At 44.1% G+C, this 288,358-nt stretch overlaps 3 protein-coding genes and 1 non-coding gene across 9 annotated transcripts in view; 2 read left to right on the plus strand and 2 right to left on the minus strand.

Annotated features, from left to right (window-relative positions):
• Positions 1 to 9,607: 9,607 nt before the first annotated feature.
• On the minus strand, positions 9,608 to 11,189 carry FJX1 (four-jointed box kinase 1). Its single transcript, XM_057553634.1, has one exon. The coding sequence runs from the start codon at positions 10,919 to 10,921 to the stop codon at positions 9,608 to 9,610; it is 1,314 nt and encodes a 437-aa protein (XP_057409617.1). The 5' UTR covers positions 10,922 to 11,189.
• Positions 10,528 to 180,809, plus strand: PAMR1 (peptidase domain containing associated with muscle regeneration 1). Of its 5 annotated transcripts, none has more exons than XM_057553630.1 (12): positions 10,528 to 10,667; positions 12,369 to 12,472; positions 131,230 to 131,406; positions 138,086 to 138,214; positions 148,332 to 148,446; positions 152,286 to 152,503; positions 154,870 to 154,977; positions 171,441 to 171,653; positions 173,424 to 173,490; positions 176,508 to 176,740; positions 178,059 to 178,351; positions 179,733 to 180,809. In XM_057553630.1, the coding sequence occupies exons 3-12, from the start codon at positions 131,277 to 131,279 to the stop codon at positions 180,267 to 180,269; spliced, it is 2,043 nt and encodes a 680-aa protein (XP_057409613.1). In that variant the 5' UTR covers positions 10,528 to 10,667; positions 12,369 to 12,472; positions 131,230 to 131,276; the 3' UTR covers positions 180,270 to 180,809. The 5 variants fall into 5 exon arrangements, with proteins under 5 accessions (XP_057409613.1, XP_057409614.1, XP_057409615.1 ...); XM_057553631.1 differs by lacking the exon at positions 10,528 to 10,667 and adding an exon at positions 11,317 to 11,716; XM_057553632.1 differs by lacking the exon at positions 10,528 to 10,667 and adding an exon at positions 11,360 to 11,380.
• Positions 180,810 to 190,464: 9,655 nt separating this feature from the next.
• Positions 190,465 to 190,571, minus strand: LOC114237855 (U6 spliceosomal RNA). Its single transcript, XR_003623328.1, has one exon. It is a non-coding gene; the product is annotated as a U6 spliceosomal RNA (small nuclear RNA).
• A 6,022-nt stretch (positions 190,572 to 196,593) lies between these two features.
• SLC1A2 (solute carrier family 1 member 2) overlaps positions 196,594 to 288,358 on the plus strand; it is a 156,097-nt gene continuing 64,332 nt past the window's right edge. The window contains exon 1 of one of the 2 annotated variants that reach the window (XM_007181078.3): positions 196,594 to 196,663. In XM_007181078.3, coding sequence (XP_007181140.1) covers positions 196,647 to 196,663 — 17 coding nt within the window. In that variant the 5' untranslated portion in view covers positions 196,594 to 196,646. Of the gene's footprint in view, positions 196,664 to 248,134; positions 248,189 to 288,358 lie in introns of those variants that run through there. The other variant, XM_007181079.2, reaches the window with a different exon arrangement.

Here is a 288,358-nt window from a genome sequence, read left to right on the forward strand (position 1 = left end):
GAAAGGTATAACCTTCCAAGACTGAACCAGGAAGAAATAGAAAATATTAACAGACAAATCACAAGTAATGAAATTGAAACTGTGATTAAAAATCTTCCAACAAACAAAAGTCCAGGACCAGATGGCTTCACAGGCGAATTCTATCAAACATTTAGAGAAGAGCTAACAGCCATCCTTCTCAAACTCTTCCAAAGAATTGCAGAGGGAGGAACACTCCCAAACTCATTCTATGAGGCCACCATCACCCTGATACCAAAACCAGACAAAGATACTACAAAAAAAGAAAATTACAGACCAATATCACCGATGAATATAAATGCAAAAATCCTCAACAAAATACTAGCAAACAGAATCCAAGAACACATTAAAAGGATCATACACCATGATCAAGTGGGATTTATCCCAGGGATGCAAGAATTCTTCAATATATGCAAATCAATCAATGTGATACACCATATTAACAAATTGAAGAAGGAAAACCATATGATCATCTCAATAGATACAGAAAAAGCTTTTGACAAATTTCAACACCCATTTATGATAAAAACTTATGATAAATTTATGATAAAAAAGAAAGTGGGCATAGAGGGAACCTACCTCAACATAATAAAGACCATATATGACAAACCCACAGCAAACATCATTCTCAATGGTGAAAAACTGAAAGCATTTCCTCTAAGATCAGGAATGAGACAAGGATGTCCACTCCCACCACTATTATTCAACATAGTTTTGGAAGTCCTAGCTACAGCAATCAGAGAAGAAAAAGAAATAAAAGGAATACAAATTGGAAAAGAAGAAGTAAAACTGTCACTGTTTGCAGATGACATGATACTATACATAGAGAATCCTAAAGATGCCACCAGAAAACTACTAGAGCTAATCAATGAATTTGGTAAAGTTGCAGGATACAAAATTAATGCACAGAAATCTCTTGCATTCCTATACACTAATGATGAAAAATCTGAAAGAGAAATTAAGGAAACACTCCCATTTACCATTGCAACAAAAAGAATAAAATACCTAGGAATATACCTACCTAGGGAGACAAAAGAACTGTATGCAGAAAACTATGACACTGATAAAAGAAATTAAAGATGATACCAACAGATGGAGAGATATACCATATTCTTGTATTGGAAGAATCAATATTGTGAAAATGACTGTACTACCCAAAGCAATCTACAGATTCAATGCAATTCCTATCAAATTACCAATGGCATTTTTTATGGCACTAGAACAAAAAATCTTAAAATTCGTATGGTGACCCAAAGACCCCGAAGAGCCAAAGCAGTCTTGAGGGAAAAAAAACGGAGCTGGAGGAATCAGACTCCCTGACTTCAGACTATACTATAAAGCTACAGTAATCAAGACAATATGGTACTGGCACAAAAACAGAAACATAGATCAATGGAACAAGATAGAAAGCCCAGAGATAAACCCACACACCTATGGTCAGCTAATCTATGACAAAGGAGGCAAAGATATACAATGGAGAAAAGACAGTCTCTTCAATAAGTGGTGCTGGGAAAACTGGATGTAAAAGAATGAAATTAGAACACTCCCTAACACCATACACAAAAATAAACTCAAAATGGATTGGAGACCTAAATGTAAGACTGGACACTATAAAACTCTTAGAGGAAAACATAGGAAGAACACTCTTTGACATAAATCACAGCAAGATCTTTTTTGATCCACCTCCTAGAGTAATGGAAATAAAAACAAAAATAAACAAATGGGACCTAATGAAACTTCAAAGCTTTTGCACAGCAAAGGAAACCATAAATAAGCTGAAAAAACAACCCTCAGAATGGGAGAAGATATTTGCAAACGAATCAACGGACAAAGGATTAATCTCCAAAATATATAAACAGCTCATGCTTCTCAATATTAAAAAAACAAACAACCCAATCAAAAAATGGGCAGAAGACCTAAATAGACATTTCTCCAAAGAAGACATACAGACGGCCATGAAGGACATGAAAAGCTGCTCGACATAACTAATTATTAGAGAAATGTACATGAAAAGCTGCTCAACATAACTAATTATTAGAGAAATGCACATGAAAACTACAATGAGGTATCACCTCACACCAGTTAGAATGGGCATCATCAGAAAAGCTACAAACAGCAAATGCTGGAGAGGGTGTGGAGAAAAGGGAACCCTCTTGCACTGTTGATGGGAATGTAAATTGATAGAGCCACTATGGAGAACAGTATGGAGGGTCCTTAAAAAACTAAAAATAGAATTACCATATGATCCAGCAATCCCACTACTGGGCATATACCCAGAGAAAACCATAATTCAAAAAGACACATGCACCCCAATGTTCATTGCAGCACTATTTACAAGAGCCAGGTCGTGGAAGCAACCTAAATGCCCATCAACAGACGAATGGCTAAAGAAGATGTGGTACATATATACAATGGAATATTACTCAGCCATAAAAAGGAACAAAATTGGGTCATTTGTTGAGACGTGGATGGATCTAGAGACTGTCATACAGAGTGAAGTAAGTCAGAAAGAGAAAAACAAATATCGTATATTAATGCATATATGTGGAACCTAGAAAAATGGTACAGATGAACCAGTTTGCAGGGCAGAAATTGAGGCACAGATGTAGAGAACAAACGTATGGACACCAAGTGGGAAAAGCAACGGAGTGGTGGTGGTGGTGTGATGAATTGAGCGATTGGGATTGACATGTATACACTGATGTGTGTAAAATTGATGACTAATGAGAACCTGCTGTATAAAGAAATAAACAAAATAAAATTTAAAAAAAAGAAGTAATTTCCCCATGACATGAATTTCTATAGCATATGATATGAATTTCTACCTTTGCATGAACACAATGTTAGGATGACTAATATTTAAATGTATGTCATATTGCAGAAAGAAGGTGGCATCCCTGTTGCAAAAAAGCTTAAACCACCATCACGGGACTCCCTCAACCCTCCAAGACAAACTATAGAGATCAAGCCTCCCTGCAGTCTTGTCAGCAGGACGTCTTCAGGAATACTATGAAAATCCCTCTTTTTGTAGTTTCCTTTTCTTTGAGACTTCCCTAAAATTCAAAGATAAACACAAGGGCAACTTGTAAGACTTCTTTGACTTCCCCACCTTCAGACCAGTTTACAAAGTCTGCTGTGTGGCCCCGTAGCACTTTCCTCTCTTATACCATTGATTTTGGTATAAAACAAAAACATTTTGTTTCTGCTAGATTATTTTCCATCTTCCCCACTAAACTCTAAGCTCCTTGAAGGCAGGTACCTTACATATCTTGCTCGCCATTGACTCCACATGACCTAGCATATGACCTGAGACTTTTTAAGGAGGCACCGAAAAAGTTACTGAGTCTTCAGGTAGAGAAAAGCGACTGGAAGTTAGGGATGAAATTCATTTGCAGGGTTGCTCTACATAAGAACATGGCATTTTTCTAGAGTTGAAAGGGATTCTAGAGAACATCTAGTCCTCCCATTGTTTTTCCAGATGAGGAAAATGAGGAGTTCATCAATTGGTATGAAAATCCAGGGCTATTAAATGGTGGAAATCAGACCCAAACCCAGTTTTACCAGTTCCCAAATGATACTGCTTACATTCTATCATGTTGCCCCCAGGACGAGGATCACGGTTGTGTAAGTGAAAGAAGACAGGCAAAAAAGGGCAAATATTGTATGATTCCATTTATATGAAATATTGAGACTAGGCAAGTTCATAGAGATAGAAAGTAGGTTAGCAGTTATCAGAGGCTGGGGGAAGGGAGGAATGGGGATATATGGCTTAATGATGACAGAGCCTGTTTGGACCGATGAAGAAATTTTGGAAATAGATAGTGGTATGGTTGCACCACATTCATATCACTGAACTGTACACTTAACGATGGTTAAAATGGCAAATTTTGTGATGTGTATATTTTATCACAACTAAAAAGAAAAAGAAAAAAAGATCATGGCTATGGTCATTCCCTACTCTCCTTGCTTCTTCAGGCCATTTGTAAGATGGGGACAAAGACTTTAACAAGCATTTAAAAAATTACTAAGGGGAAGGTGTAAACAGGCAGAGACAAATGCATGATGTAGGACCATCAAATTAAAAGTGACACTTTTCTATTATTAACCCACAATTTCTCAGCAAAGTAAAATCTGTGGGCTGATACTGGAAAAAGTCCAGTTCCATAAGCTATTTAACTTTTTCTGGATAGGGTGTAATATAACTGTTAAAGCCATAAAAGATACCATATGGCATCAAAGAAAGGGAAAAAAAGAGCTCTTTTTTTGTTGTTGTTATTCAGTGAACAATCAGTTCTCTATTCTCCTAAGAAAAATTAAGGTACCATTAAGAGAAAAAATTCAGAAGTGTCAAGAAGACATATCCAGAATGGAAAGAAAGTTGAATAGATAAATAAAATGAGCATTCCTTTAGCTATATTTGATGGAGTCCTGCAGAGAAAAAAATTCCAGCTAGGCAGCACTGAGACATAGTTTATTAATGCAGTTTCTCCCACAGCAGGACACAGAAAGAGAAATTGGTAAAACAGTCACATTAAAAAATTATGACTCCTACATCTGATCTTTATGAATACACAGAAAAGAAACTGTCCCCTTGAGTCGTCCTTGGGCCATGTTGAGGCAGAGATGCAAAGAATTTTTTTTTTCCTCCCAAAGCCACGCAACAATACTGTTTGCTCCCACATGGTAGGAACAGACGGAAAGTTATGTCCCACCCACATTTAGGGGCTCTCGAAGGTGTTTATAAAAAGACCCTAGGTGAGATTTTGAGCAGTTCTTCCAATTACGTTTTGAAATATACGTCAGTCTTTTGTTTTTAAAGAGCGTAGAAAATTGAAATCTGCTTGTATTCCCTTCGGGGAAAAAATTATAGCAGTGGTGAGCTGGTTATAAATGGAATTTCCCTAGAATTTTAGAGCTGGAAAGGAGCTTACCAATCACCTAATCCAGTATTTTGCGTAGTGTAGACTATGCCGCACTGATGAGTTATTAAATCAGTTTAGAGGGTCACGACTAGCATTGGGAAGTAGAGGAAGATGAGGAATAGAATAAAATTGAATTGAATATAAAAGTGTGTCGTACAGACTGTTTTGTGGAACTTGTTTCAGTTGAGTAGAGTGTGTGTGTGTGTGTGTGTGTGTGTGTGTGTGTGTGTGCCTGTGCATGCATGGGCGCACGCGCATGCTGGGTCACAATGTAAAGTGTGTGTCTTACTATGAGTTCTGGTGACAAAAATAGTAAACTTACCAGTCTAATCAAACACCCCCTGTTCCAGGTAAGATACCTGGAGCCAGAGAGGGAAATGACTTTCCCAAGTCACATGACTCAGAAGTAGCCTGAATCTCTTGACTCGCAGTATCCTTTCCACTTGACTCTAATGATCAAAGTATGCTTGGAGGTGGGTGTCAACTCTTGCCCTGTGATTTCCATCCACCTCGGCAGCTGACATTCTATTTCCTTCTGGAGCAATTCCTGTGCTTCTGGGTCAACCGGAGTCCCCACTCTTTCTTTAATACTCCTGCCAACCTTACACCACAGGGATCAGTGGCTCTGTGGGAGGGGGCAGATGTGTGGAGGGACAAATAATCAGTGACCAGGCTTGGATGATCCATGGCAGCTGGGGAGCTCAGAAGGTGCACAATTCCACAGCTTACTGCTCCCTGGAGCTGATGAGCCATATGAGAAATAGAATCACAGCCTCCCTGTGAAAAAGAGGGGGCTGCATGTGACAACTCACACAGAGGGCAATCTCAGAAAGGAGACAACCAGCTGACAACTGTGGGCTTTAGGTAATTCCTGCCAGACTCATGCACTCTGGCTGGTTTTCCTGAGCCAAAATAGAAGCATGTAGAAGGTGTTCTATGATTGCAGAGATACAGCAGGATTATGAAAGAGGAGCCTTCCCGGGACTCAAAATGCCTCTGGTTTTGACTTAAGAGAAGTAAATGATCTACCCCGCAAATAAACAAACACTCCGTATTGCATTTATCCTGTGCCAGGCACTGTTCTGAGAACGTTACAAATAGTTACTCATTTAATCCACATAATCAACCTCTACGCCTTAAGGGGACTCTCCTAGCTGCAGTGGTAGGCAGAAGGTAGAGTGTTGAGAGGTGTTAAAATAATTTGTTTTTCTCCCTGATTCGAAGACAGGAGGGCAAGTACTCTTAATAGAGTTTAGAACTATGTCATTGACAAAGTGAATTAATCAACAGTCAAATCCAGGGAATAAAGGTCAACTGCCTACTTTCTCTTGGCAGAAGGAAATTGGAGGAGGATTGTTCTTCTTGCAAAGATTCATCACTTTTTGATGCTTTCCAGAAGTGGTGATGGATTTGCAATGAGCCATCTACTTTAAAAAAAATCACCCTCGTATATTTGTAGTATAGCTGCCTGTGGTACAAGGGGTCTGCTTGGGTCCTGAAACCACCCACTCGAGCCCACATAGAGATCAAGCCTGTGCCCCTGGCCATATGATCCAGTGCTTTGCATAGGATCATATGCTAGAATAGGGTTCTCAAGCACTTAAAAATTAGTTTATTACTAATTTCAAAAACTGGACCTCATCTTGGACATTTTTAGATTTGGCTTTGATAATGAAAATTAGTAGAAATTTACTGAAGTGTAAGAAAGGCAAGAGTTTTTTTTTTGTTTAAGAGCAATAGGAAGTGAGTTTTTTTAAAGTACCTATGTGTGTCCTTATGTTTTATATGTTAACATTTAAATCCCACAATACTCTGATTGAATCTCCATTTCATAGATGAGGGAACTAAATTAAATGACTTGCTGAAAGCAAATAGGTGAGGGACAGAATTCAGAATATAGTCTGCCTGCAGAACCTCTTACTCTTTTACATCATGCTGCAGCCTGAAAGTTCTTTTTCTTTTTCTTCATCTGAAAAATGATTTGGTCCTAGCAGCATTCACTGACCATGGCAAAACGTTAATTGATCTTTCCATGCCACAGACTACCGATTATCCACAAGGAATAGCAACAGTTAAAACCTCTTCTCTGTAATTAAGTCTTGGTTCCCTTAACAACTCCACCGTGTAATTAAACTTATTTCTCGAACAGGCAGATATGGTTCACTAAAGAATCTGAGAAGAGCCATTTAAATTATGCCTCGTTTCTTGCTCTGGGTTAACCATGGTCAAGTCTGGGCCTGAAACTGAAGTTTAGGAGGAATGTGGAGAATGCAGCTGGCCCAGAATTTACCAGTGCAGAAGTTATATGGGAGTCAGGGTATATTTCCTGTGCATCTGTGAAACTTCTAACTTAGCTCTGCCCATGGTTTTCCTCCATGAACATGTCGGGTAAGCATGCACATTGCTGAATATTTATCCTTTTCTTGGAGCAGCCTCTGCTGATTTGGGCAGGAAATCTCATATAGTTATCAATCATCAGAAATGGAAAATGTTTCTTTTTGAAAGATGTAACTATCAGAGGTTTCACATTAACAATGTCTTGAAAAAGATGTATTTGCCATTATCACCACCCTGTATCACGAAAATATTTGGCTTACACTACAAACTTTATGGACTCTTTTTTGAGCTGGCTTAGCAGAGGCACTGAAACATAAGGATGGTGTTAAATCGTTAAATTACACGCTGTGTTGTAATGCACAGTGAGAAGGGAAACCCACAGAGATTTAATACCATCACGAGTCTATAAAACCCTAGGTTTACAAATGCAAGTCAAATAAAAATCTATTAAAGTAGCCAAAAGTTGCTGTGAGTTAAAGGTCATTAAATAAAAAGAAGATAACAGGCAAGATCCTTTGGACCCACAGATCAAATAAAATGCCAAGATAAAACACCAATGGGTCATAAAAAAAAAAAAAAAGACACACACTGACTGCCTCTCCTCTCCCCTATGGGTCAAAAAGAAGCTTAAGAAAATACAAAGACATTTCCTGTTTGAAGTCACCAAGAAGTAAGGGTCCAAATGCCATATACAAAGTACTACACACATTCCTGGTCTCACAATGGCTGCTCTGAGGGGACCATGCAATTAGTACTTGGGGGTGAGGTGGGGAACAGTACAATCTCTTAAGAGAGCTGGATGAGTCCAGATGTTGGAGATTATCATCTCCTGGATGCAATGGAATTTATGCTGGGAGATTAAAGAGAAGAATTAATTTATGACTTTCTCTACCTGTATGCAGTATGTGCTCAGCTTATCATCTATACACATCGTGATGCATGGTACTTACAATGCTGAAAATCAGGTGCAACACATGACCAGAGCAGTTAAGTTTAAAGGGGGGGGGGCATTTGTCATATTTTAGTCTATACATCTGGTTCTATCATATTTGACAAATGATTAATATAGGACTGAATTACAGTGAAATCCTTTTATATCACAGTTTTATTTGCCAGGTAATAGAATACTTTCCGTCCATGTCTCTCTCCACCATCCCGCATGTTCTATGCTGAACTCTGAAATTTCCAGCACTAGGGTTCATTTGAGTGAGCAGGACAGGGAATCTGCTCTTGTCTTTGTTCAATTCTGTAAGTTCCATGGTCACAGCTGGGATATACATGCGTCCTTTGTTTTAAAAGCACATCCACAAGGGAGAAACCCTAGAGCTTATTCTAAAACCAGGCAGGGCATCAGATACCTCAAACAGTTAAAACCACAGGAATTAAATTCTAAATTTTAAACTCCCTTTTATTGAAATATAAGTTTGTTTAGTATATTTACACCACACTTTATGCACATATATACACATAGAAGGCAAATTTTGTCAAATAAAAAAAGTTTTTCTTCATAAAAAATTAAAATAAAAACAAAGTAAAGTGCATGAAACTTTTTTTTTTTTTTTCCTTCTGGTGAACATCATCATTGTCAAAATTATGGACGGTTGGGAAGGGGGAGGAAGAAGAAATTCATTATTTGAATCAATGCATACAGCCGGTCCTGCATTTGTAGCCTTCAGGCCGAAATGACAAGCTGTAAGGAACAAGTCAGACAAATTGCCAGCGTCTGCAGGACTCCCTCCATTCTGCAGGTCCTGCTCCCTTTGTCCTATCGGGAGCGGTTCCCCAGCTCTTAACAGTGATCTCACCATCACGGAGCCGGAACAAAGGGAGAACACAGGAAGGGGGCTCCACCAGCCAATGTCATAGCCCTGCTCCGGGGCCACCAGCGCTGCGTTTGGTAGGAAACTGCAGAATTAGCTCAATGGCTCAAATAGAAGTTTTCCTTTTTCGGAAGGGGAATGAGGGGGCCAAGAAATAGGATGTATCTCCCACAGAGACGGCCACCCGGGGGCCAAACTCCGGCAGCAGCCAGTTTCTTTGGATGCAAACTCCGCGCTGGCACAGGGAAGAATCCTTTTATAGGCTGGGTGGAGGAAATGTTACACTTCTCGCCTCGGTGAGTTCGTCCTCCCAGAACTTTGAAAGGACACAGCTTGGGACTGAGAGAAAGGGGCAGGTGGGTAAAGCTGAAGTTTTCAGCCGCCTTCGCGCTCGGGTCTCCGGCTGGGCGTTGGCCGGCTGGTCCCGGGCGGTGGCTGAGGCGACGGCCCTTCCCCCATCATCCATTCCCCAGCCAGGGGTCTCTCTCTCTCCTCCTCCTCCGGGGGATGCTAAGTCCCCGGTCGGCGGCCGTACTTAGCCTTACAGTGCAAAATGTGCTTGGCGAGGAAGTCGAGGCGGCGCTGCAGCAGCTGAGCGTGGGGGTCGGCGAGGGCGGCCAGCTCCGGGAAGCGAGGCTCGTGGTGCTGGTAGAGGCGCAGCAGCCGGGCGGCCGCGTCCTGGCCGCGGTGCAGCTCCAGGACGCGCCGCGCAGTCCGCTCGCGGAACACGCACACTGACTGCAGCAGCGGCTCGTTATACTTGTCCCACATGCCCGCCACCCGGTAGCCGTGCACCAAGCCCGCCTCATTGTCCAGAAAGACCAGCGCCCCGCCGGGGCCGCGGTGCAGGTTGCTCGTGGCGCGCTGCATGACCCGCGGGTCCCACTGCAGGCTGAAGAGGTTGCTGACAAGCCGGTCAAAGTTGGCCGTCAGGTAGTCGAAGAGGATCAAGTCGGTCCATTGCACCAGGTCTACCAGCTCCGCCCGGCTGCGGTTGGCCAGCTCACCCCCGGTGGCGCGCAGGGGCCGCAGATGGCCGTCCTCAGAGCGCCAGGGCGCGGGCACCACCACGTCCGTGAGGTTGGGCAGCCAGCGAGTCAGGCTCACCACGCTGCCCTCGGTCCAGTGAGCGGCACGAAGCTCCTCCTGCACCTGAGCCCACTGCGCGCCCCGAGCCTCCACCCGGGCCAGTGCCAGCGGCGGCACGTGGCGCTGGAGGCCCAGCAAGCGCGCCAGGTAGTAGGACAGGGCCTCGCCCTGTATCTGCTCGGGGTTGATGCCATAGCGCACGCAGGCGCGGGTGCCGTCGGCGAAGCGGGCCAGCCGGTTGGAGCTGCGCCCGCAGCCCCCGCGCTCCAGGGCCACCACCCGGGCGCCGCGCGCCGCCTCCAGCCAAGACGCCGCCTGGGCCTCCGAGAAGCCCCGGGGCACCTGCTCCTCCAGGCCGCGGCTCCAGAAGACGCCCCCGTGCACCGCGGCGCGTTCCTCAGGCCAGGGCCGTCCGGTTGGCACGTGTCGCCTGCGCTCACCCGGGGGCTGCCCAGGCGGGCCATCTGCGCCCGCCGCCAAGGTGAGCAGCGCTCGGAAAGTTTTCAGGGAGCCGCCGCGGGCGTCCCGCGCTAGGGGCGGGGGCAGAGGGAAGCGAGGCGCGGGCTCCCGGCCGCCGCTCCGGGCCGGGCGCCGCGGGAGTCGGTCTTCCGGCGGCCGGGAGGCGGGCAGCTCGGTCCGCGGCGGCAGGAGCCCGCCCCACAGCGCCAGCAGCGAGCCCAGCGCCAGCAGCCAGAGCCCCGCGGTGGCGGAGGCGCCCCGCATCCTCCTGCCCATGCTCCCCCGGCCGCGCCGGTGCCGCCGCCGCTTCAAGCCGAGCCCAGGAGCCCGGGTCCCGGCGGCGACGCGGGCTCGGCAGCTCGTCGGCTCCGGGGCTCCGGGCGCCTCAGCTCCATCGCTGCCGCGGGGCGCTGCGGGGCTCTGCCCGGCACTGAGAACTCGCCTCGCTGCCGCTTCCCAGCTGCTTTTGTATTTCGCTGTGAGACCCTCCGGCGGGCGCGATTCACAGGCGCCCGGACCACGTGGGAGCGACGGAGGATTCCCCCTCCCCCTCCTCCGCCGCCTCTCCCCGCCCCCTTCCCCTCCTCTTCCCTTTAAAGCGGCGATGGCTCCCTCCAGACGGGAGAAGTGGCTTCACGCTCAGTCGGGGACTTAGGGGCCGGGAGCAGGAAGCCAGGCAGGCGGCGCCCGCGCGGGGGCGTCGGAGCGGGCGGCACAGAGCTGGAGTCGCGCTGGGTGGGTGAGACGCGCCGCTGGCTCTCGCGGGGGTTGGAGTGGTCGTGGAGTCCCTTTGCCTGGGCGGCTTCTGGCCTCCAGCAAAGTTCAGACTAACCCCCAGCACGCTCCCGGCGCCGCCCGGGGTGGATTGGGGCAGGTACCATTGCCTTCTCCGTTTCCGACGGTGGGTGTGATTCACCCTGCCTTATGTAAACCCCTCGGGAGCTCTCCGAGCCACTGAGGAGGTGACTCTAGCCGGGTTAGAAGAACCATCTGCAGCAAACAACTTTGAACCGACACCTCCTTTCCGGAGCACGCTCACCACACTGGTCACTGAGGGCTGTGCGCTTTGAGGTTGGTCGCTCCGCCTTTCCCGAGGGACTCACCGGGAATTCAGCCTCACTGTGCAAGAACCCCTAGGCAGGTTCCATTCAACAAACTGTCCTCGGTTCTGGTCACAGAGCATGAAAATCCACAGATGAGGTCCCGTGCTCACGGAGCTCACGTTCTAGGGAGATGTTCAGGTTGCCAGGAGAGCCTTACAACCCAGGACCCGACTTAGTGCGGAGGAGGGGGCCTTAGAGACCGTTTCTCTATGAAACGATACTATTTTGCCCATGAGGAAACTGAGGCACAGAGATGGGATGGGGCTTGCTCAAGATCCCAGAAGTAACAAGTGGAGAAACTAAAATTCAAATTGGGGTCTCTGGGCAGCATGCCACTTGATTTTCCTTCTATCAAGAAAGTTCACTATTTTTATCAAGTTACCAGCATTCTCGTTTTTTATCACTGTCACTTTATGCCCCAAATGTGATTTTCAATTCAACGAATGAAAAACAAAAAAACAAAAAACAAAAAAGAACAAACCCATATTGCATTTGACTTACTGGTTTAATGGTTTAAGGGAAGAAGTGGTTGGGGGAGGGGTGGAGGAGCAAAATAAATAAATAAATAAATAAAAATAATGAAAAAGAAAAAGTAAACAGCAAACCACATTGTCTTCCAGCCACTTTTGGGTTCAATCCACCAGGAAGGCTCTTGGCTAAGAATCGGCTCTCCCTCTTACCTCTGCGTGAGACCCTCTCCCAGATCTAAACCAAGATTTCCCAGGTGAGACACAAGACGAGGGGTGGGGGGTGGACTCCATCTCTGAAAGCAGGAGTTTGAAATTTGTTTCCTTTCATGTGTTTCTTTTGTCTTCCCCCCCCCCCCGCCCCCATCAAATGCAACTGGGGGTTTTCAACTTCATCAGCTCATTACCTGGCACTGATTATATTTTTTTCTCCAAAGAATGAATATTTTAAGAAATCCTAAGGTTTGTGACTAAGCAGCGGCATCCAGAGAGCACATCTGGGGACTTCCAGAGCTGACCCAGTGTGCCCTCAAGTGTTTTCATATTGGCTGAAGTGTGGGGTCTTTGTTGAATCTCTTCTGCACCCCATGGTGGCTGCCTCATGCCTTTTAATAGATCTTATCTGATGATGAAATTACTATTACTATACTACCTTAATTCATTAAAAGGTACCGTCTTCCTGCTCTGTGCAAGCTCCTTACCCCCATCTTTCCCTACAAGGCAGGGACTATATCTTAACAACTTTCTATTTGTCTTACCACCTAATATAGGATATTGCACTAAAAAGGTGCTCAATAAATTGAGTTTAATTTTTTGTCTTTTGGTTTAACTTCTGAGAATTTTTTTTTTTTTTGATTGCATTGCTTTCAGCTTGGGTAAACTGTAAGCAAGATCTCCACCTTGTGGGCATTAAGTAGAATATCATCTAACTAGAAAGAAGTATACATTTTCAGCAGGTCGGTTAATTGTTTAAGTTAAAGTCTGAGACTATTACTTGGCTACCATGGCCCATGCCATGTCCTGGGGGATATGCGGAAATCCAGAGTAGTTGGTGTCTCTGTCTTTGTAGCTGTTAAAAAAACTATAAGTAACTATAAGGTATAGTTCTGTAAACTTTGTGAGGAGTCTGCCTTGTCTGTTGTTTTACGGCTGCCTGGCACAATACCTGGTACTTAGTGGGTGTTCAGTAACAATTTGCTCAATAAATATTGGAATGTTAATAAGCTAAAGCTCTGCAAGTAGCATGTATCAAGGTATTTTTAAAAAAACTGCTTACCCCTAAAAGATACAAAATAAGAGCTTTCATACATAAAAGGAAAAAAAGATTGGTGACAGATCCACATAATGTAAGAGAAGGAAGCACATGATTTTCAGTCTGGGAGGGATGACTTCAACTCAGATACCTCAAATCCCAGAATCTTCCAATCACATTACCAGCATTGACAAAGAAACTAAAGCCTTAAAGCAGTCAGCTAGGATCTTACACCTCGGAAGATGGACTGACTCTATTGTAGCTCTTAGCCTGTAGCCACAGGACTGAATGCACTGGGTACCAGAACAGGATGCACTGATAGAAACTTGAACAAATGCATTGAAATGCAGAATTACAGAAAACCGCAGAAATAAAAGAGAAACAAAAAACAAACCCAAAGTAGAATGCAGTTTAAATGCATTATATAAGAGATTTTTTTTAGGCAGTGTTTAAAAACACTCCTCTGTTTACCCGTAAGATGAAGACACTCCCATTCTTCTTTACTTCCTGGCCTGAGGACACCCCCCACCTACTGCCATCCCCCTGGGGCTCCTTGGGAGGGCACAGGACACAGTTCTTCACAATGTGTGACCTCAGGCCGGCCCCTCTGGCAGTTGCTTGGGGATGAGGGGAGGTGCTATTCATCTTTCCCTACATAGGAACCTATTTTCACCTGGAGAACTTTCTTCACAGTCCTCAGAACTTCTCCCTGAGCCTCAGCTTCCAATTGCTTCACACTCATCCACAGTCCTGTTTGAAGGATAATCTGCTTCCTTAGAACAGTGCCTCCTGGGGAAGAGAGAGGAGGTGGAGTTGAGGGTTGGGCGCAGGGCAGCAGGCTGGGAGTTGGGAGATTTTCTAAGTCTGGTATTTCCTCTTGCTGGCTGTTTTCCTTTCTGGCTAGTTATTTCCCTTCTATGAGTTCCAGTTTCCACATCTGAGAAACAAGGATAATAAATCCTACCTCCCTCACAGGATTGTTGTGAAGTTCCTGTGAGACGTTGATAATAACCACAACATTAGTAGCAAATGCTTACTGAGTGCTTATTATGGGCTTGCCACAGGACTGAGCCCTGCACATGTGTTCTCCTTTCGCCCTCCCGACCAGTAGTCTTGTCCCCACTGTACAGATGGGAAAACCGAAACTTAGCCAGTAACTGGCCTGAAGTCACACAGCAAGTAAATGGCCGGGCTAAGATTCCAGAATGATGGAGGCCAAACTCTTTGCAAATTGTAGACTACTAGGAAGATGTCAGATATAAAAATTATTGAATTAAATCAAAGTAGATTCAACTCAGATTAAATTTTGCTTTGAAATGTTCTCTGTGGTTGCTATCAAGTGAAATGGTTAAGAGTGTGAACCCCTCAAGCCAGATTATCCAGATTTAAAACTTACCAAGTGTGTGACTCTGAGTAAGTTACTTGACCTCTCTGTGCCTCAGTGTCCTCATCTATAAAACACAGTAATAATAGTGCTGTTGGTATTATTGATACTAATTACAATAATATAATATCTGATGATTAACAGTAATTAATTAATAGTGAAAAACCTTACAGCTTATTGTGGTGATTAAATTAGTTCCTGTATTTAAAACTCTTGAAAGACTATCCAAGAGTCCACTATTTTTATAGTTTTTTTAAAAAATTGAAGTATAGTTAATTTACAATTTGTTAGTTTCAAGTGTATAGCAAAGTGATTCAGTTATACATGTATATATCTTCTTTTTTAGATTCTTTTCCATTATAGCTTATTACAAGATACTGAATAGAGTTCCCTGTGCTATACAGTAGGTCCTGCTTGTTTATCTATTTTATACATAGTAACGTGTATCTGTTAATCCCAAACTCCTAGTTTTTATCATTCCCTCTCCTTCCTGTTTCTCTGCTTCGTTGCCCAGATGGGGGTCTCCTTCTTTTCCTGTTGCTCTCCTCCACCAAGCCTCACTTGGGTCTTGAGAGGCATGATACAGGTGGCGACCCTGACCAGTGCACCCTCTTTATGCCCCAGATGAGCATCTTCCCTGAAAATTTTGCTCCCTTCCTTCCCAGCTGGACCATAGCAGGGTTCCCAGTGCAGCTCTTGTTGAAATCCCAGAGCCTCCAGCCAGCCTTGGGCAGCTGCTTTCCTCTCACTACTCTGCCTCATTCAATCCTAACCTTTCCTGGGTCTTCTGAGTTACAAGCGCCTCCCAAAGACAGAGGCCCCCAAATTCACCCTCTAGATGCTTCTACAAAAGGGAAGAGTGGGAAAGACCATGTCAGGGAGAGGAGTACAATATTCCTTGAAACTGGGTATGACTCCTGCTTTAGCTGTTACTAGCTGTGTGACTTCAGGTAGCTTTCGAGTCTCTCTGGGCTGCAGTTTCATTATTTGTGTTTCCTTCTTCTCTACTCTGTCTTTGCCTAGGGTACATTATTTTTCTGCTTGGGGATCTTTTTCCTTTTCTTGGCATCTCTCTATTTTTCCATGATCCGGGTCTCCCAAGAATTGCGTAACTGTCTCATCTTTACACACCTGGTTGTCAGGGGCAGGTAATATATACACCTGGCTCTAGGTAAATCTTGCTGGATAGCTAGAAGGAGGTCTGGAAACATACAGTCTTTGCAATCAACCTGTCTGCCTGAATGAGTCCCAGTTTTAAGAACACACTGTGTTTCTGGAAAGAAAGTCTCACCCTTAATTTATGGTGAGACTAATAGTTATATGATTCTCTTTATTCCATGTAGCTCTCTTTTTGACCTGCTTTTGGAAAAGATTCCTGTAGCCACTGGTGTTGGAGACCAGAATCTAAAGGTTGGAACACTGGTGAATTAATTTAGTAAATTTTAGAGCAGTTGCTGACACAATCTCTCAGTAATATATCATCATATCCTAGTTACAGGGTATGATGGTAAAAATTCTGGACTGGGCATTTGGGGACATGAATTTCTTTCTCTACTATAACTTAGTTCAACTGACATTTATCGTTCACGTGCCAAAGGCCAAAGAATTGGACGAAAGTGATGGCATCCGATTTCCTCTTGTCCTTCACACCTGCATCAGGAAACATTGGTTGTCTTTTCTTCACCCTTCCCTTTCCCTTCCTTCTTCTTGGCAGGTCTCCATCCTTCTCCCTGTGCCTGGTGCTGGAGGGGTGGCTGAATCCTCTTTGGGCTAAATCAGTCACAGTGCCTTCAACTCCCTTGCCAGTGTTGGGTTTAGGCATAGGCATATGACACCATTCTGGCTGGTGACACCTGAAGGGAAGTCCACAGGGAGGTTTCTGGAAAAGATGTCTGTGCTGTTACAATAAGACACAGAAAAATATGGCACTTTTCTCCATGGCTCAGGTCTAGATTTGAGGCCTGGAACTGGGGCCGTCATCATATAACTGCAAGGAGAGCTAAGTGGACACATTGAGGGTGGCAGAGCCGAAAGAGGGAAGGAACCTGGGTCCTTGGCGATGTCACCAAGCTCCTGAATTAATCCGCTCTGGAGCCACCCTGCCTCTGGAGTTCCCTGGTGGTTTAACGCACTCTGAGTTGGGGTTTTTATTCTTTGCAGCCAAAAGATTCCTAAATGATATACCTCTCACATGGGAGCTTGCAAACCGGAAAGAAGGCAAACATATAAACAGAACTCTTCCATCACACCTGTGCTGCTGGGAAGGCAGTGTGTTGTCATCTTTTGGTACATGTGCTCGGCAGCCAGGCTGAGTCATGCACTTACCAGCTGTGCTGTCTTGGGAAAGTCACTTAACCTGTTAACTCATCCGATAAATGGATGGTGATAACTGCACCTCCCTCGTAATATTATTGTGTGGATGAAATGCACATTAAGCACTTAGTAAGTGCTCAATAAATATTATCGCTTGCTCTAGCTATTATGGAAATGGAAACCACACAAGAGCCCAGAGGAGGGAGCAACTAATTCTACTAGAGAACATCAGGAAGGCTTCACCAGGGAGGCAGATGTGAAGCTGGTCTTGAAGGGTAACTGGGTGTTTGCAGGTCAGGGTCTGGGGAGGAAGAACATTGGGGCAAGCAGAGAGAGCAGCACCTGAGCTCATTTCTTCATCTTTCAGGAGCTCAATTTCCTCATCCTTAAAAGCACTTGAGTGTGCTGGATTAGCTTAATCCTCTTTTGATAAAAGAAACAAATCTCAGGCCCCCTCCCTAGATTGAGAAACACCAGATGGGAGGGTCTCCATGGCCCCTTTATCACTCACCTATCATGTTTCAACCACCCTGGAGAAATTCACTCGACAAACATTTGCCACTGAAGAAAGTGACTCTCCCTGGCTTTGTTGATTTCTTTGTTCATTGCAGCCCAGAGCCTTACCTGCTGCGTAATTAGCAATGCTACGCTTCCTCAGCTTCCCCAGGCTCTGTGCATCTCATCAGTCAGATAGATGCTGAAGCTTAGTTAAGCTTGTAAAGCTTTCTGATTTCCTTAGATGAAAGGTGGCCCATAAGTACCAGGTTTTATTGTGGTGGCTTCTGCCAAGGGTTATTATAAATAGGACTTAGTGCCACGCGGCTGAGCTCTTAGTGTGATAATGTGTCAAGACCAATCAAGGTTGCCGAGAGCAGAGATATTTTCATAATGGTTCCATCATAGGCGGTGGGTGTTCATGGAAGTGGCTGTGAAAAAAAAAGTATTGCAGGCAGTGAAGCCAGACTAGAGGTGGCTGCAAGTGAAATATCGGCAGCTCCTAGGATCTCCATCATAATCATTAGCTGTGTTAGCCTTGGAGCCATTCTTCTGCCATCTCTTCTAGACCGGGCTCAAAGTCGAATAAAAAAATGACGCTTTAACTCCAAATGAAAATATATTCCTTTGCTGCTTTTTAAAATCCATTTACATTAAAATGGTGGCCAGCAGGGAAGTAATTTATAACTGGGGGCTCACTGCAGCATAGATGGGTGTTGTCAGAATAGGGAGCAGCCTAAATGGGAGACAGAGGCACTTCCAGGCCTGGGAAGAGTCACCACTGTTGGACTGAAGATGGGCTGGAGGAATATGCAAAAACAAAGGGTAACTTAGGGGCACTTGCTGGTGGGGAATAGTGAATGGAGAGGTAGCTTCGTATTTCAACAGTGAGGTGGGTGAAAAACCAGGTAGAAGTTCTTCAGTAATGCAGCCCTCGTTAAGAATGTGCTAGCGTCCTGGACTCCGGGTTTCATTGCCCCAAATCAGTTTTTGGCATCCCACAGGCAGACAGTCGATAATACCTGATGATGATGATGGTAATGGTATAACCCCGTTGTTAGCTGAACTTTCCCTGCTCTTTTGAGATCCAGTTAATCTTGACCCAAATTCCTATTCCATGGCCTGGGAGGGTCCAGAAACTTCCCCTCCATTTCTGAGGGTCCCTGGGCCTTTGTTCCTCAAGCATGTCTCTCTGTGTCCACCTCCTGCTTCCATACTTTTTGCTTTGACTTCAACACACAGTAGCATGGATGTGAAGTTCAATGCCTTATCCACAGCACCCTCCCGCCCCGTCCCGGAATCCACTTGGGCCAAAGATATGAGTTTAGTGACTTTACTGAAGATCTGGGGAGGGGGGGGTTCCCGGGGATGTGTGTGGGTCACGTAATTGCACAAGGCCTTCGTCCATCTACCTCTCCTTTCCCTCCTTTCCCTCTCCCCTTTGTGGAGAAACAGGCAAAATTTCCCTCTTCCTTCATGTAACACAGTGCTGCTTCTATTCAGGCCTCTGTAGGATCCCAGCTTCTTCCTTCAGTCCACAGACTGTCAAGGTTTTTCTTGTGATAAAGTCGGGAACAGAATTCTGGTGGACAACACTGAATGATTCTGAGGTACTTTCTACATGCAGTGCAGTGTGTGAGAGCTTTTCACGCACTCGGTCTAGAAGACCTTCCTCCAACCCCCCTCCCCCACCCCCGGAGGTATTACTCCTCCATTTCATTGATGGGAAAACCAGAGCATCATGAGAAGTAAGACTTCTCATTGGCCTGGGAAACTTCTGCTAAGTAACAGAAGAGGAATTCCAACTCTGGTCTGTCCAAAGACAGAAGTTATGTTAACTACAGTGCCATGTGACCTCTGGGGCTGGGAAACACCCTGGCCAGTTAACCAAGGGGGCCTCTTACAAGGGACTCGTCTCTTCCTTTGTACTGGCAGATTGTCTTACACCAGGCATGTTGGAAACAGGTACTTACATCTCTCCTCATCTCTGCTGTGTGACTGAGCCCAGCCCATCTCCTGGGAGACCTGTCATAGCCCAGAAAGCTCCCCGTGGTAAATATCTTATGTAGGGGGATGAGAGGGATTGGAAAAGAAGTAGGCTGGGCTGGCTGACCTGATAGTCCTGAGGACAGCACTCTCTCTGTCTCAGGACCAGAAAAGTCTGAGTTAAGGTTGACAGTGCAAGAACACTCATTACCTGCTATAATTTCTCCTCTGGTTTCACCTCTCCTGAGAACCGACTCAGAGATTGCCACAGGGAATCAGAGAATTGCCTCTCTGGGACTGGGCGTGTTTGTTATGCACCAGGCACTGAGACTCGATCCCTGGTTCCTTTTCACTTCACCAGATGAAAAAGGAAGGAAAAACCCTCAGAGGCCATTTCTTGCCTGCTTGAGTTTAAAGAATGGCTGCATTTTAGTGACAATGTGGGCCTGAGGAGTAGCAGGAGAAGGGCTGAGGAATAATGATGGTGATATATTCCTATAGCTCCTTGCAGTTTTGCTGAGTTCTTTCCCGTGCCAGTCTGGTCGGATTTTTACAACAACCTGCTAGGGAGGGGTAGTTGGGCAGGTGTTAGTGACTGTTCCTATTTTATGAAGGAGAAAACTGAGTTTCAGAGGGTGTGTGATGAGCCCAAGATGCACAGCTAGTTCCTGGCAGACCTGGAACTTGAAAGCACTTTACCTGACTTCCACATAAGAGCTCTTCCATGGCATTCATACCCTGTTTGCTGAGTTTAATCCACATCTGCAGACTCTGTCACTACCTCCGGTTTTCCACATGGTTACATGTCCATGTTGAATGTATGTTACAATGACCATTAAAACTCCAGTCAGGATGGCAGAAAAAGGAACCCAGGGGCAATTCCCCAAAAGTTGGAAAATTTAAAAGCCCCTCTCCCCTTTAATGGTGCTTTCTATTTCTCTTATTAGCTGCTATGACAGAAAGGAGGAGGAAAAGAAAAACCAGAAGGGTTGGGGAAAAAAGAGATTATTTTGAAATCATTTTCTTTGCTTGCCTGGTTCTGTTAATAAACGGAGGATTTAATCAGTAGGAGTCAGAGAGAGAAAGAGGCAGGTAATCACCGATCATTGGATTATTTGCGGGGCGGGGGGGAAATGATCATAAAAAACTCTGAGATGGCAAAGAGGAAATGGTGAGAAACAGAAAGTTTTCTCTTGCTTCTCTGCTCCTATGCATGATACCCTTGCTCACACTGGGCAAAACCAAGCCAAGAGACCAGAGTAGGGTGCTTGACCTTGTTGCCTTTCCCCACTGAGAGGGTCATTTAGTTGGGGATGATGTTAGATCTACACTGCTGTTTAGGCTCAGAGAGGGTAGCTAGAGTACATTCCTCAGGCCCACATTGTCGCTAAAAGTTAAGAAGTCTTCCTGCCTTTCTCTTTCGTAAGAAGGGATATTAGTGCTTGCCTCACAGGAATATTGTAAGAATTAAATGAGAGTATGGGATTAAATAAATATAGCAGGTGAGAAGTTCCAGTACAGTTTCTGGCATATAGTAGGCACTCAATAAGGATTAAAAACCACACATTCAGCTACACAGAAACATGTCTGGGAGGACATACGAAGTGATTAACAACATTACTCTTTAAGAAAAGGTCTGTGGGTGGGACGCACTTTTACTTTTTATCGTATACATTTTTACTTTATCCTCCCTAGAGCATTTGGGGAAAGTATGCTGTGTACGTATGAATGGGTGTGTGTGGAGGCTTAAGTTAAAAGTTAAGCTCAGACATAGAGTAATAAAGATTGTGAGATTTTGATACCCCTGTCTTTGTGTGATTGTAAAATCTGTGCTCACTATACTTGAACCAGTTGAGGTGGCTTTTGTGGCAAGCGACAGAAATGGACTGGCCAAGTCAAGAAACAGAAATGGGATTCGATAGAAGGATGCTGGAGTAGTTCCCAGCATCAATGGAGGACCTGAAAATTGGGCATTGGAAAGCACCAGAACTCAGAAACACCAGGTAGGTAAGCAGGAGGGCCTTCTCTCAAAGGTGCACGTATACAGTGTCTCAGCTCCAGTCACCTCCCATTCGAGTGTTTACATTCCAGGGAGAGGAAATCTGATTGGTCCGTTTGGAGACAGCTGTTTCCACCATTGGCTCACTGGGCCTTTGCCACGTGACAGGGCAGGGAGTATATAAGGGAGCAGTTCTGTGCTGGACCATAATTCTATAGGTACCTACCTCAATAGTCTGTGCTGTTTAATTTTTGAAAAATTATAATCTTGTGTTACTTTTAAAGTAATATTGAGAAACCTCTAACAATTCATAAAATAAGTAGAGCTATACTGTAAGATCCCAACAGAATGTATTTTATGCATCTTTTATAAGGAGCCAATACAAAGCAAAACCAAGCAGCATCATGTGCCTAGTGATACATCACAGAGTGACACATCGGCTTTGGGTCTGAATAAATGTTGATTATGATGGCAAACACCCACGCAACAAAAACAATACTTATCTTTTTGACTCCAACCGTTAGCAGATCCAAAATTTCCATAAATTCGTCTAGCGCAGTCTAGCTTAGGAAGGGAGTTTGAGACCTTTATCAGGGTAAAGAAAAGTAATAGGGCATTTCTGATTTTTTTTTTATCACTAGCTGTTATTTTATGGTGTTTGGGAGGCAGGGAATACAAAGTACACAGAAGGTATGCAGGGTCTACTCCTTGTGTGCGTGTGTGTGTGTGTGTGTGTGTGTGTGTGTGTGAGAGAGAGAGAGAGAGAGAGAGAGAGAGAGAGAGGTAGTATTTCATTGCCCTGGGGCATAATGATTTAGCCAGTCCTGTATAAGGCAAGCTCAAATCCAGACTACATTTTCTATGCTGACCATCTGTGTATCCCAGGAAAGAGGAGCCCAGCTGTGGGCCCCAAGAGGTGGAGGAAAAAGTGAGAAGCAGGGTGTGTGGCCAGTCCCGGAGGGTCTGGGGGGGATGCTCTGTGTCCTTGTAGTGCCTTCTGGCAACATCAGCCCCACAGAGGCAGGCTTGGCTCTCTCCCCTCCTGACAGCCCCATAAGCATCCTTCCCAGTGTCAATAAGTCTTCTCTGGCCACTCTTCCCTTCCTTGTGATTTTTTTCTTTTCTGAGGGTGTTGCTGGGGGAGATCATCAGAAACTACTTATTTGAAGGCAGAAGCCTCATCTCTAACAAACGGGGATTGACTGATAACGCATACCATTTACCAAGTCTTGCTAATAAGCCCGGTAGCTCACATATCCTCACCAACCCTTTCAGGTGGGTTTTTATAGACGAGGAAACCACGGTTCAGAGAGTTTGAGTGTGTTGCTCAACTGGCACAGCTCTTAGATGGTGGAGCCAGATGCACACCTGGCTAGTGTGTCTCCAGGTCACCTGGTCCTAACGCCTCCTCCATGTTGGAAAGCCAGCTCAGAAGGGCCCAAGACCTGGCAGCTCTGTCACCCATCACTGGCTACTCTAGGACCAGTCACAGAACTGTTGAGCAGTCTCAGTCTTAACTACAACAAATTGGGAATTATGATATAATATTACTCCCAAAGCCAGCACTATAATAACATAATTTTAAGCCAAGGCTTTGAGTTTGCCCTTTTGGGCATGTTTGGGAGACCAAGGCCCCAGGACCTGCCAGGACTGCAAACCCAACTGTGGGGGCCCTCCGAGCAGTGCTCTTTCTAAGATGCCCAGGGAAAGCTTTTCTTCTCTCTTCAGCTTCAGACGCTGGGTGTTCTAACCTCTGAAGTTCCTGGAACAGGACCATTAGGCTTGATAGTTTTATTGGAATTAAAAATATTGTGAATTCACAATGGCCTCTGGCCATAACGGGAATAAAAATGGTATTGCTTTAGACGATACCATTCACTAATTAAACTAGTAGAGAATGAAGCAACAGAAATACAACAGCGACAAAAATGGGAGTTGTGGGCTTCAGAATACTCCCCCAGCAGGCAGTTGAATTTAAATTTCCATTATTTTGAGTGAATGTGGCCCTAAGGAACCATGTAGGGATGGATTTTTATGTGATTTCAGGGCATTCCGTCTCTTGTAGGGCAGTAACTTTGATAAAGCTATAGCATGCTTTCTTGAAAAAAAGTATAAAATATATGTATAACTAGGAAAGAATCCAGGAGGACACAGCTAACTGTTAGCAATGGGTTACCTTGGGGAAAGGAAATTTGGAGAGAAAGGACTTTCTTCTTTTTCTTTTAAAATAATTCTGTGTATTTCTGGTGTGTTTAAATTCATGATACTCAACACATATTTTTTGAACAGACTAGAATGATCAAGGGAATGCTTTAGAGTGAATGATTCATGCTTCATGGCATCAGATTATCAAAAGACAGATTAGATAGGTTACCATTAAGAAGCTGCTCCAAATGGGCCAGGAGTTAAGATGGGAACTGTCTGAGCTTAGATGGTAGCTGTGGAGATGGAAAGGAAGGGAGAGGGACTTGAGAAGCCAGAAGCCGGGATGTGATGGTTAATTTTATGTGTCAACCTGATTGGACTAAGGCGCGCCCGCTGATTGGGCTAAGGTGCGCCCCAGATGGTTGGTGAAACATTATTTCTGGGTGTGTCTCTGAGGCTGTTTCTGGAAGAGATTAGCATTTGAATCGGTAGACTGAGTAAAGAAGATCACCCTCACCAATGCAGGTGGGAGAACTTGCTTGCTTGAGCTGGGGCATCCTTCTTCTCCTGCCCTTGGACATTGGTGCTCCTGGTTCTTGGACCTTTGGACTCAGATTAAGACTTACACCATTGGCCCCCCTGATTCTCAGGCCTTTGGAGTCAGACTGAATTATACCACTGGATTTCCTGGTTCTCCAGTTTGCAGATGGCAGATCATGGGACTTCTTGGCCTGCATAACTGTATGAGCTAATTCCTATAATAATAATATCTTCCTAGAGTAATTTTATATTATATATATATGTAATTTTATAAATTATATATATATAATTATATCTATCTATCTATCTCTTATTGGTTCTGTTTCTCTGGAGAACACAGGGGTGTTACCTGAATTGGCTAAAAGCTTGCAAGGTAGTACTGTTTGGATGAAGATGGAGCCTAGATATTGGTGCTGAGCTATGGAGGGACCTAAAGGAGCTAGAATCCTAGTTCTCAGTGCATGGGTGGATGGGTGGATGGATGGACAAATGAATGAGTTCCCTCATAGAAGCTCTTTGCTTTCAGGTTTAGGCCAAACTTCTTTAAAAGCCTACTTAGGTCCTGAGGTTAGGTGGTGATTTCTCATACTCTTCCCCTGACCTCAGCTATTCTTCCCCAAACTAGGGAGGGTTAAGGCCTTTCTAAGATCTGGACCATTTCTGGATGCCTCATGGGGTCAGTTAGGTCTTTTATGTTCTAACTATGAGAACCCGTTCCCCGCCCCCCCCAACCAATGGCTTAGACAATAAAGGAGATTAATTTAAAGCCAAGTAATTAGGAGGTCTTCTGGCTGGTTTGATTTGGGGGCTCACCAGTGTCATCAAGCACCTGGTCTAGTCTTTCAAGCTTTTTGTTCTGCTGTTTGTACAACATCAGCCTGGCTTCCTCTTGGTGGCAAAATGGATACAACAGTTCCAGGCTTTACCCTCACATTATACAGGAGATAGAAAAAACTTGCTTTCCCCTAGAAGTTCCTTGAAAAATCTCTCTAGTCTCACGGACTCAAATTGGGTCTTTACTGAGTCCCTTAGGCTAGAGAATGCTGATTGGCTGATTGGCTTAAGTTACCTGAGTCAATCACAGTTATAAGGGTGGTGGTGTCAATCCATCTTCCCCTCTTTCCCCCATGGCCATGGCACAATGGGGGAGGGATGGAAGCGATGTTAGGGGGTCATCAAGTTCTAGTTTGGGATAATGGAGCAGGAATGGCCTGTGTTTGTCAGTGTGTGGTGAGTGGTGGATGGAGTTAAAAGAGGAAAATGGCCAGAGGAGGGTGGTGGGTTTTCCACATTGGGAAGCAGGACATTTTCCACTGAGAAGCAGGACAGTGAGTGTGGATGTTTGGGTCCAGTCAAGAGCAGTGCCTCTAGAGCTATGGGTAGGGGCTGTAGAGGAGAATGATTATGAGGGTGCCTGAGAAAACTGGGCACGGAGAACTTAGGGTCTAGGGTGCTAGACAAGGGGCTTCCTGGGCTTTGCTTGGCTCTAAGGGAGTGGGTCAGCCGAGGAGATGCCCACTTCCAAAGGCTATGTTGGCATGAGCAGGAAGCTGGTGGATGGCACCCATGGTGGCGTGGAGCGGCGTTACCAGGCAGCATGTGGAGGGACGCGGACCCAGAGCAGCTCTAGGGGCACCGAACAAGTCTATGTAGAGCGCTTGGAGTGTATGGCAAGGAGGACACGCTCCATCACTGTTACAGTGAGTATTTTTACTTTTAATTGTTTAAACTGGTGAGAAGCAGTAGCAGAAATGGAAACAGGAGACTGAGTGATTCAGGACTTCTTCCTGCTTGAAAGTGACAGTTTGGTGAACCTTCTTTTTGGACTCTCTCATCTTAGGGCTGGGAAGGCTCAGGAGTGTGATGGCTGGGATTCCTTCCAATCTGGTGTATGGGAGCTTAAGCAGGATCCAATCTGTCTGAGAAATAAAGACCTATGGCATTACTTGTGTGGCACGAGCGAGCCTGGAGCTGCTCATACAGACAGAACTATAAAATCACATGCACACGTACTTTACATACATGATCCCATTTGAGCCTCACAATACCCTACAAGGTAGTCATTGTTATCACTGTCTGACAGGAGAGGAAAGCCCAGCTTGGAGGCATTCGGTCCACAGCCCAAGCTCCAGAGCTACGATATGGTAGAGATGGTCTTTGGACCCAGCATCCAGCCCCACCAGCTCCCCAACCCCATCTACCTTCCTTACAGAGCTTAAGTTGGCAAGCTATCCCCTCCTCCCCCATGAAGCCATGTGATTCAGGGATATGACCTCACCCTCACCTCTAGCGGAGAGGCTGCTTTTTCCCCTTGACCTAGTTCTGACCATTGATATCCTCCTGATGGGATTTTGAGAGAAGTTTTCTTACTTCCAGAGGAGAGCTATAGGAATAGTTTCCCTCTTCTTCCTCCAGATATTATCACATCTGGATGAGACATTCGGAAGTGCTGCAGAGCCTCTTGCTACCCACCTCAGGACTAGGCCAGTACTCAAGATGGCAGAGCCAAGATGGAGAGAATCTGGGTCCCTGATGGTGGGGGGAGTCACTAAATAACCCATCGTAGACGCCTCCAGATACTGCTAGTTGCCTTCCTAGGGTCCATTCTGCTCGTCTTCCTTAGTCACAGAAAATCTATATTGATGGATGTAGCAATGTACCCAGATATAAAGCCACATTTTCCAGACTCCCTTATCAATGCAAGTAGCTGATAAACTGTTAAGTGGCCCTTTGCCCTGCCCCTCTTTATCTTCCTACTTCCTGGGATGTGGACATGAGGGCTAGAGTGTAGTAGCCATTACGTAATCATGAAGCTAACTTGAGGATGGAAGCCATGTGCTAAAGATGGCAGCACAGAAAGTGTGGGGCCCTGCTGACTGTGGAGCTGCCATACCAGCTTTTGACTGTTTATATCTGGGCTGCTTTTCTGTGGGAGAAATATAAACTTCTGTTTTATATAAGCCACTGTTACTTGTGTTTTCTGTTATATACAGCTGAGTCTAATCCCAGCTGAGAAAACTATATAGTTCTGAATTTCCTGCTGGGTGAGAATTAATTTCCTTAATACCTAAACCGTTTGGAGTTGGGGTTGCTTTTGTGTGCAGTCAATAGCTTCCGAATTGTTTCCTCTTCGAAACCTATACTGTTCACATCTGCGCTACATAGCCACCTATAACATAGGGCTGTGTTCTTCAATTCTCCATTATTCTTGGGGTGAGGGGTCCTCACGTTAGGATACCCACCACTTTCTATGATGTTTCCTGCCTCTGAGTCCCATCTTTGGGTAATAAATAAGTTCCAGAAAGCCCAAACAAAAAGCAAATGTTCTGGCTAGCTGCTACAGGGGTGGTACAGCACTGGTGGGGAACCCAAGTGGTTTCTTTGGCACTGACCTCAGACTCTCAGAGTAATACCTCCCACCTGAGCAGGGTCTGGCTTTCAATAGCCTCCTGTCTATTCCATCACTTTCCCCACTGCCTGTCCCTCCTCGGTTCCTCTGCCCAGACCATGTGGTCTGCCTCCCACACAAATCCTCAGGGAGAGGAGCTTTTAATAACTGGGGAGGCAACTATTGACTCAGGTTTTGTTTGTCTGCCACTAAGTTCACATTTAATAAATGCAGGATTCTTGGCTTAATAGGCTGGTCATCATCAAAATGGCAAATTAATTATTCAAAGCTGTGCTTGAGATAGACCAGAGATGTAGCCGAGGTGGCCTCTCTTGTTCCTAATTCACAGTGAACTTTGCATTTCTGGCCAGTCAGTATTTATTTAAAGTATAATAGCTATCTTGTTAAACTCAAGTCTATTAAATCTAAGTGAAGGTCAGGGATTCGTACTGGAGGGTGGGGCAGCTTTTAGTCAGTCTGTGCTGAGAGCGTCCCAAACCACCCGCTTCATTGCTCCCATCTTGCTGTGTGGTTGCCAAAGCCAGCTCATAAAGTATGGCTAGATTAATCATTGTTCATTATCCAGGGGCAGAACCACCTACCATCCTTAGCCCAAGAAACCTTCCCTTGGATATAAACCTGTAATGTAATGATAATAATGACAACTACCACTTAGCAAGGCCTATTGTATGCCAAGTGCTTTAGATCCATAATCTCCAGTTCTCACAGCAATCCCAATCTACAGATGAGGAAATTGAGGCCTAGAGGGGTTAAATAATCTGCCCAAGGTCACACCTTTGTTAAATGGCAGAGCTAATTGACAAAGAGTTATTTTTGTTAATTAGCTCCAGAGTTTGGGGGTTCAAACACAGGTTGTTAGGGTTCTAACACCCATGCTTCTCTTGCTGCAGAGACTCTGACGCCTTGAACATGTTTTTTTGTGTCCCAGCAGAAGGGTTCTGTCCCTTGCCTCTTGGCTCAGAGCCTGATTACCTGAGCAGTCTGTTTGACCTTCCACCTACTCTCATTCCCCATTGAAGCCCCCTAGACTTGCTCCACCTTTACATGGCATGTGCATTGCCCTCCTCTGCTCTCTCGGTGCCTCTCTGAGGCTGATGTGAGAGGAGGTCATCCTGACCTACCTTTGGGCATCCCTCCTGTTTCCAACCCTATGTGCAGGGCTGCAAGATTTGTCACCACATTCTAATGAGAAGGAACAAAATTCCCAAGGAGAAAAAAAAATTTTAATGTATCTGAGCCACTTTTCTAGATTCTCTGTTTGAGTTTTCCCCACCCTGCCTTGTGAGCCCATCTGAGCTCTTTCAATGTGGGCCTTTGGCTTACAGCTGAGACCCAGCAACCCTCAGTGGAGGGAACATAAGGCACGAACAGCCAACTTCCTGGGGACTTCAGTACAGCTCACAACTTAGGATCCAAGATTCCTTGTTTGGACCCATGGCATGATGTTTTTGAGCAACCAGGCCACATGGTTCAAACCAAGGACCTGGGCTTCCCTGGTGGCGCAGTGGTTGAGAGTCTGCCTGCTAATGCAGGGGACACGGGTTCGAGCCCTGGTCTGGGAAGATCCCACATGCTGCGGAGCGGCTGGGCCCGTGAGCCACAACTACTGAGCCTGCGCGTCTGGAGCCTGGGCTCCGCAAGAAGAGAGGCTGCGACAATGAGAGGCCCGCGCACCGCGATGAAGAGTGGCCCCCGCTCGCCGCAACTGGAGAAAGCCCTCGCACAGAAACGAAGACCCAACACAGCCAAAAATAAATAAATAAAAATTAAAAAAAAAAAAAAAAAACCAAGGACCTAATAAAAGGATACTCTGTTCAGCTTCTACTGAAGACAGCCACTTGTTTTATTCATCCATTCACTCCACACATATGTGTTGTATGTCTCTCTTGTATCAGGCACTGATGTAAAGCCTGAGGTCTTTGACTTCATGTGAGATAGTCCTGGAATCCCAAGGGTAGGAGAGAGGAAGGAGCACTGACTGGACAGAGAATTGGTAGACCTGGGTTTGACCAACTCTCCCGGTTTGTCTGGAACTTCCCCAGTTTTAGTACTGCATCCTGGACGCCCCTCAGCATCCACGGATGGTTGGTTGCCCTAGTTTGAGTGCCAGTTCTGCCATCTACTAGTCAGTCAGCAAAGGTATACTTCTTGAGGGCCGACTGTGTGCCAGGCAGTGTTCCACTGCTGTGAGAACAGCGGTGAACAAAGTGGAGTCTGTACTCAAGGGGCCCCCTTTCAGTGCCAGTAAATAATACAAGCAAGGGGCTTCCCTGGTGGCGCAGTGGTTGAGAATATGCCTGCCAATGCAGGGGAGAGGGGTTCGAGCCCTGGTCTGGGAAGATCCCACATGCCATGGAGCAACTGGGCCTGTGAGCCACAATTACTGAGCCTGCGCGTCTGGAGCCTGTGCTCTGCAACAAGAGAGGCCGCGATAGTGAGAGGCCCGCGCACCGCGATGAAGAGTGGCCCCCGCTTGCCACAACTAGAGAAAGCCCTTGCAGAGAAACGAAGACCCAACACAGCCATAAATAAAATAAATAAATTAATTAAAAAAAATAATACAAGCAAGATTGCTTTTGGTATTCGAGGTCTTTTGTGTTTCCATACAAATTGTAAAATTTTTTGTTCTAGTTCTGTGAAAAATGCCAAAATGGAGCTGGAAGAATCAGGCTCTCTGACTTCAGACTATACTACAGGGCTACAGTAATCAAGACAGTATGGTACTGGCACAAAAACAGAAATATATATCAATGGAACAGGATAGAAAGCCCAGAGGTAAACCCACGCATCTATGGTCACCTAATCTATGACAAAGGAGGCCAGAATATACAATGGAGCAAAGACAGCCTCTTCAATAAGTGGTGCTGGGAAAACTGGACAGCTACATGTAAAAGAATGAAATTAGAACACTCCCTTAACACCATACACAAAAATAAACTCAAAATGAATTAAAGACCTAAATGTAAGGCCAGACACTGTAAAACTCTTAGAGGAAAACATAGGCAGAACACTCTGACATAAATTGCAGCAAGATCGTGTTTGACCCACTTCCTAGAGTAATGAGAATAAAAACAAAAATAAACAAATGGGACCTAATTAAACTTAAAAGCTTTTGCACAACAAAGGAAACCATAAACAAGACGAAAAGACAACCCTCATAATGGGAGAAAATATTTGCAAATGAAGGAACTGACAAAGGATTAACCTCCAAAATATACAAACAGCTTATGCAGCTCAATATCAAAAAAACCGAACAACCCAATCAAAAAATGGGCCAAAGATGTAAATAGACATTTCTCCAAAGAAGACATACGGATGGCCAACAAACACATGAAAAAATGTTTAACATCACTAATTATTAGAGAAATGCAAACCAAAACTGCAATGAGGTATCACCTCACACGGGTCAGAATGGCCATCATCACAAAATCTACAAACAATAAATGCTGGAGAGGGTGTGGAGAAAAGGGAACCCTCTTGCACTGTTGGTGGAACAGCTATAAACTGATATAGCTCCTATGAAGAACCATATGGAGGTTCCTTAAAACACTAAAAATAAAACTACCATGTGACCCAGCAATCCCACCACTGGGCATATACCCAGAGAAAACCATAATTCAGAAAGACACATGCACCCCAATGTTCATTGCAGCACTATTTACAATAGCCAGGACATGGAAACAACCTAAATGTCCATCAACAGAAGAATAGTTAAAGAAGATGTGGTACATATATACAATGGAATATTATTCAGCCATAAAAAAGAATGAAATTTGGTCATTTATAGAGACGTGGATGGACCTAGAGACTGTCATACAGAATGAAGTAAGTCAGAAAGAAAAAAACAAATATTGTATATTAATGCATATATGTGGAATCTGAAAAAATTGGTAAAGATGATCTTATTTACAAAGCAGAAATAGGGACACAGACGTAGAGAACAAACATATGGATACCAAGGGGGAAAGGGGGAGTAGGATGAATTGGGAGATTGAGGTTGACATATATACACTACTGATACTATGTATAAAATAGATAACTAATGAGAACCTACTGTATAGCACAGGCAACTCTACTCATTGCTCTGTGGTGACCTAAATGGGAAGGAAATCCAAAAAAGAGGATATATGTGTACGTATAGCTGATTCACTTTGCTGTACAGTAGCAACTAATGCAACATTGTAAAGCAACTATACTCCAATAAAAACTTTTAAAAAATACAAGTAAGAGCAAATAAGATAAGGTATGTCTAAAAAGATAAAACAGATACTGTCATGTAGGTTGACTGCTTGGTGGGCGGGGCCGTTTTAGATAGGAAGGTCAGAGAAAGCCTCAGTGGCGGGTGACAATGAACAGACACAGGTAGCCATGTACAGATCTCGTGGGGGAAGATTTCCAAGCAGAAGGATCATCAAGGGCAAAGGCCCTGAGATGGGAACAAATCTGGCCAGGTTTGAGATCAGAAGGATGGTCAGAGTGGATGGGTACAGGGGAGGCGGGAGAGGGAAGGAGGAGGATGTTGGAGGATTAGACTGGGGTCAGGTGATAGAAGGCCGTGGGCTCTGCACTAGGTATGTGCCCTGGGGGAAATCACTGTCAGAGGAGCAATCAAACGTTCAGAGAGGTCAGGTGGAGCTAGAAAACACAGTTCATAGGGTTGAGGTTACGTTTCCTAGCTTCCCCCACAAACCTGCTTTCTATGTTGGGTTTTCTATCTTGGTAAGAATATCACCATTCACAGAGTTGTCTGGGCTCAGAACTTTAGTGTCATCTGGGTTCCTGCTTTCCCTTCCACCTCTTTCCACATTCAGTTAGTCTCCCAGTCTTGTCAGTTCTATCTTCCCCTCAACCTCACATCTATTTCCATTTCTCCATCCTCCCTGACCTGCTCGGCTAAAATGTCTCATCACCCCTTATCTGCAGCAGTTTCCTGACTGATCTTCTTGCCCTTAATTTCTTCCCCGTTATGGTATGTGTTGCCAAAGCTCTTTTTCTAAAACATAAATCCTTGCACTCCATGACCTTGCTTAAGACAATAGTACTCAGCATATTTTCCCAAGCTGCAAACTTTCCCAGAAGCAGACTCTGAGGTGAAGATTTGTATACAGGAAGTTTACTGGAGAGTTTTTTGGGGTGTTTTGATATGGTGAATTACATTAACTAATCTTGTAGTGTTGAACTAACCTTGCATTCTTGAGATAAAATCTACTTGGTCATGATGTATTTAGTATATTATATTTATATTTTATTAGTATTATAGTATATATTATATTTATAATTATAGTCTATTATCCTATTCTGTTATATCATATATATTATATTTTATATAGTACTAAATTCAATTTGCTATTGTTTTGTTAAGGATTTTTCCATCTATGTTCACGGTTTTTATATTTTGTAATGTGTTTGCCTGGTTTTGGTAAGAATATATAACAGTGGTCTCCTAAAATGAGGAGAGACTGGATTAGGGATAGAAGTGATACGGCAAGGGACTCCTGTTTTTCATTATAAGACTTTTAGCACTGTCTGATTTTTAATTATTTTGCTTTAGTACATGAAAATCAATTTTTTTAAACACTAAAAAACAAAACCAAACCAAAATTCAAACCTATAATTTTCCATGACTTGATACTGGTGTGGGGTTTTTTGTTTGTTTTATTTTTATTTCTGTTTCGGAGTGAGTGGTAGAGAAAGGCCTTAGGTGGTTGCGGTTGGGCTGGGTAACAGTTGAAAAGTAGGAGTAGGTAGTCCTGGACTTGAGGCAAGGTAATCATTGCCACATGTAAAGCCACTTTCTGTGCCAGGAACTGTGTTGGCCCTGTGCATTACCTGATCTAATCCTGACAAGAGCCTGTATCAGTTAACTATGGTTAACATAACAAACCGTCCCCAAACTTAGCGGTTTAAAACAACAAGTGTTTATTTTGCAATAAACAGTAATGCAGCAGTCTCCCTTGCCAGAAGCCAGAGGAGATGGATGGATTAAAGAATGCAGAACTTTTGTGCCTGCGTGGCCCTTCCCTTCCTATAACTGAATGCTAAAAGGATGGTTTAAAAGAGGACAATTTGTACTAAGTAGGTGCATGGGCTCATCTTATCTGTTGATGGTACAAGATACAAAAGGTCATCTCTACAAATGTGATCGGCGTTCTACCATTTGAACTGGGCAGTTATTCTTTGGTTTCACTTGGGGTCACTCGTGTGACTGAAGTCATCTGCCTGTGTGGTTCAACCAGGATAGAATGGCCCAAGATGGTGACCATCTGGTGGTCACAACATATATGGTGATTAGCTGGGGCTGCTGGCTGGGGTATCTCTGTTCTCCTCCGTGTGGCCTTCGCAGCAAGATATCTTAGGTTTCGGGGCTTCCCTGGTGGCGCAGTGGTTAGGAATCCGCCTGCCAATGCAGGGGACACGGGTTCGTGCCCCGGTCCGGGAAGATCCCACATGCCACGGAGCGACTAGGCCCGTGAGCCACAACTACTGAGCCTGCGCGTCTGGAGCCTGTGCTCCGCAACGGGAGAGGCCGCGACAGTGAGAGGCCCGCGCACCGCGATGAAGAGTGGCCCCCGCTCGCCGCAACTGGAGAAAGCCCTCGCATAGAAACGAAGACCCAACACATCCAAAAATAAACAAATAAATAAATTTATAAAAAAAAAAAAAGATATCTTAGGTTTCTTAGATGGTGGTAGCAGTACTACAAGGGCAAGCCCCAGTAGTGCAAACACTGAGGTTCCATTGGCATCCCATTTGATGATATTCCATCCGTCAAAGTAAATCACATGGCAAAGTCTAGTGTCAATATGAGAGGAGGATATGCATGGGCATGGGTACTGGGAGGAGGAATTCATTGGGGGCATTCGATGTAACAATTTGCTGCAGAATGCTTTGAAGCGAGCATTTATTATTATCCTTATTTTATAATGAGGAAACCAAGTTAAATAGCTTGCCCAAGGTCCTCACTCATGTCTGGCAGGGAACTCTTCTCTCTTCAACTCCAAAGCCCACACCTTAACCATTGTAGTGTCTCTGGTGCCCTGTCTTGACATTGACTTCTTTTGCATGGTCCATTGTCAGATTACTGATTGACATGGTGTTGAGTCTTCTAGTCTCAGGTCTGCTGCTGGTCTCTTGTGTGTCTGCCCTCGACCTCAGTGGTCCTCCAAGAACACACACACACACACACACACTCACATGCACTCAAAAGAACAGTATAAACATGATTGACTCATGTTCTCCCTTTGCACATATTCCCTTAAAGGTACTACATCGTACTTCCCACTCTCACTTCCTTTATGTATGAGGCCTGGAGAGAATGAATGCCTCATTACATTTGCAGAGATAACCCTTTGTATCTTGTACCATCAACAGATGAGATGAATCCATGTACCTACTTGGTACAAATTGTCCTCTTTTTAATCATCCTTTTGGCATTCAATTACAAGAAGAATATGGCCAAGCAGGCAGAAAAGTTCTGCATTCTTTTTTTTTTTTTTAAATGAAATCTGCAGTTTTTTTTTTTTAATTAATTAATTAATTTATTTATGGCTGTGTTGGGTCTTTGTTTCTGTGCTAGGGCTTCCTCTAGTTGTGGCAAGCAGGGGCCACTCTTCATCGCGGTGTGCGGGCCTCTCACTATCGCGGCCTCTCTTGTTGCGAAGCACAGGCTCCAGACGCGCAGGCTCAGTAATTGTGGCTCACGGGCCCAGTTGCTCCGCGGCATGTGGGATCTTCCCAGGCCAGGGCTCGAACCCGTGTCCCCTGCATTGGCAGGCAGATTCTCAACCACTGCGCCACCAGGGAAGCCCAGTTCTGCATTCTTAAACCATCCATCCCCTTCTCTGGCTTCTGGCAAGGGAGACTGCTGTGATAACTTCTCTCCCACCACTTCGCAGACTGATGGAAACAGGGGAAGTTGAGTCCTCTCACCGTCATTGCCATCAGAAATCTTATAGCATCTGACAGACCGAGACAGATGGCCTCTTACTCAGGGAGGCCTGTTTTGTTGACAGCATCCAGCCTGAAGGCCCCGAGCACTATTTCAGAGTTGTTAATGACAACGTGATTGAGAGGGAAAAGGGGTGGTTTGTCAACTTGGCCTTCACAGGTCTATTAAAGTGAAGCAGGAGATAAAGTGTATTTTGTTTTCAACAAGGTTTCCTTTCTGTCCTACGTGATGAACTCCAAAACATGTCATAGAAATATGGCTTCTTATTATTCCTCCTTTTAGGGCACTTTGAAACGTCAGGAGAGGTGCAGGCAAAGAGCTGAGTGTTAATCCTTACTGACGAGCGTGATGCTGCTCTTTCTGAGATTATTGTTTGTGGTTGACAGAATAATGCCCACTCCTCCCCCCTCTCCCGCTCCTCCCCCCTCTCCCGCTCCTCCCCCCTCTCCCACTCCTCCCCCCCTCTCCCACTCCTCCCCCCTCTCCCACTCCTCTCCCAGCCCCACAAAGATGTCTGTGTCCTAATCCCTGGAATTTGTGAATATGTTACATTGCATGGCAAAGGGAAATTAAGGTAGCAGATGGAAGTAAGTTTGCTAATCAGCTGATTTTAAAACAGGAAGAGTCTCCTAGATTATCCAGGTGGGCCCAGTGTACTCCAAAGGGTTATTAAGTGTGGAAGAAGGAGGTCAAAAGTCATTCATTGCGAAAGTCTCAACTGGCCATTGCTGGCTTTGAATGTGAAAGGGGAGCATAAGCCAAGGAGTGTGGACAGCCTCTAGTAGGCGGAAAACACAGGAAAAGAATTCTTCCCTATAGCATCCAGAAGGAATGCAGCCCTGCTGACACCTTGCTTTTAGCCCAGTGAGACCCATTTTGGGCTTCTGACCACTAGAAGTGTCAGATAATCAACTGGTGTCATTTTAGGCCACCAAGTTTTTGTTAATTTGTTACAGCAGCAATAGGAAACAAATACATACTTTTCATTAGCTCCTTGAATAATAGTCAGTGTTTAAAGAGCATCCTGGTTGCATTTATGGAAGACTTCAGCATACATGATAGGAACAGAATACATAACTCATGGTGGGGATATTACCCCACTTCTCATGTTTCTGTAGAAAAACTATGGGAGCCACACTACCTTAATACCAGAGAGACTTATCTGGTTGGTGAGGCTGAATAGCAATTACCAAGCATGCTCTGATCAAGTTTAAGTTTATTTGCTCAAGATTTTGTGGGCTGGCAGTTTGGGCAGAACTCGGTTGAGACTGCTCATCTCCGTTCTATGTGGTATTTGTTGGGTTCGCTCCTGTGTTTGTGGTCACTTGGCATGTTGACTGGGTGCTGGCTGATGCTAGCTGATGTCATTCACAGGTCTAGCATTTGTCTCAGGTTTCAACTGGGCCATGGTTTTCATCCACATGGCCTTTCCACTGGTGTAGCTAGCGTGGGTTTCCCTCCTTAGCGGCTGGGTTCCAAGAAGGAAAATGCAGAACTCTCTATAGGTCTTGGCTCAGAAATCGCATAGTGTCATTCTGTTACTTTCTATTGGCCAAAAGAAGTCACAGGAGCAGTTCAGGTTTAAAAGAGAGCAGAGAAATAGATTGCGCTTCTTGATGGGAGCCGGGCCAACCCCACAGTGCAAAGTAGCATGCGTGCAGGGATGGGAAGAATTTGTAGCTGTATTTTTCAGCCTTCTATACTCTCTACTGTTCCTTTCCTGGGCTAGGATACCTGAAGGTAGAATGTGTTCTTCCTTCTGCTTCTGCCTCTTCCATGCAGTGAGCATACCAGGGCAAGCTCTGCCCTTGAGGGGAGTGGCCTGCTGTTGTCCAGCTGCTGCGACCATGGCTAAGTGCAATTTGGAGAAGAAGGAGCAGAGAACTCACTCAGGCTCAGGGTCAATCCCTAGGAACCAGTTTGGCTAGCCAGCAGGACAACTATTATTAGGACATCTGTCTGACTCCTTTGTATATTTCTCAATTGCTTTAGAACTTGGGGTGGGAAGAAGGCATGATTAACTAATAACTCAAGAACTTTGCAATAACCGAGACTTCCCTGGTGGCACAGTGGTTAAGAATCCGCCTGCCAACGCAAGGGACGCAGGTTCGATCCCTGGTCTGGGAAGATCCCACATGCCACAGGGCAACTAAGCCCATGCACCACAACTACTGAGCCTGCACTCTAGAGCCCGCGAGCCACAACTACTGGGCCCCCGTGCCACAACTACTGAAGCCCGCGCACCTAGAACCCATGCTGTGCAACAAGAGAAGCCACTGCAATGAGAAGCCCCGCGCACTGCAACAAAGAGTAGCCCCTGCTCGGCGCAACTAGAGAAAGCCCGCGCACAGCCAAAAATAAAATAAATAAATTAATTAATTAAAAATAATCTTGTTTAGGAAAAAAAAAAGAACTTAGCAATAACCACCTGAAGGAGATAGAGAAATAACCAATGACAAGCAGGGGAAAGTTCAGTAAGGACAAAACCAGGCCATTGTTCTAAAAGAGAAGGTACAAACAAACACTATCAGTATAAGTGGTAGAGGCACAATGGGAAAGGCTTTCACCATCCTTGTGGACTAACTATAAAATGTCCAACATTTAGGATGTTTAAAAAACACTGACAGAATTCTGGAAAGCATTTGCTGGTTTTGTGTTTCCATTCTGGTTAAGTCGTTTTTGCAGGATAGTTGCTATATGGACAGGTCTCTTGAGACAGCAGTGGAGTATGATATAAACTGACAGATAGACATTCAAACATTTCCATTCTCTCTAGTTCATCTTCTTCATAGAAAACCCACAGGAGTATATATTGAACATACTCATACACAGACACATTTTCACTCTTGTTGTTGATACAATTTATAATGGGACACATGAAATGAAGGGTCTCTGGGCGTGGGTGAGACTTTTTCAATTAGCACTGCATCCAGAAGTCGTTCTCTTCCTACAAAAATGGCAGTGAAAAATCAGAGCGTTACATAGACGCTCTTGTTCTGTAGCAGTGGCAGCAGGATGGAGAGAAGGCATTGGTGTGCGGCTGCAGGCAGCTTTCTGGTTAGAGCAGATGTAAAGAATTAGTGCACCGTGGTGGAATGAACACGTGCTTTGATTAAAGATGGGCCTGGGTTTTCTACTCCTGGATTTACAGATCACTCAGTCTGAAACCTTGGGAAGGTAATTTCATCTTCTTCCATCTCCATTTCTTCTATAAAATGAGGCTCATGATACTCAAATTCACATGACTGTTGCAAGGATTAAATAAGATGCATTTATAACGTCTACTCTTATGCTTAGGGCATTGTATTGTTACTTGTGCCATAGTGACAGCCACTTGAGAACCAAATTTGCAGGATTGATGGAAGGAGTCATGATTCAGGCCCTGGCACGGATCTGTGCAGTAGCTCGCAGGAACCCAGATAGCTAGGGTGGTAGAGATGTGCTTGAAGAAAGCTTGAAGAATTCCAGGCTTTATGGAATGCATTTTTAGCAACTACATAGCAGGAGACAACTTTAGAACTAACATATCACTTTCAGAGAACTCTCAATTAATGGGTCTGGTCTGAAAAGCATGGACCAGTGTGACCGGGCTAAGGGGATAAGAGGTTGATATAGAATAAGACAACAGCAGACTGAGCAGAGCTGAGCACACGTGTATAGTCAGCTCTCTGGGCTGGTTTTGAGCTGTGCCATGTCCATTGCAGAGGCACAATTTTGCTTCCCACTGGCTACCCTCCAATCGTTCTTCTCATTGACTTGGCAAGGCTGGTTCCTATTCTATAAACCTCAGCTCTAACAGCTCTTGGAATGTTCTAGTGTAACAGGTAAATAAGCTGACAAAAATGGGAGCAAGGGCACATTCTCCCACTTGAGCCCCTCAGCTGGTCTCTCATCTACTGGGAAAGACCACTTCCTGGCTCAGCTCTTTCACCCATAAACTGGATTCCTGGTGCCTCTCCCAGCTCTTCTTTCTGCAACCTGCAGTAGTAGCAGGAGGAGGGAGAGATTGAAACCATCTTTCTAAAAACCAACCCTCATATTTCTGGCTGCCTTGTTATTATAGTGATGGCTCCTTGGGGAGAGTGACTTGTATGCTGAAAGTAACTGCTGTCCTGTGAACTGTCTTGACTTTCTCTCTCCCAACAGGAGGGGAAGAGCACCTCTCCTTCCAGGGTATGGAGGCAAGAAAGGCTTCTCTCCTCCTGATCCTCTGTTGCGGCTGTAGTGGGGCCAGACTTTACATACTAGACCTCAGGTGCGCAAAACCAGAAGGGAACTTCCTTTATTTTAGTAATTGATCTCTTTCTACTCTGAAGCCCCCGTAAGAATAGGGGGAAAAGCACAAAAAAACAAACAGATGTGTCAATGAAGAGATCTCAATATCTTCCAGTTCAAAACCGTCCCTAAAAAAATAAAATAAAATAAAAAAAAAAAAAAAAAAAAAAAACCGTCCCTGTCGGGTAAATATTCTGATGTTCTGTTTCCTGTCAGGTCTGTTTTTCTCTTTTCAAGAAGTTGCTCTCTGCTCTTTCCCAAGGTGGCATCTGAGGTGGAGGGCAGAGAAGCCGTAGCCATCCTCATGGGGTAAGGGAGGAGCCCTTTGTCTGCATGTGGTCCTCTGGGCCACTGTTCCCTGAGCCTCTGGCCTCACAGCCTTACTGCTTCAGAACAAAGTCTGGTGTATTTTCTCTCAGCCCATGGAATGCAAGCTCAGCCATCTCCCTGCTGCTATCTCCAACCCTCCTGGGATTTCACTGCTTCTGCTGGTTCTAAGACTTGGTCACATCCACCGTCAGGCCCCCAGACCTGGCCAGACCTCCCTGTGACCTCTGCTACAGGATTTCCCCATTTTATGTCTCAGTGAACCCCTGTGGGCAGGCTTCTTAGTTCTTAACTCTCAGCTACATTCACCATCCCTCTCACTGGCTCCTGAGAATGTTCCAGATCTTTTGTGTGCTCTGCTGAAGCTAAGAGAGACTTGGGCCCTGTGTATATAGTCACTCACTTCTGCCTGATGGTACTCACCCCTCGATGCACAGAGCACCCTTTGGAAATGCCAGGTTTCTCTCACAGGCTTGTGGCTCTCTCAGGTGGTACCTGGGGAAGCAGAGCACCAACGATGGCCTTTCTAGGTTTCTCCAAACCTGCCTCGATATCCCACTGCATGCTCACACACAACCCAGCCTGGCGGTTTTGATCTGGGTATGGTGGGGAGTCAGGACTCCATGTCTCACTTGCCCATCCTTCTCTCTTCACCCCTCTTCTCAGCTCCTCCCCCCACTGGAAGTGCTTTCTACTCCTCCTTCTGTCGGACTGGAACTTTCTCCACATCATCCTTTGTTCCTTCTCTTTGGCCCTTGCCCTCCCCTCTCCAGGTCCAAAATGGCAGAAAAGACTATAGGGAAAGAAACAAGACTTGCAACAAGGGGAAATACAGAAAAAAAGGGGACTGCCATCCGAAGCTACATGTCTCCAGGCTCAGCGAAGGGCAACAGAATGGGTGGTAACTCACCCTTCACTGAGCTGCTACAGCACCTTTCGTGGATTTTGAAACTAGGAAGACCGTTAGGAATTTTCTACTGTGATCTAGGAGGAAACCCAGAGAAGTGAAGTGACTTGCCCAAGACTATACCACTAACTAGTTGAACTGGGTCTAGTTTTCATTCTGTTTTGCGACACCACCTCCCTATCACTAGTTAATATCAATGCTAAGATATTACAAATAAACACAGGAAGGAAGTAGCAATAATAATAGCCAGAGGTCCACGTCTATGGATAAGGAGGGATGTATTAGTATAAGCATTCTCCAGAAGAAACAGAAGTAAAAGAATGTGTGAAAAATATTTTCACACATTTTAATACATATATATATAGTATACATACATATACATATATACATATATGTATACATATATGGGGGGAGGGGAGAGAGAGATTTACATTAAAGAGCCGGGTCATGTGAACGTGGAACCTTGGGGAATCCGAAATCTGATGGGATAACCTGGCAGGTTGGAGACCCAAGGAAGAGTTGCAGTTTGAGTTCAAAGGCAGTCTGCTGGCCGAATTTCTTCTTGCTTGGGGGAAGGGGCAGTCTGTTTTATTCAGGCCTTCAATTGACTGGATGAGTCCCACCCCCACTGCGAAGGGAAATCAGCTTTACTCAGAGTCCACTGATTTAAATGCTTTTTTTTTTTTTTTTAGTATTTATTTATTTAGGCTGCACCAGGTCTTAGTTGCAGCACGCGGGATCTTTAGTTGCGGCATGCGGGATCTTTTAGTTGTGGATGCGGACTTCTTAGTTGCAGCATGCATGAGGGATCTAGTTCCCCAACCAGAAATCGAACCCGGGCCCCCTGCCTTGGGAGCATGGAGTCTTACCCACTGGACCACCAGGGAAGTCCCAAACACCTTCACAGAAACATCCAGACCCAAAACACCTTCACAGAAACACCCAGGATCATGTTTAATCAAGTATCTCAGTACTGTGGCCCAGCCAAGTGGACTCATAAAATTAACAGTCACAAGGGAGTTATGCTTTTCATCATGAACTAGAGAGATATTGACAAAACCCCATCTCAGTGGGTGACGTTTCCAGAGAGTTAGAGATTACATTGGATTTCAGTTTTTTTTTTTTTTTATAATTTATTTATTTATTTTTGGCTGTGTTGGGTCTTCGTTTCTGTGCGAGGGCTCTCTCTAGTTGCGGCAAGCGGGGGCCACTCCTCATCGCGATGCGCGGGCCTCTCACTATCGCGGCCTCTCTCGTTGCAGAGCACAGGTTCCAGACGCGCAGGCTCAGTCGCTGTGGCTCACGGGCCTAGTCGCTCCGCGGCATGTGGGATCTTCCCAGACCAGGGCTCGAACCCGTGTCCCCCGCATTGGCAGGCAGATTCTCAACCACTGCGCCACCAGGGAAGCCCGGATTTCAGTTTTAAGTGACTGATGTGGGCAGCACATCGAGAAAGAGGGGAGGTAAATGATGTTGAGGAAGGTGTGTGCCTCCACCTGCTTTACTTAGGTCATGTTTATAAGCAGAAAAAACCAGTTCAAGCGCCCTTTGCCTAAAGGGGGAGTTTTTTGGAGTGTCTTTGAAGCCAGCCACAGCAACAAAATGGGACCTTGGGAAACGTCTAAGATCAGGAACCAGAACACAAGCCAGACTTTTCCTGAGTCCCTTGCCTCTGATCTCCTCTTCTCCATTCTTCTTATTCCCTGGAGACTTGCTTCCTCTGCTTCTTGATTCATGTGGCAGCTGGGACATGTTCAACACACAGGTCCAGTTATCCAAGTGAAGTCATACTTCCTTTTTCTAATTCCTGGGGGAGCTTTGATCAACTCAACTTGGGTGAGTTGCCCAACTCTGATTCAACCAATCATGGTAGAGGACTGAGGGGATGGCTCAGTGACTGCCAGAGGCTCACTGCTGTGGACGAGGAGGGAGTTGAGGGTTTCAACCTGAACTGGGGAGATATTGCCAAAAATGATCCACTCCCCCCATCTCAGTGGGTAAGGATTCCAGGGAGTTGAAGATCACATCCATGAGAACTGGGGTGGGGCTGCCTACCTCTCTCTGGCACTCTGCCCACCCTCCCTTTGAAGGATGCTGGCCTCTGTGACACTTCTCAGTAGCTTGTCAGTAGCAAAGAGAGCCTGTGAGGAACAGCAGCCTCCCTCCTGCCTTTAGTTGAGGACACGTTAGGGCTTGTAGCTGCTAACACCTGTGAGAAACTGAGTTATGCCAGTGCATTGCCTGAAACAGAATCTCATTCACTATTCAGTTCATGGTCCAAGAAACAAAAATAATATTTAATGAGGAAAATCTTCTTTGCTTAATTATGGTGAATGTCCAGCTCGAATCCAAGTGCTTTGCTTAAGATCAACTGCTCAGGGCTATCCAAAAGCATTTAACCAGAGTGGATGGGCTATTAAAACGCAGACTAGTTAAAATGAGGCACCACCCTCTTTCAGTGATTTATTTCCCCATTGGAAGCGGTAATGTTGGAGCCAGAATAATCCTCTTGTGTTTTGCTCTTCTCTGACATTCTCTTTAGGCTGATGAGGGATCCCCTAATGAAATCAATACTCCAAGTCTCCCAAAGAGTTACCCACAAGTCTCAGGAATCCCGTTTCCATTTGACCAGTGGTTTAGGGAGATGCTGATGTCCAGACTTCACTCTCAGAGCTTTTTATTTGATTGATCTGGGTGAGACCTGGGCACTGGTATTTTCTTAAGGCTCCCCAGTGAAGCGTTTCTAGTATGCAGTAGGGTTTAGAACAACTGGCTTAAATGCTGAACTTAGTCAAAATGCCAAAAGCCGATGCTCTGGGTGCCCTGAGCTTTCCGCCATGTTGCACTGTTCTTTCTCATAGTTTTCGTTGAATCCAAATTTATATTCTTCCCCGCTGCCTCTTATTCTCAGAGCCCAGAGCTGCCTCCTAAGAGACAGCATGTGCTGTCAAGCTCCAGAAAGGGCAAAGTTGCAATACCGTGCTCCCCTTGTACTTGGCAGTGAATGAAATGGGAACTATCCCGCAAATGTCCCTAGCTCCCCACCACGTGCGTTAGCAAAGATCAGTTTCGAAGGCTCAAGAAAGAGATGAGAATTCAGACCCTGGCGTTCAGACCTTTATCCTGTAGGTAAACAAAGGTGCCAGTAAATCATGGACAGAACACAAGTCAGTGGGAGAACAGTTGATTAAACGTCTCTGTAACTTATATAACACCTCTCATCCCAGAGGATCTACAAGCACCAGATAGACTGATGTATGTGCCACTACCCAGCCCCTATATATGTCATTTTCTACTCCGTTGCCTCAGGGGGTGTGGAATGTTTATTGCCTTTGTCATATAGTTACTTTGAAACTGCAGTCATGGTTTAGAAGGGAGGCAAAGAAAGGAACTTTTCGCTTTCTTGTCCTTTCAGGGAGGAGAAATCAACTACCCACCAGGAACTCAGCAGCAGTCAGAGTAATCTCCCTGCCCTTTAGGGCAAAATTTCTTTGGTTCGTGAAGTGCTGCCAGTATTAGAGAATTCCCTGCTTATTCTTCTAAAGTTGGCAACAGTAGGGCAGGCATTGAGATTGAGGGGTGAGCTAGGACAAGATCTAAAGTAAGGGTTACCAGAGCAGAAATGTTTTAGGATCTGCTAGAATCATTGTCTAGGAGAGAATCACTTGAAGGGAGGATTACTTACAAGACTTTAGAACTATTCATGATAACTCTGCTCTTTAAACTTTAGTAATACATGGGCCCCTTTGAAAGCAGAAAATAATTTCCACTTCCCTCCCAGGGTATCCTACAATTATAGTGCTTTCAAACTTATTGGTACAGCTCTGATATATGTATAAAACCAAAAACCAAGTTATATTCAAGCAAGTTAAATTCAGTTCAGTAAAATTCAGTTCAATACAAGCTAAAACCAAAAAGCCAACGTGATTCAATTTAACAACATTGATTTAATGGGAAGGATGATGTTTTGCTGAAACCAAATTACCTCTCAGATGAGAACATGATATTGACTGCTGCCTCATTAGTTCTTTTAAGTTTCATATAATTATCCTACAAGGTGCCATGACCCAATTTTCCACCATTTCTCTCTACTTGAATGGCAATGGAAACTCCCTTTGTGCAGTACACTATTAATTTATTTGGCTTTAATTTGGGGTGAGCACAAAGTTTCTGTGCTAAGTCTACATATGTGCCACTGGAACAAACAAGGCGGATGGGACCCTATGGCATGACTGATAATGTCGAGTCTTTAGAATGATGCAGAAGATGGTAAAACTAAATTTTAATACTATGATCAAAAGGAAAGCCCCCAATTAAAAAGTCCTCATAAAAATTTTTAAAGACTCTTTTCGGGGTCTGTGGGAACCACGGACCCCATATTAAAAGACATGCGTCCAAAGTCATTAGGTTTAGGCCAATATTGGGTTTAAAGCTGGAATCAGTGAAAAATTCTGGGAGAAAAGCAAAAGAAAATTAAAAGACAGCATGACAGTAAAATTCATTCCTAGTTGGAATCATGGACTTGAGTATGGAATCTTGTCATAGGCATGGCAGAGACTGCTGAATGTCCAAGTGTGTCTGCTGTCTCCTTTTCCCTTTTAGTAAGAGGCTCCCCCTTGACCCCATTCCACAGGTGCTCTCAGGGAACTTGGCTAATCAGCTAGAGGCCACATTTCCCAGCCTCCCTTGAAGTTCCTCATGGTCATGTGAGCAGATTCTTGCTAACAGAAATGGGAGCAGAGGGGTGCAACTTCCACATCACTCCTTTACAGGGAAATTGCTTGCTTTCCGCTCTCTTTGCCCCTTCACTTCGGCAGGTGCTTGGATGTGACACTGCTGGATCAAAACCAGCCAGGCAGCATCACCCTAAGAGGATCCAGAGGAAGAAAGTAGAAGAACCTGGGTCCCAGGATAACCTCATAGAGCACAGTTTTCCATATTCCCTGCTTACTGCTATTCTGCTATATCAGAGAGACATACACCTCTTTGTTGTTTATGCCGCTGTATTTTGGGATCTCTTTGTTAAAGCCTCTGAATCTATACTCTAGCTGATACAGAAAGTGATAGCTTAAGATCCTGTTTCATTCACTCAGCAATATATATTATGCACTTATTATGTGCCAGGAATCAGAGAGGAAAGGATTTATTTGAGGCTGTGTATTTAGTTCGTGGTAGAGCTGGGGCAAAAATCAGGTCTTCTGACTTTCAGCCCAGAACTCTTGCCATTTCATGCTTCCTCCTCATCTGGCTCTGTGGCTAACGCTCCAACCATTACGATTGATTAGGGGAGGGCCAGTGTTCCCAGAACTGAGTGTGACCTGGTAGGCTTTATTCTCGCATGGCTTGTTTGATTCTTGTTTGTTTGGAGTTTATTTTTTTAAAGGGAAAAATAAGGATAGTCCAAAACAAATTAGAGGAGTTACTAACCCAGAAGAAATGTGTATTCATCACTGCGGGACCAACCCCACCCCCTGTGTATAGAGGGATGTACAGGGAAGCTCACAGTATTCCAGGGATATGACTTGCCAGCAATAACATTGTTAGAGAAAGGCAGAAGCTGGAGTGAATAGAACTAGCCCATGTTTATGCCGGGGAAGAAAACAAACGGCAGTTGGGTTCAATGCCCCACTTCAGTGTTTCAAAATAGAGTCTGAGGGATGAAAAAAGAAAGGATCAGAAAACATGATCGAACACGATGGCTTCTCTTCTCCCTCCCCTTAAAAATCCTTCTTTATTGCATCATCCCGTTTTGTTTTCCTCAAGGTATGATCATGATCAGAAACTTTCATCTTCATTTTTTCATTCACAATTTTATGGTCCATCTTCTTTAAAACAAGATATTTCCATGGCTGACTTGTTTACCATTGATTCTCTAGTGACCAGAACAGTTAGGCTCTCAAAAGCATTGCTGAGTCAATAAAAGAAGGAATGAATAAATGAATGAATGAGTGAGTGAAGAGGAAATGTGACCACACAGAAAATGAGCTATGTAAATCATGAAACATACACAGTTCTGCTTCTTTGGTGACAGTATAAAGATCATATTTTTTCAATAAAGACAAATTGAGTGTTACCTCTTAGAGAAGTGCTATTATTCCAGAATAACCTTCCTGCCTTACTGATCTCAGAATTTTCATTGTTAAATGCCCCTGTGGTGACCATGAGACTGCTCCTTGCAGACCTCTCCTACAGGGAGGTTGTGTGCTGACGCCACACTTCCTATTCCCAGCCAACGACTGGCAGGGCAGGGATACTCGGGCAGACACGTTCCTGGGAGACCCGGGACTCCACTGACAGCTGACTTTGGCTTGGAGACTCCCTGACAGCTTTGAAGAATCCTCCTTGGACTGCATGGTGGTCTAGGATGTTCCCACCCAACTTTCCTTCTCTCGTTCACTCAGGGATGGACTCACATTGCAATTGATGGCTCTCCCAGCCTTTTTGGACCCTGTTTCCCCCAACAAATCCTTGCATATTTAATCTCATGTTGGAGCCTGATTCTCAAAGGACTCGGGCTAACACAGGCTCTGAGAATAGCTCTGGGGCCTCTGGTGGTGCGGAGGCTGCCTAACCCCAAACACCATCCAATTTTGAATCCAATGCCCTCTCTCACAGAGCCACCATCCAATTTTGCCTGCCAGAGCCAGAACCAGCTTAAATCTGGAAACCCTAATGGAAAAGCAGAGGTATAAGGCAAACACTACTTATGAGTCCATACTCTAGATTCAGGCACTGACAAGAAGAGCAAATATCAGAAGACGGCTAGGAAGTTTAATAGGGAAAACAAAGACATAAAAATCTCTTATGAGTTCAGAGCCTTCCTCACCATGGGGGACGATGTCAACTTCGACAAGCAGTAGCATGGTTACTGAATTTTTGGAGGCAAAAGAAGAGAGATTGGACAATTCAAATGAGAGTAGCAGCTCTTGGAATGAAGGCACTTAAACATACATATCTGTTGACTTTGTTTAATTACAGAAGTGGGAGGAAATTGGACAGGGCATGTTAAAAACTAAATTTCATAGTATGCCTTGGAGAAAGACAATGGATGTGAACATTTGTTCCTGAGGAATGGATTTTCCACTTCCAACCTGCCGCATCCTCTGGAACACTATTAGCCTGGCAAGGCCCTGAAATTTTTTCTCTTTTACTAAAGGTAAAGGAAAGTTTTATCAATTTGTAATATAACAAAAGAAAATGTATTCATTATCTATGGCTGCATAACAAATGATCCCCAAACGTAGTGATGTAACAATATGTTTTATATCCCAGTTTCTGTGGGTCAGGAATATGGCAAAGCTTAGCTGGTTCTCTGGCTCAAGGTTGGTCATAAATTGCAATCAAGGTATCATCTGGGATGCTGCCGTTTTATTTTTAACATCTTTATTGGAGTATAATTGCTTTACATTGTTGTGTTAGTTTCTGCTATATAACAAAGTGAATCAGCTATACATGTACGTATATCCCCATATCCCCTCCCTCTTGGGTCTCCCTCCCACCCTCCCTATCCCACCCCTCTAGGTGGACACAAAGCACCCAGCTGATCTCCCTGTGCTATGTGGCTGCTTCCCACTAGCTATCTATTTTACATTTGGTAGTGTATATATGTCCATGTCACTCTCTCACTTCGTCCCAACTTACCCTTCCCTCTCCCCGTGTCCTCAAGTTCATTCTCTATGTCTGCATCTTTATTCCTGTCCTGCCCCTAGGTTCTTCAGAACCTTTTTTTCCCTTTAGATTCCATATATATGTGTTAGCATACAGTATTTGTTTTTCTCTTTCTGACTTACTTCACTCTGTATGACAGACTCTAGGTCCATCCACCTCACTGCAAATAACTCAGTTTAGTTTCTTTTTAGGGCTGAGTAATATTCCATTGTATATATGTGCCACATCTTCTTTATCCATTCATCTGTGGATGGACACTTAGGTTGCTTCCATGCCCCGTCTATTGTAAATAGTGCTGCAATGAACATTGTGGTACATGACTTTTTTTGAATTATGGTTTTCTCAGGGTATATGCCCAGTAGTGGGATTGCTGGGTCATATGGTAATTCTATTTTCAGTTTTTTAAGGAACCTCCATACTGTTCTCCATAGTGGCTGTATCAATTTACATTCCCACCAACAGTGCAATAGGGTTCCCTTTTCTCCACACCCTCTCCAGCATTTATTGTTTGTAGATTTTTTAATGATGGCCATTCTGACTGGTGTGAGGTGATACCTCACTGTAGTTTTGATTTGCATTTCTCTTATGATTAGTGATGTTGAGCATCCTTTCATGTGTTTCTTGGCAATCTGTATATCTTCTTTGGAGAAATGTCTATTTAGGTTTTCTTCCCATTTTTGGATTGGGTTGTTTGTTTTTTTGATATTGAGCTGCATGAGCTGCTTGTATATTTTGGAGATTAATCCTTTGTCAGTTGCTTCATTTGCAAATATTTTCTCCCATTCTGAGGGTTGTTTTTTCGTCTTGTTTATGGTTTCCTTTGCTGTGCAAAAGCTTTTAAGTTTCATTAGGTCCCATTTGTTTATTCTTGTTTTTTTATTTCCATTTCTCTAGGAGGTGGGTCAAAAACGGTCTTGCTGTGATTTATGTCATAGAGTGTTCTGCCTATGTTTACCTCTAAGAGGTTTAAAGTGTCTGGCCTTACATTTAGGTCTTTAATCCATTTTGAGTTTATTTTTGTGTATAGTGTCAGGGAGTGTTCTAATTTCATTCTTTATTTTTTCTTTTTTTTTTTTTAGAGAGAATGTTTTGCTTATCTCTTTTTTAAAATTTTATTTTTTATTTACTTATGGCTGTGTTGGGTCTTCGTTTCTGTGCGAGGGCTTTCTCCAGTTGTGGCAAGTGGGGGCCACTCTTAATCGCAGAGCACGGGCCTCTCACTATCGTGGCCTCTCTTGTTGCAGAGCACAGGCTCCAGACGTGCAGGCTCAGTAACTGTGGCTCACGGGCCCAGCTGCTCCACGGCATGTGGGATCTTCCGGGACCAGGGCTCGAACCCGTGTCCCCTGCATTGGCAGGCGGATTCTTAACCACTGCGCCACCAGGGAAGCCCTAATTTCATTCTTTTACATGTAGCTGTCCAGTTTTCCCAGCACCACTTATTGAAGAGGTTATCTTTTCTCCATTGTATATTCTTGCCTCCTTAATCAAAGATAAGGTGACCATATGTGTGTGGGTTTATCTCTGGGCTTTCTATCCTGTTCCATTGATCTATATGTCTGTTTTTGTGCCAGTACCATACTGTCTTGATTACTGTAACTTTGTAGTATAGTCTTAAGTCAGGGAGCTTGATTCTTCGACCTCCGTTTTTCTTTCTCAAGATTGCTTTGACTATTTGGGGTCTTTTGTGTTTCCATACAAATTGTGAAATTTTTTGTTCTAGTTCTGTGAACAATGCCATTGGTAGTTTGATAGGGATTGCATTGAATCTGTAGATTGCTTTGGGTAGTATAGTCATTCTGACAATGTTGATTCTTCAAGTCCAGGAACATGATATGTCTCTCCATCAGTCTGTATCATCTTTAATTTCTTTCATCAGTGTCTTATAGTTTTCTGCATACAGGTCTTTTGTCTCTTTAGGTAGGTTTATTCCTAGGTATTTTATTCTTTTTGTTGCAATGGTAAATGGGAGTGTTTCCTTACTTTCTCTTTCATATTTTTCATCATTAGTGTATAGGAATGCAAGAGATTTCTGTGCATTAATTTTGTATCCTGCAACTCTACCAAATTCATTGATTAACTCTAGTAGTTTTCTGGTAGCATCTTTAGGATTCTCTATGTATAGTATCATGTCATTTGCAAACAGTGACAGTTTTACTTCTTCTTTTCTGATTTAGATTCCTTTTATTTCTTTTTTTTCTCCAATTGCTGTGGCTAAAACTTCCAAAAGTATGTTGAATAATAGTGGTGAGAGTGGGCAACCTTGTCTTGTTCCTGATCTTAGTGGAAATGGTTTCAGTTTTTGACCATTGAGAACGATGTTGGCTGTGGGTTTGTCATATATGGCCTTTATTATGTTGAGGTAAGGTCCCTCTGTGCCTACTTTCTGGAGAGTTTTTATTATAAATGGGTGTTGAATTTTGTCAAAAGATTTTTCTGCATCTATTGAGATGATCATATGGTTTTTCTCCTTCAATTTGTTAATATGGTGTATCACATTGATTGATTTGCGTATGTTGAAGAATCCTTGCATTCCTGGGATAAACCCCACTTGATCGTGGTGTATGATCCTTTTAATGTGCTGTTGGATTCTGTTTGCTAGTATTTTGTTGAGGATTTTTGCATCTATGTTCATCAGCGATATTGACCTCTAGTTTTCTTTTTTGTGACATCTTTTTCTGGTTTTGGTATCAGGGTGATGGTGGCCTCGTAGAATGAGTTTGGGAGTCTTCCTCCCTCTGCTATATTTTGGAAGAGTTTGAGAAGGATAGGTGATAGTTCTTCTCTAAATGTTTGTTAGAATTCACTGTGAATCCTTCTGGTCCTGAGCTTTTGTTTGTTGGAAGATTTTTAATCACAGTTTCAATTTCAGTGCTTGTGATTGGTCTGTTTATATTTTCTATTTCTTCCCTGGTTCAGTCTCAGAACTTTGTGCTCTTCTAAGAATTTGTCCATTTCTTTCACGTTGTCCATTTTATTGGCATATATTTGCTTGTAGTAATCTCTCATGATCCTTTGTATTTCTGCAGTGTCAGTTGTTACTTCTCCTTTTTCATTTTTAATTCTGTTGATTTGAGTCTTCTCCCTTTCTTTCTTGGTGAGTCTGGCTAATGGTGTACCAATTTTGTTTTTCTTCTCAAAGAACCAGCTTTTAGTTTTATTGATCTTTGCTATCGTTTCCTTCATTTCTTTTTCATTTATTTCTGGTCTGATTTTTATGATTTCTTTCCTTCTGCTCACTTTGGGGTTTTTTGGTTCTTCTTCTCTAATTGCTTTAGGTGTAAGGTTAGGTTGTTTATTTGATATTTTTCTTATTTCTTGAAGTAGGATTGTATTGCTATAAAGTTCCCTCTTAAACTGCTTTTGCTGCATCCCATAGGTTTTGGGCCATCGTGTTTTCATTGCATTTGTTTCTAGGTATTTTTTGATTTCCTCAGTGATCTGTTGATGATTTAGTAGTGTATTGTTTAGCCAGATGTGTTTGTATTTTTTACAGATTTTTTCCTGTAATTGATATCTAGTCTCATAGCATTATGGTCAGAAAAAATACTTGATATGATTTCAATTTTCTTAAATTTACCAAGGCTTGATTTGTGACCCAATATATGATCTATCCTGGAGAATGTTCCATGACCACTTGAGAAGAAAGTGTATTCTGTTGTTTTTGGATGGAATGTCCTATAAATGTCAATTAAGTCCATCTTGTTTAATGTTTTATTTAAAGCTTATGTTCCCTTATTTATTTTCATTTTGGTTGATCTGTCCATTGGTGAAAGTGGGGTGTTAAAGTCCCCTACTATGATTGTGTTATTGTTGATTTCCCCTTTTATGGCTGTTAGCATTTGCCTTATGTATTGAGGTGCTCCTATGTTGGGTGCATAAATATTTACAATTGTCATATCTTCTTCTTGGATCGATCGCTTGATCATTATGTAGTGTCCTTCTTTGTCTCTTGTAATCATCTTTATTTTAAAGTCTATTTTATCTGATATGAGAATTGCTACTCCAGCTTTCTTTTGATTTCCATTTGCCTGGAATATCTTTTTCCATCCCCTCACTTTCAGTCTGTATGTGTCCCTAGTTCTGAAGTGGGTCTCTTGTAGACAGCATATATATGGGTCTTGTTTTTGTATCCATTCAGCCAGTCTCTGTCTTTTGGTGGGAACATTTAATCCATTTACATTTAAGGTACTTATTGATATGTATGTTCCTATTACCATTTTCTTTCTTTTTGTTATTGTAGGTCTTTTCGTTCTCTTGTGTTTCCTGCCTGGAGAAGTTCCTTTAGCATTTCTTGTAGAGCTGGTTTGGTGGTACTGAATTCTCTTAGCTTTTGCTTTTCTGTAAATGTTTTAATTTCTCCATCAAATCTGAATGAGGGAGATTGGTTCAAGATGGCAGAGTAGAAGGACGTGCGCTCACTCCCTCTTGGGAGAGCACCAGAATCACAACTAACTGCTGAACAATCATCAACAGGAAGACAGTGGAACTCACCAAAAAAGGTACCCCACATCCAAAGACAAAGGAGAAGCCAGAATGAGACGGTAGGAGGGGCACAATCACAATAAAATCAAGTCCCATAACTGCTGGGTGGGTGACTCACAAACTGGAGAACACTTATACCACAGAAGCCCACCCAATGGAGTGAAGGTTCTGAGCCCCATGTCAGGCTTCCCAACCCGGGGGTCTGGCAACGGGAGGAGGAATTCCTCAAGAATCAGAATTTGAAGGTTAGTGGGATTTGATTGCAGGACTTCGACAGGACTGGGGGAAACAGAAAATCCACTCTTGGAGGACACACACAAAGTAGTGTGCGCATCGGGACCCAGGGGAAGGAGCAGTGACCCCATAGGAGGCTGAACCAGACCTACCTGCTAGTGTTGGAGGGTCTCCTGCAAAGGCAGGGGATGGCTGTGACTCACTGTGAGGACAAGGACACTGGCAGCAGAAGTTCTGGGAAGTGCTCCTTGGTGTGAGCCCTCCAAGAGTCTGCCACTGGCCCCACCAGAGAGCCGGGTAAGCTTGTGTTGAGTCGCCTCAGGCCAAGCAACCAACAGGGAGGGAACCCAGCCCCACCCATCAGCAGACAAATGGATTAAAGTTTTACTGAGCTCTGCCAACCAGGGCAACACCCAACTCTACCCCAGTCCTTCCAATCAGGAAACTTGCACAAGCCTCTTAGATAGCCTCATCCACCAGAGGGCAGAGAGCAGAAGCAAGAAGAACTACAACCCTGCAGCCTGTGGAATAAAAACCACATTCACAGAAAGATAGACAAGATGAAAAGGCAGAAGCCTATGTACCAGATGAAGAAACAAGATAAAACCCAAGAAAAACAACTAAATGAAGTGGAGATAGGAAACCTTCCAGAAAAAGGATTCAGAATAATGATAGTGAAGATGATCCAGGACCTCGGAAAAAGAATGGAAACAAAGATCAAGAAGATGCAAGAAGTGTTTAATGAAGACCTAGAAGAACTAAAGAACAAACAAAGAGAGATGAACAATAAAATAACTGAAATGAAAAATACACTAGAAGGAATCAATAGCAGAATAACTGAGGCAGAAGAACGGATAAGTGACCTGGAAGGCAGAATGGTGGAATTTACTGCCACGGAACAGAATAAAGAAAAAAGAATGAAAAGAAATGAAGACAGCCTAAGAGACCTCTGGGACAACATTAAATGCAACAACATTCGCATTATAGGGGCCCCAGCAGGAAAAGAGAGAGAGAAAGGACCTGAGAAAATATTTGAAGAGATTATAGTCAAAAACTTCCCTAACATGAGAAAGGAAATAGCCCCCCAAGTCCAGGAAGCACAGAGAGTCCCAGGCAGGATAAACCCAAGAAGAAACATGCTGAGACACATAGTAATCAAATTGACAAAAATTAAAGGCAAAGAAAAATTATTGAAAGCAACAAGGGAAAAATGACAAATAACATAAAAGGGAATTCCCATAATGTTAACAGCTGATTTCTCAGAACAAACTCTACAAGCCAGAAGGGAGTGGCATGATATATTTAAAGTGGTGAAAGGGAAGAACCTACAACCAATATTACTCTACCCAGCAAGGATCTCATTCAGATTCAACGGAGAAATCAAAAGCATTACAGACAAGCAAAACCTAAGATAATTCAGCACCACCAAACCAGCTCTACAACAAATGCTAAAGGACCTTCTCTAAGTAGGAAACACAAGAGAAGAAAAGGACCTACAAAAATAAACCCATAACAATTAAGAAAATGGTAGTAGGAACATGCATATCGATAAGTACCTTAAATGTGAATGGATTAAATGCTCCAACCAAAAGACACAGGCTTGCTGAAGGGATACAAACACAAGACCCATATATATGCTGTCTACAAGAGACCCATTTCAGACCTAGGGACACATACAGACTGAAAGTGAGGGGATGGAAAAAGATATTCCATGCAAATGGAAATCAAAAGAAAGCTGGGGGCTTCCCTGGTGGCGCAGTGGTTGAGAGTCTGCCTGCTAATGCAGGGGACACGGGTTCGAGCCCTGGTCTGGGAAGATCCCACATGCCGCGGAGCAACTAGGCCCATGAGCCACAACTACTGAGCCTGCGCGTCTGGAGCCTGTGCTCTGCAACAAGAGAGGCCGCGATAGTGAGAGGCCCGCGCACCGCGATGAAGAGTGGACCCCGCTTGCCGCAACTAAAGGAAGCCCTCGCGCAGAAACGAAGACCCAACACAACCAAATAAATAAATAAATAAATAAATAAATAATAATTAAAGGTGCTAATAATTAAAAAAAAAATAGACTTTAAAATAAAGAATGTTACAAGAGACAAGTAAGGACACTACATAATGATCAAGGGATCAATCCAAGGAGAAGATATAATGATTATAAATATATATGCACCCAACATAGGAGCACCTCAATACATAAGGCAACTGCTAACAGCTATAAAAGAGGAAATTGACAAAAACACAGTAATAGTGGGGGACTTTAACACCTCACTTACAACAATGGACAGATCATCCAAACAGGAGATTAATAAGGAAATACAAGCTTTAAATGACATAATAGACCAGATAGATTTAATTGGTATTTATAGGACATTCCATCCAAACACAGCAGATTACACTTTCCTCTAAAGTGCGCATGGAACATTCTCCAGGATAGGTCACATCTTAGGTCACAAACGAAGCCTCAGTAAATTTAAGAAAATTGAAATCATATCAAGCCTCTTTTCTGACCACAATGCTATGAGGTTAGAAATCAATTACAGGGAAAAAAACATAAAAAACACAAACACATGGAGGCTAAACAATACGTTACTAAATAACCAAGGAATCACTGAAGAAATCAAAGAGGAAATGAAAAAATACCTAGAGACAAATGACAACGAAAACACGATGATCCAAAACCTATGGGATGCAGCAAAAGCAGTTTTGAGGGAAGTTTATAGCAATACAAGCCTACCTCAAGACACAAGAAAAATCTCAAATAAACAATCTAACCTTACACCTAAAGGGACTAGAGAAAGAAGAACAAACAAAACCCAAAGTTAGCAGAAGGAAAGAAACCATAAAGATCAGAGTAGAAATAAATGAAATAGAAACAAAGAAAATTATAGCAAAGATGAATAAAACTAAAAGCTGGTTCTTTGAGAAGATAAACCAAATTGATAAACCATTAGCCAGACTCATCAAGAAAAACTCAAATCATTAAAATTAGAAATGAAAAAGGAGAAGTTACAACAGACACCACAGAAATACAAAGCATCCTAAGAGACTACTACAAGCAACTCTATGCCACTAAAATGGACAACCTGGAAGAAATGGACAAATTCTTTGAAAGGTATAAACTTCCAAGACTGAACCAGGAAGAAACAGAAAATATGAACAGACCAATCACAAGTAATGAAATTGAAACTGTGATTCAGAATCTTCCAACAAACGAAAGTCCAGGACCAGAGGGCTTCACAGGTGAATTCTAACAAACATTTAGAGAAGACCTAACACCCATCCTTCTCAAACTCTTCCAACGAATTGCAGAGGAAGGAACACTCCCAAACTCATTCTATGAGGCCATCATCACCCTGATACCAAAACCAGACAAAGATACTGCAAAAAAAGAAAATTACAGACCAATATCACTGAAGAATATAGATGCAAAAATCCTCAACAAAATACTAGCAAACAGAATCCAAGAACACATTAAAAGGATCATACACCATGATTAAGTGAGATTTATCCTAGGGATGCAAGGACTCTTCAATATAGGCAAATCAATCAATGTGATACACATATTAACGAAGTGAGGAATAAAAACCATATGATCATCTCAATAGATACAGAAAAAGCTTTTGACAAAATTCAACACCGATTTATGACAAAAACTCTCCAGAAAGTGGGCATAGAGGGAACCTATCTCAACATAATAAAGGCCATATACATCAAACCCACAGCAAACATCATTCTCAATGGTGAAAAACTGAAAGCATTTCCTCTAAGGTCAGGAACAAGACAAGGATGTCCGCTCTCACCACAGTTATTCAACATAGTTTTGGAAGTCCTAGCCACGGCAATCAGAGAAGAAAAAGAAATAAAAGGAATCCAAATCGGAAAAGAAGAAGTAAAACTGTCACTGTTTGCAAATGACATGATACTATACATAGAGAATCCTAAAGATGCTACCAGAAAACTACTAGAGTTAATCAATGAATTTGGTAAAGTTGCAGGATACAAAATTAATGCACAGAAATCTCTTACATTCCTGTACACTAATGATGAAAAATCTGAAAGAGAAATTAAGGAAACATTCCCATTTACCATTGAAACACAAAAAATGAAATACCTAGGAATAAACCTACCTAAGGAGACAAAAGACCTGTATGCAGAAAACTATAAGACACTGATGAAAGAAATTAAAGATGATACCAACAGATGGAGAGATATATCATGTTCTTGGATTGGAAGAATCAATATTGTGAAAATGACTGTACTACCGAAAGCAATCTACAGATTCAATGCAATCCCTATCAAATTACCAATGACCTTTTTTACAGAACTAGAACAAAAAGTCTTAAAATTCATATGGAGACACAAAAGACCCCAAATAGCCAAAGCAGTCTTGAGGGAAATAAACAGATCTGGAGGAATCAGACTCCCTGATTTCAAACTATACTACAAAGCTACGGTAATCAAGCCAGTATGGTACTGGCACAAAAACAGAAATATAGATCAATGGAACAGGATAGAAAGCCCAGAGATAAACCCACGCACCTATGATCAAGTAATCTATGACAAAGGAGGCAAGGATATACAACGGGGAAAGACAGGTTCTTCAATAAGTGGTGCTGGGAAAACTGGACAGCTACATGTAAAAGAATGAAATTAAAACACTCCCTAACACCATACACAAAAATAAACTCAAAATGGATTGGAGACCTAAATGTAAGACCAGACACTATAAAACTCTTATAGGAAAACATAGGAAGAACACTCTTTGACATAAATCACAGCAAGGTCTTTTTTGATCCACCTCCTAGAGTAATGGAAATAAAAACAAAAATAAACAAATAGGACCTAATGAAACTTAAAAGCTTTTGCAGAGCAAAGGAAACCATAAAGAAGATGAAAAGACAACCCTCAGAATGGGAGAAAATATTTGCAAATGAAGCAACTAACAAAGGATTAATCTCCAAAATATACAAGCAGCTCATGCAGCTCAATATCAAAAAAACAAACAACCCAATCCAAAAATGGGAAGAAGACCTAAATAAACATTTCTCCAAAGAAGCTATACAGATTGCCAAGAAACACATGAAAGGATGCTCAACATCACTAAATATTAGAGAAATGCAAATTAAAGCTACAATGAGGTATCACCTCACACCAGTTAGAATGGGCATCATCAGAAAATCTACAAACAACAAATGCTGGAGAGGGTGTGGAGAAAAGGGAACCCTCTTGCACTGTTGGTGGGAATGTAAATTGATACAGCCACTATGGAGAACAGTATGGAGGTTCCTTAAAAATCTAAAAATAGAATGACCATATGACCCAGCAATCCCACTACTGGGCATATACCCAGAGAAAAGCACAATTCAACAAAGACATATGCACCCCAATGTTCATTGCAGCAGTATTTACAATAGCCGAGTCATGGAAGTAACCTAAATGCCCATCAACAGATGAATGGATAAAGAAGTCGTGGTACATATATACAATGGAATATTATTCAGCTGTAAAAAGGAACGAAATTAGGTCATTTGTAGAGATGTGGATGGATCTAGAGACTGTCATACATAGTGAAGCAAGTCAGAAAGAGAAAAACAAATATCGTATATTAATGTATATATGTGGAACCTAGAAAAATGTTACAGATGAACCGGTTTCCAGGGCAGAAATAGAGACACAGATGTAGAGAACAAATGTATGGATACCAAGGGGTGAAAGTAGCAGCGTTGTGGTGGTGGTGTGATGAATTGGGAGACTGGAATTGACATATATACAGTAATATGTATAAAATGGATAACTAATAAGAACCTGCTGTATAAAAAAGTAAATAAAATAAAATTCCAAAGATCAAAAAAAAAATTCTGAATGAGATCCTTGCCAGGTAGAGTAATCTTTGTTGTAGGTTTTTCCCTTTCATCACTTTCAATATGTCCTGCCACTCCCTTCTGGCTTGCATAGTTTCTGCTGAAAGATCAGCTCTTAACCTTTTGGGGATTCCCTTGTATGTTATTTGTTGCTTTTCCCTTGCTGGTTTTAATATTTTTTCTTTTCTTTGTACTTAATTTTTGATAGTTTGATTAATACGTGTCTTACCGTGTTTCTCCTTGGATTTATCCTATATGGGACTTTCTGTGCTTCCTGGACTTGATTGACTGTTTCCTTTCCCATATTAGGGGAGTTTTCAACTATAAGCTCTTCAAATATTTTCTCAGTTCCTTTCTTTTTCTCTTCTTCTGGGACCCCTATAATTCGAATGTTGGTGTGTTTAATGTTGTCCCAGATGTCTCTGAGACTGTCCTCAATTCTTTCATTCTTTTTTCTTTATTCTGCCCTGTGGTAGTTATTTCCACTATTTATCTTCTAGGTCACTTATCCGTTCTTCTGCCTCAGTTATTCTGCTATTGATTCCTTCTAGAGAATTTTTAATTTCATTTATTGTGTTGTTCATCATTGTTTGTTTGCTCTTTAGTTCTTCTAGGTCCTTGTTAAATGTTTCTTGTATTTTCTCCATTATATTTCCAAGATTTTGGATCATCTTTACTATCATTACTCTGAATTCTTTTTCAGGTAGGCTGCCTATTTCCTCTTCATTTGTTTGGTCTGGTGGGTTTTTACCTTGCTCCTTCATCTGCTGTGTATTTCTCTGTCTTCTCATTTTGCTTAACTTATTGTGTTTGGGAATCTTCTTTTTGCAGGCTGCAAATTCATAGTTCCCATTGTTTTTGGTGTCTGCCCCCAGTGGCTAAGGTTGGTTCAGTGGATTGTGTAGGCTTCCTGGTGGAGGGGACTGATGCCTGTGTTCTGTTGGTTGAGGCTGGATCTTGTCTTTCTGGTGGGCAGGACCACATCTGGTGGTGTGTTTGCAGGTGTCTGTGAACTTATTATGATTTTAGGCAGCCTGCGATGCTACCATTTTGAAACTCAACTGGGGAAGAATCCACTTCCGTGTGGTTGTTGAGAAGAGTCAGTTCTTTGCGGGCTGCTGCTCTGAGGGTCTCGGTTTCTCAGTGGTTGTTGGCTGGAGGACACTTGTCCTGAGTTCCTTGCCAGGTGAGCCTCTCCATGGGGACGCTCACAGTGGGTGACATTGGAGTCCATCAGAGTGATCAAGTGATTGGGCCTGAGAGAGGCTACGAGCAAGAAAGGAGTCAGAGTCTTTTGTAACCTAATCTTGGAAGTGGCATTTCACCTCCTGCCATATCCTATTCATTAGAAGCAAGTTATTAGGTGCAGCTCACACTCAAGGGGAGGAAATTACACAAGGGTGTGAATACCAAGGGGAAGGGATCTTTGGAAGCCATTTCAGAAGCTGTCTACCACACAAAACACAACTGAAGCCTAAATAAAAATAAACTTGACTTGAGGGCATAATGGAAGAACGACATGGAAGAAGGAGAAGAAACCACACCTCCAAGGGTATGATTCTTTGTAGGGTTTTATTGATTTCTGCAGAGGATGAATGGTTGGTTGGCATTCAAATAGTACTGGGCAAACTTCTCCACCAAAGTATTAATAATAATGGAAGGTTAGAAATGTACCCATGAGTCCCAAGTCTGTCAGTTTGAAACGGAAAATGACCTTAAGTTTTATGCTTTGTTGCTAAAGTTCACATGAATTGTGTATACTAAGCTATAATATATGGGTTTGTTTGAATATAAAAGTATAAGAACTACTTACCAGGAGCAGAGTTAATTTTCCAAGGCAAGGCACCATGTGGATTTAGTTTGAAGAGCCTGACTAAAATCTCATAGCACCAATTTCTTTTCCGTGGGTCATCTCTGCTGAGTCACAGAGGCCCATTTCCTCCGTGACATGGAGAAGTTAACTACTATCATCTGCTGATAGGAGAAACATGAGAGATTTTGCAATGTCTCTTTATTTTCTGTTTTGTTAGGCATCCAGCCTTTCTGCTTGCTAATCCTTGTGTGGTCTACACACCAGCCATGTTAAACACCACTTTTTCTTCCTTGAGTATCGCAGCTCTTTCTCACCTTGGGTTATGTGAACGTGTAATTCTCTCAGCCTGGACTGTCTTTTCCTGCCTTGTCTCCCTGTGTGATTCCTCCTTACCCTTTTATATTCCCCTTAGGGAGTCAGGGGGTGGTCTTGGAGAAAGAGTGACACTTCATCTGAGTTAAGGGCTGCACCTGCCCTGTGTTCCCGGAGCCATCCTTGTGCACCCTCATTTGATTGTTCAGACAAATAAATCTGTAGTGACTATCTAATATTCAACATTTCCTCCTCTTGATGTAAGCTGCTTAAGGACAGACTCTGACTTTTCTCCTTTATACCCCAGCTGTTGGTAGAAAGTATCCACTGTTTGACATATAGTAGATGTTAAAAAAAATGGCTGTAGACTAAATCAATGGTTCTCAAACTTTTTTGTCTTAAGACCTCTTTATACTCTTAAAATTTATTGAGATCTCTGAAAAGCTTTTGTTTATATAGATTATAGCTATTGCTATTTACCAAATTAGAAACTATAACTAAATAATAAAATATATTAAAATTTTTATTAATTCATTTAAAAATAACCACAAACCTATTACATGTTAACTAAATAACAGAATTTCCCCCTGGCTCTTATATGTTAAAAGCCTGGGCCTTTGGAGGAACCTCAGTATCTCAAGGCAGAGATAAAAGATTTGGGAGAAAATGTTATGAGGGAATGTTTCCTCCAGGAGAAATTCTTCTTGTCCAGGAATAGTTGACCTGGGATTAGGGGGTGTGGGTTGAGAAGAAGTGAAAAGATTGTTGATGTTGGTGGAGCCCTAGGTAGGAGCTAAGCCCAGAGATAGGAAAGAGTGGTTACACACACCAAAGGGACCAAGCTCCATTCACTGGTACCATCTAAGAGAGTCCTCCAGACTCACCGAGAGAGAGGAGGAGAGAGAGGCTATGTGTGATGGGTCTCACCAGGTGGCACCTTAGATGGCATACTCCAGTGGGCCTGGGAGCAGGAGAATGACTGCAGGCACCCAAATGTGTCGAGCAAGTTGTGGCGAGAGCCCCAGACAAGAGGGAAGGTTGCATCCGGTGTGGGTCTGAGTTGCTGACTGCTGTGGCTACCAGCCTGGACTATGAAAAAGACCAAAGCCTGGACATTTTCGTAGATTTCTTTATGGTTATATGGTAGGGGTGAGATAAGCCCTCCAGAGCTTAGCACTTTATAACCCCTTCAGAACCAGGTCACAACCACGGGGAAAAGGGCAGAAGATGTTGAGTTGATGGAGATAAATATCTGCCATTCAGATCCAAACGGAGCTCAAGATAAAAATTAAGCTGGAAAAAAAAAAAAAAAAAAAAAAATTAAGCTGGGTTATAGAAAGTAAAATTATATTTCTTCATTATATGAATTTCTGGACAGAGATTTGTCCTTGCTACCACCATTTTACTGATGAGGAAACTGAAACTTCAAGACAGCAAGGCACTCGCCCAAGGATTAAAGCTAAGTGGCTTGGCTGGGATTCAAACACCAGAGTCCTGGTTCCTAAACATGTGTTGTTTTGTCTCTCGGAGGACTAAACTCAAGGCTGGAGGTATTCGGTGTCCAAGACCACATGACCATTTGGGGTGGACTTAGACATGGAACCAATCTGTTGGCTTCTCAGCCTGTGCCCTTTTCTAAGACAATAGGATTTTGTATTTCGGAGGAATGTGGTGAATTCCTACAGTGAGTTCTGTTATATGTGAATTTCTGTTGACTTCTCTAAAGGTCATGAGAAAAATCTGTTGATCAAGCCTGGGTATTTTAATCCTTTCTTTGCAGACTACTAACTTTGAAATCTTAGAAAAGTGATTTAACCTTTCAACTACTTTTTTTTCGGTGAATGGGACTCACAGTATTTGTCTCCCCACTCCTTAAGTGTGTGCTGTGCATAGTGACTTGCTTCCAAAGATTACAGTATGGAAAGGGGAATTTTACAGTGGAGAAACCTCACAAACACTACCTCATCCAGGTGATCAAGGTCAACATCATCAGTGATAAGTCAAGTTGAGAAAGGAACCCTATGTTGTGCTGACTTGACTTCTGTGGTTTCTTCCCCCAAACTCATAGCCCCAGTTATAATCATGATAAAAGTGCCAGAAAAATCTCAATTTTGGTCTATAGACTACCAGACCAGTTTTCCTCAGGGTCATCAAAAACAAGGAAAGTATGAGAAACTTTCATAGCCAAGAGGAGCCTAAGGAGAAATGATGACTAAAAGTAACATCCCTGGATGGGATCCTAGAACAAAAGAAGGACATTAGGGAAAAACTCAGGAAGTCTGAATAAAGTATGGATTTTAGTTAATAATAACATATGCATACTAAGTCATTAACTATAATAAATGTACCATACTGATGTAAGATGTCAATAATGAGAAATTGGGTGTGGGGCATATAGGAACTCTCTACACTCTCTTTGCAACTTTCTGCAAATCTAAAACTAATCTAAAATTTAAAAGGGTTTATGTAAAAAAAAAGGAAAAAAGGTAGGATATTGGTAAATGAGAAAATAACATTGGCAGTAACACGGAGGTATCCTTGAATATGCTTTATTTTATTAAAAGGAAACTAATTCTCAAACTGAAATTTTTATTGTGGTTAAAATACGTGTAACATAAAATTTACCATCTTAACCATTTTTAAGTGTACAGTTCAGTGGAATTAAATACATTCAAAATGTTTGGCAACCATCACCACCATCCATCTCCAGAACTCTTTTCATCTTGTAAAGCTAAAACACTACACCCATTAAACAGGAACTCCCCATTCCTTCCTCCTCCAGCTCCTGGCAACCACCATCCTACTTTCTGTCTCTATGATTTTGACTAGTCTAAGTATCTTATATAAGTGTACTCATATGGTATTTGTCTTTTTACATCTGATTTATTTCACTTAGTATTATGTCCTCAAAGTTCATCCCTGTTGTAGTATATGTCAGAATTTCCTTCCTTTTTAAGGCTGAATAATACTCCATTGTATGTATAATTGGCCCTCCATATCCACGTGTTTCGCATCCACAGATTCAACTAACCACGGATCAAAAATATTTAAGAAAAAATTCCAGAAATTTCCAAAAAACAAAACTTAAATTGCTGCATGCTGACACCTATTTATGTAGCCTTTACATTGTATTAGGTATTATAGGTAATCTTGATATGTCTTAAGGTATGTGGGAGGATGTGTGTAGGTTATATGCAAATATATTTTTGTATATTCAAACTTATTTGTGGGCTTCCCTGGTGGCACAGTGGTTGAGAATCTGCCTGCCAATGCAGGGGACACGGGTTCGAGCCCTGGTCTGGGAGGATCCCACATGCCGCGGAGCAGCTGGGCCCGTGAGCCACAATTACTGAGCCTGCGCGTCTGGAGCCTGTGCTCCGCAACAAGAGAGGCCGCGACAGTGAGAGGCCCGCGCACCGCGATGAAGAGTGGCCCCCGCTTGCCGCAACTGGAGAAAGCCCTCGCGCAGAAACGAAGACCCAACACAGCCATAAATAAATAAATAAATAAATAGATAGATAGATAAATAAATAAATAAATAAAGTCTTTCCAAATTTGAAAAAAAAAAAAACTTATTTGTAATTATTTTTAGAAACAAAGCACTAGTGACATACCTGTGGGTCAAGAAACCTGAGTTTCAACTGCTGAGGTAGATGGTGTCTATAAAATGCTTTTTGGCAACTCAGCCTTCTAGATTCAGATTGTCAGATGGTGCCTGAGGTTCTTGCCTGAATTCAGTCATTACTTAGTACTCAGTGGGACTTGTAGCTGGACTTAGCTGATCATTAGCACCACAGGAAAACATATAATTTTTAAAAATGTATTTTGATTAACCCAACATATCCAAACTATTATAATTTCAACATGTAACCAATAGAAAAATACTCATGAGGTCTTTTAATTTTTTTAAATATTAAGTCTGAAATCGGTGTGTATTTTGCACTCACAGCACATCTCACTTTGCAGAGGCCACATTTCAAGTGCTCAATAGCCACCATGTGCAGTTCTGTACTATCATTTAGCAAAAGAAAGGGCACTATCACACACACACACACGCACAAACACACACGATCATGATCTCTGAATTTTTAAAATGAAATTTAGGTGAATAAAGGAACGAATTACCTGTCCTTGTTTTCCTCGGCCTTCGTTGTGAGCATCTTGGAGGACCATGCCAGTTCACATACGCTGTTTCCCAGTTAGACACTGTGGGGTGGGTGGAGTTGCACCATGGTGTCTGGGACAGCCATGCCCCGACCTGAGTTGACGCCTTCCTTCATTGAGCAGATATCATTGAGGACCTACCTTGTGCTAAGCCCTGCTAGATGCTGGGGATACAATGGTGAGAGTAAAAACCAGATGGGTCCCCTGCAGCTTCCAGTCTACACAAATGAAAGGTTAATTACAAAGGAGCTGAGTGCTCTGTGGTGTGTGCTAAGGGTGGGGCAGGTGCAGGCAATGAGGGAGTGTGTTGTCTGTAGAGAATTTAAAAACAGTAATAAAACTGATGGAAAGTTGGTGTGTTTTTTATTATCACCATGAGCCTGCAATTCTAAACAATATTAGTGATAAAACGCTCCTCACAGGAAGACTTTTAAGCACCCAGATTCCCATGCCCCCCTCTAGCCCACTAAATCAGGATTTCCGGGGGGTGGCTCAGGCCTCTGAATGTTGAAGGAGCTCCCCAGATGCTATGGACTGAATAATGTTCTCCCCAATTCCATATGTTGAAGCCTTCATCCGCCCCCCAGTGTGTTGGTGTTTGGAGATGGAACCTCTGAGTGAGAATTAGGTTTAGATGAGGGCCTGAGGGTGAGGCCCTCATGATGGGATTAGTGCCCTTACAGGAAGGGACACCAGAGAGCTTGCAAGATTGTAGCCACCTATGAGCTAAGAGGAGAAGCCTCAGAATGAAACCCACCTTGCTGGCACCTTGACCTTGGACCTCCCAGCCTCCAGGATTGTGAGGAAATAAACGTATGTTGGTTTAAGCCCATTAGTCTATGGTATTTTGTCATGGCAGTCTGAGGTGAAGAAGACACCAGGTGAGTCTGAAGTTCATCCAGATTTGGGAGCTCTTAAACTAGACCAGGAATAACCTGGGTTAGAGTAGGGTTCTTCTGCCATGCTGTCTGGGAAGGACTTTGAGCCCTTAAAGGGAATAAGTGCTCTATCTCACAGAATAGTGATGTTTACCAAGAATGGCAAGGTGGTGGCATGGAGTGAGGGGATTGGGGAAAGTATTTGCCACAAGTGCCATGTATTTGCCATCCTCTAATTCTTTAAAGTTTTAGCAGCTTCTTTTCTTACTTCCTTGAGTCCTCTTTTTTCCTTCCTGGCATTGTAGTTTTGATAACAATGTTAACAAATCCTCAGAAAACTTTACACCCTTCCCCTTGACTCACTCACGCTCCTTGGATTTCAAAAACAGATACTGAAGAGCCAAGAGTCACTGTCTACATTTGGGCTTTTCCTTTTGGTGTATCTTGTTTTTTTTCCATTTCTTCTCTTCAGAGTTCTGGAATAAGCTTGGGAGTGATTCATCAGTCAAATGTTCTAACTTAAAAACAAAAGAATCTCTGGCATTAGAAATAACAGAAGACAATTAAAATGTAATGTCGAATTCCTTATCTTTTTCATTCATTCAGCTATCATTTTTTTATAACTATTAATAATTTTATTTACGTAGGAATCTGTTCATAACAATTGATGTAAAAATATGCAATATTTTATTCAGCTATCATTTTTGAGCACCTTCTGGGGGTTGGTCTCCATGTTACTGAGCCTTTGGGAGACAGATAAATAGAAGGTAAAATCTCTGCCCTAGGGAAGCTTCAAGTCAAACAGGGGAGCCAGATTCCATATCAAATAATTATAATGTGTTGAGGCTATAATGGGAGGTCTAAGGGAGCACAAAAGAGAGCCCATTTCTGTCTGGAGGGGGTGATTAAGGGTTTTCTAGAGTGCTAATCATGCTTCTTCCCCCTGTGGATTCAGTAATTCATTAAACAAATAAATCCTGAGCCCCTTCTATGTGTCAAGCTCTGCTCCAGGCATTTAAGATACATAAGTGAACAAAACAAAGATTCCTGCTCTTATCAAGCTTATATTGTAACAGGGGGATCAAATAGATTGAGGCATCAGAAAGAGACCAGCATATCAGATTTATTAGCTGGTAAAACGGTATGGGAAATTGTGGTTTGGACTTGTGGCTGGAGTCAGTTGCTCCTCCTTTCTGCCCAAGTTCCCTTCCTTCCCACTGTCTTCAGGGGAGATAAAACCTGCCTCATCCTGCCCAGCCTCAGTACTGACCTTAAGAAGGGAAGCCATGGGCCCTTACCCAGATGTGCTTATTGCAGGGATGGAGGAAGGGTCCGGTTAGCCTGAAAGAGAGGGTTTTTCCTAATCTTGGCATTCAGATGAACTACTCCTTCTCACTAGGAGAAGAGTGCAGGAATTGGTGGTGGTGGTGATGGGGCTGGGATGGAGAGAAGGACAGAAGTTTCTGCTTTAGGAAGGAAGGCAAGGAGAGGAGAAGGGCTCCTCCTTTACTTTAGATCTGGAAAAAGTACAGAGATAAGGAATTTGATGATAAGGAATTGTTCACCAGGCAGATAAGAAAGAGGGGGTTTCAGTTCAAGGAACATCATATGCTGAAGCATAGGCTCTGTAAATAAAGCCCCTGTAATGTTGCTATTTTTACGTTCATGATATGGATGAAGAAACTGCATTGGACATCTCTTGTGCTCCTGGGCCCACCGTTTTTTCCAGCCATTGCTGCAGTGACCAGCTTGGCATAAGGGATAACCTACCTGACTATACCTCATCTAGGCCACACCACACTTTTCTTGCTTTCTGCTGTTGAGGAGGAAAAACTGTTCCTCTGCACCCTTAGGTACTGTATAGGGTGGCCTGCGAATTAAACCAACAAAGACAGATTAATAAGAGAACAATTTTATTTGCCTGTGGAAGCTAACAAAAGAAGTAGCTAGCTTGTTAAATGTTTAAAGTTAGAGGCTTATATACCTAAATTATTAGGGGAAGGGGCAGGAGGAGAAACAGCTTCTATGGGAAGAACAAATAGACTTCTTTAGGAAAGACACAGGAATTTTTAGGAGAACAAATGGGAGATAGGAAAGTTTGTGATAATGTTTGTTTATACAGGTGTGGGTGGTCTTTTCATCTTTTTATGGCCATGAAACTCCCCTGAGAGGGAATTTATGGCAGCCTCAGTTCCCAGAAATTGCTGCTTTTAGTCAAATGAGGGAAACTCTGAGACGCCTTCTTTCTGCATCTGTTGATTCTCAATTGCTTTTAACTCAAAATAATCCTTATGCCAGAGCGGCCTATTTTAGGGTGGCAGATTCTGATCCCCTCCACTGTCTCAGAACTCTCTGACACAGCTGCATGGGAAGTCTGCAGGAAACCAACTGGCACTCATGCAGGCGTGATCTGGGCGTGGATGATGGATCCCATTGAGAACTGTCTCCTCTTTTGTCCCTTGGGCATTCCACATAGCCCCCAGAAGGTCCCTATATCGCTGGGCCCAGCTGCCCACAGGACTGGCTAACTCTAGAATACCCCTTGGAATGGCTTTTCCTCTTTTCCTGTTGTACTTCTGTCACTTCCCAATCCTTTCCTTAGGTCATTTCTCAAAAATACCTGCAAAAAGCCCTTGGCCAGGCTCCGCTTTCTGGGGGAACCCAATCTAAGATAGAATCTGCAGTTCAAAAAGGGTAGTGATGTTGCCAAGATGCCACAGATAACATATGGTAGAAAAGGAATTCAAACGTGGGCTTCACTCAAAAACAAGTGCTTTTTTCCTCCATCTCTGCATGTTTTCAGTTGCTAAACTCTACTTGCATTCACTGCTTGAGTCTCCTGGGCCAACAGCTAAAATAAAGTAGGAGTGGAAAAGAATGATATTTTGTAAAGTTTGAAAACATGGAATTTACATCTGGTTTCTCTGGAATTTAGAGAGCCTATGCCATGAACGGTAAAATTTGGAAAGTTTTTCAAAATACTGGTTTGGGAATGGTTTTCTTAAAATTGTTTGATTTGAAATCTATTTCATGTGGTTTTCATAACATATAAGTGGTTTTTAAAGACAGTGTAAGCTGTTTGGCTTCAAACTGGTTTTTGAAACCAGACCACTTAGGCAAAATATTTTTGTAACATTTTTATACTATTTAAAAATTAAAGAATTTTTAATCCAAACAATTTAAAACTCTTTAGAAACCTATTTCTCTGAATACCAAGATTTCTGGAGAAGTTTCACACTATTTAACGTCAAAACATTTAGTCAAAATAGCCTGGATCTGAGACAGATTTCAAAGCTGTATACTTTCAAAATGGCTCATCTAGATAACATCCAACACTCTGTGGACTATTTTATTGTCTCAAAACATTGGTTTCCCATCATATAAATAGGAGCCTCAGTAGTAACTTCACATTATTGCAAAATCAGCTATATATTTTTTAAATTAAAACATCTGTGTAATGTGGAAATGGATTGAAATGTTTTCTTTATCAGTAATATGGAAACGATTTTGCAAAACTTTCATCCCTGTCCCCCTCTTTCCCTCCCATTGGGTTATAACTGTGGATTGTACATCACTCAATGGAACCAGCACTTCATGGATTCACCTTGTGCTTCTTCTTTTACAAGTATTATTCCTTGTAATTGTCACAACAGTGCTGTGAGGTGTACACTATTATTATCCCTTTCACAAAAGAACACCCAGGGTCAAAATGTTTCAAGTAACTTGCCTAAAGTCTTAAAGTTACTGAGGGCAGAACAAGTTTCAGGTCTCATCAGTTTGGTCCACGTCTCAAGTTCTTAACCGTGGTACTTCCTGCCTCATGCCCAGTATTCATAACTTTAACTTACTGAACCAGTCTATCTTGTCTGTATAGTTCCCCTCTTTCTAGTTTCTGTTCCAGTAGATCGCAACCAAAGAATTGCCATGTCCCTGCAATCAGTTGCCAGATATATTACAAGTAATCTACCATCAATAACAAATGCTAATTTGAGTAAATTATGATTTACAGTGAGACATTACAGTGGATTCAGGATGATCTATAAAGTAATATTGTTCCCACGCATTTCTATTCATATATGATTCTTGAGTGGGAACAAGGGGGAAATGGTAGAATTGGAGAAAGAAATGCCATCATCCAGATGAACGTAGCATCTTCAGCATCTTCCAGGATGCTGGAAGATCCAGGAAGATGCATCTTCAATTCTTGGTCGTCAGCCAAGAATTGAATGTTCTCTTTACACGTGGTTCCTCTAAGTTTAGGCTGGAGCCGACGGGAGGTAATTTAGAGGCTACCTGAGGGACAGAATGTGGAAGAGTGAGGGTTAGGAGTGGGGGAAAGGAAGTGACACTTTTGCGTAATAACAGAAAGGAGTACCTTCTTTTCTGTGAGAGATCACCTCATAAATAGAGAATTATAGGGAAAAATAAAATATTTCTCCTGCCCCTGATAGGATGACTGTACTGACTCTGAAACTGATGTTTGTTTTTGGAAATGTGAGTAGCTGTGTTTGATTTCAACAGTTAAGAGCTGGATGGTAAGGAGAATTATGAGGTGTGTTTCTCACTTACATTCGTAGACAAATGTCAAAAGATAGCAAAGACATTCTGGAATAATTTGTGGGCTTTAGGGTGGTGGAGGGCAGTGTTGGATCTTGCCGGAGCTCCCCCAAGCCCCGACCCGGACTAAGGGAGCTCAACTTGGGGATATTGACTGCTGGCAGAGGGATGCTCCTGGAACAAGTATCCTGGAACAAGACCAGTTTCTTTGGATGAGGGTGGGGTTGGGCCAAAGGTTGTTGGAGAAATTTATGAGAGAGACTGACAGGAGGTGCCTTGATAGACCTGAAGACCAGAAAGCGAGACTGGGAATGGTGGTGTGCTCACGGGCTGCGCCCCGAAAGCCTTCGAGACAGGCCACTTCAGAAAATTGTTCATTTTCTCTTGAATCCATGACATTTGGCCCTTGCAGATCAGAAAAAAACTGCCCTGGATCCCAAATTGGGCCCTAATTAAAATAATTTGTCATGGACAGATATATCCTAACTGCTGGTTAGGGCTCATGAGCCAGAATTAAGCCATTTTGCCTCTGACTTGGTATAAACCTGTTCAATTAAGTGAAGAAGGAAGACAATTATACAAATAATTTTGTCTTCAAATATAGTTTTTCCTGAAAAATTCATTTAATTAAAGCAAAGGATTTTTTTTTTTTTACTTGAATTTTCCCCAAACTCTTTTGAGGTTGTGTTAATAAAGCCACTGTCTGTGGGAGGAAGTGCTACTGGGGGGGAGGAGGAGTGGGGGAAGGGCGATTGAGAGTCTGGTGTAGTGGGAAAAATTATAATTTAACAAATAAAATGGCTGGCTCCATGTCTGCATTCCAGGGCACAAGCTGATTGACTTTGTTTTCATTTTCACTATATTTATAATTAATTTCACCTTAGAAGTGAGTGAGTCTTTTGTGAAGGAAATCATCTTGATAAGCATTGATGAATCTTTTGGATTGAGAAGGGTAATACACCACTGCCCCCGCCCCCCGCTGCCACACACACACACCCCGTCCCTGGCTGAGTTTGGATGGGCAATCGAAAATTGCTCTAGAGATAAAGTCATAAGAGTTAGGGTTTGGGAAGCTGACAGCTGGAGCAGAGTGGAGAAGATCTCCCGAGAGGGAAGGACGCAAAGATGAAGGAGACAGGAATCCATCCTAGAGGAATTCCCCACAGCAGAGAATGATCCATTTTAGGGGAGAAATGCCAAATATTAACTTTGGGCAATGTATGATTGTATCAATATGTATTTTCATCTAGGAAATAGAACAAAGTCAAACAATGTGAAAGGATCTAGGATAAATCTAAAATGTTGACTTGGGTCCAACACTTCTTAGCAACATGGTCTTGGGCAGGTGAGTCCCTTAACCTTTCTGTGCTTCCACTTCCCCAACTACAAAAGTAGGACAGTGATGGTACCCACTTCACAGAGTTGTTGAGAAAGTAACTGAGTTCACATCTGCAAGGGGTTAGGAACAGTATTTGGCCTTTAATAAGCACTTTATAAGCCCCATATTTTATTATTATTATTATTATTAAGCACTTTAGAGGCACTTTGCTTTCTTGTGTTCTTTCTTTTTTTTTTACAGGAGAAAAGCACGCACATTTTATTCGATGTTAATTTTTACATGACACGGGGGTGGGGGAGAGGTGGTTCCTAGAAAAGAGGACTCAGAGAAGTAGATAGTTCTGAGAGCTTGTATACCACGTTTAACAAAGAGGAATAAATTGTGGAGACATGACAAGACAAAGAAAAAGCATTCTTAGGCTTCCAGGAGCTGCAAACTGTGGGAAGGTAATACAGGTATCCCTCTCCCCACTTTTCAAAAGTTCACTGTACGCCACTAGAGGCACTTCTCTTAACTCCATGTTTTCCACCAGCTACTGCCCCATTTCTTTTATCCCTTTTGCAGCAAAATTCATTACAACATTATTTATCTTCTGTCCCTAATTCCTTTCCTCACACTGTCTCTCGAACCAGTGTTTCTCAAACTTTCTTTTCCATTATGGTCGCCCTAAGGAATCTCTTTGGCCTTTCTAAAAAAATCGCCTCCTCCAACACTTGACATTTAATACCACAGATAAACTATAGAGTTGTTTATGTACTGTATATTTATCTACATTTTATACATAAAAAGAGCAAGATTTTTTCATCCCCCAAGAATCCATTTCTCCTCCCTTGGGAGTGCTATCACCCTCACTGAGAATGCATGTCTTAAATCTACTCCAGCCCTTCTTCGCCTCCACTACACAACGGTTCTTGTTCAAGGTCAGATCACTGACCTCTGTGTTGCTAAATCTGTGGTCAATTCTCAGTCCTCATCTTACTAGACTTCCCACCAGCATCTGCCATGGTTGGTCACTCCCTCTTACTTGATAGACTTTCTTCAGTGGCTTCTGGCACACCCCATTCTCGTGGTTTTTCTCCTAGTCACTGGTTGCTCCTTCTCAGTTCCTTGCTGGTTCCTCTCTTCTTGTCTTCCTCTTAATGTTGGAGGACCCCAGGGCTTAGTCCTTGATCCTCTTCCTTACCTATACTCACTCCCTGTGTGATTTCATCAGATATCCTGGCTTTATGATCACCAAAGTACCCATGATTCCTTACTTTATGTCTCCACCAAAAGTCTCTCCAGGACTCCAGCCTCATATAATAACTGCTTACTTGATTCCTCCACTCGGGTGTTTAATGGACCTCCCCCTACTAACATATGCAATATTTAACTTTTGAAATTCTTCCTCCAAACTGCTCTATCCGAGTTCTTCTTCTCTATTTTTCTCACACCCCACCAATCCATTAGCAAATTCGGATATCAAAATAAATCCAGAATGCTCCTTGATATTTACCCAAATGAACTGAAATAAACTTACATCCACACAAAAACCAGCATAGGGATGCTTATAGCAGCTTTATTCACAATTTCCAAAACTTGGAAGCAACCAAGATCTCCTTCAGTAGGTGAATGGATAAATAAACTGTGGTACATCCAGACAATGGAACATTATTCAGCACTAAAAGTAAGTGAGCTATTAAACCATGAAAAGATATGGAAGAAGCATAAAGGAATATTACTAAGTGAGAGAAGCCAGTCTGAAAAGGCTACAGACTATATGATTCCAACTATATGACATTCTGGAAAAGGCAAAACTATGGAGACAATGGAAAGATCACTGCTTGCCAGGGGTTGGGGGGAGAGAGGGATGAATAGGCAGAGCACAGAGCACAGAGGATCTTTAGGGCAGTGAAAGTATCATGTATGATACTACAATGGTGGGTACTTGTCATTATGTATTTATCAAAACCCATGAAATGTACAACACCAAGAGTAAACTCTAATGTAAACTATGGACTTTGGGTGGTAATGATGGGTCAATGAAAGTTCATGGTTGTAACAAATGTACCCCTGGGGTGCAGGACATTGACAGAGGGGGAGGCTATACATGTTGGGGAAGGGAGTATATGGGAATTCTCTGTGCTTGCTGCTTAGTTTTGCTGTGAACCTAAAATTGCTCTGAAAAAATAAAGTCTATAAAAAAAAATTCAGAATCTGCTGGCAGCTTGGTGAGAGCCACAATCTTACTCTCTCTCCTGAATGACAATAATCACCTTCTAACTGGGCTCCCTGCTATGACCCTGTTTCACTATAATCTATGCTCTTCCTAGCGGCTGAAGGTTCCTGCTAGAGCACAAGTCAGATCACATTACTTCTCTGCTCAGCACCCTCCAGTGACTCCCCATCTGACTCAGAGAAAAACCCAAAGTCCTGACTGTGGCTTTCCAGACCCTCCTTTCTGACCCCCATTCTTTTAGTCTCCCGCTTGTTCACTCTGCTCCAGCCACACTGGTCTCCTTGCTGTTCCTCAGACACACCAGGCACGCTCCTGCCTCATGGCCTTTGCACCAGCTGTCCCCTTCCTGGAAGCCTCTTCTTCCCTGTATCCTTGGGACTCCCTCCCTCACCTCTGCAAGCCTTTGCTCAAATGCTGCCTTCTCAATGGGGCATTCTTGTCTACCTATTTAAAACTGTAACTCTTGCATCCCCTGCATTCTGAGCTCTTTTACCTGCTCTACTTTATTCATAGCACATCATTATTTAGCATAGTATATTGTTTACTTAGTTTCTAATTTGTTGTGTGGACAAAGAATGTCCACTGCCATTTCAGTAAACAAAAGGTGTGGTGGCCATCAAGCCCTCAGCCACTGCAGCCACCCCCAACCGTGTACCCTGAAGGGATTCAGGATGGAGAAAAAAGGATACTGGCCCTAGATAGCTAAGGTGCATATCAAAGGAATAATTTCAGGAAGCCCATCCTGAAATTATACTCTTGTATCTTCCTCCACATAGGGAAGCACTAAATTCATCCACTTTGGATGTTTGATTTTTCTTTAATTGGCAGTAATCTTTTGATGTTTGACTACCTGTTTTGTTTTGTTTGCAAAAGCTCCTATATATCCTGGCTCCTTTCTTAACTCTTTGGAACAGTCCCTCAGAGCTATCTGAGAGGCTGCATCCTAGGCTTAAGTTCTCAGTAAGTCTGCTGGATAAAACAGAATTTTCAGCTTTTAGGTTGTGCATTTCTTTTTCCGTGGACAGTTTTTTTTATTTGGTCTCCCCTTGACAAAAGAAAAGGTCCATGAAGACAATGATGTCTGTCTGTTTTGTTCTCTGCTCTATCCCAAGTCACTAGAACAGTGCTTGACATGTATTAGGTGCTCAGTCGAAAGTTATGGATAAATGAGAGTCTCCCTACTGCCTCTGATTCCAGGTCCTTCTGCAGTGTATGCTTCCAGGGATGTTCTGGGCACATACAAGCAAATGATTATAATTTAAGCCAGTTCTTGTATTTTGCTGTGCTGTAATTCTGTTGCTTACAACCTTCAGTAAAAGTCTGCTGCATACAACTTTAACAGTACTTGGAAGGGCTGAAGTGATGGGATGTTCAGCGTATGGCAAGTGGGATGGAGAGAAGGAGGTGAGTCAGGGAATGCAGAGAAATAATTCCATGGAAGCACAGACTCAGTAAAGAGGTGACCAGAAGAAACATACGGCCCCAAAGAACCCTTGGCGTCATTTGAATAATGGTACATGTTCTTATTGCCTGTTCATTTATTATGCTAGTTGAATGAAAGATTAAAGAGCCACCATCCCACAAAGGCTGGAAGACTTGGTGATATCTAGACAGCAGATGTCTTGATAAGAATTGAAGAATTGCCCCGATTCTTCATTTTGTTATGTTGATGTAAGTATAACCAGGGACAAGCTCTCAAATAACGATTCTTCAGGCTTCTGTTTTCTTCCTTTTCCTATTGCTTTTATGAGACGATCTCAGTTCTGGTGGCTGGGACCAAAGGTGTTGGGGGCAGAGGATGGGCCATTGTGGGACTGGCTAAAATTCCTCAGGATCCGTCCTGCTGGTCCAGAGACGGGCTCCACTCTCCTCCCCTCGCTGATGCAGTGATTGAAAACACTAGGACTCAGACTTCAAGGCAGAGCTGGCCTTCTCAGTTGATTTTACAGCAGGGCAAGTATGTTTCCTTCTGGCTGAAATGCCTGGGATTGAAGGTCTGGAACATGTATTAGTGGAGTAATGTCTCGGGAGAAAAAGACAATAACATGGAAATACTGACTGCTATGGCAACAGTTGGAATAATAAACAACATTTTTTCCCCCTAGGAAAATCACAGAGTTTGGCCTTGTGGCAACTTTAGGAAGGGAAATAAGTAATACCCCAAGTTAGATCTTGTGTTTGGCTTGATTTTTTTTCCCCCTGGGTTGAAGAAATTTGCTAAGTGCCTTATTGGGCAAATGGAGGATGTTATATGTCATTCAAAACTCATATGTCTTCCTAGAAAATCTTTTAAACAAAAGGAACTCAGAATGTATGAATTGAAAAGTCAAAATCCCTCCTCCCCCTTCTCATTCTTTCTCTTCTGTGGTAACCACTATGCAAGGAATTGTTATAAAATTTCTGTATACATACAAATGTATTACTAACTGGTTTAGTTTTCTTGGGCTGTTTGTTAGTAAGTGGGTGAGACTTGGTAAGGTGCATTCAGCAATTAGTATAATCCTCCCCTCCATTTCTTGCTTCAAACATACTCTAATGATTTCCCTTCTTGGCACCTCAGATGGTCTCATAGCTTTCCAACCACTAGCAAGTATTCAGAAGTCCAGCCCAGTATAAATTAAAACTTTAATTTCTCATCTAATTCAAAGTTTCTTTCCCCACCACCCTACCAGGACACCTGACCCCAGCTAAGTGCTGACTTGATGGGGAAGGAGGCGTGGCTGTGATATGATCCATTCTTTCCAACTTCTTGCACCATGATGTCCTTTGTGGCCTTTGTCTCCTCCAGTGTGGGGAAGAGGGAATTAGAAAAAAAAAGGCACAGTCTTATTTGACTGACACTGTTGTAATCTGTAATGCAGATGCCCAAACGCTGGCTCTTCAGAGACCCCCATGACCCTTACGCACAGGGAAATCAATCTCTTTTATACCATTTGATGAATTTATAGCTCCCCAAACTTGCACCCTACCCTATCCAGCTTCCCTGGTTATTATGGAAATATATCTGTCAAGGTAGGATGATAGAACATGTTTTATTTAGCTTGATTCATGCTTTAAAAATATTTAGACATAGGGCATATGAGCCTTCCTTTGTACTCTTGGTCTGGGTCCTGGAAATATTAGGGGTGGTCATGATTCAGCCCGCAGGGAAACTCATGCCTCCATGACATGCTCAACCTTGGAAGTACAGGCAGGTTCTGCTGCTGTCCTCTCTCCTCTCTCCAGCATCCCAGGGAGCTTCGTCCAGCCTCCCACCTTTCCACTTCTTCAGGCTAGAGGTAGGCATTTCTCTCTCCCTGTCCTTACCCCCCAAACTCGGAGGGCTACCTTTCAGGTTCTTTCAGAACCTTTTGCCCTCTACTTTAGGTAGCAGCACCTGGTGGTGAGCTTGTGAGTTGTTCCCAGGACACATTAAGCTGAAGGATGGGATGTAGCTGATCCTCCTGGCAGACAAACTCAGACTCCATGAGTGGTTCTCTTGGGGAGCATCTCCCTCAGTCTGAAGGGGGAGGGAGGAAAAACATGACTGTGCTTTCTACTCCTATGGATTCCCTTCAGACGATTTTCTCTACTGGATCTCAACCTTTTCTTATATGAGCTGGAGGTGGGTGAGCAGGATCCATTGTGAAGGGCCTCTCTGGGTACCTCCTGGTAAGACCTGCGTGGATGTGTCTAGAACTTCTCTTTAGAATGTGTGTGTACTCATCACCCAGTTGTCTTCAGCTTTGGGCTTTAGCAGAATTCAAAGGCAATGGGAAAACTCCCACCTAGTAATCTGCTACACATACACATCTACTCATTTTTAAATTATTTATTAAGCCCTCAACTTGCCTTTTTCATTTGGATGACTGTTTATATATTTCTTTAATAGCTACATAACATTTCATATGGTACATGTGGCTGTACCATAATTCATTTAACCATTCTCATATTGATAGTTATTTAGGTGGGTTTTTGATACAACAAGGAAGGCTGCAATGAATAATCCTTTAACATATATCCTTGTGCCCTTATGTAAATATTCTTAGAAGTGTGATTGCTAATCCAAAGGGTCCACAGATTTTACATTTTGTTAGGAAGCACATTTTGTTTAATAGGTGGAGCCAAATTACCCTTCAAAAAAACTTTAGCAATTTATACTCTTACTAAAGTGTCTTTCCCTAAACCCTTGCCTACACTGAATATTGTCAAGCTAATCTGATCAGTGACAAATTCTATCTCTTTGCTATTTTAATTTGCTTTTCCCAGATCACTAATGAGGTTGAACACCTTTTCATACATTTACTAGCCATTTGTAATTCTGTGAATCATGTTTGTATCTTTTGATGACTTTTTAATGTTTAGAACTCTGTGTTTTTAGTCATAACTGCTTGACTATAAAATATGTGGCAAATATTTTTTCTCTATCTGTTATCCTTAAGATGCTTTAATCATAAATAGATTCTTGAGACCAAAGGATTATTCTGTTGACTTAAGTTAGTATCTCCAGAAAATAGAGTAATGAATTACATGTTAGTCAACAAATTTGCTATAACAAATTATCCTCAAATTTCTGTAGCTTCATTCAATAAAAAGTTTATTTTTCATTCTTTTTTTTAAGATTTATTTATTTAATTTATTTATTTTTGGCTGTGTTGGGTCTTTGTTGCTGCACGCGGGCTTTCTCTAGTTGCAGTGAGCGGGGGCTACTCTTCGTTGCGGTGTGCGGGCTTCTTATCGCGGTGGCTCCTCTTGTTGCGGAGCCCAGGCTCTAGGTGCACGGACTTCAGTAGTTGTGGCACACGGGCTCAGTAGTTGTGGCTTGCGGGCTCTAGAGTGCAGGCTCAGTAGTTGTGGCACATGGGCTTAGTTGCTCCGCAGCATGTGGGATCTTCGCGGACCAGGGCTCGAACCCGTGTCCCCTGCGTTGGCAGGCGGATTCTTAACCACTGCGCCACCAGGGAAGCCCTATTTTTCATTCTTGCAACACTCCAACATGGGTGTTCCTGTTTGGCTCTTTTCAAAGTGAGTCACGGTTCCAGGATCCTTCTGCTTTCCTCTAGATTCTTGAAGTCTTCTCCATTCAGCTGGCAGATGGGGAAGGAGAGAGCAGAGGATTTCACAGGATGTTTTACAGACCAGGTTTGGAAGCGGCATACATCACTTGCCCTCTTATTCCTTTGGCCAGAGCATAATCATATCATAAAGAAGACTAGAAATGAGATCTAGCTATGAGCCTACAGAAGTCTCTGCTACAATAAGTGGAGCACACCGACATCTCAGCAAATAAACTTCTCCAAATCTCACTGTGCTATTGAAGGAAGTCCAGTGACTCTTGAATAGAGGGCATAGGATGATCCCTACCAAAGAGTTTTCAACAGAGTGCTGTTTGAATGTCAAGGATCATGATTCCACTGAAGTCTTATAACTCTTCCTTATGGAACAAAATTCAAAGTCTCTTCAAAGGGACAAGGGATTCTTCTGAATTCTTTTACAAGAGGAAAAGAAAATCTCTCTCTCAATCCTAAAACATTTCTGGAGGTTTCCTTGCCCTTGTTAGACTCAGAGGCTTTGCGTGGGGTGTTTGGGTGGAGGGGCCGGGATCAGGCAGCTCCGGTGAGAGCGGAGGATAGGGGTCATGAGACGGAGAGGCGGTTGGCTGAGAGCTCACAAGCCAAGCTAGAGCTGGATTGGCGGTGAAATAAATGTTTCAGGGTTGGGGAATCACTGTGGAGGCTGGTGAGGGGTGAGCTTTGGGAATGTAATTCTTGTAAGGGGTGACCTTAATAATAGATTAGGGCAGAGGGAGGAGAAAGTTAAGAACAGCCTGGAACATGGATTTCTGACCCATGTTTAAAATGGGAAGGAGAGGGGCAAATGCTAAGGCTGGTGATGGAAACAGCATTCGGAATTGCTTCCTAAAAGTGCCATGTGAATTTCCAGACAAATAAAACATTTTATAATCTTCAGCAGCCTTGACCCTAGCACAGCTCTTCCACACCTTGGCCATTGTGATGTTCTCTCAACCCAAGACTTTATGTCATTAGGAAGTAGTGCTTCACCACCTGCACGGCCAACCACCTGCAGGGGTTATCCTGGGGCTGCTGTTTGGTGTAGGGGCCCTGAAAATATTTGGCTACTCAGAGAAGTGATATATAGACATTCATAACTAGAATGGCAGTGAATGACCTCTGGCCTTGTGACCAATGTTCACATTCCATTAGATGGGCTGTTGAAGTCAGCGAGAGTCATGCCCTCTTCTTTTATAAGGGGTAATTAGTCCCAGGACCAAGCAAAAGAAGACAGCAACTTCTCGCCAAACTCCTCAGGCTCCAGTGATGTTCCTGACCTCGGGCAGGTTACCTTCTCTCCCTAGGACTGTTTTACCATCTGAAAAAATAGGGTAGAGTCTGTGGGGGTGACTTACTCTTCCAGCTGTGACTTTCTAGGAACCTAAATACAGTGTGTGAAACCAGAGTTTTCAGAAGAAGGTAGGTTCTGCCCCAGTGTGATCAGGGTGGTCTTCCCATTGCTGAGCTCATGTATAACCCAGTAGTCTTTATGATACCCTAGACTGCTCAAGAGCCTTAAAGTCTTCCTTATCACTCACATTGGAAGACCAAGGTGTCCCAGGGGGGTGCTTACTGCTCTGTTCTGGTGGCTTCACTCCCCGGTACCCCTCCACATCCCGATCCCAACACGTCACTGATTTCTCTCTTGTGGCTTCTCCCTGTTTGAGTCATCCTTTCAAATAAATCCATGTTGACGGTGCCCTGGCTTTAAATTTTGTCTTCTCTCTATATCATGGGGTTCCCCATTCTCTCTGAAACTACACACCAAAGTTCATGGTTAAGTCCTAACCAGTCTTGCAAAGGCTTAGAGTCCCAGGTGTCCCCATGCAGAGAGAGACTGGACAGTTGTGCATCACAGCACTTGTTCTGGTTTTTCTGTTTGATGACCAAACTTCAGAGGGTGGCAGATGGTGGTCAAATGACCTTTAGCTCTGTGAGGCCAAAAATCAGCTCTGTGAGAAGGTGTATTTTTTTTTTTTTAAGAAATTCACGTTCTTTCTTTCTTTCTTTCTTTCTTTCTTTCTTTATTTATTTATGACTGTGTTGAGTCTTCGTTTCTGTGCGAGGGCTTTCTCTAGTTGCGGCAAGTGGGGACCACTCTTCATCGCGGTGTGCGGGCCTCTCACCATCGCGGCCTCTCTTGTAGCGGAGCACAGGCTCCAGACGCGCAGGCTCAGTAATTGTGGCTCACGGGCCCAATTGCTCCGTGGCATGTGGGATCTTCCCAGACCAGGGCTCGAACCCGTGTCCCCTGCATTGGCAGGCAGATTCTCAACCACTGCGCCACCAGGGAAGCCCGAGAAGGAGTATTTTTAAAAAATCTATTATTTGTTTGGCTATGCTGCTCGGCATGTGGGATCTTAGTTCCTCGACCAGGGTTTGAACCCACACCCCCTGCAGTGGAAGCATGGAGTCTTAACCACTGGACCACCAGGGAAGTCCCAAAGTTATTGTAATATTTTCAGGTCTAGGATATTCCTATCATTACGAAAAAAACAAAAAACAAAAAATCATGTTGGGGGCTTCCCTGGTGGCGCAGTGGTTGAGAGTCTGCCTGCCAATGCAGGGGACACGGGTTCGAGCCCCGGTCTGGGAAGATCCCACATGCCGCGGAGCAACTGGGCCCGTGAGCCACAAATACTGAGCCTGTGCGTCTGGAGCCTGTGCTCCGCAACAAGAGAGGCCGCGATAGTGAGAGGCCCGCGCAACGCGATGAAGAGTGGCCCCCACTCACCGCAACTGGAGAAAGCCCTCACACAGAAACGAAGACTCAACACAGTCATAAATAAATAAATAACCCCCCCCCCCCAAAAAAAAATCATGATGCGCTGTTTGGGGCCTTATATGGGGCTGTGAGTAATCAGGATGATGAACGCTGAGACTGTTTTTCCTTATGCCACCCAGCCCCTTCTAATTCAACAATCAGGAAAGGCTAGTATTATGGAGGGAAGTGTTACATTGGTTAATTAACTTCTTCAGCATGGCTGGCACACACTGACACCACTCTCCACTCTGACCAGATCTTAATTTCCTCCACTTTGTAAAGGCACATCTGGGAAAGAAAAATGAACCTACCAACCCAGAGAGACAACTGTGGGAGAGAAGCTCCTTTGTGGCAAGAGAGAATTTTCTAGAAGAACTTTCTCATTCAGGGAACCCACCCTGGGCTGTGGGCTCGATGAGGGCAGGGTCCATGTCTTAGTCACCATCGTTTCTGGTGCACTTTTGGTGTCAGCATCTGGAATGAGCAGGTGAATCCAGGCCTGCCCCACAGTGTCCATGATGGATGCTCCCAGGGCTGAGATGCCCTCTTTGATAAGTAAAGCCCCACAGTGTTTGCCCTACAATTTGGCTCTTACTGTCCTATTCTGTTGTGTTCTAAATCTCACCCTGTTTCTTACTGTTGGCACTGAACATGGTTTTTGAGATCCAGCCTTATTCCTAGATGTAAATTATGGTTTCTGACTGCTGTGTAAGATTTCGTTATATATTATACCAAACTCTCTAGAGATGGATATCTAGGTTGCCTCCGACAACTAACTCTAGTTCCCAGCCATCCCCATGCTCAAAGTATTTCCTCATACTTGTCTTCTTCTGAAATGCAATCTGACTTTGTTTAGTGTTTACTTGAATGGTTTCAATCACAAATTCATTGCTTTCTTAGTGTGTAAGTTCCCTTCGAGCAGATAATCATAGTCTCTACCTCTTAGGGTGGTTGGTATAGATGAGATTACGTGTGTGAAGAGCTTAGCACATTATCTGACAAGCAGAAAATTCTCAGTAGATGGTATAAGCCTTCCAGAGCCTAGAACACATTAGGACTTTAATAAATAGCAATTACAAGAATGAATGTTTAATTACCTCTGGTGATTTGGGGTCTCCTTCCCCATAAAGCTCGGTCCCAGAACACTTGAAACATTAGGTATTCATTCAGGAGATGGTAATTACGATAGTCACCATTAATCCTCCCAAATTGTTCCCCTTTTACAGATGATAAAACTGAAACTCAGAGAGGTTTTGCATCTTGCTTATGATCATTCAGCGTAGTTAGTGGCAGAACTGGGGCTTAAACTGTGGTCTAACTCCAAAGCTTCTATTTTTAACCACCCTGCTGTATCACCACCCCTGGGGAAGTGTGCTTAGATTATTACTATTTCAGCATCAATAGCTTTTATTTTCTCTGTGTGTGGATAACAAAGAATTTAAGATTCAATTAGTGTTTACTGAGACCTCACATGTGCCAGGCCCTGCCAGGGCCATGTTTAAGGGACATTTGTGTAAATTACTGAAAGATGCTCCCTGGGTGGATTCAGCAGTGGGCACATGGCTTGGTGAGTAGATGCCAGGCTGGATTCTGGCCTCTGCTTGTCCCCTACCCTGGGCACCTGTGTGCAGTACACAAACTGCTCAAGTGTATGCCGTACCCCTGGGAACATGCTGCTTGTTTCCCCCATGCCATGCCCCTGAATCTTCCTCTCCACAACAGTCCTACGGGGCAAATACAATTCTGCTGGACAGATGAAGAGACTGAGGTTCAGAGTTGTGACATTTCAAGGTGACATGGTCTCAAGGCGCAGATCCAATGTTCAAATGGGAGTTCTTTGGCTTCAAATACAGAGACTGGCTAAATATAAAGCAGAGTGATCGAGTGAGGTCCCATGTAGGAAAGGAAAAGAGATTCAGGAATCACTGGGCAGAACCTGCCAAGTTTGACAACTACTGCTGGGATGATCCTCATGCTTTGATGTAGCTGCCTCCCTGGTGAGTGATGGATGTGGTCCCCCATCAGAACTCCAGAGGAGACGAAGTTCCAGGCAGACTGAAACCACCGTCTGGTGAGCTTAGGGCTGTGGAATGTGAGTGCTTGAAGGCTGTTATGAGCTCCTGGAATAGGCTTCAGGTTTCAGGGCACACACTGCTTCTTCTGCATGAGGGATTAGTAGATATACCTGCAGGTACAGAGTAGCACACGCTCAGCCGAGGGCCAAGACATCCTGCCAGTGGCTCAGTGTTGGGTAGTGAGGTGAAGATGAGGCCCCTGGAGAAAGCCAGACTGGGCTTGCCCTCTGGCTGGGCACTTACGAGCCAACCTCTCAGAGCTTTGGTGTCCTCATCTCCTCCCTTATTCATCTGTGACTTTTCTAGTCCTTTGGAGACTGAGTTTATGATCTCCCTGAAGATACACCCATGTCCCAGAGTCAAATCAGGACCTCTGATTTTAGAATGTTCTACAAAATCATTATCTCAAAGAGGTATCTGCCCCCCTCCCATGTTCATAGGAGCATTATTCACAATAGCCAGGATATGGAAACAACCTAAGTGTCCGTTGATGGCTGAATGGATAAAGAAAATTTGAGATATATAAATAAGAAAGTAAAGTGTATATAAATGTGGTATTCATATATATATATATGAATATTTACTATTCAGCCTTTAAAGAGGAGGAAATTCTGTCATTTGCAGCAACATGGATGAACCTGGAGGGCATTAAGCTAAGTGAAATAAGCCAGACAAGGAAAGACAAATAACTCATAGTATCACTGATATGTGGAATCTTAAAAAAAATTGCCAAACTCATAGAAATAGAGGGTAGAGAGGGGCTGGGGGTGGGGGCAATAAGGAGGGGTTGGTTAAAGGGTACAAACTTTCAGTTACAAGATGAATAAGGTCTGAGGATCTAATGTATAAGATGGTGACTAGAGTTGATGACACTGTATTGTATGATTGAAAAGTGCTAAGGGAATCGAACTTAGATGTTTTCTCTCACACACACAAAAGATAAATACGTGAGGTGCTGGGTGTGCTAATTAACTCTATGGCAGGAATCCTTTGACAATGTATACGTGTATCAAATCATCACACTGTATACTTTAAATATCTTATAATTTTGTCAATTATATCTTGGTGAAGCTGGGGGGAAAAGAATGTTGTTCTAAAGCACTGGGGATTTTTCTGCCAGTGAAGGAGATGTGTATTTGGATGGGCTATTCTCAAGTTACTCTGTAGGTATCCTTCCTCTGAAGCTGGGGACTCCCTGCCCACTTCCCCGCCGCCCCCCCCCCCAAACTGTGTTACGTGCTGGAAATATTGTTGTAACCATTCCTACTTCGAGGAAGTTTACATCTAAAGGGAGGCAGACTAATAAATAAGCATTTATAATCCAGCATAATAAGAGCTAAAATAGGCACTGCAACACTGGGGGGAATCAGAGAAGACTTCCTGGAGGAAGTGATATCTAACCTGAGTCCTGAAGGATGAGTAAAAAGCAGAATGGGAAGAGAGTTCCAGGTGGAAGGCACAGTCTGTGCAAAGATCCAGAGCAAGTCAAAGCCAGCTTGTTTGAGGAACAGAAAGATTGGGAAACAAAAGACCCCACAGGGTTGCTTTGTCTGTTTGGCTACATTCATGCTTTTGGACTTTATCCTGGGGGCCACAGGAGGCCTGGAAGGAATTTGAACAGGGATTAACCTGCTCTGAAGTTGAGAAAGACCACTTCGGCCTGATGCAGAAGACAGCGGGGGTGGGGCAGAGACTGCACGCGGGGAGATTTGTTAGAAGGCTGTTCAGATGTGGGATTATTTAAGGAAACCTAAAAATCCAAGTCTAACTGTGCTCCTCAGGAGAAAAGCCTTCCTCCTCCCACCCCAGAGTAGTCACCTCTGGAATCTTTGGAATCTCTATGATCTTGGAGGCCAGTGAGAGCCCATAGTTCTCCGGGCTCCCAGGCCAGTGCTGTGCTCCAAATCTTCCCCATCCGTTTCCCTTCCAAGAATCAGTCCTTTCCTTCCAGCATACCCACGGCCTCCAGACCGATCATGCGTATTTCTTCCTATGCCCTTTAGTTTCCCTTCTGACTCTCCTCTGATTTTCTCTTGACCTCCCCGGGGCAGACAGAGAGATAAATCTGTTGGCTTCTTGGTGGGAGAGTTTAGTCTCGTTTCCAGCTCTGGTAGAGGAAGCAGCTTCACTCTGGCCTGGGACCGTGCCGAGGGGCAGTGAAGGAGCTCTGGCTGCCGGAAGTTCTTGCTATGGATTTCGAAGATGGAAAGAGAAACTGATTCTGGTCCCTTCTGTCAGTAACGTGGTACCCTGTCTCATGGCTCTCAACCCAGACTGCAGAATAGAATCACCTTCTGTGGACTTAAAAAAAAAAAATTTGCCTGGTTCCTCAGAGATTCTGATTTAATTGTCACAGCAAGAATCCAAGTATCCGTAGCTTTCAAAGCTGCCTGGCTAATTCTAATATGTAGGCAGGATGGAGAACCACAGCAGCCTAAGCACCACATTTCAGAGATAAGATGACACTTAGGTGGATTGTAGGCTTTGGCTTTCTTTTTGTGTATGTGTGCTGGGCTTACCTTGGGCAAAGCATAGCCTCTCTGAGCCTCATCTATTCCCTCCTCTGGACAGGGAGGTTAGCAGCACCTGTCTCTTAAGATGGTTGTAAACCTGCCGAGTCGAGCATTTGCATTGCCTGGTACAACTTTTTTTTTCTCATGCCCAGCTACTTCAGCGTGAGTTGGATGACCAGATTTTTAAGACTCAACTGTGAGAGAAGATGTACTATATGAGGGAGAAAGGCACAGGGTTAAAATTTTTGCAAAATGATTAAATAGAATAAGTTTGTCTCCAAGGTCCCCACCCCCATTTCCACTGCCTGTGCCCTAAGGCTTTTAGACAGGATTTGAGGCCACTGGAGGTCCCTCAGTACCAAGCATGCATCCCCAAGGAGGATGGAGAGAGGATTCTTCTGTAAAATTTTCCTTTAATAAGTGGTTTCAACGCCATTATAAAATAAGACTTTCCATCGCTTTCCTGCCAAATGTGTTTCATTGGTCTCTAGATGTAGCCTGTGTGGTCTTTTCCTATGGGTGGGCTCTCAGAGTCCCCGCCCATTCCACCTTCTGTGATGAAGGGGGGTAATGATACATAGCATGGCAGGGGCAAGAGTGAGTCCTCCCAGGCACAGTTAGCTCGGCAAAGAACTCTGTCTCCTTACTCCCATTGTCACAGATGTGTTTTGCTGGGCACAGCAGAAATGTCAGTGGAAGAGGGAAAGGTCAGTGCAAACTCAGCACCACTCCAGGAAAAGTAGCTTGCAACGCGCTGTTCATAATGAGAAGAGGGATGTGTCTCTCTCAAGACATTTGAGACTCAGAGATTGGGAGAGGTGCTCTGGAACAGCTGAAACTGAGTTCCGAAGAGGTGCTCAGAGATCCAAGTGACAGCTGATGGGAGAAGCCCACGCCTTCACAGTGGTTGTGATAGAATTCTAACTCAAAGGATATTGCCTTTCCATAGAGACCTTCATTAAGATGGAAAACAAACAATGCTTTCAAATCTGAGCCCTTAATGGATTAAGCTAAAGAGTCCAACAGCAGTTCAATTTCTGAAAGTCAAGCTATTTTAAGAAGCAATATATTATCCCAAAGAATTTTTCAGTGCCATGACAGAACCTGGATGTCCTATGCACTGACTCACTTCATAATTCAATAAACATTTACTGTTCCAATGAGCATTTGTTTCTTCTCCTTTACCACAAATACATCACGGGAGCAGATCTTTCAAATTGCAGGCATTGACTGGTGATGAAACTGCTTCTCACACAGGCAACTCAATGTAGCATGATCCAGGGCGAGTAGCTACACGAATTTAATTGTGTGTCTTGGAAATTGAATGACCAATTCACTGTGTAAAAAGCTTTATTGCAAAATTTAAAACTATCATAGCTTGGTATGAATTATTAACAATTATAAAAAATTAATGCTGACATATAATAATTTTTACTTATAAAATTATTATGACGTCAGCATTAATTTTTATCATTTTCATAAAACTTTATTTAATAATGGTTAATCGCTTTTACTGAGCCAACCTGGCAAAACAGTTAATGAGATAAAATATGTCAAGTGCTTAGCACACGACATTTAAATAAGCAGGCAAGAAATGATGGTTCTCATTTTATCATTGGAAAATTATAATTTTTCCAAAAGATAAAGGCATTTTGAAAAAAACTTGATTTTTTCAGAAGAGGAATAAAAATGGTGCAAGTCTAATTGCTAGTCTGATTATCTAGGAATCATAGTATCCATGAAATTCAAGTCTAGATATTCACTGACACTGTCATTTTGATTGGTTTTGCCCTTTCTTCAATGACTAATAGTATTAGCAACAACTACTGCAACTATTATTATTCTAAATATTAATATTAGTAGTAGTAGTGGTCATAACTGTAGTTGGTGTCATTGATTTCTGCTTGCCCAGTATCCCAGCCCCCTGATTTTGGAAATATCTAGATTATCCTTTGGATAATTACCCTTCCCCATTGGCTTTGGTCTTCGTTGGGATGTCAAAGTGTACACCTTCCTTTGGAAGGTGACTCAGAGATGGTGGAGCTGTTTCATCCTTACAGCAACACGTTGAAGATACCATCCAATGATTCCTGTGACTTACCTGGGGGCTCTTCTGTCTCCTGTTTCCTAGTTCCTTCCAAAGCTTGGCCATTCAATTTATCCTTTGATTCTGTCAACTATCTCAGAGCTACTCAATATATTTTTTTTTTTTAAGTTAGCCAGAGATGATTTGCTTTGCTTAATAATCAAAAAAACCCTAAATAATAAGGTAATATTAGTAATAGTAGCTCTGATTGACATTGTCATTATTTTCAAAGTCATAGTAGTAATAGCTACCATTTACTTGCTGTGCATTATGTTCTAGGGACTACTCAAAGCATTATCTTATTGCATCCTCATAACAATTCAGTGGATATACACTGTTATTTCCTTTTGCATACGAGAAAACTGTAGGTCGGAGAGATTAAGTAATTTGCCCATAGCTAGCAAGCCGTGCTAGCAAATGTGGCATCTCCAACTCTGGCACCAACACCCTCAATCACTATGCTACTTTTCTATTACATGACTCAGATGGGGTGTGCCTGGCAATGTGCTAATCACTTTACGTCAATTACCTCTTATTTTTCACAAAAACAATCATGTCTCAGCATGGGTTCTGATTGCAGCCGTACAGATGAGGAAACAGGGGCTCAGATGAGTTAAGTGCTTTGTGCAAGGTCACTCAGCTACTAACATTCCAGAGCAAAGCTATCCAGCAAGAAAGGTCTGAGCCTGTCGGCAGAGGGATGAAGAAACAGGCCAGGTCTGTCCAGACTTAACCTCACTTGCTGTTAACAGAACAAAAGAAGCTTTAAAAGATGCTGAGAACCAGGCTGCCTTCCGAGGAGTCCCAGGAGGCTTCAGCGGAAAGGGAAAACTTCCTTGTACTGAGATAACTTTGAAACCCTCATTTCTTGGCCAGTTTTGTTTTGTTTTTTTTCTCTTTTCTTCTTTGAAATTCCAGGCCTGATTAGATCATGCTCTGGACTTGAGTCGGCCAAGGGCCATGCTTTAAATCACTGTGATCCTGATGACCTTACAAGAACATCTTAAAAGGATAAATCTATTTGTTTTACACTGAGATAATGGAAAATAAAGCAACTTCTGCCCTCTCCAGGAGACCTTGCTTGCCAAATCGGTTTTTATAACATACTTTTACAGTTGATTTATCTGCTCTGAAAAATGAGATTTAAAAACTAAAAAATAAAGAAGCCCTCAGTGGTGCTTGTGCTAAAACCAGTGGTGAAAGCCAAGAATATCATCGTAGACCCTGTTACCAGAATCGGCAGGTTGATGTGTTTCCATACCTGGGAACAAAGGCCTCAAATTCCACTGAGTCTGGAGAGACTTTCAGGGGCTGTATTTTCAGGGCTGTGGCAGGAAATGAATGATGTGGAAGGCACTCGTGTGGCTGCCGTTTGGCCTCACCAGCAACACCAAATCCCACCAGCATTTATGGCCCTCGCCCCCAGACTTCTAGGTCCGCGGGTTGGAAATTCAAAATTTGTGCCCCGAAGGTGGATAAGGCCATTTTAACAGAATTATCTGGCTGGGATGATTTTCTAGAGGATGCTGATGGGGATGGCGTGGGGACTAATCAAAGTGATGACAGAAGAACAAGTCATTTCTGCTTTGCCTTTTGTAGCAGTTATTTCTAGACCAAACCAACTTTTTTCATACATTTCAGAAGCATGGAAGGATGAGATTGTCATTGGACTACACAAGGGCGCGCCTGCCAGCAGGTGGAGGTCATTGGGCACCATCTTGGAAACTGGCTACCACTTAAGACTGGCTACTGTATAAGCCTTAAGGACAAAAGCCCTTAACACGGTCCACAGGGACCAGCTTGCCTCACCAGCCTCCACTCCTTGTTGCTCTCTGGGCTCCATTTCACACTGGTCTTTTTTCAGTTCCTTGCATGTAACATGTTCCATCCCAGTCTGCCTTTGCAAGTGTTGTTCCCTCACCTGGAATGTTAATGTATTACTCTGTGTCATCACTACCTCTTCATCCTTTAAAGCTCAGCTCCACCAACACATCCCCCAGGAAGCCGTCCCTGATCCCCTAGACTAGGTCTGGTCTTCTGGTCCCGTGCACTATATTGCTAATAACTGAGTCATCGATTAATTGATTAATCATTAATTAATACTTACAGGAATGTATGGTCTGACTTGTGCTCTCTGGGTCACCAGCAGGGAGCACAGATCATAAAGTCAGACCCAGATTCCAGGTTTCTTCACTCAGAATGCTGGGTTCATACTCTTCATAACCACTTTTTAATCCCTATTCCTAGGGGGAGAAAAATGACCATTATTGTACCTTGTCCTTATACAAGGCTCTTTTCATTAGTTATAAAAATAGAATCATGCTGATTTTCCAGACTAAGCATCTAGCCTATATTTTTGCTTCCAGGCCCCCTACATTTTCCACAAGAAAGCACTTTCATTGAAGTATGTTATTTTATTCCCTTATCAATTTGATTTCTATTTGTCAGGAAGTACAGAGTTTTAAAACTTACCAGCAACACTGTTTGTTACAGGTTTTCTTTGGAGATCAAGCCCTGCTGCTAGAATCCATTGCAGGGAAGAGTTGGAGAAAAGAATTCTCTATTTTTCCCGAGTACTGTGGTTTGGCATACTGGATGAGCCACTTGGAGCAGAGCTCTTAGTCTTCTGCTTTTTTTTCACTCAACTCACACACACACACACACTCACTCCTTTGATTTATTCGCTAGGATGATGTAAATGGAAATTACAGAATCATATATGCATGTGTGTGTGTGCACGCGCGTGCTGGCGGGGGAAGTAGGGATGTCTGAGCTGAGCCTAAAATGGAATTCAAATATGTCTGTAGAAGTGGTGGGAGGACCACTCGGAGGTGATTTGCAGGAAGGCTTTCCCACCCCTCCCTGGGAAGGAAGGGGGATGAAGTCAGACATGGCCTGTGTCTTACTCCTGTGGAAAGGAGGCTCCTAAGGGAAAGAAAGAGGAACTGTTTGTATTCTACAACAGACTCCGTGACCCTCGAGGGCACAAGCAGAGCCTTTTGGAGGTCTGGGCGACCCTGAGTGGGGAGGGGGGGTCATAGCCTCTCTTCGGAGTGGACTGAACTTGGAAGCACAGCAGCTTGGGAGTAGTGGCAGGTAGCACCTTTGTGTGGACATTGGCATTGAACTAGTGTCAGCAGCGTTCAGAGGCCACATGGTGAGCTCTCAGGGGGCTCTAGATGCAGGCGGCATAGGTGGGGAAGAGAAAAACCCAGTGGCTGCAACTGGATGTGATTTGTGATCACCAGGGAGACACCCCCAGGGGACACCAGGACACAAGAGGCTGAGATCTCACGGGGGCTGATGAGCTCTAAGATCTTGCGGAAGAAAGAGCCAGTGATGTGTGGGAATGGCTGTAACAGTGAGCTTTATCTAGCCATCCACCAGAGAGGCTGAGAAACCCTGATTTGTATAGAATAAACCACTGAAGTTAGAGGCTAAGAGAGACCTTAGGTCATATACTCCAACCCTTCACTTTACTGAGGAGGAAGCAGAACCTAGAGAGAAAGGCAAGCTTTCCAAGGGCAGACAGTTAAGCTGGAGATCTGAGTTCTAGCCTTGCTGTCTCTTGGTACCTAAAGGAGTTTGGAGGAACTAGGTAGATCACTGATAGTTCCCTAAGACCACTGAGACTTGGGGGTGGATTGATGCTAAGAGACAAGCAGGCCTTAGGTTGGGTCGTTCCATGTCGTGTGGCTGGAGGGACAGAAGAACGCCAGCATGCCCAAGATATCTCCCCTGATGGCTCACCCCGGACTCAGAAATGCCCTCCTTCCAGGTCATTCCTTTGGTTTGAAGGCTTGTGCTTAGCAAAGATGCTTTATTGGGAGAGTTGGACCCCATGAGTAAGCATGGGAGGAGTTGGAGAAGGGAACAGCAGAGATGGCAGGCCTGGATGAGGCCTGGGAGGGGAGGTCCACGGAGATGCAAGAGAGGTGAGCAGATGCTAAAATGGGGAATGGGTGGAAGCGAAGGACCATGACAAAAAATGGGCCACTTCTCGTTTTAGCTGGGCCCTGAGCCCGTTTCCCATGCTCCCTCCAGGCAGGTTTCAAGTGGTCCGCTGTGCATCAGTCATGTGCTGGAAAATCCCTTTGCCCTACTTAAGTGGTGTCCTAGCCTGACCTCATGCTTGGGTTCTTGAGCCTTGCTTCACTGAAAAGAGAGAGGGAGAGGAGAGGAGAGAGGAAAACAAAAGAAAGAGGGAATAGAGAATGAGAGCAGAGAGAGGCGGAGAGCAGAGGAGGGGGAGATGTACTGAGACACACAGAGAAAGAGCAGACATGGGCCAGAAATTGCTTCCAGGGTGTAAGGAATGACAGACACCCACTTTCAAGACCTTCTGGGGCCACTGTTTAAAAGCATCCAGTCGTCTGGCCGCAGGTGGGCCTCTCACCTGACTCCCATTAGAGCTCCTTGACTCTGGAAACTGGCATGATTTATGGGTCCCTCTGGACTCATGGCCAGACAGCCACCCTTCACCCATCACATCCTCCCTGACCCCGAGTTGCCCTTCTTCTTGCACATGGTGCAGCAGGTGGATTTGAATTTCTAATGACTGCAGACACCTGTGTTTCCCCGAGGCTCTTGCTGTGGTGATGGAGAACAGACCCTGGCTGTACCCAGGAGGGAGAGCTCAGTGGAGGAAATATGAGAGACAGGCTTGATGGAGGCATGACAGGTCACCGAAAGTGTGCACCCTGTTAGATTTCATTAACTGTCTACACTTCCCTGGTTGCATTCCACTGGTCACCTGCCCAGAAACACAATTGGAAACACAAATCTTAAAGGAGATCAATTTTCCAATGACATATGATAGGAAAAAAAGGGTCCGGAGCCAAATCACAGATAAACGGGACCAATCCACCAGAGGGACATTCACGAGGATCCCGGTGTCAGAGCAGCTCTGGTCCAGCCTGACTTATGGTTGGGAGCCCCACTGTGAAGGAGAAGGGGGTAAAGCAGGTTTGCAGAGCCCAGGAGAGGCATGCGCCGACTTGGATTAATGGGGGGCCCCCGCCAGATCCCTCCCACCCTCTAAGTCCTTTGGAGAATAGCATGCTTTCCCTGATGACAGCTCTGTTGCTGTTCATAGAAACTCAAGATTGAAAGTTTAAGGCCCGTGGTCAAGCCAGCAGTGCAGAGGGAACAGAAGACTTTGTTACAAGTCCTAAATCCCTCCAGATGCAGCGCAATTCACGCTGCTCATCTCCAAGCTGCTTAGCAGAGAGTAACCCCTTCATTCCCAGGGAACATGGTTTGAAAACCCTCTCAGTCAAGTCAAGCTAAGTCCTTGGTGCCAGCTTTCATGGGTCAGCCGTTCCCTGCTGCTGTTGCTGCTTAAGGGGAAGTAGTCCCTGCTAAAACCTTCATGACTCTCCTTTAGAGCCTGTTGGAAGAACTTTTCCTCTATCAATAGTCTAGCCTGTGACCTTAGAGGAGGTAATTTCTGCTTTTTTACAGCCTTACTTCTCTAATTGCAGGGCATAGACCAGCATCACTGGCGTTGTGGGGATCAGTGGCATCATTTGGGTCCTTGTTAGAAATGCAGAATCTCAGGTCCCTGTCCCAGTCCTACTGGATCAGAAGAATGCCATGTCAGGGGCTCAGCCTTGGGCCCGGTTGCCTGCAAGTTGGATATTCAGAGGTGGCAGTAGTTGGATTGGCTTTGGTAAGCAGCAGTCCAGGCTGTCGTATCGTGTAACCTCTATCTCTACTGCTTTGAACACTCATGTGTCCATCATGTCAGGTGATGACATATACTGGCTAATGTCATTTTTGTCTACTTGGATATTCAATGCCTTTCCCATGGTAGATGCTTTCTTGTCTACCGTGATCACATTTTCTAGTCATCCTTGGTGCTCACTCCCATATGCCCATCCACATGCCTCCAATCATTCAGTCCTTTTCATTTCAGGCTCCTGATCAGCCAGTGAGGCCATTTGCTACTGTCCATGAGACTTGATATATTCTCACTTCTGGCCACTTCTTCTCCCACACAGAGCAGAGGACTAGGTGCACCACTCAAATCTCCACCCACTGGAAAGATTCTCCCTCAGCTCTGTCATTCGAGTCCACTGCATGATGCCTGGAAGACACCCGCCATTCATTTTCAGCTTGTACTCACATTCCAAGATGTCCCGTCTGTAAACCAACCATGAGATTTTTCTCCTTCAGCTCGTTGTTTTGGGAACCTTCCTAACCATCTGGCCATAGGTACCAGCTGAGAGAGTGGTACTGGGCAGTCATGGCAGGTAGCACGGGAGTCTGGGGTTCATGCCCATGAACCTTTATTGTGCTGTCTGGTCCTGCTTGGGATCCATTTGGGGTGTACCATTTCCATCTTAGAATGGCCTGCTATGGGCCTGTGTGATTTCATGACTTGGAGGGTCTGGTAGAACTCAGCTCATGATTACTTGACATTCCAGGGTCAAATGTCCCATGTCCACCAGAGCCCAGAAATACTCTAGGATATGTTCCTCAAAAAGCACATGCTGCAACTGACATGGCCTTCATCCAGACCCCAGAAGCCTATGTTGTAATTCTCCCACTGGGGTTTGTTATAAGATCCTTACTGTATCTTTTCCCACCGCTGACACTTCCGACACCAGATTGTCTGCCAGATCATATCCTCCAAGTGGCAGAGCTACTTGTACGGTAGCCTGAACTGACTACAGATTCCTTTCTTGCTCCAGGCCCACACAAAGTTGGCTACCTTTCAGATTTCCCAGTATATGTACTGGAGTAGTATTGCTAGATGTGGAATGTGCAGCCTCCAGAACCCAACCTAAAAGGGAATGACAGACATTATACCTCATTCTAAGGGATAAAAAATGCAGCAATTTGTCTTTTACTTTGGACAGTATTTCTCAGCATGATCTTTGGACCCCTGAAAACTTTACCAATGTGCCATGCCCCTCCGTCTTCCTAGGGTTTATCTCCCACCATCTGAAGTGAGCTGTATCACCAAGGCCTCCAGTGTGTTAGGCAGCTCTTACTCTCCCTGCTCTGTCATTGATAGAATGGATCAATGTGCTATTCTGAAGGATGTGCAGATGGTCCAGATTTCTTCTGACTATATTGTGACAGCAGAAGAATTAACATAGAACTAGGACAATACCGTAAATACATATTATTGTCCATTCCATGTGAATGTAAATTGTTCCCGATTCTCTTCTCTGATTGGGATAGAAAAGAACTCATTGGCTGCATACCATTTGCCCAAGTTCATAATAATCTGCTCTGGCAAAGGTACCATGAATGGCAAGACAGCCACTATTGGAACTACTTCTCGGCTGAGTATGTGATAGTTGACAGTCATTCTGGAGTATCCATCTGGTTTCTGCAGGGACCTGACTGGTGAATTAAATTGAGATGTGGAGATATGAAGAAGAACACCATGACTGCATCAGTAAGATCCTTACGGGTGGCACTAATCTCCAACTTCCCCCAGGAATGTGATACTGTTTTTGATTCACTATTTGGGGGAACTGAAGTTTCAGAGGGGAAGGCAATTTCAGAGGCTTTTACTCAGTCTTTCCATTATGATAAACCAAGGATCTCATGTAAGAATTTAAGAGCTGAGTATATCAATCCCAATTATATATTTGGAGACCAGAAAAATCATCACTGGATGGGTGATCCATGGACCCACTGGACCCACTGTAAGTTGGCCTTTGGCCAAAACTCAATATATTAACTTGCTGCCGTATGCCTCAAACAGTTGGCCATTATGACATTTCAGGTCTCCAGATATTGATGTCATCTCAGACTCTGTGCCCAGTAACCCTCAATATGTATGGGTATTTCTCTTTCCCCAGTCATCTGAGTAAATGGTTGTAGGTATTTTAAGGGAAATATTAAGGGAATCATTAGTATGTACTTGCCATGGTGTTGCTGTGTACTTCCTTTTGGGGACCCATCCACCTCTGTAGCCAACAGAGTCTGGGTATGAAAACTGGCTCAGGTCCAGGAATTGAGCAAAGTTCATAACTTCTGTTGAGGTGACCACCTTCAGCCTCCTGCTCATTCATTCTTTTCTTTTTTGATTGTATATATTAAGCAGCACCCTCTTTGTCTGCCTGTGTCTTTTGTCCCTAGGGGATCCCATGTTCTACTAACCATATCCACAACTCCTTGTGGGTCAAGCCCCCTTGGCTGCCCCTCCAACCTTGTTGGTTGTGATGGTAATTGTGGGGCCCCCTCATTTCTGGTGATTAATAACCATCATCTGGACTCTTTTGCTTTGAGGCCTTATCATTCCCATTGCTATTAGTAAGCCAAGTTCTGTGACATATTTCCTATAGTCAATCCTAGCCTGTAGAGGAAAGCCACCACTTAATGTCTTAGTGATGCTAATATTCATCCCATCAGCATGTTCTTGATGGCCTTCATGAATAGTGCGTTCTCTAGGTCCTTCCATGGAACAAAATTTCTGATGGATCTTCCGTCCTCATGTAATATATCCAATTCAGCATGCCTAGTTCCCTGAGCCATTTAATCCCACTAGTTTCCATGGTACCTTAGGCATTACCACTTGATCAGTATGGGCTATTTTTTTTTTTTTTTTGATTTATTTCGGCTGTGCTGGGTCTTAGTTGTGGCACGTGGGATCTTCATTGTGGCTTGCGGGATCTTTTTTATTTTTAGTTGCAGCATGCGGACTTTTTAGTTGTGGCATGTGGACTCTTAGTTGTGGCATGCATGTGGGATCTAGTTCCCCAACCAGGATCGAACCTGGGCCCCCTGCATTGGGAGCTTGGAGTGTTACCCACTGGACTGCCAGGGAAGTCCCAGAATGGGCTGTTTTTTTCTCCATGTTTTTAAGAGTTACCTACTAGCAAATTTGCCCATACCCTAGGGTTCTTGCCAAGGTGTTAAATCCTTGTTCCTGAAGAGTACTCCAAAGTAAATGAACTTTTGCTTGTCCATTCTTATGTCCTGTACTCCTTAATCAAGCATCCTCAAAATCCAATCCCATGGGTACTCCCCTAGCTCTTGCTGGTACGTGCTACCTAATTCTTGCAGCTCCATTGGGATTCGTCTGTTTCCTTATGTTCTAAACTGGGAATATGCTGGAATTTAACCCTATTTTCTGGCCTGGCAGCCAGGACAGGTCTGGGAGAAAGTCCTGAGGAGGACACCTGTTTTTTTGCAATGGGGAGGCCCATGTTGTATCTTCCCACAGGAAGGAGTTCTAGCTCTTAATAGGGACAGATGAGCCATCTCTGAAGGCTCAGAGGATTCAGGGAAGTCACTGGAACCACAATCTTTGGGGGCATCCATCCAGATGACTCAATCTCATGTTCAGGAGTTCAGGTTTTCCCAGGCAGGGCACTGATCTTTGCATAGTAGACTGGCCGTGACAAAGCATTCCACTCTCTTTGAACCCTGGTGACTATAAATATCAGAACCTGAGTCTGCTTCTCAGTCCACTCTCCTACTGCAGGAACTACCAAAGAGGACCACTGGCTTTCACACTTAGTATTTAAATTTGTTAATTGCCCTTAGTTTCTCATTATCCCTCTGTAAGCATCAAATCAACTCAGTTAGTAACCAGCTGTTTCTACTGTCCTTAAATGTGCTATTCTTCCATAATGTGCAAAAACCTGAATCTTCATACCAGCCCAGGCATTCCCCTCCACCAGGAGGTCCTTCCAAGTAATCACCTGTGAAATTTTTAGCAATTGGGTTGCCATCTTGTGCCAGGATTATCTATACCTCAGATACCATTTGGGATGGGGCCTTCCTTGCCAGCTGTGTGGCAAGTGATCTAGAACGCAAACTCCCTCTTATCACCTCTTGTTTTTGATTATTCCCAGTATCAGTTGTGTTGGTTGGTCCCTTTAAGAAGCAGACACCAAGCTAAGTTAGGAGTGCAAGACAGAATTCTTGGTTGTAGAGCCTGTGAAAAATAAAGGGGAGAGAGGCAAGAGTAGGCAGGGAGAGCTTTCAAACTGCTGTGCGGGTCTGACATGGTGAAAAGCCAGGGGAAACACAGAAGGATGTGGTAGGAGACCCTCAGACTGGTACAGCGTTCAGGATTTCTTGGTCAGCGCTGTAGGGAACTCTAGTGCAAATATTACCTATAGAGAAGTCCTGCATTGGGTAGAAATGGCCAGGCCCCCATACCCTCACCAACTGGGAATAATGTGGCTTGAGTTCATATGCTGCAATTAGGTCATTTCTGGGTAGGCTTCAGAGGGTCCACGCATATCCTGACATTGTAATCAAAAATCAATATGTGTGTATTTTTCTAGAATCCATAGCTTTTCACTAAATTTTCAAAGAATTCCCTGATGCCCAAAAGGTAGCGTGACAGTGGTGTGAATTCACTTGGTCATCCCAGCATGTTCTCCTGGCCCCTTTCATGTTCCCTCTTTTCTAAAGAGTTGTGTGCCAGCTACACTGGCCTCCTTTGTGTTCCTCAAGCACTCTAAGCTCATTCCCAACTCAGGGCCTTTGTCTTAGCTGTTCCCTCTGCCTGGGATGCCGTTTCCTCAGATGCATTCAGCTTAAATGTCAGCTTCTCAGAGAGGCCTGCTCGGATTCTGCAAACTAAAGTACCTTCCTCCGTCACTCCCAGCATACTTCTCTGTTTCATTTCTAGCACAGAGCTCTTCCATCTGATCTTCTCTTTGAAGTACAGTTGATTTGCAGTATTGTGTTAATTTCTGCTGTACAGCAAAGTGATTCTGTTATATACATATATACATTCTTTTTTATATTCTTTTCCATTATAGTTTATCACAGGATATTGAATATAGTTTCCCGTCTATACAGTAGGACCTTGTTGTTTATTCATCCTATATATAAGAGTTTGCATCTGCTAATCCCCAAATCCCAATCCATCCCTCCCCCCACCGCTTGGCAACCACAGGTCTGTTCTCTGTGTCTGTGAGTCTTTCTGTTTTGTAGATAAGTTCATTTGTGTCATATTTTAGATTCCACATATAAGTGGTATCATGTGGTATGTCTTTCTCTTTCTGACTTACTTCAGGTAGTATGATAATCTCTAGGTCCATCCATGTTGCTGCAAATGGCATTATTTCATTCTTTCAAAATGTTTTCTTAAGAATAAATGCTTGTCTTCTCTGTCCATTAAAATATTTTCCAATATGTCCCCTTCTTACATTTTTTATAGCTACTTTATAGACCTATAAATATAGATATAATTATTAATAATCCAGACATGCAAAAGAATTCCAGACAATAACAGATCCCTATGCACTAGCCTCAAAGATAGACAGATGTTAACGTTTGGCTTCAATTTCTTCAATTTCTCTTTCATGTGTTTTATTTTTTAGCTAAAATTTCATAGCTCGCATTTTGTGACACCCTTCCTTTTCAGTGGTAACTCCTGCCTTGAAGGTAGTGTATGTCATTTCTAACTATGTTTTAGTAGTTTAATGATATGTGTTTCTATTCACAAACAACATATGCTATTTTTTTTTTACTGAAGTATAGTTGATTTACAATATTGTGTTAGTTTCAGGTGTATAGCAAAGTGATTTGGTTATGTATATACATAACTGAATATATATATATATATATATATATATATATTCTTCTTTTCAATTTTTTTCCATTATAGGTTATTACAAGGTATTAAATATAGTTCCCTGTGCTATACAGTAAATCCTTGTTGTTTATCTATTTTATATATGGTAATATGTATCTGTTAATCACATACTCCTAATTTATACCTCCCTCTGCTTCCCCTTTGGTAACCATAAGTTTGTTTTCTATGTCTGGAGTCTATTTCTGTTTTGTAAATAAGTTCATTTGTACTATTTTTTAGATTCCACATGTAAGTGATATCATTTAATATTTGTCTTCCTCTCTATGACTTATTTCACTTAGTATGATAATCTCCAGGTCCATCCATGTTGCTGCAAATGGCATTATTTCATTCTTTTTTATGGCTGAGTAATATTCCATTGTATATATGTACCACATCTTCTTTATCCATTCATCTATTGAAGGACACTTAGGTTGCTTCCATGTCTTGGCTATTGTAAATAGTGCTGCAATTAACATTAGGGTCCATGTATCTTTTCGAATTAGAGTTTTCATCTTTTGTGGTTATATGCCCAGGAATGGGATTGCTGGATCATACGGTAGCTCTATTTTTTGTTTTTAAAGGAACCTCCATACTGTTTTCCATAGTGGCTGCACCAATTTACATTCCCACCAACAGTGCAAGAGGGTTCCCTTTTCTCCACACCCTCTCCAGCATTTATTGTTTGTAGATGTTTTTGTGATGGCCATTCTGACAGGTATGAGGTGATACTTCGTAGTTTTGATTTGCGTTTCTCTAATAATTAGCGATGTTGAACATCTTTTCATGTGGCTGTTGGCCATCTGTATAACACATGCTATTTTTATATGTCCCAAGATTTTATATAAATGTGTGCACACTGTATATATCGGTTGGTAATTTGGACCTATTTAAGTATTTAACACTACTGTTGAGCCACAGAATTAACTCTGGAGCTGTCCTACCTGTGGACTTATTGTTATACATGATAATACAATTCCTTATTGTTTAAGCCACACCAGTTGGGTTTGTTGTTATGCACAACTGAAAGCTTCTTCCCTGTGATAGGCTCATTGTGTTAACATTTCTCACTGTTGAGTCCTTAAGCTGTGGCTCCCAGAAGTTTTCATTTGGCTGCAGGTTTACCAAGTGTGTAGACAGTTTTGGTTTCTCCTCTACCCCAGGTTGCCCAATTCAGAAATCTTTTGTAGTAGTAATTTATTGCCGTGTAACAAATTTAGCAGTGCAAAACAACACAATTTATTATCTTGCCTAGTTTCTGAGGGTCAGGGATCTGGGAGCAGCTTAGCTGGGTGGCTCTGGCTAAGGGGACTCTTGTGAGGTCGCAGGCAAGTTACTGGCTGGGGCTGCAGCCATCGGAAGGGCTGGAGAATTGGCTCCCAAGATCCTTCATGGGACTGTGGTCAGGAAGCTTCGGTTCCTTTCTGTGTGAGACTCTCCATAGTTGACTTCTCCCAGAGTGAATGATCTGAGAGAGAGAGAGAAAGTCCTACACAGCTCACCAGCATGCACCCACCCACATCTACACGGTTATCAACTGGGAGTCGTCTTTGCTCCCTCACTTTTCTCCTCAATATACACCATAATCAGTGATCCCATCCTCTTTACCTCCTTGGTGCCTCTCGGATCAAACCACTTCTCCCCATCCTGTTGCATACTGGATGTAGGTGCGGAGAGCTGAGTCTGGGGCACAAGTCTGATCCAGTCACTGGCCCTCAAGATGTCTTCAATGACCCTGTCAGAATCAAGTTCATGGTTTTGAAGGCCTGCCTGCACCTCTAGCCTCCTTATTACCTGGTCTTCCTCATCTCTTGTCCTCTACTCTCCCTTCCCTCTGTGTTTCTTTAGGTCTGAAGTTCAGTGTCACCTTCTCAGGGAAACTTTTCTGACCTTCAGACCAGACTGGATGCCCTGGTTACACGCTTTTGGAATGTTCCATCTTCACTCATGCTGCTCATCACATGTGCCCAATGTCTCATTGCTATCTGGTCTGCAAATCTGCAAGGTGAGCGACCACACAGGCTTTGTTCACGGCTATACTCCAAGGACCTGAGATGATGTCTGGCGCATAGCAGACATGCAATACGTTGTGTTGAATAAGTGAATGGATGATTTTTACTTGGTATTTGTGCTTTCTCCTTTCCTTCCTTCCATGGAAGGAGACAGGTTACTTTATATGCAAATCCTATTTATCCCAATGAACAATGTGGCAAGATTGAACCAGACATTCAAAGTAAAGACCTTTCAGCGGATTTTGTGGGTCCTGTGTGACAAAGACTTGCTCCTTACCCAAGCTGTAGTCAGTCTTGTGTAAGCCTTTTCTTGACTAGGCCCCTCCTTGAGCCTTGTCCTCAAGAGAAAGAATCCTACTAAGTCAGTTTAGTGAGAATCTCCCATCACTGATATCTGATCACCCTTGATATCTGATTCAGTTCCTCATCCCCCACCATCTCCTGGTTGATATCTGATCACCCTGACCTGCCTTCAGCAAGAATCCTGTTAAATCAGATTAGCCAGTATCCCCCCTTATTCCTAATGTTTCCTGGTAGTAGTTTTCCATCCACTGACCCCCCACCCTGCTCCTTGGTGATAAATCCTCACTTTTCCTTGTTTTATTCAGAGTTGAGCCCAATCTCCCCTGCCTCCTGCAGACACCCATTGCTGCAGTCCCTTGAATAAAGTCTTCCTTACAGTCTTTAACAAACATCAGAATAATTTTTTCTTCAGCACTTGGACTGGGTCCACTCAGGACAGGCCTCTCGATCTGTCTTTGGACAAATGCACACTCTACCCCTAGACTTCCAACTGGAAGCATAAATATACAAGACAATATATTCTTCACACATGCACTGGCTTCAAATCAATATAGGAACATAACCTAACTTATATCACCAGACCTGTGGAAAATGGTACCTACTTAGTTTCATTCTGAAATGAAACTCTAAGAGTAGATGTTCATACATAGTTATAACAACAGTCAACCTTGATTGAGCTACCATTATGTATGCCAGCCTCATTTTAATCTCACCAGAATTATAAGGTAGCTATTACCTCCCTTTTATAGATGAGGAAACTGAGACTCAGAAGTGCCAATGAACTTACCCAAGTTCATACAGCTGGTAGGTAGTAGAGCCTTGATCCACCCTGGGGCCTGTTGCCTTTTTTATGCCACTGTACCCTGCTGCCTTTCCTTGGAGTTATTCTATGTTTTGGTCCCTTCTTCATCCTAAGTGGCTCAAATGCATGTAACTGTTGAGTTAGCCACTTGGATTGGGGTCACAATTTTTGCCAGTGTTCTTTGTAAAGCTTTGCAGTTCTGTGGCATAGCAGACATCTTGCTTTAAATTGAAGTTTATAAATACACATATGAAAGTCAAGAATAGGTTTGCCCAAGTGATTCAGGAGCACATTGACTATGAAGGCAGGAAGCGTGCCCACTTTCAGCAATTTCCATGGTGAATGACATAGAGCAATAACAATGTGGTTAAAGAAAGGACGACAGACTCACCTACCCCTTTGCCTGGTTCCCAATGGAAAGGGAGTGGAGCTGAGCCAGCCCTGGAGGTGGAACATTGTTGCTTGTTGTGTAGGTGAACAGCCGGGATTTATTAGGGCTGGAGACTTCCATGGTGCGGCCAGTTAGAGCAGGCTCTGGTGGAAGGACCCTTTGTCTTTTCCACAGACCTACCCTTCTCCATCTCTGGCCTTGGTTGCCTTGAACTTTGTGTTTCGTACGCTGATGAAAGCCACACTTACTGACCACACTACTGACCAGTGCTCTGGGACGCCTCTCTCAGGCTTGCAGACCTGTACCGCCCCAGCTCTTTCCTCTGGCTTGCCCTCTGTGTGGTTTCTGCTCAGGTGCTGATCTGAAAAAGTTATAGTTTGGAGATTGGGGAGCTGTTGGCATTCACAAGACAGCCTTCTCTGCGGTTTCTTTCTGTGTATTCACATGCAATCAGCCTCCCACGGCATTGAAAAAGGTTCAGGTTTTTTAGAGTGCCTCATCCTTTCATGTGAAAATTAGAGGGGATTGTGACTTGTAATTAAATGGCTGGCCCTACTCCGTCTACTACAGCCAATTGTTGATTTCTGAGTGTTGATTATAAGTAGATAATTCTTAATTCTAGATATTGTTCCCTACTTCCCAGAATGGCACTTTGCCTCTTTCACCCATAGCCTTTCTAATGATTTATTCCTCCCAGAAGTGGGTGTAGAAAGTGAGGGCAGGAGGGGGAGAGAATCATAATAAAAATAGCTAATGCTTCCTGAGTACTTAGTATATTTTAGGCACTGTTCTGAGCTCTTTACTCCAACCCTATGGGGGCAGGTACCATTATTCTCTCTACTTAACAGGTGAGAAAACTACAGCCTTCATAGGTGAAATAACCTGCCCAGGTGTACATATGTATTAAGTGGTCCAGCTGGATTCAACACTAGGCAGTATGATCCAGAGCAAGAGCTCTTAAGGCAGAAATAGAAAAAAAGGGAGGGAGGGTCCTACAAATACCCATTGTGCAGCTTATAGCCTAGATTCAACAATTGTCTGTCCCAAACCACTTTCCCCAAACCCAACAGGTACTTGGTGAATTTTTCAGTGTTAACTTATGATGATCAGTGATTCTTAAAAAGCTGGGACTTTGCAGATCCCTTTGAGATTTTGAAGAAGGCCATGGCTCCCTCTTACTCCAAAAACTGCATGCAAAATTTTGCATATCATTTCCAGAGCTTCAAAGGCCATGTGAAACTCTCCTCCCAATAGACCCCATGGAACCTGGGTCAAGAATCCTGACTTAGAGTAATACTAAACTTTTATCAATATGAAAAACTGATTTGACCATAATGGGAAGAGAGGAAGCTAAATTTGGGTAGGAAAATGGAAATTTGTGTAGAGTTGTGTGACCTCAGACAAATTACTGACCTTTTTTGTATCATAGTCATAGCTTCCCTCTTCCTCTACCAGCCCAAGTTTATTGTCAAGTTCAACAAGGTAATATCTGATCACTGCTTTCAGTTCCCCAGAAGAATGTGTCCCGCTCCTTTCTGAGAATTCCTTTCCAGGTTCCATAGCCCTAGGAGGTTTGCAAACCCAGATTAGTGACAACAAACTAGTAGGGCCCAATTACTCCTGTGGGCATTCCAAAGATAGATGTGAGGGCCTGTTTCCAGCCCCCTTAGCCTGGAGAAGCAAAGACCTGGCACCAGGGACTTCTTTAGGGAGCTGCCAGCCATGTTCATCACCTGGGGCTCCACCTTAGTGGGGTAAATTGCTGTAGGGAGAGGCTGCTGGGTATGACTCAGGGAGGGTGTGTTTGTGTGTGTATGTGTGTGTAGGTGAGGGGAGACAAGGGAAGAAGGAAGTAGCATTGTCAGCTGATGGGAGAAACAGATTCCTGAGAGGCTCTAATACCTACAGTTATTTGGAAACTAAGTCACCACCTCCCCACTCCCATCACCAAAGGACTAGAGCTGGTTGCCCGGCAACAAGGTAAACCTCTCCTCTTCTACCTTCTTCCCTCCACCCCCTAGGTGTGCTGCCCTTTGGCATTCCCCCCCCCCCCTTTAAGGTTACTTTTGGGGCTTGTTTTAAACAAATTTCACCTGGATAGAGAAGTTGAGGGTGAGGGAGAAGGCCCATACCATGGGATGTCCTTGGGATCAGTCTCAGACTGATAATACAGACAATGATTTATATTTGTGGAGCATTGAGAATGAGCTAGACCCTGTGCTAAGGGCTTTATGTATATAATCTCATTAAATTCTCCAAACAGTCTACAAAGTAGATTTGATTATTATTTCCATGTGACAGATGAGAAAAGTGAGATTCAGAGAGTTAGTGGTGAATCAAGGATTTGACTGCTGTTCACAATCTTTGGGCTGCAATGGGCCCCAGAAGCAGGGCTGGGATTTAGGAATTTCTCCCTGAGAGGAGCACCTGTGTCAGGGCTCCTGCCCATTTAGTCTGTCCTGAGTCCTGGGATTCTACCTTTGCCAAGTTTCTCCCATAATTTTTCCCTTCAACTTCCACGGCTGGCTCCTTAGTCCCGGCATTACTCCATAGTCCCAGCTGTTCTCTCTAGGTGGGCCTTAGCCTCCTCCATCCCTCAGTCTGGACACCAGGGTGACTTTTCTTCCTGGGACTTGGCTTTGGGCCCAACACCCCCTGCTCCTAAACCATCAGAGCCCTCCATTAACTGTAGAATAAAATCCAAACACCATGACCACATGCTTTTTTTCTTGCTCTCTGCCATATCCAAGCTATACAGATTGTTTATCCTCTTGAGTTGGCTTTTGTTCTGAGGCATATATATAGAGAGATATAGATAGAGAGATAGATAGATCAAGATATATATATATATATATATATATATATATATATGTATATGTATATGTATATATATATAAAAAACAGTTTTGATATATAGATAGATCGAGATATATCTATATCTCGATCTATCTGTATATGAAAACTATTTAAAATTCATTTTAATGGTATACATTGCCATGGATCCTTTGGGGAAAAGGATAAATATAAATTATAAACATGCAAATACTCACTTATTTCACAGTGGCACTGGACAAACTCAGCCCTTTTTCTTAGAAAGACCTCCTCACTCCCTCCATGGATTGAGATCCTACCTCTCTCTCAGGTCCCAGATCAAGCTTCCCCAGCTCAGGGAAGCCTCCCAGTGCTCTGGGCCTGAATGATCACTCCTCTCAACTTTGGTTCTTCATCTGAAGGTACAAACTGGGACCAAGCATGGCTTGAAGCCCCAGTGCTTCCCTGAGTTAGACCTGGGTATGAGTCCTACTTTGCCACTTTCAGCCAAGTGACCTTGAACAAGTCATGTAATCTCTGAGTCTTGGTTTCTGCATCCATACTGTGTGGACAATGCCATCTACTGTACATGGTGACTATAATGGCTAAATAAAATGCTGTATACACAGCATTTTAAGAAGCAGTATGCCTGTTGGCTAGGACTATGACTTCTGGACCCAAGCTGCTTGGGTTCAAACCCTGGCTCTGCCACTTACTGCCTGACCTTGGATGAGCTATTGAACTCTCAAGGACTCAGTTTCCCTATCTGTAAGATGGAGATGATAGGTTTCTTTATTTTTTAATTAATTAATTTATTTATTTTTGGCTACGCCTCATGGCAGGTGGGATCCTAGTTCCCCAACCAGGGATCGAACCCGCACCCCCTGCAGTGGAAGTGGGGAGTCTTAACCACTGGACTGCCAGTGAAGTTCCAGAGATGATAGGTTTATTGTGAGGAATAAATGAGTTAATACATGTAAGGTACTTAGATGCCTGGCACAGAGAAATTGATTAAAAATGTCAGCTATGATCTTGTAAAGCATCCTTCCTCCTCACTTCAACATGTCATTTGCTATCTCTGTACCTAGACTGAACGTCCTCAGAATGGAGGCAATATCCTGTATGTTCTTTTATCCCTGAGCCCAATACCCTGCCTAGCATGTGTGCAGGGGCTCTTATGCTGCTGAACTTACCATAATGGGCGTCATGGGAAGATGAAGAATTTCCCCAGAAGCCTGTAGAGGCAAAGGATAAGATTTCCAAACTGTGGTCACCTGGAGCAAATGCTCCAGGTAGGAAGGAGACTTGGGGATACAGGTGGAGGGGGAGGCAGGTTGGCTGCTTTTCTCCTCGCATCACCAGGGCGCCCCCTCCCCCTCGAAGGCAGGCTTTGAATCTAGCAGACTCGGTGTGCGCAGTGAAGGCAGGCAGTGGACCTCCCATCCCAGGCTCGGGGTGTGGGTGAGGGTGTTGGGGGCAGGTGCTTCAGGCCTCGCCTGAGCGGCCCCCAGCCCCGTCTACCTGCGCTCCCATTCAGGGTACTGCGAGCTGCTCCCCTCCCCTCCCCTCCCCTCCCCGCGCTGAGGGAGCCCAGCCTGACCTGGGCTGGCCTCCGTGCCCCGCAGCTTCCCTTCCAGCCGCAGCCTGGGGCCTCTCCGCGTGGCCACACCTCCCCGGGCCCCGCAAGGGTTAAGGCAGCCGCGGAGAGGAGAGGTTTGGGCTGACGTCGCTCTGGCTGAAGGTGGTTCCCCTCGGATGAGGATGGGAGAGCCTGGCGAGCTGAAACCCGAGCTCCCGCTCGGCCGCGGCTTGGGGAGGTCCGTGTAAGAGCCGCCTGCCCGCCGGCCGGCCTCCCTCGGTCCCTCCCCGGCAGTCGCTCCGGGCACCACCGCGGAACGATGGAGCTGGGCTGGTGGCCGCAGCTGGGGCTCACTTTCCTGCAGCTCCTTCTCATCTCCTCCTTGCCAAGAGGTACTGTGAGTAGCATTCAGAACCCCCAGGAGGGAACTTTTCCCTCTTGGGGTTTGGTAGGGGGCAGGACTGGGGGGTCCCAGGAGACGGTGCTTGTGTGTATGTGGGTGGTGGCTGGGGGGGGGCTTCTTCTCAGTGATAATCTTGGGGGCTTGGCTGGTGATGCTGGAGTGTCTGTCTTTCTCCCTGAGAATGGGACACTGTTTTCTGTCATCCCAACTTGTGGGACTGAACTGCCTCAGGAGGGGTACCAGCTTCAGTTTTATTTGCTGGTTTTTTATTTTAGCTTTTTAAAGCACAAAATTACCTCCGGGAATCTACCCAGTGTCAGGTACTCCCTCTGACATGCAAAAGCTAAATTTCCCACTGGAAAAATCCCCCTCAGAGGTGAGCTGGGAGGAAAGAGGAGGAGGAGAGCAGGGCTGGCAGCGAGGGTGTTCCTCTGGGGCATCTTGCTTGATGAAATCTTACAGTTACAGCCCTTCAGAACAGATTCCCAGCATGGGAGATGTACTCACTCAGCATATATACACTTCCTTTCTGATAAGAATGAGAAAGAAGAAGGAAAAGCCGAGGTGAAGAGTGCAAGTCGTTTCTGGGGAAGCACAGTGTTTGTTTAGAAAGAGCTGTGGCTTCTGTGTTTTTCACATGTCATTTTCTGAGCCACAAAACCCATGTCAAATGGGCTCCTGGGGCAAGTGAGGCTGAAACGAGACACAGAGGTCCTGGGAGCCTCTTGACTCAGCAGAAGCAAGGAGAGGGCAGGCTTGTCCTCTGATTGCTCCCCGGCAAGCAGGGAAGGAGGACTTCTTAGGATCATCTGTCCTATGGCTGGAGAGGCCAGGTGTCAGGAGGTAGGGTGAGACCTCAGGAGATAAGGACCGGTTGAAATGTACACACATGATAAAATAGGGCAGCTTTGCAGAGGTGCAGGGAGTGTGTGAGCTTTTGCTACTCTCCTTCTGCGGGGGTTACCTGTCACCTGTGCCGGTTACCTGTCACCTGTGTTCTACTTGAGAGGTGGATGATCCATTGCTGCACATAGCTGGCAAGTGCCTGAGAGTGAGACAGAGTAAGTGGGAGTGGTGAGGGTGTAAAATGCGATCACCTACCGTAGAAGGGGAGCTGGACCATGGGGCATATCCCTTCATGATGAACAAAAAGCCAAGATATAAAAAAAGAAAAACCCATTTTGGTGAATACTTCCCATCTACCTGTAGCCTGCCAGCCCCAGGTGAAATCTTCCTTGGTGATTTACTCTCAAGCTGGAGAGAGTGTTTCATTTGAATTTTGCCTCACTGGCATCTGGAACAGCCCAAAGACAATAATGTAGGAAGAAGGAGCCCAGGAGGGGGGGAGTCTGATAATCCATAAACCCAGACATTTGCCCCAGGGGGTAAGTTGGTGAATTTTCCTTAAGGCTCATTTCTGTTCCACCTCTGCCTTTTGGAGCCGAACTTCCAGGGCATGGTGGCCCGAGCCCAACTCCAGAGGAACCTGGTTCCTTCTGGAACACCAGGGCTCCGAGGTCTAGTTTGCTCATCCCTGCATCAGCACGCCCCTGCTTCTTTTTTTTCTAACGTGGCAGGTAAGATGGCTGAAACCCAGAAAAGTTAAAAACCAAAGCTCAGCTGCCCCTTTTTTCTTGCCCGGGATCCGAAAAACCCATTTTTTTCCTGAGCTGAGAATCTCTTACCTTTTGCTCTGGAAAAGCTTCAGGGAGGGTACACGGCGTCTGGGCAGCCGAGCTGCTGACTGAACCAGAGAGCAACTTCACGTGTCTCGCAAGGATATTTCATTGTTGAGCATTCGCGTTTAGAGGGAACACGGAGGGATGGAGTGGAGAAGGAAAATATTTCTTCAAGTCGTGAGTGAATGAGTCCACTCCCTGCTGGAGTTGTGAATCTGGCCCTGTCAAAGAAAGCTTAGCAGCATATTTCCTCTAATTACTTTTCTAAAAAGAGCATCTGATGAAATGTAAACATCCACGGGGATGGTACAGCAGACGGTTGTTGCTCATCGACTTGGGACACGTGTCTGAGGATGAAAATCCAAACATCGGGCCAAGTGATAACCCAATATAAACAGCATGTGAGGGGAGAAACCCAACTCCACTGACTTCACCAAATAGCAGTAGCTCTGCCAGCAGGATTCTGCCTAAAAGGAACAACTCATTTAAAAGATGTGACTCTGGGGAGTGAAACCTTAATATGAATAACTTCACAAGTGTTGCTTCCAACAGACATTAGCTGGTGGGGAATGAGCATCAAGGCAGCTGGGGAAGATAATTTGAAGCACAGATATTCAGTGGGCAGGAGAAGCCAACCGAGAAAGGGAATGTGGGAAGAAAGCAAGGGGGAAGGAGTGGCAAGAAAAATGAGATGTTGGTTTATAATGGGATGTGTTAGCAAATTCCAAGGAGAGAGCTATGAAAATTGGGCCTTCTTGGCAGGGCTAGATTTTTGTGGGGACCATGAAGAGGGTGTTCCCCAGATATATATATTCTGAGAACTCCTGGCTTCTCCAACAGGGAAATAATTTGAGGGTGGGATCATTGGTTTAGGGAGCTGGGAGTAACTGTAGAGATCATTTAGTTTGAGTACCTCAAATGCAGAGGACAAGGAGAGTAAACATTTGTGAGCATTTATTATGTGCCCAGTGTTTGAGCCAAAGCAGGGTAGGTGCTGTTTCCAGATGAGGTTTACAGAGGGTCTGTAACCTGTCCAAAGATATACAGGCACAGTTCTGAAAAAGGTAAACGTTTGATCTAGCAATTCCACTTCTGGGTATATACACAAAATAAGTCAAAGCAGGAACTCCAGCAGATATTTGTACACCAGTGTCCACTGCAGCATTGTTCCCAATAGCCAAAAGGTGGGAAAAACCCACGTGTCCATCAATGGATAAACAAAATGTGGTACGTACATACAATGGAATATTATTCAGACTTAAAAAGGAGTGAAGTTCTGACACAGCCTACAACATGGATGAACCTTGAAAACATTATGCTAAGTGAAAGAAGCCAGACACAAAAGGACAAATCCTGTATGATTCCATTTATATGAAGTACCTAGAGAAGTCAAATTCATAGAGGCAGAAAGTAGAACAGTGGCTACCAGGGGCTGTGGGGAGGAAAGATTGAGGAGTTAGTGTTTAATGGGTGTAGAGTGTCAGTGAGGGACGATGGAAACATTCTGGAGATGTATAGTGGTGATGGTTACACAAGCCACTGAACTGTACACTTAAAAGTGATTAAAATGGTAAATTTATGTTATTTACATTTTGCTGTAATAATGATAAAAAAGAAAACATTCATGGAAAAGACTCTGACAAGTACAGGTTTCTGGTAACTGACTGTACTGCTGAACTGAATGAATAAGCATTTTCAGAACTCTAATGAAAAACTGATGAACTCATAAAAGTGCTAACAAAAGATCAAGATGAAAAAAAAAATTAATTACATGGGACTGAGTGAACTGATGAGGATGAGTATAATTTTTTTTTTTTTTTTTTTTTTTTAAATTTTTTTATAGCTACTTTATTTATTTATTTCTTTATTTTTTTTTTGGCTGTGTTGGGTCTTCGGTTCGTGCGAGGGCTTTCTCCAGTTACGGCAAGTGGGGGCCACTCTTCATCGCGGTGCAGGGACCGCTCTTCATCGCGGTGCGCGGGCCTCTCACCATCGCGGCCCCTCCCGTTGCGGGGCACAGGCTCCAGACGCGCAGGCTCAGTAGTTGTGGCTCACGGGCCCAGCCGCTCCGCGGCATGTGGGATCTTCCCAGACCAGGGCTCGAACCCGTGTTCCCTGCATTAGCAGGCAGATTCTCAACCACTGCGCCACCAGGGAAGCCCGGATGAGTATAATTTTTGTGACTTTATGTCTGAATTAAAAAAAAAAAATCCCACAAGGACTCAGAGGCAAAGAGTATACAAATCAATTTTCACTGCAAAGTAAAGGAGCTGTTACAGTGGAGGATTACTGGACTGAATGTCAATATTATGACATAGTATGAGTGTGTTTCATGTTTGGTAATTGCAATCATTGTTGCTTTTGTTGTGGTCATCCATGTACAATGCTTGGTGTCAGTCTATTTATCTCTTGTAAAAATAAAATACAGTGTGTGTGTGTGGGAAAAAAAAAAAAAAAAAGAAAACACAAACAGATTAGCGGAGCCTGGCGTGAGCCCAGACTGTCGAATTTCTGAGCTCAAGCTCATGTGGTATCTGGCTGACTTAAACTCACGTATCTAACAGCATCATATACTGATGCACATGTGATCATGGCATGGCTTCAGGACACACGTGGCGGGGGGAGGGTTCTTGCTAGCTCCAGTTTGGGTGGCACTGCTGCTCTTTTGGGGGTGACTTTGGCAAAGAGGGAGACTGTAGCACCGAAGGATTGGCAGCCTTCGGGTCAAAGGTCTGCAGAAGTAGCTAGTAGGATACGATGCTTAAAAATGTTTTGAACCTGAATGCTTTGAGGTAGGCTGGGTCCCCTCTCTGGCCTGACACCCTGCCTTCTCAATTCACACGTATGTTCTCTGCTAGTCTCTACTGGCATTTGCATTTTTGACCTCCATTCCTGGGAGGGATGGGGCAGAAATGGAGAGTGAAAGAGAGAGAGTGGAAGGCTGTGTACTGAATGGGGGGAAGCAGAAGTGAGAATTTCGTAGCAGACAGGACTTTGAAAAGAAGGAACGTAAATATATTTTAACTTGTGTGTTTTGTGGAACGTAATTTCACCTCTATGACCACCAACGCTTTGGTAAAATGTTCTACTCTCAGGAATGCCCTTGAGAGTGAGCTTTTGGTGGAAACTGGGGGTGAGGCTGGGTGTTATGTTTGGGTCAGTAAGCTAGGGACAAAGCACCTCTGGACCCAGAGGCAGATGTGACCTGGAGCATGTAAGTCCCTTAGAAATATCCAGAAGCCTTAGGGAGGGCTTTGGAATGCTCCTGCCAGGGACCATGTGTTTGACTTAAACTTATCTGCATCTGGGTTACCCTGGCTGGACAGCAATGGCTGAGATAATGGTGTCTCATGGCGTCTGGAGGACCTAATGACTGGCCTTAAGTCAGAAAATTATTTCCATCTGCCCTACTAGGGGTGGCCAATCCCGATGCACAAGAAAACCTCTCTACCTGCCTCCCCTGAGCCCAGCTCTAGACGCTGCAATTGATCTGGGGTATGTGCAAATTGGGAAAAGTGCCATTTCAGTGATAAATGAGAGAAGGTGGTGCCCTGCTCCTCCCACATGTGGGAGAACCTGTCACCCTCACTTTGTGGATACTTGAAAGTCATAGGAGCCCAGATCCCTTTCCTCTTATTTTATTTTAAAGGGGAGGGAAAAGCAATGTTTACATTTTCTAATTCCTGAATTCCATGGCAGAGGACCCAGAGGGCAGCTGGAGCTTTGAAAGCTACCAGATCAGTGGCAGAAAGTCTATCAGAGTCCAAGCCTGGTCTATGTTTAAGGAGTTCTGTTCGTCAGTCATCATGAGATCTGGGCCAAAGCATTAGGTTTATAATGGAGAGAAAGAAGTAAAATGCAGGAAAAAAATCAAACCTCATATCTATAAACAAAACCACTCACAGAAGGCAGAGAATTAGTGTTGGCTGGAGATATTCCACTCTCTTAACCAGTGGGGCTTTCTACTACTCCCCCCGCACTGCCCAACCCACCAACAATGACTCCTTTCATTGTTCTCAGTTGTTATTTGTGATACAGACACAGAGCCCATGTGGGCTGAGAGTGGAGTAGGTAGGGCTGCACATCAGATTCTTCACCGGTGATGGTGGAAATACCAACGGTGGAAGCCTCCGTACCTAAGGGACCAGATCCCAAATAATCTACTGAGTTTGTGGTAAATACCAGGCACTCTCCTATATGCTTTACATGTATTTATTTAATCCTCACAACACATCTAGAAGCTAATTAGTAGTGTTATTATCCCTAGTTTACATAGGAGGGAACTGAGAGGTATAGTACTTGCCCAGGTCACAGAGCTGGACATCCATGATTTGAACCCAGACAGCCTGACCCCGTTATGCATGCAATGGAACACTACACAACACTGCCACGGTCAGCAGGGGGTCCAACTATGGTAGATCTGCTGGCCGAATCATAAAGACCATGGTGTTAGTAAAGAATTCTGGTTATCCCTTGGATATTCCAGGAGCTGAGAATGGCCTCAGGGAGGTCATGTGCTCACCACTGTGGGGGGCAGAGTGGATGTGAGAGACGAGGGAGAGACCTCAGCAGCCCCAGTGGGACCACGTGGAACCCAAGAGGAGCCATTTTCTAAAGGAAACAGGAGTGTTAAGCAGATTGCAAATCCCGCCAATTTCTGGGGTAGCTGTCCACAGGCTCATGCATCTCATTCTGATTAGATGTGGGAAGTGAGAATTTCTTTGTCGCATGGTCAGCCTTTATAATCAAAATCATGTGTCTGCTTGTGGAGGGACAGAATTAAGGATGAGACATGCTTCAGGCCTGGCCCTGACACTGTGTAGCGCTGCTCCTTTATGGATTTATTCTGTCATGATCGTCACTGTGTAAACTCTTAGGCTATGGAACAGCAGCAGCAGGTCTGGCATGAGTAAGGGGAAGCGTTTTTTCTTCTTTTTTTTCGGCATAACACAGTTGATGGATATTGCAGGGGATGGAAATGTAGACTCCCGCCATTAATACTCAGATGGGTTTTGAATGAGGATCAGCTGTCTACTAGACACTAATGTCTTGGGTCCTTTGTCAACTGGTTAAGAGAAGTGCCCCCCTCGGCTGAGCAGCAAACGAAGACACATGTTTCTGTCACCCTTCTGCCTCTGGAGTTGGGGAAATGCCTTTGTTCCTGCAGTGTAGGCATCTTTATCACTGCCCTCTCCGAGGCTCTGGCTGTCTCAGAGGGTTGAGTTAGTCCTTTGGCAGCCAGTGTCAGTGTAAGTAGAAGTCTGGTCAGTTGGTTTGGTGATTGGAAACCCAGGGCTGCTGCTGCCAGAACAGAGTGAGGAACACATTCAGGCAACTTCAGCTCATGGGAAGATGCAGCAATTGTCCTCATAAGCTGAATTTATGATTGCTTATAATAAATTTCTAACCAGTTTTTAATGGAAAACCACTGGGCGAAGGAGGGATGTTGGCCTGGTTTGCTTCAAGTCAAATCATTTGAGGACTCTGGGGAACCAAGGTGTCAATGTTTTTCAAACCCAGTTCCATGTCCACTTACTTCATAGGACTCCTTTGAAGAAGATCAGTTAATCCCCTGCATCATGGGGTCCCATCTCGGAAGTCAACAGTGATGGTAGAGAACACCTGAGATATCCCAGGACAAGTTGCCTGAGCTTAGCTTCCATCTGGTAGCATCTACTATATTTTTCAATATACCATTTGGCTCACCTGGATGCAAGCAGAAGGGAGGGCTTGCCTGGTATAAAGAATCTTTATTCTTGGTCTGGCTTTCTGCCTCCCAGTGGGTGATTGACTGCCTGCTTCTAAGTGATGTTCCGCCTCCTTTCTGTACAAGCCTGGCTCCCCTGGCCAATCAATGGTAGAAAAGAACAAGTGAGCAGCTCAAGCCTTTATGGAAATGAGATGCAAACTGCAGTACACAAAGAGCAAAAAATATTCAGCCGTAATGGACCCAATGGATTCCTTCTACTGTAAAATAGAGACCCCAAAAGGTCATCGCAAGAGCCATTTCTAACATCAGTCTTTGACACAAATAACCTGACCCTGGAAATCACACATGCCTCATGTATCCACATTCATGTATTTATTCAGCAGACTTTATCAAGCACCTACCAGGTGCCAGGTGTGATCCTAGGTGCTGGAGACAGGATGATGAATAAAAGGCCTTTTCCTTAAGGCACTTTCTTTCTTTTTTTTTTTTTTTGACGTCTTTATTGGAGCAAAATTGCTTTACAATGGTGTGTTAATTTCTGCTTTATAACAAAGTGAATCAGCTATACATATACATATATCCCCATATCCCTTCTCTCTTGCGTCTCCCTTCCACCCTCCCTATCCCACCCCTCTAGGTGGACACAAAGCACCGAGCTGATCTCCCTGTGCTATGTGGCTGCTTCCCACTAGCTATCCGTTTTACATTTGGTAGTGTATATATGTCCGTGCCACTCTCTCACTTCATCCCAGCTTACCCTTCCCCCTCCCCATGTCCTCAAGTCCATTCTCTATGACTGCATATTTATTCCTGTCCTGCCCCTAGGTTCTTCAGAACCTTTTTGTTTTTTTGTTTTTTTAGATTCCATATATATGTGTTAGCATATGGTATTTGTTTTTCTCTTTCTGAATTACTTCAGTCTGTATGACAGTCTCTAGGTCCATCCACCTCACTACAAACAACTCAATTTCGTTTCTTTTTATGGCTAAGTAGTATTCCATTGTATATATGTAAGGCACTTTCTTTAAGGTTGAGAGAGCTTATGGTCCAGCCTGGTATTTTCCAAAGTAGGTTTCATGGAATACTAATCCTAAAGGATATTAAACAGAAGTAAACAAAACCTAGGACGTCATGATGGAATTAGTTTGGGAGATGTGGGAATTAACTATGTGCAAAGAATATTATAGACTTGGCAAAGCCCTACAATAAAGAAAGCTGTTATTAGCATTTACAAAGGTGTTTGGCCACAGAACTTGTATTCACATAATACCTTATACCATCCAGTGGAACTAGTGCTTCACCATTTGGAAAACTTAGGTCTCTTGCCCATAATGAATAAAACATTGAAGAATATCTTCACCATTATAGAGGATGGGGTAAGAAGGGAATTTGAAAATCTACAAAACATGAGCTTTTCTTCAGACTTCTGCTGAGAGATGGATGGGAAGTCTGATGTCCTAGTCCCTTCACACTTGCTGAGACGTTGAAAGAACTGTGGAGGTGATCCCGACCACATTGCTGTAAGAAAAGTCCTCACCAACATCGACCTGCATGGTTCACCAAGAAAACTCATTTCTTGTCTATAAGTTGTTTATAGTAATGTGGTTGCCCTGGGATCACTGGTCAAACTGAGGTGTGGGTCTGATTAACGCACCACCTATGATGATGTGGCAGTTCTGGGGAGCGATAAGAGCTGTGACTTGACTTCCCAATTACATTGTATCCCTGGTGACAGTCACACTGTCTCCTCTTCAAAAATAAGGAGAATCTGGGACTTACCTGGTGGCGCAGTGGTTGAGAATCTGCCTGCCAATGCAGGGGACAGGGTTCGAGCCCTGGTCTGGGAAGATCCCACATGCCGCGGAGCAACTAAGCCCGTGCGCCACAACTACTGAGCCTGCGCTCTAGAGCACACAAGCCGCAACTACTGAAGCCTGCGCGCCTAGAGCCCGTGCACCGCAACGAAGAGTAGCCCCCGCTCACTGCAACTAGAGAAAGCCCGCGTGCAGCAACGAAGACCCAACGCAGCCAAAAATAAAAATAAAATAAATTTTAAAAAAATTTAAAAAAAAACCAATAAGGAGACTATTTGGGCATCCTTCTAGTCCCTGGGGGCACTGAGTCCAAGGTCAGTTCATTACCAATTAACCTCTCCCTTCCGCCCTCTAACACACGCGGGTTTGTCTCCAGTGTTTTTTTATTTACCCCCCTGTCTGCCAGTTCTAGTATAGCTACCATGACCCTGATTTGCACAACCCGGAAGTGGTCTGGGCTGTTTACGCTGGGGCTGTATCCCATAGAGACAGAACGTGAGTTTGAGCTGTTCATCAACCCCTTGTTTGCTGTTTCTGGGAACAGCTTTATTCCTGCCTTTCCTAAATATTGTTCTTGTTGTCACGCGACACGCTTCTCCCTTGCCCCTAGCATTGCCTGCCTCCTCTCTCTGCCCAGACTTGCTTCAGAACAGTGGCAATGGATAAGGAATAAAACCAGCTGTTCCTTTTAAGGGCTTCCTGCCTAAGCAGACTTGAGTAACCATATCCTTCTCAGCAAAGAGTCAGCCCTTGCTTGCCATATTTATGGATTTCATTTTTGATATAGACGTCTTAGTATGGATGTGTTCAAGTTTGAATACACATGTACACAGAAAAATAAAAGTGTAGACATGGTTATGTATATACTTATGTGTGTATATGTATGGATATGTATAAACATAGGGTGTAGAGTATTATGGTTTAAAATATGGGCCAGGTTTGACTCTTGCCTTTGTCATTTATGGCTGGTTTTCTTGGCAAGTTACTTAACCTCTTTAATGTGGCTGTACCACCTCTTAGCCTGTACACTGAGGATAATAGTGTCTTTATATAGGTTTATTGCAGGTGTTAAATGAGATAACCTATTTATTTATTTACTTATTTATTTATTTATTTTTAAATTTTTATTGGGGTATAGTTGATTTATAATGTTGTGTTAGTTTCAAGTGTACAGCAAAGTGAATCTGTTATACATATACATATATCAACTCTTTTTTAGATTCTTTTCCCAAATAGGCCATTACAGAGTATTGAGTAGAGTTCCCTGTGCTATACAGTAGGTTCTTATTAGTTATCTATTTCATACATAGTAGTGTGTATATGTCAATCCCGATCTTCCAATTTATCCCTCCCCCTCTTTATCCCCGATAACCATAAGTTTATTTTCTACATCTATAAGTCTCTTCCTGTTTTGTAGGTAAGTTCATTTGTAGCCTTTTTTTTTAGATTCCACTTATAAGCGATCTCATATGATATGTCTTTCTCTGTCTGACTTACTTCACTCAGTATGACAATCTCTAGGTGGTCCAGTGGCTAAGACTCCACACTTTCACTGCAGGGGCACAGGTTCGATCCCTGGTCGGGGAACTAAGATCCTGTATGCTGCGTGGCACGGCCAAAAAAAAAAAAAAGTAACCTATTTAAAATAGTATAATGCTTTTCAAGAAAGGAGCACTCAGGAAATTAAAGTCATCTTCTACTCCTCTCCTTTCTGCTATTTTTCCCACTAGCACACGTTTCACAAGGAATTAAGAAGGAGAAATATTGGGTGTTCTATCTATAGTAGGATGGAAGTTACATGGTCCCCTTGAAGCCCACTCCACCTTGGTCCACAGTCCTATCCTATTCATCTGTTACTCTATGTCAGGGAAAAAATATTCCTAAAGATTCACCATATGTTTATTTCTTTGAGACTTGCTTTCTCCCCTTGCTTTTATCATGCATCTGCCTTCCAGCCTTAGGGTGAAATGCCTTCCACATGCTGTGACTAAGTTTGTCCATGTTTGAAATATGGCTGGTGGTAGATTCTTGCAGGGGTTTGAGGGGATGGTGTCTTGCAGAGTAGGTGATTCTGGGTCAATGATGTTGTCTCCCAAACATGAGATGTTGTTCATGACCATCTGTTGTGATTCAAGGGTAGAGCCAGCCAGGAATCCTCAGGCAAAAAGAAGTTCCCCTTCATCTTGTTCTAGCTTGCAGAACTGGAGAAGCCAATTCTAATGAGGACTAGCCTGCATGAAGCTGCCGCCAGCTTAGGGTTTAGTGAACCATAGGACATGCCATTGTAAACGCATCACCCTCGCTCAAACTGACATCTGCTCAAACTGCTCTTGGCCATCTGCCTTTGGTAGAAGGAAAATCTGGCTTCTGCCTGGCATCAGTGAACCTGGATGTGAAGACAGTAACACTTACTCTGGAAGCTCTTGGCAAAGGGGCGGGTGTGGTTGACCAAGACCCCCTTATAGCCCTGACACACTCTGACTCAGAAAGAAGGTTTTGAAAGTGTTGAGGATTGAGGAACAGGTGGGATCATTTGTAGAATTCTTAGGTCTGGGGAAATCCAGATTGGATTTTTAGGGTATAGCTTAAGTTTTATTGTTTTTAACTTAGACATTCTAATACTTTGCTTGATATAATATTTGCTGAGTTCTATTGCCAAGTACATTTAGATGCATTATTAAATTATATTTTTAGTACCCAATGCTAATAAAGAAATAAGATCTATTCAGCTCATATTCCAGTGTTTGAAATAACCCAGAAGCAGCTGTCCTTCAAGGATTTCCAGCACAGTTGTTGAGAATAGTGGCAACTTGGGGCTCTTCCAAGATGCTAGAGTTTGGGTTTTGTTCCCTTTGCCTATAGATGTAGAATTTCTATTTCTGGAAGACAAGCAGCAGGAGGTGAGATATGTCCTAGTTTAATAGGTGTCTGAAGAGGAGGTATTAGAAAAAAGAGATCAGGAAATCTAGAAGCAAAGGGGAGGAACCCAGATGTGATGATATAATCAAGAACGGACTGCTTGAAAATGCCATGTATGTATGGGCCTCTGGAGGAGACATTATTACTCACCCCCTTTGCTCCCTTAGCCATCTGTATTTTAGCTACACGTGATGGTTTTTAAAAAAAATTTTATTGGAGTATAGTTGATTTACAATGTTGTGTTAGTTTCAGGTGTATAGCAAAGGGAATCAGATATATATATATATATATATATATATATATATATATATATATATAATCTCCATTCTTTTTCAGATTCTTTTCCCATATAGGTTATTACAGAATATCGAGTAGAGTTCCCTGTGCTATACAGTAGGTCCTTGTTAGTTATCTATTTTATATGTAGTAGTGTGTATATGTTAATCCCAATCTCCTAATTTATCACTTCCCCCCACGTTTCCCCTTTGGTAACCATAAGTTTGATTTTGAGATCTGTGAGTCTGTTTCTGTCTTGTAAAAAAGTTCATTTGTATCATTTTTATTAGATTCCACATATAAGTGACATCGTATAATATTTGTCTTTGTCTGACTTACTTCACTTAGTATGATAATCTCTAGGTCCATCCATGTTGCTGCAAATGGCATTATTTCATTCTTTTTTATGACTGAGTAGTATTCCATTGTATATATGTACCACATCTTCTTTATCCATTGATGGTTTTTTATTCTACAGAGAATAATGGTAATATCTCAACAAACATGCGAGTTTTCTTCGAAAGTGCTTTATGCTCATTGCCTCTTTAACTGCAGTGACATGAACAACCCTATCAATCTACATCCATTCTCTTGAGGTTTGGGGGAAATGCCACAGCAAGGTGTCTTGTCTATGATTGTCCAGCAGCATACAAGAGGGACAGATTTGGTATTAAAATTTGGGTGGTCTGATTACCAAGTGTGTTCATTTCACCAATGCTGCATTCTTAATCTGTAAAGTCAAAGTTGTGAACTCTCTAGAATCAAAATACTGTGTTGGAAAGAATAAGACCTTGGCCCCAGAAAGAGCTGGCTTCGAATCTTTCTTCTTTCACCTGAAAGCTGTGCCACCTGGGACAATTTATTTACCCTCTCTGTTCCTCAGTTTCCTCATCTGTTAAATGAAAACAATGATACTTACTTTGAAGGGTGGCTCTGAGGATTCAGTGAGCTGGTATGTTTGAAAGGTTCAGCTCCCTTTCCGTGGGGGCTGGGACCCAGGGAGAGAGGAGAATGAATGAGGAGTGACAGTGTGGAGCAGCGTGCTTAATAAAGCATGAAGAGGGGAAGGAAGTGAAAAACTGGTTTTTGCTTCCCTACCCCTCCCCATTGTACTAGTGTCAACAAACTAGATTTCTAGGGAATCCATTGTAAGTTTTATCACTGCTGATGCCCAAAAGGGGGTGATGGAGGCATTGACTTTCCAGCTATCATTACCTCGTTAACAAGAGGAGCTGTGAGCAGGGAAAGGCCAAGGTCACTGAAGTTGGGAATCCAGCCAGGCTGGGACTGAGGGTCATGGTGGTGGGATGGTTCTCAAAGGCTCAGGAGGAGATACGGAGTCACCAAGGGCCCCAGTAACCGTTCCATCACCCCTGCCTCACAGCATTTCTGTCTGGGGTTTGCCTGGCATCTGTCATTGGCCGCATGGAGTGGGTGATCAGACCTTCAGGTGGTTAGGAAGGTTGTGTGTTAGAAATCGATACAGGGAGTTCAGACAGCACGAGAGGAGGCGGGGGAATGAGTGGGGATGAGAGCGGAGCCCAAGCTGCCTAGCTGCAGGACTCTCTGATTCCTACATCTTTTTTTCTCCCTCTGGTCTTAGATGGTTTATAAAATGCAGGACAGGAGAACACTCAGTAGAAATTTTCATGACATGTGGTTAGAGGGGAGGGCTGTGGGGTTTTTGGTGGATGCAAAGGCAGACTCTGACATCAAGGCGGAGCGGGCGCATGATGAAAACGCCTTTCTTTGCCGCCTTCTGGGATGGCCTGTGGTCTGACAACTGACATTTCCACTGTATATGGAACAGTCTGACTCATGTTTTCAGCAAGAATTCTCTGACTTTCTTCAGATTTACCTTAACAACTATCATGTCCACATATTTCCTTAAAACCTAGTGTTGAAAGCGTGCCACTTGGAGACGACGCTAAGGAGACACAATTGCTCCCTCTGCCATTCTGTGGAGTTGAGCCCCTGCTGTTTGAGGGATTACGTGTTCTCCATCTTGTCAGCAGTAGAAGTACATCAGGGTTGGAGAGCCTTAAAGCAAGCTGCCTGGCTGATGAGGGGCTGTGAAAATAATGCCGATGGCCATGATGACAGCCAACTCTCCCTCACTCGTTTGTTCATTTGTTCACCACATCTGTGAAAGCCAAACTTGTGCCAATCGGTCAACGTTGTTTTCATCGCCTTGGTATTTGCATGGATAAAACAAGACTGAGCGGTTAAGTGTCTTATGTTTTCCAACGTGAATTCAGGAAAAGCCAGAGCTGGACCAATGTAACTGAACTCTTCGCTCTGGATAGGAGATACCAGGATGGCTGCCCCAAGCGTGGCAGCTGAGGAACGACTTGGGCAAAGCCTATGATACCAAAGTACTCTGCATCTCTTTTTTTATTTGTTTACCCTGATTTTCAAAAGAGGGGAGAGAAGCAGTTGCACATATAGGATAATGATGCAGCAGTTTAAAATCACTTTTGAAGACTATTCAAGGTCAAGAGAAAATGTCTGTGATTAAAGTAAAGAAGAAGAGAAGTTTCTTTTCTTTTCAAAAATATTTATTTATTTATTTGGCTGCACCAGGTCTTAATTGCAGCACGTGGAATCTTCGTTGCCACGTGTGGGATCTTTAGTTGGGACATGTGGAATCTAGTTCCCTGAGCAGGGGTTGAACCCGGGCTCCCTGAATTGGGAGTGCGGAGTCTTAACTGCTGGACCACCAGGGAAGTCCCGAAGCAGCGCAGTTTCCTTTTTTTTTTTTTAACATCTTTATTGGAGTATAATTGCTTTACAATGGTGTGTTAGTTTCTGCAGTATAACAAAGTGAATCAGCTATACCTATACATATATCCCCATATCCCCTCCCTCTTGCGTCTCCCTCCCATCCTCCCTATCCCACCCCTCTAGGTGGTCACAAAGCACCGAGCTGATAAAAAATAATAATAATAGGTTACCAGTTTTGAGAGGTAAGAAGATGATCTACACATCTAGCATTTTCTACATGTGGATATATTATGTCCACTGAAAGAAAACAATTGAAAGATAGACAATATAACATTAAGGTTATTTCTGAATACTTCTTACTCCTTTATGTATGATCTTATTATTTGAAGCTTTCACAAGGAATCTTTTACATTAAAATATGGAGTGTTTTATATAGAAAAAAATAAGTATTTTGTCCAATGGAAGAGTTAGAGATGAATGAATGCATATGGTGCCTGGAACTTTGTAAGTTCAATTTTGCTATGTGATTGTGGGCATGTGCTTGACCTTTTGGTGCCTTGGTTGATCCCAAAGTGGTGCTCTATGAGTTCTTGGTGCTTAATTTGTGCTTATTTCCTGGGAAGCACAGACAGGATAAAACTCATTTGCAGCTTAATAACTCTTTGTTCTCAAACATGGAAGGCAAAGTAACAGTTGCTCAACTACAGCAGCCCCTGAAACTAGAGGTTGTCCTGGTCTGTTTCCAGGCTAAGGAAGCAGCAGGCTGTTCACCCCCTCCCTAAACCTGGAATTCTGCGGGCCTCCCTTCCCTCTCAGAATTCCCTAAAAAACGTCTTTGGCATTTCTCTTTGCTTCTTCCCTACTTAGCTCTTTTCATCACTGGTAAAGTGAAGAGGTAAGAGTAGCTTATTTTAAATTACAAGAAAATGTATTACCCACCTCACTGGGTCATCTTGAAAATTAAATTGCATAAACAATATAAAAGCCCTTTAGCTAAACAAATGCTAACGTGATGTAGCATGAATATAGGAAAACGTTCAGTAGCTTCTCCTGCTGTTGGTATTTCTTTAAATCCTCATTTCTGGAACCTACCTTTAGCATCATATTGAAATCCCCTGAAATTTGTACGGCTGAAGCCAAATGACCAATGTGCCCTTTGTCCATTTAATTCTGATAAATGGAGAAGGAAAAGTCCAGGAGATCACTTTTGTCTGCTTAGTGTATTTTCAAACCTCTTCAGCTGATCAACTTTAAATATTTCTCATAGAATATTTCACTGACCTGTTTATTTCTTACATATATGTTTTGGGGGTACTTTCCTGTCTCTGTTCCAGCGAGGGGAGAAAGAAGGGTGATGGACTTACCAGACCAGAGAAGCCGAGTCAACAAAAGCATTAAAACCGTCCCCTCCTCCATCACTTCCATATTCCTGAGAAGTGGTCTTATCTTGGCAAATAGATTTTTATTTGTGATTTTACTTAAACCCCCTTAACCCTGCGAGTCCTGTAGATTTGGTGCTAATGTCCCTGTATGACCATCCACTTGTTGTCATAGCATCCTACATGTCCTCATCACAATGAGTGATCGTGTGTTTGTGGGATCCTTTATCCAATGTCTATTCCTCTACAAGACTGTGAGTTCCATGGGGCCAGTAACGGTGCCTGTTCTCTCCATTGTATCCCAGTACCCAGCCTCCTACCTGGGATGTAGCAGACACTCAATAAATACTTGTGGGATGAAACAATGAATTCATCAGTTCACCCACACCCTTAGCACTGTGCTCAATGGGAAAGCTGAGGACCAGAGTGGTTAAATGACTGGCTGTGGGTTAACCTTTCTTTTGAGAAGACACAGTTTGTTAATTCCCTGTGGATACTGTAACATATTACCACAGACTTAGTGACTTAAAACAGCGCAAGTGTATTTTTGTACCATTCTGGAGCTCAGGGGTTTGAAATGAGTCTTAGGAAGCCAAAATCTAGGTGATGGCAGGCCTGTGTTCCTTCAGGATGCTCTAAGGGAGAATCTGTTTCCTTGCCTCATTCAGCTGCTAGAGGCTGCCTGCATTCTTTGGATTGTGGTCCCTCTTCCATCTTGAAAACACATCACTCCTGTCTGTCCAATGCTTCTGTCCTCACACCTCTGTTTCTGACTCTGACCCTCCTGCCTCCCTCTTATAAGTATCCTTGGGATTTCATGGGTCCCACCTAGACAAGCCAGCATTCTCTACCCATTTCAAGATCCTTAAATTAGTCACATCTGCAGAATTCCTTTTGTCCTGTAAGGTAACATTTTCATGGGTCCTGGAGGTTAGGATATGGACATCTTTGGGGCTACCACACAGAGTCCTTGGAAAGGAGCCAGCTGGCTGGCTTGGCAGACAGGATAGAAATGGGTTTCCCTGGGATCATTCCCTTTGGCTAAGATGATACAATACTCTGGACCTTACCTATAAAATTATTGTAATGCGTTAGGGAGGGCAGAGGTGGGCTTGCTCATTGAAGTAAAGAGAAATGCCATTGAAGGCATTTTAGGGAATTAATTTCCCAGGTAAGGGGAGGCCCGCAGTATTCCATGGCTGGGCCAGACGTGGACTAACCAGCTGCTTAGGGAAAACAGGCTTTGCCCTCTACGGGAGTAGAGCAGACCTTACTTGGCCTCCCATATTTTATTACAAGGCTTATAAAAGCTGCAAACAACGTTTATTCTGTCAGTGTCCCCCAGGAGTCATTAGTACTTGTAAATTCTTAGAAAACCTAGAAGGATGGAGTGCTTGCCCTCAGGTGGGCAGGGGGAGGGGTAAGACATGAGCCACACCCCGCAGGCATATTAGATGTTCAGAGAGTGGAGAAATCATACAGCTGGACAAGGCAGGGGCTGGCGCCAAGGAATTGAGACCCAAGTTGGGTAACCTGGACTAACTGTTCTAGACCCTTCACCATGGGAGGGAAAGTGCCCCGGTTCTGATATCAGCAAATTATGGGGCAGAGCCAGCTCTCCTGGCTCATAACTCCGAGCTGGACCACTGGATGGAAATATTTGACTGTTGAAGGGAGGGTAGCTCTAGAGTGGAGGTTGTTTCATTCAACAAGTATTTATCCAGCACCTCTTGCATTCCAGGCCCTTCCCTAGCTGCGGTGAACAAGTTAGGTGTTGTTCCTACCAGCTTATGGTCACGTAAGAGAGACAGATGATATGCAAGTAAATGGAAACATAGAAAGGGATTATAAATTGTGGTAAGGGCCATGAAAGGAAACAACTGGGGTGCTGTGATAGAGAATACTATGGAAGGAAGGGCAGAGGCACAAACTTCAGATGAGAAAGTCAGCGAGGACCGTTCTGAACACGTGTCATTTACACTAAGGCCCAACGTTTTGACAGAGGCAGTGGGGAAAGCAAATGTGAAGACCCTGGGATGAGCAAGACCTTGATGGTTTTGAGAAATAAAAGGTGGGAAATAGTGGCCAAGGAAAGGTTGCAGGGCTCAGGAGAGAGCAGCTCTCAAAGGCCTTGGGGGCCATAGCAGAGCACTTAGGGTTTGCTCCAAATGCAGTGGGGAAACAACCTAAGCATTTAATTAATTTATTTATTTTTTATTTATTTGGTTGCACCAGGTCTTAGTTTTGTCAGGCAGGCTCCTTAGTTGTGGCTCGCGGGCTCCTTAGTTACAGCTTGCTGGCTCCTTGGTTGTGGCATGTGAACTCTTAGTTGCAGTGTGCATGTGGGATCTAATTCCCTGACCAGGGATCGAACCCAGGCCCCCTGCATTGGGAGTGTGGAGTCTTAACCACTGCGCCACCAGGAAAGTCCCAACGTGAGCATTTTATGTAAGGAGTTGATATGTGGTACATTCAAAAACTTAGATCCTTGAGAAATATGGATGTCAATAGTGTTTTTCTTCTTAAGCTACTAGTTATCGAATGTTCATTATATACTGGGCACTGTGTTAAGCTCTTTATATACATAATCTTATCTAGTCCTTTCAGCTGGCTTCTGAGTTAGATAAAATGTACTCATTTCATTGGATGATAAACTGAGACTGAGTGAGTAAAGTAACTTAGCCAAGGTCATATACCCAGTAAGTGGCAAAGGTGGGATTCCAAACCCAGGTCTGTCTGACTCCAATGCTTAAGCCTTTAAACACTTTTTTTCCTCTTACTAGTTTTTTAATAATAAAAAAATATGATAAAAATAACATAAAATTTTCTACATTAGCCATTTTAAGTATACAGTTCAGTGACACAATATTTGTCCTTCTGTGTCTGGCTTCTTGGCTTCTTTTACTTAGCATGTTTGCAAGGTTCATCCATATTGTAATTTGTATCAGCATCTCGTTCTTTTTCATGGCTGAATAATATTCCACATTCAGAATAATATTTTATGCTTATACCATGTTTTGCTTATTCGCTCATCTCTTGATGGACATTTGGGTTGTTTCTACCTTTTGGCTGCTGTGAATAATGCTGCAGTGAGCACTGGTATACAAGTATCTGTTTGAGTTTCTGTTTTTGATTTTTGGGGTATATGCCTGGGAGTAGAATTGCTGGGTCATACAATAATTCAATGTTTAGCTTTTGAAGGAACTGCCAAACTGGTTTCTCCAGAAGCTGCATCATTTTACATTCCCATGAGCAATATACAAGGGCTCCAGTTTCTCTACATCTTTGTCAATGCTTGTTATTTTCCTTTTTTTTTTTCTTTTTTTGGATTATAGCCATCCTAATGTGTGTAAGGTGTTATCTTGTTGTGGCTTTGATTTTCAATTCCCTAATGACTTGTGATGCTGAGCACCTTTTCATGTGTTTATTGACTGTTTGTATATCTTCTTTGGAGAAATGTCAGTTCATGTCATTTGCCCTTTTTAAAATTGGGTTGTTTGTCTTTTTGTGGTTGAGTTGTAAGGGTCGTTTATATATTCTGGATATTAAATCCTTATCAGACATATGATTTGCAAAATTTCCCCCCATTTTGTAGGTTGTCCTTTGACTTTCCTTTGTTGCACAAAAGTTTTTAATTTTGATGAATCCAATTTATCTGTTTTTCTTTTGTCATTCTTGGTGTCATATCTAAGAATCCAAGATCATAACAAATCTAAGATCATGGAGATTTACTCCTATGTTTTCTTCTACTTTCTTTTACTTTTAACCATTAAGTTCTCTTCTAGATTTTTTTAAAAAATAAATTTATTTATTTGTTTTTGGCTGCATTGGGTCTGTTGCTCGGTGCAGGCTTTCTCTAGTTGCTGCGAGTGGGGGCTACTCTTCGTTGCGGTGCATGGGCTTCTCATTGCGGTGGCTTCTCTTGTTGTGGAGCACGGGCTGTAGGTGCGCGCGCTTCAGTAGTTCTGGCGTGTGGGCTCAGTAGTTCTGGCTCGCGGGCTCTAGAGCACAGGCTCAGTAGATGTGGCGTACGGGCTTAGTTGCTCTGCGGCATGTGGCATCTTCCTGGACCAGGGATCAAACCCGTGTCCCCTGCATTGGCAGGCGGATTCTTAACCACTGCACCACCAGGGAAGTCCTCTCTTCTAGATTTTAGAAGTTATTCACTTCATCCAGCCAAATTAGAAACATGAGAAGCTCAGCTAAGTAAGTCCTGGTGTCTGTCCTGGAGGGGCTCACAGAATAGAACGGGAAACAAAATCTCAGTAGTGACAATATCATGGTGGTCTGTGCTGGTTGTTCCCAAATGCCAGTGTGAGGATCTCTGCTGCCCCACCAGTGTTTGTAGAAAAGAAAAGAGGAATTTTTTCATAAAACTACATGTATTCAATCTAAGGAACTGTCCCTTATTATGCAAATGGTTCCTTTCTATGATGCTAGAATGTTCTTATGACAGAAGGCTGAGAGAAGATGGTGAGCGTTTCTTTAAATTGCTCTACTTGGCAAATTAAGAACGATCGGTTCTCTGTCAGACTTCCAAATTTAGGGGAGGAAAACAGAAAACTAAACTATGAAATTCAAGAGGTTAAAAGCCACCACAGATATTCGGGTTGGTTTATATGGGCCTACAAGGCATGTTGGTTATCCCTCCCTGGGGTTTTTAGGGAAGCCTTCACAGGGAAGCCAGATTCACTTTCTTCCTCAAATATCTGACCTATTTCTGCTTCAATCGTCATCTTTGTGCAAAATTTTTAGGAATAGAGAGTTGGGGCAGGAAGAAGAGCAAATCAAAGCTAGGTCTGTTTCTTAACCTGGATTCCTCTGGGCAGCCTCCGACTGATTCCTCTTATAGTTTTTGCCAAATGATTTTTCTTTTTCATTACCTAAGGTATATTTTAACAAAGACAGAAAGAAAGAAATTCCACCCAGAAAGGAATACTTTTTTTCTCATGGGAAAGAATGCTCAGTTGTTTTTAGGGACTGAATGAAGTTCTGCCAATGAGTTCACTCTTGTAGAACGTTGAAATTCTCCCACACATACTAATTAAGATGCCTTTTGTCTTTTCTGTTGGTTTTAGCTTTGAAGATACCATGAAAATGGCATGTTGCAAAATCGAGGAGCCAAGTTTGGAGGAAATGATGTGGTTTCTGCTTGGCATTCAACCTTGCACTTGATAGACCTAGTCTAGAGCGTGGTCACCAAACTTTCCTGATGGCCCAAGTGCCTGGGCTGTACCGTACAGTTGTGCAGTTTAATGGTTCCTTCCGGAATTGCGCAGCGCACAAGCTGTGTAGCTGTAAGCCTTGGCCTGATGTACCCCAGCAAAAATAGAAATGAGCACAGACACTCAGGAAATGTATGCTTGTGTATAAGTTCTTTATGTGTATGTGTGTCAATCCACTTAGATTATATATTGATAAAACATGGTTTCTTTTTTTGATTAGAAAATAAAAATGAATAGCAGTTTTTTTTTTTCTTCTTTTTTCATGAATAGCAGTTTTAACAAATTTCATCTGTGCCCCAGTGGATGGTTTTGAACGTCCTTCAGGCAGGGTGACACGTTTGTAGGGCAAGGTTGCTTCTTAGCAGTAAGGTACTTGTGGGTCTTACCTGTTCCTGCCAGGCTCTCCATCTCACCTTCTGGTTTCTGTTTCAGAGTACACAGTCATTAATGAAGACTGCCCCGGAGCTGAGTGGAACATCATGTGTCGGGAGTGTTGTGAGTACGATCAGGTTACATGTGCCTGCCCTGGAAAGAAAGAAGTGGTGGGCTATACCATCCCTTGCTGCAGGAACGAGGAGAATGAATGTGACTCCTGCCTGATTCACCCAGGTGAGTGTGCAATGGGAGACCTCAGGTTGCCTTCATGTTTTCTGAGGTCAGTAATAGGAGCACGCCGAACGCTTGAATTCTGACAGGCAGACATCAGGAGGCTGCGATGCCATGATGACTAAAAGTGGCATAATTCAACCCACTCTAACTACAGGCAAAGGAATTGGAGGAGTTAGTACCCTTTTCAGTGTTAAACTTATAAAGCTGTAGATTTATCTACTTAGTCATTCATTTAACAAATAGACTGAGCAGCTCCTTTATACCATGACAGGTAGTGGGAATACAGTGATTTTTTTTTTTTTAATTTTTATTTATTTATTTATGGCTGTGTTGGGTCTTCGTTTCTGTGCGAGAGCTTTCTCTAGTTGCGGCAAGTGGGGGCCACTCTTCATCGCGGTGTGCGGGCCTCTCATTATCGTGGCCTCTCTTGTTGTGGAGCACAGGCTCCAGACGCACAGGCTCAGTAATTGTGGCTCACGGGCCTAGTTGCTCCGCGGCATGTGGGATCTTCCCAGACCAGGGCTCGAACCCGTGTCCCCTGCATTGGCAGGCAGACTCCCAACCACTGCGCCACCAGGGAAGCCCCTACAGTGATTTTTAAAAAGACACATTCCTGGCATTTCCAGAGCTTGCAGCTTAGTGGGGGAGATGGAGGAGTAAACAGGTGGCTGTAATGCAGCATGGTAGGTGCTGTGATAGAGAAGCGTGGGTACCATGTGAGCCTGGATGGGGATGTGGGAGGATGACTTATTAGAGGAGGTGATATGTGTGCTGAAGATGGAGGCAGCAAACTGGAAAGCATGAAAGGGAGCCAGTCGAGAGGTCAGGCCATAGAGAATAGCATGTGATAAGGCCCTGTGGCAAGAGAAAGCATGGAGTTTAGGGAATTGCAAGTAGCTCAGTCTGCCTGGAGGGATGTGTGTGTGTGTGTGTGTGTGTGCGCGTGTGTGTGTGTGTGATGAGAAACATGGAAAGAGATAGACAGACCAAAGACTGAGAGAACAATCTGAAGGAGAGAACAGGGGGGCTCCAGGACAAAGGGCTTTGGAGGCTGTAGTATGATGTTTAGGCTAGATCCTGAAGATATTTGGTAACATTGGAGATCTTTTCATTACAAAGGTAAAAGCTGATTTTCTCTTCAAATGCAGTATGGAGAAAGGATTGGGAGAAGGCCACGATTGGAGGCAGGGGAGGAATAATGGAGACCTTGATGAACAGAAGCCCTATGGATGGAGAGAGGTGGAGGGATTTGAGAGAGATTAGAGAGCGGAGTTGACGACAATTTGGGATTGGTAGGATGGGGAAGGGAAGGGCAGAGCAGAAGTCGAGGATGGTGCTCTGGCCCTGAGTTGGACATTTGGGAGGCGGTCGCAGTAATACGAGAGCATCCTAGGGTGAGATGGGACCTTCCCAGGTCACGGTACTTATTCCTTTGCCTTTACATCAGGCTAGACCTGCCTTCTCCCAAACCCCCAATTCCCTGGCCCCCACCATAGAGGGGGCAGTGATTGTCCTTCTTCACTGAAGTGAAGATCAGTGTGGACACTGAGCTTCACTCTTAAGGTATTTCCAGCGTGATTAACGACTCACTGCCTGTTTTCTTGGTGCTTTCATATCTGCTGCCTTGTAAATCTGACTTTTTCCAGGGGCATCTGACCTTTTCTCTTCCAGGCCTGATCAAAAGGAGGAGGTAGAGGATTTCAAATACACTTTCCTCAGACTGAAGACTAAAAGGATGTCAAAAATGTGCCTTAGGAACTTCTCTCATTTCTCCTCTCCCCTTATTTTACAAACACAGAGAATGATGCTCATTATTACCAGGAACTTTCTTTTGAGGAAAGCTACAGAAGAGGAGAGAAAACAGGGCTCAAGTACGCAGGTGTTACATCTAAACCATCTTCCTTCTCGGCAGAGAGTAAGGCTGAGCTTTAAAATAGAAGTGACCTCAGTATAACATTTGCACATTTTTAAAAAAAATTATTTATTTATTTATTTATGGCTGTGTTGGGTCTTCGTTTCTGTGTGAGGGCTTTCTGTAGTTGCGGCAAGTGGGGGCCACTCTTCATCGCGGTGCGCGGGCCTCTCACTATCGCGGCCTCTCTTGTTGCGGAGCACAGGCTCCAGACGCGCAGGCTCAGTAATTGTGGCTCACGGGCCTAGTTGCTCCGCGGCATGTGGGATCTTCCCAGACCAGGGCTGGAACCCGTGTCCCCTGCATTAGCAGGCAGATTCTCAACCACTGCACCACCAGGGAAGCCCCTAACCTTTGCACATTTGATCCAGAAAAGAAACCCACTGTTCCAATTCCCTGATGGTGAGAATGGTTGGTAGGGAAATAGTTGAGTAGTGCCTCTAGATCTTCTAAGGAAATTTTGAGAGCTAAGCCAGGGTCTCCTGACTAGGGGTCCTTGGCAGGGATGCTGAAGTCTTTGAACAATTTTCAATATTTTCCAAAGCCTAGCGATTACTGTTGTTATGAGGGTGGGGCTTTGGTTTAATGAGCTGGCATGAGGTCGTGGAATAAATAAGAGACCTTCATAGGCAGTGCTGTGTGCTTCCTACTGCATCATATAGAAGGGCATCAACATCTGCCATGCCTGCACCCAACATCTTATTACATCATACAAGAGACACCCAATATTACCACGTCGAATGGTGCTAGGAAGGATCTTTCAAACTGAGTAGTGAAGAACTGTCCCATATCAACCATCTGGTTGCCCTGAAAGGAAAGGCTAGAGAAAGGCTTTTTAAAAAAAAAAAAGATTTTCAAAAATAGTGAATTGGTGTCCTAGCAGTCCCTACTGGTGATCAAAGAGGTTTCTCTGTGTGTGTGTGTGTCATTATAAACGCAGGCATTTTTATTTATTTATGTGATTTAATCCATTTCAGTCATTATTTATTTTAATGCACACATGCCATCTTATAACACTGGGTGCCCCTTTATGTCTTTCTGTGTTCTTCTGACCTGACCACACTGTTTTTGAAGACTTCTTGATTTCTCACATGACAAGATATTTTAGCCTCTTCTTGTATATTTTCTGCCCCAGATCTGGAATCAGCCACTTCTCAAAGGAACTTTGGTCTGAGACCACGATCTGGTCACCTGAGGTGTTCCTTGCTATTGGACTGTCATTGTTACAAGGTTTTGTTTGTATGTTTTTTTAAGTGGATGGAGCTGGGAAACATGTATTTTTTAAAATGAATTTTTGCTGCTACTCAAGTTCAAATGTAATATTCCAAGGTTGTTAATTAACTTCTTTGATTTTATATTTGTATGTCTTTTCTCTCATGGTGAAAATCCTGTTTCCTGATAATATTAACCTAATCACTTACTTGCTTTATCTTATAATTGTACAAAACAACAACAGCACCATTGGTATTAGTAAGAAGACCACTGATGAGAGTGGTTTTTATTCACCTTAGAATATATCTCACTAAGTATATAGAGTCAAAATACTATGTTTTAAAGCCAATTGATGTAGTTCTTTTGTCTGTGGTGTTATACCATCTACTTGATGTGTAGTTAGGTTTATTGTTTCTATCTGTTTTCTATATTTGACAATACAAGCAAGTATGTGTGTGCATTTCTGTATCTTTCCCCTTCTTGCACAAAAGACAGCATGCCATAAACACTGCTAACTGCCTTGCTTTTTTGTCTTAACAATATATGCAGGAGACACTCACTGACGGTAATAAGGCTGGTTGTTTTTTTCCATTTCTTTTTACAGTTGCATATGACTGCATCATGTGGATTACCATAGTTCATGAGTATTTGGGTTATTTCTAGCTTTTTGCTGTTATAAATACTACTATACTGAATAGCCTCAGGCATACATCAGCTAGTATTTTTGCAGCATATCTTTGGGGTAGATTCCTGGAAGAAGAATTGCTGCATCAAAGGGAAGTGCATATGTCATTTTGCCAGCCTTTGCCAGATTCTCCTCCATGCATTTGGCATTCACAGCAGCCGTACATGAGAGTACCGTTTTCCCGAAGTCTTGCGACAGAATGTGTTGTTTTGGAATTTTGTCAGTCTCAAAGGTGCGAAATGGGATCTCAGCCTGGTTTAAGAATTTCTATCACTTCTATCATTATGCTGGACAGCGATTCTTTCTCTTGTGATGGCAGTAATTGCACGAGGATCGATGTCCAGGGGCATGGTGGTGGGGATGGCAGTGCTGACGTCCAGCAGTGGCCAGCGGCACTGGGCCCTCAATGGAGCAAGGTGGCTGTGTATTTTAGCGCGTTTCTAGGCTGTGTAGCTTGGACCTCGGTCCTCTAACCCTTCTGGCAATACCATGAGCTACTTAGCGTCTTTTTAACACAGACTTGTTCATCTTAATCACCAGGCTGGTTTCTGTGGCTTGCACCTAATGGCCCGGATGTTACTGTGCTGAGAGTTGGCAGGGGCGTAGAGGGCGGACTCTGAGTCCATTGGCCTCCTTGGTGGCACAGTGGGTAGGAAATCGAACGGGAATGTGGCACATGGGCCAAGATGGCCTTTAAAAGACCATCTTTTAAAGCAGTCCTTTAAAGGACCCCTGGGACCCAGTTATGGGCCATATGAAATTCGATGAATCATATTAGCAATTCTTTTCTGGTCGGAAGAGACACTGGTAGAGGGAAGCAAAGTCAGGATGGTGTGCAGAGAGAGAGCTACAAGTCTCTCTCCTACAGAAATCACACATATGTACACTGCATGTATATACTACAGGCCAATGAAAACCTAATTCTAGCCAAAAGCAAAAAAGTATGCTATTAGCTCAAGGAAATGCTGGTTATCTTGAACAGTTCAGAAGCCTGGATTATTCATCCATTCAACCATCCATCTATCCATTTATTTATTCGCTCAAATCTCAAATAATAATATTTCTGGAACACTTATTATGTGCCAGATACTGTATTAAGTGGGGGTGGATATAATGTTGAACATGGTGCAGTCCCTAACTTCAGTCTGTACAGGAAAACAGACAGTAGGCAGTTAAAACTGAGCATGCTATATGCTATGGTGGGGATAAGCCAAGAGGAGGTATGGGAATGCAGAATAACATAATAGTTCATGTTTTGGGGGTACTTGCTATGTGCCAGGCCCTTTATATGTGTGAATTTAATTTCTAAAACAGCTTTATGAGGTAGGCACGGTTTTTAACCCTGGGTTTACAGATGACGACATTGAGGTACAGAGAGCTTAAGCAATTTGCTCAAGGACACACAGCTGGACAGTGGAGGCGCCAGAACTTAGCGCTCCGTTTTAATAAGTGGGATTGGATTATCTCTACCTTTCCTCACTGTCCCCCACCCCTCAGGAGACCATGTTTTAAAAATAACCCTTGACTAGGGTCTGCTCAACCCTCTCTGGTGTGGCCTGCTGGTAGGGGGGAGCCTGACACCTTCCAGGGTGAGCCCATTATTAGGCGTTAAGGTTGTTTCCGACAGCACACTGTGGTTATAGAAGTATATGCCATAGAAGAATATTTAATGGAATGGGAAGATGGTTACTATCTATTATTAAATTAAAAGGTGAGTTATTAAAAGCAGAATGTACAGTATATAGTATAAGCCTAATTTTAAAAAAATGTGTTCATGTATAGAGAGGGAATTACTGATCATTTTCTCTGGGTGATGGAATTTTTGGTGTTTTTAATTGAATTCTTTTTGCTTGTCTGAATTTTCTAAATATTCCATAATAAACATGTAATATTTTTATAAAGAGAAAAAATACCCTGTATTGATGGATTCTACCTTTTACTACAGGTTATTTCGTTTTGCATTAAAACATTAGCCACAAATGAAACAAGCCAGACACAAAAGGCCATATATTGTATGATTCCATTCATATGAAATGACTGGTAGATTACTGGTTGCCAGGGATTAGGGCCGGGGGTGGGGATTGGCGAATGGCGAGTGACTGTTAATGAGTATGGGGTCTTTTGTGGGGAAGGTGATGAAATGTTCTAAAGTTAGAGAATAGTGATGGTTACGCAACTCTGGGGTATGTTAGAACCCACTGAATTGTACACTTTAAAGGAGGGAATTTTATGGTATGTGAATTATCTCCATGTAGACTTTTTAAAAACTAATGCATTAGAACCAAAATGTGCAGTCAGTCTGGAAGCTTATTACTAAATATTTTTGATATCTCATAGTACTTTTCAGGTTACTGATGTTACGTGAGATATGACACCCTTGTAAAACGTGAAAAATTTACAACCAGCAAGAGGGTCTTCCTTCAGTACAAACAACAGTGTAATTTAGATTTGGTTTTCATATAGTAATAGGCATTTGCTGTCAATTAGTCTTAAATTTGGAGGTATTTTCATCAATGTTATTTGCTTTATAAAACATAGCGATTACAAAATAATTTTAAGTAGCATTGTGTTTTATTGAAACTTAAAGTTCATAATTATGACCAGAAATGGAATTAAAAAAAAAAAAAGCCATCAGCCACTAACTAGGAAGATGGTTCAGACCACCCTCCTAAACTCCTCAGTCTGAATTCTGGTGCCTCTAGCGTCTTCCTAGGAATGAGCATTTTTTCCTAAGGGCTTTGGCACCTTTCTAGGTCCAGATGCCCTTAGTTGAGACAAGGTCCTGGGAAGGTCCATAGTTTCTCTCTTGTGCAGCCGATCAGAACCTGCATGTGCTTAATCTAACACCCTTCTGCTTGGAAAAATTTCAGGTTGTACCATCTTTGAAAACTGCAAGACGTGCCGAAACGGCTCGTGGGGGGGTACTCTGGATGACTTCTACGTGAAGGGCATCTACTGTGCAGAGTGCCACGCGGGCTGGTACGGAGGAGACTGCATGCGTGAGTAGACCCTGACATAGCTCCGTCTCTAGCGTGTGCTCCTTTAAAGTCTCAACTTTGCCATGGACTAAGGTTTATCTTGTTGGACTCTTGAGTTCTGGAAAGTTGGTGGTCAGAGGGCTTTCTAGGTAAGACTGTAAAAAGCAAAGATGTGTTTCCATCTGTTGGGTGTGGATTGTGGACTTCTGTTTGGAATTGGCCACGGGAGGTTTCTGTCTGCTCTTAAATCTTCCCCTCTCTCTGAAATGAAGCCAATGCATTCTGCACAGAGCATGCCTCATGTCCACTGAGAAGCAACTGCGTGTTGTCATTGGTCAGCAAGCAGTGACTAAGGCTTCAAAAATGCTAAGTCTGTAGTGCATTTAACATATGAATTTCTATTGGAAGCCTTCTTGAATCCTGAGTTAAATTCCTGGAACCCACATCAAATTGTCAGCATGCGACTTGTCCCAGGAAAGGGATTCTTTCTGGGTTCTGCTTGATCTCCAAGAATTACTAAAATCTTTATTAGGGTTCCCCTGTGAGTCAATAATCCTTTGAAAATGGAGTGGAAATCTAACCTGTCTCAGTTTAAGATTCGTCTCTGCAGCAACTGAGAGTCAGTATCTGGAGCAATGTACAAACTGTCATTATTTCGTTAAGCCTATTTTACACGTTTCCTATTTGAATCAGGAGCAGTCAGGATGGTCTTAGAGTCTAAATAATTTTACTCTTATGAACGATATTTCCCTTCTGCAGAAATAGAGGATGGAGTGCTATTGGTGTTCTTTGCTTGATCAAACCTGTCGCAAAATGCAAGAGTCTAGGGCAAAGGGTGAGGAAGATACCTAAGTCTATGTGATTTCAGACCCCTTATTCTCAACCACAGTACTCACCTACCTCCCAGTGGTGAGTTCTTCCTAATAGCTCTGTTTTCTCTGCAAAGCAAGATATGAAATCTCTAATGATAGCAGAGTAGAAGGGAAGCTGAGGTTTGAGAGTACCAAAGTTTTGGGACAGCCACGTGATGAATGAGGAAATGCACCAGCTAGCGATAATTTAAAGCATGTCCAAGCAAGGCTGAGGACCCAGTTGAAGCTGGAACTCCTGTGTAGGTGATGCAGCCAGGACAGGTGGTTGATGCTCTCTAGCAGCATGGTAGCAGAGATGAATAAAAGCAGTCATTTGGTTGATCTAAGAGTTGGCTGAGACGTGATTGTCCAGGGATCCAGGTTGGGTAGGACATGAAACCAAAAAGAACCTGGTAAAGAGAATAGGGACTGGAGGTCTTGATGAGATGGAAAAGCAGGCTTAGTGATCATAAAGCAATGGAACATGTAGATGGAAGAGGTATTGTGGTCAGAGAACAGAATTTCTAAGTTGAAGCTTTCAGGGGTGGTGGTGATAATGTGTTCATATAGACTAGTCAGTTTTTGCTGTGTAACAAACAACCTCAAAAGGACAGATGTGTATTTTTCTCTATCCCGGGTCTGTGAGTTGGCTGGGGTTTAACTGGTTCCAGCTGGGTTGGCCTGGGTTGAACTCTAGGGTTCAGGGCTCAGACCAAAGGGGCAACTTGGGGTATGGTCTTCTCAGAGTGGGTCACAGAAGCACAAGAGGCCAAGCCAAACACACAGCCACATTTAAGGCCTCTGCTCACATCACGTTCACTCATATTCCAAGGAAGTCACATGGCTAATCCCCAAATCAGTCAAGTATGAGAGTATATTCCATCCCAAGGGGAAGGGTACAAATATTTCCTAAACAATACTCTAAACACTCTGTGTGAGTAAGTGGGTTTGTTTAGCGGACAAGGCAGAGCAGGGGAAGAATATTTGCATGCAGGAGGTCAAAGACAGAAGGACTGCATTTGCCCAAAGAAATCCTGTAGGTGTGTCTTTCCAAGTGGTACCTATTGGTTGAGTCCTGGGTTTAGCCTCAGTGTAAGAGCTGACTGTGTATGGAGTCTGATTGGTTGGATTAGTGATGGTGTCCATGTGTAGGATCAAAGCCTTCTCAAGGACAGCAGAACTGGCTCAGGGCAACTGGTCATCACCACTAGGCAGGCAAAGCGGAGCACACATGCCCCCATTCATTACAAAAAAATTTAATGAATAAATCTACCCATAACCATTCAAAAAATGTTTCTTGAATGAATGCTTCCAGGTGCAACGATGAGCAAGACAGATGTAGTCACTCCCATCTTAGAGCTTGAAAATTAGAGAGGAGAGACCAAAAAACAAAACAAAACAAAACAAAAACCAAAACAAAATAAGAGTGTGGTCAATGCTATGAAACAAACAAAGTAATGGTCATACTCCTATCTCATTCTGTGTTGGTTCAGTTATGCTTGTTCAATTCCATGATGTTTGTTCTGAAAGCCTCATTCCATACAGTGTATGTTACCTGATCCCTGTCTTCATTCCACCCAGTTATGGATATTATCTGATCACAGCCACATACACGAAGGAAGCATTTCTTATGGATCACTGGGCTGGTCACCAGAGAATACAATGAACCCTCCGTGAGTTTACCGTACATTCGTGGAAACGGGGCTTGACCCTAAGAAGACATCAATAGGATGTTATTAGGTTCTTATCACCTACAGCTCATACTGGCACTAAATAAATGTGAAGGGAATTCATAAGAGGAAGTAATTCATTTCAGTATTTGTTGAATGCCTGCTCAGTGCTGGGCACCGTGCTGCCTGCCTCTGTTAAGGGGCAGCTGAGCACTTGGGTGGTCTGTGCACAGCTGGGGCACAGTGTGGGAGCCAGGTGGCAGTGCAAGCATTTGCCCAGTAGATGGCGCCCAAGCGATCCTTTCAGGCCCTTTAATCCTGGAGGAGGAAGGCTTCCTGCTGAGCACCATTGTAGAGCCCTGGAATTTTTTCCTGAATGTCATATAGAACCTTAGAAGGAAAGAGGAGTGCAAATGCCAGAAAGTATCAGCCTCTTTTATATTTGAGTTATAGAGCATTCAGTACTGAGCAGTCGTGGTAGCACCTTTATTTGCTCACCGTCCTTGACAATGCTTGTCACAGTTGGTATTAACCTAACTACTTAGAGTCTTAAAATCCATTAGGTGATTGATTGATTCATAACCATTGACAAGTTCCATTAACCAAGAGAATTGGAGAAGGGCTGGCGGTCACTGAGCCCAGGAGACAACTTTCTTCACATCTTCCTGGCCAGGAAATGTTGGTTTAGTAATCTCAGAATATTCAGGCTAAGAAGCTGATTCCTTCTTTCTCCAACTTTCTATTTTGAAAAGTTTTAAATACACAGAAAGTTGAAAGAATACTTCATTCATCCTTTACCTGGATTTACCCATTATTATCATTTCCCCACATTTGGCCTGCTCTCTCTTCTTCTGCACTATGGATTCATGAATTTTCTTTTTTTTCGCCACGTTTCATAGCGCTACCATCATTTTTTAATGCTCAAATTGTCCCAGAATTGGCCACCGAAGACCCTTTAAGCCCACTTCATCACATCATTCTCTGAGCACTTCCTTGCTTCTTGGCCACCGTACCGCCCCACCCTCTCCCAAAATGTTTCAAGTTCACCTTGATTGTTTACATACAGGTCCTGGAACCAGCCGTTTCTCCACGAATCCTGGTTCCTTTTGTGGGGAATGGTATTTAGGAACTGTGATCTGGTGCTGGCCGTGAGAGACACTGATCTCTAAAGTCAAAATCAAGGCTTCCTTTCAAAGCTTCTTAAACAGGAAAGTTGAGTTCTTAAGTGGAACCACTCTGCTGACTTCCAGAGTGAAGTTTATTTAACTTGGCCTTCAGACCAAGTTCCTAAGCCACCAAATGAGATGAGCGTGAGAGGGCCTGAGAGCCACCCGGATGCCACGCTTCTAGGTAGCACTGAAGTGATGCCAACCCTTTGGGCCCCAAAGGCTCTAGGGGAGGTAAGAAGGTTAGGAAAGCAACCTAGATGAGAGAGGATTTATGGGGAGAGATTATAGGCCCTTAACACTGTTTTCTTTTCTTAGTTATATTATAGATAGAAGCAGAGGAGCAGAGGAACTGACCATCAGCTGTGACCAAAAATGTTTGTGGGGCTGGAATATCAGGCTGGTCCTTGAGCCATAACCAGGAATGATCAAGAGCCAATGAGAAAGAGAGAGAGAGGGAGAGGGAGACAGGAAGGGAAGAGAGAAGGAGGGAGGAGAGGGAGAGAGGGAGGGAGGAAAGGAGGGAAGAAAAGAAGGAAGGAGGGAGAGCGGGAGGGAGAGGGGGAGGGAGAGAAAAGGTTCACAAATCTGTGTGTGACTGATTTACTGATTGAAGGAGCCGTCCTCCTGGGAGAGCATAGAGTCACCTGGGTGGAGTTACTGAAGACGGGCTCAGCTTCCTCTGGGCTTTTGTGTCGCGACACTTCCAGGAAAGGAACAATGCCCAATTAGGAACAAATTGGGGATGGCATTATGTGGTAGTTAACAGCTGGGCTTGGAACCATTAGGACCTGGATTTTAATCTCTCCCGTGACGTGACTTTGGGCAAAGTTACCCAATCTTTGTAAATCTGTTTCCTCATTTACAAAATGGGGAAAATAATAGTGCCCCCTCAGAGGATTTTTGTGAGGGTTAACTGAAGTGCTGTCTATAAAATTCCTTAATATGGAGTCTGGTATATAGTAAGTGCTCAATAAATGGTAGTTGCTACTGGTATTATTACTAAACCAGAGCCTTGAAGGGAGCTCTTTTTCTTTTTCTTTGTTGCGAAGGAAATCAATGTAGGGCCAGAGAGGAAAAAATAATAAAACAGAACTTCCCAAGGGACAAGAGAATATACACTGGCCATGAGGAGGTTATCTTCTCAGGACCATTGGTATGGGAGGAGGGGCTTCAAAAATGGTTTGATTGGGCAGGGAGATGTTCGATTTAATCTGGCATAGTCATTCATTCAGTTAACAATTAATTAAGCACCTACTCGATGCATACAAAGGTGTGAGCAAGACAGACAAGGTCCCTGCTCTCACAGAACTGTGTCATGGAGGAGACAAACATTTAAACCACCATTATAAAGTATCAGATTGGTTGGGATTGTAGGCCAAATCACAGGATGAGCCATGAAGTCATTCCTGGACATCTAATGAAGACCTGAGTCCCTGACAAAAGCCATCACTTAGCACTTATTTTGAACCAGCTATTGTTCTAAGTACCTTCATGTACAAACTCATTAATCCTCATCACAGCCTTTTATAGGTGAAGGCATTGAGGCACAGAGGGGCTGAGTAACTTTCCTGCTTGCTGTCATGCACCTGGTAAGTGGCAAAGCCAAGATGCCAATTCAGAGGTTGGGCCCCAGGGCCCAGTCTCTCATCCTCTATACTAAACCACCTCTTGATGTGAGAGGCCTGTGAGGTCCTCACTCCGAGTGCCTGTCTGAGGGCCTAGCAGGTCAGGGTAGGATGAACCAAATCACATGGAATGTGTGAGCTTCCTTCCGGCTCCTGGTCCTTCCCATGTCCTCATCCAGGCTTTTGTGCTGCCATCACTGTCCGAGCTCCCGGGCCTACAGACTTTAGGGCTTCAGCCGATGATGTAAAGAGGCTCCTAGGAGCCCTGGAGCGGTGGGTCAGACAGAACCTGGGCTGTCACCTGTGATTCTTGTACCAAATTTGTGTCTCATATCCAGACAAGACTCGAGACGCGACTGTATTAGTTGCCATTTACTGAGGATTTCTGTGTACCAGGCACTTTGCTAAATGCTTTACATACAATATCTATCTCATTTAATCCTCAAACAAATAAGAACTTATCAACAACAACAACATGGTAGTAGGTACTCCTATTATGCTTATTTCCACATGAGGGAACCTTGGCTTGGAAAATCTAGAGAACTTGTCTCGGGTCACACAGCTAGGAAAATCTGAACTGAGATTAGGACCTGGTCGGGCTTCCAGGCCGCCACTTAACCATTGTGAGTCCTGTCTCCTGAGTGCTATTTGAAGGAGGAAGGAAAGTGCAAATGGCTTTTTAGGTCAGAATGCTGTCTTTACTCCTTCCCCCGCCCCCATCCAAGAGGAAAGATTAAAGAAAAAAAAAAAAAAACACTGCTTCTCGGAAGTATGTTGTGTCTCTCTCCTGCCCCTCCCTCCTTGCTCCCCCAGCTGGAGATAACAAGACTTGTCTGAATGCTGGGGGTGTTCATTTTTGCTGGGAACCTTCCAGCTCTCTTTCTAGTTTAGAAATTCATGAAGGTTTCCTTTCAGCTCTGTAAGGCAGAGTCTATCCGGCTCTCTCTCTTGTCTGGGTTTGTAGCCATGGGGAAAGATGGGGGAGGGGGCGGCCTTGGAGATGAGTCCAGGATTCGAGATCCCAGGGGACAGTCTGGCTTGGCTGGCAAAATTCCCTGCACACACATGCACGTGCACACACACACACACGCACACATACACACACCCTCTTCCCTTGCAGCAAGACATGGTCAGGGAATCAGAGCACTTCGTCTGGGCCATTGCCTCTCTGGTCTTTCAGACTCAGGACCACCTGCTTGGTTGGCCAGCCGTACTTCCTAGGCGGGGACGCTCACCTGTGTTCAGTGTTCTGCCCTAGACAGAGGGTGCAGTGAGTCTGCCCTGCGCCTGGGCCCTCGGACTCGGACTCGGACGCCCACGTGGAGGTGGGAGTCGCTTGGTGTGAGGAGGGAGCAGAGCTCCTTCTCCTTTTCCCAGTGCCCAATACCCTCCCCCCAGAGCACATTTCTGAGAAGTGGCCTCTTTGTCTCTGGCTGCTTGGAACTTGTCCCCGCTCTTGGGACCGACTCTGCCCTCCCCTCTGGAGTGAGAAGGAAAACATCAGGAAGGACCGAGGCGTCACATGTGGCTGGGAGTCCTGGCTGCTTCTGAAGGACGGCCCCTGGGCCCCAGGAACAAGTGGTCTTGCATCTCACGTGGCCGGGGGCCAGCCCCCCGGGGTGGGTGGGGCTCCCGGCCCTCCGGAGGCCCCATGAGACCCTGGGGCTGGCCAAAGACCGCGTGGTTTTGCCACAAATGCTTGCCTGGGGAGGGGCACCAGCTCCCCGTGGACCTGAGGGGTGGGAGGGCAGTGACACTGCTGTCTGATTCCAGGGAAGAAACCAGAAGCAGGCTGGCGGCATCTGCTGCTGATTCTGACTTGGGGCCCCTGCAGGAGGTTTGCTGCGGAGCTGGGATTTAACACCTTGTGGCTGGGAGGCTGCCAGTCGCAGAGGGGGCGGAGACTGTGCAGGAAGGTTTCTTTTTTTGTCTCTCACACCCAATGTATCGCTTCCGTAGCCGGGCAGCAGATGGGCGGATGAGGGCGATGAGGAGTGTGAGGTATGCAGGAAGAAAGCACGTGCACTTCCGAAAGTTGGGGGCTGGGGCAGAGATTCAATGTATTTGGGGGACGGGTGGTGGTGGAAGAATCCTGCTGCTTCAAAACGGAGTGGGAGAAGGCTGGGTCAGGAAACCCTACGACAGTTTAATGCACTAGCAGAGACCCAGCCTTGGTACGAGACAGATCCAAGTTCAAATCCCTGCTCTGCCACCAACTAGCAACAGCTAACATTTGCTGAGTTTTCTGCTAACTGCTTTCCATGTGAGTAATCCGATTCAAGTCTCACAAAACGTATGTAGTAGGTGCTAGTTTTACTCCCATTTGGCTCAGGTCTGCTGAGGTTCTGCGAGATGAAGAAACTTGCCCAAGGCCACACAGCCCGTGACGCTAAGGCTGAGACTCAAACCGATGACAGCGGGACTCCGAAGTCCCGTCGTAACCACTGCTCTGCAGTTAGAACAGTCGTCTGCAGTCTTCCGACTTCCTGGCCATCCAGCTGTGGGGAAGTCACCTAACTTCTCCCATCCTTAGTGTTCCTGTCTGGGGACTGGGGAGATGAATATCGTTCTCCCAGGTTTCTTGTGAGGATTAAACAAGAGAATGTGTGTAAGTCTTTTAGCCAGTCCCTGGCCTGTCACAATGTCATCATTCATTCATTCAACAGCTCTTTATTGAGCACCTGTTATATGCCAGTTTCCGTTCTAGGTGTACAAGCTAGAGAAGTCCCAGCTCTACCAAAGGGAGTAAGCAAATAAGCTCGATAATTTCAGATAGTGATGTGTGTTATGAAGAAAACAAAATCGAGTAAAAGGCAGTGACTGTAGAAACGTGAAGGTCCATTTTAGCTGGGTGGTCCAGGAAGTCCTCTTTGAAGAAGCAGCTGTTGAGCTTAATTCCCAAAGGAGGGAGATGTGGAAGAAGATGAACCTTGTAGGTTAAGGGAGCAGTGGGTGCAAGGCTTGGAGCTGGGACAGAAAGGAGGCTGTGTGGCTGGAGCTGCATGAGGAGCAGATGGGTGGTGGTAGAAACCGGGCAGAGGGCAGGGCTAGGCGGTCCGCAAGGCAGGGCCGCGGGTGCTGTGGGAAGGTGAGGCACGGTGGCCAGCCTTTGGAGGGTCGAGTCGAGAGAGTAATGTGATCTAATTTATTTATTTAAAGGGTGGCTTTGGCTGCTATGCGGAGAATGGAATGTTGGGAGACAAGGATGGATGCGAGGAGGTTGGAATTGCAGAGAGAGAGAATGGAGGCCTGGCCCAGACAAAAGTCCCACGTGGAAAGTGGTGGAAGATGTTTCCCATGTGGAGCCGGGCAGCAGCAATAAACATCCTAATGATGAGATGACTCATGCTGCCTAGCAGTCAGTTTTGCAAAAGTCACAAGCTTCAGACCTCACAGCTTGTCAAAAGCAGAGTTTGGGCTGTATTCCTAACACTGTAGAAATATTACTAACATCCTGCCATGAGGCACCATCCACTGATGTTCATATTTTTCTTTTGAGCAATGAGAATTTATTTGGGGAGGTTATTGAAGATAACCGCATGTCCAGAATTTATGAGGTCAGACTGGGTTCTGTGTAGAACAGAGTTAAATACACTTTTTCTGTAAAGGGGCAGATGGTAAATATTTTCATTTCTGTGGATTCTACTGTCTCTTTTTGCACTACTCAACTCTGCCATTATAGCTGGAAACTGACCTTAGACAATGCATTAAAAATGGGTGTGGCTCTGTGCCAATAAAACTTTATTTAAAAAACAGGCAGGAAGTCGGATTTGGCTCATGGATCATAGTTTGCCAACTCTGGTAGAAAATATAGTTTATTTACATGACCCAGATAACTTTTTTTCCTATAACACCAATTCAAGACATTTCCCCCAAGCTCTTTTGTAAAACTAAGGTGCATCTTACACATCTCTGCTTAACACTAGAAGATATGATATAATTTAATGGAGACTCTGTGCCGTGGTTTTCAAATCTTGGGGATTCCTTGGAGGTAACTCAGGAGACCAAGGTGATAGTGAGAGTGGAGGGCTTGGGGCCCCAGCTTCTGCTTCAACCAGGAGCCCCTTTTGGATCCATTTTTAAAAATTAAATTGGTGGTCTTCATAAGAGTTTGTCTGAAAAAAAAAAAGGGCTTGGGAGGTAGAAAAAAATTGAAAACCACTAACCCAGTCCAAATGGTTGGAGTTCCTGCAGGTGTTGTCTCCCTGCAGGTGTCGTGCATTAGAGAGGTGTTGATCACGTAGTTGCTCATAGAACAAATTAATACATACATTTTCTAAATGGATGGAGGGGGGTCAGGAAGGAGTTGCTTTGGGGTTATATTTGTGGGGTAGAGAATGTGCAGGGAACACAGACCAAAGGGTCTTATGCAGATTTAGACTCCGGACAAAGGCCACAGTGTCCCATGTAGAGCTGCGGGGAGGGCCTGCTTTCTGAGCCCAGTAAGGTGGCAGCAGCAGGCTGGCATGTGGCAGTCTTGGAGAGGCAGGTGAGAGAGTGGCTTGGACTTTACATTCAGACGCAGGTTTAAATCTCTGCTTTGTCACTTAGTAGCTAGACAAGTTATTTATTTAATCTCTGGTTATCCATTTTTCCATCTGGAAAACTGGAATGATACTACTTCTCTTCTCAAGCTGTTGGGTGGATTAAATGAATTAACAATTCACTGCCAATTGCCTAGCACATTGCCAGGTGCTTGAGAAATAGAAATATCCTTCTACATTCTGTTCTCAAGGGTGTGGGATGAGCTCAGCGGCTTTGAGACCTTTTACCATCTCTTTGTTGTTGACTCCAATTTCCATGCCCCAATCTTCTCTTCTTAGGATGTGGCCAGGTTCTACGAGTCCCGAAGGGTCAGATTTTGTTGGAGAGCTACCCCCTGAATGCTCACTGCGAATGGACCATTCACGCCAAACCTGGGTTTGTCATCCAGCTAAGGTAAGGGGCTGGGGTCAGAATTAGGGAGTCTGAGGTTATAAGGGAACACAGTAACAGGACCAAAGGTCCTGGATCCTAGTGACCGAGGGCTAATCATCAGAACTTCATTTTTAAAAGCAGAAAATGTATATTAGAATCTTTTCCTTTACCTCTCAGTGATTTTGTGGGATAAGGCCTGGGTAGCTACGGTCAACTAGATGTTTGTCATTCACTGCCCGAGGACAGTGAGACTCGGGTGATGGTGACCCAAGGCTAATACCAGCACAGCAGAACACCGAGAGCAATCTATCCCCCAACCCCCAGATCTTGACCAAGTCTTCCTGTTCACTCAGTACTGGACTAGACGCTATGGGAGGGAAGGGAAGAAATAAGGACAGGTCTAACCTTTAAGGAATTTGCACTCTAGGTTGGGGTTTATGCTCATCACATCTCCTTTCATTGCTGTCCTCAGAAGACAACCACCACCCCTGCAACCAATAAACTGATTGTTTCACATGCGTGGAAGATAAGCTGATTCTTCTTATGGAGCTTTGGGGTCCTCACAAATGTGACTAATTGATGCCATAGTCCAAAGTATAGACCCAGGTTTATTGTAACTATAGATAAATAACACGAGTGCATCCTGTTTTGTGGGAACTCCTCAGTGCTGCATCCAGGTGCCCGAAACAGGACCCGGTACACACCACAGGTGCTTGGTGGACTCTTGTTGCATAAATAAAGTTGAAAGAACTGCTCCCTGCCGCCAGGGTATCTTCTCTCCCCTGGCAAGCACCTCTGCTCTTCCTCTCTAGGGAAGCAGAGTGGCCCACTCACCCCCTGGGACATCTAGGGACATTGTCCACCTAGCTCTTCCCTTTTCTAACCAGTGGGGAGGTTGGCGGTGATGGAAACCTCTAATCTTCTAGGGCACAGGCTTTCAGTAGGTATTTTCTGGGTGGATCAATGCACCTGGAGGTTACCACATGCCAGCTGGCTCCTCGATGGTGCTCTGTCCTTCAGGAGGGGATACCCGCTTGGAAGGATGCAGCAAATCAGGTCCCCTTCTCAATCCTCCTCATCAAAGCTGCCCTTTAGTAGCTGGTCTTCTTGCTCCCTCAGGCCCTGGGGTTAGGAGTAAGGTTCGTTAAGTGGACTTTCCCAGAGGAAGGTTAATTCAAGGAGCAAGTGAGAGGCCACACGGTTCTGCTGAATGGGCTCCAGGCGGGGTCTGGCAGGATGATAAGGGCAGGTGTTAAATGCCACATGTTAATTTTTCAGCAGCTCAGGGACCAGAACCAGTGGGTCCCCTCAGGGGCCTCTAAAGAGCTTCTCCGAGATACAGGATACAAAATAAATCCCCTCCCCCCAACCCCGCCAAACAAAAATCCAAAATGGTGGAAGGATTGAGAAGCACATCACCTGCCCGGGAAAGGGCCCTAGGAAGGATTGGAAATATGTAGATTTCTTTCCTGCCAGTCAAACCTGGACCTGCTGGCCAGGGATACTAATAAGGACATAAATACTCTGAAGCCTAGTGTTCAGCCCAAAAGCTGGCAGTCATCCCTGATGTCCCCCTTTTCCATCACCTACCACAGCTGGGTCATCACAAAATCTACTTCCTTACTTGTAAAATAATCTCAAGTCCATCCACACTGTCTCTATTGCCAACATTCTACTTTAAACCACCACCATGTCTCACCTGGATTCTCTCGTGGCCTCCTGACTGACTTCCCTGCTTCCGCTCTTGCTAGCTCTGCCATTTCCTCTCTTCAGAGTGACTGGAGTGATCCTTTAAAATCCTCAGTAAAATTATTGTCGTGTTGCTGAAACCTTCCAGTGGCTTCCTCACAGGCTTGGAATAAAATGTGAACTCCTCACCATGCAGGATGTCTCCTGCTGCCCTCTCTGACCTCAGTTCGTACCATTCTCCCCTGTACACACCACCTTGCAGCATCCCTGACTTCTTTCAGTTCCTCAGATATGCTCATGACTACCTTAAGGCCTTTGCGCTTACAGATTCCCCTGCCTGGACCGCTCTTCCCCATGACCTTCACATGGCTGGCTCCATTTCATCACTTAAGTGTCTGCCCAGATGTCACGTCTGCAGAGAAGTCTTCCTTGACCATATGTATAAAAAGCTTACCCTCCCAGTCACTCTCTGTGCTCTTACCTGGTTTATTTTCTTCTTAGGACTTAACGTTCTCTGGAATTCCTTTGTTTTCTGGTTTCCTTGCTTATTGTCTGTCCCCCAGATCAGAACTCCATGAGGGCAGGCACTGTGTCTACTTGGGACACGGCTGTACTTTCAGCACCTAGAACAGCGTCTGACACACTGCAGACCTGCCACAAATGTGTTGAATAAGTGAACAAATGAATGAATGTAAATACAAGTTGCAATGTCTCATGTTTCAGTTTCAGAAAAAGCTGTGATCTCTGTTGGGTGGTGGCCTTGTCCCCCCTCCTACCCTTTTTAGAGTAAGATACCAAAGCCCAGAGAAGGAAGTGATTGCTCAAGGCCCACAGTGAGTTGGTGGTGGCATCTGGATGAGAAGTCAGATCCTTACATGCTACAGCATGTTTCACAAAGTATGATTAATAAGACTTACACTCCCTAGCAAAAGATTTTGTGATAAAAATTTTTGAAAAACACTAGGCATACTCAGTGATTGGGTTTCTTTTTTAGTAAGACCTTTAAGTGCATTTAGAATATCCTGATTGTTCTCTAACTCTGGCACTTGAAGTTTTTACCCAAGGTGGTAGAAATAGCACAGGTCCCAACTTCTCAGGTCATAGTTCTGAGCTCTTCTGTCTATTCCCAACTTCTCCAAAATGTGAGGGACAAGATACAGATGTACATTTTGTGAACTTGATACTGAGGCATTCCCTTGGGAATCTTCTACAAAATGTCTTTTCCTCTCTTGCCCTGGGATGTGACTGCCTGTTTTCTTATCTCTTGGAAATGGGAGCTTAAGGTTACCTTCTGCTTTTCTGATCTGCTGCACCCCAGTATTTCCAAACCCAAGACCCCTTTAAGGTAATCACAGATATATCAGATCTCTTTCAATTCTGAAATTTTGATATGGTGCTACTTTTTCTACTCTTTGGGGCAAGAATTGTTACCAAGAGAATAATTATCTTCTGAGCCTTCCATCAGACAGAAGAGTGTGCAGAGAGTTTTTTCCTTTACTTGGTCTTGCAAGACAACATACTCTTTTCCACTCTCCAATTGTAAAATTACGATAGAGTATCCATTGTCATCTATTCAGCAATATTTGTTTATTGTCTCTATATGCCATGCACTGCGTTAGGCACTAAGCAAACAGTGGTGGAATAAGACAGATGTCACACTCTACCCTCGAGGAATTTGCAGTCAAGGGGAGGAGACAGGCATGCACACACACTCACGAAGTCAAGGAGATAAATATGAGAAATTAAAATGTATCTACGCATTATGAAGAAAACAATGGATCTCCTTTAGAAAGAGTTGTCAGGGAAGCCTCTTTGAGGAGAGAATATTTAAGCTGAGACCCGAGGATAGGAAAGAACCAGCCACGCAGCCTGGGGGGAGAAGTGCTCCTGGAAGAGGAGCCAGCGTGTGCAGAGATTCTCTGAATGGACTGTGGCGCCCCGCCCCCTCACCTGGGCATGCGCGTACACACACCTGCACACAGAATACCTACCTACCCACGTTAAAAGAAACGTATCTGACCTCAAGTCCTCCAGGACCATTGTCCTATCACATCAGGCCAATGGCATCACTCTTCAAGAGACCTGTTTATCCTCTGGCCTTGAACTTGCCCAGGGGTGTAAGGACTATCCGGGGCCCACCTGTTTCCTGCTGTCACCCTCTCCACCCACAGGGTTGTCATGTTGAGCCTGGAGTTTGACTACATGTGCCAGTATGACTACGTTGAGGTCCGTGACGGGGACAGCAGCGACAGTCAGATCATCAGGCGTTTCTGTGGCAACGAGAGGCCAGCTCCCATCCGAAGCACGGGCCCCTCGCTCCACGTCCTCTTCCACTCAGATGGCTCCAAGAACTTTGACGGCTTCCATGCCATCTTTGAGGAGATCACAGGTAAAGGCCAGGGAGACAAATGTCGCATTTTATGGCTGTGCTCCACACAAACATTCCTTTCTGTGTACCCCCCTTCTCCCTGCCCAGCCTTGTTAAAACCCAGCGTGCTGGGTTCTCTGAAGCAACCTGCACATTAAGAAGGTAGAGAGAGATGGCAAGGGATATTTCAGAAACGCTCACTAGGACCAGAGCTAAGAATTATTAACTCCCCTGTTTAGATGCTGCAGCACAGAGAGACCAGGTAATTTGTCTGTGGTTGCACAGCTCTGGGGATGGAACCAGGAATCTGTACAGTTTGGCTCTAGAGCTTCTATTAGGGGCTCTCATGGTTAAGAGCATTAGCTTTGGTCCCTAGCAGATTAAGCCGTGTGGCTTGGACAAGTTCTACTTCTCTGGGCCTCATGTTCCTAATCAGTGAATAAGGGCATAACCCTAGATCCTGCTCCATTAAGGAGGTGCTGGAAGACAGAACAGATGAAGAGCTTAGCCCAGTGTCTGGTACAGAGGAAGCCCTCAGTAGCCGCCTTGCCCCAGGCATGCCCTGAGCCTCCCTTTGTCATCTTTCAAATAGGTGTTCAAAGTCTTAAACTACATAGGAAATGCCACTTACTTTATGAGTAACTCTGAGTCTGACTTCACCTCCTGTCCTGTTCACATTAGGAAGTAGGATTTGGCCAGAATGAACAAAGTGCTCAGTCCTCAGAGATTGGATTGCATCAGGTTTTACAAAATAAACTCGAGCTGGAAGTTCTATTTTTTTAATACTGAATTTTAAAAATTGCAATTGACCATTATAGCTTCCTTCTGGAAGGTGCGATACAGAAGTCTCAGGAAGGGAGGCGGGCAGTAGCGGCATCAGCCCTGTCCTTTCAGCAAGACCGGCAGACAACCCACCCTCCCCAGCCTCCTCCCGCGGAGAATGGTCCCACAGGAGCTCTCAGCAGTTGCTCCTGTGTGACTGCCTCCTTCCGGGATGTCTGTCTCCTCTGCAGCTGCTCAGAGCCTGGGAGTTCTAGAAGCTTTGCTGCTGTGGTGTGGTTGGCCTGTGGCCGAATCCTTGCCCCTCGGTGACGCCCTACCAGCTGAGGCTGAGATACATCGGGGGGTGTTTATGGCAGTCAGCGGTTGGGGGCAGCAGTGGCTCGCCAGCGTGTGACCCTGTGACTGAGGGGAGAGTTAGGAGGGTCTCTTCTTCAACCTCCCCTGCAGAACTCTGGAAACTCTGATCTCCACTGTCAAACAGTCAGACAGAGCTCTTCCCGTTCCTCAAACACCGGAAGCGTCTCACCTGTGCTCAAGTTATTCCCTCTGACTAAAGCCACCTCCCAACTCCTGCACATCAAGTCCCACCCTTCGAGGCCCTATCAGATTTCTCCTCCCCTGTTAAGCCTTTTCCCTTGTTCTGATGGGCTGTGGCTTTGCCTTTTTTTGAATGTCTTCTAGCACTTTCTCTCTTTTCTGACACTAACTGAATCATGCTTCAGTTTAGAGTCACTGCCTACTCTTCTTGGAAAGGCTCTGATCTGGTGAGCGGGCCCTCCTGTTCATCTTTGTATCCCTCCTGCCTTACACAGAGCAAGCACTCAATTTGGGTTTGCTGAACTTGGCCGAGTGATATATTTCTACACCAGGGTAAATGAATGTGGAATTGGTGGGTAACAAGCAGACTGGTGTTTCCCAAAGTGTTCTCTGTAGAAAAATAGTCCCCAGGACACTCTGTAAAATGCAGTCTCTCAGGTCAGAGAAGCCTGTGAAAGGTGGAACGTTATGTGCATTCTTAGACATTCACAATGCCCCTTAGAATGTGGAATGTTCGGAGAAGTTCTGCAGTAGAGAATCTGGTTAATTATCATTTAACACCAGTAGCATTTCCCCACCATATCTGAGATCATAACTCTCAGTATCTCAAGGGACTACTGTTTACAGAATGCGTGTTTGAAAATTCTTGAGTACACTTTCACCAGTGTCATGAAGATCATCTTCCGGTTCCTGTCCCCCAGTATCCCGGATACTGAGCTTCCTTGAAAAAAAAAGATGATCTAGTACCCAAGGCTGCTGTCTCCCACGGAGCCCCTACAGGAGGGGGTGAAGCACGCCTCTGCTTTAATTGTGTGGTGCGCCTGTGTGTTGTCTCAGACTCTAAGTGTCTGGAGCATACTTCTGGGGCCTTGGAAAACATCAAATAACATCAGGAACATTTGATTAATGAGCAGCTGTTTTAGGCAACCTCAAACAATGGTAACAGGATATCAATAAAAGGAGTTAAACAATTGCAGGAAGACTAAAAAACAAGTGAAAGACTGGAGGCGTGAAGAAACTGACTCACCGCACAGGGGCACTGAGAGAAATTGCCTTTTCTCTTACAGCATGTTCCTCGTCGCCTTGTTTCCACGATGGCACTTGCCTTCTTGACAACACCGGATCTTACAAGTGTGCCTGCCTGGCAGGCTACACCGGGCAGCACTGTGAAAATCGTGAGTTTGCCTCCGGAGTGGGAGTTAAGGTGTCACACGGGGCTGGCGTGGAGAGGGTTTGGGGAGCTTGCCGGGGGTGTTGTCCCCTGCTGTCTACCATGGTCCCTCTAAGATGGTGGATAATGTGGGCTTTCCCATTGAGTGGATCTCAAGAGGGCTGGGCTACCTTTGAGTCAGGATGTCTGGAACCACCCAGTTTTGTCCTCAACTGCTGCAAATACCTCTCAAAAAGATACGCCTTCAGTGGCCTTGAATAATATTCCGAGCTCAAACACGGTGAGAAAGTGTCAACTGTAGAAAGCCACCGTCATACACCCACCTGAGGCCCAGAGTCTGAACTCCCTCTCCATCCCACGATCCAAATTTTGGAGTCATGCCAGCTGTGGAATTCCACACATCATTCTCTAGGACGGCTCCCCTTCTGCTGTCACCACTCAAGTCCCACCTCCTGCCTGAGCTGTATCCTGGCTGTCCCACTGAGTCACCCACACTCTCCAGTTCTTGCAGACAGAAGTCAGAAGCAGAACCATAGTAGTATTACCAAACCAAACTTGGGTCTGCTCGCCCACGTGCAGTGAAGCCAATCTACTGATGCCGGGTTGTGGTGAAGGAAAGTGCAGCATTTATTGTAGGGCACCCTTCAAGGAGTCCAGGACAGCTAGGGCTAGGAAAAGCAGGAACTCCCCGAAGGGTTTCAGCAAAGCATTTTTTTTTTAATCAGTCATCAATTTTATACATTTATATTTATATATATATTATACATCACTGTATACATGTCAATCCCAATCGCCCAATTCAGCACACCACCATCCCCACCCCACCACAGTTTTCCCCCCTTGGTGTCCATACGTTTGTTCTCTACATCTGTGTCTCAACTTCTGCCCTGCAACCCGGTTCATCTGTACCATTTTTCTAGGTTCCACATACATGCGTTAATATACGATATTTGCTTTTCTCTTTCTGACTTACTTCACTCTGTATGACAGTCTCTGGATCCTTCCATGTCTCAACAAATGACTCAATTTCATTCTTTTTTATGGCTGAGTAATATTCCATTGTATATATGTACCACAACTTCTTTATCCATATGTCTGTCGATGGGCATTTAGGTTGCTTCCATGACCTGGCTATTGTAAATAGTGCTGCAATGAACATTGGGGTGCATGTGTCTTTTTGAATTATGGTTTTCTCTGGGTATATGCCCAGTAGTGGGATTCAGCAAAGCATTTTTAAAGGCCAGGTGAGGGAGGGGGGGGTCACAGGGTATGTGATCAGCTCGCGCACAATTCTCTGATCAGTTGATGGTGAGGTAACAGAGTGGTGTCAGAGGGATTAACATTATCAGTCCTTAAGTGCCAGTAGGTCTGGGGGCTACATGCCCATGATCATCAAGTAGTTAATTTCTTCCACTTGGTGGTGGTTTTAGCATCTGTAAAACAACTCAGGAAATGTGCACCGGATACTATTATCTAGGTACTTCAGAGAGGAGCTACAGAGGAGGGTACGGGGGAGGGGCCTGACCCGGGAAGGGTCCATAGCATCTTGATCAGTTACAGTAGCCCTCACTAACCCTGGTTCAACCAAACAGCAGAAATAAGAAGAAACAAACACAAAGAAGTAACTCACTGAGAAGCAGGTAGAAGTTTCTAATTCATGTTCTTGAAAGGCAGATCATGACTCTTCTCTGATATTAGACTCAAACTTTTGCCAGAGGAGAGAAACTAGAACATGTATCTGATAGGGCAAATCCATTGCGCTGGGGAAGGGTACAAACGCTGACCACTGCCTATGGCAGCATCAGGTGACATCCAGCCCAGCGGTGCAGTACCCAGGACTGTGCCATTGGCAGAGAGGAACTTAAACGCTATGACTAGAAATCACCTATCAAGGGTCTCTGGTAACCAAGACCCTGTGTGTGTCCTAACAGAAGTTTGAGACTTAAAACAAATTGCCACAAACTGCACTTTAGATTCTTCAAATTCTAACTGCACTTAAAACAAGTGCCACAAACTGCAGCTCTCAGCACGGAATGAGACGTTTGGAAGAACAAGAGGAATCAAAATTTGGGGAAAGCCAAGGAGGGCAGCTAATGACCTAGGCAGGGTTCCCCTGAAGCAAATCCTGACATGCCAATGTGTGTGGACATGCCCCCAGGAGAAGCTGGTAAGGGAGTGGGGAAGCTGGGCCAGAAGGGAAGGAAGCCAAGCAGAGTCATGATTTCAGGCAAAATCCCAGCCTTAGTGTTAACAGGCAATGGAATCTGGAATGTGAAGTACATCTCAGACTGTGTCCTGGCTTTAATGCAAGGCAGCTGGGCTTTCATATCCCAACTGCAATCGGTGATTGGCTAAGGGCTGCCTTGGGCGAGCAGGACATGCTTAAGTTTCTACGCGTGTGCCAGAGTGGTTCCAATAACCCTTGAGCAGTGGAAGAGTCGGTAGGTACAGGCCATTGGAAGTAAAACAGTATAGACTGGGCGGGGGAGAGAAGGTAAAGGGCATCCCAGGAGAGAGCGCCAGCAGTGTTTGCTACCATCACTTCTGACTAGCGTGCACAGGTAACTTTGGGGTCATCCTATATATAAGGGGCCTGGTCTGACAGCATTCTATAAAGTTCATGCATTTTTTCAATTAATTTCATGAACTTGCCTTGCTAACAGTGTAGACAGAAGCCAGTTTCGGTAGTGTGTCTTTGAGTGTACATTTCATTCTACTCAAAGCACTCCTTGCTTTGGGGTGGCACAGCTGACCTGAGTGTGATTATGCCAGATTCTTAGAAAATGATGTTCTGCTTTGTGGTTCCTGCCTCGTTTAAGTTCACTGGGTTGTGTGCAAGGTGGAGAAGAGAAATGTTGCTTTCCCTTTGTTTCAAGAATTTGTATATAGAGTGATTCTGGAGTCTTGACAATGGCAAATCCTGAGCTCTACCCTTTAGATGCAGAGGGGGGACAAAAAAGGAAGGCTTAAATTCTTGGTGAACTAACTGTATGATATTAGAGCTTTGATAAACAAAGGTAAAATTGGAGCGAAGTAAAACAGCACCAAATTAGTCAAAATGCCTTTAAGAAGCTGGGTCAAATCATGGCGGGGGGGGGGGGGGGGGTGGAGGCGGGGGGAAGGAAATTGGTCCAAAAGTTGTGAGTAAAATATTTATGAGTAGCTTTTGAGCCACAAAAGGATTTCTCATCATTGTTATTCTATCCAGCAAAAAACCAAACCAAAACAAAACAATTAACCATGACGAAAAAGAATGTAAAATATGTCATTATGAACTGATTCATAGCTTGGTTCAAAACCTGTCTCAAATCACTTTTGGTCTCAAATCACTTTCGGTCTCAAAACATCAGCATAGATGGACAAGAGAATTCTTCCTAGCTACTTTACAAAATGTTGTTCAAAAACCGTGATTCCCTTAGTACCCTATAGTTGTGACTGGGTGAAGATATTGGTGGTGGATATCTGATATGCCATTTGCTGGCATCAATGTAGGGGATCAAATGTTTGATTATTTTCTGTAAGATTTAGGTCTGTTTTTCCTTTTAGGAAATTCAGCATGAATTCCAAGTAACTCAGTGAGGGAATGATCACAATTGGCTGTGGCAGTTTACCTTGTAATTTCTGAACAAATGTTAACCATTTTCCCAGAGCAGTCTATCATCTAGAAAAGAAAAAAAGAAAAAAAAAAAAGCTTTACTTTATTGTTTTTCTCATGAGTATATCAAAAAACCGAACAAACCTCCCTGGAGGAAATTCTTTCAAAATTAATAAGAAACTGAAGCATTCTGGGATTCTTCAAATTCTAAATTGTCCAAATTGGACTAGGCATATGTTTTACAAAAAATGGCTTTAAAAGCGCCAAAGCCAATATTAATGAGAATTCCATCTTTTGTTTATGTAGTACCAAATCTGATGAGGGGAAACCACTTCATAGTTGCTGCTTTAATGCACTGCTCTCCTAAAGGTTTTGTGGAAACGTAGATGATCCTTTAAGCAAATGAAGGATTTGAAGTACAGGGTGCAAGACACCGATCTCGGTCCAATTCAAAACCAGAGGCCAGAATTCCTCATTTCCCACGTTGTTCACCATCTCTCTGACACCATTCTCACCACCTGGCTTGATGAGACTCCAGATGATGGATTGATGAGCTGTGGTTACCATCCTGTCTCATTATCAGGTCCTCCCAGAGGGCTTCCCTTCCCAGGTAAAGCCCACCTGTCTCTCTTTTCTAGAGAGTCCCGATTGACTGTCTCTTGATATGAGCTGTTCTCTTTATTTTCTTTGTGTATGTATATGTCGGTGAGTGGGAGTGGAATAGAAATAGATTTTCTACTAAACTACAGAAGAAATATATACTTGTAAAAATAATCAAACAGTACAGAGGTGTATAAAATAACAAGAGAACGTTGTTTTCCCTGACCAATCCCGGTTCCCAGGGGAACCACTGTTAACAACTAGGTCAGTATCCTTCCAGACTTTTTTCTACGACATGCAAACCTAGGTTGTCTATATGTTTTCAGCTGGGGGAGATTTTGTCCCCTGCTCCCACCCCTAGTGGACTTTTGGCAAACTGGAAACTTTATTGGTTGTCATCATAGCAAGGGGGGAGAGTGCAACTGACATTTGGTGGGTAGAGGCCAGGGGTGCTGCAAAACATCCTGCGATACACAGGACAGCCTCCCCCACAAAGAGTTATCTGGCCCAACAATCAGTAGTGCCAAGGTTGAGAAACCCTGTTTTAAACAAAAGTGGATTAAAGTATACATACAATTTTTCAACTTTTTATTTTCCGTGCTCATATCATAGATATTTTTTCCAGGTCATTCCTTGTTGGTCTCCCTCATGGGGGAAAAAAAATGACTGCTGAGGACTCCATTGTATGGGTGTCTATACAATCATATAATCACTCTACCCCTTAAGATGGACTGGATATCACGTTTAATATTTTTACTATTATGAAGAAAGCTGCAATGAAGAGCCTAACATATGTTTCTTTGCTCACACGCAGAGGTATTTTTGTAAGATACATTCCTAGATGTTGAACTGTTAGTCCAAAGGGTACACGTATTTAAACTTTGGAGAGTTGTTGTCAAAATGGCCACCAAAAAGTTTTACCAGATCACAAGATGAACCATTTTAAATGTCAGTCCTCAAAATAAGAATCAGAACTTGTAGGTCAGAAGCCAGGGTCTATTCTTGTCAAGCTGGAAATGGATTTATTTTCGAAGGAATTCTGTGGGTCTGAGGGGAGATGTCTCGTTCAGAATTTGTGTTGTGGTAGATGAAGAATAAGATACCTGTCAACACAGGTTTGCCCTGTTCGGTTAGGGAGAGGGTGCAAGAGCCCCGAGGACAATCTTCAAGGACGGCTACCCCAGCCTTCTCCTCAAATTGTTTTCCAAGGAGCAACAACCTTCCCCTGCTCCCAGGTGACCTCCTCTGAGAACAAAAAGAGGGGAGTGGCCCCTCCTCGGCTTTGGGGCCAAGCTAACCTCCTGCCGGCACCCTTCGTTACCCCAGCCTCCCGGGCCACCATGTAAGAAGCTGGGGCCCCTTTTTTTCCCTCTGAAATTTCCTGTTTCTTTGTATGGAACACGAGGACAAAATACATTCTTGAGTAAATGGTCGGAATCTTGTTTTGAAAAAGTGGAGAGCGAGGGATTCATTGCCCCGCTCCAGTTTCCATGTTGCCTTTGTTCCTCTGGCCCAGTTGACGGTGCCGGGGTCTCCCCCCTGCATCCTAATGAAGGGTGATGAAACGGGCTAAATCTTGGGGCACAATGCTCATACTGCGGGCTCTGACGCGCCTTTGAACAACACGAATCGGCTTCCACCAATTAAAGAAAAATGGTGTCTCTGGGGTTTTGGAGCATCAGAAGGTTTCCCACTAGCCTGTCCCAAGGACTGGGAAGAAAAGAGCCCAGGATGAGAGGCACACTTTATACTTCAGCTTCAAAGGGCCAACCCGCGTTTCTCATCAGAATAAGTGATTGGGAACTTTGGGGTTTTCAAGGAGACGTTAACACTGATGCAGTGAGGATGTACTGAGACCCCTAGTGGGTCACAATCGCCTCTCCCATCACAGATAAATAATGTGCCTCAGGTTTGGTGGAATTAATGCAAATTCTTGTAAGATCTCTTAGGGGAGGTATGGTAAAAATGGAATTATTTTACTGGCTTTTTTACAGTTCTAAAGGCCTGTTTCATCCTTAACATGTGGAAGACAGGTGCACCTTTGTTCACAGTGAGATGATGCAACCCTGGGTGAAGAGCTTGGACTCTGGTCAGAAAGACTTTGGTTTGGTTCTAAGCCTGCAATTTACCAGCCCAGTAAATCTCGAGCAAGTCATTCATCTCCTGTGAGCCTCAGTTTTGCCACTTATAAATTCCAGGAAAATGTTATCTAATTCTTCTTAGGGGTGATGGCAGGGATGGAATGAGGTGATCCATATAAGGCACTTATATATTGAAATTGATGTTATTATATTAAGTAATAGAAGCGGTTATTCTTATTACTACTTTTGGCCCCATGTGGCCATTTAAAAGTTTGGCAGAAAGCAGGGATTCTCTAGACAAGGGATTAGGGTAACAGCACTAGTTTCTGCAAACTAGATGATCATGACAAACCTTTCTTAGAGTCCTAGGGTTTAAGAAAATTCTCACAAGACTTTCTAAGTTTTCTCTGTGAACTCTTCCTCCTGAATCATTGCCAGATGCTAAGTACTGCTACCATTACACCAGTATCCAGGCAAGAAAGATTGGGTTTTAAAGGACAAGTAGATACTGCCAGTGCCATTGTCATAAAGGCACCCTGGATCCCAGGAGAAGACATGCACGTTGCCATGATGGATGGGGAGTCTTTGTAGCCAGAACAGCCAGGAAGGGGCTGTTAGAGGTGATAAGTGGAGTAATGTCAGGGGGAACTGGATTGGGAAACTCCAGAGCAGGTTGCCCCAGACATCATGTTATCTAGTCAGCCTCCTTTTTTTCTCATGGGACTTTTTAATAGTCACTCATTTAACATGGGGTGGGCTGTATGTCAGTCCGCTGTGGTTATGCAGGAAACCAAAGCTCTAGAGCATCCCTTACATATTAGAGTAACAGAGTAGAAAAGAGAATACGCAGTCTGGCCTGAGAGGGTATGAGGGGTATAGGGATAACCCCATGGAAAACAATCCCGGGGAATCCGTAGTTGTTACCCACCAGCACTTGGTAACCCAGAGCCTTCAGAGACTGGAGGAGCCCGGAAAGACGATTAGCTAGTGGACTGCTTACTTCTTACACATCCCCTATACCTGAGCCTCCCATCTCCTCTCCCTCCCTAGCATGGAGATGAATCTCTGCCATCCTTCTTAGCATGTTTAGAGGGATGCTGTCTCATTTGGATTTAGATCTGGAAAGCCAAAGAGGTCACTGAACACAGTAGAAGCTGCCCTTGTATAGTTATCAAGGGATTTGTTTGTTTGCTTTTATAATTTAGGGGAAAAGTTTCCTTTTCATTTGGATCATTCCTTGTTGGTAAATCTGAGTCTACATAGACCCAGTGACATTTCAGTGTTAACTCTGCTGGGCTTCATGCGCCTGTGGCTTCTTAACCAAGGCATTGCCTCTTCTCATTCAGAGCAAGATGATTGGGATTGGAATATAAGGGATGCATTTTGCTAGTCAGTAATTGTTTTAGTTATGGATGGCATTCCAGCCAAATAATAAGAGGACAGGTCAGGCCTCCTAAACAACTCTCCAGCCTGACTGTCTCCAAGAGTTTGGGGTGGAGTGCCCATGAGTGTGGAATGGGCCACATCCACCATTGTTTTACTAAGACTTTGCTTCCACTTGCCTGCTCCTTGTTGGGGCCCCCTTGGCTTTTGCTTTGGCAGACGAGGTCACTGAGGCAGGACTTAATGCAGGGGGTGGATTTTATTTTGGTTTTGGGTTAAGAGGTAACCCATTAGAGCTGGGATGGACTGTATGCCCATGCAGGGAAGTGGGGGGAAGATGCAAAGAGTAGAAGAACTTGAGAGCAAAGCAGAATTAACTTCTGATGGAAACAAACATCCCTGCTGTCACAGACCCTGAGACTGACTCCAGCCCCTTGACAAAGGCTACAGAGTTCCCACTTTTCCTTAAAGCCTCCTGCCTTGTGGGGTGTTCACTACTTGTCCCTCACCCTGCTTCAGAAGGTGAAAGCTTCCTCTCTGCAAAACGCAAGACATCCTTATGGGTATCCAAGTATTAAAAATTACAACAGTAGTTATTCTCACGATTCTCAATATAGGTCAAGCTCTGTGCTTTATGTGACACTGTCTCATTTCATTGTCACGACATCCCCCTGGGGTAGGAACTATTATCCTCCCCACTTTGCAGATTCATCCAGCCAGACATTTTTGAGTGTCTGTTAGGTACCAGGCACTGAGGAGATAAGGCAGGGCTCTTTGGTATATTTTCCCCCTTCATTAGGCAGAACTGTAAAACAATTCCAATCTTAGCCTTTTTCTGGTGCAGAGGAGAGTGGTCATGCCATACATTTCCCAGCGACAACTTTTTCTAGAAAGGCCTTTGGTAATGGTGATGGTGGTGAGAATTACTAAGTTGGCAGGATCTCTTAGGACTCACATGTTCTCAGAAGCTCAGGACTCCTCCGTAAGGTCATTCTCTTTATCCCCAAGGCTAAACAGAATAGTATTGCCTTGTTTGGGCCATTTTCATTGGGATGTATTTTATATTTGAAACGTTGACCATGAATGCCATGGGGGACACTTCCCCTGGTAGTTTAGTGTTATTACCCACACCCCCCAACAGCCCCATCCCCAGGAGCTGACTCAGAAACCTTCTGAGATTTGTGCGAGCCCTAAGAGGACTTACCGAGCACATCGCCTAGGTAGAAGATGGCTACGTTTCTATAGTTACGTAGGTTGCTCATCGGCTCTACCAAATAAGGATGTGTGAGGTTCATTTTTGGTTTTGTTTTTTTCAATTAATTTTTTTTGGAGTATAGTTGCTTTACAATGTTGTGTTAGTTTTTGCTGTACGGCAAAGTGAATCAGCTGTACGTATACACATATCCCCTTTTTGGGTTTCCTTCCCATTTAGGTCACCCTCAGAGCATTGAGTAGAGTTCCCTGTGCTATACAGTAGGTTCTCATTAGCTATCTGTTTTATACATAGTAGTGTATATACGTCAATCCCAATCTCCCAATTCATCCCACCCCCACAAAAAGACCAGAACTTTCTGAGGATTTTTTGAAGCTGACCCATCTCTTAGGCACAGGGAGTTTCAGCTGTCTAATGAAATAGGCCATCCAAATACCAGAAAAGTGGTATCCAAAAGACACAGTGTACCCAAAGCCAAGGACAATACTGATTAAGATCAAATAGCTAATTGTAAGCCTCAGCCTCCAAATTGCTGCCAGATGAACAAATAGCAGTGTGTGCAGTCCAAGTATAATTTCACATGGATAGTCTCATTCACAACTTTGGAAGGCTGGAGAACATCAGGGCGGCAGGGTTCCATTGGCTGGACAGGGATAAAAAGGGTTTTCAGTGGGGGGTTATATCACGAGTTGGTATCATTATTCCTGGTTGGGGAAGACCTTTGTGGAAGTAAAAGATATTGGCTGCAGAGGCACCAGACTCAGATATTAGCTGAATAGGAAGAAGTGAGGAAGAGATGCGAGCCTGTCCAATGGTTGTCTCTGGGTGTTGGTCTCAGATTAAGTTGGGTTTCCAGAATGAAGGAAGTCCCAATGAGAAAGTTAATGCCTTTCCCAAACAGAACTTTAATTCTGTCACAAATTATTCCCTTGACTTTTTGACGAGTGAGAATGGGTGGATACCATGAGTATGTTAAGAATTGAGACTAACACCCCACCTCACACTGCCAGCTAGATAATGGGGTAATGAATATTGTTGACTTTGGATCTTTTTCCCTTGCTGGAACTCTCAAGATAATCTTACAGCTCTGAGACCCAGCTCCTGTTGAAGAGACAGAGTAGTCCTCTTAGTTTTTTGCTCAGGTGGCTCTCTGGCTACCCTAAATATATCATTAATATAAAATTAGAGGAAAAAAGTATGCTTTTTTTAGGTGCAGTTTTGTAAATCACATCAAACCATTCCTGAAAGCAAGCAGGGTATAAATGATAATTAAAGTAAAACAATTTAGAAGTGGGACAAGAACAAGCGACGGAGAACATTAGGTGGTGCAAGAAAATTAATCAACGAAATGGACAGCCGACAGCACTTCACCAGTCTTTCTCTACAGAGAGACTTACAGGGCTTCCAAAAGGCAAAGCGGTCATTGGATTCTTTGGTTCTTAGGGGCTTTTTCTAGATGTTGTCTCCAAATTTGAACTTACAGCTTTGAGACCAAAAGAAAAGACAAATATTCTTGAAGTCTGGTATATCATAGTGAAATTCTAGACTCATTCATAAGAAGATAGTTTGTGAACAGGGATATACTGGTAGAGAGCAATATAATGGAGCAAGAGGTCTGTTTTCTTGCCACAGCTGGAACTGCTCCCTGAGTTTTGTGATTATTTGGGGGAATGGGAAAGTGGGTCCACTCCCTAAATTAGGGATGAAGAGTGTGAACTTCCTTTTGTTATAGTCAATATAGTTGATCTGACAAGAGGGCACAAAAAAGTGGTATTATTTGTGTGCACCAAAAAGCTACTTTTCCTTAAAATGTCTCTACATTATCCTGACATACTCCCTGACGTCTTCATCATTGTGTCCATTTCTTATAGACCTTCTGGACCTGGTCATATTAGCTACTTTATATTGGGTATGAATCTTCGTGTACCAATCAGGGGAGAAAAAGATACAACTTTATTTGCTTTAAATCAACTTAAATTCAAATCTAAGACCCATAATTCAGGCCCGTGAGAAGTTCTATACCCCAGGGTTGTAAAAAGGTCCCTGGCTTTCCACAGACAGCACCAAATCAGCAGGGAGAATCCTTGGATGGTGGATTCTGAGTCTACACTGTTTAGCTTAGGGAAGTCCATTGTCTTAGAGCACCTGATCCCTTCAGGTCAAAACAGCCCTGCTGGTGGGGGTGGGGGTGGGATGCTGGAGCCTGAGAATATCTGTGGAGGCTGGAGAACCTCTGATGAGATTGGAGACCCTCTGATGAGATGCAGCCTTTCTAGTTGCAGTCATCCTCACCAAGATCTCCCAGGAGTGCTGAAAGGCAAACAGGGCCCTATGCCCAGGGCTGAGATAACAGCCTCTCTCGGGTCTCATCACCTCCCAGGAGTGTCGCCCTAGGGAGGCATGAGGGGCTCTGGTACTCAGGGCTAAGAAAACAGCAGAGCTGTCTTAGCTTAGTTTCTCCCCAAACCAGACCCTGAGCCACATTTGGGTCCAAATGATTTATTAAAGGAAGTACTCTCAGGATCAGCCAGTAAGGGAATTGCAGAAGCAAAATAGGAAAGAGGAAAAAACCAAGCACGAGTGATTTCAGCTGAACTCCCAGACTCAGCCTGATCCTGTGGGGTGCTGGGAAGTGTAAATTACACCTCGAGAAACAGGAGTTGGGCTTTTGTACTTCCACACCCATCAGTCACTGGCTACAGCCAACCCTGGAGTGAGCATGAGGGAACAAAAATCTAGGCATTTTTTTAGCTCTTCATATGGGCAAGATGGTGCCCATGCCCAAGGGGCAGTCCTGTGAAGGTGGCAGGTGCCAGCTCTCAGCAGCAAAGCACACAGGTAGAAGTTGAGTTGGTAAAAGGATACAAGGAGACCTGGATGGGGCACCAGTAGTGATCACTACAAGAACCATCCAAAAGCCATTGCATCTCCTCTGTAAAGTGGTATCACAGCGAACTGCCTAATACTGTTGCCCTGAGAAAAAAAGAAAATGAGGGAAGGTCTTTCTTTAAATGTTTATCTGAAACAGTATCCCATAGAAATGCATCCCAAGTACTATTTTGTTCGAAAGATAGCCTGTAAAGGCATGCTAAACTTGATGTGTTCATATCCCTGGGCCGAGTCCCAAAAGTAACAGGACAATGTGCTATTTATTACTAATTATGTAATATTTTACTTAGCAAAAAGCAAGAGCTTGATGCTCCTTCACACCAGAGATGCAGATGTTTTAAATTCTCATTTGGCTTTGTGTAAAAACATCCATTCTACTGAGGAGAAATGAAATCCAAAGTTCTTGAAAAATCAAATAAAAAAAATCATGAGTCTGTTCAGTGGGGAGATACAAAGGTTTCTAAACAGAGAACCCACAGGGGTAAAAGAGAGGGAGTTTGGAAATCTAACCCTGGGGAGATGCTCTTTTGGGATGCAGACGCTCTATGAACCCAACAGGTAGAAGTCTAAACAGGGAGAGAAAAGGATGGATAGAGGAAGTCTTAGAATTCTCTTCAAAAGCATCATAGGAGAGGGTACAGAAGGAAGAGAGAATAATGCCCAGTAGATGTTTGATATAGGAATATAATTTTAAGGCTTCATTACACAGGATTAAAATAGATGAATGTACAGAGACCATGGTTGGTACCCAGAAGTCTGAATCAACACACTGGACCCAGATCTGGAAGCCCATCGCATTACCAAGAAGCCAAAAAATATTGCTTTATACTTGAATAGGCCCAATAATGGGCCTTTAGATTCCTTTATGGGTTTTTCTTTAAGGTGTATGAATTTGGGGAATTGATTTTTAAATGCAGTAGGGTGCTTTGTAAATAAAGGCAAAAAAGGGAATTAGAGACTATGTGTAGTTTTAATTACTCCTCAAAACCAACCCAGCCAGAAAAGTGTTATTATCTCGTTTTATAGATGAGAAAAGCAAGTCTTGGAGAAATTAATTAATTTTCCCAGGCCCTGGTTTATTAAGTGGAAGAATGAATACATTTTAGCCTTTATCCCTTCCACCCGCAAACAGACATTTGTTGAACACCTACTGTGTGCTTATTCTGGACACTGAGGACCAAATGATTATTTAAGCCTATAGCTATCTGGATCCTGGAGAACATTGTTTTTCCACCAGAGTCTAGTGACAAAACTCATTTAAACTCATTTAAATCTGAGTTCATGGAAAGTTGGCTTAGTCTGTGATTATGCAAGATGGTAAAGAGATTTGCATGGGTTGGAGAGGGTATGGGAACACACACAAAAAAAGGCATGAAGACTTAATGCTAGTTTTATAGGCTTAGTGGGGAGGACCCAAACCGTTTTGCCTGATACTTCAAAAAATAATAACAATAGAAACAACAACAAAAATAATAACAAACTTTTATGGCTGCATTTTCTGATTATAAAACTTCTAAAAAAAAAGTAGAAAGAAGCAAAAAGCATTCTCAGCATTACAAGCCAGAGATAATGACTGTAATTATTTTAAAGGATGTTTTTCCAGTCTTTTAACCCTTTGGCTCCTTAAATTGTTTTTCTTTGGGTTTGGTTTTGAACAGTTTTATATGATATGTCTATGTGTGGTTTTCTTCATATTTATCTGGTTTGGGACTTTGTAAATCTGTAGGTTGACATCTTTCATCAGAAAAATTTCAATTATTATCTCTTTACATATTGGTTTTGCTCCATTCTCTCTCTTTTCTTCTGGGATGCCAATTACACGTATTTCTTAACCTCCTCACTGTATCCTTACATTTTTCACCTTTTTGACGCTTGGGGTTTGTTCTGAATCTTTTCTTTGAAATTATCTTTCAGTTTGTTACTCCCCTTACACTGTATTTGGTTTGCTATTAAACTCAGCCACTGAATTTCTACTTTATGTCATTATAACTTTTTGAGTTCTAGATTTCTCCTTTGGCTACTTTTTAAGGTTTTCAGTTTTCTACCAAAGTTCTCAATTTTGTCTTTTATTCCCTTGAATATATTCAGTCTATTTATTTTTCAGTAGTGTCAGACAACTACATTATCTGAATCCTTTATGAATCTGTTTCTAATGTCTGCATTTCTCTTGAATTTCAGCCATATAGTCTCACCTCCCATTGAACCCTCACTTGGAAGCATCATTCAGCTCAACCCTGGTGACATTTCATGAGCATAACGTAAAACCAAATAAATAGTTCTCCATTCTAAGATTTTAGTAAGTTTAAGGTGCACCATTGATTTAATTATAGCTGTTCTGGGGATTGGGAGTAAAGAAATATTACAGGAAATGTAGGCATGTGACCTGATTTCAGACACATCACATTGTAAAGGAATAGGCATTTAAGAATTATAGAAATATGGCAGAATTCCTCAGCCGTGGGCAGACCTGTTTGGATATCTTGAGTCCGTTTCCCTTTAAATCTTCCTTTAAAGCCTCTTCAGGGAGAGGAACAAAGAACCTGAATTGTCCTGAGGCTTTATTACCTCCAAGAGCTCTCCATTGTTCCTGCCAGTTAAACCCACATGAAATGTCACAGAAATAGGATCCCTGAGAATCCTGCACGTAGGAGATCGTGGAGTGGGAGCCTACTCGACCAGGAAGCTACTTACTTCTAAGAGGAGAAAAATGCAACGATTAGGCTTACAGTAGAAGCCTCTTCTTGTCTTCCACTGAGACTGATGCGGCTAGAGGCTAGTTCGTTTTCTTTCAGTATTCCAGGACGGGTCTTTAGTATAACCCAATCGTTCTTGGCCATGAGCTCTAGCAAGCAAAACTCAAAATGGATGAGGAGCTACACTTGAGTTACACAAATCATAGCCCTTTGATATAGCCTAACTGGCCACAGATTTAAGTGTCTGCCAGAGCCAGGCAGCTGGTCGGTGGAGGCCTGTGGCCGAGGCAAGGCTGTGGTCCAGTCCAGGCAGGGAGCTCCTCCCCACACCAGCTGATTCTTGCCGTGTGAGAATACAGACCCAGGGTTTCCGGAACTGAATTTTGTCAGAAGCCAGGAACACAGATTTCTATGAGAAATGCCCTGATTTTTATGTTGACAGTGAATTCCATTTTCTAAAACTTGCAGGTATAACACATGTTTTTGAGATGACTGAAGTCTGTGGGCTCTTGCTGGTTGTTTCTGGGCTACATGTTCAGCACTGAATGAGTCTGTACTATAAGAAGGTAGCCCCATCACTGAAGCAATATGGAATGCTTGCTCTCGCATCATAGAGGGATTCCTGGAAATATAAGCACTGGGGGACTTTGTGAGTCCACTTGAAGCTTCAGAAAAGTGCATTGCCCTCACTATACCATTTCGGTAGTTTTTAAACAGCTCACTCAGTGAGGTCCTTTTTTGACACTTAAAATGGGGCTTTGGAGTCAACCCTCAGGGAAACTGCTCAATGTACATAGCCCAAAGCACACAGAGCGTCATTGAGATCATCTGTCGTGTGATCTACAGGCAGTCTTAGAGCAGACAAACCAGAAACTTGGACAATATTAGTAACCTTGCCAAATTGCACAGAGGAATATTCATTAATTTTTAGTTCTCAAATATTGTAGAAGTATTATATGAATGGACATTAATTTCTTGCCTGGAGGCAAGCAAGTAAGTTGTTTGAAAGGTAACTGGCACATTTATGGGAAGTAAAGCATGTTCAGTGCATAATTGTACTGTGTGGGGACAGTTTTATAGGAATGAACCTGTGTCTTAGAAAAAATGATTAAAAAGAGACTAGGCAGGCTGATAGAGTGATTGGTACCCAAACTCAGTAATTAAAGGTTGAATTCTTCAGGGGACTTACTCTGTGTCCTTAGGCAAGTAATATTCAGTAATTTGCCGTAATCCATTTGAGAAAAATATGTTATCTAGCTGATAGAATATTTCCAGGATATATCTAATATCCTGTTCAGTGCTTAGAATAGCTGGTGATGCCAATTTTACTCTAAGTAGCTGTGCAACATGAATTAGAGAATAGAGATAGCTTTGTAATGAATATTGTTAAATGTTTAGATGGAACGTTATATTTGGAGATCAAGGGAATTTGTTGTATCTCTGAATTTATATTGTCCTCTAGTGTTTTTTAATTACAACTTCTAACACACTAATGTTCCAGCAGATGAAATATAAAATCTAAATTTATATATGTACTCGTTTCGAATCTGTTCTACTTTCTGGGTACAACACAAATAGGAAACTGAATAGTCTGGTTTAATTGCCTAAGCTTTAGGGAACGAAGGAGATGATATTACGACATTGAAAACCAATAACCCTTGTATACTGATCATAAAAACTTAGGCAAAATGTGTATTTTGTCCAGGCCTGGCCATCTCCCACAGTTTGAGAAACAAATGAACATGATTATATGAGAGACCGTTGTAGTGTCAAATTTATTTGTATATGGGATGAAACACTTCTCAATTTAAGAATAAATCGTAAAAGCAAAGGGAAGATATGTCTAATGCATGCATTTTTCTATTATGAGTTTTCTCTTGGTAATTCCTTTGAGTACCATTGTTAGCAGGTTCTGTATCACTGCGTTTTTAATTCAATGAGATTTGAAAATATTTGATGCTAAAATGGAATGCTTCAGACTATTAATAGCTCTCCTTTTCTTTCCACTTTCAGTCCTTGAAGAAAGAAACTGCTCAGACCCTGGGGACCCAGTCAATGGGTACAAGAAAATTACAGGAGGCCCTGGGCTCATCAATGGGCGCTATGCAAAAATTGGCACCGTCTTGACCTTCTTTTGTAACAACTCCTACGTTCTTAGTGGCAATGAGATGAGAACTTGCCAGCAGAATGGAGAGTGGTCGGGGAAACAACCCATCTGCATAAAAGGTAACTTGCAAATATTTTTGAAGTCTGTAGAAATAGATGGAGTTGATGGACATTTTGGTAGCTCTCATACATGTTTTTGAGCCACTGGAAAAATGCCTTCTCTCTTAGGTTCTCACTGGAACCATACATCACTCTTAGGTTGGAAATCATCCATAAAACATTTGCTTCTTTTTTGAATCGCCAAAGGACCTGTTTACCCTAATCACAATGTCTTGATGTGATCAAGAAGAGTGATGTAGTTAACAGAGCAGTTTAGGAAAGATGACAAGGCTGAGTTTTATACATGCAAACCCAAGCATAGATTTGAAGCAATTAAAATGCATTTATATGGCTACATTTATCTACTCTCTATGCAATATTAAATTAGTGCAAGAAATAAAAGAACACAATAGACACATCATCCCTGCCAGCCTATGTGGAGGGAGGTTTGAGATGTTAAGATGTTGAAAAGCATCTTAAAAAGACAGTAAACCCTTGAACATTCAAAGGAGAGTTATAGAACAAATGAGTGGTGTATATTCCGAGGAGTGAAATAGAGACAATTGCGTGTAACAGAGAGCACTGGGACCTGTCTGGGAAGCAGGGAAGGATTTATAGAGGTAAAGAGGACTTGGGATGATATTCCAGTTAGAAGACAAAGGGAAGGTGGTGTAGGCAGAAGTGAAAGAATCATGGTAAACAAAAAGTGAATCAATCCTGGAATCTGGGAGGTAAATTTTAAAAGGTAGTTGGAGACCAGAACAAATGGAACGTTGCATAGGGAAGTTTGGACCTTACCCCCCTTGGGAGTGGGCATGCATAGTTTCTTGCTGAGTTGATTCACTAGTTGCTCCAGGTCGACAGCCCCTCTCCTTTTGGTGGCAGGTCACAGTTATCTAGCTGTTTCCTGGGAAGAAAAGCATATCCTTGGCCTAGATTATCCAGATAATTGCTTCAATCCTCCACTTTCCCTTCTGAGTGTTTGTCAACAACCTGAATCATGGGAAAAGGAACGAAAGAAAGATTTGTGAAAGGAAGAAATCACTTTAGACTTTAGCCAGGAGCAAGCTTCTTCCTCACCAGCACAGACTCTGATTCTTGATTTCATTAAGTATGGAAACGGTGTTTCATACGTCCTTGGAGATTTTTGTCAACTCTTCTCTTACAAATTAATACAAGCAGAGTTCCCTAGGTTGCTAATTAGACGAATGTTGGCTGCTTGATTGGGAAAGTGAGATGGGAAGGATTCCTTTTCACTTGTGAAGAAAGAGAAACTTCAAAAAAATTAAACTGGGCTTTGAGTTGCCCTCAAAGGATCATTAGGGGCCTTAGTTGCAGAGACATGGAGGAATCAGTTACTCAAGATTTATTGATGGTTGACACTGCTGTCTGGTTTTAAATGAGAACCTTGTGATTCACTCTGCTGGGCTCTATTTTAGAACCTTGACCTTGGCTTTTATTCTGTATTGATTAAGTTCGCCAATACTGTTTATGTGAACAGATAATCCTAATCTATTAATTACCATTGTTTCATATCACCTGGGGGGAGCAGCTCTGCAGAGGTGTTTATTCTACTGGGGTTCTTTAGAGGGGGTTGCCAATTTAGATAAAACTCAGCATGCTCTTTTGCTAAGCGAGCTGTCCAAGTTTGGCTAACGTGTCTTACCTCTGAAAGCCTGGGGAATGTGCACTGGTCTCCAGAAAGGGTGGTCAGGTACGAATCTGAACTGAATGGTGTGAACAGTTAATATGGAAAAGGATTATGCAGCACTGTCTTTTTTTTTTTCCTAGCCTGTCGAGAACCAAAGATCTCAGACCTGGTGAGACGGAGAGTTCTTCCAATGCAGGTTCAGTCAAGGTGAGGTTGAAACACCTGAATTCTGCTTTAAAGGCGAATGAACGTTCCTCTCCCACCCCCTTTCCCCACTGGTGTTTGGCCAAAGACAGTCTGAGGTTTCTTAGGGACACTCAGTGCTGACTGGCCAAGGAAGAATAGGGCTCATTAGATGGAGGCTTATTAGCCAGCTGCCTTTAGCCAAGAGGTAGCAACTGTTGGAAGATGCACAGATTTCATTGGATTGTGGGAAAGTAAGTGCTGGTGGGAAGCCAGACTTTAAGATGGTCTTTGAGGAACTGGATTTTAATACTCGAGTCTTCCTGAAATTACTACGTATTTATTATGCAGCCAGCTGTGGCTTAGGAAGATGTTCTTGGTAGTGACCAATCAGATGAGGCAGGCTGGTGGGGCCAGGAACCGGAGGTAAATGACTTGCCCCTGATGAGGGATGTGAAGCCTCAGGGACACCCACCCAGCTTTTTTCCTGGAAAGATAGAGGTGGGGACCCCTGGTGGCAGCTATGGAACCTTACACCCATGGCTCCAGAAGGAACCTGCTTCCACTGGATTTCAAGGAGGCTTAGTGCCTGGTTTCCTTCAGTTCCCTGCTTAGTTTTTACCCGGCAGAGAGACCTTCCAAGACCATCCTTTTAAAAATAGCAACCCCACCTCCACCCTGACCGCTGAGCTGACTTCTTTAGCCAGTGCTCTCTGGCCTTTACAGAGCTCTCCAGTTTTCACCTTGGCATCCATCTCCACCTGTTGTCCTACCGACATTTTGTTCATTTATTTGTTCAATTTCTGTCTCCCTATACCCCACCAAAAAAATGTGAAAGTTATAAGTGCAGGAACATTTTCTGTTTGGTTCATGCTGAGCTTCTAGTTCCTAGAACGGTGCCTGCCACGTGGTGGACACCCCCCAAATATTGAATGAATGAATGAATGAATGAATGGATTGGATCAGTTGGTTCAAGACCTGCTGTCATCTCTCTTTAGCACTGAGTATTCTTGGGCAAATTCCTAAGCTTGCTGAGCCTTTAGTTCCTCTTTTGAAAAGTAAGGGTAATCATAATAACATTTGTCTCTGGGGACTGTTAAGGATTAAATGCAAGGCAAATAGCTAGCATTTACTGGGTGTTTGCTCTGTGCCCGTTACACTTCTGAGTTCTTTACATATATTAGCTCATTTAATCTTCACTACAACCTCTGAGGTAGGTATTATTATTACCATTTCATTTTAGATTTTATTACTTTTTATTACAGATGGGTAAACTGAGGCTCTGAGAGGGTGAGGAACTTGCCCAAGGTCACATTGCTAGAGGAAGGAGCAAACCCAGGATGCAAACCCAGGGTCTTCAGGGTCTGCTCCCTGATGCATGAAGCTTGAACTAAGCCTTATATAAAGGCCTTAAAAATGCCTTGCACCTATGAACACCTGTAAGCAGTATCTGTTGCTTTTAGAAATGGTAACAGTGAATCCCGGTGACTGGAACTGACCCCAAACAAGTGATCTGAAATATTCAAAGATCAGGATATTCTTTCATCTCTCACTCTGCCTCTGGCTCTCTCATTCCATTTCCCTTTCGGGCAAGGCATTTCCTTGGGGACAGTGGCAGTGGAATCCAGTATTTCTACCCACCCTCCTTTCTGATCTTTGTGATTTACCTGGGGCTGGACTCTCCAGTAAGTATTCTTCCCAAGGAGACATCTTGGAGAGGAGGCCCAGAGCTGTTAAAAAAGACCACCACCTTTGCATTTTGTAAAGCGGTTGTAATGGGGGGTTAGGTGACAAGGTGCCAGGTGTCTCATGTAGATGAGAAAGCAAGCCTAAAACTTGGTTGTAAATATCTTTCTGGAAGATACGCTGCTGGAGCGGGGATATGATGGTCTCCAGCAGCCAGGCTCACCCAGGAACCCCCAAAGGCAACGCAAACCTTCAACGGCCAAAAGCTGTGTTTGTTTGCAAGTCCAGAAGTTCCCTGAACTGCAGACCTGTTTCTAAACATGAGCTAAAGATTTGTTGGATGAAATCAGCGTGGATGGAATGTTTGCTCTGAGCACAGCACGGTACAGACACATGAAACAGATTTCTTACGATGGATTGACACGGCAGGGACACCAGGATGGGAACCATGACTGCCCTGTGTTGCCTGGGATACTGTCTTAGCTTCCTGTGTGCCCTTCAGCACTCCCACCTACCTCTCTGTGCTTCCTTCCTCCATTCATTAAATGGGATGAAAACACTGATTCCTAAAGGAACTCTAACTTGTCAGTTAATAGTCATTATGCACTGATATAAAACGAGCACAAGTTGTGTAGTGTGCATACCTCTCTCCCAAGAATCCCAGAGTGGTCTCTGGGTGCTTCAACTTCAGGGCTCATTTAAAAGACCTTTTCACATTCGCACACAACGCTCCTTATTTCTCCCAATCAATGTGCTCTGAGAGAAGGTTTTGTTCTCTGAGGTGGACTAATTACATCTGCTAATTGCTAAATCAAGCTGCTGTATCAACACAGTTCGGTTTGAATCAATTCGTAATACTGCCCCATTATGATAATGGTTAGAGAAAAGCAGCCGCCTGGATTTCTCCCCTTGAAATTAACTTCCTTTCTTATTTAATTTCACTATTAATTTTTGTGTGTGTGCATGTGTAGCGTACCTTTGGATAGCAGCTATTATGTCAGATATTATGCTCTTTGGTTAAAATCCAGGGCAGCTGGAGGCATGCCAGAAATGGAAATGGAGGAATAAATTGAAGGTTGAAGTGTGCAAGAAGATCTGCTCAGTGGCAGAAGAGGCGTTCATGTGTGTGTGTGTGTGTGTGTGTGTGTGTGTGTGTGTGTGTGTGTGTATGAGAGAGAGAGAGAGAGGTGTGAGGGGAGAAAGGGAGAGAGACACACACACAGAGGATGAGATAGATAGCTGTTTTCCCTTCCTCTGTAACCAAATATCTACGTGGGGATTTGCTTGGATACTAAAGGAGCCACAATGACTGTCTCTGGCCCTCCTCTCTCTCCGGGCCGGGTGCTCCGATGTAGGGAGACACCATTACACCAGCTATACTCATCAGCCTTCAGCAAGCAGAAGCTGCAGGACGCCTCTACCAAGAAGCCAGCCCTTCCCTTTGGAGACCTGCCCCCTGGGTACCAATATCTGCACACCCAGATCCAGTATGAGTGCATCTCACCCTTCTACCGCCGCCTGGGCAGCAGCCGGAGGACATGTCTGAGGACTGGGAAGTGGAGTGGGCGTGCCCCGTCCTGCATCCCTAGTGAGTCAATGCCTGCCCTTGGTCTAGAGCAGCTTAGATCTCCCATTGCTGCCTATGAAAAGCCACTGACCCTATTGAAGACTTTTTTGGGAAAAACTCCTTGTCCAAAAGAATGGCCCTCTAACACTTTCCCTAGCTTGGCGAAGTCTGAAATTCCACAGTTAGAGCTTCCTTCCTTTGTCTTAAACTTATTACCCAGGAGAAATGAACTCCTTAAATCTAAGACGAAGTTTTTGGGAAGGGGGACATACTTTTTGTGGATAATTCTTTCATATTTACTTGGAGAAAAGGGACAGAGCAGTTACTAAACACCAAGTGACGAAGGGGTTAAAGGTGCTAGAGGGCTTCTGGTGATATCACCTTGGTTACCCTGTCTAACCCAGTTTTCATTCTCATCGCCCAATGGTATTAATTAGGTTATTGTTATTAATTAGATTATGAGGTATTAATTACAAGGTTATAATGATGATTACTGCGGTAATACACGGAAGTGTCTGGAATAGGGTCTTGCACATATTAAGCTACTCCCATCCTCTTTGTCGAATAAGAATATGGCTTAGTTTGAGGTGGTCATCTTTATAACAACAGTCATGATATTTTGAATCTAACTGTTTATATACATCATCTCATCCACTCTCCTCAAGAACCCTAGGAGACAGTTGTGATTACTGTATCCATTTTGCAGGCAGGAAGACTGAGGCTGTAAGAGATTAGGCAACTTGCCCAGTAAGTGGCTGGGATGGTGAGCCTCCAATCGTAATCCTAGACGTTATAGTCAACCACGTCAAGGTGGTTGATTAATGTTTTTTTTTTTTTTTTTTTTAAGGATTTTCTTATTTATTTATTTATTTATTTATTTATTTATTTTTGGCTGTGTTGGGTCTTCGGTTCGTGCGAGGGCTTTCTCCAGTTGCGGCAAGCGGGGGCCACTCTTCATCGCGGTGCGGGGACCGCTCTTCATCGCGGTGCGCGGGCCTTTCTCTATCGCGGCCCCTCCCGTCGCGGGGCACAGGCTCCAGACGCGCAGGCTCAGCAATTGTGGCTCACGGGCCCAGCTGCTCCGTGGCATGTGGGATCTTCCCAGACCAGGGCTCGAACCCGTGTCCCCTGCATTAGCAGGCAGATTCTCAACCACTGCGCCACCAGGGAAGCCCCTGATTAATGTTTAAAGGGAAAAGAAAAACGGGTTAGATGCTCTGTGGTCTTGACATCCGTAGGGTCTACCTTTCCAGATTTGTGCTCTGTTGGTTGACTGACACATTCCCCTTTGGATGGGAAGGTCTGAGTTTACATTACTGAGCTGGTGCTTTCTCCATAGTCTGTGGGACAACTGAGAACGTCACTGCTCCGAAGACCCAGAGGGCGCGCTGGCCATGGCAGGCTGCCATCTACAGGAGGGCCGGCGGGGTGCAGGCGAGCAGCCTGCACAAGGACACGTGGCTCCTCGTCTGCAGCGGTGCCCTGGTCAATGAGCGCACCGTGGTGGTGTCTGCCCACTGCGTCACCGACCTGGGGAGGGCCGCCGTGATCAAGACAGCAGACCTCAAAGTCGTCCTGGGGAAATTCTACAGGGATGAGGACCGGGAAGAGAAAAGCATCCAGAGCTTGCGGGTGAGAGAGGGCTGCAGCCTGCAAACCGGGCCTCTGGCTCAGCAGCTCCCAGTACTGGGCGAGCAGTGACTGTGTCGGTCCTGTCACTTGAGCACTTTAGCATCCAGCCCGGAGCCTGGAAACATTAGGCACATAGTAGGTGGCTAATATATATTGACAGATACTAGAAAGGGGCATCTAGAAAGACTGTGGTGTCTTTCCCCCCTAAAATTGTTTTAAAAATAAGATAGTACCAAATATCTTCTATCATTGGGGTCATCAAAAGGTAACCACCTCTTGTGTTTAGGACACTGTGCTAGGTAGGCTTTGAGGAAAAATAGAGACTCCTAAAAAATTTGTAATATTCTTCTCTTTCCCTGCCTGCCTCCCTCCCTCTCTTCCATCCACCCACTCACCCATCCAGCTCATCCATCTGTCCATCCATCCATCCATCCATTCATCCACCCATCCATCCATTGTTGAGTTCCCACAGCATGCCATTCGCTGGGAATACATACAGAACTGAATAAGGCATGGTTTTTGCCCTGAAGAGTCCACAGGCTAGGGGAAGAGACAGACCAGTATATCGTGACTAGTCCAACACAATAGAATCCCTGAGTAAATGAGCCCAAATATAGTTGAAAGAATAGAACACATCCATAAGAATGTTACGGCCTATCACAGATGTCAGCTCCTGGAGGCCCCCGTCAAAGAAGATGATCAGCAAGGATGGGGACAATCAGGGGAGACTTTGTGGAAAAGTCCTGTGGACCACCCTGGGTGTAGCTCTATCTTACTGGCCTGAGGGTAAATGCAATGTTTACAGTGGACCAGATGTTGCAAACTGGTAGCCTCTAGGGGGTTGTGTTTTGATAGTGCTAACATATATTTTTTTAATCAGTTATTTGCCAACATTTCAAAACCAGGAGGTTTCAGCCAGAGATCTGGAGTCTATTCTCTGGCAAAATGAGCACTTCTGCATGGCAGTGGTCAGCCGGAGCAAAGTGGCAGCTGCCCCCTCTGCATGGGGCATGCACTCCCGTTCTCTGAAACCTCACCTGTCCACTCAACTTATTTAAAACAACCTGCCATATGTATGTGTATAACTGATTCACTTTGTTATAAAGCAGAAACTAACACACCATTGTAAAGCAATTATACTCCAATAAAGATGTTAAAAACAAAAAAACAAAAAAATCAACCTGCCAGCCAGGCGGGCATTTCAGTTTGCAATCCTGGAAATAGAGCAGTTGCTTTCTATGATCCCTTGAGGAAAGTATCTCTGTATAATTGTAGCTGTCTCTTAGACATTTTCTCCCAATAATTCAGCCCCGGGGCTTGCCTGTTCCTATCACTATGGAGTTGGCTGCTCACAATTGCTGTCCATTCCTTACCTTGGTAGATTTCTGCAATCATCCTGCATCCCAACTACGACCCCATCCTGCTGGATGCGGACATCGCCGTCCTGAAGCTCCTGGACAAGGCTCGCATCAGCACCCGCGTCCAGCCCATCTGCCTGGCGGCCCCTCGGGACCTCAGCACCTCCTTCCAGGAGTCCCGCATCACCGTGGCAGGCTGGAATGTCCTGGCCGACGTGAGGAGCCCCGGCTTCAAGAATGACACGCTGCGCTCGGGGGTGGTCAGCGTGGCGGACTCGCTGCTGTGCGAGGAGCAGCACGAGGAGCACGGCATCCCGGTGAGCGTCACAGACAACATGTTCTGTGCCGGCTGGGACCGCACTGCGCCCTCTGATATCTGCACAGCAGAGACGGGGGGCATCGCCGCTGTGTTCTTCCCAGGACGGGCGTCCCCTGAGCCCCGCTGGCATCTGGTGGGGCTGGTCAGCTGGAGCTATGACAAAACATGCAGCCGCAGCCTCTACACAGCCTTCACCAAAGTGCTGCCTTTCAAAGACTGGATCGAGAGAAACATGAAATGAGCCTCAGGCCCGTCAAGAAGCACTTCCGTGCATCCTTCCCTACGTGTGTTGCCCGAGGCATTGTGGACCTGAAGTGTGATTCTGCCCATGAATTTGGCTGTGCCAGGGCTTCTGATTTCAAAACCAGTGGAGGGCGAGCCGAGCTTAACTTTCTGGTAGGCCGCTGCCTCCCTGACTGCTGGGACCATTTGGAAGATACCAGGGCTGCTTGCAAGAACTCAGTTTCTTCAAAACAGACTACATGAACAGCAAAGAAATCCTCCCCATTCAACCGACCCAGTGGCCTTCCCCACCTGCCCTTCAGTGGTGCGAATGCCATGGTCAGCTCTGGTCGAGAGAGCGTTGACTGGCTTCATCAGGTCTTCTCCAAGGCTCCAGCCAGACAGAGTTCCAAAGAGCCGCCTGCAGGACAGTCCCGGACAGCGGAGCCTGGCTGCGGCGTTGGTGTCCGTGCACACTGCCACGTCACGAGGTGGTCCTTTTCCTTCCCAATCCCCTGTACACACTTCAATAAAACAAGGGTTGGCTTCTGACCCACGGAACGAATGTGCCATGGCTCTGATTCCTGCATGCGGCCTCTTTGAGCTACATGTGTTGGGACCAATGGCTGGGTGGCAGCCCTTTAAAATAGATCCTAGGTTATCATTCCCAAATAATGCGTATAGCAAAGCCGATGCCATCTTTTCAATACCAGTGCTTGCAGCTTGCTGGGCCTTCAGGGGGGCGGAGAGGGAGAATGGGCACCATCAGATAAGGCACAAACAGAGGAAAATACCAGGGATTTGAGGATTTCTAGTGTCCCCTCTTGTTCTCATGTTCTAGATCAAGCACAAAAACCTGCTTTGAACCTCCAGAAATCTTTAGGACCTATTTTCATAGCATCTGAACTGGAATCACCTATATACTCACACTCGATTAGATATGCCAAGAAACTGCAGCTTCATTCTTCTCAATAACTTATATGATTTTCCTTTCAAGCCCCACCCCTGACTCCCACTGGATAGTGGAGGAAAAATAATGAATTGAATCCAATCCAATCCCTGAAGTGATCTTTTCAGGAACATTCTCTTTTTTGGGTGACTCACTCTTTTATCCTTTCTCCCCTACCCTCACCAGTTTCCTCCTTTCCAAGATGTGCTGTGGAGGCTTACGTGACTTCAAGCCCCGGGACACACACAGTAGGACTCCTGAGTTCCTGCTGGTTCTTGGGTGTGTGTGGTGGGACTTTCTCATTCCTGGGCGTTTTGCCGCCACTGGGTGCTCGTGTCTGTAACTACTGTAACTTGTGCTGTGTTCTCTGTCTCCCTGGGGCCCGGCGGTCCTCCCGCTGACTTAGCTGCTCCTCAGGTCTGGCTGGCACTGATACTCCTGAGATCCGGGGGGACTCTGACTTGACACTGGTTTGGGTTACTCAGCCTCCTGGCCACAGTGACAGCCTTCTCTGGTGGCTACCCAGCCTGACCCTCAGTGACCTCCTCTTCCTCCCCTGGGGGCTTGTGGGAACTTCTTGGTCTTTTCCTCACCTCCTGAGGCCTGAGAGCCAAGGGTTGGTACATTCGCCTCCTACAGACCCCAACAGAAACATTACTCTTTCCTCCACTTATCAGAGAAGACTTTGACCCCAAGGACTTTAGCCCCAAGGCGGGAGGTCACATCTATCTCCCAACCTGCCTCCTCATCTCTGTGTCTTTACATAATTCCCTGAGCCAGAAGAGAATTTCTGGTACTTTCTCTTTTGGTCAGGCTTTCTTGGGGCTTTCCGTAGGTCACGTTGTCCTCCTTTCACCCACCCGCTGCATCCTCATGGCTTAATCTCAGGGCAACGTATTACTTATCAACTTCTGAGTAACAAACGTCCAACACGTAGTGGTTAAGCTGGAATATTGGATTTGACCAGTATTTATCAGGCTGCTCGAAGGGTTTTATTCTTGCTGTTTTTAAGCCTAGAAAGTTTGGATCTCGAGAGGTGTAGTGTAAGTCGGATCAAAAAGATCTAAATTCAAATTCCTGTCTTTCAACTTCTTTTAAGTGATCTTGGGCAAGTCACCTAACCTCTCTACCTCAGTTTGTCATTTGTTAGGTTGGCATGCTAAACTCTGTCTTTTGTGGTAGCTGTGATGATTAAATGAGTTACTGTGTAAAGCAATGAACATAGTACCTGGCATACAGTTTGGTGCCTATAATAACTGGCAGGGGCAGGGCTGTCCAGCGGGGCACAGCTCCCTAAAGCCTCCACATCTGCCACTTCTCACCTGGCTGTCCATGCTCATACTTTCCGTTCTTTAACTCGTCCTGACCCCTCACCTGGACCATCGCGTTCCCTATTTTCTTGACACTCTCTTTACTATTTAGTGTCATTTTCCATCTTTGCCTCACCACTCAGATTTGGTTCATGTTTATGTCATCTCAGCTATGACTTTGTTCCCTTTAGAAGCTGAATCTGGCCCCCGGTCCTGGTGACACCACCTGGGGCTGCTTAGTTAATAGCCTCATGGTCACTTGCCACTCGCCCTAGATCTTTCTACCCCAGCACTGCTCTCACAGGCTGCAAGCACTCAACCAGACTAAACTAAGACTCCAGGTCAGAACAAGAGAGTCAGACACGAGCCTGTCCCTTGGCCATACCCGGCACTGGAGGAATCTCTTCCATCTCCCTTCATCACATGGCCCTTTGGTCTTAGGATAGAACTCCAAGGATGAGGAATCTCTTCTTAGCTGGAAATCTGGGGTGTATATCAGTGAGGGTTTTTTAAGAGATTCAGAACTTATAAGGGTCATCTAGAATAAGGGGTTATGATGGCCACATACAATTGTGGGCACTCGTGGCAAAGTCTTTTACAGGTTGTTGCCTTTGCATCTGATGTTGGATCTGGATTCAACCGGCCAGCCGTTGGGAAGGAAAGCTGGGTGTGAAATTGGCAGAGCAAGGACAAACTGGGACCCACGAGGACAAATGGAAACCTATGTTTGTCTCTTGCTGTCCCCAACCTCGATGATTTCAGTGACCTGCACACACACACACCTGGTCCAGGACACTCGGAGAAGCCAGAAGAGGATTTCCAGCAGGTGCGGGAGGAGCTGTGGGCCTGGGTGGTGTCCCGTGCCAGCAAAAGGTGAACAAGCGGATCAGTGACGTTGTGTATGAGCTGCCACGGTGCCCGATGCTCTTTACCAATTTCCAGAGCACGGAGACAGCTGTTGCTTCACTCTCCTTTTCAAACCTCATGTAAGTTTCTCTTGTGCCCGCTCTCACCTGGAGCCATACAGGGAAGGGAACTCTGCAAACATAGTTCCAGCCTCTAAGTTGACACGGAACAAAAGTCATCACAAGTCATCAAAGATTAATGCGTGAAATATTAATGTGGTTGTCAACTGGGGACACCTCTGTGGAGAGCTGGAGAAGGCTCCTGATTCATCCAGAATGGTTTGGCTCTAATTTCTTTTGTAGTGTTTTTTTGTTTTGTTTTATACACATGAAGCCCCTGACATCTGACATTCTATCGGGGAGGCCTTGGTGCCTAGGAGCTGGCCTGGCACTCACAGCAAAGCTGTGGTGTTCTCCTGTTGAAGATCAGTCGTTTCACAGGATGCCAGTATCAGTCAAGATCATTCTGTGACTCTGATGGATCAAGACAGAAGCAAGACTGCTTTATAACTTGTCTATGAAGAGACAAAAGCAAGGTTGTTATTCAAACCAAAAAATACCAACTATCCCCCTCTCCTGGTTAAGAGGAGTGACTGCGACTTCTTTACCAATTACAGTGTTAGCCTCTATTCTTCCTTCCTTCTAGGTAAGATTTATAAAGATAGATAGCCAATTATAGAATTGTCCCCACTTAACTGTTAGCATGCAATCCAGAACAAAACCCCACTTCCTCGGAACCTCCCCCAAATCACCTAATAGAAGCCCAAATCCTATAAGAAGTTCATTCTAATACTCCCGTGATGAAATACCCCACATTTCCCCAAGATGTGCCCTCTCTTTCATTTCAAGGAGCAATAAATCCAGCTTGTTCAACTACAGGTGTATTTCTGGTGGTCTTTGGCTGTAAGGCATTGAAAAATATATAGACACACACATATACATACAGGTATACAAGTAAGAATCTTGCCTAAGTCATATAGATTTTACTAAAATTTCCATACTCTACGTTAACATTTATATGATGCATAAAATTTAAGTAAACTCAATATGATTTAAGCCAGATTCTTGCTTTCCTTAGGAGTGTCCAGGTTTACATATCAAGTGGACTTTCAAGAATTACTGAGTGGTCAACCCATATTGCTTTCTCTTACATAAACTCCAACAGGAATCGAGAGCAAGGGGCACTCCAGATAGGCCAGTGTTTTCAGTTAACTTGTCACTCACAGGGTAGTTAGAACTTCAGTTGAGTCTCTGGAGTGGTGGATGGGAAGGAAGTAGGATATTGTAAATACAGAAAGAGCTTGGAAAGCACATAAGATTAAACATGGAGGGGAACTGGCTTAAAGAAGGGCCGATTCTTTCCCAACATGAATCCTTTATTACAATGACAGGCCAGGTTGGCCAGCCAAGGCAAGGCCAGCCAAGGTGAGGCCAATTGGTGGTGGATCTCAAATGCTAGGATCAATAATTTGGCTTCTTATTGCCTATTTGCAAACATCAAGCTCATGTTGATGTCTCCAGGAGAGTGAAAGGATAGAAGTGGAATTCTAGAAAGGCCCATCAGGCTGGCTGTGCTAGACAGAGACAGTGGTTAGAAGACCCAGCTTGATCTCAAATCCCAGCTCTGTCACTTACATGCTGTGACCTTGAGCATGACATTCAATCCCTATCCCACAGTTGTTCCATCTGCAAATGGGAGCGAAATGATATGAGGAGTCGGTGAGTTAATGTGTATGTGAGTGAAGTATGTAGAACAGCATCTGACCCACTGCGCTCTATAAATATTGGCCACTATTATGATGGTTGTTGTTTCATTGCTGTTCTTGAAGGAGGGGGAGACTGGAGATGGAGAAACCAGTTATAAGAGACATTATGAGGGGTGGAGAGAGGAAGAGAGGATTTAGAATGCTGTTGCGGTCCACGCATGTGGAAATAAGTTTGGCAATCTGTGGGGTGAGCTTGACAACAGGGAAGGGTGGGCAGAAATAAATGGGCGCCACAGGTTAGAAGAACCAAGAGAGTTGAGAGCAAAACGCAATGGGACTATGTAAGTGGAAGTAGTCTGGATAAATTTCTAAGAAAAAGTGCCAGAGCTTGCCGTGATTTTTTACACATTTCCCCATCTGCATGTATGTATGTGTACGTGTTTGCTGGGGAGTTTGTGGGGGGACGGTGTACAGGCTGGACTTTTTTTTTTTTTATAAATTTATTTATTTATTTATTTATTTATTTATGGCTGTGTTGGGTCTTTGTTTCTGTGCAAGGGCTTTCTCTAGTTGCGGCGAGCGGGGGCCACTCTTCATCGCGGTGCGCGGGCCTCTCACTATCGCGGCCTCTCTTGTTGCAGAGCACAGGCCCCAGACGCGCAGGTTCAGTAGTTGTGGCTCACGGGCCCAGTTGCTCCGTGGCATGTGGGATCTTCCCAGACCAGGGCTCGAACCCGTGTCCCCCGCATTGGCAGGCAGACTCTCAACCACTGCACCACCAGGGAAGCCCCAGGCTGGACTTTTAGAAAGGGATCAGGTGCAGCTGAACTAGTAGGAAATTTGCAGCCATCTTATCAACTCCTTCCCAGCATGAAACCTGTTGTTCTTTGGAGTTATGGGTATGAGGTTTGAATATGAATCTTTACAGTTCTTTGGGACTTAAGAATTTTCATGCTTTTAAATTCATCACCTACTCAGAACTTAATGGGCCTTCCACAGTTACCTCCTACATCAGAATATTAGTTGATAAAATCTCTTTCATCCTGAATTCAATCAAGGATTGTGAGTTCATTGATTTTCTGCCTGTCATTTATCCATCAGCGAAAATTGATTGAGTGTTAAGGATTGAAATACTAAAGAGGGACAACATAGACTTGGTGCTTGCCCTCAGTCATATAATCCCAGAAATACATGAATAATCAGAAATCATGGTGACTACTAGGAAGGAACATACAGCATCTTGTAAAACTGTATAACAAGGGTAACCGATTTAATCTGGATGGGGCGGGATAAAAGGTTGGCCTTCCTGAGGAAGTGATGGCTGAGCTGGGAAGGAGTTGACTAACGAATGGAGGCTGGGGAGTGGGGAAGAGCATTCCAAGCAGAGATGAGCATGTGCAAGGACGTTGAGAGGAGGGCTCTTGGCATATTTGCAGAACTAGAGAACCAATAAGGCTCTCTAAAAGCGTGGGAAAGCGTGAGGAGGGGAGCGCTGCGATGGGAGGCTGGAGATGGAGTTCCATTGTGTATGGCCACCTGGGCAGCTGGGAGAATTAGGTGAGAAGGCACTGCTAGGATCACACTATGTATGTCAAACCCCATGAACTCCTAGAAATGTGCACTAGGAACTATCAATGAGGCCATCAACTCGTCAACTATAGCCTTTGGCTTTGACTTTGGATTTTTCTGTTGTCCTTCTAACCTGGACATGAATGAAGACCTTGAGTCTCACGGCAATAACACAACTGCATATTGTTCTAACGGAGAAATATCTTAAATGAGTATGAGATAAGCTAAAAGAAGAAGGCTGACAGTCAATGCAAGAGGCAAAGAATTGAGACACTTATAGCTTCCCTCCTGACTTATTTTTTCTCCTTCTTTAGTATCCTGTGAACATTTTGAGTGAAATACTTTTTGGATCCCTAGGGCTTGGGGAAGTTTATCTTTTTAGGGCTGTTGGAAAGACAAGAGCATTTTGGAGTGGTTTGGTAGCAATTTGTGGTCTCTTTTTGCTTTTCTTGGCAGTAGGACCTGCTTTCCCTGGCAGGGCTCTGCCCGGATGTGCTGTTGAGGCCCAGCATTTTAAGAAGAACGTCTCAATGGCTGAGGTTTTTAGGGCTCACTTCACGTTTGTATTCCAATTCACCAAGTGTTTATCCAGAAGCTTGTGGACCAGACACGATGGAGAGCTTTGTCAACAAAGATGAAAAAAAGTCAGCAGATAAAATTAGGGAATAGCTTTCTCGGGTGAAGAATAATATCAGAGATTGAATTCTCAGAGGAAAAAAAAAAAACAGTGTTATATTCCTGAACTTATGGTTTCTAGGAAAAGATAACTCCAAACAAAAGAGAAAGAAAGAACGTTATTAATCCTTATTTAGAAAGGGGACAGGGTGTTACAAATATCATCCAGTATATATTGGATAATATATATACAAATAATATATTAGCACAGTATCCAGGTGCTAATAAATGAAACCTCCAAGTGAATTGGGACCCTTCTAATTTACCGTTTTTACCCAAAAACATAATTCAGCCTTTGATTTAAAAAAAAAATATCTCTGAATCTAGAATCTCAACTTAGAAGTAAATTACCTGGTAGCTATCTTTCTCTTTCTCTTAATAAGGAAAATAACTTTATAAGAAAAATACTTTTGGGATTTGATAACAAAGCCTCTCTCAGAAGTACTAAGTGATTTCATAAAAGAAATGAATACAGATATTAGAACCAGAATCACATCACTGGATTTTCTGAGGTCACGAGAGCCTAGCTTGGGTCCTTGATTTGGTCCTTTAGCCAAATCATTTAGCATTTAACCACAGTGAGCTGGCATCAAGCAATGAAATCTCCCACAAAGATAAAAAAATCTCTCCATCCTTTTGACCATCATAAAGATATCACTACGGAATATTGTCCCAGCAGAACAAAGGGAAAGGAAAGATGCATAACTGGCATTCTTTGCCATGATTAGAAGAAACTGGGGGTAGAAATGAAAATACCAGCAATCAATCACTCTCAAAAAGTATTTCTACTTTATACGGAATCGAGCTACTAAAAAAGAGACAGTCACTCTAATTCAAAATTGTATGGTTTTTATGCTGGGCATAAAGAATTTGCACCAACCCTGACATTTAGCCTCAAGCCATCTCCTAGAAGAAGATGCTGACATCTGGGAACGATAAACCAGGAACTCAGAATTCACCTTTCTCCATTGTGTCCTTACCTCTTTCATCTTTGCGAAGTAAATGGAATGAATTCACACTCCTTCCATTAGAATTCATCAGGCAATAAGTGTAGCTAACAAATGTTTTAGTCTTCCTGAGCCTTCTACTTAATGGTGGAAACCATCTACTAGGTGGTTTCTGCCTGAAGAATGGATTACATTTAGACCAAGTTCTCAGTCTGAATTGAGATTTCTCTGAAGTGACATCTCTTTTCTCATCAGCGTAGAGAGTCAGGTAAAAATAGAACTCCCTTACTTCTCTTTTGCTAATGTGTGTTAACAAGAAAAGAGTGAATGAATTCAACTTGTATCTTACTGCTCCAAACACCCCTGAGAGGGATGATTCCCTTTATTTTCTATTCAGTGACCACACTGGACAGACAGAGCTCCAGGCAGGCTCATCTGTAGCTGTCCTGTGTTGTTGGATCCGAAGTGTTACCACTATTATCACTTCTGAGTGATGACGGCATGGCAGCCAGGAGGCTGACATAATAAAGATGACAGTAGCTATCGCAGTGTGCCAGGAACTGTGCTAGTGCTTTATGTGACATCACCTCCTTTAGTTCTCCTCCGAGCCCGGTGGATGGGGTCATTACTAGTCCCATCAATACCCAGAAGGTTAAGTGACTTACGTTCATTCAAAACGAAAAGAGGGAAAGATGGATTCCCTTTGAAACTCACTGCTCCAAATGTGGTTGAGATGAATGGTTCCCAGGTCAGTCTAATTCTGAAGGCCATGTTATAACTTCTACAGAGACCACCTTTCCATTCGCTTTTTCTTTTTAATTAATATCTTTATTGGAGTATAATTGCTTCACAATGTTGTGTTAGTTGCTGCTATATAACAAAGTGAATCAGCTATATGTGTACATATATCCCCATATCTCCTCCCTCTTGCGTCTCCCTCCCACCCTCCCTATCCCACCCCTCTAGGTGGTCACAAAACACCGAGCTGATCTCCCTGTGCTATGTGGCTGCTTCCCACTAGCTATCTGTTTTACATTTGGTGGTGTATATATGTCCATGCCACTCTCTCACTTCATCCCAACTTACCCTTCCCCCTCCCCGTGTCCTCAAGTCCATTCTCTACGTCTGCATCTTTATTCCTGTCCTGCCCCTAGGTTTTTCAGAACCTTTTTTTTTTTTTAGATTCCAAATATATGTGTTAGCATACAGTATTTGTTTTTCTCTTTCTGACTTCACTCTGTATGACAGACTCTAGGTCCATTTACCTCACTACAAATAACTCAATCTCGTTTCTTTTTATGGCTGAGTAATATTCCATTGTATATATTTGCCACATCTTCTTTATCCATTCATCTGTGGATGGACACTTAGGTTGCTTCCATGCCCTGGCTATTGTAAATAGAGCTGCAATGAACATTGTGGTACATGACTCTTTTTGAATTATGGTTTTCTCAGGGTATATGCCCAGTAGTGGGATTGCTGGGTCATATGGTAGTTCTATTTTTAGTTTTTTAAGGAACCTCCATACTGTTCTCCATAGTGGCTGTATCAATTTACATTCCCACCAACAGTGCAAGAGGGTTCCCTTTTCTCCACACCCCCTCTCCAGCATTTATTGTTTGTTGATTTTTTTGATGATGACCATTCTGACCGGTGTGAGGTGATACCTCATTGTAGTTTTGATTTGCATTTCTCTAATGATTAGTGATGTTGAGCATCCTTTCATGTGTTTATTGGCCATGTGTATATCTTCTTTGGAGAAATGTCTATTTAGGTCTTCTGCCCATTTTTGGATAGTGTTGTTTGCTTTTTTGATATTGAGCTGCATGAGCTGCTTGTATATTTTGGAGATTAATCCTTTGTCAGTTGCTTCATTTGCAAATATTTTCTCCCATCCTGAGGGTTGTCTCTTCGCCTTGTTTATGGTTTCCTTTGCTGTGCAAAAGCTTTTAAGTTTCATTAGGTCCCACTTGTTTATTTTTGTTTTTATTTCCATTTCTCTAGGAGGTGGATCAAAAAGGATCTTGCTGTGATTTATGTCATAGAGTGTTCTGCTTACGTTTTCCTCTGAAAGTTTTATAGTGTCTGGCCTTACATTTAGGTCTTTAGTCCATTTTGAGTTTATTTTTATGTATGGTGTTAGGGAGTGTTCTAAAAATATGGAACACTTCACGAATTTGCGTGTCACCCTTGCGCAGGGGCCATGTTAATCTTCCCTGTGTCCTTCCAATTTTAGTATATGTGCTGCCGAAGCAAGCACACACCTTTGTATTCTTAATACAATGATCTGGGGCTGCTGCTGTGAAGATTTTCCTCCCACCAGTTATCACCCTAAACTCTCTTCTTTTTCTAAAACCTTTTCATTTTCAACTTAGTTTCTCTAACGTCTCTCTCAGATGCTCTTGGCTTCAGGGCCAGTGCTGTGAGAGAATATTCTTTCCTCTAAAATAGAACACTGTACAAGGATTTTCATTCATGGTTTTCATTCATCCTAAAAATAGCTCACAGTTTTGAAAAATTAGCATACTCATTTTAATTGTCTTGATGAAAGGGCCTCCAGCATCCTCTCTGTTGTATTTATTTCTTAAAAACCTTAAGGTGTTGATTTTGTAGTCTTAATGATCAAGCCAAAGTTTCAAAAGACAGATCCAGACATGCTGCTCTTTCTCTGGGTCACTTTCTCCTGATAAACTTTGGACATTGAGACATTTCTCCTCTGTTGTCATCAGGAAGGGGAATGGGCTTATTTAACAGCCTTTTATGGGAAAACAGTGTAGGGCTTTTTTTCTCTTTTCTATATTAGGAGTCCTCCCACCCCCCAATCAGAGACGTGATAACCAATCTCAAGCAATCTGAAGGAAAACCAAGACAGGGAATGAATTCCTTAGAAGAGCAAATAAGAGAAGGGAAAGCTTTTATCCCTTCTTTGGTCCAACTAAGCTCCTATAACGATTGGAGAAGAGCACTGAGAATTATAGGATTTAGGACTGGAACCTTTGAGGCCATCTGGTGATTTCTTCCATGGTATAAATATACCGTCTTCTAATCTGTAGCAAATTGTCTGGCTGAGTCCTCTCTGCTAGAAGATCCTCCGTGGTGGAGAGGACCCTGCATGGGGGCAACCTGTTCCAATAATGATGACGTTATTATTACTATGGGTTGCATAGCAGAGAGGTTAAAAGCAAGGTTCTGCAGGAAGGCTGCCTGATCTCAAACACCAGTTTTGCCCCAGCTTCATTTGTTGGTCCTGTAGATTCCTTCTCCGACTGTCTCCATCCTGCTCCTCGGGAGGCTGAACCACAAGGACTACATATGAGTTGTGCCAATGTGCTCTCTTGCCCTCTGCTTCCAGCTTTGGCCAGCAGGCAGCCCCGCAGGGGAGAGAACAGGAGGGAAGTAGGGGTCAAGTTATTTATTCCCAGGCCCCCTTCCAGCAGGTCGCCACGGCAACAACGTCTCAGGTTATGTCAGCTGGAACTGAGCGCTCCCTCTCAGTTCAGGTTAGGGTGGGTAATGGTGCCCCACTGTTACAGTCTGTGGGCTCTGCACTATCCCTTAGAGTTTCCCTACATCCTTCCCATACCCTTCTAAATAGTCTCTTTGTTAAACTTTGCACAACGTACTTAATTTGAATATGCCATCTTTTTCTAGCTGGGACCTTGACTGACACAACCACTCACCATCTGTGTAATGCTGGGCAAATTCTGTAACCTCTCTTGGACTCAGTTTTCTCCTCTGTAAAATGGGGGTAATAATAATAATATACACTGTAGAAGGTCATCTTAAGAATCAAATGAGATAATATATATATTAAGATACTTTGAACACACAGTAAGGACTCAGCAAATGCTAGGGTAATTCTCCAACATGGTCTCCAACTGGGACTATGAAGTCCCAGCCTAAACACTACCTTAATTCAACCGTGGTAAGTCACTTCTCACAGCTTGGGTTAGGCCTTAAGTCAACCATCAATAAGGCAGAAAAGAAAAAACCCCTCAGAGTAAAAATTAACTTTGAACATCCCTTACGTCACCTATCAGAGGACAGTACAGTCAACTTTTTGGTATTCAGTCCTGCAGAGTAGTTTTTATTCCTGCTAAGTCTGAGAACCTGTGGGCAAGACTTAAGAAAGGTAAATCAACATGCAAATGTGAGAGCATCCCACCCCTTCCGCTTTTGCCATAACCACGGAATCCCTAGAGGAGACTGAGAGATGCTAGAAAATTCAAAAGTGTTCTTACTGGCTTTTAGGTTGACCTCGTTCTGTCCTCATATCAGGGCTTTATCGACTTAATGTTGGCTGGGAGATTTGCAGAGTTTGTTGTGAAGACAGAAAGGAGTTAATGGGGTTACACTTTAGGTGGCTTTAGGGGAGGCTAGATTTTCACACGGGCTCAGCGGGAAATTAAACGGGGTGTGTGCTGCTGCTCCCACAAGGCCAGGATGACCCTTTCTTGAGCGCTTAAGGTGTGCCAGCCTCAGAGCTAAGCACTTCCTACATGTTACTTATCCCATTTTAACCTCACAGCAACCACGAGGTGGTATTACTGTGTTCTCTGGTTTTGAGATGAGGAAGCTGAGCACCTCCAGTGCCCAGCCTAAGAATATACAGTCTAATTGACGCCAGGGGCAGTATTTGATGCGTGTCTGCCTGACCCAGAGCTGAGTTTGGATCCGGCACCGAGGCAGTGTGGGCGTGTGGCTTACCCTCAGTGTTCCATATGCGTGCAAACCGAGAGGAAAACTCCATGTTTTATAGCTTTTCATGTTACTTGTCCACAATAGCACACATGTGTTTGCCTGGATGGATTTTTAAATGCCCTGTATTTGGCGAGAGGAGGGTCAGCCTGGTATCTTCCTATTGTCTTTGCAAAGGCTAAACACACCAGTCTGCTTCAAGTACTCCCCAGGGCCATGTTTCTGGACCCCTTTCCATCTTTTTGAATCATCTCTAGTCCAGTGGTTCCCGATGCTGGCTACACAGTAGGGGAGGTTTCACCTGGGGAAGTTTAAAAAAAAAAAAAAAACCTGAGTCAGGGCCCTTCTCCACATCTCTGGAAGGTGGCCTGAGCATTATTGTTTCTAAAAAGCTCCCTCAGTGCGTTTTAATGGGCAGCCCATATTAAAAAGCACTGCTCCAATTTGCTTAAAAAATGAAGAATTAGTGGGAATGTTGGCAGGGCCCTCTGGAGTGAGGAAAAAGAATCAGTTCCTTCTAGCTAATGATTATTATCCAGAATTATCTGTGGCAAATTCCACATGATTTAATAGGCCTCATCTCCAAGGGCAGCTGAATGCAAATGTCTCTCAAGTATAAGACAGGTGTCAAGGTGTCCAAATACAGCCATTTGCAGGAAAGGTGGCAAAGTGGAGCACTTCTCCCGTCTAATCTGGCCATGCTTGTTGGTTCACTGAATTCTCTCAGGTCCTGAACACTGAAAATATAATTAAGACTGTTTTTCAATTGGATGGTTTAAGAAGTGAAATCAACTCCATTCTCTTTTCTCTGGTCTTTTACTTACTCTGTTTCTGTACCATCAGGTGTGTTGCCCTTGGCAGTGAGGGCTAAGGAATGGTGTTGCTCAGCCCTCCCCACCTGTGTGCAGAAACTGAGGGATTCTGATGGAGGTCTTCCTTTGTGCTCATTGTAAAGGGGGTTGAGGTAGTGCTGCTGGGATCATTAACGTCTAGAGAGATGCCCATGGCTTTGTTTTCCAGCTGCCACCTCGGCAGAAAGGGCAGCAAAATCCCTAAATTATAAAGAGAAAATGAGACTGTACATATTCTGCACTTGAAAATTTCACGTACGAAGTCACACATCCACTTTTGACAGGACTAGAGAGAAGGCAGTACCAAGCATCACACGAAGGTTCAGGAAGGTAGCTTTTCATCGACAAATTATTATAAATCACAACTAAACTTTAAAAAAGAAAATGCACAATTAGAGGTGATATGAAGGGTCCTAGGGTACATACGATATAGGTCTGGTTAATCTAATGGGGCACACAGGAAAGAGAGAGAGAGCAGGAGGGAAGGGGAGAGATGGAGGAAGAGGTTTGGATTCAGATTTTGGGAAGGGAGGTGAAAGGAGGAGGTGAGCAGAAAGGTTTTAAAACCTTCTATTTAGTTCTTTTCTCTTTTTCTTGTTATTTCTCTAATCTGCCTATTCACCCTTGCATATTGTGCTCAAGAAACTATCCTCCAAGGAGCCTCAGATTAAACTGAACAATTTTTGAGGGTTTACTGGGTGCCAGACTCTAGTTAAGAGCTTTGCGTATCTTTTACATTTCATTTCGATTTCCTAGCTATGCGAGGTTGGGAATGGTACTCCCGTTCTGCAGATGGGATGAAGAGCAGTTAAGGACTTTCCTCCCAGATGATTCCACTGGAAGGTGAACTCAAGCTCTCAGATACCAGCGTCAGGCATTTAACCACGAAGCGTCCCTGCTGAGTCTCCAGCTCCCCTGGCACGGTCCCCGGGATGAACTCCGCGAGTTTCCACGTGGCCCGCTTCATTCGCTCTTCGGAAAGGGGTCAGCACAGCCACGGGGCTGGGGAGCTCCTCTCCTGGGGAATAAGACTAGACAGGCGGCGACTGAGGACACTACGGGCGTCCCAGACCCCCTCCCGGAGGAGCCTGGCAAATTCCAAGGGGCAGGCTTGCACCGCAGATATCTCTCTGGCGCGTTGACACTTTGCAAATCTCTCTCTCAAGAGAGCCTGTTTAATTCTCACCGCGGCCCTGCAAAGGGGGTTATTTTGGCCCCATTTTCCAGAAGAGGAAATTGAGGCCTGCCCTCCCGGGCGGTCGCAACGTTAGCAGGTGGTGGAGCTGTAGGTGTCTGTCTCTTCCTAGAGATAATAAAATCTGCACGGATTTTGTCTTTATTATGCAAAGCCGGCGTGGAGGCTCGGACCTTCCCTTGACAGAGCCCATCTGTCTTTGCGCGCCGCCCCCGGGGGCACAGAAGCCTAAGGCAAGCGGAGCAGAGTGGGTGGAAACGCGTCCCCACCACTTGCCTCGCCGTCTCACCGCGCCTTCCCCGTCAGCGCCCCGGAGGCCGACCTGCCTTGGCTTAAAAAAAAAAAAAAACCAAAAAACTACGTCCTCCCCAGCACCCGCCCGCCGCCCCAGGGAGTTGCATTAATATTAATCCCGATGCATAATTGATGGCCGGAGATTTACTCGGGCCGCGGCAGGGGAGAGCGCGCAACTGGGCTGTATTTCGGCCGCGCCACTCTTGTGTTTTGGCCGCTTGGATTCCGCGGGGCCGCTTGGGTTCCTCCCAGGACGTGGGAGGGGGGCGGTGGGTGTGCCGCCTGTGAGGATGAGCTTGGGAGTGAAGTGAGCCGGAGCGAGTGTGCCAAGGAGTGAGGCGGGGTGCTGGGGGCTGCCCCAGGGAGGCGGGGATGGAGGGGCACCCCAGGTCTCCGAGACGTGGCTTGTGCTTTGCCCAGCGCGGGGTGACCCCGGGCCACGCGGGCTTGAGGGGAAACAATAGAGACTCCTTAGATCCTGGGCTGCTGCCACGGACAGCCCAGGCCTTCCCGGGAGACCAGCGGGGCTTCTTTTCTTATTTGGCTAATTTATGGCGAGAGGCTGGGGGCAGGGATGGCAGAGGAGGGACCGCGTCTGGAGATGGGGGGCGAGGGGGCGGCAGTTAAAGGAGTCTCCTGAGGCGGCGGCGCTGGTGATGTCAGCTCTCGACGAAAATAGAGAGGGATCGCCTGCAAATCCCCCGCTCCGGCGGGGCTAAACCTTGCAATCCCTCCCCGGCCGGCGCGGAGCCAGGGCGCAGCGGCCCCCACCGCCTCCCCCCGGCGCGCACACACACCCGCACACCCGCGCACGCACGCACACACTCCCCTGCACACCCACGGCACACGCACTCGCCGCCCTCCCCTGCCACCGTCCTCCGAGCCCGCGCTCCGCCACTCGCCCCGCGGTGAGCCCCGCAGCAAATACAGGTGGCGGCGGCGGCACGTCGTCCCTGCGCGCCCTCCCGCAGCCCGGGGGACGGCGCTCTCTCGGGGGAAGCCACCCTCCGAGGTCCCCCCAACGCCCCGCCGAGCGCCCAGCCAAGCCCCAGCGAGGCCGGCGGAGGGAGCGCGGCACGCGCGCGGTGCGGAGCGGAGACGCGGCTTAGCTCCGGCTGGAGCCTCCTGCGCCCGTTGAGGCGCTAAAGGGCTCACCCAGGAGGGGGGTGGAAGGGCGGGGAGAGGCTCCCCCTTAAATACCGCGCTCGGCCACACTCGCGCGCTCACCCCGGCACCCGCTCACTTCTCGCCCGCCGCTGCCGGATTGTGCCGAAGAGGAGGGGGCGTTCCCCAGGCCATGGCATCCACAGAAGGGTGAGGGGGTTTTTCTCTGTACCCGCAGCGAAGCGGGGGGCGCGCGCGGTGTGGTGTCCGCCTATCCGGGATGGGAACAGAGAGACGCCGGCGCCGGGCCTCGGAGACGGTGGCAGAGCGATGGCCTGGCTGGGGGTGGGATAGTGGGATGGTGGGATGGTGGGGGGGAGATTGATTTTCTTTCGCGAAGCTTGCTGCTTAACCCTTTGAAGATGCGAGAGACGGAGGATTGCTTTATTTTAATTAAAAAGGTTCGGTGGAGGTGTGAAAAAGAGTGACGAAAAATCCTCTTGAGGTTACTTTTGAGATTTGAAAACAATAAGGGATTGGGCACAGTAAGAGCGGCAGACATTGCTGGGGGAAGCAGCGTTTAGAGCGCGGCGCCGGCTGTATGGTGGGGACCGGCCGGGAATGAATGAGCTGGGACCCGGGCCGGGGCGGGGCGAAGACCAGCGCGCGCCGTCTTGAATGTCAGATTTGCAGAGTCGCGGAGTAGATACCCGGCCTGCTCCGATCTCTTCTTGTCCCGGGATGGCGGAATCTCCCTGGCCAGTGTTAAGGAAAAGTGGAAAAGATTTGGGTGCTTCCCGGGAAGAGGCAGGACAATCAGTGGCTTTGGGCAGGGACAGGAGTCCCCAAACTCCAGCGGGGGGAGCGTTGACCTCCCCCCCACCCAATTCTGCCCGCTGTCTTGGAGTTGTCTCCTGCCTCCTGAGGCTGCACTTGGATGGAGAATGATCCCAATGATAAATAAAGGTAGTGTCTTTAGCAAGAGGGAGATGGGGCTGCAAGAATCCCTTGAATACTCGTATCTCAAAGGAAGTGTCCAGAACAACGTCCCTGGACCAGTATCTCCCAGGAAACTTTCCCGGCTCGGTAGAGTCTGAGTAGGAATAAAAGACTGGTTGGGGAGCTCAGCCCTTTGGTTAATTCACAAAAGTGCACTAGATACTTGCAAGACATCACTGGATCCATATTAAGTGGAAAGCAAATATCAGAGGCTCCTCTGAGCACAGGTGGAAGGTCCTTGGTGCTGGAGCTTTCCAGGGCTTCTGTCTAATAAATTTTACCAACTCTGCAGGCTTGTTTTGGGGGAATGGGTCTCTAAGTAGGAGTATAGAGCAGCTCCAAAGTTAGATCTCTAGACTTCAACCTCCAACGAAGGGCAAATATTTCTAAAACTGTCTCTCTGTGTCCAAGAGAAGGAACTCATCCCTTTTCTGGCCCCTGGAGTCCTTCCAAAGAGGGGCTGGCACCTTGTGGTTGCATGAGATTTCTCCTCTTTTTGTCCTAATATTTCAGCAGTGTGGACCTTTTCGATTATTAGTTCTCCAAAAAGATGCTCCAGGAAGATGCTTGTGTACAAGGAGGGTGGTACATTGTGCTAACACAGATCTCTAGAATTAAATACTCAGAGCTCATATGTCTCAACCTCAGTGTGTTTGCCTGTTTAATTAAATAGTCTTTCGTATTAGAAAAGATATAAAGGCGTTTGTGGCTGCCTTCAGGTTTGCCTTCAAATCCCTTCTAGATTTGTCCCTGCTTGTAAAGGCTAGGTTGGAAAACATCTGTGGAAGACATTGATGATGGTAGTCTTTTAAATCCTGCATCCTTATTTCGATGGCCAGATAGTAAAGGGAGAGGTTAAGACAACAACAAAAATCCCCAAATTAAGTGTATTTATCTCACCTGTGTCCTAAATGAGACCTGCCCAATGATGACTCTTTATTTGATTTAAATATAGAGCAGAAGTGATTCACATTCAATTAATTAATGTCATATTATACACTCTGCATAGTCAGGAAAAGATTGGTCAAAGGAATTTGCATTTAGGAGATGAAAGAATTGAGAACATTTGAAAGGCTGGGAGACAAATACAGAAAGAGCATGACACATTATCATTTCAGAGCAGTTACTGATGAGCAGGTGACATTCTCAGAAGCCCTGGTCTTTCCTTTTTTCTTCTCTTCCTTTCTTCCATCTTTTTTTCCAGGTGCATTTACTCAGTACTTGTTGGGTAGACCTCACATGCTAGGCACTCTGGGGGGCTACAAAGACATAAGACTTTGATTAGTAAATTGTTCATATGGTTTAGTGAGAGTCTCTTGCCTCTTCTGATGTCTTTGGTTAATGTGCCTTACAAAGGGAAATTCACTAAGAATCCTCAAGCTGGTTGCCTTTGTTAGCCTGTGTCTTCTAACAACGATGAAACTGTTTCCTTGAGACATACATTGCTGAGAAGGAAGCAAAAATAGCAATAGAGTCTTATGCTTTCAATGTATGTATTTTCAGTTCAACTCTGTTTGATCCAGAATGTTTGGGGAATGGAAGAGTATGGCAAACTGACCATTCTGGTCACCATTTATTTGGTGATGTAGTTACAGTCAACGACATATGCTGATTACCAATTTTGAAAGAATTATTAGAAGCACTAGTGACATCTTATGTTTGTTTAGCACTCCACTTTCAAAGCTCGTTTGTGTACATCATCACATTTGATTCTTTCAGTAACTGTGAAGTAGGTGGTCCAATGAGGATGGACTTTAAGAATAAAATGATATAGAATGTAATGTCATCTTTCCCAAAAGATTCCAGGACTTGGTCGAACTTTGGAGTTATCGTCTGGAAATGTCAATTATCATGGAAGGGTGCGCTAGGCATGTCTGGAGCAGGAGATTACCAGCCTTCTCTCAAAACTTCGGCATACGCTGTGCAAATTGCCTTGTGGAATATTCTTATTATCAGCCTGTGCACTTGGTCATTGCCTTTGCAAAGCATGCTCAAACACGGTCTGGTTATCTGAGGTTTCTGATGATTTGGAATTGGGATTATTAGCATCCAGCTTCTAGAAAACTCAACAGTGGACTCTTTGGTAGTTCCCAGGCTCTGAGAGGTATTTTCCTGCAAAGCAACGTCTAATTTGATAGTTGAGCATTCTGTTTTTCTGAGTCCTCAGACATGGCTAGAATTATGGTTTTGGAAATTGGAAAGAGATTATCAGTAGTTGGTGGCAGACTGGCTAGTGTCCATTATAGACTGAATTATGTTGGACATTCAGATGCTGTAGAGGCAGGCATTTTAGAACTACGTTCTGGGGGTGGGAGACAGCTAGGTCACCATGTATGTCACAGGTCCAAGGCGATCTATCTTCTGATAAGCTCCCAGGAGCCAAGGGGTCAGAGGGAAAGCCAAGTGCGAGGGCTTGGGTTTCAATTTGACTTCGAAAGCCAGGGAAACAGAAAACTGCTAACAGCAGAAAAACCCCACAAGAGAGACCACTGGATGTATTATTTCAAGCAAACAAAAGCAAAATGTAACAATTGCTTTCTCCCGCCTCCCCTTGGGAATGAGATTGAGGTCAGTAGGAGGAAGATCCCACGGAATAGACTTATTGGGAAGGGAATGGAGGGAATTAGAGGAGGTTGGTTGCACGTTGCGTGCCTCAGGCTTCACTGCAGTTTTCATTTCTCATTTTCAAGAATATAAAAATCAGCCTCCTTGGGTAAAATAAAGATGAGTGAAACTCAAATGAGAAAGCCATTTCATGTTTACTAAGATGGTCTCTTGTGAGTGACTGAAAGCTTAATTCTCACGAAATAATTGCTAAATCCAAATGAAGCTTGTGACATGGAAGAGCCAAGATGTTAAAAACCAAAAGGTAGTTCTGCCCATATGTATCAATGGCCACTTCTTTTCTTCTTTAATGCAACACAATTAGGGGCTGTCTCCTTAGGCTTCAGATTTAAGGGAATTGTCAGACAGGGAAAAGTCTTTAAGAGATGGTGGTGCTTTGGCTGCAGAAACAGGCAATATTTAACAGCAAAGTGTGAGATTTCTGGGTCAATGTGCCGTAAATCATACAGATCCAGGATTGCAAAACTGACGGTTTGAAGCTCAACACAGGTTGATTTCAATGAAAATCTCGTCTCCCCATCCTCCTCCATGGCTGTATCACACAATGCACAGATGTCTGGTTTTCCCCCTTTCAAAGGCAAACTAAATTGTTTTCCATACTGATTCTTCCCCCCCTGGGACTGGCTTGCCTCTTGGAACAAACTGCATCTACTCATTTCAGTCACCTGCTATACTTATTTTCACCGAATCAGACACCCATCATTTAAAATCTTCTGGCAACAGTAGGCAAAAGAGTCATTCTCAAGATGAAATTTTAGTTTTGTTTGCATTTTCAGAACGTGTCCTGGAAGTCTGAAAAAGCTAACAAGTGCCATACACCACCTTGCTTGCTGTCTTCTCTCCCATGCCCTTAACAGCTTGTTGGGGGCCAGCAGAATGTTTCATAGCAAGGGTTTTAGTATCCAGATTACGGCAAATCTCTTTATTTACCAGATCCTGAGCTTGCTGTCTCCTCCCTCTGCCCGCCCCTCCCCCCTCCCCTCACCAAGGGCCAAGTCCTTGGAATGAATTAATTAAAGGAGTGTTTAAAAATATCTCATTGCTCCATCTCCACGTGCTCCATCGTTGATTGGAGGCAGATGGGCTGCATATTTGTCAGTAGAATAGAAAAGGACTAGCATCTCGTTATAAATCTGTCTGGTTGGCATCAGATGATGGCAGAAAGACAATGGGCCAGCAATATTAAAGGAGAATAAAGACAAGGGTAGATCCTTAAACTTTAAAAAAGAACACCTCATTTTCTTAGTGGTTGGTGTTTTTTTTTTTAATTTAAATGGTTGTTTTCCAACAGTGTTGATGCTTATTTGCTTATCTTTCATTCGTGTATCTATTTAATTTCTCACGGCTGTCTGCTGAATGGCCGTCTGGTGTTCTTGACAATCTCGGCAGCTGCTTTGGATTATGGACTCATTGAGCAAGAACTGTCCTTTAAAAATGGAATGAACTCTATTTTGGCAGTTGGATATGTCAATCTGGGTCTCTCTAAGATAGGTGGTGGTCCGTGTTAAAGACCTTGAACGAAGTCCCTGGGGGGAAGGAGGGGAGACATCTTCCCTCTACACTTACACACCCTGTATATTAGAGGCTTCATTTAAACCACTGAGAGGACTTTCTTCTGTTACATTTGGTCAGGCGTGCCATCTGTCACTCGGTCTTTGTAATCGGGCACAGAACTCTCCATCACGTGCTCCTGCCATCCTGACTTCCCAGCCACTGTGCTCGAAGGATCACCAAGCTGGTGGCCAAGTTGGAAGTGGGGTGAGGCCTGTCTGCTTCCCAAGCTCTGCTCTTCCCACAACACCAGACTCGAGGTGTTGGATGCCTGTGGACTGTATGTGGCCCACAAACATATATGTTTTGCCTCACACAGGATTTTGAAAACATTTGAATTATTTGCTTATATTTAAAAAGATTTCACCTAAAAAAAATTCCTGATTCTGGCTTCTCTCAAACATTGGGAAATCTGATGACAAAGGACCTGCCCTTTTGTCTTGGTACCACTTATTGAATGCTTACAGCCCTACAATTTTTTAAAGCACTTTGCATGTATTAATTGATTTAATTCCCACAAAAATGTGATGCACAGGGACTATTATTATCCCCATTTTATAGGTGTGAAAACTGAGACACAGAAAGATTAAGTAACTTGCTCGAGGTTTCACAGCTAGTGAGTGGCAAAGCCAGGCCTTAAACGCAGGCGGCCTGTCTCTGGAACCCATGGCCCTAACCACAGTCTATACCTGCAAGGTGGTGGGCGAGTCAGCTGGGGCTGAAGAGTGGCTGTCCCCTGAGACAGGGCATGTGCCTTCCAGGTTGGGCACAGTCTTTTCTGAGACCAGTTGCTCATGTTACCTGCTTGACCCCTTACCTTTCTAAGGCAGCCATTGAGAGAATAAGAGCTTGGGTTCCATCTTCTCAGGGTATGCCACTGCTTAGCGGTTGTGCCTACTTTTTCCTGTTAACCCCTTAAACACTACCTTCTTGTTATTTCTTTTAACTTTGTTCTTAATGAAGAGTTCCTTTGTAATTATTGGTTGTCAGGACACCAATAGCATTGTCTTATCCAGATGCAGTGCTTTGAAACAGCCCAGGGCATGACCACATGGGTCCAAGCCTTTGGAATCTTGAGCCTTGGGCATGCACTTCTTAGTGGTAAATGTAGTGGAGCATTTAGCAGGCCCTGGAATTTATTCTTATGTGATTTTCAAGCGTGTCTGTTTAGGGTTGTGACTTAACTTATCCAGTTTCCTAAAACAGATGCTAGTCCTACCTCTTTAGGAGGAGGGCTGGTGTTGTTGTTGTTTGCAACTTATGCAGACAGTGATGGCTGGGGAGCCTTTTAAATTGAGGAATTTAAAAGAGTGGCACAGTTTGCTGATCATCCAGTAGGTGGCAGTAAATGTCAGTACTTTGTCCAGACTGGGGGTTTGACTCCCTTTGGTCCTTAGGGAATCCCAATTCCTACAGCATCCCATTCTCTCTCTCTCTCTTTTTTTTTTTTTTTAAACATCTTTATTGGAGTATGATTGCTTTACAATGGTGTGTTAGTTTCTGCTTTATAACAAAGTGAATCAGTTATACATATACATATGTTCCCATATCTCTTCCCTCTTGCATCTCCCTCCCTCCCACCCTCCCTATCCCACCCCTCTAGGTGGTCACAAAGCACCGAGCTGATCTCCCTGTGCTATGCGGCTGCTTCCCACTAGCTATCTATTTTACATTTGGTAGTGTATATATGTCCATGCCACTCTCTCACCCTGTCACATCTTACCCCTCCCCCTCCCCATATCCTCAAGTCCATTCTCTAGTAGGTCTGTGTCTTTATTCCCATCTTGCCACTAGGTTCTTCATGACCTTTTTTCCCATTCTCTTTTGATTCAAAAGTGTCTCCACCAGATATATCATTTAGTATCTGTGAGATGATTGTCATATATCAACAATGTTTATAGATATCACCATAAACAAACATAAATAGGACCATTTGTTTGAACTTATTCCAAGTCTGTGTGACTATACGTATACAATTGCATTAAGTCCTTATGAACTCTTATGAACTATTATGGAATTAACCCATTAACTCTTATGGAATATTATGCTCATTTTACACATGGAGAAACTGAAGCTTCATGGTATTTTGATTTTATGCTGTTATTGGGTGTCTGGGTTGTTTTTTTTTTTTTTTTTTTGGTCATCTAATTCTACTGTGTTTCGTATTATCCACATTTTGTAATTAATTCGTATTTCTTTAAAATTTCACGAGCCCTCCCTTTGTTCATTTGTTTGGTTTTGCCCCAGTGGGCGTCTCCAATCATTTTGGTCAAAGGAAGCAAGATAGCCAAGCGTTCCTGCAAAAAGAGATAATAAAGGATTTAAGAGGAAATGCACAAGAAGGACAGCAATGGTTACGGAAAGAAGTTAACTTACTTACCTTTGAATGGAGGTGCGACATTCAAAAGAAAATGCCACCATTAAAAAGAAGTGAGACTTAAGTATAAACAACTGAGAAAGATGGTCAGACCTAGGTTGTAGACATTAGTTTGGAGAATTTGAAATAGAAGAAACAGTTGCAGTGCATGAAGGGAGATAAGGTAAAAGAAAACAGATAAAAGAAGGAAAGCATTCTTCTCTATTACGTATCAGACAAAGCCAACTGCTGCAGACAAAATTGTATTTTTGTTTTTATCTCAGTCTTTACTTAAAAAGACAGTTGTGATCTGATAATCAGCTTTGTTAGGGAAGTGGACGGAAGTCCACGTGAACAAAGCACAATTAGATCAACTTGTCTAGGGGTGAAATGGATGAGTATCAGCTGAGAGCACTCATCTCAGACACGCGAAAGGTGTCCGGGTGAGGGGTTCAGCTATTACTTTTTAAAAAAATTTTTATTTATTTATTTATTTTTGGCTGTGTTGGGTCTTCGTTTCTGTGCGAGGGCTTTCTCCAGTTGCGGCGAGCGGGGGCCACTCTTCATCGCGGTGCGCGGGCCTCTCACCATCGCGGCCTCTCCCGTTGCGGAGCACAGGCTCCAGACGCGCAGGCTCAGTAGTTGTGGCTCACAGGCCTAGTTGCTCCGCGGCATGTGGGATCTTCCCAGACCAGGGCTCGAACCCGTGTCCCCTGCATTGGCAGGCAGATTCTCAACCACTGCGCCACCAGGGAAGCCCCCAGCTATTACTTTTTATACTGAAATGCAGCATATGGTCTAGAAAAAGTGTCAAAAATAAATATTGGACTAATTTCCAAGAAGAGAATAGAGTGTAATGGAATTATAAACTGAATCTATTCCCCTAGCGTTTTTCTGGGATTCAAAGTCATCAATCAGCAGACCTTAGTAAAGCCATCATAGAATAGAAGCGCTGAAGGGATCATTGATTTTTCCGTCATGATTAATTGTTAACATTTCAATGAAGAGCTAAATCATTTGTAGGCGTTTCTCTCTTAGCCTGAGAAGATTCAAATTTGGAGTCTTTTCAGGACATTGATACAATGGGGTTGAGGCATTGTTGCTGGTGGCTCCTGGGAAACACTTTGAGATGAAGACTTGTGTGCATGAAGTTTACTGTGGGGAGCTCCCAGCATAAATCCCTGTGGAAGGGAGCAGGGAGCGAGGGTGGGCAGAGGGAGAAGTTGAAACAGTACAACAAAGTGCTCAGCCCAGCCCTCAGGAAGGTCTGGCGCAGAACGGTTCTGAATTGAGAGAAAAGAGGCCTTCTACGATTACATCAACTGGCCCCTGGCTCAGGGCTGTGCTCAGGCAGTGGGCTTGGCCCTGGGTGAAAACACAGCAAGGCCTTAGAGGGGGATATAGTTGATAAACGTTGTCACTTATCAACACTCCCAGCAGTTGGGGGGATAAATCCCTCAGTCCTTAAGTGGGGGGAAGGAGGTCAGGGGAGCATACCACAGCATCCACTATCGACTCCAGATTCAAATGTTTGAGAGAGCACAAAATAATGGGTTCCGTTGCTTTCCATCTGAATATCCAGACCTCCACAAAGCTATCATCTGTAATAAAATACTGTACCTTAAAAGGAGTGTGCAGTTGTGGGGCAGGGAGGGAAGGTGGATTCTGGTGGGCAAGGCTGGGGAGAATTAGCGGACATCACCTGCCTCAGTTTTAGCTGTGACCCACACAGCCCCCAAAGACAGATGACTGAGCCCTTCTCTTCACTCCAGGCCTTCCAAAGGTGTCTGGTCCAGCGGGAGGCTGGTTATCTCAAACTGCTGCCTAAGAAAGGGAAATCAGCTCCAGTGAATGGAGGGGCCAGAAAGAGCAATAGATAAATATCCTGGGAACCAGAGTCTAGCTATGATTGATATTTCCAGTGTTCACAGCAGCTGTTTCTATATTCCTACTAGTGTGGTTTTCCATGGAGTCCTTACCTTGGGAAAAGGGGGGCAGTGAACTGGGTCACCCCTTTCAGGAATATCCACTGCATTGTTCTGTTGATTCAAGTCATGCATTCTGTCAACCTCGGGCCCAAGGTGCTTGAATGTTGACTTTTCTCTGCTCTATTTCCTTGGTAAATATTAAGATGTGTTCAGAGAGGAAAGAACACTTTTGTACATAATCCAAGGCCTTGCAGATTGTACCTCTGTGGGTAGTTTCCCTTGTTTTCTCACAGCAGGTGTGACCTGGTCTGCTTTGAGACCAGGATATTGATTATCAATGTGTTTGTGTTTTTATTAGCATGACAACTCAATTCAAATGACTTGATTGTAGAGTAATAGAAGGTAAATCAACCAACATTGAAACCTTCCTTTCCTTACCTGTTTTTAAGAGTTACACATCTGTTACTTACAATGGCAGATAGATACTGTGTATGTTTCCAGTAATGTAAGGCAACACTGATTGTATTCAGTGTGCATTTAGAAAATTTTGCGCATAGAATATATCAGCCAATAAAGGGGTATGAAGAATTCACTATCCACTGTCAAATAGATTATTTTAAACAAATTTTAAAAAACTTCTTGTCCTCTGGATTAGTGGCTCTCTTCCCATAACGAAAAATGTGGCATTATTAAAAAAACAAAAAAACCCCCAAACTTCAAATATTACAGAATAGCATAAAGTAAAGAAGTAAAAGACTGCCTCTCACCCCGATCCTGTTCTCCAGAAATGCTCATTTTTTGGTCTATCCTTTGAGATATTTTTCTGTGTCGATGTAAACATCCTATTCTTAATATGCAGATTGTATTACCCTATACAGACAACTTGCTTTTCACTTCACAGCTCTAGGTACATATGTATGTGATATATATGTCTCCTATGTATGGTAATATGTTTGGTAATAGCCCACTGGTCCACTGTATGGTTATATAATAACTGACTTAAACAGTCCCCGATGGATAGATATTTAGATTATCTCCACGTCTTTGTTATTATAATTATTATAACAATGTTGGGTGAAATATGAATTGGAGAGGAGGATGAGGCAGGGCCACTGAGACCATTAGAAGATGACAGCAAGTGATTCGGTGGGAGATACTGCCTTATGTTAGGATATGGGGATGCATATGCAATACCAGAGTCCAAGGATATTTAGAAGGACTCAGTGACCAAGCACATATAGTGAGTGAGTAGGGGGGCGGTGTAAAACCATCTCTTGGGTCTCTGGCTTAAGCAAATGGAGGTGAAGGGTGGGGAGAGTGCAAATAAGGAATTCAAGAGAGAGATAGAAGTTTGAAGGAGAAGATAATGAATTTGGTTCAGCATCCTGGGTTAGACTATTTCTGTGGGACGTCAGGTGGAGATGCTTGCTGAGAAGTTGGGTGCATGAGAGTCTGGGGCCTTTATGGAGTGACATTTATGATCCTAGAAGTGAACAAACTCACCCAGATAAATCATGAAGCTAGAAGAAAAATGGGTGGAGGGAAGAATCCTGGGGAGCTCTCATGTCTCTAGATGGACAGAGGTGATTCAGGGTACATAGGATGCTGAGAAGTAAGAGGGGAGTCAGGAGACAGTGGGGGTCTTGGAGTGGCTGACTTCTACATGCTGCAGAGACATCAAATAATGTAAGTACTGAAAAGGGATCATTGGATTAATCAATTTCAAGGCCATTGCTGACCAGAGCTAGACTCAGCAAAGGGATGGCTACTGTCGCCATGTTGGTGTGGGTTGGGAATGGCTGGAGAGAAAATGAATGTAATTTGTTTTTTCAAGAGTGGTAATCAAGGGGAGGAAGGGAGAGCAGGATTACATTTTAGCTTAGTTGTTTTGGTTTCAGGATGCGTGCGAGGTAAGCGTGTTCAAAAGGTTTTATTAGTGATGGTGAGGTCTTGAGTACCCTTTGTGGAAGAAGTTGATGAAGGAAAGAATTAGAACCAGAGGATAATTCATTGCTTGCTCTGGAGGTTCCTGCAGGGGAGGACAGGGCAGCTCTCTGAATACTTGGCCAAAGCTTCCTGCAGTCTTCCTGTTTGATCCCACAGTGCAGAGCAGGACAACTCAGAACAGAGGGAGAGGAAAAGATCATGTGCTTAGACTGCTAGACCCACGCAGTCAACCCCGGTGATCCCCTGAGCGACGGAGGGGGCAGCTAGCTGGAGTTGGATATATTTTGGTAGTAGTTGTTATTTATTTTTTTAGATCCACCTTCCATAAGCCTTTCTAAGTCTCCCTAGTTGTATGTCTTCTCTTTTTCCCCCAATCCTTCACTTGTGCTCCTGTGTAGCTCGTGAAACTTCTTTGGACTCATTCTTGATCCCCATTCTCTTGGCTCTGCATTCTCTTTGGATCACTTCTTGGGCCTTTGCATACCACATGTATAATTATAACTTTCAAATGTATATTTCTATCCCAGACCTATTCTCCAAGCTCCAGATTCCTATATTCTACCACCTAATAGACATCTTCATTTGTGCAACGCACAGACATGTTGAAATGACTGTGGTACAATGGAAATCTTGATTTTTAAAAAGTTTTTATTTTATATTGGAGTATAGTTGATTTACAATGTTGTGTTAGTTTCAGGCATACAACAAAGTGATTTAGTTATACATATACATATATCTATTCTTTTTCTGATTCTTTTCCTATATAGGTTATTACAGAGTATTGAGTAGTTTCTCTAGAGATTCAAAGCCAGAAATGTAGGTGTTACCTCTGTTGTTTTCTCGTCTGTCAGCCCCAACTTATAAGCTTTCTCAGTTCTGTCTCTAAAATGTACCTGAGTCTGGCCTTTTCTCTCCACTGCCATGGCCATCACATCAGCCCAGACAACTGTCATCGCTCCAGTGGAAGCTTCACAGCCTCCTAACTTTGAGTTCTTCAAATACCCCATGCTCTCGCCCACCTCAGGGCCCATTCCCTTTGTCTGGACCACTTCCTACCCTCCACCTGCCGCCATTCTTCAGTTGGCTGGCACCCTCGTATCCTGGAACATCCTTTAGTTCTTAGCTTGAACGACATTTCCCGAAGAGCTCTTCTGTCATCATTCCACTGAAAATAGGTCTCCTTCTTAGTCCTACATCATTCCTCCTTTTTTCCTTTCTTCATGGCATCAGTTACAATTTTAAAATATTTTATTTATTTATCTTCTTGTTTGTATCTACCTCCCTCACGAGAATGTAAGCACTTTGAGGGCTGGTTCATCATGGCATCCCCCAGGATCCTAACGCCACGCACTCAAGAAGCGTTTATTGATTGAATATTCACCCACCTCAGCCTAGGGACTTAGGAAGGTTTCTCAGGAGAGGTGACATTTGGGCTGAGCCTTTTCCAGGGACTTTGTCCCCATTACACTTATTACAGCACTTCATTATAACAGAGTGCGCTAAGTGTTTTCTTGTCTGTCTGAACCATCACCATCCTGAGATTTCTCTGAGGATCAGGACTACATTCATTTTTTTTTTTAATACATTTATTTATTTTTGGCTGCATTGGGTCTTCCTTGCTGCGCGCGGGCTTTCTCTAGTTGCAGCCAGCAGGGGCTACTCTTCGTTGCGGTGCACAGGCTTCTCATTGCGGTGGCTTCTCTTGTCGCGCAGCACAGGCTTAGTTGCTCCGCGGCATGTGGGACCTTCCTGGACCAGGGATCAAACCCGTGTCCCCTGCATTGGCAGGCGGATTCTTAACCACTGCGCCACCAGGGAAGTCCCTCCATTCATTTCTTTGTGCCCTGATTTATTATCATTGTCACAATGCATGTTGGTGTAATTGAATTGTAATCTCTTTGGGAAAGAGACATGCAAAGGCACAGAGAGGGAAGGAAGGGGAGGGTTTTAAGGGTGTAACAGGACCAAAGTTGAAAAAAAACATGTTCTTTTGCTTGTTGGGACAAGTCCTCCCTCGTGGTCAGTTGAACTTCCCTGTCCTGCAGTCAGTAACCAGCCTTTTCACTGCGAAGTGTTGATAGGGTTCAAGTAGGTTACAAGAATAATTAGTTGGGCAGCGGCTCATCTTGTGAAGCCAAAAATGTGTTTGTCATGGTCAATCATTTTCCAGTGCTGTTGTCTGGGAAAGATTACAAACTCACATAGCTGGTGTTATTTTAAAACGCAATAAAATGGAATCAGATAAGATTTTTTGAGCATTCCCCCCGCCCCATGCCCCCGCATCTTTCCTAAGACTGCTTGCTTCCCCTCAGAAGGATGTCTTTCTATTCCTTTTCCTTGTTCCTTGTGAAGGAAAACAAGGAGAAGTTAGCATGCATTTGATATTCAGATGCAAAGAAGGATTTAAGTCAAAGATGGTGTTTAAATTACATCCGTGAATAAATCCAAGGCTCTACAGACAGTACAATTGCTTGTGAAACTGATTTAGAAAAAGTTACCAGAAGCTGACAGCACTGTTGTCAAATTTGACACTTTTTAACTTTTAAAGAGATTCTGAATGTATTTAATCATTCCCAATAGAGTTTTCTTCTCTGGTTTCCTATTGTGGTTGGGGGAAAAAAAGAGCCATGGGTCTAAAAATAATATGTCTTGCCTTTGGTATATGTGTTTTCTGGCAACATAAATAAAAATGTTCGATATTTCTATATTTCCTGAAGTCCACTTCAGGCCCTGGAGTTTTCTAGGGCCGGGACATGTTGAGGGGTATTTGTTGTGTCCTGGTGGGATAAGAAAATAAAAACTCTGCCCGGCGTGTTCTTTCTTGACTCTCAGGGAGAATTCTGTGATTGGATGAAGGGCCAGTTTATGGAATCCACTTCCTCAGCCTTTTGAGAAAGTCTTCAGCTGAAACCCCCCTCCTCTTCCTTATGGCGGATGCTAGATTCCTCCTAGATTCAGAGCTAGGGCATTCAAACTGCTGTTTTTGAGTTGAAAGTAGAATCGAAGTAGAGACGGTGTGTTTTCTAGTCTCCTCTGACATAGACGTCATTGTTAGTTGGAGTATCCACGGATCGTGTGTTTACTTTCTTTGCTTTCTCTCTCCCCCTGAAGACTCTCAGTGGGTTTCCAGGAAAGTAAACTCCAGATCTCCACACACAAACCCCATGTAATTAATTGTTCCACAATCAGAAAGACCTACCCGGTTTGTCCAGAAAGGGGCGCGGTGGAGCCGCGCGGTGGCCAGCTGCAGGGCAAGGCTGATTTTCCTGCTGCCCTGAATCAAGAGTCAGAGGGCAACTGCCTCTGTCCCCAGGCCAGCACCAGCTGTTGCCTCGGTTTTTGAGAAGAGAAGCCCTTCCGCTTTAACTGTTTACATTCCAAGTGACCTGGAGTTGTTAAAACAACCAGGGGACCAGAGCTCTTGAGCCCAAGGCTACACCTGGGTCAACGGGACTGAGGTTGAGAGTGAGTTGACCGCAGTCGCCATTTACACCCTGGTCCTGGGTCCACGTCCTTGTCCTCGTCCTCCTGGCTTCTCCCTGAGAGTCATCAGCAGGGTTCGAACAAGATTTGCTGGTTCCAGAGCTTGGGTATGTCCAACCTGGGTTTAGTCTGGGTTATTGGCAGACTTTTTAAAATGAAGGGGCAACCCCGGGGAAGGAGAAAAGCCTTTAAGAGGGAGGAAACAGACGAGGGATTGAAAAGTACATATGGAAAGGGTTGGAAAGCCCCCAGAATAAACAATTCAAGAATGGAAGCATGAAAACAGATATTCCTCTTTTCCAAATGACTAACCAGCCACCCCAGAAGTCCAGCTTGTGTTCCAACCCAATTGGAAGCAAGAAACGGAATTAAAATAGGCGTGAAAATGCTGTGTGTTTGTTACTGGGCTCACTCTCTTAGGAGGAGGCTGTAGAGGAGGAAAGGGCTTAGCCATGTGTCCATATGTTGGTTGAAAGAAGACTCTCCTCTCCACCTTTGACTGAGCTGTCCAGGCCAGCCAGCGAGGTGGAGATGTTCCCGAGTTTTCAAGCCGCAGGAAAATCAGGCTTCTGTGCAGCTATAACTTTCGTGTCTAGTCAAGGGGGCATTTAAAATTAACCTTTGAGTTTCTCATGTCATAGAAGCGCAGGGTATTTACTGGATAAGTAAATGAAAGCAGTCGAAAAGCTCACTGGATGAGTTCTTTACTGCAAGAATTTCTGAGCCCTCCTTCAAGAGAACCTTGGATTCTTTGAGTTTATTGATTATAAACATAGGAACACAGGGAAGCAGGGCTTGCTTCGTGAGCATGCGATGGGCAGACACACAGGGCTCAGAAGGGGACTGTCCTTGGTTTAATGCTCTGCAGCTGCCATCTTGAAATTCTTAATAACAGAGGCTTTGGGTTTTTCTTTTTGCACTGGGCCCAGCAAATTACGTGGCCAGGGCTGCAGGGAAGCCACATAGAAACAGGCCAGTATGAAATACTGCTATTAGTGGTGACGGTGACCATGAAGAAGATGTGAAGATGTGAGAATGTGAGATGTGAACTGTGAGAATATCTGATCTCTTGCAGTGCACTGGACTATTGCATAATGAGATATTTTGCACAAAACAGCTTCTGGGGGCCAGTGTTGTACAGTGGTTGAAAGGATGTGTTTTATACTCGGACCCAAGCCAAATTTCCTGTTCCACTGCTTACTAACGGTATAACTCCAGGGAAGTTAATTAGCCTCTCTGAGACTCAGTTTATTTATCTGCTCAATAGGGACAATATCACCCACCTGTTAGGGTTTTGGAACGGATTGAGGCAGGATGTGAGTGCCTGGGACACGGAGGACACCCTGTAATGATGACTGTCTTTCTGTATCTTGGAATAGCCTTACCGTATTGCTTTTAGCCTGCTGAATTTAGGTGGGGTTATCCCTCAGTCTCCTAACTTTGCAAATTAGGTTGCTAACACTCGGTGCATACCCACGGTTATGTTTGCTAATTCTTTCTCGAGAGCCCCAGGTGATAAGATTAGAAAGTAGGTCCAACACTTCTTTGATCTTATGGTGGTATTTGCACTAGTGAAGGTTTGTTTGAAGATTTTTCTCTTCTTGTGCTTTTAACCCTTGAACTATTTTTACTCATAACACATCTGACTCAAAATGCATGGTACCTTTTCCACCACACTCTGATACCAGCTGGGTGTCCTACCATTCAATTCAGTTCTGACACTGTCTACGTGGAGTTAGCGTCAGATCCCACAAGTTAAGGGCTCAGTCCCACAAGGCTGCCCCCGCCCACTGTAGATGCCAGTCACAAGCCCAGGTTGTGCTTCTGATGGACAGGCTGTAAATTCAGGGGGTTCCCACAACCCCCTCGTCAGGTTTGATAATGCCCCAGAATGACTCACAGAATGCAGGGAAACACTTTACTTATGTTTCCCAGTTTATTATAAAGGATACAAGTCAAGAACAGCCAGTGGAAGTGATGCATAGGTCAAGGAATGGGGGAGGGAGTTTGGTGACCTCTCTGGGCACACCTTGATGTATTTACAACCTGGAAGCTCTAGAAGCCATTCTTTAGGAATCTCTATGGGGGTTTCATGATGTTCCATGATTGATTAAATCACCGGCCATTGGTTATGAACTCAATCTCCAGCTCCTCTCCCCTCCCCCAGGGGGTTGAGGGTGAGAGGGCTGAAAGTTCCAACCCTCTAATGCCTCGGTCTTTTTGGAGACAGCCCCCAGCCTGAAGCTGCCAAGGGATGGGGCCCCCAGCCACCAGTCATCAAATTAGCCTACAAAAGATGCTCTTATTGCCCTGGAGACTCCTACAGTTTGGGGAGCTATGTGCCTTCCAGAAACAAGGGACAAAGACCAAATATTTATTTTTTTATTTTATCACAGTTCTATAATAGGAAGGTCTCCCCAAGCAAGAAGCATCCTGCTCCCTGCTCATTCATTTGTTCTGAAACTGTCTAAAGGTGAGATGAATTGTTTCAGGAGATGTTGGGCAGGGAGATGGGGCAGAAGGTGTCTTCAGGCCTAGGTCAGACAACCATCAGGCAGGGGCACCACGGAGGGTAACCAAGCCTTGGAAAGAGGGGTGGGCTAGATGACTGTTGTTTCCTGTAACACTGAGGGTCTGGGATTTCCTCTCTGTCAAGTTACCCTCATCAACTGCAACAACTGTTGGTTCAAGATTTCCAACACGTTAAACCACCTTAAAGCATCTCATGGGTGTTTGATTGGTAATTGCCTTGTAGATGACCAAAAACATGTGACAGAATGTTACTCTTTTATCAGGTGAGCTGGTATATGGTGTAAAAGGAACCTCTGTGTGCTGCAGAAAAGAATGCTTGTATCTTCCAAATAAAACATAAAAAATAATGTGCAGCTGGGCACTAAAATATTACTATAGGATTATTTTCAAGGGAAATCAAATAGAAAGACTTCTGTGTTTTTCTTTTTTCCCTTTTCTTTTTAATGTTACCTCTGTTAAACTATCATGGGACTCTGACTTTTCAGGAATGTTCTGTATCATTTGTGGCAGGCATAAGCCATATTAAGACACTATTCTGTAAGGGTGGATAGTTTATCTATAACAAATTTATTTATTATATGTGAAATCCATACTGGTTAGACACAAACAAGATTAAAAAAAAACCCATATGTTATCTCACTAAGCAGAGATAAATACCTTTAATATTGGTATATTTCAGTTTGGACTTATGCATATTTACATGTCAATACATTTTTAATAAAAGTAGAAGCAGAACCTACAGATTGTCCTATGAACTAATTTTTTGCCTTGGCAATGTGTTATGAACATCTGTTAATAAGTAAGTCTGTAAACTTTAATGAGTACAGTTTTCATTTTATGGATATCATAACTTTTAAAACCAATCTCCTGTTGTCAGATATTTAGCGTGTTTCTAATTTTTCACTGTTACAAAGATCCCTGTAGATACCTCTGTGCAAACCTGTCTCATCAATGCCTTGGGGCGGAGTGCTAGAAGTGGAATCACTGGGTCAAATGGCGCACATACTTATCAGTTTGACACGTATATATCAATTGTGCAGTGACTGGGAGGGGCAGGAGATTCGAGTGAATGAATGCAGTGTCTTATTGAATCTACCTCACTGCAGTGTCTATTCATTATTAATTATAGTTCTAATACAGGATGGCTCTGTAGTTAACTTTAATTCCTGGCAAAAACATAAGCCAGGTGTAGACTGAGAAATGCCTTTCTCCTGCACTTGGTTAGAAAACATTTTTTTTTTTTCTGTGTTGGTTTTTCCTGTTTTACATATCCTCTTTTACATCCCACATCAGTCTATACTGAAATGGTCACATGCTTTGTTTCGGAGATTTTACACAAATTGCAGAATGTTCTGGTGATGTCTATCTGTAACTATGTAGAATTCGCACTGTGTCTCTAAGGGGTTATCGCTCCTCTGATGAGTGATTTCCGTGAAAAGGTGGCTTCTGACGTTACGTGGGGTTGGCTTCTTCCTTTTTGCTCTGTCTTTTTGCTGCAGATGGAAAGAACTAAGTATCCCCTCTACGCTGAATAGGAATAGATGATGGAACAAGCTGTGCACAACTGGCAAAGTCATCCTCTATATGCAGGCATTGGGTGCAAGCTCTGCTTCTCGCGTTCTTAGACTTCTTGTCTCAAGACCCAGCCCTGCCCCTACCCTGGCCACCTCCCTGCCTCCAGTTGTGGTCCTCTGGATTTTGTACCCCAGTTCTAAGGAGGTGACATCTACCTAACAATCAAACAGGGAGAATCATCCCGTTTGTCTTTCTTATCTGGGCAGGTCAAAGTTAAGGTGTTGGGACCAAGTCATTCAAAGTGCTTGCTTCAGTTTCCCACATGTCCTAGGAGATGTCTGTAGGGAGCTGAGTCTGTTAAAGGCCAGCCCTCGACTTCCTTAAGTGTAAAGGGGGACCTCATGGGGAGGATGGCAGTTCAGGGAGCAGGGGAAAGAGAAGAGGAGGATAGTACAGACATGCTGAAGGTCAACGTGGATGGGATGGCTCCTCCTAGGGTGGTAGGAAGAGATGCAGCTGAAAATTTTTATTTTGCAAGTAACTTACAGGCTGATGCAAATGGAGTCTCTTCTCGAGTAGATGGCAGGCAACTGCAGGCAACTCCAAATGGCCTCTCTTCTCATCTCACGTGTTTCACAGCCCTGTGGAGCTGAGTAGGAGACTAAGCTGCTTCTGCTTAGGGTAAGACTCTGCCTTTCCTTAGCTCTCTTAAGATGAGGTAACTCACCTCATCTCCCTGAAGGAGAAGCAGGGGCATTGCTCTTTATTCCTCTGCAAACAGTGGACCCCAAGTATCTATTTGAGCAGGCTTTACTTAACTCAGTGTGGAGTTGCTGTGGGCTTAATATTCTTTGAGCTATGCACCGGGGTAGCACTTCAAGTTTGGGCTGTGTTTCCTTGGCCAAACTTGGACCATATTTTTGTTCCATCCCCTTCAAAAGGGAGAATGGTCAGTGCGTGTGAAATTGCCTTGGAAATGAATGCTGAATCGGCTTCTATGTCACGTTAAGGATAATAAGGGGTTCCTCGTTGCTGTCACCAAGGACTCAGAATGTTCCAGAACGTTTGGGCCAGCCCCCTCATTAGCCCGAGGCCCACAGTCGAAGTGAGTTGAGAGACCTGGGCTTTAGTCCTTGCTCTGCTACTGGCTTCTGGACCATTATATCCCCTAATACCCTCTGTGAGTTTCAAAGATTGGGAGAAAGAAGGAAATGAGGTTTCAGCTGAAGTCAAAGACTGTGCCTTAGGCATATTCTGAGCTTTTCTTCTTCCTTCCCAGTGTGTGAGCTTTAGAAGATGTGTTGCTGGCTTCACCTGTGTTCTTCCCTTCACCTTGGGCCTCCGCTGGCTATTCTGGGGTCCCTGGGACCCTTACTGTCCCTTGGGATGGTGCAGCTCTGTCTGCAGTCTCGGTGGAGGGTGAGGTGGGAAAGCCAAACTTCCTTAGCTCCCCTACCCCTGAGTTCCCCAGAGCCTCTCACACGGAAGGGGGTTGTGAATATACAGACTTTATTGAAGATACGGGAATTACCAGAGGGAATAATGATTTAAAAAAAAAAAAAGATAACCATAAAAAAGACTATTCTCAGTGCTTAAGAGAAAAAAATCCTCAACTTTTGACAGAGGGGCCTCCTGAGAGATGAAGTCATTCCTGGTTCTGGCTTGAGGTCTGAGCGCAGAGAAAGAGCCTCTCTTTCAGTCCTTCCCTGGTTGGGCGGGCACCACTCCCTTCTGAAAACCACCACTCCTGCCCACGGAGACGTGGGTGCTGTCCTTGGATCCCTGTCACCCTCGATGCTCCAGGACAGCTCATAGCTGTTCACTGTGGAGTGTTCCTGAAATCAGCGTTAATCACTGTGGATGGCCCAGTGGCAGCACCCCTGTGAGAGCTCACGTCCTCCTGGGTCTCTGGGAGCCTTTGAGTGACTATAGGCCGTGGCCCATCCTCACCACACAGAGCCTCTGGGCTCCTGAGGACAGCAGTGGTCCAAGAGGGCAGTGCACCCTCCACACCTACCACGGAAAGAAATGTTTTTCTCAGAGGTAACGTACCATGCAGCTATGTCTTCCATCCACCACAGAAAGAAGATTTAGCTTTATAATGCATTGTCCTTTCCTCATCTTCCAGCTGCCATGTCACGGCCAGCCGCCTAACTGTGCAGCAGAAATGGGACTCAGAGCTGTGTCTCTCCAAGCCCCGGGGCCACTTGGCCCTGATCACTTCTACTAACTAGATCAGAATCTACAGGGTTGAACTTTCCTGGAATTCCATCCCATTCTTGGCTGGTGGGACGGTGGCCCTCCAGCAGATGAGCAGGAATTGTAGGTGTGACTGTGGGGTGAACTCTCCAGGGTAGAAAAGAAGGGATCGGCCCACCTGGCCTGTCCTGCCTTTTTCTGATGAGTCACTTGGTCATTTTCTACTGGCTGAAAAGTTCATGCTGCTTTGACTCAAGCTAAAGGAATCTTAATATTTAATCAGGAGAGTTAAATGAGCTATTTGCACTTTCGTATAGTTGAAAAGCGGCCTTTCACTCCAGCAGGCTCAGATGGCCCAATCTGCGCATCCAGTGTCTGAGGGACGAAAGGCGGGCAGGTCCAGGACAATGTGGCAGTTCTCTGTGGTGCCTGAGTAGCAGGCTGAGGCTTTGGAGACCCAGCGGATGTGTCTCTGATCCCTCCACACCTGGCTGAGGGCATGTTTGGGGACAGAGCGTGGATCTCAACCTTCACTGTGACATCATAAGCAAACCAGGGCAGCCCCATTGCCTGCAGGAGGGAGGTGGGTGGAAGGATCATGTCTGGGGGACCTTGTACAAGGCAGGGGAGTTTACCTTTCCAGCCTCCTGTGGTTAAGGTTGGGATTTGTTCAGGGGCTGGTGCAGGAGTTGGTGACAGAAGGACAGTAAACTTGCAAATTGCTGAGGGCGGAAGGGCTCCATTAAACGAAGACATCTTCTTCCTTTACATGTGGACCGGAGAATGCGGGTCACAGTTATAAAAGGGTCTCAAGGGCCTGGGACCTCCTCTAGCCATTCCCATGAGAATACAAGCTCGGGGGAGGAAGAGGAAAATTGTGAAGGAAATGTCCATGATGATAAAAGGGAGTCTCTATTCTCTCCCATCTTTAAAAAACCAGAACATTTTAGGCAAAAAAATTTTTAAATGCCTTTTTAATACCCACATACTATTTGAAGATGCATGTTCTATTGACGTCTATAATGATTTTCATTTGGTTACTTTTTGTATATGGAGGGGGGGGGGCACAAATCACCAAAGGGAATGTTCAAAGCTTGCAGGAAAAGTGACTGATGACTTTTTTCAAATTCATGAAACATCCTTCCCATTTTGTCTGACTACCTCTTCCTGATTACCAAATATTAATTTGATTGAAGGCTTGGCAGTGAATACCAGTTTTCGAATTATTTTTGCCATCTCTGCTCAGGACAAAGGCAGCAAAAAGAATGGAAGGGTGGGGGCTGCAGATGCTCTGGGTCACTTGCAGCCATCTGGCTTTAAAGTGACCAGGGAAGGGACTCCTGTATTAGCTGGGTGGGGGGGGGTGGAGGTGAGATCAGGGGCTGGCCTGGCCTCTGCCTTCATCGTGGCAGCTTTAGAAATCAGGGGAGTCTCCTGATATATCACCTGGACCCCCAGCTTAAGCTGCAATAAAACATGGTGCCGTTCATTGGTTTAACAGATGCTCGTGGAGTGGCTGGCCCTCTGCTGGGGGTTAAGGATGACCCTCCTGGGTCAGATGCAGCCATCTGGTGGGACCCAGCGGCCTGGTGCCTGGAGAGAATGCATCTTGGTCTTCTGCTACCTGCTGGCCTCACAGCCTGGCCAGAACCTTAGTACAGGACACTTGGCACCTAGAAGGAGCTAGAGATGCTTGAATCTAGGACCAGCTACTTTCCAGATGAGTGACTTGGCTTCTTGGAGCTTCAGATTCCTCTTCTATCCCTACTATAAAGTGGAGATAATAGCACCTACCTTGCAGGACTGTAATGAAGGTCATCTGCCATTTGACTGGTACTGGAACAAATAGGTGCTTGAAAAAAAAGGTGGCTGTTTTGAAACATATTGCCATGTAAGCACAGTTGTGCTTAAATCTCCCTGGAACACCTAAAACTGAGCCTTCAAGATGTATAAAACCTTTGTTCAAAGTGTACTAATGCTACATTTATGCATGCTCCCCCTTCGAGCACACATGTGCACCTCATTGCTGCCGAATCTGCCAGAGAGGGAGATCCCGATGATGCTCAGCCCGGACAGATGCTGTGCAGGACTCAGGGCATCCCTTCCAGGTGGCTTTCCCAAGCCCCTCCACTGCCACCCGGAAGATTCTGGAAACCCTGGAAGCCTTTAGTTCGGCAGGCAAAAGGTGGACTTTGGAGCTCCAGCTCTCTCACTTGTCTAACTCAATAAGCATAAATACTGTTTGGCCCTGGGCATTCCTAATAGTCTATATGGAATTGCCCAGCAGGACCCCTGCCCCGGTGCCGCCGAGGCCGGCTTCCTCCGCCGGCTGCTGGTGACGTCCCCGCCCCTGGACGCAGGGGGGCGCTGCAGCCCCACTTTTCCTCAAAGACGGCTGGTGGCCCTCCCCGGGTTTCCTGACTGAGCCCTGAAGATTCCAGTCCTTTGTACTTACGTGATTACTCTCTGTGTCTTCCTATGTGGAAATCAGTGGAAGGATGGCAGTGCCCTAAAAACACACACAGAAAATGTGCATGGCTTCTTCAACCAGGAAAATTTAAAAATTTGCAAGCAATACACTTTCATTGTAACAAATATTTAAAAGTACATACCAGCAAAAAGAATTCCACACACCCTGTGAGAATAGTCTTCAACACACACACACACACACACACACACACACACACACAAATAAGACAGTTACAACTGATTTTTATTTATTCACCAAAATAGGATATCACTCTGCAAACTATTTTGTTGTTTGCTTTTTCACTTAATAATAGCCCCAGTGAACTTTTTCAGTCTTTCCCACACTATTTTTGTTTCAAAGTGACTTTGTTTAGCTGTCTGGGACCATCAAATCTGAGGTGTGAAGCCTTAAAGTAATAGGGTTGAAAATGAAAATCCAGGCACCTTAATGAAAAGCCCTAATTGAAGTGAAGAGAGGCTTAAAATGATGGCAGTTTGGTCACTCTTAGAGCAGCATCTGAGCAGTATTTATTTGCAAGGTGGGTAGCAGGCAGCTCACTTTCCCTAGAACTAAACGAGTATTTACCACCCTTAAATTCCCTGAGGAGAGGCCTTCTTCCCCAAACCTGTCCCCGTTTCCCTCTGGACTGGTTGACACTCCCATGGGCCAGTTCTCCAGCCACAAAGGTAGAATTTAGTGCTACATCTAGCTAGGAAGGGATTGTTTGAGGGAGGGGAGGGTGCATACAAGGTAGAAATGATAGCCCAGGCCTTGTTGTCAGACTGGCACGGGTTCAAATCCCAGCTCTGTTATTTGCTGCCCAGCTGGGTGATCTTGGACCAGTTACTTAATTGCTTGGAGCTTCATTTATGAAGTGTGGTAATGAAACTCCTCTTGCAGGATTGTCATCAGTATCAAGTCAAATAACACATATATGTACATATATATATATATATATATATACACACATTGACTGGCTGATAATAAGCATCTCGCGCTCTGTTAGGGGTCAGCAAACTTTCTCTGCAAAGGGCCAGGTGGTAAATATTTTAGGCTTTGCAGGTCATACACAGTCTGTGTCGCAACTCTTCAACAATACGTGAATGAAGCAGTGAGGGTGTGTTCCAATAAGGGTTTATCTACCAAAACAAATAGCGGGGTGGATCTGACCACGGACAGTTGCCGCTAACCCTGCTTAATGTGATTCTCCTCTGTAATATCAAATTTTCTCGTAGCCACAGGAAAAAAGTAAAGAGAAACAGATGAAATTAGTTTTAGTAAAATATTTTATTTGCTTCAAAATATCCAAACTATTATTGCTTCCACATGCAATCAATATGAAAGAGGTATTTTCCTTTAATGTTTGGCAATATTTTTAAACATCTGCAGTGTATTTTAAACTTGCGGCCCCTCTCATTTCATACTAGTCATGTTTCAAGGGCTCCAGGATGAAATTGGACAACACAGCTTTGGAGAGTGCTTCTCAAACTGCACGTCCCCACCGTTTAGTGAGTCAAGAAATCCATTTGTTAGAAAAAAGTCAAATTAAGAAAATGAGCTAGAGGAGAATAGAATCTATCAGAGTGCATTGCATATAGAAAGAGTATAGGTTGTTTCCTGTGGTTTTGTGTATGCTTGCCTGTGTGCGCACGTGTGTGCGTACTTGCACATGTGTGTATATATGTGCATGTGTGTGCATGCTTACATGTGTGTGTGATGCATGTATGTGTGTGCTGTCACGATGAGAAACATCAGATGTATTTCTTCCTGTGGATTGTTGTCAAACATGCTTGAAATTCACTCTTTTACAAGCTAAAGTCAAGTTTTTTTGTTTTTGTTTTTAAACTCAGGCTGAGGTGTTTAGCTTCTTCCTCACTTAGGCCATGCCTGTGCTGCACCAAAGCTCTCTGTTGACCACATGACTGGTGCAAAACCAGTCAAACCAGTTACTAAGTGTTAGGCTGACCATTTCAAAAATACAAATCAAAGTTCTCAACTTTAAACTTTACTATCGCTATACTTAGTTTCAAAGAATCCTCATTTTACAGATAGTAAACTGAAGCCCGGAGAGCTGAAATGCGTAATTAAGATCCCAAACGTGAGCCGTGACTTCGGGTGAGAACGAGACACTCCGTGTGCCCAGCTTGGGGACAGCTCCTGCCTCACGTGCTGGAGCTCTACCTGTGCACGTGGACGGCGGATGGGAGCCTGGGCCAGCTCACCTGGTGATTTAAGTGTCATGAGTCATTTTTGCTCGGAACTTTGGGATTTATGAAACAAAAGTTAAAGGGATGTTGCTTTAAAGTATTTCCGTCTCTTCTTGATTCTTTCACTGATTGTTTCACACATTTTTCTGAGCACCCCCAAACGAAGGTGAAGTAGGTTCAGGCTCTGCTCTCACACACCTCAGCTTTTATCTTTCTATGAAAATATGTCTAATGTTTTTCAGAGGGTAGTGGAGAAGAGCACGTTGTTGTGTCTGGCTCGTAATTCCATAAAAGAAGAAAATAGGAAATTGATAAAACTCATTTTCCCCTCTTCTCTTTAGCTATGTGATGAAAGCTATTTTAAATAACGTGTATAGTTAAAATTATTTAAGGTCCATTGTCCTGAAAGAAATTCTGAGTTTATCCCACTCCCAGTTGGATTCAGTTTTCTTCCTTTCCCACAGGATTGGTGTGTAGAAACAACACAGACTTTGGATTCAGGCTGACTTGGGTACAAATCCTGCCTGCACGGCTTCTAGGCTGTGAGGCTTAGCTGTGGTCTCTAAGACTCAGCTTCCTCGTCTGTAAAATGGGGATCATAATTTTGGCCTCATAAATTTGTGGTAAAGATTAGGTGGGGAAATATATGTTAAAATAAAAAAGTTTGAGTGTGGGCAAATACTTTCATATATGAATTTTCCATATGAATATGTTTTCATAATAATAGAGCCAAGTTGAGTATAGAAAATGATATATTTTTTTCACTTCCTCTTCCTTCCAGAAGGGTGCAGTGTAGAGCCAAGAAATGCTTTTGTTTAGTTTATTTTAATGTCCTGATATTTAATGACTTACAGACTGCATTTTTAAGATATCTTTCCTCCACCCGTTCCCATCTCACTCTCACACATATACAGTTTCCGTCAGGAATTCAACATTCGAGAAGAAATGGCCTCATGTTTTAGATACTTAAAAAAAAAAAAAAAAGGGCTTTATGTTGTTGCCATGACACCCAAACCCTCTCCTGTCAGTTATCCAGAGTGAATTATGAAAGAGCCCTGTCCAGAGAGTCATTCTGAGGGGAAGGTTATGTGGCTCTAATAGCGAGAGGGCAGTTGCAGTGCTGGGAAAGTGGGGCGTGGGCTTGCCTTCTCAGCCCACCCACGGAGGAAGACCCAAATGAGACAGCCATTTGCATGGGATCATCCTCAGTGGCCAAAGAGTCTATTTTCCTGGCATTTCAGGTTGCTTAAAAGGCTGAGTGCTTCTCTGAGTCACTCTTCTAGAAGCAGGATGCTTAAACTAGCACTTTCTTTCATTCCCAGAAACAGTTGACCTGTTCCTGCTCAGAAAATCCTTCCCACACATTAAGATGGCCATCTACGGTGATTGGTTGGCCAGGAACAAATTCTTATACCATGAGAGAATGGGGGAGGCCGCTGGAAGACGAGAAAGTCAGAAAGTATATGTTTGCAACTTATTGAGATATAAATGGCTGTCCTGATTTTTATTTTAAATGAAGAAGCACTGCATGGTAGCCATGGATAAGCTTCCCAGACAAGGTAATTTTAAGGCAACTTACTTAACTTTTCTGAGCCTCAGTTTCCACACATGTAATACAGGTTTAACCAAATCTTTTAGGGGTGGTTGTGAGGATAAATGCATAGAAAATGTAGAGGGAAGTTCCTGGCACACAGTAATCCTTTGGTATGCTAGCTGTTGTTCTTAAAATGGTCGATCCCCAGGCCATACATCAGTATTTCTCTAACATTGTCAAATCTCCTGAAATCCGTTAGGATGTTCAAAATAAAACCTTTTAAAGCTGATTTTATTTTCATCTTAAAAAATAAGTATTGGTTTTCTTCCCCTTTCTTTCAGAAGAAAATGCTTGAACCTGCTATCCAAGTCATAACATCTTGATGGCTTTTCTTCACTATTGAGTTTTGGTTTATACTAACATCTCTGAATTTCACTGCAATGGTGTCTGAGGGTGTCAGTGTCTGAAAGTATCTAGAAAATATATACATTTTAAAAGACATGTTCCTTTACTGACACAGTAAAAGAGTGAGAGACAAGAGAAAGCAAGATGGGCCTAAGATTTTGAGTATTCCATTGAAGAGAAAAACCTGGCGGTGTGGAAGAAACATAGCAAGGAACATGGTTAAGGCCCAGAGATAATAGTTTCTAAAGGCTGGTTTTGCTTGTAGCTTTCTGCCTCCTCTGCCTAGATTCTAATTCTGATGAGAAAAATTCCTGTAGGGTCAAGATAAAAAAAATTATTACATGAGTTTAGTTAGAAGATGCTAAGGAGAATCCAGGGGACCAGAGAGAAATGAGACTAAGCTCTGTGTCTTTGAAGGAGGACACCCTGGGGACAGATCAAGTCAGGAAAGCAGATGGGCTGGCCTGGTTCCTTGTGGAATTGGTGTTCTGAGATAACTTAGAGGTCCCAAACAGTGTATCTTTAAGGAATTCCAAAAAGACCATTTTACTGCCAGCCGTGCCCCTCTGAGGATTTTCTGCCTGGCAAGAGTGGGAGACATAGCACTGCAAAACCTGGAAGCTTTAGAACTAAACAGACTAGCTCTGTGACCTTGGAGAAATTGCCTAACCTATCAGAGCCTCGGTTTGCTCATCTGAAAAAAGGGAGATAATATTTTCCTTGTAAGGTTGTGATGAGGATGAAATGAGAAGCAATCTGTGATGTGCTTGTCATGTCATTGGCTTTCAACCTCTGTTATTCCTCTTCTGTGTATTGAAAAAGCTGTCCATTTTTCTAATACATAAAGAGGAGGGCAGGGATGGTTTCACCTGGGAGATTTACTGGTCTTTATAAGTTACATTTAGGAACGAGCTTTTATTTTTGAATATTTCTATTTTGCTCTCATTAGTTCACTCTGAGACCCACCACATAGAGTATGATCTTATCAATCATTCAGCCTGTGGGTAAATTTTTATAATCATACTTCTTTAGTTTATCCTTGTATAAACAACAAATTTCTGGGAAATTTACCAAGTGCCTCTCTATGAGTTATGCCATATTTAGGCAGATGGTTACCTATTGGGTACACAGAAGGGTAGGAAAACCATACTGCACTGACTGTGGGCTTCCTGGCCTTGGCAATCACCTTGACCTCTCTAACCTTTATTCTTTTTTTCATATGTAAAATATGAGGTTGATGATCGGGTTTCTAAAATCCTTCTGCATCCTCCAAATTCTACGGTTCAAGTTCTCAGTTATTTGTGTAATTGTCCAATAGCAGAAGCAGATAAGTGGCCCAACTTCTGAGGTGGTATTTTTCTTCCCTGAAGTTGGTGAATCTTCTGAAGATTTGAAAGTTGGAACACTGATGAATATGCCATAGTACAAGTATGGATAGGTAACTCAGCAAGTGAGTAAGCTTCAGTGATGAATTGATGTTCTCGAATCCATAGGGCTTAAGGCTGGAGCTGTCTGAGGCTCATTTAGGATTCTTAGATCCTCCACGTGCTTGTCATTTTGAATTATGGTCATATGCTGTGCAGATGGCCTCGGGGCTGGTCTTCCTTGTTTGAGAGGGAAGAGGTCATCTTCATTTATCTGTGCTTTTCTAAAACTCATGGGATTCTAAGGATGAGTTCAGAATTCAGGCACACTAGGATCAAGCCATATGGACGAGAACAGTCATCATCCATGTTCCACGTGGGATCTGAGGTCATCCCGAGTTTGGCAATGTTTTTACACACTTTCAGTTAAAATATTTCTAGTATTATGATATTTCAAAAAGTCATTCTCAGCTCTAACTAACCAATCATCCAATGACTGGTCCAAATTGCATTTGGCAAGGCAGCTTCTATTATTATTTTGTTTCTTGTTCTTGGATTCCATGACATACCCATGCCTCACACTATCACAGTCTTCTCTTTTGTTTTGTGTGAGTGCATTTCTCTTTCAAGCAACCAAAAAAGTCCAGACCAGGACAATGGAGGAAGATGGCAGGCCATTGCTAAAGTTTATTAGGTTGTGGCCATACCGTTTCTCAACTGTCCCTTTTGTTCCCTGAACAGTCAGCCCTCCAAACTGGCCACTAGAACAACTGCTGATCCTTCAGTACTACGAAGCCCCAAAGACAGGATCTGGAGGGAGATTTATGCAATGCATGTCATGAGTGAGGTGGTATCATGGTGGCCGCACCTCAAAACACTAGCATTGCCCCCTGGAATCCAACTGGGCACAATTCAACAGACATTGATCAGACACCCACTGTGCATGAGGCCCTGTGATACATGCTGGAAATATAAAGATGGATAAGATAAGGGGCTCGCTCTTGAGTGGTTTACACCATAATGACAGCAACAACTTATACAGAACATGCTCTATGCCAGGCATTGTTTTAAATGCTTCATGTGTGTTAGCTCATGTGACCTTCAGGACAACTCCATGAGGTCAGTACTATTATTCTCATCCCTGTTTTCTAGGTGGGGAAATGGAGATGCAGAGAGGGTGGGTAACTTGCTCAGTTATAAAGCAAGTGAGTAACAGAACCAGAATCCAAACTCAAGCAGTTGACTTGAGTCTGGACTCCCACCCATATTTTGCTTATACTTTCCTTTTCTCTGATAACCTCACTAACATCTTCATCTCCCTAATCCTTGTAGCCTTTTTCTTAATAACCGTTATAAACAACCATTTATCAAGTAATAACCATTATAAAAATAATGTTGCTCAAAACAAAACAAACCAAAAAAATTTCAACCAAAAAGGCACAAGGCAAAAAAACCAAAGAACCAAAAAAAAAAAAAAAATCACCCACAATCCCACTACTGTTAACCATTTTAATTTATGTCCTTTAAACCTGTGGGTTTGTTATTTTTGTAAAAATAAACGTTTTAAAGTCTGCATTTTTCATTGAGGATTATGATAGGTTTGATTTTTCCCCACTGTATTCTTCCTCAACATAACTTTAATGACTCAATCGGTGTACGTGTTTTCAAATCACACTTATACTGTACGGTTGACTTAACTAATCCCTTATTGTTGGACATTTAGGCTACAACTTACATTTCACTGTCATAAACCACATGGTCATGCACATCATTGTATATACATTTTTTTCATATATGTTTGATAATTTCCTTAGGTGGTTGTCAGCTTTTAACTTTTGTGGTGTTTAGGTGGGGAAAGCAGAATCAGACTTCAGCATCAGGTTTCACAGAACAATTTAAGTTCTTTTTACTCCTGGAGAGCTGAGAAATAGTAATATCATAAATGTCTGAAGCATGATTTAAATCATCTTTTACTTTTTAGGAAAAAAATTTAAAACTTAGGATTTGTTCTCTTGGAAATACAGGGAATTTTCTTCCTGAGAACTGGATTCATGATTCTACCAAAGGTTAACTAAACCAAGATGTAACTGGTTGGTTGCCCCTCTTCACCCCTTTTGAAGAATCACAGTGGAATGACGGAGAATCAAACACAAGAGGATCAGGAAGACACCACACAAATTTAACAGGAACTCTGTGGGAGTGAAAATGTAGAGAGTCTGACAGGCCAGGCGGGAAAACACAGTGTGAAATAAATAGCAAGTAAATGTCCATCAAGCAATGGGTCGTTCAACACATAGTGGGCGACCACAGGCTTTGCAGATACATGGGGTTGAGTTGGAAGCCTAACTCCACATCTTACTTGCTGTGTGACCTCGCACAAGTTGCTCCATCTTTCTGAGCCTCAGTATCTACATCTGTAAAATGGGCATGTGATAGTATCTGCTTCAAAGTGTTGTCCTGGGGATTTAACCAGATCACGTAAGTAAAAGTCTAACGGCTGTTGGCTGGTTGCTTTGTGCAGGGCACTGGATTACTGCAAGTTCATCATCATTATCTTCATTATCAGCAGCATCACTCAGTGGAGAGGACTGTGTGATCGGAGGTCAGCACTCACACACAGTTGTGGGGGCATGAAAACCATCAGGGAAGTTTGCTTTTCTGGGAATGACAACAAATGAAAGGATGCCATGTGATATCTGTAGGAAATGACCGTTAACACTTTTTTTTCCCGGAAGTACAAAGTAGGATCAGCTTGGAATTTCCCATCTGCTTTCTGGGGCAAATGAGGGCAGTTAGGAGGCCTTTGTTGACAGGGCTTGTATCTTAGAAAGCCGGGTGGGCATAAGTGGATAGGCTTATGGCTTGTACTTCAACATTCCTCTGGTGTTTTTAGAAATCTACATTTAGAGATCACCCTGCATTAAGCTTCTTTTGGGTGTTCTTGGTAGAACCCCAACTCAAAGGGAGAAAAGGGGGAGCTTTATTGTTCAGGTCACCGGGATGTCTAAGGAGTCAGTGGGCTGCAGACAGAGCAGGGCCAAGGGTACGGACACCATGAGGGTCCTCCTGTTCCCTCCCACCTCTTGGCTGGGCATTCCTGGGTTGTCTCGTTTCAGGCAGTGATGGCTTCCGGCAGTCAGTGGGCTGCAGACAGAGCAGGGCCAAGGGTACGGACACCATGAGGGTCCTCCTCTTCCCTCCCACCTCTTGGCCGGGCATTCCTAGGTTGTCTCGTTTCAGGCACTGATGGCTTCCGGCAGTTCAGGGCTTATAGCACCCTCACCATTGATGATCTCAGCCATAAAAAGTGCCTCTTTCCTGATGCTTCCAGGAAAAGGCCCAGGGAACAGTCTCATTAGCTAGACTATCAGTCACACCTATTCCTGGTCTGACCATTGCAGGAAAGGTTGTCTGATTGGCCAGGTCTGGATCACTGGGTTCACTTCTAGGAGCAGATGGAAAGGGGTGGAAGAGCAAAAAGAAAGGAAAAAAAAAAAAAAGAAAAAAGGGGAAGAAGGAAGGAAGGAAGAAAAAGGAATATGTCTGGCTACTACAAACTCCTAAAAATCTCATGATTATGTGGCGTACACCTGAGCTCGGCAATACTTAATTTATGAAGAATTTTTTCTCCCTTTTCCACCTCTAGTTCCACGTCTGTGTGATTTCTAAGTCAGCTGTGGCTTCCTTTCACCTGAAACTTTGCAGTCGCTGTGTGCATCCTGCTTCTTTAAGCTCAGGGTGTCATTAGTGGCATAACAGCCACCTTGCGCAGCTTAACTTCTCCCTACAGATTCTAAAAATACCCAGCGACACTCAAACAGTGAGGCCGAGACGTGCACAGGCGCCCCTGCATCCAGGCTCCCTAAATGCCTTAGTGCTGTCACTGGAAAGGCAGCCATTGGCTCTCTCAGCTCTATTCTTCACTCTTTATCTTCAGTTTTGGCTCACCTATACTGCTGCTCATGCAGAGGAAGAAAAAGGGGTTATTGACGGAACAGAATTGACTGGAGGAAAGGGAAAGAGAAACACCAAACTAGTTCATGCTGTCATTTTGCAGCTCGCTGTAGACCTGAACTAAGATGTGTCAAGAGATCAGACCAGTCCAGGGAGCAGCAAAGATTAGCTGGCATTTAAAATAAAACTCTTTAACCAGAGGTCACCTAGAATAACTCTCACGTATGTGTCCATGAAGAGACCTGAGGACCATATTCGGAGAAGGTTAGTGCTCACAAACGACCTGGGCCACAACCTGGGTTATTTTCCAAAGGCAAAGCAAAAACCAATCCCCTTTCTGTGAAATTCTTAGGTGGAGTTGATCCATCCAGGGAATTAAGGTTTTCCTGTTTCAAGGAGGTGTCCCATCTTGTGGGATTGAGGAGCTAAGAGTGTTGGCATCACATGGTTTGGGAAGCTGCCTAGTGTTGTTTGTCTGATCAAATCAGTGAGTACTGGGGTTTTTTGAAACCTGGCCAAGGGATTAAATGATAAAATCAGGTGGGTTATGAAAATATGTGAGTCATTACAGATCTGACCTTTTATAGATTTCCTGGAAGAATCAGACATCCTCTTTAAGGTAATGAACCTGAACCCAGTGGAAGCATTCAAGTAATGTCTTTTGTTGTTGGTGCCTAAATGGAATCTAATAGATGTCACGAGTGATGATCATGGAAAGGAGAAAAAAACACAGCTTTTTACTAACTCTACAGATGTCTGGACTACATTGAACCTTCGTTTTAGCTGTTGGGAATTGCCACACGATTAATAGATTGCCCAGAAGTTGTTCTCAGAGCAGCCTTTCAGTTGGCTGGTTTATGGCAGGATGCTGGGATTTAAATTAAAAAGTTCAGCCTTGTAGGGTAAGCATGAGTAAGTTCTTGGGACAGAATGTACTTAGCATTGTTTCCACCCATATGTGAGCGGAGGAAGCGTATGTACCCCGGACATATGCTTCTCATTGGGAAATGCGATCAACTGTCTCTCTCTGGACCGATTCTCATGGAAAGTCCTTGGCATCTTCTCAAGCCTCGAGTAAAGGCTTCTAAGCTCCTGAATCGCTAGGTGGTCTCTCCCAAGGCATGTGTCAGAGGCAGGGGTGCTTTGCTCTTTGTGGGTGGGAGTTTGCTCATTCAGGATTTCATGTCTGCCTTCTTTTAAAAATCTGCATTGCTTATTTAAATTGAATTGCCTAAATGTGGTGAAGGTTTCTGATAGTTTTGTGAATCTGTGCAGCCCAATAACAATGTGAGTAATGACGATCGTAGCAGGAACAAGAGCTAACATTTCTAAAGCACTTCCTTTATGCCAGACACTGGTCTGTGTGTCACAAATTTTAATGCATTTACTCCACAAACAATGGGGTTTCAGGTTTATCCCTCCATCTTCTCCTTCTCCTTTCAGAGCTAAAGTTAGCCAGGGTGCCTATACACCCTTTCCAAGATGGCCAAGTAATTGCCAACTTTTAGCTGTATCCATACAGATTTGACTTTTAATAGAGTTTAACTGAAGAGAGCCACGTGTTATAAGTTTGAATAAGAAGAGCAGTGAACTTTTAGAGTTGCTCATAAAGACACAAATTGCTGATGTGAACGGAAAGGGTGAGTGTTTTCAGAAATGAAGATTTTGACAAATCAGTTCAGGTTTATGATAATTTTAAACTGCTTCAGATTAGTCGTTAACATTCTTTTCTAGCTCTTCCTCTGCCTTTGTGGAAAGATGTATAATATGTAACCACGAGCTGCTCTAATACTGTTGTCTTCCCAGGAGGTAGGGTCCCCTGAGTGTCTTGTGTTTCATCACCCAGACAACGTTTCAGAATAATCGGTCCCCAGAGTCTTACAGTACAAACGCATTGGGCCACTTCCACCGTGCCTGTGTTTTAGAATCTGGGGATTCTGTCCTTTCCTAAATTCATGTATTGCTTTTCCTTTCGAAACGTGGAGTCCTACACTGCGAATTGCACTTGTGAAGTAGGAGACAGTGGTATTGCTGATCCTCTTTCCAAGTTTGAAACCAAAGGGCTGGGCCTGCGTTTAGGGGAGCTTGTCTGGTTCGGTGTGGCTTTATTCTGGCTGAAACTGCTAAAGGAACTTCCAAGTGTAAGGCTGGTCCCATTTGCCATGTGCAAGCGTTTTCATTTAGAATTGCCTGTTTTGTGAAATTGGTTGTGAATCTGAGTTTCTTAAAGAAAAACTCACATTGGAATGCAGGAGAGGGGTATTTGCAATTTTCTAGATAGCTTGAGTCATGGAGGTGTCTAAAATAAGAGATGTAGGCCCCAAACAAAAGATAACAAGCAAAACAAACAAACAAAGCAAAACAGACAAACAAAAACTACTCTAATTGTTCAGGGTCTGAATAATCTGGATTTGATCAATGTGACAGGCAAAATCAAGGACAATGGCAAAATCTGCATGAATATGCCTATTCAGGCCTATCTTTTAGGGTTACTTTTCAGGGGCTTGAGAGGAGGTTCATTTATTCTTAGCTACTTTATTTTTTTTCACCTCGTGACTCTGCCTTGGAAATAGAATGAATGGAGAGAGCATGGGCTTTGGCCATCAGGAAGATCCGGGCTTAAAAAATTCTGGTGTGGCCACTCAACTGTCTGGTAACTTTTCTGAGCCCCAGTTACTTCATTTGAATATGGAGTTGATAATCACTCCTCTTTGGTGATGATCAAATGGAATGATGGATGTAGAGCAGCTGGTACACAGTGTGTGTTCTGTGATATTCATCTGGTTCACTTTGCATCTCACTCTCTGAGTTGAGGACAAACCAGAGGATGATTTGATAGAGAGAGCCAGTCCAATTTTGGCTGAAATAAGAAAGTCAACAAAGAAAGAGAAGCCTACAGTCTCTCATGACAACATGGTTTTCATGCTATAGCCCTTCTCTGCTCTTGACTTGCTGTGTGACCTTGAGAAGCTGTTTAACCTCGCTGATCCTCAATTTCCTGTTGAGTGAATTGGGAATGATAACAATGGTTCCTTCCTCCTAGGGCTGTAGAGAGGATTAAATGAGCTAATGCAGGCAGAGTGTTTACCTCAGTGCCCTGTACATGCCCTGTACAAGGAGCCGCGCATCTGCTTTTCCTTCACCCCTCTGGCCGCCGGATGCCAGCCACCTTGACCCTCATGAAGACTTGGTTCTCTCTGGCTTGCCCATTCCTCCTTGTGTGTGTCAAACCCGTGCCTACGAAGTGGTCCTTCAACCTCCAAGGGATCCAGGCCTTTCTTGGGCAGCGGCCATCTACCTGTGGGTATTGAGTAGATTTGTTGAATAGCAGCACTGAGAGTGGGAATCTGAGAGGGAAAGATGATACTGTCACATCTTGAAGCACGTGTAAGCGATCCGTTCTTTTTTCTCTTCTGGTTTTATTGAGCTATAATTAAGATGCAACACTGTATAAGTTTAAGGTGTCCAGCGTAATGAGTTGAATGACGTACCTCATGAAGTGATGATCAGAGTAAATTTAGTGATCATCCATCATCTCCTATGGATACAAAATAAAAGAAATAGAAAAAAAGTTTTTCCTGGGGCTTCCCTGGTGGCGCAGTGGTTGAGAGTCTGCCTGCCAATGCAGGGGACACGGGTTCGAGCCCTGGTCTGGGAAGATCCCACATGCCACGGAGCAACTAGGCCCGTGAGCCACAATTACTGAGCCTGCGCATCTGGAGCTTGTGCTCCGCAACAAGAGAGGCCGCGATAGTGAGAGGCCGCGATAGTGAGAGGCCGGCGCACTGCGATGAAGAGTGGCCCCCACTCGCCGTAACTAGAGAAAGTCCTCGCACAGAAACGAAGACCCAGCACAGCCATAAATAAATAAATAAATAAGTAAATGGATCATCATGGTTTTTAAAAAAAAAAAAAGTTTTTCCTGGTGATGAGAGCTCTTAGGATTGACTTTCTTAACAACTTTCATATATAATGTAGAGCAGCGTTATTATATTCATCATGTTGTACATCATATCCCTAGCACTTATTTATCTTATAACTGGAAGTTTGTGCCTTTTGACTGCCTTCATCCAGTTCCCCTTCCCCCAATCCCCACCTCTGCTAAATGCAAACCTGATCTCTTTTTCTGTGAGATTGTTTGTTTGTTTGTTGAAGTGTAATTGACCTACAGCACTACGTTAGTTCCTGGTGTACAACATTGTGATTCAGTATTTCTCTGCATTTAAAACTGAAGTGATGTGTTTTTCTGAAGAATATACAGGTTTCTAAACCTAATTATTGCCAGCTTTTTCTTTCATTGTTGTTTACAATTTTTAACAGATTTAATGTCGAATCAAGATAAGTACTTATTCACATACATAGGAGGAAACAATGTAGTTTGATTACAATTACAAAGATAAACACATTAGTTTATAAACCGAGAATGTCAGTGGTTTTGATCCTTTTGTCATTTGTATTTTTTTGTTTTTTCAACACCAAATTCTAGAAAAGTTTTAGATAATTTTAGACTTAAAGAAGAACTGTAAAAATAATATGGAGAGTTCCCGTATGCCCCTCACTCAACTTCCTGTAATGGTAACATTTTACATAACCACAGAATATTGATTAAAACTAAGAAGTCAACCTTGCTCCAATGCTATAACAACTCATTCGGATTTCCCCAGTTTTTCCAAGAAGGTCCTCTCTCTGTTCTGGGATCCGACCCAGGATCCCACGTTGCATTTAGCTGCCCTGTCTCTTCCCGTCTGTTACAGTTTCCTTGTCTTTTACGACTTTGACACTTTTGAAGAGGACTGATCAGTTATTTTGTAGAATGCCATTCAAGTTGGAATTATCTAATAATTTCTCCATTTCTAGTTTTTTAGTTGGCTGCTCTATATACACTTGACTACCCAGGCCGAGAAACCAGTTGCAGATGAATGCTTCAAGGCCTAATAATCTAGTTGCTTCTGAGGCTAGCCTGGTGGGGGTATTAGAGAGCCTAGAGGTTAAGAGTATGGACTCTGGAGCCAGAGAGACCCTGGGTTTTGTTCCTGGCTCTATGACTTACCTACTGTGTGACCTTATGAATGTTACTTGACCTCTCTGTGCCTAGTGTCTTCAACTACAAAATGGGGATAGAAATGACTTCTTTGGATTATGGTGAAGATTGAGTTAAAGTACAAGGTGCATCAGACAGTCCCTTGCATGTAGCCATCACTCAGCATGTCTTAGCTGCTACCATTGCTGCCCTCTGCAGCCCCACCCCATGGAAGTTCAGGCCTAGTGATGTCCTGGTGTCACTTCTCAGGTCTGCAAATTCAGGTGTGGTTCTGGCCAGAGTGATGACTTTGCAGCAAAGCCCTGGGGTTTTTGGACATGGGCCTCAGGTCCCATGTAGAAAACCGATTTCAATGGGAGGATTGAATCTTGGCTGCCAGGACCATATAGAGGTTCGGTCTCCAGGGCCTCCTGGCGGTGCTCAGCTCTTAGAATGTACTTGTCGCATCCCCTACCTTGCCCAGTTCCCAGACCAGTGTACCCCCTGGCCATGCTGTATTAGTCCCACAACCTCTCCCTACCAGCAGATGGGCTCACCCACAGCCCTTCACCTTGATACAGCCCAGCCTGCAGTCCCCCACCCTTAACCCGTGCCAGCAGCCCTGGGATCTGCTTGGAACTCTCTCCAGGGCCCCTTTCTCTGCTCTGCTTTCCGTTCTTCTGTTCTGCATTCTTCTGGGCCTCTCACCTTGGCCCCGTCTCTTCACCTTGTTCCTCTGACTTGATGTGAGGCAGCAAGGCATGATGGTTACACACCCCACTTCCCTGGAAACATTGGCTGGGTTTAATTCCCGGCCCCATCACTTTAACATTACTTAGATCTCTGTGCTTCAGTTTCTTTGTCTCTGAAAGGGGCTAATGATAGCAACAATTATTACAGTGAAATTGACTGAGGCTTTATTCCTTGTGATGCACAGCTTTATATGTTACCTCTACTGTCACAACTGTATGACATAACTACTAACATGCTCCCATTTTACAGATGAGGAAACTGAGAAACAGAGAGTTTAAGTAGCTTGCCCAAGATCACAGAGCTAAGAGGTGGAGGAGTCAGGATTCAAACCCCACCTTGGAGCCCACATTTTCATTCACTTCGCTCTTTGCCACATGGAGTCTCAGGGGCTTTCTCTGAAGGTTAAATAAGATAACTTATATAAAGCACTTATCAATGTGCCTGGCTTAGGGTTAAAGTTCAGTAAACTTTAACTATTATTAATCCCGTGATCTGACTTCTGTTTCCTCTGGCTCATGGTTTATACAATTCTGGGTTGCAGTTTCTAGGGTTTATCAATCATTGACCTGGCACTCTGCACCATGAGCAACGGACACCTTGCCCAGTTCCCAGACCAGTGTACTCCCAGGCCATGCTGTATTAGTCCCGCAACCTCCCCTCTACCAACAGATGGGCTCACCCACAGCCCTTTACCTTGATACAGCCCAGCCTGCCGTCCTCTATCCGTTTCTGATCTACTCAGTTTCTAGTGTCTTTGCTCCTTTTCCATGTAGTTTCACCTGCACCTCCGATGTTTGGTTCTGCTTCTCTGGCCCTGTTTCTGCCTTCTTCCCCTCACCCACAGCTGGCCTCATGCCTGCCCTGGACCAGTTGCTTCCTGTCCCCAGGCTCAGGCCCTGGGACCTGTCGTGTGGCATAGACTGAGGCAGGTCCTTGTGACTGGTGCCCCTGCTGGGTTTGCCCAACTCGTGAAGGGACTCTACCCTGTTATGGAAACAGCAGCACTTGGCCATGGTCCTCGAGGTCTGAAAGAAGGTATTCAAGGAGAGGGGAGTGCAAAAGGACAGCTGTAGAAGGGACAGGGGGCAGGAGCCAGCCAGCGTTTTGTTCCCTGGTCCCAGGAAGCCCTTTTCCTCATCCAGTGACTGGAGGCCCCTCGTGTTGCCTCAGGCTCCGTTCCAGACACCGTGTCTGAGAGGAGGCCTTCTCCATGCCCGAGATCCGGCTCAGGCCCTGCTTTGGTGGATCCCGGTGCTTCTGAAAGTCTGCCCCCTGGGTTGTACACAGACCTGAATCTCTGACCATGCTGTAAAGCAGGGAGGTGTAGTGGGCAGAGTCCAGATGCTCCAGCCGGACTGCCTGGGTTTGCATCCCAACTACCACGTGCCAAATGAGCTCAGGCAGGTTACTGCAATCCTCTATGCCTCAGTTTCTTCGTCTGTAAAATGGAGCTACTAAGGGTATCTACCTCACAAAGTAATTTTAAGGAAGCTCAAAAAGTGTTGATCCTAATTATTATTATTATTATTTTTTTTAGAAATTCACGTTCTTTTATTTATTTATTTATTTATGACTGTGTTGAGTCCTCGTTTCTGTGCGAGGGCCCCCTCCAGTTGCGGCAAGTGGGGACCACTCTTCACCGCGGTGCGCGGGCCTCTCACCATCGCGGCCTCTCCTGTCGCGGAGCACAGGCTCCAGATGCGCAGGCTCAGCAATTGTGGCTCAAGGGCCCAGCCGCTCCGCGGCACGCGGGATCCCCCCAGACCAGGGCTCGAACCCGTGTCCCCTGCATCGGCAGGTAGACCCTCAACCACTGCGCCACCAGGGAAGCCCCCTAATTATTTTTATTAGCGGGAATTTCTCGAGGCCACGTACAACATCTTACTCATATTTGTGGCTGGTCCTGGGCTAGGTCCTTCCTGGTTATTGAGAATAAGTTTGCAATAAGTACCTGAGGATTTGAGAATAAATATCTCAAGTTGTATGGAGTGTGCACTTGGGAGATGATACTCCAAGAAGTAGAAAAGTTAATAATCCAGCTCAGAGGGTTTTAATGTGGCCTCCAGGCCTGGGCTCCAGAACCACGGAAGCAGGGGAGATGAGGCTAACACATAGGATGAAACCACAGAGAATAGTAACGGAGCGAAGCCATCAGCTGGGTGGTACGAGCTGCTGCTGGAGGCTCTGTATGAAATGATGAGATTCTAAGTCCAGCTGAACATGAATGAAAGAAGCATCCAATCCTAAGAGAAAAGCCAGCAGGGAGCAAGGCGTGGCTGCCTGGAGGGGTGATGGGGGAGGGGCGGGGGGGAGGGTAACCTCATCATTACTCTTCCCAGGCATGCTTCCTTCTCTTGCCCTCTCCATTCCCTCCCTGCCTTCTCGCCAAGTCACTTCTTTGCTCGCCCTTCTCCCTGCCTACACTGTGCCCACACCTTGGGGAGCTGCCGACAGTGGCAAAGGCACCAAGGGCTGATGGGGGAGTCGGATTGTGGGCCAGACCCCAGGTCTCCTTCCTAAACTTCCCATGAAGATTGGTGGTTTCATGGCTCTCAGGCTGCTCTTATTGTGTTCCGTTTTTGTTTTTTTCAAATTAAACAAATTTTAGACCCGCAGCCTAGTCAAATGAGTTTCAAGATCAGGTAGAGTGATGCTTCTTAAACCTCAGAGGGTTTAAGGATCACCTGGGGATTCCGTTAGAAATGCAGTTTCTCATTCCTCAGGGCTGGGCGGGGCCTGAGACTCTGCATTTCTGTCTCCTAGGTGATGGTTGCTTGAGTATCTGTTGATAAGCAAGAACTCCAGCACATTAATTCAGCCAGTGGCACTTCTGACTGTTCGATAAAGAATTAAAAGTACAAAGGTGTTGCCTTGAGCCTCACTGCCTCCTCCTAAAGATGTTAAATGAGGTCATAGTCTGCCTTGGCAAAGGTTTCGAGGCATTGTTGGCATATTCCCTCATCTGCTGGTACCAAGGAAAATGAGGCCACAGGTTCAAAATCAGCTTTTCAGGGAGCAGTCAGCTTTACTTTGCTCCGCAGATGCAGACTGTAACTCAGTAGCCATTGGCCACCAAAGTCATACGCAAGGGCCGGCGAGGGGAAGAGAAAAATCCACTGTGATTGAGGGATGAGGTCCTGAGGGCCCAGCCGAACCATGGTAGATACTTCTCCAGGTCAGCAGGAAGGGAGTGAATGTGGGTCTGGCGGCGTTGGTGCCGTATCCAGATGGTAAGGGGAGGCCATAGACAGGAGGTGAATGGAATGATGGGAAGCAAGGGGATGGGAGCCGTACTGGAAGCGTCCCTGATGGGCTGGTGGAGGGGACTTGCTCAAGATGGAGGAGGCAAGGTCGTTCTCACTCAGGGTGGCCACCAGGCCTAAAGGTGCAGGATGAGAGTCAATACGGGTGAGTCAACTCATTCCATCGCCTGGTAAGGAAAGAGCTCAACACTCATCCTGCTGATGGGAGAGGGGCTGCCCCCCCCCCTTCCTGGTTCTCTGAGCCCTCACAGGCTGTCAGATAGGGAGGGCAAAGGTTCACATCTTCCATCCACTCTGGCCATCTCTTCTTCCCCTTCACTACTCAGCAGGGACAGCGCATTCTGTTCTTGGTCTGGGAGGTTATGGAATCTCTTAACTGGCCACTAAAATGCCGGGAAGGAAGACTCAGCACTGAGGCCTCTTCTTGCCCGTAGTTTCTCCCCTCTGCCATCTGCCTCAAGTGAGACAGCTGCTCAGATGGAATGGAAAGAGATCTCACCTCACCCTGCTTGGTCCCCATCCCCCTGCTTGGTCCCCGTCCCCCTGCCCAGCCCTTCTCTTCACTCTCCGCTGCATGTGGAAGAGTCCCGCTGCCCCCCACTAAAGCGCAGGGGTACCTTCTAACAGCCCCTCTGTTCTTTGCGCTTCTCTTCCAGCTTATAATCCTGTCTGTCGGGCTGCTGGATGTGGAGACCCCAGGCTGCTTCTCTCGTGGCTGGCGGGGCATAGGTACCCCCACGCCAGCATCATCCTTGTTCACTTGAAAGCTTGGGTAACTCATGCAGTTATCTAAGGGCAGTCTCGGCTCCATCCTTGAGGAGGCTTAGCTCTGCCTGGAGTACAGGTGGACCACCACCAAAGGGAAGTAGGAAGGGACAGTGGAATGTTCTACCGTCACCACTCCCCCATCATTTCCCCTAGCGATCCTTGATTTCCACAACCAGATGAGCTCATTACTTTATTCCTATATGAACTGTTTCTTACTTTTCTAGCTCTGGATACTTATCATATTTGGATTTTTGTTAGCATTAGTTATGTATTTGAGTTACTACCATACCATCCTACCCAGCCCCCTGCCTCACCACGTACCCCCCACCAACAACTATGATGATCAGCTGTCAGACAGTGGGGTCTAGCCCTGTTTGGCCTGCAATGGGTGGCATAGAAGGCAGTCCAGGAAAATTCAGAATAAATGTGTCACATCCTGATATGGAAATGCCAAGCCCCTTTCAGGCCCTTAGATATGGCTGTATCATGCTCTGGTGGGTGTGAGGGATCTAGAGTTAGGGACAGTGCTTTGACAAATATCCACAAAGCCATTTTCATAAATGAAAGAACATAAGTTTCCATCGAGAACTTCCCCCCTCCTGCTTCCCACAAATGCCCATGGGCAACCTGGGGTGTCCATAGCCACAGCACTAAGTGTCCTTCAGCTGCTGGCCGGCCAAGCCCCTTGGGGGGCTTCCTGAGAATGTCCAGACTGTCCTTTGCTTCAGAATCAAGTGATCACATCCAAGGCAGACAGAATCCAGCAGGCACTGGGGATGCAGAGTGGCTTTTTCTGGACTGTTCCACTTGTCCTGGGACTCCCAACCTCAGCCAGGGACTTTTGGGGTGCACTCTGGGTGTGGCCCTGTGGTGGGTCAAGAACACCCCGGGTACCCTTTCCCACAGTCCTACAGACCATGTACCTCCTTTATCCCCAAGGCCCCGTGTCTTAATTTCCAGCCTCCAGCCTGGGTTTCCATTCATTCTCTGCACATTTGTTTTGCTTCAGTTTGGGAGAGGCAGGGAGGTGCAAGGCTGCTGATAAGGAACCTGGAGCCTTGTAAACAGATTCTGTGGATGGAGCATCTACAACACAGGTGATGCTGAAATATAACTAATAATTTTTAAGTTAAAAGAGTGTCTGACTCACTCCGCCCCCCACCAATGCCTTGAGTTCCATGACAAAAGACCCATCCCCTGGGTATTACTTTAGTCTTCAGAGTCCCTAGTCTCTGGGAAGGCGGTGGGGAAGAAAAATCCACTCCGGGATGTGTTATTTCTGCTGCCTTCACACTGTCAACTCCAGAGCAGGACTTGCTGTTCATGCTTTAAGACCAGAGAGGGGTATGGGGAGGGAAGGCAAGTGACATGTGTCGTACGCTCTCTCTCTTCCGGACTTGTGCTTCTCTGTCATTTTAAAGTGTTCTCTGCAAGTGGTGATCTGAAGTAGAGTCGAAGTAAAATCAGGTGAGAAATGTAGAAATGGAATATTAAAAACAAGAAGGCACAGGGGTGACAGCCTCGTCCACACTCACCCCCATCACAACAAGTAACAGGGCTCCACACAAACGATTGTGTCTCCAGTGGTTTTAGATGAGATCTCTGCCCTCACGTGCTGTCCTCCATGAAATGATAAACCCCAGGACACGTTGGTGCACTTTGGGGGCCAAAGGCGAGGCAGGTGCATCACAAATTGGGCCTGAATCTGCTCCCTACTGCTTATGTCCAGGAATCAATGCCCTCTGTATTTTAGTGGGAGGCAACCAAGCAAGCTTGCGGAGTTAGGAAAAATAAAATAAAAATCCTGGTTGCTCTTTCAGGCAGTTGCTTACAAGAGTGGGAAAAGCGAGGCTGTGTGACCTTGACAGATTACTCAACTGGGCCTTCCTTTCTTCATCTGTAGAATGGGCATCAAAATACCTACCATACAGAGTGAACAATAATAGATAATGATGACAGGCATAATTTAGTGAGCCTGACTGTGGGCCAAGCATTTTTCGAAGGTCTTCACATTACGAAGCAGGGACTATGATTATCCCCATTTTGCAGATGAGGAAAAAGAAACCCAGAGAGGTTTAGCAACTTTGCCAAAATTGCACAGCTAAGAAGTGGTAGAGCAGGACTCAAACCTGTGCTGTTAATAATGAAACCACATGAGGTAAGGATCCAAGGCAATGATACAGCTTTACTCAAAGCGTGAAACAGATGCTCAATGAAATGAAAGACGATTTTAGAGGACACACGAGATGATTGTTCACTGGTGGCAAATTAAGGAACATTGCATCCCGTGGTGAGAAAATTACTCCCTTTTCAAATATCTTCCAATCTTTCTGATTAGGACAAAGTTAAAACCTTGGTTAGGTGCTGCCAGGCCTTTATCACTGTCCTAAAACCTTTCAACTTCCCTTTTAAACCAGGAGAGCAGGAGGCCAAGGCTTCAGCAAACATCCAGGTAGAATTCAATAAAGATGTTTGTTGTCACATTTGTTTTCACGCCTACCTTCTGTTTATGACAAGTGTTACTGGTTTTTCATTGACAGTAGTCATGTAATATTCCCTCTGAAGATACATGTATTTAAGTACAAAGAATCCATCAGTGCTAAATATTATTAAGTCAGTACTAGTAGAGGTGGTATTCAGATATGGCAAAAATAGCAAAGGCCGATGTGAGTGACTCAAGCATGAGAAATCCTGTGATACATCATGAGTAGGTTTCAGCCTGATGGGTTGCACAGGGTTCATATTTAAATGAATGTTAAGGACAGAGGGAAGGGAGGCTGCCACGCTCTCTTTCCATCTGGGAACAAAGGAAAAGAAATGAGCTGTTGGTAAACTGCATGCGACAGTCTTTCCCTTGAAATTTTGGGTCTGATTTTAGCTTGTTCTAAGGGCTGGTGGATCAAGCAGGGGATGAAGAAAATGAGGTTGGTTTTGGTCTTCAGCGAACTACAGAGGCTGAGTGCTGGCGGTGGACCTCAGCTCTTAGGGTCAGACCCCAGGTTACAAATGGGAGGCTCCAGATGAGGAAGGGGTTTCCCCCAAGGTCACCCAGGCAGAGAGCCGTAGTGTGACTAGTGCCTTCATCCGTTTCTAGGCCAAGTGCCTCATCTTAGTCTCTTTTCCCAAAATAGTCACCAGGCCTGAACTGGTTCGTGGTAAAACCCAGATGGCTCAGGGTTCAGTCCTCCTCTCTAGGTGCTCACCGGTTCCCAGCACTGCATGAGGAACCATGAGTTACAGGAAACTCCACAAAGGGAAGAAAGTAAATAATCATCTCCAACCTCAAGGCTCTGCTGTATGATTTTGCCCTTAGACGAGCATCATTTGGGAGGTAAGTAGCCCAGGTCTTCTAGAATAGCATCAGTTAGGAAGGTCCCTCCAGGAGTGATAAGCCCCATATTAGTCAGATTTCACCAGGTTATGCTTCAGTAACAACAACTCCCAAATGTCTGTGTCTTACAACCACGGAAGTTTGTTTCTTGTGTCTTTACATGTTGGTTGCAGGCCAACTGCAAGTATCCACCATGTCTCCTCCATGTGGGACCCAGGCTGAAGATGCAACCCTTAGCTGGGTCATGCCATTGTTGTAGCAGAGGGAATAAGAGCAATGACAGAATCATGTGAAGGTTCTTGATGCTTCTCCTGGGAAGAGACATGTGTTATTTCTATTCTGTGTTGGTTCGGGTACCTAAGAGCAGATTCCAGGACAAGGATTCCAGCACAAGTAGTTTATTTGGGAGGTGCAGGAAATACCAGTAGGAAAGGGGGAAGTGGAAGGGCAGCCAAGAGAAGGTAGGTTATCAGGCCCGCTACCACTGTGGGCAGCTCCAGTTTAACCCATGGGGAAGTCTGTGGAGACAGGACAAATCACATGTCCTGTTATCCTTGGAATCATGTGTCCTGTCATCCTCTCCAGGAATGAGGGAGCAGGTGTATTTACATATTCAAACCTGCCAGTCACTGGTTGAGGGCTGCTCCTGGCAGAGGCATTTAATTCCCCAGCACTTCTGACCTGTATGGGGGCAGAGTAGCCTTTTAGCTTCTGAGAAAGCCCTCAGGCAAAGATACACAGACACTGGCAGTTGGAAGTCAGCTGGAGTGCATTCGAGTGATAGGCGAGTGTTATGGGTGAGGCAGGGAGAACATCTGAGACATCTCTCATCCCATTGGCCAAAGCGGAAAGGCAAAGCATGGCATCAGGAATGGAGACATATAATCCTCCCACAGAGGTGCAAACAGATATTTGAGGTCTGAAGCACAGTTTGCAGCAGGCCCTGAGCCATGATGTACGGAGTACAGTAAACTCTTTAGTCAAGAGCATCAGTGATGCTTAATTGAGAACTACTAGGTAGACTAGGGTGTGTTGACCTTGGCACCATTGACATTTGGGGCTGGATAATTCTTTGCTGTGGAGGGTACATCCTATGCACTGTATCCTATGCACTTTAGCAGCATCCCTGGCTTCCACCCATGAGATGACAGTAGCATGTTCCCACCTCCAATCGTGACAACCAAAAATGTCTCCAGATTTCCAGCTGTCCCCTGGGGAGCAAAATTGCCCCCGCAGAGAACCACTGATGTGGATTATGCATGCATTGCTAATTCCCAGAGAATTGAAATAAATTCTAATTCCCAAAGAATTAAAATAAATCATAGGTGCCTGGATGGAGGAGTTCACAGCCTAATGGGGGAGACAAACAGCAGGTCACTTGGTGTTGCAGCACTTTGAAATATATAAAAGAAGCAGAAATAGGTAAAAGAAGCAGAAATAGTTCAGGAATGGAAAACATCCATTTGTTGAAGGGTGGGGATGGACAAGGAAGGCTGTATAGAGCCAGAAACATCTGAGTAAGGTTTTGAAGGATGAAGAGGAGTTTTCCAGATGAGTGATACCACAGGTAGAAGTTAAATATAATCTTTGATGATAGTGGAGACTTGGGAATGCTATAATAATTGATGTTGGAAATGCTGACTTCAGAGCCTTCTCACACTCAGGCCAGTATGCAGGACTGTAGTTGAATCATCTTTACCTTGTGATGACAAAGCATTCTGAGTTCAGATGCACCTGGGTTCCAGCCCTCCTCTGCCATCCACCAGCTGTGGACTTCTCTGACTCCCTCCCCATTTTCTTACCCATAAAATGGGTATAATACCTACCTTATGGGATTGTCTTGAGGACTAAATCATGCTATGTCTATAACTCTCAGCCCTGTGCTTGGCACACAGTATGAGAGGAATAAATAACAGTTAATCATTACTATAAATATTATGAAATATGCTGAATTTGCGTAATGATAGCTAACTCGTATTGAGTGTGTGTTATGCTCCAGGCACCATCACAAGGGCCTGTATGTATTAAACTTTGAGTACAATAGCTATTGTGATTATTATCTCCGTTTTACATATGAAGAGGTCAAGGCACAGAGTAATATGTAGGGTGGGTGAGTGGTACTCAGACGCCAGCAGACTGTCTGAAAAGGCAATCACTTTGCTGGATTGTTTAGTACTTAGCATTTCCCCTTAACTTTTTGAAGAGAAATCAAGGGCTTGGTTATAAAGTTATTTTCACCAAATTATTAGAGCCAGTGTAGCAACTTTTGGATAAATGAACTTTTCTCACTGTTGGCTGAAGGTCCTTAATACAGTTACAGATTATTAATAAGAAGGTGGGTGAGCAAAGACTTTTTTTTTTTTTAATAAATTTATTTTATTTATTTATTTATTTTTGGCTGCGTCGGGTCCTCGTTGCTGTGCACTGGCTTTCTCTAGTTGCATCGAGCTGGGGCTACTCAATTGCGGCGCGCGGGCCTCTCACTGTGGTGGCCTCTCCTGTTGCGGAGCACGGGCTCTAGGCATGCGGGCTTCAGTAGTTGCAGCACGTGGGCCCAGTAGCCGTGGCTCGCAGGCCCCAGAGCGCAGGCTCAGCAGTTGTGGCACACGGGCTTAGTTGCTCCGCGGCATGTGGGATCTTCCCGAACCAGGGCCCGAACCCGGGTCCCCTGCCTTGGCAGGCGGACTCCCAACCACTGCACCACCAGGGAAGCCCCGAGCAGAGACTTATTTTTAACCACAGTATATGAGCTGGCCTCTCTCAGTGCAAGTCGACTGGGTCTACTGGGGGTAGATGATGAATCACCCAACATCGATCCCTTCCAGAAATGTCTGCGAGAGGAACACAAAGGGGAACTTCCAGCTGCTTAACCCTCCCCCAGCCCCCAGCCCTGCCCCATCCCCAGGCTGTTGAGAGAAAATGCTGAGAGTTTGTTTGCCAGCCTCCTGGACACCACATCCAGAGCAACTGGGGGTTTGTCTTCTTACCTTTTGTGACAGGGGCACATATGGTGCTCTTGGTGTTAGAGGGAGCAGAATCTGTTCCAAGAACTGCTTTTAAATCCAGCCTCTGTGTGCCTGGTGACAGCTATGGAGATCAGCACAGGGTCCGAGCGTCTGGAGGATGCCCTCCTTCTGCCTGTGGCCCTGTATCTTGCTCAGCTCTCATCTCTGATGGCCTCTCCTTGTAGGAACAGAAAATACAGCTCAAAAAAAAAAAAAAAAAAGAAAGAAAATACAGCTCAGTGAGGGCATGGACCTCAGAGAGGGCATGGAACTGCATATGGACCTGCCATATGTAGTTCTGCATCCTGCACCCATTGTAGAAGCTCCAACAAGAAAGTCAATGAATGAAAGGTGTGGACGCTCCTTCTGTCACAACACCGCCCATCGAGTGCCTAGACTACACCTGATCTGAGTTTCTCCCATCTTGGGCTCAGGTCGTGGCTCCAATTCTTGCCGGCTTCATGTTCTGGGGCAGATTTCTTTCCCTCTCTATGCCTCATCAGTAAGGTGGAGAGAATAATAATTCCATACAGAGGGTGGCTGGGAGAATTCAGCCTAAAGCACCCGGCTTATAGAAAGTACTCTTAGTGGTAGGTCTTCCGTTTGTCATTTCGAAAATGGAGCTGGCTCTGTTGGCGGTATCCCTGGGGCGGGGGAGAGGGACTGGCCTCCTAGAATTCCACAATGTGGAGGGATCTTAAGGTACCCTCTGGTTCTGTATCCCCAATGATATTTGAACCCCTCTGGTGACCCCCTGTTTTACAAGTGGCAAAAACCTTGGCAACCTAGAGGAAGAGGCATTCGTAGCAGCTTTGCTCCATTAGCTGTGTCCCAGGCTCCAGCTGGGCCCCCTCCTTGCTGCCAGGCAGCAGCCTGACTCTCTGCCTCCTACTCAGGCGTCCATGGGTCTGCGGCAACCCCAGAACATTCTGGGGTAGAATGTGAATGCGGCTTAGGCTGTGACTGACTAATTGATTAGCTGGTTGTTTTCTCTGCACGACACCCAAAAGATGGTCTTACTCTCCGTGCCTCACCCACACCCACCCCTGCCTCCTCCACTTCCCATTCTTTCTCGAATATTCATGCCTCACACTGCCCCTTCTTTAGAGAGACAGTAAACCCCTCCAGGGAGAGTCAGGGTCGTGCGATGGTTCTGGGCATAGGCTCAGGAGTCTGAGTTTGAGGGTTTGGATCCCAGCTCTGCCATGGAGCTGCTGTGTGACCTTAGGCAAGTTACTCAGCCTCTCTGTGCCTTCTCCTGGTCTACAAATGCAAATAATAGTAGTGCCTACCTCACAGGGTTGTTGAAAGATTTAAATTCGCCAAACACATGTAAAGCATGTAGAATGTGCCTGGCACATAGTAAGTCTGCAGCGAAGAATAGCTAATAACAAGATCTTACAGTGACAGATGGCACCGACAGAGGATGGAGATGCTGCAACTAGAAGAGCTTGAGTGTAGTCAAGCTCCCAGGGGGATCTGAGATCTGAAAATCCAGTTGGCTGTGGATTTGCCATGGAGTCTAATGGCAGCTCTCGATAGCAAAATTGTTCAAAGGACATTAAGGGCTCATAAAGGCAATGGCTATTGTACCTAAGAAATATTTGTGGATTGAATAAATACTGATGAAAATAATAGTTACTATGTGTTGCATGCTATCCATGTTCTAGGTACGTACATGTATGTTGACTGATTTAATTTTCACAACAATCTTGTGAGGTATTATTATTATTATTTATGAATGAGGTATTTGAGGTTCAGAGTTGTTAAGTAATCTGCCCAGCATTACACAGATCATGAGTGGTGGAAGTAGGACTGAAATCTCAGGTGGAGGCCCAAAAGGTGTCCACTGCATGCTATAGACTTACCTATGGCTGAGATTAGGAACCAAATAAAATACAGTTTTTTCCCAGATGCATAACTCTTGTGAAAATTTCGGATCGATCGGAAGGCTGCGACATCTCCAAACTTTAAAAGGAGAGGGTTTCTTTCATTTACGTTGGGAATTAGCAGGTAAAGACTCAGTACTTTGGTGATTCCAGGTTAAGTGTCAGGGAGCGAGGCTGCCAGGGGTGGAACGGTTAATGATCGCAGTGGCTGTAAGGATAGTGATAGAGGAGTGAGGGTAAGTGCCCAGGGAGGATGGTCTCGTGACAGTGCCTGGGGCTTGCCAGCAAGCTGCTGGGCTCACCGAGTGGAAAGTCACAACACCTGGATGGGAAACAGGCACGGTTCTTGCTTATGGAGAGGAAAGGGACATCAAAGGCCTAAGATGTTCCTGATGAGGTCTTTAACTCCCATAATTACACAATGTTCAAACAAACCCTTAGTGACCTTGAGCTTTTCAGCTAAATGACAACAGTCAGTAGGACAGTTTGTAACTTCTGTGACATCAGAACTCTGGCTAGGTAAACTTTAAAGCAACTGGCAGATTTTTCTCGGAGGTACAACAGCACCGAGATGGAAGACAGAACTCATTCCGGTGCTACGTGGCCGGTGCGTTCCTGGAGACGAGAGGATGGTCAGGTCAGAAGTCTTGGGTGGGGTGGCAGTGGACAGTGTGGGGTGATGAGAAGAGAGGAATCCCCTTATATTCCTGGAGAAAGAGGAGAAACAGAAAGTGGGACAATGGGTTATTATAAAACACTTATTGGAGCCTATTTTGGTATTTGGCAAAGACTCTTGCTTTTCCCAGTGGTTGAGATAACGTGGGTTTCCTTCTGTGAACCAGGTCTTCCCTAGAAACGTAGAGGTTTCAAGAAAGAAGGAGTACAAATTGGGAAATATAATCTGTTCATCAGAAAAACAATTGGCCCTGAAACATCTCAGGCTGGTGAAGAAAATGTGTGGGTCCCTGCACCCTAGTGCCTAGCAATGAACTAGGCACATGGTTTGCTTCTCAATGAGTATGTTTTGAATGAATCAGTGAATGAATAAGTGATACTCATACTTTTTCATATAGACGTTTTCTCCTTTAGATGATCACTTACATAACATATTAATAAGGTGTTCAGTGATGAGTTGGAAAAACTGTACCTTGTACCGAAATCATTGTCCGTGATTGCATATTGAAGAACTTAAGCACCCAGAAGTATGACACAGAGTCCTTAATGAGGATGTCTTCTGCATTCAACCCCAGACTCTTTCTAGAAGTTCCAATGTTAGCTAGCGTCTTCAGCAATCATTGCTGAAGAAATCGGTGCAGATAAAAGTCCATGCATCTCAGCTCTGCCATTTACCTGTTGTGTGGTGACTGTATTCCCCTGTGCAAGTGCATGGTATGTGAATGACTTTATTAAGACTGTATCATCACCCAGTTAATCCTGCTGCAAAAGGTCTTGGGACCAAAGATTTAAAAGCAAAAGTGTAAGTGATGTTGCACTTGGTGTGATGGAAAAGCCAGCAGGCTTGGTTTACATGATGGAAAGATATTTTCTGATATTGCTAAATATGTAAGGTGTTTGGTCCAATGCTCTACTCAGGGATTCTAGCATTTCTTATTCCTCCTGCAGCACAAAGTGTAGGTGTTACAAAGACCACCAGCTCCTCTTGCTGTTTTTCCCCTTCAAATTACTCTTTTTTTTTTTTCCTCCATAATTGGGAAGACAATGGCTTATGTTCATTCTGTTCTTCAATCATATCTTTTGAGTGTTTTCTATGTTTTGGGCCCAGTTTTAGGGTTTACCGGATTTGGGACAGTACTTAAATACTCTATCCTTTTACACGCTGATTTCTGTTTTTAGAAGCTCAAAAAGATGATAAAAAAATAATTATGGGACTTCCCTGGTGGCGCAGTGGTTAGGAATCCACTTGCCAATGCAGGGGACATGAGTTCGAGCCCTGGTCCAGGAAGATCCCACATGCTGTGGAGCAACTAAGCCTGTGCACCACAACTACTGAGTCTGCACTCTAGAGCCCGCGAGCCACAACTACTGAGCCAACGTGCCTAGAGCCCGTGCTCTGCAACAAGAGAAGCCACCGCAGTGAGAAGCCCGCTTACCCCAAAGAAGAGTAGTCCCTGCTCACCGTAACTAGAGAAAGACTGCAAAGACCCAACGCAGCCAGAAATAAATAAATTAATTTTAAAAAAATGAGTCAAATGAAGCAGAAACTGCTGATAGCAATAATTCAGGAAATCAGAAAGAAGAGATAAAGTGTGGAAAGGTTGGATTTTGAGCGAGGACTCTATGTATTTGACACTGTGGATGATACCAAGCTGTGAAAAACCTGATGCTTTTCCTTTTTCACAGTAGTATTAATGACTTATTCTTTTCACATTTTGGCTCATTTCTCTCACTGTTTAAAACTAAGTCCTAAAGGTTCATTTGTTTATAGTTTCATTTTTTAAAAAAAGGTTATTAATAATATGATCATAAAAGTTCTGTATGCTCATTTCAGAGAACTGTTAAAATATTTAAAAGTATAATTAAGGGGGAAAAATCACCTGCAATTCCTTCAACCAGAGATAATCATTATTAGAATGAATCTTTTTCTAGTCATAATATTGGATAATATTTGAGATCATGTTATGTATCTTTAGTCTTATATCTGTTTTTTAGGCTGCCTTCCCCCTCCTCCCTTTATTAAGAAAACGAACTCAAATCATGTTACTGTAAATTCCTGTTCTAACATTCCTTCTATCCTCGTGATTTTTCTTATGTCCGTTCTTGTCTTGTACGGGCCTTGTGGAGGACCTGCTTTATGCCCAGCTGTGTGGGCAGGCGCTAGGTTGCCATATGGGAATGTGGATAAGAAATTACATCTTTAACTGGCTTCATTATGCTTCACTACTGTTGTGGCATCATTTGCTTAACCTTTTCAGAGTGATTGAATGGAGCTGTTCATCATTTTCTTATTATCTAAATAGTGCTACAAATGACCATCTTTGTCTGAATTAAATTTACTTTTCTTGGACATTGTTCCCAAGATGGGGTTACCAGGCCCATGAATATAAACAGATTTATAATACTTGTTACCTCTTTCCAGAATTACTAACTCCAATTAATACTCCCACTTACGACGTCCACATGTACTTGTTTGCACAAAGCCCCACTCCTGTCTGATTTAAGTCATTATATTTATATTTGCTGCCTTAATAAGGATCTAAAGTTAAGTTCAACAGGTTTGAATTTACTTTTGAAAACTTCTACCTTTTCATAACCGGAGGTACATGCAATGCTTACAAAAAAAATGTGTGAATTAAAAGAGCATGTTTATTATTAACAATAAACAATACTTTAAAATATGTAATGTGCTAGTAGAAAGTTAATTTTTACTAAATAATAAAATTAACATGGTACTTTATGTTGGGGAAAAGCTCTGAAAGAAAAGGATTGCTTCCATTTTCATTTTCCCTCATTTTTCTTTATCTTCTCCCCAAATTGTCAGAAATTTTACACCTCTCAATACCATTCACCTACTTGCCCTAAATGTTTTAAGGCAAGGCTAAACAGCAAGAGAAAAGTGATATTCTAGACCTTCAGAACCAATTTGCTTTCAAGTGGCAGAGCAGGGTCCTTGAATTTCCTTGCCTCGGAAAGAAAAGACGTAATGTATTCTTGACCCAAAGTGACTGTCTTGGAATGTTAACCCCTCTCTGCTCACATCCTAACCAAAGGCATTCTGCCCAGAGTTCCAGTGGGGTCAAAGATCTCATCCCTGTACATTTTATAGAACAAAGCAACACAAGCCCCTATTATCCCTTATTTTTAACTAATTGTTAAAAATCAATTAGTGGAACTTCCCTGCTGGCGCAGTGGTTAAGAATCCACCTGCCAATGCAGGGGACACGGGTTCAAGCCCTGGTCTGGGAGGATCCCACATGCTGCGGAGCATCTAAGCCTGAGGGCCACAACTACTGAGCCTGCACGCCACAACTACTGAAGCCTATGTGCCTAGAGCCCATGCTCCGCAACAAGAGAAGCCACCGCAGTGAGAAGCCCGTGCACCGCAACGAAGAGTAGCCCCTGCTCGCTGCAACTAGAGAAAACCCACGTGCAGCAACGAAGACCCAACGCAGCCAAAAATAATAATAATAATTAAAAAAAATCAATTAGTGATTTTGTATGGGTTTATTATAGGTTTGTGAGGATGAACTTGGAAAAAAAATTACAGGCTGCCCCCATTTAGATGTATTTGATAGCATTCAACCCATTCAGGGATACCCAGTGTGTGACTACGTACCAGGCTATGGGGTCTTTAGAATCACTGTGGCTGGATGGCTTACAACCCGCTCACAAGACCAAAACAGCAGTTGCGGGTAGTTGGCCATGCACTGTGTATTCCACATGATTTTTTTTTTTTTTTAAAGAGATTGGAGTTTATTTATTTATTTATTTATTTTTGGGGGTTGTGTTGGGTCTTCGTTTCTGTGCGAGGGCTTTCTCCAGTTGTGGCAAGTGGGGGCCACTCTTCATCGTGGTGCGCGGGCTTCTCACTATTGCGGCCTCTCTTGTTGCGGAGCACAGGCTCCAGACGTGCAGGCTCAGTAGTTGTGGCTCAGGGGCCTAGTTGCTCCGTGGCATGTGGGATCTTCCCAGACCAGGGCTCGAACCCGTGTCCCCTGCATCGGCAGGCAGATTCTCAACCACTGCGCCACCAGGGAAGCCCCACATGATTATTTTATTTATATCTAAAAGAAAAAACAACTCTGTAGTGGGCAGTGCTATTATAATCCCGTGCCATTCTCCATAGGAGAAAACCGAGCTGTAAAGAGTTACCTAAGCTTGTCCGGGAGACAGCCAGCCAAGGTGCTGTGTCTAGGTCTGTAACTGGCCTCACTCACTCCAGAGCCATTGCACTGACCACTCCCTGCTGATTTGCGCACCCACGCAGTCAAACAAGGCCGTCAGCAGGCAGGACCCGTGGGTGCTGTCCTCCTAGTGAGCCTCTGAATGCCGCCAAGTGCTGGCCCAGTTGTGGGAGAGAACAGGAGAGAGACAGCGGGGGTGAATGGGGTGGAGACGCGGGAGGAGGGGGTTGAGGGCCTGTAGGAGGAGGGCAGACCACCTGAGCTTTTAAAGCGAGCCCACCATGGTTGGTCTCGTCACAGACCCTCAGGCTACTGGTTGTTTCTCATCCTGAGAGTAAAGTCTACGCTTTGAACTTTTCAACTAACCAGGTGGAGGCGCGTGACCTCACACTGGTGGAAAGAGCCTGCTGCAAGGGAGAAATTCTCCCAAACACAGAGGCTTGTGTTTGGTCTTTGTCTTTCAAGCACATTTTGCATCACACTCCATCGTCTATTTGTGTTTGTTTCTATGTGTTGTGTTTTAAACTACCATGTTTCTCTGCTTCCGATACATAATCGTTTATAAGAGTTTCCATTGATTTCATAATAGCATGGGGGCGGGTAAACCTGCATTAATTATAAGGCACATTCCATTTTCAGAAGTATTAAAATACGGGAACAAGATGTATCTGAGAATTGAGACAATTCAGTGAATTCTGAGTAAAATTGCTGCTCCCAGAAGATGTGTCATGTTTCTGGTGGGGCTGGGCCTGTCCTCTGGTCCATATTTGTGTACGTATGGCGGTAGACAAGTGCCTTGGTATATGACGCACAACCTTAGATGTGTTGTGGTGAGGGGAGCGTGTTGTGGTTGGGGCCGAGAAGCGTGAGGGATTGCCCAGAGCTCATTCTGGGTCCTTTTCTGACATCTCTCGGGGCAGGGTTCCTTGACCTTTGCACTGTTGGCATTTGGAGCCAGCTAACTCTGTTCAGGGAGATGTTTTAGCAGCATCCCCGGCCTCTGTCCGCAAGGAACACCCCTTCTCTTCAGTTGTGACAACGAGAAATGTCTGCAGATATTATAGAATTGCCCCTGGTTGAGAACCGCTGTGTTAGGGCAAAAGAGAAGCGCCTGAAGCAGTGGACCAATACAGAGCCTTTGGCCACAAGCTTTCCTTTTTATTCTAGGGGGTCTCTTGTGCCAGGATACACCGGTAGGACACCTCTGTCATCTGGCAGCTGATGTTGTCTTTGGCCTTTATCTGCCAAGTGGCCAGATCTGAAGGTTTCTAGGGACCCTTCTAAGTGTGAAATTTTTCTCAATGGTTGAAAGGATTACAGGATTTGAAAGAGTATCAATAATAGCCTATCACACCATTCCAATACCTCTGTTGAAGTTTTCCTTCCGCAAGGTTTACAACGTATACTATTATTGTACTAAATGTTGTGGTCATATTATTTATTTATTTAACATTCATTCAAGTGAGGAGTTGGCTTATAAATGAAATAGGAGTAAGAAAGAGTCACTAGGAGCCAGTACAGAAAAATAATAAAGGGCTAAATATTATTTAACAGGCAGTGGATTAAATATCAACATGGTCTGATGACGGTAGGAAGATGGCAAGACTTTCTTCTCTCCTGAAAAGTCTAGCTCATGTACACCCTTGTAGGTGGTGATATTTGCCAAGAATTTTTGAAAGGAATTTGGAATCATCTGAGGCAAGAATTAATCATTTGTCTTCCAGCTCTCATTAGAGACTCAAGTTTATTCATGAAGCAAAAAATTATTGAAATTCCTATTGTGCGCTCTTATTTTTGTATTTTCAAAAATTAAAAAAAAATTTTATTGAAGTATAATTGATTTACAATGTTGTGTTAATTTCTGCTGTACAGCAAAGTGACTCAGCTATACATACATACATACATATATATATATTCTTTTTCATATTCTTTTCCATTATGGTTTATCACAGGATATAGACTAGAGTTCCCTGTGCGGTACAGTAGGACCTTGTTGTTTATCCATCCTATATATACTAGTTTGCATCTGCTAATCCCAAACTCCTAATCTGTCTCTCCCCCAGCCCTTCCCCTTTGGCAACCACAAGTCTGTTCTCTATGTCTGTGAGTCTGTTTCTGTTTTGTAGATATGTTCATTTGTGTTGTATTTTAGGTTCTACATATAAGTGATATCGTATGGTATTTGTCTTTCTCTTTCTGACTTACTTCGCTAAGTATGATAATCTCTAGGTCCATCCATGTTGCTGCAAATGACATTATTTCATTCTTTTTATGGCTGAGTAATATTCCATTGTGTGTGTGTGTGTATATATATATATATATATATAATATATATATATATTATGTTACATCTTCTTTATCTGTTCATCTGTTGATGGACATTTAGGTTGTTTCTATGTCTTGGCTACTGTGAGTAGTACTGCTATGTATTGTGCTCTTAAGTGGTGATTTAATGGTGAGGGAAAAAAGGCCCAATCCTGCCCTCGTGGCAGGTACAGTCTAGTGGAGGATGGTGGACATCAACCCATTACATGGACAAATAGGGAAGTTAGACCTGATCTTCGAGGTCAGGAAGGCTTCCTGGAGGAAGCAACATTTGATCCAGGACCAGAAGGATGAGCAGGAGTCTGCTAGGTGAGGCAGAGGCGGGGATTTGCTTCTGTACATTTGTATGAATGGCTTGAGTAGTGGAAACCTTAACAGTAAAGAGACAAGTGAGGGAGAAAGTCAGTACAGCTTCATCTGCTTCTATCAGAAGGTTCTTATTTATTTATTTATTTATTTTTGGCTGCATTGGGTCTTCGTTGCTGCGCGCGGGCTTTCTCTAGTTGCAGCGAGCAGGGGCTACTCTTCGTTGTGGTGCTCGGGCTTCTCACTGCAGTGGCTTCTCTTGTTGCAGAGCACGGGCTCTAGGTGCACAGGCTTCAGTAGTTGTGGCACATGGACTCAGTAGTTGTGGCTCGCGGGCTCTAGAGCTCAGGCTCAGTAGTTGTGGCACATGGGCTTAGTTGCTCCATGGCGTGTGGGATCTTCCTGGGCCAGGGCTCGAACCCACGTCCCCTGCATTGGCAGGTGGATTCTTAACCACTGCGCCACCAGGGAAGCCCTATCAGAAGGTTCTTAAACAGCTGCATTTACTCCATCCTAAATCACCCTTGGTTGTAATCTGCAAAAGCAATTTAGTAAGTTTTTTCAAGTAGAAACAAACACCGCAATAGATGTATATATTGAATATTATATGCAATTATATATTCCAATTTCAGAAGTTCTAAAATATTTAAAGAAAAAAAAAAGCTTATCTTAGAACCAAGGAAATAAGGCATCAAATTCAAGTGTCAGTCTCAAAATTTCACAAATCATCCAGTTTGGCACAGGATGTTATTGTACTTTATGATTTATGTGAAATTGACTTGAAGCCCTGCTCATACTCGAAGGGCCACTGAGCATCTCTTCCATGGATTCTTAGAGGCTTGCATTTCTCCAAGGCACCTCCCAATCTGAGTCCTGCTTCTGTTGAATTCTTCCTCTCCACCCTGTCACCATCTGTGCAGGCTCTTTCCACCCTGCCTTTCCTCCCTGGAAGCTGTTTTGATGCCCCGCTTCCCAGGGTTCCACAGCCTTAAGGCTGCAGACACTGCAGAGGTTACTGATGGTCTGAGCGGCGAGGGAAGCGGGGTGGCTTACACTGCAGAACAACACAGCGGGTGGGATACAGTGGCACCTTTGGCATTTCTGTTCTTAGGGAAAGAGTGTGTAGTGATGTGGTTAAGAACAAAGTTTCTGAAGTCAGGCTGAGATTTTCAAAACCCACTTACTCTGTCTCTTTGGGCAGATAACTGTACTTTTTGGTGCCTCAGTTTCTTCACCTGTGGAATGGGGACGAGAGTAGTACCTACCTCACAGGATCGTTGTGGGTATAAAGTGCTTGGAAGGACATCTGGAGTAAGTGCTCTGGAAATGTTAGCTATCATTACTATCAACGTTATTGTTATTGCTATTATTATTGTTATTATTATTGAAGGTCCTTTGACCACCCCTACTAGCTGGGATAATCTTCATTGGCCATCTCTGCCACTCAAGCTCCCACCTCCGCACTGTGTTGATAGGACCTCTTGCTTCCTGGTCAAGATCCTCCCTTTTCCTCCCCACCCCCATCCCTTCTCCCCCACCCCCTGAATTCCCATTTACCATTTACGTCTCCTGCAGCACTGTTTACCCATTGCATTAGCTTACTCCCAACTGTCTCAGCCTAATGCCTGGAGTGAACTGTGTCCTTTAAGGTGTATTACAAAATAAGGGCAGCTCTCATTCTCTCTCTCTTTCTCTCTCTCTCTCTCTCTCTCAGATTTGGTACAGCTCACTCTGAGATGTTTTTACAAACCTAACTGGGGATGATGTTATTAGGAGGAGAAATGTGCCAGTGCTTTGGAGAAGCGAGCCGGAGCCTGGCTGGTTCCTCAGCCACTGGAGTGGCTTCTAGAAAAACAACCTTGGCACCGGGACAAGATGAAAATGCCTTGTCTCTGTGACCTCTGAGGCTCGGCCAAGGCAGGAGTGGATAAAGAGCTAACCTGCCCCGCCTGCCAGCCAAAAATAGGCCAACTGCATCACAAGGCTGTCGGTAATTAAACCTTCCCTCTGCAGAAGGCTGTGGCTCAGACTGGAAAGGGGCCAGGGACGGGTTAATGTAATTTACTCGCAACCCTGACGTTCCTCTCTTAGCGTCAGAGGCAGGCTTGGAAACCACGTAGTGCTACATGGAGGTGTAAATTTGTAACCAGGCACGATGTGTAAGCAGCCAGGTGAGGGAGCATGTGCCAGTGAGGTTACTTACAGATTAACTATTCTTTGTCTTTACTCTGAATAATGTAGACTTTTGGGGGGGTCAATCGGCTTATTTTTGTAAGTTTTTTGTTTCTTATTCTAAAGGTTAATTTGTGTTTGTTGTAGCAAGTTTGAACATAAAGGAAAGAATCAATGAGGAAATAAAATGCATCTGTCATCCTACCATTACAGCCACTGGAAATCTTTGGTACCTTTTTTTTTTTTTTTTTTTTGGCATCTTGATGCAACGTACGGTTTTCCTAAAATTGTGATCATATGCAGTTTTCTGTCTTGCATTCTAAAAGTACACACAGAGCACTCACAGTGATACTGTATCTCATGAGGTCACTAAATATTACTTGAAAACTAGATGGCTTTTGGCTTATTAACCTCCTCGTGGCCGGGCTGAGTGCGGTGGAGTGGTGGCACACATGTCCCCATTGGTAGGAAAATGTGCTAGTCTGGAGTGTTCTTCAAACTCCACAGTCCCAGGTGCCCACGTGCCATCTGTGAGAGCGGAGACGTGCTGGCCATTCAGGAGGTGGGGAAGGAATGGGAGGCTGCCCCAGCTTCCCTGGAGAACGTGTGACACAGTGAGTAGAGCCTGGGCTCCTAAGGAAAGCATTTCTGGTTTGTATTCTGTCTATGCCACTAACCAGTTGCCTGACTTTGATTAACCTACCTCACACTCTAGACCTCAGTTTTCCCATCTATAAAGTGGAACTAATGATTGATTGTATCTATTTCTTTGGGAGAGTACCTGACTCGGAGTAAGTACTCAGTATCAATTGTTAGTATACTATTATGATTAATCTCTCAAATGAAGACTGGGTCAGCTGATTCCATTCTATGAGGATAGTGGGTAGATGGGTTCACTCTGGAAGAAAATCTCTAAAAGGAAATAAAAATGTGGGCGGGATTTAGTATGTTCTCCCAGAGAAGTGGTATGGTCAAGGTGCAAGACGATACAAAGAATGGAATTAAGGCTCCTTCCATTACGCTTTTGAGGCCATGAGTGGAGGGCGCTTCCAATGCCTGCGAGGAGGTCACCCACCCCAGGGTCTGGGTCCAGACCAGAGAGAGGCTCCAACCCCAGGCGGGCATCTTCCCAATCAGACTTGATGGAGCAGCTAAGAGTATTTAATACATCCTCGAAAGTCTTGTTGCTTCTGCCAAGCTTGTTAGGGCCTGAAATTGACACACTGGGATGACATCTTATCTTGGTGTGCCTTCGTGGAAGGATCCCCAGGTACCGGGGGTTCAGGTCCGGCTCCAGTCAAGAGCCGGGGAAGCATCTGTGGTGGCTGGAGAGGCCCGGGTTTGAAGCCCAGCTCTGCAGTAGCTATAGGACCTTGGGGAAGTTTCACACCCTCAGTCTCTCTTTTCCTTCTCACTTGATCTGGGTTAAACGTGTGTACCTTGTGGGTTGTTGTGAGGATTAAAAGAGATAAAGCCTAGGACATGCCTAATGCCATGCTGGACTCACTGTAGATGCTCAATAAATGTCGATAGCGTCTTCCACCCCTACACTCTGCAAGATAAAACAAGGAAGAAGAAGAGAGTCTCTTGGTTTCTCCATCTGGAAATAAGCAGGGTTGATAAGGCTTAATGGCTCACTCAGCCTCTCGGGTTTGGGAGATGTTGTCTTGTCCTCCAATTGTGAGTCCTAAAAATCAGTAGTGAGCTTCCAGTATTTCCTGGCATGTCCTGGCAGGTAACCAGAGTAAATGCCATGTGCCGGGCGCTGAACCGAGCCCTTTGCATGGGTCCTCCCATTCAGAGCTTACATTCCATAAAGGAGGAAACCTGAGGCTCAGAGACATTGAGAAACTCACTCCAGGGGCTTCCCTGGTGGCACAGTGGTTAAGAATCTGCCTGCCAATGCACGGGACACAGGTTCGAGCCCTGGTCTGGGAAGATCCCACATGCCGCGGAGCAACGAAGCCCGTGTGCCACAACTACTGAAGCCTGCGTGCCTAGAGCCCGTGCTCCGCAACAAGAGAAGCCACTGCAATGAGAAGCCCGAGCACCGCAATGAAGAGTAGCCCCCATTCGCCGCAACTAGAGAAAGCCTGCACACAGTAACAGAGACCCAATGCAGCCAAAAAATAAATTAATTAAAAATAAGTATATTTTAAAAAAAAAAAAGAAAGAAACTCACTCCAAGTTTCTTAGCTGGTAAATGGTGGAGCTGGGATTTGTACCCAGGTCTCACTACCTCTGGAGAGCTTGTTCATAACTAAAGACTTCTGTCCCCTGCTGGAAAAAATAAGTACAAAACAGACTAGAATGGCCTTTTCAATTGCTAAATTGTAAGCTCCCTGAGGCCAAGGACTGTGGGTTATCCACTCCATCTCCTCCCAGGCATGTAGCAAATAGGAAACTGTGGACAGACATCCAGAAAATCTAAGCATCTGAGCCAGGCTTCCTTTAAATGAAGATGTCCTGTGAATAGTAAGTGCGTTAGATACGTATCTTTGCTATGAGAGAGAGAGAGACCAGGACTTTCTTAGGTCTCTGGGTGAGTGCCCAGAGCAAAGGAGATTGCAAATCTGGAGGGGAAGGGCCTTTCCTCGCTTTCTGTTCCTCTACAAAAGGAAGGGAGGAAAAGGAGCTAGGATGAAGAGGACAGCTCCATAGGTTTCAAAAGAAAAAAAACTATCTGAATTATTGATTTCTGGGCCCTGGGCATTTGCCAGACAAGCTTTGGTGGTCTGCAGTCCACAAAAAAATCCATGTCTAAGGACTTATAGAAAACTGCTACTTCATCCATCATTTGATTTTTTGCTCCTAGGGTCCTGTTGGTCTTTGATTCCCTTTGCACCTTTGATTCCTTCCTGATTCTCCCTTTCAATGTGGGCTTGGTTTTTTATAATCTTTATTTTCATCCATAGAGTACACACCTTAATTCTGGCCTCATTCCTCACTGCCTGGGCCCCTGCAGTGCCCCTCATTCACGTCCCTGCTTCCAATCTTGCTCCCTGTTTCTCCCAGATTCTCCTCCCACGTTGTTCCGCCTGTTCCTGAACTTTGCCTTTCCCATCCTGCCTCCGAGCTTTTGCCCTCCATTTCCTCTGCCAGATGCCTGTCTCCCCTTCTCTATCCCTATCGAATGTCTACCTACAGCCTTCCAAACTCAGCCCACACTCTTCTTTCTCCTTTGTGACTCTGTTCCAACTGTCCCATCCATCTCTTTGTAACTCCGGTAGCACTGATGCGTATGTGCGTGGTTCCTTTGGCAGTTAATCAGGTGCTTCCTTCCTCCCCATCTATTCAGGAGTTCTTTAAGTGTCTTATTACTGAGTCTGTACTACATACAAGACACTCTGCTGAGGGTCGAGAGACAGCAAAGAGGATTATAGGGTTTGCTCATCAATAAATACTTGAGGGAAGACCCCCAGAAATGGCTGTTCATTGGCTCAACCCATTGCTAGAAGTTCTTTCACCAACCACAGGGGAGGCCAAACTGGGCATGTCTCTGCTTTTGACATTCCACAAGTCTCCTTTGCAGAAGCAGATGCCTGGGGAATGCTTTGGTGTCAGCCTGGATTCACAGGCATGTTCCTAGTGAGGCCGTGCCCATCAATTCCAGAATTTATCAGCTATGTTAGTAACACTTCTTGCAGGGCAAGGCATGGATGCTGTCCGTTGGCTGGGTACTTTCCCTGAATGAGGACAACCTCAGCTCAACCCAAGAGGAGCCCAGACTGTCACAGGGCGTTTGGCCCCTGGCAGGGTCAGCATGGAAAGCTGGCTTCGGAGGAAGAAGCCCCTCCTGCCACCCCTGCATTCCGAAAGCTCACAGCACCCAGCTTCTTTGTCGTCATTGTTCTTAGGAACAGATGAGTGTGATCATTCATTTAACAAACATTTGCTGAGCACAGTGATCTCTGTTCCCTAGCGCCTACCTGGCACAAAGATAAATATGACAGTCTCTGCTCTAAATGAGCCTACATCTCAGAAGTAAAGTGTGTGCAAATTACTGAGGGAAAGATGGCAAATATGGGCACTTAATTATGTGTCCATGGCAGACATTTCTAATCGATCATAGAACTCATTAACTTTGAATCTGGATTGAGCTTCAGAATCCTTCTCAATACATTGCTCCAGGCAGCCACTATTTTTGAATTGGATTTTGCCCAAAAGTTGATTGGCTTGTGATCCATTCTTATCTTTAAGGTGGTCTAAAGGCCACTGAGATAGAGGAAGGAAGGCTCATTGTATTGAGTTACTGTGTCTGTTGGTTTAGTGGGAGTGCTCAAAAGTAATGCTGCTTTTGGGGAGGCCCCTTAAGATCGCTCCTCCTGACACCTTCATGCTTCTCCTGGTCTCTCATGACTCCTTTCTGCCTGCGTTTTGGAGGATTCTTCTTCCTCCTCTTTCCCCATGAGATTCAACTCTCATGCTTTTTAAGGTTTTGGTTCTTGCCTGTTCTCTCACTTGGAGAGCTAATTAAAGTGGTTAACTCCCAAATCTTTATCTTCAGATACATCTTTTCCCTAAGTCTCCCCTCCTTCCTTTGGCATTGGAGCACCGGTGTGACCTGAGCCTGCTTCTCTTTACCACTCCCTCCCCAGCCCCCGCCCCTTGCCTCCAGAACCTCTGCTGGGAGCACCTGGGTCCAAGTCCCGTGGAGTCAGCCGTGGGGCGTCCTGCCCCCCTTCTCTGCTTGGTCACGTCTTATCCAGCCTCTGAGTCTCAGCTGAACTGTCACTTCACCTGGAAAGTCATACCCAACTTCTTTATGATTTCAGAAGAGCACCACGGGCCGAGATTCTTATTATCTTACTCTTTCAGGCATTCAACAAACAGCCACTAACCGCCTCCTTTGAGTCTGCAGTGAATACGGTACAAACCTGCCCTCAAGGAGCTTAGAGTCTGGCCACACTCCTGCTGCTGGTTGTTCTTATTCACATGTCATGTCTCTGCCACTAGACCAAACCCCTTGTGGTCACTGTGTCCCCACCGTCCTGTACATATAGTAGATGTTCTCCACATCCTGAGTGGACTGAAAAGTGGCCTCTTTTCCTTTTCGGTTTGCTGTCAAAGCCATTGAATATGCGGTCCTCAGGGAAGCTCACAGAGGGTTGGAGGGCTGGCGGGAGAAGGAACAGCCCGTGGAGGCTGGACCCCAGAGCAGTGGGAGCTGGGGTAGAGACGGACACCTCGAATGGAAAGCAGTTAGGATTAAAATGCCTTAAGAACAAGGTCTGGGTTTGAATTCCAGCTCTTCTGCTTAATAACTAAGAGATGTTGGCAAGTTACTTAATTTCTCTTTGCCTTGGTTTTCTCATCTGCAAAATGGGTCTTAAAATAATGGCACCCCTATAGTGTGGCTGTGAGGTTTAAATGAGTAAATGGGTTTAAATGAGCGTAAAGCACTGAAAACAATGCTTGGTATATGCACTGGCTATTACTTAGACTTTCCTGGCAATGGGATTTACTGGGGATTTTCTTTTTTATATCTTTGTGCAAACAAAGTGCATATTATTTATGTAATTTGAAAAACAGGCAAAATTATTTTTTTAAGAGACAAGGAAAGAGTCTGGTGGGTAAGGGGGTCATAGTTAGCCCTGCTAGCCCCTGCTCCTTGCCCCGTGTGTGTATTTCTTGGTGCACTTTGTGTAGGAGAGGTAAGCTTCAATCCCTCTGTCTCCTGTCTGTCCCCGTTGGTCCCTCCTAGTCCTAAGAGTTTCACAGTGTAAAGCTCCAACCTTCCTGGATGCTGTCATGATTGATGCCCAGAAGTCTTGCATGGAGAAAAGGAATGAAATCACCCAAGGGTTCCCTCGCAGAGAGAATTCGCTGATCAACGCAGTGGCAGGCGCACCAGGCCGGGGTGGGGTCCTCAGGACTGGGCAGAGGGCTCCAAGGGCGGGAAGGTGGGTGTATCGCCGAGCGGAGAAAGGAAGGAGGGCCAGACTCACGTTTGCAAAAGCAGGAGCCAAGTCCACACGTTTTATGAAGTGTGTTATGGTGAAGCTGTAATTGGAACCCTGGTATTTAGCAAGAATTATTAGGTGTGATGGTCTTAACACTGAGAGTCCTGTGGGGACCTGAGAGAAACTGGCAGGGGAAACAGGCAAAGTAAGCATCAGGGAGTGGGTTGCTTGGATTCAGCACGCTGCTTAAATCTGCCTATTTATCGTTTTTTTAATTACTGTTGTTAATTTTTTACTCTGGGGCATTCAAAACTCAACTTAGAGACAAACCAGGAATATTTGTCAGTTACTTGCTGTCTCTCTGAAACAGAGCCGCTAAGCCTAATTGAATGGTTCGATTCTCTTACTATTATACCTTCTGGAGACTAAAAGTGCCTCTGGGTCACTTCCAACTCAGAAGGCAGTGGAATCGGGTCCAATGAGAGTGCTCAGGACCCAGAAGGCTTTCCCTGTACAGAGAGGGGGCAGTGAACAAGCCTACAATTGATCCTGTTCATTGTTACCCCAGGTTAATTTCTCAGTCCCCCAAGATGGGGGAAGGGCCTCCCATCCCTTTGGAAATTCAGAACCAGCAGGTTGTCTGAAGAAGGAATTCATCTCCTCTTTGTCTCTTTCATCCCATGAGGGTGGCAGCCATGATTCAGCCATTTGGAGCCAGCTAGCTCCAAAGCAACCATCTTCAATGGTTGGAGTAGAATAGAGTTTCTTTTTTTTAATTTTTAAAATTTTTAAAATTTTTTAAATTTAAAAAATTTTTTTTTAAATTGTGTTTTTGTTTATTTATAGTTTAAGTAACCAATTTTTTAAAATTTATTCTGCTTGATTTTATTGACTTATTTTTAAATTAATTAATTATTTTTGGCTGTGTTGGGTCTTTGTTTCTGTGCGAGGGCTTTTCTCTAGTTGTGGCAAGCGGGGGCCACTCTTCATCGCGGTGCGCGGGCCTCTCACTATCGCGGCCTCTCTTGTTGCGGAGCACAGGCTCCATACGCGCAGGCTCAGTAGTTGTGGCTCACGGGCCCAGTTGCTCCGCGGCATGTGGGATCTTCCCAGACCAGGGCTCGAACCCATGTCTTCTGCATTGGCAGGCGGATTCTTTTTTTTTTTTTTTAAATAGAGCCAATTTCTTTTTTTTTTTTTTTTTTTTTTACGGACTTTTTTTTTTTTTTTTTTTTTTTAAATTAGAAGACTATCCTTTATTTATTTATTTATTTTTGCTGTGTTGGGTCTTCGGTTCGCGCGAGGGCTTTCTCCAGTTGCGGCAAGCGGGGACCACTCTTCATTGCGGTGTGGGGACCGCTCTTCATCGCAGTGCGCGGGCCTCTCTCCATCGCGGCCCCTCCCGCTGCGGGGCACAGGCTCCAGACGCGCAGGCTCAGCAACTGTGGCTCACGGGCCCAGCCGCTCCGCGGCATGTGGGATCTTCCCAGACCAGGGCTCGAACCCGTGTCCCCTGCATTAGCAGGCAGACTCTCAACCACTGCGCCACCAGGGAAGCCCCTGGCAGGCGGATTCTTAACCACTGCGCCACCAGGGAAGCCCCCAGAATAGAGTTTCTTAACTGGGGTCCATGGACAAAAGGCTCCAGGGGTCTTGGGGTAAGGAAAATGTTTCTGTATGTGCATTTTCAGGGGGAAGCTTCTTGAATTGCATCAAACATGTGCTTACAGAATTCACCTGTGTGCATGATGGTGAGGAAATCCTCCTTGCTGTTTTTAGAATTCACCACCTTGCCTGCTTCAGGGCCTTTGCACTTGCTGTTCTCACTCTCAGAATACATTTCCCAGGGATTCCACATGGTCACCCTTACTTTCTTCAAGTCACTGATTAAATGTCCCCTCCTGACCCCCTTATATAAAATAGTCCCCCATCACTCTCTGTCCCACCCACCATTACATCACTCCATTGTTTTTTCACAGTACTTTACAGTACGTATTACCATATGACATTAATTATTTGTTTATGACCTCACTCTTTGTGAGCCTCTGTTGTGTTCACTGATCTTTCTGTGGTATGTAGAATAGTGCCAAGCCCAGAGTAGATGCTCAGTAAATATCTTCTGAATGGATGAGTAAATGAACAAATTAATAACTTTGATCATATTTGGGTCTCAGATGTAAAAAGTATTTTTTAAATGATGGAAAATGAAGGTCTGAGTTCTTTTTTAAAAAATTTTATTGAAATATAGTTGATCTACAATTCTGTGCTAGTTTCAGGTGTACAGCAAAGCAATTCAGTTACACACATATATATATATATAAACATATGTATTCTTCTTTTACATTCTCTTCCATTATAGGTTATTACAAGACATTGACTATAGGTCCCTGTGCTATACAGTAGATTCCTGTTGGCCATCCATTCTATACACAGTAGTGTGTGTATCCCAATCCCAAACTCCTGATTTATCCCTCCCCCCGTCCGGAGCAACCACGAGTCTGCTCTCCAAGTCCGTGAGTCTATCTCCGTCCCGCAGATAAGTTCACCTGCATCACTTGCCTAGACTTGCCACACAAGCAATACTACATGAAATCCATCCTGCTCTGTCTGGCCCACACCACCCAGCACGATAATCTCCAGGGCCATCCATGTCGCTGCAAATGGCATCATTCCACTCCTTTGCATAGCTGAGCAATATTCCACCACACACACACACCGCAACCTCCCCTCCATCCATCCCTCGATGGTTACCCAGGCTGCCTTCACGTCCTGGCCACTGCAAACGGTGCTGCTGTGAACTCCGCCATCTGAGTTCTTAGCGGGGCCACTTCTCAGCCATGTACCTTGGGTTTCAAGAATTTCATCTGCTGTGAAATGATCACCTGGGCACTGCAATGGATGTTTAGGCAGAAGCCTTCTAGGGGTTTCACAGTGTTGGTGCATCTATCATTGATTTCATTAGTCCTTCGAAATTGCCAGATCTTTGTGTGTGTGTGTGTGTGTGTGTGTGTGTGTGTCAAAATGAAGGGGTCAGATCTTGGTGCACCGATATTATTATTATTATTGATTGTTATTATTCTGGTGCACAGATAATGGGTTACCCCCTGTGAAGATGGAGTGCTGACATTACAGACACATCACCGTGGTTGTTGTGACTTGCCTGAGTCCTCACAATGTGTCAGGGCGGGACAGTGTGAAAGTCTCACTTGCAAGCTGCAGCCCTATCCTAGAATCATTATTATTACATTCTGGGGAAGATGTCCCAGTGTTGAACGTAAGTGGCCAGGACCAGTTTGGGGCTAGTATTTTCTGATACATGAACTGCTGTGTGAATGGGATGCAACTGCCTCTGTTACTGGCCAAGGAAAAGTGGAATGCAGACTAGGAAAAGAGATTCTGCATTTTCCTCTAATTTTAAAGAAGATAAAATGTACCCAGTTTTCCAGGAAGTGCATTTCCTCTGGTCCTTCTGGACAGGTTATTTGTTTTGTTTCTTGGGCATAAACCTCAGAATCATTTCGGACTTAAGGTTATCTTTTGTCAATATCTGTGTTGGGTGAGCTTGGAAGTAAATTCAGCACAAAGGGCTTATGACCCCCCGATAACTCCTTTCTAAAGGACAGCTTCTAAATTTTGTCTTTTAAAAAGTTAATACTTACCTGCATTAAAAAATTTTATGTCCTCTTCAAAACATTTTAGATGGCTGATTCACCATTCCTCAAGATAAATTTTAATTATAGAGCATGACCCATGACTTTTTTAAAAAGTCAAAACCTACACACAAAAAAAGCCTGCAAAAAATATGTATACACACACCTGCCTCGAAAACCCTCGTTTATTCCCAGAGTTAAACCCTGAGAGTATTTTTTTGCTTCTCCTTCCAGAATTTTTCTCCATGCATTATAAATGTGCATTATAAATGTATAAAATTTTCACATATTTATATCTTGGAGATTTTTCCAAATAGTGATACGTCATCCTTTTTAACAGGTACATAGTCTTTCATTGCATCAAAGTATATCAGAATTTATTCAACCATTACATATTGATGGAATTTAGGTTACTTCACAGGCTTTACTGTTATAAACAATTCAGCAAAGAATGTACATCTTTGAGCACAGCCATACACATTTCTCTAGGACAGATATAAGAAAAAAATATTTCCGGGGTGGGGGTCAAAGGGTATTGCACACTTTTAATTTTGATAGAAATTACCACATCAACCCTCCCTCCACCCTGCCTTACCAATCTAGACTCCCATGTTAAATTTTCCCACGTCCTTGCCGATCCTAGATGTTATAACTTTAAAATGTTTTGTCAATTTGATGTGCAAAGCTGCTGTTTTCCTTTGCTGTGCCGTGATTTCCAAGGTGACTGAGAATCTTTTTGTCAGTTGCTTGTGATACTCCCTAGGTTGGTGGGTTTTTAACATGGTTTTCAAACATTTTCGTTAATAAGACTATTTCCGAAATGCCTCTCCTCCAGGGCTGACACTCAGTTGGTAGTTAAAATGTTGAAATATTTTGCAAAAACAACCGGCTTTTACCATATGTGTATTGATAGTGATGTGAAAGTGATTTGGAGGTATAAAGCATCTTCTGATCTGGAAGTCAATATGGAATCATAGCTCGGGTTATGTTATATACTTTAATAACCCTGAAAACACAGAATCCTATGGAAAGGAATATGTTGGTGTACATAGCTGGCTTATAACCATACTTTTTTTTTTTTTTAAATATTTTTCATTGTTTATCTGAAATGCAAATTGAAGTGGGCATCTTGTATCTTTTTAAATTAATTAATTAATTAATTTATTTATGGCTGTGTTGGGTCTTCATTTCTGTGAGAGGGCTTTCTCTAGTTGCGGCAAGCGGGGGCCACTCTTCATCACGGTGCACGGGCCCCTCACTATCGCGGCCCCTCTCGCTGCGGAGCACAGGCTCCAGACGCGCAGGCTCAGTAATTGTGGCTCACGGGCTTTGTTGCTCCGTGGCATGTGGGGATCCTCCCAGACCAGGGCTCGAACCCGTGTCCCCTGCATTAGCAGGCAGATTCTCAACCACTGCGCCACCAGGAAAGCCCCTATAACCATACTTTTAAAACTAATGTTAGAAGAACTCCCTCTGTCACTGATGTGGTCTGTGGCTAGGTAATAAACCAGATGAAATAACCAAAAATAAATAAATAAATAAGTAAATAAATAAAAAAAATATTGAAATACTTTCACACTTGTTGGTAGAGTGCCCTGACCTCAAGTTTCTGTTCCCTCACCCCCTGCCCTGGACCTGCCTGGGAGGTAGCAATTAAGAGGTTAATAAGCAGGCTAGAGCTGCAGGGGACCTTCAAGGCCCTGCCCTGTTGGCAGTTCCAGCCTCTATTCAGGTGGTTTGGCGCCCTGACGTACCATTTAAAAAATATTTCGACAATTTTCTCCCTTACTCTCAACCAAATGTACTCCATCTGTGTTTTAAGACATTTGGAAGTTTCTGGCTTCTGAGAGATTCACTGGAACATACCGCTGGCTTGCTTCTTGAACTGGTCTCTGCTTTGTTTGCCGATTTCCCAGGATTACGCTTACGTAATTTCCTTTTGCCCTTAGCCTGCACGCCATAATCCCAGAGGGCACACTGGGGGAATAAGATGCCCCTTACGTAACTTGTTACGTATGAGTCCAAAGATCCAAGTCTCACTGGAGTGTCTGCTGAATTTTCTAAGAAGTGTGAAAATTCATTTTGACAGGGGTTTATGTTGTCTCTTTTAGTCAATTGAATGCTTTAAAAAGCATTTTGTTGTTTCAAAAATAGCCGAAGGAAATGGGGAAAGAAGAAAGGACAGTACTGCTACTCTGTGGCAGACACTTAGCAGAAGTTATTGTATCTAATTTAATCTTCTCTGAAATCCTCTTTCCTTCTAAGGAGGCAGAGGGATGAAAATGAGTAGCTGAGGCTCATACAGCTGGAGATACCAGCCCTGGGCTGTAAAGCCAGACCCAGGTTCTGCTTATAGAATGTGCCTGTGTGTGTGTGTGTGTGTGTGTGTGTGTGAGACAGCTCTGTTTCATGTCCCGTTCTCTTGAAGACAAACTTTGCCCACTGACATAAAGCTGATAGGAAGCTGAGACCATTCTGAAGACTTCCAGTACCTTGGGGGCCAGGCTGAGGCCAGCTCTTTGATCTCTGTGCCAGAGATACCCTCCCTGGACCTGGCTGTGCCCAGATGTACTGGAGGCTTTGTGGCTGGAACCCTGGCTCCTTAATGCTCCACTTCCCCTTTACCTCAGAGCTATGGCAGACCCCGAAGCAGCAGGTCCTGTGTAACATGCTTGCCTGTCACGAGCTGGGTCCCATTGCTTCTTCTCTCTCTGTACAGGGAAGTGACGTGGAGAAAAGATCATACCAGGGTGTATGTTTGCAATGGCCAATCTCACCAAGCCTCAAAGGAAAAGCTTAACCAGGAAGCTTGAGGAAATGGGGTTCTGGTCATCTGACTTTTAGGGTCATTGGGAGATGAAACTAGAAGGGTTTGTCGTTAAATGTATTTTTGGTAATTCTCTTATTTTTAATCCTTACATTGAAAAAGTAATTAACACACAAGGCAAAACATTCAAATTTTGCTAAAGAGGAGGTAATAATAAATGAGTCTCCTTCTCACCTGAGATGCCCATTTACTCATTCTTCTCCTCAGAGGCCATCACTATTAACAGTGTCCTGTGATCCACCAGAAATATTATCTGTAATCTTTGTGTATGCAATAACAAGTGTGTATATTTTCTATCTATCTATCTATCTATCTATCTATCATCTATCTATCTAATCATCTGTCCATCCATCTATCCATCTATCCATCCATCCATCCTTCTATACCAACGTATGCTTAACTCTTGTTGAAAATCATTTGATATTCTCAAATTTATTTTCTCATCTTGGTTTGGTGTGTTGGGACCAGTACACCCCTGACAGAAGGTCTTGTGTGTCCCCTGGGATGCCTGTCTGAGGTCCAGTCTCATTATAAAGTCCTCCAGCTGGTGAAGGTATAGCACTGAGCCACACACCAACCTCCCTGAGAGGTTGTGTTGCCCCACCCTGCACTACACTCCTCCTGGTGTCTGTCCTTCTCTTCAAAGCAGAATATAAGAAGATGCTGTAGGAGTGGGGTGATAATCTTCCCTTTACTCTTCTAGGTTCTTGGCTGATAGCTCGTGTAATAAAAAGGCAGATTAACAGGAGAAAAACAAATTTAATTACTTATGCACATATGTACAGGAACTCCATAGAGATATGAGACCCAAAGGCAGCCAGGCAATCGAGACTTATTATATACCATCCTGAGCTAAGGAAAAGGATAGGGGTCTAGGGCTTCAAAGGGGAGGAAGGCAATTTGCAGGGAGGGAAGAAGAGCAGATATTTGGCAAACAAACATTTGCCCTGCCATGCAATTAAGTCTCTCAGATGAAAAAGTTACCTCTGGTAATAGCTTTCTTCCAGAGATACAGACCTCCTTTCTAAATTCTTTTAGGCAGTTAAGGGGAAGGTAAAAAGCTTTAACTGAGTCTGCTGGGTCTTGATTGACTTCAGCTCAAAATAATCCTCATACCAAAGAGGCGTATTTTGGGTTGGCAGGTTCTGCTCCCCTCCAATGCCCTGTGGGATGGATGGATCCCGTTGGGTGAGATTTCATGGAATCCGTGCTTCAGCAAAGACTGCCCTTACTCATCCCTTGCTAGAGAAGGATCCTGATTTATAATCCTGCTCCCTACATGGAGACTACCTTTTTACATAATGTTGATTGCTAGATAACCGTATGCTCCAACAGAAGGAGGTAAGTTTTCTCCCCAGCAAATCTTTTTCCCAGTTAAGTATGGCAAGAATGAAGGGCTGAGAAATGGCTAAGACCCCAGTTTTTATTACAACCTCCTCGGAATTGCCATGTGAGAAGCCAGTACTCTGCTGGGCCTTGTCACGGGATAGTCACAAGTAGGTGGCACTACAGAGGTATCCCATGCAAGTGGCTCAGTTTACCAATGAATCTTAGGCTCAGACCAGAGACAACACATGAACAAATTTATACAGCAAACTAGTGGCCCTGTGGAATTTGCAGCTGTTACCTCTGGCCCTTCTCCTGCAGTTTTGAAGGACTCTGCCCTGTAGACACATGGTACACCTAGTACATTTTTAAACAGAGGTAGAATCAGACCATAAACATTCATTGACTTTCGGATCCAAACTGGGTAGCGTGGTGACTTAGTATCGGTGTTATTCTTGGCACATTCTTGAGCCAGTGGAAAGACCTTATTCTGGACCAGCATGTGTTTTTATGACTCAGGAGAACTCCTTGCTGTTGGGATGACTCAGATGTTTGTTTTACATGAAGATTACCAAACACCTCTTGCTACTTTTGAAAGCAGTGAATAAAATGAATAGTTACTCATTGCCTTGCTTACTGCCCTCTGTCACTATTTCTGTTGGCTTGGTATGCCAGGAGCCATCCAAACAGCTAGGTTCCAATTTGGCTGTATGCTGATGAAAGGGTTCCCCTCAAATCCCCCATCAACATGGACAGAGAGAGGCCCATGGGCATTTTTATCTACACTAACTGGGTCATACGCTTTGGGCAAATTCTTCATGACTAGCAAAGCCCTCTGTGGGTTTTGGTTAACCGGTAGTCCTGCAGTGATCCAAGAGGTGGATATTATAGGACCACAGCTCTTCAGCTTTTTTTTCTTTGGCAAATTTATTTCCAACTTTCATTACTCAGAGTCATTTACATAAATCAATGAAAAAAAATTTTTCATGATTCAAAAACAAGCCATATATGTATGGAAATATGTTAATATAAATGTCTCAGACATTACATGAAATTTCTAAAAAAAAAAAAAAAACAAGCCATACAGTCCTCTGGTCTCAAGTACTACAGAGACCTCAGTAAACAGAATGGAACATTTGGGATTTGGTTTACTGTTCCTCTAAGCCAAGGGTCAGCAAACTTTTTCTGTAAAGGTCAGATAGTAAATATCTTATGCTTTGTGGTCCATTTGGTGGGCCATGATTTGCTGACTCCTGCTCTAGGCTCTAATTAGTTAGAAAAAGAAGACCAAAGGATGGAGTATTTGAATTGACTGCACAGTTACTTGAATGTAGTCTTTAAAAACTTGAGCTTTAGAGTTGGACAGATGTAGGTTTAGTTCTGTGGTTCTGCTGCTTAGTGGGTAAGTTTAGGCATGTTAGTTTCCTTGTCTATAAAATGGGGACAATAATAGTCTCCCCTTAAACACTCATGAGGATCAAGCAAAGGAAGTCACTTGCCACAGGGCTGGTATCTCTAAATGATAGTAGTATAACTAGCGCTATTACTGATAACCGAGACCAATGAATAAGAGGGACTATTCAATAGCATGCAGTTGAGGAACTGACCTATCTGGTTACCTTCAAAGGGAACGAGGTGGGGAATGCCAGGAAAACTCTTTTCATCATCATCTTCTAAGGGGGAAAATCTGAGACTAGATCACATTGACTTTGCATTGTTGCTGGGAGCCTAGTGCTAACTCATGACAGACCGTCTTCCTTTCTCCAAAAAATGAGTCCTTACATCATTCAGAGGAAAGTGGAAAACAATAATCCCTTTCTTCTACACACACACACACACACACACACACACACACACACACACACACACACACACATACTCACTCTACCTGGAACAATTCAAGGACAGGTCTATGATTCAGTAATTCAAGGAATATCTAAGAATGTATTCTCATCTGGAAGTTCCAGGTTCTTGCAGCCAACATACTGTGGTGAAAAAAGATTGGGTTTTGAATGAACACAGATCAGCCTGTCATTTCCCGCTCTGCCCTTTCCTAGCTATTTGACAGCAGGCAAGTTACTTAATCTTGCTTCCTCAGTTGTACAATAACTTACAATCACTTCTCACACTGTACAAAATGTCTGTCTTAAAAGATGCTGTAAATAATTACTGCCCAGCCAGACTGTACAGGCTGGAATCCAAATGACCAAATCTGCACACCCTACCCTTTATTGTAGACTTGTAACAAAAAAAGGCTGAAGTGATTCTCAGCATTTTAGCACATGCTGAATCATTACTCTAGAAGGTTCTAATCCTGCAACCATGATATCAAGGAGCCCTGCTGAGAAGACAATGTAAAGCCTACTCCACCCTCTCAGGTCACTTGCTTTTCTGTTTTCACAATTGTCCCCTGGGAACCTTTGCTCAAAGTTGTAAGTCATGTGACATCTTTAGTAACAACATCATTCACTCTAAACCATGCTCTACCTACTTTGTAGCCTGGCCAATAAATATTCATTCCTTGCTTGGGGATTTTATTTCAGCACACAGGGAAAGCCTCCATCTATTCAGTGATGAAACTAAATGGGACAAGGCCTGCTAACTTAACAGGAGCCAGGCACGTGTGTAGATGAAATCAGGAGGTAGTTTACTCTCCTGTTAACATTTTTTTCAGGAAAAACAGCAGTGCAAGCATGATGACAAGTGGTATTTGACATTTGGCCTTCATGTCAGGGAGCAATAGGGACTGGTGGGGACTGTGGCAGACTGGAAAATCTGTCTGTCTAAAGGACAATCACTTCTCAGTTCTAGCTGATTGTCGCCACTCAGGAATTAAGTCTGAGGATAGCTAGATTGTTCTAGTACTTTAAGAGATGGGAGAAATCTGGATTTTGATGTGAAATCTACTAGCTTTTACATTTTGTTAAATAATTCAAATTAAAAAAACAGTAACAACAACTGTGTGTTACTCTTGCATTTATAAGCACTTACATAAACTGAAAGGGAGAACTGGTGGGGAAATAATGAAGTTGGGAGTGGGGGAAGATGGTCGTGTGGATTAACACCTCAAAAATTGTATACAGCATTTCTTGTAACACACTCCAAGTGGAAAAGCTTGCCTATTTCATTCAAGTTTTGTCACGTTCCTTAGACATTACTTACTAAGGCAGGAAAGTGCTAAACACCTTTAGTACTTTTCAATAACACGGTCAAAATGAAGAGCATTGTTGTTTAGTTAAGAAAAATTTTAAATGATTAACAATATATTGGCATTTATCACTGCAAATTAAGAGGTTTTTAGAATCAATTCCCAACTTGTTATCGTTAATAGTGTTAAAGTTACTGCTGACTGAACTTAGCAGTAAAGAAAAGGAATACTTGCCTAAAGGAGTGAATGGATTCTGTGACTTCTCTCCATTATTTTTAGTGTAAAAATATACGAATATTTTCTTAGTGGCTGAGAAAGAGACCTCTTTGGGAGTACTTGATGTGCTGTGTAGGGATGGGGAAGAGACACACTCCAAGGAGCATGCTGGAGGAACAACAGCTGGGCAGCTGTTGGACAATCCATCAGGCTTGTGTTTTGCTCAATGGACTATGGAAATTGAGAGTCAGAAATTTGGGGGAGTAGGAGGAGGAAGAGCAAAGATGCTTAGGATGAACTTTTATTATGTGTTTGCTGGGTGGTGTGTGATGTAAAACCTCTTCCCCTTCTCCCCATACAATAGTGATTACTCTGTATTGGATTGTGGAGTTGCATCTGTTTTCAAGTAAGGGGCAGTGGGCTGAATGTGAGCAGAATGTGACCTTAGGGTAGATGGGGTGGGTAGAGGAAGGAGGCAAAATTGCCCAGGGCAAGAAAGCCTGCCCCTTCTGTGTTAACTCAAAGCCCTAGGGTGTCCTGGAGTCCAGGACACTGATATCAAGGAACACTGTAGATCCTACCCAATCCCTACTGATCTCGGAGAGACAGCAGTGAGCGGTGGCTTGAAGTAAGATCTTAGTTTTCTGCCCAGGAACTGGACCAGGGCAGCCTGGATGAAAACCAGGAATCCTAGTTGCTAGTCCTCCAGGGTCTGGAGGCTGGAAGCAAAATTCCCCTGGCCCTTGCCCCCACTGAAAAATGCATTTCTCAAGGAGGCAAAAACTGTAAAAATAGGTACAAAGTTTATTGTTAGAGACACAGCACAAGTGGAAGAGCACACAGGGAAATAGTTTGTTTAGTTAAGGCAGAAGGCAAGCAGAGATACACACCGGGAGAGAAAGGGTGTGGGCGTCCCCCCCTAATGAGGAGGAGTGCAGTAAAGAGGTGGTTAAGTCATTTATATCGGGCAGTTCTTCTGGGTCTTTGTTTACCTTTGGCCAATTACCTAGTTTCTTTTTCCACACCTGACCCGCCCTAGGGCCCTCCCCAACATGCGTGCGCAACTTTTTTCCAAGATGGATTCCAGCCCAGAGGCCTATGGGGGCCTTGGCATCACCTATTATGGGGTGGCACCCCCTCCTTTTTGAACCCCAAGGAACCTTTCTGCACATGTGCAGTGTCTCCCTTGCCCCAAGGATGGGAAATATGTGACCTCTTGATCTTTTACTCAGACAGGGTCTAGCCCCTCTCTGTCCCTGCCTTAACTTATCTTAAAGTGTCCACAGGAGGCAAAGTCCAGCTATTTACCCTGTTCTTGTTGTTATTTCCATCTCGAAATGCAGACAGGAGGCTGGTCATAAATATCTAGCCTGGATCCCCCTTGCCTCCTGCCTCAGGAAATGTAAACAGGAGACTAGTTGTAAATGTCCGGCCTAGAGCCCATCTCTTTCCTGCCCCAAGAAATGTGAATAGGAGGCCAGTTGTAAATGCCTAACCTGAAGCCCATCTATCTCCTGCCTCACTATTACCATATTTTATCCTAGCACTTAATTTGATCAACTGGTTTTCACTGAACACCTTGGGTGCCTGGCATTGTACATGCCATTATATGGTGGATACAAGGAATGACAAGACATGATCCTTGTTTTGATGTCATGATTTAAGAGCCAACCAGATAAGGCCTTGATACAGAAAGAAACCACACTCAAATAAATGAAAGATTTTACAAGTTGAACAACATTAAGCCTTTCTTCCCAAGCACCTGGGTTGAAGGACTTTCACCTCAGTTGCTGTGGAGTGAAGTGGTGTTGGTGGTCCAGTGGCCAACATACCAGACCACTTCCAGGGGTGTCAGGGAGAGTTGCTGCTGGAAGGACTTCAGGAATGCATAAAAAATCAAGGTATGATCACCTGTGCTAATGAGAAGCCCTGGTTGCTTTTGGCAAGGTCATCAGACATTAGTGTGAGCTTCTGGTCAACTTCAAGCCTAAGGAGTTTTGTACATCCTTTCCTTGTGCTTTGTTTAGGCTCCTCTCCAAATCTGTATCCATAGTAGTAGCCTCTTGTTCAGTGCCTGAGTTGGGAAGGCTTCTGCCACTTGCCAAAGTTACCTCGTAGATCCTATAGACTTGGGTCCCCCTTGTAGCTGTACCTCAACAAAGTCTTAATGAGCACCTAATGAGTATTGGGTCCAGGGGTAGATACCGGCCCTCGCCTTGCAGAGTTTAAAGTCTAGTGGGGAAGACATTCAGACATCAAGGAGACAATCTGAATGTGATGAAATGTGAAGTGCAGGATATTACAGGCATGAAAAGTAGGTTGGGGGTTCAAGATAGGATTACTCAAAGAAACAACATCAGAGTCAATTAAGATTTCAGGTTCTAATGTAAGAAGCAATACAGTTCTAGAACTCCATGAACTACGACTGGCTATTAAAAAGGGGGAAATGGATCATGAAAAAGGATGTAGTCCACTTGTGGGCTGTGCCACGTTTCCGTAGAGCACTGTGAACCAATCTGTCTCAATAAGCTACCAGTTTGAGAAATGCACATTCTTCTCTTAAGAAGGAATTTTCCTGGTGAGAGGATTACCCTTCTGTGGTGATTGAATGACTCAGTTTATCACTTGTGAAATAAACATATAAAACTAGTTAAGAGGAGATTGGGCAGTCAATCTGGTGGAATTAGCAGGGACTGAATATTTAGTTGACTGATCAATAGCCACATCTTTAGCGGCTTATTAGAAGGAACCAAAGTAAGAAAAAACACAAGTCATCTGGGAGGCCCTGACCTTGGGCTTTATTGTTAAGCTAAAGCAATAAAACAGTCAAGTTACTTTTACCAGCAAAAGAGGTTTACCCGGGAGCAGTGAAGAATTGCAATTTGGGACATGCAACTATGGTGAAACATGTGCAAGTCTGGTAAAGCAAAGGAGAGGAGACTCTTTTATGGAGGAGAAGGGGAAGTTGAGAGGGGCTGTTATAAACAAAAAAAGTCCATTGGAGGAAACTGGGAGTTCAGAGTCTAGGGGCTTTTCATTGGCTGAGTTGCGACAGTCTCTCACTGGCTGAACTGTTGCCAGGCAAGCAGAAATTTTTCTTCCTCCTGCTCAGGGTAGTAAAGTAGGGTCTCTCCCTGCTGGGGATGCAAAGTATGTCTCTTCCTGTTGGTCTGTGCATGAGAGCTCTCCCTTCTGGTCCTCTGACTCCATTGTAGTGGGGTTTCCCTTCATTAATTTTTACAGGTGATGGGAGCCATTTAGAAGCATGATGTTGACCAGCCTTTGAAACAGGTTAGTGGTTAAGCAAAGATGTTGCTTTAGCCTGTGTTTATCTAGAGCTTCCCTCAAAGCTGGAAGAAGGAAGGAAGGGTGGTGTTGAAGAATTCTGCCTACATCTCAGTAAGGGAGGCTGAGAAACAAGTATTCGAGCATACTGCCTCTCTGGACAGAACTCTAGAAGGAGAGGAGTGGATATTGATAAAAACTCTCAGTATCTGCCACCTTGCCTCTTAGGCTTATAAACATCAAATAAGATACTTAGCCTGGGATCTGGTACTACATTAGCTTTCTGTTGTTGCTGTAACAAATTGAGACAAATTGAGTGTTTTAAGGCAGCACAGATTTATTTGTTTCCTTATAATTCTGCAGATCAGAAACGAAAATGGGTCTCACTGGGCTAAAATCAAGGTGTCAGCAGGTCTCTGTGCCTTTCTGAAGGCTCTAAAGAAGAGTTTGTTTCTTTGCTTTTGCCCGCTTCCAGAATCTGTTCACGCATTCCTTGGCTCATGGCCCCTTCTTCCTCCATCTTCAAAGCCAGCAATGTTGGGCTGAGTCTTTCTCATGTTGCCATTTCTCTAGTTCTCTCTCTCTCTCCTGCCTTCTTCTACTTTTAAGAATCCTGGCGATTATATTGGTCCCACTTGAAAAATCCAGAATAAACTCTCCATCTCAAGTTCAGTTAATTAGCAACCTTAATTCCCTTTGGCCATGTAACTGACATAGTCACAGGTTCTGGGGATTAGGACATGGACATTTTGGGGGAGTGGGCATTATTCTGTATCCGTATTATTATGCTGGTACACAATAAAAAGTCAATCAATGGTCCTTATTTATTACCAGTACTCCTAGTAACTTCTTTCTCAAGTGTGAAGTTACCTACTGGCCTTCATTCTTCAAATGCAGGACCGAAGCCTCAGCTCTGGTAGATTTTAGAAAACCTTCCCTTGACTGGCTCGGGGGGGGCAGGGACGTGGCCAGACCCCACCTGGAGGGTTGTGTCCGGTCTAGGAGGAACATTGTAATGGGATGTAAATCATTTGAGGTGCTGCAACCAGGATGGTGAGGAATTTGAGGAAGAGGAAAATCTGGGCAGAGAGGAGAGCTTTCTTCATGTGCCTGGAAAGCTGGTGGGTGGAGGAGGAGTTAGGCTTCACGTATTACAAGTGTGTTGTGATTAAGAGCATGCACCTTGCACAGGTAGAGCTAGGTTCACATGCCAACTCAGCCACTCACCAGCTGCCCGGCTTTGGGCAAATGACCTCACCTCTCTGATCTCCAGTTTTTCATCTATAAAGAAGGAATAATAATAGTATCTACCTCGTGAAAGTGTTTCCAGTGGTCAATGAGATAGTGCATGTGAAGTGTCTAGTACATTGTCTCGTGTTAACTACTATTATTGTTAACTGGTTCCCCAGGGTAGAAAAATAACCAGTGGGTAGAAGCTACAGGGAAACAGATTTAGGCTCATGGTAAACGAAGAGCTTTGTAATAGTCAAAGCTGTCCAATGGCAAGACGATGAGACGTGTGAAGTCAAAAGCTCTCCTTCGCTGCACCTGTCTGGGTGTTGACTAGACATCAGTGCATGGATTGACGACACCAAAGTCAGCTGGGTGCTTTCTAAAAAGTCGGGAGGTCTAGGACCCACCTGATGTGCTGAATTGGGATATTGAGGGATGGGGCTTAGAGATCTGCGGTTTTTTAAATAGACTTAATTTTTTAAGAAAATTTATAGAAAGTTTAAAAGTTAAAGTTTTTAGAAACTTTACAGTTTTAGGTTCACAGCAAAATAGAGCAGCTGGTACAGAGAGTTCCCATTGACCTCCTTTTCCCACATGTGGACATCTTCCCCCACTAGCAATACCCCCCCACCGCAGTGGTACGTTTGTTACAATTGACAAACCTACACTGAGGCGTCATTGTCATCCAAAGTCCATGGTTTACATTAGGGGTCACTCTTGGTGTTGTACATTCTATGGGTTTAGAGAAATGTACAATGACATGTATCTGCCATTATAGTATCATATAGATACTGGTTTTACTGCCCCGAGAACTCCTCTATACTCTGTGTTTTCATCCCTACCCCTGGCAAACACTGATCTTTTTACTGCTTCCCTAGTTTGCCTTTTCCAGAATGTCATATAGTTGGAATCATACAGCATGTAGCCTTTTCAAACTGGCTTCTTTCACTGAGTTATATGCATTTAAGTTTCCTCCATGTCTTTCATGGCTTGATAGCTCATTTCTTTTCTATTAGCACTGAATAATATTGTATTATCTGAATATACCACAGTTTACTTATCCATTCACCTAATGAAGGGCATCATGGTTGCTCCCAAGTTTTGGCAATTATGAATAGAGCTGCTCTAAGCATCCGTGTGTAGGTTTTTGTATTTTGGAGATCGAAAGTAATCCAGAGACAGATCTGGGGCCTCCAGACCAGATAATCAGGACAAACCAGATAATTTGTCTGAGGTTGAGGTTGAGGTTGAGGGAAGACTGAAAGTTTCCCTGGTTCTGAAATTCTAGAATTCCGTGAGGACTGTGTGTAGTTCTTGCATCAGGCTTCGGTTTGGACTAGGCATTAGCCTTCTCTCTGGACTTTTCTCCCCCAAACCAAAATCATTCTCTTGGTCAAAGGATCAGTGTCAATGTTTGTGGTTAGCACAAAATTATCTAATATAAAGAGCAATTTTTCTAGTTCTGGAGAGAGAGAGTGGGCTGACCTGTTCTTCCAAGTTCAAGACTGCCTGGGTTCAAATCCAGACTCTGCTACCCACTAACTGTGACATTGGGCAAATCATTTAACCATCTTGTGCCTCAGTTTCCCCTTCAGTAAAGGTTGCTAATAATATATTTACCTCCTGAGATTATCGTGGGTATTAAGTGAGTTCATACACATAAAACGCTTAGAAAAAGCGTGTCTAACTGCCTGGTACGAAGTAAGCTTTGCATGAACGTTACTTGCTATCATTATTGTCATCATCATGATTTTTATCCTTATGATTACAAGTTACCAGACATGTGAGTGCCTCTGAGGTGAAGAGTCCTTCCCGGTGAAGAAGTGGGGGAGCTGGAGTGACCCCTGGAGACATCTCACACCAGCCCGTGCTTCCTGCACGCTGTGGTTGCCTGAGGGGAGGAACCACTTCAGTGGACGCCAGTCCGCCCAGTGGTACACCTGAGGCCGCAGCGGGGCGTGGGCGTCCAGGAGCATGGATTGTCCAAGACGGGCAACAAGGTGATGGCTTTCCAGAGCTCACGATGCCTTTTCCTTCCCCTAGGGGCGCACTCCTCTCTCTGTTGTCCTTCTCCAGGAGCTAGGATCACGTGTCCCATAAGTTGATAGTGCCTGGGCAGAGACGGAAGTTTTGTTGTGTCCGTCACTCTGCAAACATCCCTAGAGAGGATGTAGCCAAAGGACCCTGGACTCAAAGGCAGAGCGCAGCACAGGTTTAATTCTAGCTGCTTGACAACCCGGTTCAAGTTCCAGTTCTGCTGCGTCTGAACTTGGGCGAGCTTCAGAATCTCCATTTCTTTCCTTTTTTTTTTAACATCTTTATTGGAGTATAATTGCTTTACAATGGTGTGTTAGTTTCAGAATCTCCATTTCTAAGAAGGACTAATTCCTTTCCTCTCAGGGGTGTCATGAGGAAATAAGTCAATGGGTGTGAAAATATTTTGTGAACTATGCATATTTTAAGTTATTATTAAGTTATTATTAACTTATGTGTTTAAAGGTCAACAGATGAAATGTTGGTTATTATTTATAATTTAAAAGATGAACACACAGAGTGAAGTAAGTCAGAAAGAGAAAAACAAATACCATATGCTAGCACATATATATGGAATCTAAAAAAAAAATGGTTCTGAAGAACCTAGGGGCAGGACAGGAATAAAGACGCAGACATAGAGAATGGACTTGAGGACACGGGGAGGAGGAAGGGTAAGCTGGGATGAAGTGAGAGAGTGGCATGGACATATATACACTACCAAATGTAAAATAGATAGCTAGTGGGAAGCAGCCACATAGCACAGGGAGATCAGCTCGGTGCTTTGTGTCCACCTAGAGGGGTGGGATAGGGAGGATGGGAGGGAGATGCAAGAGGGAAGAGATATGGGAATGTATGTATATGTATAGCTGATTCACTTTGTTATACAGCAGAAACTAACACACCATTGTAAAGCAATTATACTTCAATAAAGATGTTAAAAAAATAAAATAAAAGAGGAACACAAAGGGACGGAGCCTTCAGGGAATCTTCTTTTGTAAGATAAACTGTGTGTGAGAGTACTTTGCAGTTATGGGCATGGAAAAGCAGAGGCAGATAAAGACCAGGAATTTCTTTTTTTGGCCTGTGAGACCACTCTCTTGTAACCTGGGCTACCCAGAAGCCCCACTGCTTTTGTCTCACCTGAAGGAGACCTTTACATGTTCCCCAAATATAAGGTGTTTTTTGGGTCAAATTAGTACCTGTTCTTTTGTTGGCAAATCCACTGCCATTGCAATCAGCCATTTGGGGTCCAAGCTAGAAATATAATATATATTTACTTCTAACACCATAATTTATTTAGTTTGCTTGTTTATTTTTAAAGTCTTTATTCAAGTCTAAGGTGCACACAAAAAAGCACATCGATCTTAAGCAACTAGCTTGATTAATTTTCAGAAATTGAACACACATGTGAACATAGCCTCCAAATTAAAAAAGGAAGTAAAAAGAAAAAGAAAATTGCTAGCCTCAAGAAACCCTGTTGAGGCCACAGAGTTTTGAACTCAGTGACTTCAGAACTGCCTGGGGCAGTAGCAAAGTTCATGTCCAGTGTCCTGACCTCCCCTCTTTTTATTTGGCTTCTGGATATGGTTCTGGTCAGGATTACTGTGTCGAGAGGTTTTCCCCAGCAAGTCTTGTTCTTCAGGATAGATCTGAGAAGCTCCTTCACACTGGGGTGTCAGTGAATACTTTTCCCTGGATTTCTGGCTTTAATCTGGTCTCCTGCGGGGATACAAAGGAACAGGTCTCTCTCGAAGAAGGAATTTCAAGGCCTCTGGGAGCCAGAAGTGGGTGACTTTGAAGAGCAATAGAGAAACCTTAAAGAAGTCCTGAAGCATCACCCCACAGTGTGGCCTTTTGAACGCCAGCCCTGGGAGATCTGACCATTTGCATGGTCACGGTGGTGACTTGCCTTCTTGCTTGGAACTAACACTGTGTTTCGTGCCTGTCTGCTTGGTCTAAAAGGAGAGAAAAGGCCCACAGACAGACTGCTCTGCTCACGAAGAGAGAGAGGACTGCTCTGAAGAAAAGCACTTGTAGGGTGTGACCAAAACGCCCAGAAAGTCTCAGCTCCTGGATGCCTCACCCAGTTTCTGCTGGTGCCTGAAGGCCCTGCAGCTAATTAAGCCACTTAGTCAACATTCCAGCCACTCCCCTGTCTGGGGGACTGATTGGGAAGGCTCAGTCTGGGAAGCTTCTGGGGCTAGAGAAAGAAATTCTCCGGCCTCAGGGCCAAATCCAGAACTCTGCTAATCAAGGGAGCACCTCAAAATCAGAATCCCATTGGGAAGGGAATAAATGCCCAGGCTTTTTGGTTGAAAGATCACATTTTGGAGAATCCAAATTTAGGGATGTTGATCTTGGCAATTGAGTCCTAAGGTGTCCTTCTGTGTCCTCATCAGTTTCCCCTGAAGGCCACGTTAGCTGAGCCCAGATTGGTTCATGGCTCCACCCTCCCCCAAGGAATGCTGGAAGCAGGGGACCTAATGAAACTTAAAAGCTTTTGCACAGCAAAGGAAACCATAAACAAGACCAAAAGACAACCCTCAGAATGGGAGAAAATATTTGCAAATGAAGCAACTGACAAAGGATTAATCTCCAAGATTTACAAGCAGCTCATGCAGCTCAATAACAAAAAAACGAACAACCCAATCCAAAAATGGGCAGAAGATCTAAATAGACATTTCTCCAAAGAAGATATACAGATGGCCCACAGACACATGAAAGAATGCTCAACATCATTAATCATTAGAGAAATGCAAATCAAAACTACAATGAGATATCATCTCACACCGGTCAGAATGGCCATCATCAAAAAATCTAGAAACAATAAATGCTGGAGAGGGTGTGGAGGAAAGGGAACACTCTTGCACTGTTGGTGGGAATGTAAATTGATACAGCCACTATGGAGAACAGTATGGAGGTTCCTTAAAAAACTACAAATAGAACTACCATATGACCCAGCAATCCCACTACTGGGCATATACCCTGAGAAAACCTTAGGTCAAAAAGAGTCATGTACCAAAATGTTCATTGCAGCTCTATTTACAATAGCCAGGACATGGAAGCAACCTAAATGTCCATCGACAGATGAATGGATGAAGAAGATGTGGCACATATAGACAATGGAATATTACTCAGCCATAAAAAGAAATGAAATGGAGGTATTTGTAATGAGGTGGATGGAGTTAGAGTCTGCCATACAGAGTGAAGTAAGTCAGAAAGAGAAAAACAAATACAGTATGCTAACACATATATACGGAATCTAAGGGAAAAAAAAAAAAAAAAAGGCCATGAAGAACCTAGTGGCAAGACGGGAATAAAGACACAGACCTACTAGAGAATGGACTTGAGGATATGGGGAGGGGGTGGGGTGAGATGTGACAGGGTAAGAGAGTGTCATGGACATATATACACTACCAAATGTAAAATAGATAACTAGTGGGAAGCAGCCGCACAGCACAGGGAGATCAGCTCGGTGCTTTGTGACCACCTAGAGGGGTGGGATGGGGAGGGTGGGAGGGAGGGAGATGCAAGAGGGAAGAGAAATGGGAACATATTGTATATGTATAACTGATTCACTTTGTTATAAAGCAGAAGCTAACACACTATTGTAAGGCAATTATACTTCAATAAAGATGTTTAAAAAAAAAAAAAAAAAAACCACCGGCAGGGAAGGGCCAGCCCTGGGTGGTGCTGACCCGCCCCTTCCTGCCACCCACTGAGTTTTCTAATGCAGGTGTTTGTGCTTTTGCTCTCTTTCTTCTTCTCAGATTTCCTAGTCTTTGAGAATACTACCCTCTAGAACTGTGTCACACAGAACCTGTGACTAGAACATGTTTTTTATCTAGTCACCCGTTCATTCATTCATTTATGTTTTTTAAACATACAATAATTGAGCATCTACTATATGCCAGAAACCATGCTGAGTGTGGGGAAGACAGAGTCAAGTAAGTCAAGATCTTGCCTTCAAAGAGTTTATATTCTAGTGGGGAAACAGACAAGTCAATTGTGATAAATACCTTGAGAGAGGTAAGCACAGGTAAGCCCGGGTAAGCTGCAGAAGGAGCGTCCAAAAGGCAAATTTGGAAGTCAACAAAGACTTCCCGAGGGAAGTCACACTTGAATTGAGTTTTGAAGAAGAAATAGAAATTAGTCTATGAAGGCTGGGTTGGAGGGTAGGGTGGGGAGGACATCTTAGCCAGAAGAGACGGTTTGTCTCAAGGCAGAGTGATTGGGGCCAAGTTCCCTGTGGCTCAAACCCAGAGTGCACGCCCCATGAATCTCCTCCAGTTTACTGAAGTTATGTGAAGTTTTCAAATGTATTTTCATGTTGTTCCGTGAACCAGAGGGGGTGGCAGTTACTTCAGAATCGACATGCCTCTGGGGACCGGGCTGGCCAGTGTGCTCCTAGGCCATGGCTCAATCTTTATTTTTAGAAAGGGTTCCCAATTTGGGAAGATCAAACGCCCCCATCCCAGTCTGTCTCTTGGGACTGGAGGTTTACTGTTCCTTGGTGTCTTATTTCTGTTTTGGGTGGTGTGCCTTTCTGGAAATGGGCAATTCCACTGGGTCAAGGCCGACTTAAGTCTCTACCCTGGGGAGGACTTCACAAAAGTCCAAAGGTTTTATACTTGAGACTGTACTCCTGATGCTCTCGGAGATGTAGTCTAGGCCATTCCACAGTGGGGAAGCCTACAGCGGCGGGAACTTCCCAGGCTCCCACCCACTTGGACCCCCTTCTGGGACTTTCTTTTTGTAAAAAGCACAAATAACCATTTGTTGCTAAAGTGACTTATTAAAACTCAACAGTAGCTAAGCTACCTGGATGGTCATTTTGCACCATTTTAGGCATTTAAGACAAAGAAAGCAAACTAAAATTGAATATCAATTATATGTTAGATGCTGTTGGTGCTTTCATAACTATTATCTTATTGAAGGCTCTATAATGACCCAGTGAATTGAATGCTATTGTCCAAGAGATTAAATGAATGCCTTGTCCCAGCCACAGCTGGAAAGGGTAGATTTTAACCAAGAATCCGATGACCACGTTATTATGTAATTTCATTCCACCGAGGTGCCTTCTCTCAGCTGCTAATCAGAGCCAGTGTTTTGACTTCTGGTTCTCGGCAGGGTGAGTGCTATTTTATTTATTCCTTCGTGGTTTTGTCTCCTATTGCTTCTTCCTTCTCTCCTACTACTTCTTGTGTGAGAACATCCAAAGTCCCACCTGACTCTCTATTTGAAATTCATGTCATTAGCCAGTTTGAGCCCCTTGGCCTGGGAAGTGATATGGAGACAGGATTCCTTTCCCTCAATTTTTCATCTTGAATGTTCCTGTGAGAGCATTCTGTCCGGTTCCAAGGGAGTTGACTATGAATGAGATAGGTGGCCTCTTAGTGATTCAGTGGTGGATTTGGCTATTGGCTGGTCCCAATGCCAGTTCACCTGTTTGCCTATATTCCCACGGCATTGACCTGCCCACCTTAGAAGTCTAGACTGAGAATTGGTCAAGCGTGGATGGGGGATTAAGGTGATGCCTGTATCTGAATTGTATACTGAATTTGAGTCCAAACTCAGCTTTAGTAGCACTAGAAAAAACATGTTTATGTAGCAGAGATAGGAAAGGTAAAAACGGAGATAAAGACATAAAGAAATGGTTGTCACTGTTGTTATTGGTTTGTCTCTTATCTCTAAGTCACCCATGATCTCTAAGCTCATTCAGTGCTGGATAGAATAGAAAGGAGGCTGCATCTCTGGAACTGAAGGCTATTAATTACCACCTCCCACCCCAGGAGAATTAGAGAATCACAGAATTTTAGAACGTTAAAGAATTTCTAATCCAGCCCTCTTATTTTACAGATTAAGAGCCTGGGACCTCACATATAAAAATCTGCCAAAATTGATACCTAAACCCCATTGGTATTGCATATTAAGAGTGTGTTTTTATCATTTCATAGTGCTTTACTCTTCTGTCTGTTGATTATGGTCAAGTAACTTTACATCAATCTTATATTATTTCTGACACAGCCATTTAGCAGCAGCCCTGGACTTAGAACCCAGACCTCCTGACTTCCCATCTCATGTTGTCAACTAGGTCCAATCCCGTCATAATTTGGAATAATTGTAAACTGTGCTCTTTAGCCAGACCTTCCGATATTCAAGGAGAAGCTTAAGATGTATCATTTGTGAAGTCTGGTGTTCACTGGCAGGACCTTTCCAGAAAGCATTTATGTGATCTAGGAAATGGACACAGTGAACAGAAGGGACTGAAGGAGATTTGGAGGCTGTGAACCTCTAGGTTTCAATGAGGACACAGTATCTGTCAGAGAGATTCTGACTTCTTGGTCAGTGAGCATCCTTAACATGGTTAAACCAGGTCTTACAGGATCTAGCATGGGTGAAGAGACTGGTTGGTGGAAATTCCCAGCTGTTTTAGAGTTCCAGTTCTTCTCCCTGTGGGTGTGACATTCTTTAGGGAACCAGGGAATTCCCAGATGTGGGACAGTCACAGCTGTAATCACTGTTTTGTGTTGCTCAGAGCTGACAGCACTGGTATTTCCGGCATCCTTTTCCAAATACCTTGACCACCTTGGGGGAAAGCCCCATCAACAAACACTATTTTTGCTCTTGAGGGTCTGACCTAGTGTCCCCCATTTAGGGCCATTTCTGGACATTGTCTCTTCTGTGTCTCTGAGGTCTTTAGACTTGGGTAGCAGAGGGTCAGATGGGTGATGCCCGTTGCAGACCTCACATCCTCCAGGCAAAAACACACCGGTTGCTTTTAGGTTCCTTGGGGAACATTCTGTTGTCACCTCATTGAACCAGCGAAGGAGGAAAAAGAATTTGGTGCCAGATAAGTTGATACAGAAGTGTGCAGGCAGGAAATCCGAATCCAACACCACATCTAATGAGCCTATTATTAGAGGCTCTTGGCAGAGCAAGGGAAAGCAAATGCAAATGAAAAGCAGGTCCTGAGAATTGTTTAAAATTTAGCACCAGCCCCATTACACGTTCCCTTTGGAGTCACAGAGGATGTTTTGCATGATAAGCTCAGCTTGCCTTTGAAACAGGACTCACGTGCATTTGTGTTAGAAAGAACGGGGCAGCGACTGCAAAATTAACAGCTGTTTAAACAGTTTAGTGGAGAAGCTAAGGCTGAGGGAAATTATAGGCTCATTGTTCAAGTTTAAATTATGCAAACAGCTCTCCCATCGCATGGCCTTACTTTGCTGGGCAATGGAGAGAGATGTGGTGGAATTGGCTTATACTGTATTAAAGAATTACGTTGCTAAATCTTCCATCCAGAAGGCACTCGAGTAGAAATAGAGGTGGTGAACAGTGTGGGGAGAGCATCAGGCTTGATAGATTTGGTATAACCAAGCCACGCCTGGGCTTTCAAAATCCTTATTTCTTGGTTCCGTCTGCATGGCCACAAGTTGTAGGAAGGGAACATTAATGAGGGGATAAGTGTGCACATTTGAAATAACTTATTGTCTTTATACAGTGGACCTACCCAGATC

Source organism: Balaenoptera acutorostrata, chromosome 9 (genome assembly GCF_949987535.1).
Source record: "Balaenoptera acutorostrata chromosome 9, mBalAcu1.1, whole genome shotgun sequence".
In the NCBI taxonomy this organism is placed as follows: domain Eukaryota; kingdom Metazoa; phylum Chordata; class Mammalia; order Artiodactyla; family Balaenopteridae; genus Balaenoptera; species Balaenoptera acutorostrata.

Bases quoted from the DNA above. Each gene is read 5' to 3' on its own strand.
- FJX1 (XM_057553634.1), bottom strand. From the start codon at position 10,921: ATGGGCAGGAGGATGCGGGGCGCCTCCGCCACCGCGGGGCTCTGGCTG.
- PAMR1 (XM_007181080.3), top strand. From the start codon at position 108,988: ATGGAGCTGGGCTGGTGGCCGCAGCTGGGGCTCACTTTCCTGCAGCTC. The intron at 131,407-138,085 runs GTGAGTGTGCAA...GAAAAATTTCAG, and splicing joins CTCCTGCCTGATTCACCCAG to GTTGTACCATCTTTGAAAAC. The intron at 176,741-178,058 runs GTGAGTCAATGC...CTTTCTCCATAG, and splicing joins TGCCCCGTCCTGCATCCCTA to TCTGTGGGACAACTGAGAAC.